Genomic DNA, 288,358 nt, shown 5'->3' with positions numbered 1-288,358 from the left:
ACTCTGTGTACCGAGAGAGAATACTAATCGATCAGATTTAACACTCTCAGAAGGCTTTTCCCCTTAACATATAAAATCCTGGGAATTTCACCTCCTCACCCTGTCATTTCTATGGGATTAATCGTATGTTGGTCACTTGTCACTAGATGGCATCATGTAATGTTACTTGACAGCAGTCGCTAAAATGGCAAAGTTACAGCTTGGGACATTTTTCTAGTAATTTCTTTGGTATGCATCTAGAGAATCTAAGTCAGATCCTAGATATTCCATCTTTATTTGTTTTATGGGTTTGGCTTTGTAAAATTGGTAAGTTCTTTGAGATTTGTTTTCCTTAGTGTATCTTGCTAGTATTTAAACCCAATATTTATTAGCATGAAATAAATAATTAGTTGTTCCTCGAAATTTTCTTCCAAGTCACATACAGAAATATTTACTTGTAGAGACTTTACAAAAAATAAAATAAAGCTCAACACATTCAGGATCTTTACCCAAACATGCAGGTAGAAAGAAATATATGTATGAACACTTGTTTTATCTAAGCATGGCCAGTTGAAATCTAGTCATGGATAAGCCATGCTGATGGAATAATATAAAAAAATGATCAGTTGATGTTTTCATAAACCTTCACAATTTATTTCAAAATATATAACAGCAAAATAATGAAAATTGATGTAAATATAATATGAGTTAATAGTCTTGTACTCTCCCTGATGTGACAGGTAATTATGACCATTTTTATTTGTTGTATTCCAGTAAACCTTATGCTACTGAAGATGAATTCTAACTCCACGTTGTCAACAAAACAGAGTCTTTCGACATAATAATTATGACTTAGTGACCTGAAAATTTGTAAATAATAATAGATGATAAAGTGTATTATATGGTGTGAGGCTAATAAGATAGATGACAGATAGATTAGAAAGCATCTAATACAGTCCTTGATTTTCTCAATAGTTGTCTAAAATCTACAATATTAATCTTCTATTTTTATTTACTTTAGTGTCTGAAAAATTCTGTTTCATTTTGTGTTATTTTATTTCATTCATTCATTCATTCATTCATTCATTCATTCATTCATTCATTCATTCAACAAACAGCTGAATACCTACATTGGATGCAAAAATAAATAGGGCACCAAATTTGCCCTCAGAAAACTTTTAGTTTTTTTATGTTGTTAAAAATCCATAGAGTAAGTTTTAGATTCAATCATGGAATGGGGGGAGGGAGAGAGAGAGAGAGAGGGTGGGAATCATATGTAGAGATAGAAAGAGAAAGAGATGCATAATTTATGGTCATAGCTCTGCTAGTAACTCATTCTGTGATCCTGGACCTCCCTCAACGTATGTTCAAATGAAATAATTTTATTTGAAAGTACTGTGTATGCCATAAAATACTTTTTAAATGTAAAGTTTTTTTAAGTTAATTTCTTCCTATAAGGATCCCAGAGTTGTTAAATAGAACTTTGATCATACAATCAAGTGTGTACTTCCTTTTAACTTCCCTACAATTTCAAAATAACGGCATAAATAAAGCTCATTATATTTCCAACAAACCTTATAAAACAAAAAGTTAACAGAAGCACCATGAACTCAGAGAAAAACAAGGCTGGGAAGGGTAAACTAGCTAACCCTGTGATCACATCATTCTCTGAAACACTGAGATTTGAGGCTTAGTCCCTTCTTGTCTTCTACTCTGCTAACTCTTGAGGTTTCCCTTCATTTCTGTAGATGACAAATGGAATTTCAAGCAAATTCTGCTACAGTAATATGTGTGGGACAAAGAGACCTCTTGTGGGGGTCATTCTGGTCCTATAATTTTACATCTTCTACGCTTTGATGGTAGAAAAAACTAAAAAAAGTTCTAGTTGATTACTAAATTAGGAGATTTGGTCCAGCACCCTCTGTTCCTAGACAAGTTCAATAGTTTTGCAAAATGCTTCTTATTTTTCATTAAGGCCAGTCATATCATATTATACAATAGGTAAGTCAGAAAACTTATTCTCCAATTATATGCAGAAATCAGTACATAAAGAACTCCAAATACAACTATATTTAGGACCACAATGAAAGATACATAAAATTGTGTCCTTGGTCAAGTCCCTGACCGGATTTGGATGTGTAGAAAGTTTTATCTTAATTTTATGGTTTATTATCTGGGAATTTGTCTCTTTAAAAATTTTTAAATGTTTTTATTGATTTTTTTAGAGAGAGAGGAAGGGAGAGGGAGAGAGAGAAACATCGATCGACTGTTTCTCTCATGCCCCCCCCCTCCGGGGATCGAGCCCTAAACTCAGGCATGTTCCCTGACCGGGAATAGAACCTGTGACCTCTCAGAGTGCATGAGAAGACACTCCAACAACTGAGCCACACCAGCCAGGGCAGAGGAATTGTCTTTTATTTTGTTACTGTATTAAGCTGTATTTTTAGTATGATAGCAGCTTACCAGTAAAGATCAACTTCTAATTAAGCACTTGAGCTGAAAATATTTCCCTCAACATATTAGTATATCCTTATTTGAAATAGTGTTATTTCACTAGGAAAAGAGAAGAAGTAACTTGGATTCACGGGTACCTGTAAAAAAGGTATGCCTGTCCTTATTTTGCTCTAGAACATTTGTTTTCCATTAGACATGGACGGATAAAATTTGAAAGTTTGGAAATGAAACTTTAAAGACAGAAATATCTATTTATCACATTATTTCTTCCTGGCTTATGACATTTTTCTCTTTGTTAAAATATCATATCAAGCCAACAAGTGTTATTAGAACGGCTTATTAGTATTTGTGCACATGGAACCTAGGAAATGGAATTCTATTTCACCAGTTTCAGAAACCATGACGCTTAAGCCTTTCCCTATCAGTATATTCAGGTAAAAAGATGGTCTTTATCATAAAAGTATATGGATCCACATGCAGCCATGGACAGAACTGCTCTGGAGGGAAGCAGAGATTTTCTTTAAAGAAATTATTTTGGGAAAGTGTGTTTAGGCTGATCTCTAAAAATAAAATGCTATCTCATCAGTACCGGTCATTTTTTAGCCATATGTGACAAATGATCACAGATGCTCATAAAAATCTGAAAGGAACTGAATGTTGTTCTCTTCTGAAATGGCAAATATCTTTCCTTTAACTGCATTTTAAAACAAAAACAAACCTTCCCACTTTGTTTGAAGAGAATTCAGGAAGCCATATGGTCTCACCCAAAGTTCCTGCATTCAAAATGTCCTCATGGGAAAGAAGGTTCAAGGTGTTTTTAAGAACAGAACTTTAATGTTTCTGCCTATTAACAATGACACTTCCTGTTTTGATCTCTAACCATAAAGAAAGTAAGACAATGAACTTCACCTTTTTGCACAGTGAAGAGCATTTTTACTCCCTGTCACCCTATGTATAGAGTTCAAAATAAAGATCATCACAGCTCAGTTCTCCTGAGGTTCTATTTATTGATCTATGGTCTCCCAGCCAGGGTTGGTATTTTTGAAATTTACTGTTACCTAGCCATGAGCCTGGTATTGAAGTCAACAGAATGTGCAATATTCTACCTTTCAAGTAAAAATAAAGCTACGTGTTGCCTCTAAAAGCTATAAACAGTCTTTAACGGATTCAAGAGTCAGTGACTGCCTCCTTTTAAGCCACCTTCTTTCAAAAAGGAGTGAGAGAAAGGAAGAAAGTAAGAGAGAAAATAGGCAAGAAAATAACCCCAGAAGGAACAAAGTTGAGAGGGAAGAAGTGGGAAAGGAAGGAAAGAAAGAACAATTTGAGTAGACTGAAAAGACCATCATTTCAAAGTGAGGTAGAAACTCTTTGTAAGATTCAATAATCTAAATACCTGTTGCTTCCCAAAACAAGAAAAAAAATATTTTAAAGCAAATCCAATTCCATGTAGTATAAAAAAAGAAGTCGTTATTTTTTACAAAGTAGATAGAGATTAATGGCATGCTAAAGATGTATGTATGACAAAAAAATAAATATCAAAAGCATTTCAGAAGATAATGTTCTCAAAGTTTAAAAAAATAGTACTACAGCCCGGCTGGCGTGGCTCAGTGGTTGAGCATCAACCCATGACCCAGGAGGTTATGGTTCGATTCCCGGTCAGGGCACATGCCCGGGTTGCAGGCTCGATCCCCAGTAGGGGGCATGCAGGAGGCAGCCGATCAATAACTTTCTCTCATTATTGTTTCTATCTCTTTCGTCCTCTGTCTTGCTCTCTCTGAAATCAATAAAAACATATTTAAAAAATAGTACTACATATTGAAAGAGGACACTATTTAAAGTGAAAAACAACTCAGCAACTATTCTATTTTCTGTAATAACAGTTTACTAGAAATGAGAATATGTTTTCTTAACAAAAGAGACAAACCTTATCTTGGAGTTAGCCCTCTAATTCTTGAGGGAAGTTATGTATTTCTGTGTCATAGAAAAGCAATTTGTTGGCTTTCTTTCCCAGATTCCAAAAAATCTTTTTTAAATATAAATGCACATACTATTAAATATGTATACTATTAAATTACATGTGCATAAGTATAAGTGTTTTAGAAAAATTTAAATGACTGCTTTCTTTAAAATGTTTTAGTAATTGGGATAAGTACAGTAAAAATGAATTACTTCTGGTATTTATTATTATCATTAATAATTTCTGTATCACTTTTTAAAAATATGAAATTCATGCGTCAGATGTAAATTCCAGATTGTTACCCACCAAATGATACTAAAATAATAAAACATTTGCTAAAGCAGTAGATAAGCAAAACATCCTCAAAAGATGCTCTTGGTGACTGTAGCTAACAGCAAAGTTGTTAAGACTTCTAATCCCATTTGGAAATCTGTGCAACTTGATGAGCAGATGCATGAAAGATATTAGTGGGAGATCTGAGATAATGAAAGATAATTAGAAAAGTCAATTTTTAGCAAAATGTATTCTAAGGCAAAAACAAGTTTTAGATGCAGAAAATTTTCTGGCAAAATAAAGTGATTAAGCTTTCCTGACAAATATTTCCATAAACTTAGAAAACTGAAATAAAAATGGGTAGCTGTTGCCCTAGCTGGTTTGGCTCAGTGGTTAGAGTGTTGGCCCTGGGATTGAAGGGTCCCAGGTTCAATTCCGGCCCAGGGGCACATACTTTGGTTGCAGGATTTATCCCCAGGTCCAGCTGGGGCATGTTGATGTGCCTCTCTCATATTGATGTTTCTCTCTTTCCCTCTACTCTCTCTGAAAAAGCAGTGGAAAAAATATCCACAGGTGAGGATTTAAAAAAAAAAAAAGGCTAGCTGTCGAAAACTAATGCTTTCTCTACCTTCTGTAAAACAACAAACACTACAAAATAATTTTGCTGGAAAAATAATTACCAGTACATGTTTTCCCTTAGTTCTTGATTTAGGTTTTTCTATATTTTCCACAAGTAAACAATTGATAAATTACCTGATACTCTTGATTCATTATCAATATCAGTCAGGTCAGAGAATTAGCTAATAAATAAATATATTTTTTAAAGCTTTATAAGTAAAATATATAATGTAGCCATGATAATCTATCAAGTTCAAGGAGACACTCAACATCAAAAATCGCTTTTATCTCTATAAATCAATTGCTCAGAAGGTCCAGTTTTAGGCTGTGAGTGCTTAAGAGCAGAAACTAGGGAGTCAGATAGTCTGTATTCTAAGTATATAGTATAGTAGTACCACCCAACATCTCTTGTAAATTAGACCCATTTACTCCCAGTAAACTTTACTTCTCTACTTTTTAAAATGGAGATGGACAGCCCCTTCTTCACAGGGGTGTTCATAGGATTAAATGAAATAATTCATGCCTAGTGTAATGTCTGACATAGAGTAAGCATGCTATAAAATTACCAGTTGCAATAATGTCATTACTGATGATGGCAGTAATGATGATGCCTGTTTTTTTCAATTTAAATTTTTTATTGTTGACACAATGGCAGATGTTTCCTACCCTCTCATGTTTTCCTTGAGAGCTGAATATATCTACGCAGAAGTAAAACACTGGAATTCACTTTCCTGTTCCTGACACCTTCCCAGCTCTGTAGGTGTTACATAAGGAGGTATGTGGCCTTGAAAAGGAAAAGGCAATCCCTAAATATGTGGTAGCCGCATCTGAAGGAAGAGAGCCCACAGAGCAGAATTGTTTTCTCTGAGATTTGTTCACTTTCTAGTAAAAACTACGTAGCCAAGTCCCGAGACTCATCACTTAAAAGGTGTAAATCTTGAGGTTGGTTATATCTCAAGTATGAAATGAGAGTCTTATACAATTTGATAAGGTGAAGCTTGGAAGTTCAGAAACAAAGATCTGTGGTAACAAAAACAGAGAGAATTAACAGGCTATAAAAATCACAAAAGCTAGAAATATGAGGTGGATTAGGATCTGATGGGGAACTATTGTGATGCTAATTAGGAACAGCCAAACCCCTCTAAAAAGACCATCACTGGAATACAGTTCTTTAGACGGAGGCTGAGACCATTTTGACCTCTCACCCTGTCCCACAGAACAACGGAAGAAAATTGAAGGGAGAGCAGAATTTCATCCGTTTTCTTTGGACCTAAAGCATCTTGAAAAGCTGTTGCCAGGGTAAGTCTTCTGACCAACACACCTTAGAGTTAAGACATGACTACCGAGGCTGTGGGAAGGAAATTTAGCACCTCTCTGAAGGCCTATTTGTTTACTGTTTAAACTTTTGAACCTGATGTTGTGGGGGTGGCACTAGATCAAGATTCAAAGGTGGCAGGGTGCATCTGGGGTATTAGTGGTATAGTTTGTTGGGGACATAACCTTGAATTTCTGCATAATAGACACTGACTATTCAAGGAGAAATTTTGCCACCTTTGATCTTGAAACTCGTTACCTTGTTCCTTTCTCTCTTCCAACCCCTTGTTCATGTTCTTAGCAGCCTTTACAGATCTAGGAAATACTGATTAAAGTGAAAAATATAAGTGTCTGGAACATAGAAAATTAAATTAGTGATGTTTGTTGTATACACAGGGACTCATTCATTTGAAATTTTAAATTGTTATATTTATGTTTTTAAAAGGAAGTCATTATAAGAAGAAACAAAACTGAGGTGACTGGTTCTTTGCCATCTCTCTAAGCAATGTGAAGTGCTCATCCAAGGTCTTATGAGTCAGTAGTGTGGTCCACATAATTATAATTGTGAAGAACAAAATAAGACATACATTACAGGGTTGATTTGATATTCTCGCAATATCTTTAAATTCTGAGAATCTAGATTCTAGAATGATTTAGAAAGTTGGATATATGACACAATTATCAGGCCACATTATATAATGAAACATGCAAAAGTGCAGAAGAACTCTGTGTGGGGGGTATGGGAAGGGAGAGAGAGAGAAAAAAACTTTGCTGGTGGGAGAGCAAACTTATTTTATTCTCTTTGGTTCTGTGGTTGGCCTAAGAATTAAACTGACATATAACAGATTAACAGGAGAAAAAATATACAAGTTTATTTTTTTTCATGTACCTGAGAGTCTTTAGATGGAAAATGAAGGTCTGTAGAAGCCATCAGGTCCAAAAGTGTTTATACCTATTTACACAAAGAACGATAAACTGTGGGGATGTGACAAGACAAAAAGGGTCCTGGGCTTAGGCGTGGTAAATTGTGGGACAGTGACTAGTAATTATAGGAGGGGAGAGAGTAATGGAAGATAAGGGTTATTTTTGTACAGTCCATTCAGGTCGACTAGCAGACTCTGGTGATAAGAATGTTTTCTTCCAGGTACAGGGAGGGTGCATTTCTCATTGGAAATTATATGACTTGCTTTTAGTAGAAAGGGAGAAGTTTGACAGCCCTTCGTGCATCTACTGTTTCTCAAGCACCTTCAGGTCCACATAATCAATGGGTCAGAGTGTCATATTTGTGGGTGGCATGTTCTGAATCCCTTCACCTGGTCAACTTTTTTTTTTTTTTTAATTCTCACCTGATGATATTTTTTCCATTGCTTTTCAGAGAGAGTGGAAGGGAGAGAGAGAGAGAGAACCATCAATGTGAGAGAGACACATTGATTGATCGCCTCCTGCACGTGCCCTGACCAGGGCCAGGGATTGAGCCTGCAACCAAGGTACAAGCCCTTGGTCAGGATCAAACCCGGGACCCTTCAGTCCACAGGCCGACGCTCTGACCACTGAGCCAAACTGGCTAGGGCCTGATCAACTTTTAGAACTAGGAAAAAGAAAAAAACAAAAAAAATATTTTAAATTCCTAGTGTGAAATAAATAACTGTATCACACAGATAGTAGTGCATATGTTTGCTGATATTCATAACATGGTAATTGACACAATAAACATGCTACAGTCCTTCAGTTTACAGCCTGACAAATAGTGTGATGTTTGAGTGTAATTTAGTCAGAAAATAAGCAATTTGATCAGCAAAGACTTTCAGGCTGATTAGAAAATTGAACTATCCTAGCCAGTTTGTCTCAGTGGTTAGAGCATTGGCCTGTGGACTGAAGGGTCTCGGGTTCAATTCTGGCCAAGGACACATACCTGGGTTGCAGGCTTAATCCCTGGCCCCGGTCAGGATGCATGCGGGAGGTAATCAATCGATATGTCTCTCTCACATTGATGTTTCTCCCTCCCTCTCTCTCTCTCTCTCTCTGAAAAGCAATGGCAAAAAGTATCCTCTGGTGAGGATTAAAAAAAAAAAGGACCTGGAGAATATTATGCTGAGCAAAATAAGCCAGGCAGAGAAAGACTAATGTCACATGATCTCACTTATATGTGGAATCTAAAGAACATAATATACTGATGAACAAAATAGAAGCATGGAACAGACTGATGAATCTCAGAGGGAAGGTGGGGGTGGGCGGGTATGTGGGTGGTTGGGGAGAGATTAACCAAAGAATCTATATGCATATATGCATAACCCATGGACACAGACAATAGTGTGGTGAAGGCTTGGGGAGGGGAGGGGGTGCTGGGTGGAAGGGGTCAATGGGGAAAAAAGGTGACATCTGTAATACTTTCAACAATAAAGATTAATTTTTTTAAAAAAAAGAAGAAAAAGAGGAAATTGAACTAAAATTGAATGTTTAAATTAGTGAGATACATAAAATCGTGCTAGCATGACCTTAAGTCTTTGAATTGATCATTAATCCCAAAATACTTGATGTGATGAGGGAATATACACAGAAAAATCAAGGCACAAACTGAAAAATTTTCCTATTTAAAACCAGTTCATTAAAAAAACTGATTTGAATTGCAAAACATTTATGAAGTGATGAAATGAAGTATTAAGTGAATGATAAAGGGAAGTTTGGAAGGACAATAGACAATGAAAATAAATGCAGACAAAATTTCATATAATGTAGGTATGCACATTAGGACATTTAAGAAGCACGTGCAGTGGAAGAATGAAAGGTAATACAAACACAGAGACTAAGGTCATTAAATAATATTTGTGTTTCCTAGGAAAACTAATATTGAACTACGAAGATGTGTAACAATTTTTTAAATCCTGCCTTATGCTATACATTCTCTGCTGGAATTGGTTTGTGCTCTTAAATTTTTTTTTTTTGTATGTTGCACCTTCAGATTAGTTGTGCCAAGGGTACAATTTTAAAGATAAAAGAAAATTACTTACAGGCCCAGACAGATCAGTAGGCATTCTGAGTCAATGCCAGCTGTGAAGTGCACTGGGGTTGTACACTCCCTGAAATAGAAGCTCAGACTCCAGGTTATTGGGAGACCTGAAGTGTGAATTCACTCTGCTGATGCAAAACCTCTTCTTACTTGAAACACTCTGAGCTCCGCAACGTAGGAGGCCCAGCCCAAGTGTATTCTGACTTAGGAAGTATGTGATTTAGAAGGTTAAAGCCTTAAGGAGAAATCGTGTTCAGAATTGGAGATCAGGGGTAGCCTTATAGATGGCCTGATGATTATTTTGCCGTTCTCTGAACACAAGCAATGCCCTGAACACAATAAATAAACCTAATACTTGTGACACATCAGTAAAAATGGGTGTATGTAGGGTTAACTTTTTTACTGTACCTCACTGTATGATCAAAACTATTCAGGGTGTCAATTCTACAGATTCAATGAGATTGTCTTGTTCCAGATATGTGCATCTTGAGTTTTCTTTTTCTTCTGTTGACACAGGTGATGGTGGTTTGCTTTTGCATCTTTGGTCCTTGCTCCTAATCCCCAAGCTGTTTTATCATATAATAATTTTTTTATAAGAGAACAAATCCACTTTTATTTATTTTCTTTCAGTGACTGTAAATCCTTGAGGGGTCCAGTATTACAGGGATTCTGTGTCCAGTGGCCTTAGCAGGAAGGTTGCTTTGGAATTTGGTGTGAACCATGCCACTGCTTCCATGAGCATGAGTCACCTTTCCCCAGATGATTCTGGTTTTGTTCGGTTTGCACCAGGAGTCACTGTGTGTCCTTTGCTTTGTATACATAAGCGCCTCTCTTGCCTAGAGAGAATTCAGTTTCATCTTGAGCATAAACACCTCTGATTTTAAGAAGAGCTGTGTGTTCACTCTGGTTCTGGAGACTCCTCTTTTAGCCAGCAAAAATGGCCTTGGACCACAGCCTTCCAGTCATATTTGTCATTTTAGAAGTCCAGTTCCGAGGCTCCAAGATGAGGGAAAGAGGTATCATATATACTTTTAATAATTGAAAAATTAAGTTCTGGATTATTTTTGTTTAACCTACTCCATATAGCCAAGCAGATATTTCTCAATTCTCTCTAAACCTATATGGCAATTTAATCTCAAATTTTTTTCTTGATAACCTCACATTTAAGTTCAGGCCATTAGATTATTTCACTCAAGTTTCAATTGCTTCCTTACTCAGGACATCATCCAAATGCACCTCAGAGGCCTGGAATTTCTTTCACCGCTTAAGCTTCCTCTTTTTGCTCATGTGCCATCCTTCTCAGCTTGGGTTTCTATTCCCAACCCCCATATCCCTCTTCAATTACCACAAGCAGGAGCACTTTTCAGTTCTCAATGGCCAACACTGAAACGTACATAGCTGAGAAAATTGTATACAGAAATAAAGCTGTGTGTAATAGAATTTCTTGTAAGAGTAACTCAGGTAAAAGAAGCAGTCCCTGCAATAAGGAAATAGCCCACTGTTTCCTGTGAAACTCAGACAGTTGAGGTTTCCAGAACTGAAGGGCAGGTGTGTGAGAGGTGACCACAGACACAGCCCTTAGTCTGTGCAGGGCCTGAAGGACAGCAACGGACAGAAGTGTTCAGGCCACTTGTCAGCAGATCTCTGATTATAACTGCAGTACTTCAGTGGACAAAGATATATTTTGCACTACTTGAATCCCTGTATTTCAGGCACTTCTGTAGAGTTTTAATAAAAAATATCTGCAGGCTGTCAAGACCTTACAGTATTTAGTACTTGATTACAAAAGCCTTCCAAAAAAGCCAACATTAGCATTTCATTCTTTTTTTCTTATAATGATAAACTAAGGGTGAACCCTGGCCCAGAGGTGAACTAGATCTATCTAGCCTGCTCTCTTTTTGGCCAAATTCCTTGACAGCTTAGTTACCAGACATTCCTAGATGTGTTATCTGAAGATTTCGAGCATGGGAAGAAGGTAGAAGGGCATGGTTTTGCTTTTGACTACAAATCTGGTTTGTGTACAAGTAAAAGCAAAGCACTGAGCTGCTGCTGTACCCAGTCGGATTCCAAACCCTTCTTGAGGTAAACAGCAACCTTCCGAAGTGAGTTACTGACTGCATTTGTAAAGCTATGAGGGTGGGGTAACCCACATTGTAAAACATCACTCTAGATTCCTAACCACACCTACTGTGTTAAAAAAAAGAAAACGTATGAAAAGCTGGAAAGCCAAATCAAAACTACGCTCCAAAGCAAAACGCCGACCCCAGGATTTTGGTGAGGTTTCTCTTTCCTTGACCGCAGTCATTTCAAGGACAGGGAGCCTCTTTCTCCAACCTCATCTCTTCAAAGAAGCAAATTGAAGCAGAAGAATTAGCACTGATCTTGCTCCCGATAGGACCCAAAGGGCAGGGTGGGGCTGTGTAACACAGTGAGGGAAACAGGATGAAACTCTTGTTACTGTTTTCCAGAATCCAATCTGAGGGTTGTCATGGTAACTCGCCAGGGTAAAAGGCTATTGTCAGCTTCAAGGTACAATTTTGGGTTACATTCCTAAAAGAGGATATCAAGTGCTTGCATTACAAGAGTGAGAGATGAGTCTTTTGGGAGAGGACTGAAACTGATTTCAGGTTTTGGTTTGGACTTTTGAGAGAGTAGGTGTAGGGAAAAAACAACAGAAATACATCAATTGCTAAAATGGGGGGGGGGGCGCAGAGGGCATGCAGAGAAGAGAGGACTCACCCTAGGTAGTAGGACTAAGAGTCTGAAAGTCAAAAACAATTGGAGCATTTAGTAGTCTAGATCTGCACATTCCCATAAGAATTGAAGCTATAAGAGGAATTCCTGTCAGCTCTTAGCTTCTCTGTTGTCATCCTGGTGTCACTGAGGAGGACTCCATCCCAGTGGCTACGATGCTAGTGGTTCCCTACATCCTTTCCCTTTTGAAGTCATTGCTTTTATGTACTAATGACTTCATACTGCTTTCCCCCTTTTTACAGAAAATCACAAATGAAACAAGGTCTCATTGAGGCAGTTTACTTTCAGAACAGTTATTCCTGGTAGAAGCTGTTCAACCCTATGGAATTTTAAAAATATATATATATCTTTATTGATTTCAGAGAGAGGAAGGGAGAGGGAGGGAGAGAGATAGAAACATCAATGATGAGAGAGTCATTGATCGGCTGCCTCCTGCATGGCCTCTGACAGGGGATCGAGCCCGCAACCTGGGCATGTGTCCTGACCGGGAATCGAACAGCAATCTCCTGGATCCTAGGGCGATGCTCAAGTGCTGAGCCATGTCCACCCAGGCAGCTAAATTTTTATCTAATTTCTTACTTGAGTATGGTAGTATCTAAGCCTACTTCTTCGATTTTTCAAATTCGAGTACCATATCTTTGTACAAACAGGCATGACTTCCTGGAGCTTTCCCTTTACTAGAAAATTATCAGGAAACAGGTTATGGAATAGAATGCCAAATGCACAGTGTTTAAAACAAAACACAGAACTAGAAGGAAATTTGGTGTTTGAGGCACTACCTATGTCTCCCAGACCTCCCTATGATTCTCATTATTAGTACTTTCAGGAGAACTTCGAGAAACCAATTTGATTCAAGCAGTCAGTCTCTTGGGGATTTCTGAGGACGAATTCAAACAGTGCGATATGCCAGTAGCCCCAAATTATATTTACAGTTGACCCCTTGAACAACACAGAGGTTAGAGACACCAACCCCTCATGCAGTTCAAAATCCCAGTATTAATTTTGACTCCCCCAAAACATAACTACTAATAGGCTATTGTTGACTGGAAGACTTACCGATGACATAAACCATTAATTAGCACTTATTTTGTGTTATATGTATTATATACAGAATTATTACAATAAAGTAAACTAGAAAAAGGAAAATGTTATTAAAAAAATCATAAGAAGGCAGTGCCCTTGGCGGTCCCCACATCTGTGTCTTGGTTCAAGTGTTTGGGTGGAACAGACCCAGGGACCACCTCCAACCTCTTTTCCAGTCATCTCCTTTGGAACCATCTCAACCATCCCCAGCCTCCGAGACCAGCCAACACCATTTTTGCTTAACTCCAAGCAACCATGAGCTCCCAAATTCGTCAGAATTATCCCACCGAGGTGGAGGCTGCCGTCAACCATCTGGCCTCTGCAGGCCTCCCACACCTACCTCTCTCTGGGCTTCTATTTCAGCCATGACCAGTGGCTCTGGAGGGTGTGGGCCACTTCTTCAGTGAGCTGGTATGAAGAAGCTTGAGGGCGCAGAGCATCTTTTAAAGATGCAAAACCAGCGATGTCATCACGTTTTCTTCCAGGCCGTGCTGAAGCCTTCCCAAAATGAGTGGGACAAAACTCAGGACGCCTTGGAAGCCGCCATGGCCTGGGGGAGGAACCTGAGCCATGCCTTTGGCTCCGGTGCCCTGGGTTCCTCCCGCACAGACCCTCAGCTCTGTGATTCCTGGAGAACCACGTCCTGGATGAGCAGGTGAAACTCAGCAAGAAGACGGGCGACACCTGCCTCACCTCCGCAGGCTGGGCTGGGCGAGTATCTCTTCGAAAGGCTCAAGCACAACTAGGAGCCTTCGGAGCCAGAGGCCTGTGAGGGCCCCGCTGCATTCCCCTGGTGCCTGGCTTTTGCCTGAGCCTCTCCCTGAAACCTCTGGCCATTCTTTTAACCACCCTGGAGCCCTCTCCCATGCATTGGACCAAAGGAAAATAATAAATCTTCTTGAAGAAAAAAAAAATCATAGAAAGAGAAAATACATTTAACAATATTTATTGAAAAAAAATCCACGTATAAGTGGACCTGTGCACTTCAAACCCTGGCTGTTCAAGGATCAACTGTCATTATTTACATTCGGTTTGGAGCCTTTTTATAGCAGTTACAAGGTGGAGCATGGCTGAGTGTGATTCTAAGTCAGAGGTCAACAATCATCCTCCAATGCTGAAATCAGGTCTACCACCTGTTTTTCTACAGCCTGCAAGCTAAAAATGGTTTTGACATTTTTGAATGGTTAAAAAAAATCAAAAGAAAGAATATTTCACAACATATGAAAATTATATGAAATTCAAATTTTAGGCATAAAGTTTTATTGGAACACAGCCACCACACTCAATTCACTTATGCATTGTCTGAGGCTACTTTCTTGCCAGAGGGGCAGAGTTGAGTAGGTGCCATAGAGACCATATGGCCCACAAAGCCCAAAATATTAATCTCTGGTACTTTACACAGAGGATCTTAGCCAAACTCTGATCTAAGTCATGATTCCCACTATTGCCAAGTTTTAGCCTGGGTTCTTTACATACAGGGTGGGGTAAAAGTAGGTTTACAGTTGTTTGTATGGAAAATAATACAATAATTAATAAATAATAGTAGAAGAAAAAACTGTTTCATGTACTCAGAGCTGTAAACCTACTTTTGCCCCTCCCAGGATAAAACAGCAATCAAATTATATTAATACTCCACTAATGATAACTGTTCTGAAAAGAGTTTATTGTCCTACTATAAGAAGCCTGAAAATGTGCAGAGACCAGATTTCTCAATGGTAGGACTGCCAAGAGGATAAGATACACAAAGAGAAAATAAGAGCTACGGTAACACTTCGAAGTTATCTCTTCTAAAGAAAATGGACAACTTTTCAATGTTATTTTCTGTCAGGTTTTCTTTTTCATATGAAAAACCAAAATGCCCTAGTTTCAACCTTATGGAAACTGGAGACACTCCCACTTCGAGAGGAATTAATGATCTGTGTGTGCAAGTTCAAATTCTGACCTTGTTTGTCCAACTGTCTGGGGTTGATGTGCTGGGAAACTGACAAAAGCATTTAGATATCTGTCTTCTGAGATTTCATTCATCTTTGATTAACGGAAGAAGCCAAGAATAGCTTTCTGAGCAAATGATAACCGCTTGCTTTAAACAGGAAAGGTATTTTTTTTAATTAAAAATCCAGTTGTGATTCCAATTTACCCAAGTCTTTGTCTCACTGTGAAGTCTGGAGAGTGTAGTATTTTTTCCTAGGGCCTAGCACATCTTTTTAAAAACAGAACAATTGGATTTACAGTTAGCATTGCTTTATTGGCGTGCTTCTCGATCTTTCTGCTGCTCACATGAGTTATGCCCATGGCTATACAGAGTCCCAGGATCCACTGACTGACATAAGCGCTCATTTCACACTCAGGCTTGTAGAATGCGATCCAGTACAAGGAAACTGCGAATCTACTGTTGTGTATATTTTAAGTAAACTTAAGTACATTTATGTCAATGTTAGGACTTGTGAGCAACAGATTAGTTGAGACACATCTCCCGCAAACTAGTCATAACCCCTCAATTGAGTGAGAACTACGGCCTTAAGCTGAGGACACATTTAATTTGGGTTACATAGGAAACATTGGATGCCCTGGCCCTGTAGCCTCTGGAGAGCATTCTGGGGGCAGCGGCCTGGGTAGCCAAGGAGCTGGCTTCAGCATCTTCATGGTACTTCTTGGGAAGAGGTTCCTGGAAGCTGAGCTTTAACAGTCTTACAGCTCCACATTTGGCTCCTCCTCTCACACACTTGGTCCCTTTTCTAATCCGTTGCCCATCAGTGCAGCTCAGTTCCCCTGGACTCAGGTACAGGTAGGTAAGGGATTGGCCCTCAGCCTTACGCCATTTCCCACAAGTTGCCGAGGGTTCTCAGAAACCTCCCAAACTGCTGGGGAAAGGGTTTCACTGCATCAGGATTACTTATTTCTGGGCCTGCTCTGCAGTATTTTCAAGAATGCTCGTTTGGGGAGCGTTTTCTCAATCCATTGAGATTTTGCTTCGTGGCAGTTTGGTTCAAATAGATTCATTTTTTTTAAAAAAAGAATGCTTGTTTTTGACACGAAAGGCGCTCTTCCAAGGTCATACCTGCTCAGAATATCTTGCCCTTAGCATTTAGGACAACAGACACTTCAGGAATGAATACCCATCAAAATCATTATGTATGGAAAAACAATTATTTGGTATGTAGTGCCTCCTTTTAAAAAGTTTAAGGAATAGAGGGAAAAGTTTTGGTACAGTGGATCTAGATGAAAAGGATATATATACTTAAGGAAATTTCCTAAGTGAACACATCGGCTTTTAGGCTTCTTTTATCTTCTTTCATAACAGCTTGTGGCTTCCTCAGACCTCAGAGCAGAACAGACCCAGCAGATCAGCTGGGGAGCACCAGGCCACAGGCACGCGGGCAGGCAGGTTAGGGTAATCGTGTGACTCTGCAGGGAATCTTCAGTCTCCAGAGAGCTGCGGGTCTAATTGCCCAAAAGAGGAGCACAAGCCTAGTCCTGGAGAGAAAGGGAAAAGGCCCTTGAATGTGAAAATGGTAGCGAGCCATGTGTTCTGCCGAAGCAGGAAGTCTGTTCTGAATACAAGACTTGTTGCAAAAACAGAGATTTAATTAGTAGCAGATCTCTAGATAATACGTTCACACAGTATAAAGCTTAATTTCTGGAAATGGCCGACACTCCTTGGTAGCCACAAAGCCGACACTAAGGCTGCCTACAGAGAGAGCCCTGTTATCTGGTTGGACTTCTCTGTTTCTGCCTCCTGATCAAGAGATAAAGCTTTTTCTTCCTAGAGAGAAGCTTGCTTTCTTTTTGACTTTTGAACAATATTCTTTCACTCGGTTTATTTTTTCTTACTGTCTTAAATGCTTTCATTTTTCACTTTGTAGTTTGTTTTTGTAAATATGAATATGCCGTTGCTTTCAAATATCCCCTTTCAAAGGGAATAATAGGATTTGATGGATTTCCTTAGCATGTCAGAAATTGACTTAGCAAAATATTGGGGGGGAAAAAAACCTACCTTTGTTTAGACTGGATTTTTATGTCATTTATATAGCTTCTATTTTTTTGCTTTATTGAAGTATAATCTATAGACAATAAAATTTAATAATTTTAAGTGTATATTTGGGAGAGTTTTGACAAATATATAAAGCCCTGTAACCACTACCAAAATCAACACATAGAACATTTCCATCACTTTCAAAGACTTTTCCTGCCCCTCTTCTGTTAATCTTCTCCCTCTTGGTTCCCTGCCCCCCAAGCAGCCCCTGCAGGGCCACCCATCTTTCTGTTACTACAGTCTGCTGTTTCAGAATTTCACATAAATGAGGTCATGCTGTCTGTATTCTTTTGTCTCTGGCTTCTTTCACTGGGCACAATGCTTTTAAGATTTGTGCATGTTTGAGTAGGTTGTTCCTTCTTACTGTTACATGTATCAATAGTTTATTCCTTTTATTGTGAAATCATTTTCCATTGTATGAGTCTACCACAATTTATCAGTTTACCAGTTGATAAACATTGGGTTGTTTTTAATTTTTGGCTATTACAATTAAATTTCTCGGAACATTCTTATGCAAGTCTTTGTGCAAATACAAATTTTTATGTCCCTTAGATAAACACCCAGCAAAGGAATTGCTGCGTCATATGGTAAATGTACGTTTAAAGTTTTAAGGAATTGCAAATAGTTTTACAAAGTGGCTCTGCCATTTTGCATAAGAGTTTCAGTGGTTCAACATAATCACCAAAACTTGGTATTGTCAATATTTTAAATTTCTGTCATTAAAAATCTATGTGATTTTAATTTGCATTTCCCTAATGAATAATGATGTTTATGTTATTTGAAAAGAGTTTGGTTTCATTGATTTTTCTCTTTCTGTTGTCCATTTTTTGATTCACTGCCTTTTGCTCTTTATATTTTTTCTTCCTTCTATTTACCATGGGTTTAATTTGGTCTTCTTATTTATTTTCTTTTCTTTTTTTTGTTTTGGTGGAAAACGTAAGCATCCACCCTTAATTCTTAATTTGGTTGCTTAATATTAATGCTTAGATCATTTACTTTAGATCTTTCTTCTCTTCTGATGGTTAGTATTACAAATTTCTCACCAAACACGACTTTAGCTGCATCACATACATTTTGCTATGTTGTGTTTTTATTTTCATTCACGTCCAAGATTTTCTTCTTTTTTACCATGTGTTATTTAGCATTAGTGTGCTGCCTCAATCCAAACATTTGAGGATTTTCCATGTATTTAGAAAATTATTGATTTTTTGTTTTCTTCCATTATGGTCAGAGTATAGTTTTTTAAATTTTCAGTCTTTTAAGATTTATTGAGATTTATTTTAAACCCCAAATCTGATGTATCTTCTTGAATGTTCCAGGTAGTGTGAAAAAAATGTGAATTCTGCTGTTTTTGGATGGAGTGCCCTGCGTATGTCAATTAGGTCAAGTTCACTGATAGTACTGATAGCTTTTGTTTACTGCTGCATCCCAAGTACCTCTGAGTTCTCTATTGTCGTTTGTTATGTGAATGATGAATGAATGAATGAATGAATGAATGAATGCGTGATCTATACCCCGACTGCGATTATTACTTTAATCTTTCACTAAGAATTCTGAATAGTAGACTGTCCAAAGAATAGTCTCAAATCTAACCAGTGCATCTATCTCACTATCATCTGAACAACTGCATGTGAGCAGTAAGTTGGGAGGCCTTTGAGTCCGCATACCTTTCCTTTTAGGGCATTTCCTACCCCATCCCTGCACGCTTTACTGTGCATTCCTCCTTACTTTAGCTTCAAGAGACTGCTGATTGTCTTTCTAGATGTAAGCTGCCTTTCCACAGCGTTCTGAAGGAAAACATGCAGAGGAAACGAACTTAAATATATTTAAGGAGAGTCAGCACAAATGTAATTTCATGATGGACAGCAGAGGATGGGCATAGGAGGAGGCCACAATGAAGAGACACTGTGGCACTGAAACTTTTATATCTTAAGTACATTCCTTCGTGATTGAGCAATTTTTAATGTATTCTTCCTTTACGAAGCTTTTGTCTCTTTCCATGATTCTTTTAAAAGTTATCAGTCATATTTGTGGCCCAAGAATAAAAATGGTAGTACTTGGAATCCAGATTATCAGTAAACTCTGTTTAGAGTTTACAGACTGTTTACATTCCCCCCAAAAGTTGTATTTCAATTTATTTCTTTTCAAAAGTCGAACAAATCCGCATTAGTTTTATTATGAGTCTTTTATAACACTCCTTGGAATTACTGTAGATACATTGGCATGTCAGAAAACCGGGATTTCTGGATGGGGATTGTAACTTCTTTATAATTGTAACATTTATTAACTAGAGCTATAACTTGAGTAGTCTACAAAAGCAGTGGGAGAGTTATATTTTTCTACATTAATGCGTAAAAATCCACATAAAATTTGTGCACTATCAATGTCCAGCTCTGCTTTCTGTTTTTCATTTCTCTAAGAGACTAATACCTTATTCTTAGTTTTCTTTTTTAACTCTCTCCAAAGAAACCTTGATAAGAATCAAGTCTGGCCAGTTTTGTTAGTCACAGACTCCTGCTTGCTAGTCTAAGGGGTTGCTAATTAGGCTAAAACATGCCTTAGCCTGAGAACTTATCTTCATAATTTTAAGTTTTAATATGTAAGAAAGCTGGCCAAGAGAATATTATGGGTGGATTTGGGGGGTTAAATCTATTGAAGCTAATTTAATGCAATTCTCTGTAAAGTTTCCTCTACCTTGCACCCTCACCCCTGAACTATTCTGGTTAGTTACTGCTGTAAGTATGCACACATTAACTTGACATACTCTTGTCTTTAGGTCACGGTGTCCTACATTTATCTTCTATTTTTTTAATTACTCCTACAAAGGGATTCTTTGTGGCTTTTTTAGGTAATCAGGAAGAATGATTCTGCTCTGGTATGGAGAATCATTCCAAATCCAAAAAGAACTGCTCGGTTTTGAAAGCCTGAGAAGGAGGCCATTGGTCACAGCTTTGGGGACCAGTGCTGCCCAACAGAGGCCCCTGTGGGAGCAGTGATTGGAAGAAGTGGGTTGTGTGAGGACTCAGGCAATGGGGCCAAGCTACTGGGCCCCTGGCCTCTAGGGCCCCGATGCTCTCTCCACTCAGCTAGAAAGAAAGCCAGCACAGCCCGGCCGGGCGTGGCTCAGCGGTTGAGCGTCAACCTAGGATCCAGGCGATCGGGGTTCGATTCCCGGTCAGGGCACATGCCCGGGCTGCGGGCTGCAGCCGATCAATGACTCTCTCATCATTGATGTTTCTCTCTCTCCCTCTCCTTTCGTCCCTCTGAAATCAATAAAGATATATTTAAAAAAAAAAGAAAAGAAAGCAAGCCAGCACAATCCCCGACTCCTCTGATGCCAGGGGAGGAAAGGCACACTTCTCTTGTGTGGGTTATAAACCACAGTGAGGCCTACAGTAATACAGGTCCTTTATATCACCTATACTTAGTAATTAAATCAGGTTGTTCTGAGATGGAGTCACCGTTAGTGTTGGTCTGCTTTTGAAAAGCTTTTCACTGGCTTTTCAGTGTGCTTTCATCTTGAGGCCACACAGAGCCACTGGCTGGTTTTCGTGCGAGGTGGAACGAGGACCCCTTCCTCAGAGGGAGGTGGAGACAGCCCGGTGTTAAGGCGCTAGGTCTGCCTGGTGTCCTTATGTAGTAACAGCCTGCGCAGTGCCTATGTGGCTGCCCCGTGGTTACCTCTATGACCATGACCCTAGGATCACTCTTGGCAGGAAACAGTCTGTCCTAAATATTTCTTGGGGTCACCTGGATTGTGATTGCCAGCAACTAGAGAGGCGTTACAAGACAGATAAGGCTGGCAGTTGTCACAAGTGATGCAGAGAAAGGTCATAAGGTGTGGAGAAAAACTATATCCGCTCTTTCTGAAATTTGGCCTCTTAGCTTAAATTTCCCATCCTCAGAGAGGTCTTCCCTTGTCAACCCATCTACAGTGGAGTCCTATTTATCTTTTCTTTATACAAGAGACAATTATTGTATTTTGTGTGTTTATCTTATTTATAACCTATTTTTTCAACTATCTTCGCGAGGTGTTCACCAATACACTCTCAACACACAGTGCCTACTTGACAGAGTTGGCACTGACTAAAGATTTGTTGAATGAAGGAAAGCCTTTAGCAGCCTCTGAACTTAGCAAGAATGGGAGATATGAAGACAACCTAAACTAACAAGAAGATAGGGTGTACAGCAGCCCTTGATCAGAGGGACACAATCTATTTGATTCCTCATACAACACGGGCTTTCCTTGACATTGTTACCTTTTTTACAGATCAGAGAGACTGAGCAGTTGATGTTTTATTGTTTGTTTTTAGTTGACATTTACTGCGAATACCAGGCATTGTGCTAAGTGCTTTATTTACATACACTAGGTCATCCAACCTGTACAACAAGTACTCTATGAAGTAGGTATAATTATTATTTCATTTTACAAATAAAAAAACAGACTTGGGTATGGGGGTGGCAGCGGCAGTTATATAACTAATATAATAAATGACAATGCAGGAGTCCATTCCAGGTCTATCCCATCTCAAATATCACGCTCCTAAGCATGATCGAACATGTCTTTATTTCGAACACAGTGGGACAGAGAAAGAGATGCAAAGTGCAAGGGTCCCTTAGCCTGGATCTAAAGGCCCAATCTATATTTGGTCTTCCCAGATAGTAGAGAATTTCCCGTTCTGCATGTGTCCTAATCTAGTAAGTCACATCCTCCATGTCTGTTACCTTATTTTGCTTCTCTGTTGGTACTCACTCGCCACACCTTGGGCAGAGAGCTATCTCTCACATGGTTTCCACGTTCCTGGCCAGATGCAGGTTGTTTCTCACCTTCAGCAAGGCATGAAGGCTCTGCTGATACAGCTTAACAGCAAGCAACGCTCTGGTGGAATTTTTCCTCCCCAAAGTTTTAATGTTTGTAAAGTTTTCCACCCCAAAGTTTTAATGTTTGTAAAGTTTGCCTTTACAATGGCAAACTTTCTTAGCCTTCCATTTTGAAACTGTTATCCTGGTGGCCCAGAGCCTTGTCAGATTGGAAGTATCAGCCACTCCTAGAAAAAGACACAGGAAACTGAGCCTTGAACCTAAGATCACAAATATTTATTAAATTTTCTCTTCCCAAGTGATCAAAAGTTATTTCATGACCAATTTCATGTATACCTATCTTATACATTTACTTGCTAGATAAAACATTATGCTAATTATTTAAGATATATGCAAAGCATTTCAATATATGCAAATGCATCATAACTTAAAAAATTCTCCATTTATATATATGTGGGGTGTGTGTGTGTGTTGGAGGTCTAGGTGACAGGAAGAAATAGATAAATTGACTTCAAGAAGTTACAAATCTAATTTTAATTATTTCAAATAAGACCCAGATATAATGGGATATATATATATATTTAAAAATATATCTTTATTGATTTCAGAGAGAGGAAGGGAGAGGGAGAGAGAGAGATAGAAACATCAATGATGAGAGAGTCATTGATCGGCTGCCTCCTGCATGCCCCCAACTGGGAATTGAGCCCGCAACCAGGACATGTGCCCCGACCGGGAACCGAACGGTGATCTCCCGAATCCTGGGTCAATGCTCAACCGCTGAGCCACACCTGTCCGGGCAATATGATGGGATATTTTGATGATCTCTTTAAAATCCTAATATCTCTTCATTAACCAGTCTGACACAGCAGCCTCCTACCAACAGGACACATGCTTTCTTTCCTCCGCCTCACTGCTGACAGTTGGAAGCTCGCCTTGCAGATCCGAGCACCTGCACACAGAGAAGGGTACAGAGGAGCCCTGCACCATTATTGGTCCCCCGCCTCTGTCGCTCCCTCCCCTGACCCAGCCAAATTTTGCAGATGAAAAAATGGAGGCAACTAGCCTGTGGCTCTTCCAGATCCGAATGTGGGGTAACATGGAGACATACAATCCAGTGAGTCATCAAATTTTGATGATCCTGCGCACTATGTAGATATGGCTAAGACAAGCTCAAGGGTAAGCTTCACTGGATTTTGTAAACTTGTGAAAGTTGCACTCAATGTACTTTAATTACCCTTGGTTATCACCCATGCTAGCCAGAAAGTAATTAAAATCAGAAAGACATTTCTGTCTGCATCTTGAGGCCTACACTCTCACACATTAAGAACAGTTCATCTGGAGCGCTTTTAGAAAAAACGATTAAAATGTCTGACCCTGCAATTTAAAAGTCACCCATGTTACTTTTCTTTGTGTTGGTTTTGGTCACTATACCTTGATAGTGTGTGGTAAAGATGAAGGTGTCAACTAAATAAGCTTTTCTATGTGCTAGAAAAAGGGATCCTGAGCAAGGCCAAGCAACTTATTTCAATTCCAACATTTATCAAGAGCCCAGGGCCAGGCTGGGTGCTATAGGCAGAGGGAACAGAGAGTAGAAGAATACTAATGGGGAGATGAGACAATTTAGAAATGACTATTTGTAGAGCAGGATAATTATTTAAAGGGAAGAGGAGATTGTAGCGAGGGGATGGGGACGGCGGGGTGGGGAATTTCTGAGAGGCTGGTGATAGGTTGTATATGATACCATTTCAATTAAGAATTCCTCCAGACCATGATCCCCTTGAAGGTGGCACATACAGTTGAATCAAGCTCTACTGGTTTCTGTGTTGGGGATTACTTCCCTCCCACTCTCACCTCTCTCCTCCATTCCCACTTCCCTCTCCAAAAGAAGAGAGTAAAGGAAGGGAAAACAATTTTCTTTCTCTTCAAATAAAAAATGCTCTGTTTTTCTTGGGGCCAATGAGATACACATGCTACTTAAAAAATATACTGGGGTAGGACAGAGGCATAAGGCAGACTATGAGGAAGTGATACAAACCTTTCCACATTTCAAAAGGATCACTTGCGGAAATAAAGAAGTTGGAGGGGGAACATGTAAAGAAAAGGAAAAGCCCAGATGTGTGTGTTTCCAGTTCACTGGAGTCATCAGTGTTATAAAAAGATCAGTCCAAAAGACCGTGTTTTATTTATCCAATCAAGTAATCACACTTTCTCCAAAACTTTTGGATGCAAGCACAGAAATAAAGCCATTCATGAAGTCAGACCTGCAATTGCCAGGAAGTAGTAAAGAGTGCCAATTTAATCTCTGCTACCTGTGTGAGTCCTAAGGGGAAGATGAGCTCATGACTGCATATATAGATCATCACAGGCCAAATTAAAATACATTAAGTATGGAAGTCAGATATAAACCCCTGAGGGTTACACAACTTGAAAAGAATAATTGAAGACCAACTTGAAGCTTTAAAAGGGGGAAACCCAGGATCCTCGCTGGCTGGTGAAAACAGTTACTGCTTCCTCTTCAAGGAAAGCACTTTGGAGAAACCTTGGGGTATGAAAACCCTAGTGCTCCAAGTAATCTGAACGTAAATCAAGAAAGAGGGGCTTGCTTTATCCTGCCATTTGGGCCTCTAAAGCCTCTGGACCTGACCAGCTTCTATGACTGCTACCTGAATTGGATTTAGCTGAACTAAAGGGGTCAAGATCATAAATCATCTATTGAAATCTGCTTTAAAGGGTAAGTTTGCTTTTGTGTGTGTGTTTTTAAAAAATGGTATAGTTATTTAGCAAAGTATACACATTTGGTTAAACAGTTGAACATTTATTTTAATATTTCATTTTGGGGTAACACTGTCTTCCGTAGTAAAAGGATCAGTACAATGAGTGACAGGTATGCCCCCCCACACACATACAACAAGAAGTGTTACATCTGGGGAGTATGCCATGCAATGAACTTTTGATGTATTAATAAAATGGCGTTACCAGGAGACTCAATTGGGACCAAAAGTAAAAACTTTAAGATAGAATAAGTGGCTACCAATCAAAAGGAAGAAATATGTAAATTCATACAAAGGAATAGAAAAAAAGTCAGTTAAAAATCAAGAGAATGTTGAGACTATGGAAAGCATTAAAAATGGAGAGGAAACAGTAGGTAAGAGATTTCTGTGCAAAGACAGATTAGTTTAAGAACCATAGTGTAGACAAGGGATTTTATGCAGGAGCCCGCTGGAGACTGTTCTTAAAAATAACCCAAAATGATTAAAAAGAGGTATTTGGCCCCCTGAAAATAAGCCAATGTAGGCATTCCTTTTGGCAGGTAATGACTACTCTAAAAATTGCGGAGAACCACAAAAGCAAACAGTAAGAGTAAATATTTTGGAATAATAAAGAAAACATTTACAGTGCATAGCTATACATTATTAAAATTTCAGGAATGTTTGTTTACTGTACTAACATAAACAAAATACGAGAGACAAAATCTAGAAAGAAAAAATTACTGTTTTTTTTCTTGTAATCTCATAAATGGGCCTAACCAGACAAATTTATAGTTAATGGAGATTAACTGATTACTTACAAGTGGGTTTAGGATCACACGCACTCATCCTAGAGAATTCTGTGGTGGAAACACAGCAATCACAAACCTGAAAGCCTGGATAATTCTACCTGAAAGCCAGATGAGCCTCTAATAAGAAGTTCTTTTAGTCTGATGGAACTTTAAATTCTGATTACTCAACATTCCGCAAACTGAAAATCTAACTAGTAAAATGTAAACAAAGCAGGTCATCTTTGAATTCTACTTGTCTTTAACTGCAAAGGCTCGTTAACAATACAGCAACTAAAGACACAGGTACAATTCTTTCAGTAACAAACTCTGATTTAATTTAAAAGTAAATAAAGTGTCCAGGTGGCGTGGCTCAACAGTTGAGCATCGACCTAGGATCCAGGCGATCGGGGTTTGATCCCCGGTCAGGGCACATGCCCGGGTTGAGGGCTCCATCCCCAGTCGGGGGTGTGCAGGAGGCAGTGGATCAATGACTCTCTCATCATGGATGTTTCTCTCTCTCCCTCTCCCTCCCTCTCTCTGAAATCAATAAAAACATTTTTTAAAAAGTAAGTAAGTTAATTTCCGCATTAAGAATTTAAATCTTTTCTTCCACACAAAGAAAAGAAAATGAAATCTGGAAGAAAAGTCCTGTAAAGAAAAGTATTCAGTCAGCTTTTGGCTTCTTTGGTGTAAAGAACCGGTCATCAGAGTGTAGTTTTACTAACAGTTGGAGTTAGCCTGCCCATCTGGGTTCCATCCTGGATAAGCAAAGCGTCTTGTATTTGCATGTTCGTTACTTTGAAGTGACTCCACGGTTAGGGTCGGTTGTACCACGAAAGGCTCTATCCCTGCTTATTTCCCTGGTATAACAGAAATACTAGCCAACGAGCCTTTAAAGCTTACGAGACCAGCAAATGTAATTCAGTACCCAAGTTTTTATTCTTTGGGTTATGTTATCAGTTGGCACTTAACCATCCTTTTTACTGACTTTACTTTTTACTTAAATGAGTAGTAAAGTTTATTTTTTCTGCAGGCATTTGAATCCATAATGACAATGATGTAGACGCTTAACATGCTTTGAGAAAGTGTGGGGTGTGTGTGTGTGTGTGTGTGTGTGTAACTTTAAAAAAACAACATTTATCTCATGTGCACCTATTTGGAAGTATGCACCTAACACATGAAGGTATTATTCTATGCCACATGAAAATATGAGTAATCACCTCTGCCCTCAAGGAGATTAGCATCTATTTTAGCTCATTTAATTCACCATATATGTTCTTTTCTTAGGAAAAAAGAATAATTAAGCTCTCTCTGTTTTGAGTAAGTACCTTCCCTGAACAGTAGTGAGAAAAAATGATTTTGGAGTCAGATGGACCTGGGTTGAACCTTGGTTGTGAACATTTAGTACTTTGGTTTACTTGATGCCTAAGATTTTCACTTATAAAATGATGGTACTAATTTTTAGCTTCTAGAGGTTAAAGAAAGTTAAGTGTGATAATGTATATAAAACACCTATCATATAAATAGGCTCTAAATTTTTAGCCCTTCCCCCTTGTATATTATTTAAATGAAATGTTCAGGTATAGCATTGTCCATAATTTTCTCCTTTCATTTTTAGTCTTGGATTTTAAAATAATCTCCTAAGTGCAGCCAGGTTGCAATGGCAGTACTTTGAGTGGCAAATGGGGCAGCAGGCTAGTTATTAAAAATTCAGGGACAATGCCAGAATGCCAGAATGTGAAGCTCAAGAGCCACACCGCAGTCCTCCCACACATGCACCACCAGTCACAGCCTCTGCAGCCTCTGGCCTCAGAAACGGCCTGCTAGTGCTCGGGAGTGTCCGGAGGGAGGCCAACAGATCGAAGGAATTAATGGTGCTTCTAAAAAGCCTGGAGGGGAAAAAAAGGGAATAGGAGATAGGGGTTTGCTTTGCCACTCTTCTATAGAAAAGAAGAGTACCTAAATTATATCAAGAGAATTTGACTAGAAATAAATATTGGGGTTTCTCTTCCATCTGCTCCCAATCTACCTGATCTATCCTGTGGTTCTTCACAGAGAACACAGAGAGGCCAACCACGGGCACACCTTTCCATCCTGGACAGTACTTCTTTATTTCTCTTCTTCTTTAAATTGAATTTATTGGGGTAACACTGGTTACTAAAATGAAATGGTTTTAGGTGTACAAGTCTATAATTAGGTGTATACATCATATGTATATTGTATTGTGTGTTCAGCCCAAGTCTGAACAGCACGTCTGCCCATAGCCCTCCCCCCTTTTCCATTCTGCTGACCAGTAAAGTAAACTTGAGGCCAAACTTTAATGCTCTGCCTGACACCCAAACAGCTGGCTTTCTCTCTGTCTTCCTGGTTACTCTGTACAACAATCTCCCTCAAAAGGGAATTAGGGTACTTTCTGTAAGGATTAGGGAGACAGAAGGGACTCCCTAACTAAGAAATTCTAAAACTCAAGTTCCCAAATCCAAGTTGTTTTTTGTAGAGAATTAATTATTCTTTAATTCCCCTCCTCTTTCTACATTCTGTGCCTAATAAGCTAAGGAATATTAAAAGAAAAACAGATCGGTCATTTTTCCATCCCCTGGGTAAAGGGTTATTTCTCTGTATTTTAAAAGAGGTGATTCTCTCTCTTTCACTTTTGGTGAATCCTTTGGCATTTTGGTGGAGGTCTCTAACTCGTATTTTCTTCCTCCACTGTGAATTTTCTCTTAATTTCATTTTTTAAAGTTTAATTGCAGATAACATATAGGAAAGCTCACAAATCTTAAAGTGTAAAGTTCATTGAATTTTTATATCTTGATAAACTTGTATACTTCAACCAGATCAAGATCTAGTACATTTTCAGCACCCAGAAGGCTCACTGGTGTCCTTTCCCAATCAGTAATCCCTCTCTCGTAAACCACTCTGCTGCTTTTGAACTTTATGTAAATGGAATCATAAACTGTGTGATTTTTGCCGTGTGGTTTGTTTTGATCAAAATTAAGTTAATGAGATTCAATTATATTGTTTCATGTATCAATAATTTGCTCTTTTGTTATCCAGTATTCTACCGCATGGATATGCCATGATTTACCCCTCCCCGTCGATGAGTATTTGTGCTGTTTTCATTATTTGGCTATTTTAAGTCAAGCTGCCTTGATCATCAAGTGGATTCTTCATTTTCTTCAGGCTCCCCTCTGCAGTAAATAGAATTGTGGGGAGGGTTTACAGGCTCCCAGTTAGTCTTGCTCCCTGTTCATTCTTCAGGCTACTTTGGCACTAGAATTAAAGGACAATAAAAGTCCTGTTTTCAAATTAAAAGAAAAAAAGAGAGAGGAAGGAAGGGAGGGAGCGAGGGAAATGTATAGGCATGTTAATATAAAACCTTAAACTCATTATTCCCATTTTATAGAGGGATCTGACCATCTTAATTTGCTATGGCTTCCGTGATTACAGACTTCTTTACCTCACTTTTGGAAACACTCCATGCCTTTTGGAAATTATTTTAAAAGCTTTGTCATATCCCTTTAAGAAGTGATAAAATCTCAGGGTTAAGTGCAAATTCCAGGGCCAAGTTCACTAGGATGTTTGTTTGACTTTGAGTGCTTTTCCTACAAGGGTTACTCTCTCTCTCTCTCTCTCTCTCAACTTCAGGAAGAGTCCAAACTCTCGAAAAAATCCCAGGGAGATGGAGAAAACAGAGATATGCATCAAGTGTTCACTGTTTTGTGCACTGCTCCTATTAACCCCCATCGCTGACTCTTACCTTTTGATTTTTTATTCCATTTCCACTAGATTTTTCTGCTTTTGTTACTACTTAATTTGCTTCCTCAAATGTGAAAAGTCATCAACATTCAAGTTTATTCTGTTGAGCCCTAAAATCTACTACATTCTACATTAATAAATTACATAGACAATTACCTAAACACTATTCCTTTCTAATCATTTAAAAATATATTTTTTATTGGTTTTAGAGAGAGAAAGGAAGGGAGAGGAAGAGGGAAATAAAAAACATCTATGAGAGAGAACCATCGATCAGCTGCCTCCTGCACGCCCCTTACTGGGGATGGAGCCAGCAATCCGGCCATGTGCTCTGACCTGGGATCCAACCTACAACCTCTTGGTGCATGTGACAACTCTCAACCAACTGAGCCACACCAGCCAGGGCTCTAATTTTCATATATAGATGATCTAAAAACTGGTCAATTAAAATAATCAGTGAATAGTAATAAGCAAATTATTTGGTCAGTAATAAGCAAATTATTTTTTTATTATAGAGATTTTCATGTCTATCATTAAGATTAAAGATTTTTTTTATTGTGTGCTTATTTTTAATTGTGTGCTCAGTATTTGAAATCATATTATAGTCATTTTCAATTAAGTTTATGCCAAATGTAGTTTGAGATGCTTCATGACAAATCAAATTATATCAGGCCATATTGCCCCTTAAGAGTAGCTCCCTCATGCCGTAAATTGCAAATGCTATGACAATAGTGACAAATGGCTGTGTAGACACAGCAAGCCAGTTCTGGACATCAGTGCTTCAACCAAAAAAGAGTTAATCTAAGATGAAAGTACCTGTCAATTTCCAGTTTTTAACAATCATAGGTAGAAATTTTAAATATGATTAGAATTTCCTAAGACTCTTCCCTAGCACTTAGGCTGGATGAGTTGAAGCTTCAATGATGAGTGTTTCACCTCACCACTCATGTGCTGGAAGCAGTTTTATTTAAAGATAGGGTGGGAAGTATATATATATATGTGTGTGTGTGTGTGTGTGTGTGTGTGTGTATATATATATATATATATATATATATATATATATATATGGGCCAAAGTTTAGAGAGAAAAGATAACTATTTGTGTTGAAGGGTGGTGGCCATAGAAATACATTAGGTAATTTATATATAAAAGGCTTGGCATTTATTACATTGCTTGGAGGGACATTTTTGACTCTCCTGGGTTTTCACCTTGCTGACCGGTCACAAGATAACTCGTGTCTGCACTTACATTAATTTAAGTAATTTTAAACACCTTGCTGACCAAAGTAGCCGCCGCCGGGGCGAGTTCTGGCCAGGAATGAAACAGCCAGTCAGCAAGGGGGTTGAAAGCCACGTTAGCAGCTCCATCTGGGAAAGGCTTCCCTGGCCTAGCAGGCGTCCCAAGGCCAACGCTCAGGCTTTCCTACAAACATGCTTTGTATGAAGCTCTGAGGAAATAGCCCTTTGTTAGCCCCATACTTCTGGGCTCAAAAGACTGAAGTGATAAAAATATAAATTGTGATTCTATTTAGAAAAGCAAAAAACAACCCACTCTAGCCAGAGCTGGTTTTGAATTGCTATGATAGCGTTTAACTTGTTCAAGGTTCCCATTCAGCATTTACAATCGGCTCAGTGTTAGGGAGCAGGAGGAACCTGTTGATACAGCTCCTTTAAGTGCTATGGGTTTCCAAACAGCTCAGTAGATAGATCGCACACATTCCTGTGGTGGGAGGCAGCCGGCGAGCCGATAGCCTTCCCCATTCATTCAAAGAAGGAGAAAGGACTGAGCCTACCTGCCAACACTTGAAGTTAAACACGTCCTGTAAGTGGATTGATTTGTTATATAAATCGAAGTTCTGCTCGCAGGGGCCATAGCAATTCTTTCTGACCTGGTACCCTTCTGTTCTCCCCCCCACCCCCAAGGCCCCCCTAGATCACTGCTGGGAAAATATTTATTTCTTGTTCAGAGATGTCTGTCTTTCTCCTTGATGATAGAAAAATATTTTCTGTTTTCTTTCAGCTCAAAAGGAGGTTTATTTTTCCATTGTGTCCTGTTGTGTCTGTCTGTGTGCCTTGCCTAATACATTACATTGTTTCTCTTTGCCTTTATCAGCTTGTGTACATCTTAAAAACAAAATAAATGCATGCTCTATAAATTTATCAAGGAATAGCGCAGCTGTTCTCAGTGATTATATTCTTTGAGCATTTAAAATTTTGAAAGTGCTTAAAAATTTCTTTTTAAAAAAATACTATAAAAAAACATCTTACAGAACCCCATTCTGTGAAGTTTTTATTTTTATTTTTGTCTTATGGATTAATTATAAAAATGCCTAGTGTGTTTCAGAAATAATTAAGCATATTTTAGTGCAGTGGAGGTTTAACAGGTTAAGACTGATTTTTTTGTTGGCAATTTATCTGTTTATTTATCCATAGAAGTGATTTTATATAGCATTTCAGTGGGGATAGGTAAAGCCATTACTCAAGTGCAATGAGGTAACTTAAGAAAGAATGACAGATTATATAAGGGTTGTGGGAGCAAGAGAAAATGGTTGTTGATATTTATTATTCCTTGAAAGCCATGTGCTAGTACTGCCATTTAAAATTTTGTAACTGTTGTCAAAATCTTTAGCAATGGAGCGAGAGAGGCCTCCTGAGGTGTGGCTTCCCCTCCCTGCCTTTCTCCTTGATAGTGGAAGACAGTGCTGCTGAGCTAACAGTCTCTAGTTGGAGCCATGGAGTCCTCTGCCTCAGCCACACTGTTTATCTTCTGAGATCATTCATTCTAGCAACAGTGACTTAAACTTTCCAGGAAGCGAGCTGACTAAGAATATCACCGGAGGGGTGAAGTTAAAGGACTTGGAATAGCCTCTGATACAGAGTAGGAGCTCAGCATTTGTTGGAACAACCTTCAACTGTTTCCTTCCTGCCAGTTATATTTCCAATCAGGTCATGAGGGAGCAAGTTTTCTTTTTCTGTTTGTACTGCAGTTATAACCCTGGCTTTAGAAATATTGAGTGACTTGACATTACCAAAATTATGTAAATAAGTTTTATTCTAGCATTCCAAGCCCTCCTAACCTTTATAGCTTTATTTCCAAAGTACCCTTTAAATTTTGCTTCAGGGAGTTGAGAAGGAGAGCTCTGAACAGGTGGTGCCCCGTTACCCATACCCACTAAATGAGGGCAGTGCCACATACCGAACTTCTCTACACCATAATGTTGGCAGGAACGCTTTAGCAACTCAAAAAAAAATTCTGCCTTAAAACAACCTAAGCTTTAGATAAACTCCCCTAATCCACTCTTCCCTCTCTGGCAAACCGGGAGGCCCCAGTCATCTTCTGATGGCTTCCACCTGATTTCAATGATTTGAGTTGTTGCCAGCAGTGTAAGTGGGAAAATTAAAATATCTGCAACTAGGGGTCGAATTTTCTCAGGGAAGCACTGATACTCCATAATGAATGGCTACTCCCTTGGAAGAAGACAAAGTTCTCTAGAACAGGACTTCTCAAACTTGACAGTGTATATGAGAATCACTGGAGATATTCTCACAATGCAGGTTCTGGTTCTGTAAGTCCAGGGTGGCACCTGGGATTCTGCATTTTGGACAAGTCACAGATGATGAGAATGCTGCTGGTCCATGTTATTATCATCTGGGCAGTTTTGTACAACTACAGATCCTGGGTTCCACCTCCATTACAGCCTTCTTCCCTCCATCCCACCCCACCCCACCCCACCCCACCCCATCCCACCCCATCCCATCCCATCCCATCCCATCCCATCCCATCCCATCCCATCCCATCCCATCCCATCCCATCCCATCCCAGGTTTCTAATTGTATTGGCCTGGTTATGGCCTGCACATGGGGATTTTAAAATCTCCCAGGTAATATTAATATTCTACCAAGTTTAAGAATCTCTAGATCCTGTTTTTAAATAGCTCTCTCCTTATCTGCAATTTCAGTTATCCATAGTCAACCGAGGTTTGAAAATACTAAATGGAAAATTCCAGAAACGCATAGTTCATAAGTTTTAAATTGTGAACCGTTCTGAGTAGCGTGATAAAATCTGATGCTGTTCTGCCCTGTCCTGCCTGGAGGAGAATCATTCTTTTGTCCAGCATGTCTGTGCTCTGTACTCTTCCCTCCCATTAGTCACTTAGTAACCATCTTGGTTATCAGATCAGTTATCAGAGAGGTAGAGAGAGAAGACAGTCACATAACTTTTATTACAGTATATAGTTGTAATTGTTCTATTTTATTATTATTTTATTGTTAATCTCTTGCTGTGCCTAATATATAAATTAAACTTTATCATAGGTATGTACACATAGGACAAAACAGCTCATATAAGGTTCAGCACTATCCAGTTTCAGGCATCTACCAGGGATCTTGGAAGGCATCTCCTTCGGATAAGAGGAGACTACTATATGCATAACCTGCCTCTGTCCCTGTAGGCATTTGATTTTCTGAATTAAATAACCTGCCCTTACTTGGGAAAACCTTTCAAAACCCCTTTTTAAATTCTATTGAATTTTTCAGATATATAATACACTTTAAGAATTCTTCTTTGCTGTAAATCCCAATGAAGTTAACAACTTTATTGGTAACTCCTAAGGCAATGACCACATTTTGCCATATAATTACATATGTATTTATCTTAACCTCTCTAGTTGATAAACTACCTAAAGGCAGACATTGCCTCACCTTTATCTTTCCCTGTGGTTTCCAAGCCAGTGTCCCCACACAATGACCTGAGCATTCTTTGCCCATTTTTGTATTGGGATGTTAGTAATTTTCTTGTTGATTTCTGAAAGCTCTTTATGTATTAAGACTGCTCTTTTGATATGAGTTGCTAATAATTTTCCCAGTTTTCTGCATTTGCTTATAGTGTTGTGGATTTTTTGTTAGTTGTTTGTTTTCTTGTTTTTACCTTATAGTTGATTTTGATTAGAGGGTTAAACTTACCAATCTTTCTGTTATGATTTCAGGAATTTAAATCATAGTTAGAGTGACCATCACCACTCCAAGGCTATAAACGAATTCTTCTCATGTTACATTCTAGAACATTTAGAGCTCTGCCTTACAACATTTAAGTCTTTGATCTTTCATATGCATTTGGTGTATGATGTAAGATGTGGATCTGATTGTTTTCGTATTCTCACCTTTTGTCAAAATACCATTTGTTAAATAGTTTTTAAAAAGATAACAGTGAGAGTATTGAGGAAGGGAAGCAAGCCTCGTGTGTAGGAGACCAATCTAGGGATATAAAAAGTCATGGATACCAAAGTAAAGGAAGGGCTAGGAAAATTTAAATATTCGATTTGTATAGTAAGATGAACAGCAAGTATCTTGCATAGATGCCGCCACCCCTTCTTGGTAGACATGGCCGACCTGTCATGGTACTTTTTAAAACATATTGTTTCAGGCAGCCACTTCCAGTTCATTAAAATGGACACATTTGCAAACCCTGGTGTAGGAGGCATGGGGGAGGGAGAGAAGTGACAAGAGAGGTGAACGCAAAGGCGGGGGATGTCAGGGTTTTGAATGCATATTAAGTAATGGGAATCATGTGACTTTTTTAAAGGCAAAAAATGACATGATATGTGTTTCAAGAAAGGAGGAAATGATGGATTGCAAGGTAAAAACCCGAAGCTATTGTAGCCCTGGCCAGTGTGGGTCAATTGGTTGAACACCTTCCCACGCACGAAAAGGTGCCCAGTCGATGCCAGGTCAGGGCACATGCCCAGGTTTCGGGCTAGATCCCCCATAGGGCGCCTGCAGGAGGCAGCGGATAGATGTTTCTCACATCAATGTTTCTCTCTTTCTCTCTCCCTTCCTCTCTCTCTAAAATCAAGAAAAACATGTTTTTTTTTAAAAGCTACTGTAGTAATCCAATCTAGAGATGCTGAATATCTGAACTCAAGTAGTAGAGTGAAATGGAGAGGAAGGGTCATATTTAAGAGGTAAACTCATCAGGACGGGGAAACCGACTGGCTATGGGTAGTGAGAGAAAAGACACAAAAAAATTTTTAAAAATGATTGATCTCTCAAACTTGGGCATGGAGTGGTGCTGAGATCCAGACAGAGAACTTAGGAAGAGAAACAGATTTGGGAATGGAGAGGTAATACTAGAGAGAATGGGTTTGGTTCTGGATTTCAGATATCAATCTATATTTAGACTACTTGCATTTGCTTAACACTGGGTTAAAACGATGATGTGTTTAGGAATAAAGATTTAGTTTGTAGTCAAACAAAGTAATTACTTGAGGAAAGAAATTACATAAACGGAAGCTGGTGAATGCAGTTAGGCCTGTGAATTCCCAACATAAAAGATGACTGCCTCAGAAATGTGGGAAAAATGAACTTTATTATTACTAGCATGTAATAATAAAAACAACAGAAGCTGATACAAGTCTACACAAATTGACATAGGAAGAATAAAGTGATCTTACAATAATAATAATTCAATGTCAGCTTCCACCGGCCATTCCAAACATATTATGTCCAAGCTTGGGCTTTGGGACTTCAGACATTAAAATCCTGGAGAACATTCAAAGAGCAACAAAGATAATTAAAGGGGTAGAAATAATTGCTAATAATGGCATGAAAGTATATTTGAGTTAGCCTGGAGCAAAAAAGAACAAATGGTGACTCCATTCAAAATAGATAAAGGCACTGTAGAAATAACTATTTCCCCTGAGTTCAGAGAAAGAGAAGACAGAATTAAATTGTAAACTGATATGCATGAGACACGGGGCAGAACTTCCTGAGGTGAAGGGTAGTTATTACGTTAGAGTTAAATTTGGTAGTTCAGGTTGTCTGAGGTTATAAAATTTTCTGCCTGTGAATCCCGTAAGCATGGAGAGCCACATAGGATATCTCTATTGAGCAAGGACGCTGTGCTTAAGGATCCAGTTCCTAATCCCTGCCAGCAAAAATCCACCACAAACCTTGTGCCAGTTTCTGTCGTAAGATCCCTATTTTAGAAGGTCATCTCCACCACCAGTGCCCCGTCAAGAGCCCTGTATTCATTCAATAACTATTTTTGAACGATGCATGTGGGAAATTATTTTAGGCACATAAAACAGAAGAAAGGAATGTATCCCAAATTTGTTGAGTGTGATATCAGGTACTGAGTAATTAGCTAGCAGCCCAATTCTAAAATGCACCTTCTTGAAAACCTGTCTCCTGCCCTCGTCCCACCTCCTGAATCCCTCAGTTTATTTCCTCCCAAATTCCTGCCTGAGTCCGGATCTCAGAGATCAGTGCAGGGCACTAGAGTTCCCGCTCCACAAATAAGTAGAGAGTGCAAGAGTCTGGACTTGATATTTTTCAAATAGAACAGGAATTGTCCGTAGTTTTAATTTGTATCAAAATCATTAACGATGTAATCTATTCATTGGGCTTACCCATTTCCTTCTTGCTCTCTGCTGTCTGACTGACACTGGTGAATGTGGCAGCGTGATGCTCAGTGGTGGCTGTTCCTGGAGACTTATTTTAATGAAAGTGACTTGTTTTAATTGCTCAGATAGGCAAAACTAGAATACACATCATTTAGGTGGCCTGTTTATGTCATACGTGTAGATATGCCACTATTTTTAGATGCTTGGTAATGCAAGATACGCGGAAAGAAGGCAGCTACAAGAATACATGTTTAGAAAGTCGCTGAATGTTTTCTAAAGACATGTTTAGAATTGCAAATTGATTGCCACATGGAATGTGAGTTCTTTGATTTCTTAAAGATAGTGTTTGATGGAATACACATTCTTGGTATTGAATGCAGCGTAGAGGCAAATGGCTGTTTCTAACTTTGTGGCAAAGTCAGCCACGCTGATTTAGAAGCTACCTGTAAAACAGGTAACCCTACTCCTCCTGTTATTATTATTTCCAAATGCTTTGAAGCATCCCCATTATCACTTAATCTAATTCTTCAGGTAGAGGGTCTTGCAGTGGTAGAAGGTAAGATTAAGGAGAAAAGGTGCAGGACCAGCATGATTGGAAAAGATCATTTTACTGGTAAAATTTTCACCAATTCAGAGATGCACAAACTAGCCAGAATAAATTTGTAGCAGTTAAAGTATGAAACGACCCAGCGTTGTAACAGAGTTTGGCTGGGAAAGATAGATGTTAACAGGCAGATTTTTGTAACTGTGCATGAATAGGCTGACCTTGGACTCTGATGACTCTGAGAACAAAAGGCATAGGGGGTGTGGGGAGGGATCCAGAGCACCCCAAAATCAAATGTGTTTTTGTCGAACAGTTACCTATTATAATAAACCCAGTGACCAACTGACCATGCATAGGAAAATATGGTAGGTGCTATAAACCGATCCCATTAAATCTACATAGATAGTCTGTAATGTAAGGAATATATTGCAGAAGCAAAAACCCGAGGCGGGGATAGTTAACTAACTGCCCCTACTTAGAAAATGGTGGTGCTGTGATTCGAACTAAAGTCTATCTGTGCTCGTTCATTAAATCACATTGGTTCTTACTATTGTTCTTATTATTACACTTTTTAAGAAAATGAGTGACTTAGAATTTTCCTTTTAAGTTCAAGCATTCCAAGGATTCTGGAAGAATTTGGGGTTAGGTAGACCTGCTAGAGTGAACATTTTCAGTCTAAGGCAGTTAGATGACAACCTGAAAAGTGTTATCTAGTAGCCATACCTCCTGGGCACAGGTCAAGTAATTTTTAAAGACAGGGGGTTTAAAAAGAATTCAAGTATTTGAAAGAGAACTTGTCGTGAATGTAACAAAGGGACTTGTAAATAAAAATGAAAAGAAAGTTTAGACGTCGTTGGTCTCTGGGTTTGAGGAATGAGCGAAAATAACAATAGCTGGATATTCCACAGAGATAATGTCACCAAGCAGGGATCACATGGACTAAATCAGCTAAGCCCAGAAAACAACTGAAACAGATGTGAGGGAAGTAGAGGTGAAAGTCTGTGTGTAAATGAACAATGTCACTTTAAAGCAGAATTTGAGGCCCATTCACTGAAAAGTTTATTGTATTTTAGGCTGTTTAATCAAATTATACAAAGGCATGTATTTTCATGACATGATTGGTTTTGAGTGTATTATTCTATCGATAATATGATTTTCCCCCCAAGTGTAAGTTGTAATATTTAAATATTAATACTTCTGTTTAGGTTCCTTTAGAATTGCCTTGGTGACCTTATAAATTTTTATAAGAACATAGAGCCTCCTCTTCCCCACCTCCTCCAACTTTGCCAGCATAATATAATTTATTGTAAATAGACTGTTAATGTTACATTCTTGTACTAGAAGTCAGTGCATTCTTTTGGGCTCAGTATGCATATGTTGAAACAAGAGAGGCCATATTAAATCTAATATTTACTGTGAAGCAAAAAGCTAGCACTCGACACATACAGAGTCTTATGAAGGAGAGTGATTTTTATTTTGGCTCTATATAACTAAAGTTTGAGGCCACCCTTTAATGGCATTCTTTAGCTCTCAAACAGAGATTTGGCCCAGAAAAAAAACCCACATTTTTGGCTTATTTTCAAATTTTAAATGGGGAAAAATGAATACATTTTATATACTTTTATTGTTATATACATAACTATATATTGTTATATATTTTTATTTATATTGTCTTTTCTTCTGAGCAACTTGCTTTTTTACCCATTGAAAATGAAAACATTGCGACTATACTTGTATCACTGCAAAAGTATTCCACCAAAGTAATGGTGTTTTAGTGATTCTTTAAAAAAAGCAAAACACACACACACACACACCCTCTCAGGGGTACAGATTGGGAGAAATTAGACCAATGAGTCAAAATTTACAATGAAGACCTCTTTGTCATTTCCTGACAATGTATAGTCAGGAAGAAATAAAGGCGGGAAAGCATTCACCAGTCAGAATTTGGTGACCCCTTCAGTTGTATCCATGCATGAGGAAAGGCCTGTTGACTCCTTGTGTTAAAGCTACAGGATGTGGTGACTGCCTGCTCAGGAGAAGGGAAAGGTGAACGTTCTACTCATAAGTTAGGAAACCACACAAAGGCAATTTCAAAAGGTGCTGATAACATACTTTTGAGAATAGTCACAATCTTTGTCTAGTGAGGCATTAAAGATAAAACTTTGTGGACAACTTCCCCTGATCAGCCAGTTATATAAGGAGGGCTTCACCACTCTCCAGCCCCACCCCAAATTCATTTATGAAGTAAGTACTTACTATGTGCAAGGCTTGGGGGTAAGCGGTAAGCAAGGAAAATGTAGGTCTAAGATAAGGTCTTTGCCCATCCTACAAAGCCAGGGACACCAAAAATTGAAGAAAGCTCAACAATGACAAACTTATCCAAATTTTTATAAGCTAAAAATACTGGAGAGAAGCTCTTTATTTAAATATGCACGTTAAGTTTTGCATTTTGAAATTTATAACTTGGTACTGACTTTATTTATTAGGAATCACAATCTTTTCAGAGCTCCAGGCCTCTAAAAGTTCTAAATGAGGCCCTGTTCTCACCTTCCTCACTTTCAAGAGATGAAAAGCCTCTGCTATTTTCTTCTGTTCTGCACTCCTCATTTTTCCCCTGGAGATATAGCAGTTGTATGATCAGAAACCTTAAAACCTGTCAAACTCCCGTTGGGCTGAGAAGGCCTGTTCGGATTCAGAGAGTGATGCATCCAGTTCTGCCTTGGTGGTCTGACTGTGCTGTAGGGCTGCTTCCCAGGTTTCCTCTGTTTACTTGATAGCTTTACTTTATTTCTGAAGTTTGAAATGAGGGAGCAATGAACAAAATTTTAATTTGACATGTAAGAGAGAACAGAATACAAGTACTCTTTTTCCTGGCCGCAAAATAGGTTTACTAATCTATATAATTTCTTAAAAAATAAAAACTCAAACTAGGCTTTCGTAAGTCTGTGGGAATGGAAGTAGAAGAGCTTCCTTTTATTTATTTTAAACATATCTTTATTGATTTCAAAGAGAGGAAAGGAGGGGGAGAGAGAGAGATAGAAACATCAATGATGAGAGAGTCACTGATCGAGCCCGCAACCTGGGCATGTGCCCTCACCAGGAATCGAACCCTCATCTCCTGGATCCCAGGTAGGTGCTCAACCGCTGAGCCACGCCCGGCCGGGCTAGGAGAGCTTCCTTTTAGAAACCAAACCACTTCTAGGTTTTAGGGATTCTTATGGAAGAGCAGAGACGGTAATTAGAAAGGGTCAGCGGGACAGTAACTGTGCAAAGTGCTGCTGAGGAAGAAGGGGAGGCCGGGAAACACCATCACCCGGTAACCATTTCACTGAGCAAATTTTCCCCAAAGAGAATGTCTTTCCGTGCAGAGTTACTCCTCTCTTTCTCAGACTCACAAACTGGCTGGCAAGTTTTAGTGGCAGGAAAACTGACAAATAGTTATAGCCTGGAGATACAATTACTCTTCTTGCACATAAATGTCTTCTGATGTCCTGTGGCTGTTTTTATCTCAAAGCATTAATCTATGTTTCTTGGGGAAAATAAATTCATGATGATGCATCAGTAAATTCTCAACAGCTCAAAAATTGCCTTAAATTGTATTTTAAAATATTACTTCTCTGCATTAAATTAAGGGTTCACTGTTATCTAAGGAGTGATCTGAATTTGGAGTTTGTAATCAGGGATACGTGTAAATTCCATTTGCTATTAATGACTCTGGATAATTTATTCCTGATCCATTTCTTAAAACATTTTGAAACAGTAGGTCTAGAAATCTGCATTAAAAGAACACAGAAACCTCCCTCAATGACTCATACCTATGCCAATGTTTTATCTAAACAAAATAACTAAAACTTCAATGATTACCCATTCTTTCATTTTAAAGTGAAGTACACTGTGAAGCCACTCGTTTAAGTAAGTGCCCAGTTTATGTCATTCTGTGTACCTGAATGTGATGTGATGTGATCGGGGCAGTGCCAGCTTCTCATCATTAGCAACATTTTGTTAATTTGTTACCCAAATTAACAAAACCCAGAAAATAATATAATTACCTGACTAGCTGAAAAGTGAGGAAGAGGCTTCTAAGGACCTATAAATTCTAGCATTCTTTAATTGTTAAAATATATTTAAAAAAATAATCTACAGCCATTTCCTTGTACAATAGGAAATAAGGCCACAAAGGAATTGGAAACAAGACAGGTAAAGCTGAGCAAAGTAAAATGCACACATATACATAGATTACAAATGGCCAGATGTTGCATTGAGAATCTCTAGATATCAAGGGTCAGCAAAACACACACACACACACACATATACACACCCACACACACACACTGGTTATTTTAGAGAGGAGTAGCAATGCCAAACACGGGAGATCATTGTCATCAAAATTTTGCAGACCTCACACTTCTGCTAGTGTCTGCTCTGTGTGCAATTTATTAAGTCCCTGGTGGAAGAAATCTCTCTGAGAGTTAGAACTATTAAACTTCAGAAATAAACTTCTGGTATAAGGGACATTTACAAACATGGGCACTTTGAGTAAGATCAGCAAAATGTCGGTAAAATTAATGTCATTTCCGCCTTGTTTACTAAAGTTACAATTGAAACGTACAAGCAAATGTTTTAATGTAACAAAACATACATTTAAGCAATAAATATTTATGGACTATTCATCATACATAAGAGAACCTTGGGGGAGACACAGGCTCTAAACTCTGCGAGTTTATGATAGAACTTGCACAGTTGATGGATTGTTTGTACTTTGCACATATAAAGTCCTCCATAAACATTCATATATCTATTTATCATCTATCTATCATCTATCTATCTATCTATCTATCTATCTATCTATCTATCTATCATCTATCTATATCTATCATCATCTATCTATCTATCTATCTATCTATATCTATCATCATCTATCTATCTATCTATCTATCTATCTATCTATCTATCTATCTATCTCTATCATCATCTATCTACCTATCTATCTATCATCTATCTATATCTATGTCTATCTGTCTGTCTATCTATCATCTATCTATTATCTATCTATCTATCTATCATCTATCAATCATCTGTCTATCATCTATCTGTCTATCTATCATCTATCTATCTATCATCATCTATCACGTACCCTTCATGGAGAGCGAAATGACTACAATGCTTGAATCCTTTGCTATTTCATTTATTCTTCCCTTAGAAAGTTCAAGATGATAATTGATTAATCTTAAATTTTTATATGTTTTAACCATTGCTAAATTATCACCCTAACAGGCTCATCATACATCCAATCAATATCCACTCCACATCCACTTTATCTCATTACTCAACACTTAGAATTATACACCAGGCATTGTGCTAGGCACTGGGGACACAAATGGAAACAAATGGCCTCTGCCCTCATGAAACATACATTCTAGTGCAGCGACAAATGCAGAATAGTCACAAATAATTCATTGCAATATGTGATAAGCACTTTGAAGAAAAAGGGTGAGGGCATAGTGGAGCAGGGGTTGAGGGGTCAGAAAGAGTGTTTTGGGGAAAGTAAAAGTTAGGCAGAGATCTAAGTATATGAGAAGTTAGTCTAGTAAAAATAGGGTAGGACAGTTCCTCAAGTTTTCCAGGCAGAGGTCCCAGACCTTCTTTACAACCTACCCAGTTATTCTTGAGCAATCGTATCCAGTCCTGTGGTTTCAAATATCATCTAAACGCTGATAACTCTAAAATTTATTATCTGACTCACACTTCTCTTTAGAGCTTGACCTGGATAGTCCCTTACCTACTTGGCATCTCCACCAAGATGTCCCTTTTGTATCTCAAATTTAAAGTAGCTCAAACTATTAGGTCTTCACCCCCCACCCCCACCTCAGAACCTGCCCCTCCTCTAGTCTTCTCCTTCTCGGTAAAAGATAGCTCCTTCTATATAGTTATTGATACCAGAAACTCAAGAGTTATCCCTGACCCCCACCCACGCCCCACACAGCTATCCTGGCTAAACTGCTACATGGGGTGGGGCAGAGGCAAGGATAACTCTTGGCTATAGCCAATTCTCTTTAATTCCCTCTCCAAAATATATCTCAAATCTGTTACTACTCTTTTTTTTTTCTTTTTAATTAAAAAAATTTTTTTGACAATTTACTTATTTTAGAGAGAGAGAGAAAAGTTGATTTGTTCCACTCATTTATGCACTCGTTGGTTGATTCTTGTATGCGCCCTGACCAGGGATCGAACCCCAAACCTTGCAGATCGGGATGACACTAATCAGCTGAGGCACCCGGCCAGGGCCAAATTTGTTACTGCTCTGATGTTGCTTCCCCACCAGCATCCTTGGCTTGGAGTCCTGGAATAGCACCCGTGAGTTTAATGTCAGCATCTATGTCTGAATAGTCACAGCTCTGAGCACGGCGGCCTCAGGTCGGTGCAGGAGACTCTTCCACCTAATATTTTCTGGAGTATGTCATGGCAAACGCTTTGCACTTATATTATCCAAACGACTTGGCAAAATTCCTTTTCTGATGGATAACAAGGCTACCAATAGCTTGAAATGAATTTTCCCCTGCGGGACCTGACTGAAAGGGACGATTTGGAGAAGAAATATTTCTACGTTATTGCTGGAAGAATTCAACTAGTTATTTCACTTGTTATCTATGTTTAAAATGACAAATTGAATCTCCAATTTAAAAATTCAATCTCTAACTAAAACACCAAACATATCTTAGCCCCGTGATGTATAGCTAGCTGCTTAAAAAAACCTAAAAGACATTTTAAGAGTATCCTCAAAACACAATATTACTTCAAAGTTTAAAGAAATTTTTAAAAAATTAGACCAAATTGCTAGATAAAATTGTAATTTAATTCATTTGACCATCATTTACTTAAACGTTTCTGATACCTTGTTTTCTGTTAGTGCTTCAGGATTGTTAAAAAAAAAAAAAATAACCACAAACATGTTATTGAATGGAAGTAGATTCATCCTTGCTGTGTCTTCTGAAAAGCAGCCTCTGAAAGCAATCTCAATTTGTGCTTATTTACCAGTGTATAACATCTATATCCGTTTACAAGTATTGATATCATTACAAGATAAATTTTACTATATCCGAAAGAAAACAGTGTAAAATTTTATGGATATGCTGATCAATGTTTATACACTATAAAGGACAAAACAACTACATTATATTTGTGACATAGGATGGAAAACTTCAGTGAATGCACAATTATTATGTGAAACCAGTAATTATCTTTATAAAGCACAATTACTATCCTGCAGCCATTATCGCACAATAGCTGCGGCTCTTAATTTGGTTGCCATAATCTTAATAGCTTAGGCTCTCTGCTCAAGGGTTTTAGAGATCTGCATTCCCCATATTTGTTATGTTATTGGACAAGAGGAATTTTTATCATGCTTTTGATTTGAGATTAGCTATGCCCCAAGTAGTTCAATGGTTTGTTGTTCTTATCAAAGCATTTTCAGTGGAGTTGAATTTGAGTACTAATGTCCAGTACAAAGAAAGGTCCTCAGCTCTCATTCTACTTCCTTTTAAACAACTGTAATTGACCTACTAATTTGAATTAAGATTCATGGTTTCATCCAGTCCTTTTAGGAATCTGGACCTATTTCTACTCTTCATCCGAAGATAAAAAGATAGCATTTCTCTGTTTTGAAACCTCTAATAGATCTTGGTGTGATGACGTCTACTCATTCCAGAACTAGTCTAAATTATAAGTAATTCAATGGTATTTAATGTGTGACCTTAAAACATATCTTTATGTCCCTTAATTGTAGAATTGTACATTAGAGGAGTTGAATGTTGAATTTTAGAGTGAAATTGTTGTCTTCCTAAGGCCATTCTTTATACAGTGGCCTAGACTCTCCTTGAAGAGTCAGGAACCCTGGTCTTGCAAGGCACAAATCCCTGTGAACCGTTTCTGCTCCTCCACACAAAGGGGAAGTGGATAGGCAGAATTAATAATAATAATAATATTTTCTATCTACAAGAGCAGTTTGTTCCTCTTTTATTTCTTTAAGTATTTTCCCTTCTGAACCTCACAGTATGAGAGTTAAAAAAATTGAATTAGAAATCTTCAAACCCATATGGGCAGGCTTCAAAAGACAGACCTACAGGAAGCTCACTTTGTTGACCTGTCCTGTGACTTTAAGAATGAGGACGAGACCAATTTTACCAAAGGCTAATTGATATAAACAAGAGTTAAGTTCCTAAGGCGTCTCATATACATTATAACCAAAGGACGTTGAATGAAACGATGCTATTCTAGGACCTGCTGTATTTTATTTGGAAAAGAACTCTTTACTGTAACCTGACAATTCACAAATAAACGTTTTGTTACTTCTCTTACTCATGACCGCATCTCCAACTGTGACGGTAGAATATTGGTTGTATTAAAATAGAATAATGAATAGTTGCCTATTGGTCTATTCCATAATCTGTGATTTGATTTTGTTGACACTTGGATATATTCCAAGGATTTTGCCTCCTAATTGCTTTCTGATCTGATCCTGATTACTCTGTAATCCAGGAACAATGTTTTTTAGCCCCAAATGTTTGGTGTTATATTCTAATCTCTTTAAGGGTTCTCAGGTTTTTATTAAAATTTAATATTGTCTCTTTTATTTAATTTGCCTCCGTCTAAGTCACCTATTTTAGTTGCTCAGTTTGGTATGCCTCCTTCCAGCTACTGTTAAATGGTTTGTAATAATTTTGTTTTGCTTGCTCGTTTCAGGGAGTTTGGAATGCTGATCAGGCTCCAGGGGTCTTTGAACAGTAACTGGTTGACAGGAAGTCTAGGATTATGAGTAAAGATGTTTTCAACATTAAGGGAAAGAAACCCTGTCTGACAGTCACTTAAACAATAAGTAAAATAATTATCTCACTTAACAAGAATTCTAGAGATAGGGCACTTTGAAGTTGAATAATTCAGTGATTCAACAATGACATCACTTGCCCAGGTGTTTTCTGTCTTTCCACTTTCCCAAATTCAGCATTTTGTGTGTCCTTTTGGGCAGGTTATTTCTAGTTTTTCCAGGTAGATGACCAAGTCCAGGGGCAGAAAAGGGAAATTTCTGTATTCACATATCTTGTTAGAAGGAAGAAGAAACTTTCCCCAGAGGCTCCTTTGGCATATTGGCTAGAATTATGTCACATCCCTACTCCAGAACAAATTGGTAAATGAACTGGACTATCACATTGGCTTAGCTCATCAGTGGTTTATGAAACCTGGGGGCCCTGAGAGCCTTCCTGGGAGTTCACAAGGTGAAAATCATTTTCCCTAATAAAGCTAAGATGTTATTTGCCTTTTTTACTCTGCTGACAGTGTAAAAGCAGGAATGTTGGGGATCGCTCCCCATTGTTTTTGACAAATCAAGGCTGTGGCACCACAGTGTATTAGTAGTCATTGTGTTCTTTACTGCCAGGACTCACAATAAGGTTTGTTGTCATTATTGTTATTGCTATTTTCTGGTCCATACCAAAGTGCTTTTGTTATTTCAGTGTCATATTGTGCAATTGTTTGAATTATGAGCTGAAATGGCTGCTTTATCATTTTTTAACTTGAAAAATTGACAAAGTATGGTTATTCGGATTTGGGTATTTTGCAGACAGTGTCTTGAAAATGAAACAGTGTCTGTGACTTCAAGGAAAACACCAGGCAATATTGGTTGCAAATGAGAAAATGCCAGTTTCCAGGTGAAAATCAGAGCGCTGGATAACGTAGCCATCACTGTGAGCTTGTCAGATTCCCAGTGCTTGAACATTTTCTTGATGATCTTAGTGGTGATAGTAACAAAAGTGATTTTTTGAAATGTGTCAACATTTGAAAGATCTGCATAACTCAGTGAACCAATATTTTCCCAATGATAAATGCTTGTTAACAAAATCATTCATGGGTAATAGATCTATTCAAAGACCAAAATAGACTAAAAGATGTAAGGGTAACCGAGTAAAAATTTTCGTTCATCTGTTTTCAGACTCCACATTGTAATTAACCTTGAAAACTATGACTTTTTGAGTTTTAGTGTAGTATCAAAGAACAATATCCAGAATTGCCTGAAGTCTACTTCTTATTTGTATGAGGCAGGATTTTTTTAAACATACTTCAACCAAAACAACAGATTGAATGCAGAAGCAGATATGGGAATCTACATTTTCTGATAAGCTAGACTTCTCAAAAAAGTTTTTTTGTTTTGAAAAATATAGTTATTTTTTCATAACAATATTATTTAAATTATTAATGGGTTTAGTGTTTATATTTTTAACTGAATTAATACATATATTTATTTTTTTAGTTTTTTAATTTCTAAGATGGTAAATATTGATAGATATGATTCACATGAACAAATAACTCAGCAGTCCTCAGTAGCTTTAAGAGTAAAAGGACCTGTGTGGCTCAGCATCATCCCTGCACCAAGAGGTACAGGTTCATTCCTGTCAGGGCACATGCCCAGGTTTCAGGCTCAGGAGGGGGCATGCAGTAGGCAACCGATCAATTTTTCTCTCTCGTTGATGTTTGTCTCTCCCTCTCCCTTCCTCTCTCTCTAAAATCAGTAGAAAGATATTTTTTAAAAAATGGAAAGGATCCTGAAACCAAAGACTTTGAGGACCACCACTGGTTTAGACCAATCAAAGATTTACCACTTGGGGCTTGGCTTCTGCCTTCCTTGTGTACATGATTTTAGGTGGTCTCAATAAAATCCGGATTCTACTAACAGGGTGGTTAATGGCTTGATTAGACAGCAATGATCTGCCTCAGTTAAGCTGAAGGAGAATTTTTCCAGTGACATGTGGCAATCAGCAAGCTGTGACCTGTCTTTGGGAAAGGTTGGCAAGGGGCTGTCAGGTTTTCAGGGACATGGACCTCATACTGCAGTGAGATTCTAGGGGATAGTTTTTTTTTTCTTTTCTAAAGCTACACACAGAAAATAGACAGAGAGGCAGTTAGTTGCTTTTCATGTCCATTGGGGATCAACTTGAGTCTCTGGTCTGTCTCCCAAAAGCAATGGCGTTCTTTGCTGGGATTTTTCCTTTCCCAGAAAACACAAAACAGTGACATCCCATATCACTGTCTCATATCAGGACTGGAGGTTTCAGCTGTACCTGGGCTCACCTTCAGGCTCCACAAGTAAACCAAGGCTGGTTTGGTGATTTTTAAAGAAACTTAATGCACGGTGGTAAAAGGAGCAGGTAGAAATAGAATCAAATTTGTATAAACTGGAGAGGATAATGGTGATAAAGAAAACAGTTATGGGTATTAGCAAGGATCCTTCCTATTAGATGACTGGGGAAATTATAATGCTTGTAACCATGATTAAGGACACAATAAGAGTCACAGGATTAGGGTTTAAAACAAGGGTTTCTCTTTTGTTCCTACTGAGTTTAATATTTTTGAAAGTCTGTAGGTAAGATATGTCCTTAGGCAGTTGGAAATATGGTCTGACCTTTAAAAGAGAGATTGAGCTTAGAATACAGATCTTGGAGTTCAAAAGAAGGTCATAGTTAAAGGTGCAGGAATTGGTAAGATTTCTTTCCCCCTGAGAGATAAAGTGGTAAGAAAAGGCGGTCAAAGGTAGAAACTTAGGAAATATCACCTAAGGGTTGATGGGAAGAAGGGAAATTCAATACTGGAGACTAGAAAATCGTATCAAGCAAGAAGGGAACAGAGAAGTATTGAAGATGCTGAAGGGAGAGAGAGTTTCCACAAGGAGATTATTCTACAGTGCATGATGAAGATTGTGAAAAAGCAATAAGATTTGGCAAATAAGGAATCAATGATGACGAAAAAAATCAACTGTTTTTAGAACAGTTTTAGATATACAGAAGGACTGTAGGTAGTACGGAGTTCTAACATACCTAACATCCAGTTTCTGCTATTCACATCTTACACTGATATATTTGTTACAATTAATGAACCAACAATGATACACTATTATTAACTAAACTCCATAGTTTTTTTCAGATTTCCTTAGCTTTTACCTATGTCTTTTTTCTGTTCCAAAATCTCATCCAGATTATCACATTACATTTGGTCGTTACATCTTCGTAGGTTCCTCTTGGTTGTGACACTTCCTCAAGTTTTCCTTGTGTTGATGACCTTGACAATTTGAGGAGTACGAGTCAGGTATTTTGTAGAATGGTCCTCAAGTTTTTCTCATGATTAGACTGGGGATGTGGATTTTAGAAAGGAAGACTGCAGAGGTGAAGTGCCATTTTAATCACATTATATCAAAGGCACATATTGTCAACATGATTTATCATTGTTGATGCTGACTTGGATCATTCGGCTGAGTGTTTGTCAAGTTTCCCCACTGTTACTCTTTTCCCCCCCACACACTTAAAATGAGGAGTTATGGTCTTCCTCCCTGAGGATCAGCATCTACATAAATTATTTAAAATTCTTCTGCATGGGATATTTGTAGTCTCCCAGTTTTTAAATTTGTTTAATCATTTACTCATTTATATCAGTATGGACTCCTGAATATTTATTTTATACTTTGGGCTGTAATCCAAAAGTGTATTAATTTTGTTGCTCTGGGAGCTCTTTCAGTGGCTTCTGTGTCTCTTTTACATACCCCTGTTCAGTGGTGACTTTTGAGTGAGCCATTTCACCAGAAGTGGGGAACCCAGGTATAACAGTGTGTTGAGAGGTGGTGAAGCAGTGAAAGCAGAAAAACAGTTAAGTAGAGCCTCAAACCAAGCTGAGGCTTATTATTTGTCTTTGTAAGTCACCTAGACACTTTAATCTCATAAAAACACAAATAGATAAAAGGCCCGGCTATGTCTTGAAAAGCCTCAAAGCATTAAAAAATAAAACCATAAAACTGAGAGTGATCTTTGGATGAACACTGAGGATGCCACTTACAATTTATATCTGACGAGACTGAGAACATAGTTACTGTCTGTTCTTATTGCTTTTATATTTCCCATACCCTATTTTTTTCTTTTAACAGAGGAATGTGGTAAACGTTAATTATAATGTGAGTATGCCAGAATTTTTAATGTTCTCAGAACTTCTCTGTGAATGCCAGCAGTGTAGGATTATAGAGAAAATGACTTGATTTTAGGTCTCACTTAAATTCCTGCAAAGAAAGACTTGATCTTCAGAAATGCTATAAAAATGTTTTCCAATGAATAGATACTTTTTCTCACAGTGAATATCTTCTAGCAGAATTTAAAAATATTCAGAAGACAAAAGTGTGTTTATTTTGTTCTCTGATCATTTACTCATTTGAATTAACTGAAGCTTTATTTTAAAAAAATTTTTAAAAAAATATATCTTTATTGATTTCAGAGAGAGGAAGGGAAAGGAAGAGAGATGGTTGAAACGTCAATGATGAGAGTCATTGATCGGCTGCCTCCTGCGCGCCCCCTGCTGGGGATGGAGCCCGCAGCCTGGGCCTGTGCCCTGACCGGGAATCGAACCTCGATCTCCTGGATCCTAGGTCCATGCTCAACCGCCGGGCCACGCCCAGCCAGGCAACTGCTGAAGTTTTAAAATCTGATAGGGGCAAAAGAAGACAGAGTGGTTTGAGGGTGTTGTTTGATAGGGTATGGACAGGTTAAAGACGAAGAGGCAATACTAACTTATAACTCCACCCAGACATACTTTTCGCAGCCATGTTTTATGTTCTGGGTCCCAGGAAGTCATTTCCAGCAGCCTTTCTGTTCCCAGAAAGGGGACCTGGCCCTGAGCAGACCTGCCTGGAGCCAGCTGGTTGTGTGTGGGCTCTTGACTTCGTGCAGGAAAAATTTCACAATGCGAATCCGGGTGAATTTTAGAGGACATTTATTAAAGCTGGGGACAGTGAAACCAGAAAGGGCTGGGGGGGATCGCTTCTCGGCCTTTTGGCTAAGATCAAGTGCAGAAAGGGCTGGGGAAAGGGAGCCCAGGCTGGTCTGCTTTGGCTCACTAAGAAGTCAGAGGAAAGGGGGCCTTGGGGACAGGCTCAGGGGGTTTGCCCTGGAGGAGCTGCCTCTGCCCATTGCTGCCCTGGTTGCAAGCCTCATGAGGTCCCTTAGAGTTTAGGAGATGCCTGCCTGTGGGGAATGAAGGAGGGGGGAGACGCGGGTGTGCTCCTGGGAGAGAGCATGCTCTGAGTCTTTTGTTTTGAGGGGTTTAAAGCCTGGGAGGCTAGGGGAGGTCTTAGGGGAGGGTCTCAATAGAATATTCATCAGCTGTATATGGATGTACCAAAATGAGGTTTATTTCCTTAACTTCATCTGTCCTTGGGTGTGGTTGGCAAATGGCACTAACTGGATTTCTGCTTTCTGTCTCCCTGAGGACGGTGATTTAAGCTATTCACCCTCTGGTTGGGGAGCAGAAGTACAAACCATTTACTCTGAAGTGTCCCTGGTTTAGGGAAGATAGGATTTAATTGATGGCTGCAAACTGCACGGCATCTAGAATTGACACCGGCCTGTGTCAATTCTACTAGTATCTGCTCCCTATCTACTTTGCATCAATGTGCTAGATGCTGAGGATACCACACTGAACAAGTTACAATCCTGCTAACAAGCAATTGGTGAGCATAGGAGACATAGATTGGGGGTAGACAAGTAAACTACCGGTGTAGTACACTGCAAGCCATGTGCCGTATGTGCAAGCACATAGGAGATACAGCTAACCCAAAATTGGTTTGGGAAAAGAAAGGGGCAGGGAAGCTCCTCAGAGTGGTAACTAAACTAACTTGAAGAACAGGTAGGAGGTAATCAGAGGAAGGAAGGGGAAGGGGGTTGCAGAGGAGAGGACTCACTTTAAGCAAGGAAAAGCCTAACATTTGCGGGAGTGACAAGTCTTTCAGTATGGCTGGACCATAGAGTTCTAGACCTGCATTGCCCTGTAGAAGTATAATACAAACCTGCCTATGTAATTTTAAAGCTTTTAGCGGTCATATTAAGAAAGTAAAAACAATTGGGTAAAATTAATTTTAATATTATTACTATTTTTAATTTTTTTGTTTTATTTTTGTTGTTGAAAGTATTACAGATGTTCCCCCTTTCCCCCACTGATCCATTTCATTTAGCTCATCTTCTGGAGAATTCACTTGTTCTTTCATTTGGGGCTTATTTTTTTTTGTCTCCCCATTTTGGCTGCCTGTCTGGATTTGTTTCTATGTATTAGGTAGATCTGCTAGGACTCCCAGTCTTTTGGATTGTCTCTGGTGCAGGCCAGTGTCAGACACTGTTTGTGACTGGCCTTGAGAACCCTGTTTGAAACTCTCTGCTGCGGCTGGGTGCATTTGGAAGGGACCAAGATTCACACCAAGGTTTCTGCTTTTCCCTGCCGTGTCCAGAAACAGATCAGGCAAAGACTCAAAGCACCCAGAGGCTGATTGTTATTCACAGTCTCTTAATGAGCCTCAGGCTGTAGACCACAGCAAGGCATAAACTCAAGGTCAGGCAAGAGGTTTTCAACTGATGGGGGAATTGCTCCACCCTCAAGCAAAAGCTGCCTGGAGAGTAAATATCTGCCTGAGAAAGATGTCCTCTGCCGGATAGGGGAATGACTCAGCACAGGAATCCAGACGGGTGACCTCCAAGCTCTATCTGCAGAACCCGCAACCCTGGATTCTCACACTGCTCTAGTGCACTCTACCCTCCCTCTGCCAGAGCCCAAGGTGAGTGGCTGCACACAAAACTTTGTGTGTTGGCCCTTTAAGAAGGTACCTGCATTTCCAGCTGTCTCTCCCTGGCAGACAGAAACCCAGCTGCTTTTCACAGCCAGATGTTATATGGGCACCTTTCTCAGTTCTGGTGCTCTGGGCTGGGGAGCCCAGCCTGGGGTTTAGATCCCAGAGTGCTCAGTGGGGACCCCCCACAGCTGAGATATCCCTGCAGACCTTTAGCTCCTGCCTGTGGGAGCCCAGCCAGCCCTCCTATGCCTCCACACTTCCTACCAATCTCTATGCAGTCTCCACTTTCCGTCGTTGGTTATGAGGGTGCTCTCCAGCTAGTCTTCAGTTGATTATTCAGGTTGGTTTTTCTATATTTTAGTTGTAATTCCAGTTTGGTCCTGAGAGAGTTTCAGTGTAGCTTCCACTTAAATCTGTCACCATCTTGGATTCTCAATTTTAATATTATTTTTATTTAATCCAATATATTTCAAATTATAGCATGTAATCAATATGAAAGGTTATTAATGAGACATTTTTACATTTTTTACACCACATTTGAGAAATCTAATGTGTGAATTACACTTATAGCATGTCACAATTTGTTCTAACCAGATTTTAAGTGGGCAGTAGCCACACCTGAGTAGTGCCTACTATATTGGACAGCATAGTCGCAAAGTAAAGTAATGAGATAAATCTACAGAGATATCATGAGAGCAGATTAGCTAGGATATTTTTTATTGACAAAATTATTTAACCCAAGGGCAATGGGACACTTTGAAAAGCTTATGCATAGGAATAATCTGTACTTCAACTTTCATTGTGGAGAAGAGATTGACCAGAAGTCAACTCGTTCTAGACAGTATACTATAATACTTTTTTTTTCAATCTGCACCTGAGGATATTTTTTCCATTGATTTTTCAGAGACAGAGTAGAAAGGAAGGAAGAGGGGGGAGGAGAGAGAGAGAGAAACATGGATGTGAGAGAGACACATTGACTGGTTGCCTCTACACGCACCCTGACCAGGGCCTGGGATTGAACCTGCAACCGAGGTATGTGCCCTGGACCCGAAATTGAACTCTGGACCCTTCAGTCTGCAGGCCAATGCTCTAACCACCGAGCAAACTGGCCAGGGCTATTATAATACATTTAACTAGGGGAGTGACTTGGGTGTTGTGAGAAGTAATAAGAGTTTTAAGGGGAGTGAATTAAGAGAGGAGACAAGAATGACTACCTCACTTATGGTTTTTTCTCCCCTGGGAGTACCATTTTGAGAATTGGGAGAAACAAGAGGAAGAATGGCAGGACTGGGAGATGTGTTTCGGTTTGGGACATCTTAAATTATAAGAATTGGCTACAATACATCAAGTGGAATGTTCCTATTTGAAAACAGAGAGGTAGATGTTATCAACATATAAATAGTAACTGACACCATGGAGTTGGATGGTACTACCTAGGGTGAATGGGTAGAATGGTAATTCTCAATCCTGAGTTTTTTAATAAGAATTACCTGGGAGAAAAGGGACATCTGTAATATTTTGGGAAAAAAAAAAAAAAAGATTTACCTGGGAGGTGATTTAAAATGCAAATTTTTGGTCTTTCTCCCCAAGATATTGATTCACTAGGGTAAGGACTGAAAATTGTGTTTTTAATAAGTAGCCCTAGAGACTCTGATGCTGATGCAAGTGGTTCTTAAAAACATCCTTTACAAACACTGGTGTAGAATGATAAATAAGATGACTCAGAAGAAACTGCCTACACATACAGAAGTCTAGAAAACAGAATCTTTGAAGAAGATAGGAAAGGAGCTACGAGTGAGATTAATAAAAAATCAGAAGGGTGCTATCTGCTATGAGAGTGGAGGAGGAACCTGACTTTACCTAAAGGGGGAGAGCAAGGCTGGAAGTGGGACAGCTAAGCAGGTATCTTACTTGATGGGGCAGTTTGGAAAAAAGGCACTATTCTTTGGCTACTTCTCAAGCTGTGTCCTGAACATGTCTTCTTAAAAGTGTCAATAAACCCATCAGATTTCCAGACTATTTAAAGGAGGAAGTGGTTAACTGACTCAAAAGGAGCAGAGAAATCAAATAGAATACCAGTTGAAAGTGACCATTGGATTTAGTAACTCATGTCATTGGTGACAATTTGGGTGACCTGGTAGAGAAGGAAGCCCAGTTTCAATAAGTGGTTTGAGTGAGTATGTGTCTGTAAAAGTCTTTTTAGCAATTTTGACTATTAGAAGGAGAAAAGAGAAAGTAGAGTGCATAAATGGATGTTCACTTGGGAAATACTAAGAGATGCATGCGCTTCTGAGTCTGTCCATCTTTATTTCATTTCTATGGTGTGGGTTGATTTAATAATGTAAAACCATAGACTCTCTGTACATGCTTCATAGAATACAGTTACTAAATAATATTGTGCTGTGTAACCAAAAATCTGGATTCTGCTGCCTGCTACAACATCATGAGACAGGTGCTGGTAAAAGGAAAGAGGTTTATTCAAGTGCCAGCATGTCAACAAGATGGGGGACTTTTCCTAGTCCTCAAAACCCCATCTAAAGATCTCAGTGTAGGCAGAGGTTTCTATAAGGAAGGAGAGGGAAAGGGGAACAAAGAGCCCAAGGGGAAGGCTGTGGGCATCTTTCCCAGGAGTTAAGAGAAGGGAGCAGGGGGATAAGGGAGTGTGGCTTCCCAAGGTTTTCTCTCCCTGTTTAGGCATTATTTCTTTCTCTCTTCAAACAGGAATTTGTTGTTTCATTGTGGACACCTGTGGATTTTTGAGGCATTCCCTTCTACTACTACTACTCATGTACATTTATTTAATGTTTGCTATGTGTAAGAAGTTATATAGCATTTACTCTGCACCGGCACTATGTTGGGCCTTGAGTGGACCTTGTTGGTGATCACAACTCCCATGGCACCTTGTCCTTGAAGAGTCTGATTAGGGACAACCCTTCCCCCCCCCCCCCCACACACAGGAGATTTAAAAAATGTAATCAGAGCTATAATGGAAAGAAATAGTCTATAACAAGAGAGAATCACAGGGAGTTAGAATCGGGGAGGACGGTCCTTGAGATAAATAAGGCCTCTCTGAGAAGGTAAAGCCTGAAGAGTGAGGAAGTGTCAGGGAATCCAAATTATCCTTCTGCTGCAGGACATTCCACTGTATAAACACACCAGGAAAATTATCTTTTTCCCCAAGAAAAACAAACTTATGATCCAATACAATTAATGCTGGAAAATCAACAGCAACATTCTGTTGAGGGCAGTAGTTTGTGGAATTCCACATAGTCCACACTAACAACCTTTTGCTAGGTAAATAACAATGAGGATTATGGCAGTAGCAGCTTTATTGTTGCTATAGATTGGACCTTATTAGGTGCCAGGGACTTTGCAAAGTATTTTCCCTATATCTCATTACCTGTATTAGTTCATTTAATCTTACAGCAACCCCTGAGGTATTTCTATTTAAACATGGCAGATGGGACATGTGTGTTTATTTTTGCTCCTTCATCAAATCTTACAAAAATAGTTGTAAAACAAAATAAGATACAGTTGTAAAGAGAGAAGATAATGGGTGTGAGTAGTAAACACTTTTAGAGGATGGAAAGGGAATGGTGAACTATTCCCTCAGGAAACTTAGTCCCTGGGGGTGGGAATGGCAGGGAGAAAAGCCCACCAGTGCTCTAGCCCCCAGAAACACTTGAGAATTGGAAGCACTGGGTCCTCATGAAAGGAGGTGAAGGGTATGCCTGGAAACAAAAGGATATTTGTAAATCTGTGCATGGAGCAAGATTGCCCAATCTCCCAGGTTATGCGTGTGTGTATTTAAGAGGTTACATCCTGATATTCCTTATTAAAAGTCAGTAGTAGATACCTAAATTGATGAAATAGCAGGACAAGCATATAATTTTAAAATATAGAGACAAATACCTGGAGAAATACTAAAATAATTGAAGGTTTTGTTCTGAGGAGGTAGATTCTGGATTTGGTGATGAACTGGTATTTCTATTCTATTTGAATTTTTTTTTACTGTGGTTAAATATACATAACAAAATATACTATTTTAGTCATTTTTAAAGGTATAATACTCAAAGAGGTTTCATTGATTTTATTCATCAGCAGATGAAGCTAAATTCACTTTAAGAATTTCACCTTTTTCTTGCTGGTATCTAAGATGTTATACAATAAATTGAGTGTATTTAAATCATTATATTTTTGTGGTGGTAAAATATAAATAACAAAGTTTACCATTTTAACTAATTTTACATGTACAATTCACTGGCATTAAGTACATTCTCAATGTTGTGTAGCTATCACCACTATCCATTTCCAAAATTTTTTCATTACCTCAGATAGAAACTCTGTACCCATTAAACATCGACTCCTCATTCTATCTCTCCCTCAATCCCTTCCCTCACTCCTCCACCCTCCATGCCCCTAATCTCTGTTTTAGTACGTCTGTCTATATGAATTTAACTATTCTAGGTGTCTCATATCAGTGAAATCATAAAATATTTGTGTTTTTGTTTGACTTATTTCACTTAGCATGTTTTCAAGATTCATTCATGTTCTAGCATGTATTTCTATTTGAATTTTTAAACTGTTAATATATTACCTTGAGAAAAACAAATGAAAACAAACAAAATCCTGCAAAGTATTGCTTATTCTATAGGTATTTCAAACAAAGCTGAATGATTAAGAAGGTTAAGAAGGGTCTTTCAAGTACACAGCTAGTAAATTAATACTGTTGGGGTTTCAGTGTGATTCTGGCTCCTTGACACTTCTCAGGTCCAACAATTTCTGTTTATCCACAATCACTTCACACACGGATTATTGCTGTAACAGCTTCTTATTTGTATTAGTTTTCTATTGCTGCAGTAACACGTTACCTCAAATTTGGCAGCTTAAAACAATGAAAATTTATTTCCTTACAGTTCTGTAGGTCAGAGGTTTTACACAGTCTCACTGGGCTAAAACCAAGGTGTTTATAGGCTGCTTTCTGCTTCTGAAAAAAGGCCCATTTCCTTGCCTTTTTTGGCTTCTAGAGCCTGCCCACTTCCCTTAGTTTGCGGCTTTCTCTGCCTGGGCTTCCACAGTCACTTCTCCCTCTGACTCCTCTTCTGTCTCCTTCCACTTTTAGGGACCCTTATGATTAAACTGAGCCCATCTGCCTAATTCAGGATAATCTCCCCATCTCAAAGTCAGAGAATTAGCACCCTAATCTCATCCCCAATCTCAATTTCCCTTTGTCATGTAAACTAACACAGGCACAGGTTCCAGGGATTGGAACCTGGACATCTTTGGGGTGAGGAGGGGAAGCATTATTCTGCCTCCCAAACTTACCAGATCACCTGCTTCCCTTCTTGCGGTCATGCCACTTGCCTGCTTAAACCCTTCAGCGGCTCTTACTGCCATCAGGTTAGCATTTAGCCTCACACATGGTACGCAAAGGCCTTACTTACTGGAATTGTCTCATTTCTCACCCACACCCACACTGTGTGTTTCAGTTCCCCCAAATGAGAACCACATTTTCACTCCTTTCATTCCTCTGCTTGGGTTGCTCTGGCCCCTGCTCTTTACCCGCCTCTCCTACTCGTCCTTTGCGTCAGACCTTGGACGTCACTTCCTTTTCCAACCCATTTTTGGTCGTCTGCTGCCATAGCAACCCATACCTGTCCCCAACATAGCACTTGCCACTCTGTACTGTAATTAATTGCCTCTTTAATTACATCCCTGACTGGACTGTAAGCTGCTTAAGCGCAAGAATCATATTTTCTTTGCCCTCATTTCCCAGGTACTTAACAGAGCGGCTTGCATATAAAAGGAGCACAAACTTTTCGCTTGAAAATATTTCCATTCCTTAATATTTGACTTGCAGAGGAAATAGATTCATATAAATCCAAGGACTGAAATCAACCTTTAATCCCTGCACTGGACTTCAAATCTGCTAGAATATATTTACCTGCACCTGACCAGTTCTTCACCGATTAGCACCTTAGTAACTCATATTTACATGACGTGATCAAAGTCATTGATATACACCTGAATCTGTCGCATTTTTAATACAGCCTTACTGGTAAAAATAAATACTTCAACAACTATATCAAATCACCATAAAGAAGGAAAAGCTTTCAACTAAATGTATAACCAGATTGACTAATTAACATTCTAATTTAAGAGACTGGAATAAACATCTCCCTTGGAATTGATTCAAGCTAGTCAAGCTGAAAGATAAACCAAGAAAGTACAAATGTTCACATTGAAATGTTTCTATTATATTCTTTGTTCCATTTAAAATGTCCATTGAACTGCAACATTTATGGACTGGGAAGCCACCAGTTTATGGTTCTTCTGATTTTTAAAAAAAATTAGCATTTGTAGAGAAAGTAATGTAGATATCCTCACAAAAACTGGAACCTGCCCACAGTCTTGATATAAGAGTTAAGGTAATGTAAGAATTAAGAGCACCCATCTCCTCCAGAGTCAGACCATCTGGACTGGGGTCCTGGCTCTGCCACATGCTATATCACCACCTCAGTTTTCTTCATCTGTGAAATGGGCATAATATCTATCTTGCAGGACTGTCATAGGAATACAATTAGTTATCGTATTCAAAGCATTTTAAATGGTGCTTGGCATATTTTTAACTGTACACCTTCATGTGTTTAGGGTGGGGAAAAAAAGACTGAAACATAACTGTTTAAAGAAAGTAACTGTCATTGTAATTGGAATGAAACTTGAGTGTAATGAAATCATCGGAAGCTATAGATGAGATCATCTATGAAAAAGAAACCCAGGCATAGTAGGTTGCTAAGTATTGAGCACTGCAAGAATTGCTCCTTAAAAAAATTAGGAAGTTTCTAAAACGTCTCTAAAGATGTGTGCTGGTAAGAAGAGGTGGTCTATGGGATTCTATAAAGGAATTTTAGAATTTTAGTAAATATAAAATATGATTTGAGCTTTACTTAGAAACAGTGCAAGAAAAATTCAGAAATCCCTCCAAGCTACTCTTGTTTTGACAATTTATGTATTGCCTTCCCTAATATTTATTGTTGCATCCTTGCTGTCAAAGTTTTAAAAAATAAATGTAAGCAATATATGTTAAGATAAACCAGTGTGTCTTGATTTTAAAAGATGTATTTGATAATTTTCATAAATGTTAGCTGTAAAATGGGTCTCATTATTAATTATCTTGGAAGTCCTAGGCAAGATTTGAAATTTGGTCTCCTATGATGACATTTTAAAATGAATTTTAAAAATGCATTAATTTTAGCCAGTTAAGCAAATGAACCTATTTTTACAAATATTTACATGGTAACTTATTGCTAGTTCATCTCCATATTGATAATATTCCTTATACTGTAACCATCCACAAATACTCTTCAAATTTGTTTTTTGTGTGGATATTTATGTTCCTTTTTTTTATTCCTTTGCACTAGAAGCTAAGGTTTGGAAAGTTGATTTCTGCTGTGCCCCCTGAGTATCAAGAAATAGCAAAAGGCTCTACCTGTGGGCATCTAGCCCCGCAATTGGTACAAATGGCTGCTTCTGAGCCTACTGATCTCCTTCATTTTAGTGTTCCCTGAGTGAACAGGTTGGCTGGAAACCAGATTGAAAAGTTAGCTATTTGTCTAGTTTTCCTTCTGTCCCTTTGTACCGCACTACTGTTAGAAATCTAGACAATCATGTTTTCTCATGCCTTTAAACTTCCTCTTCAGAAAAAAACCCTGAAAAAAATACTCTCACAGCAGTATAAATAAATAACAAAATGATAGTATCTTCCCTCGGGATCCAAATCCCTTTGGTTTCAAGGCCTAGGAATAAAGTTCTAAATGTGGATTTCCAGGGGTTGGTGAGCACAGTGTAGTAGGTTTGGGTGAGACGTGCTCCTGGCACCACCGTAGGGTCAACCACGTGGTCTGCCTGTGACCCTTCCTGTAACTCTGAGCTTCGCGCTTCTTTTCATTCTTCTGAGTGGGTCTTCCTCTTTCTCCTCGGCTAGGTCTCATTTCTACTTTTAAAAGGATTTGCCATGGTGAATCCGAGATTTTAAGCCTCTCCATGATTGTCTTTCTTCCAGTAGGAATGTCTAATGATCTAGGCCTTTTGTTTGTATTATGATTAATTGAAACTAAGGGATTTGGCTAGTCTGATGTTAGCACCATTTAAGCAAATCACATAGAAGTTAATTTTTCTGCCATGGGTGGGGAGTTGCTTGAATTGTTGTTTTAATTGTTTCATTTCTCCAATCTAATTTTGTTTCTGCAGATAGCCCGAAACCCAGATAGCCTGCAACTCATTTTGTTGCTTAAACCTACCAACTCAGAATAGTCTCACTTGACAGGCACATCAGTGAAATTTGTCTCTCACCAGGGTGGGATGAGCTCATCTCCCCCTGACATTGTGTACCCTCCTCAAAGTGGTGGGCTCTGTGGAAGAGAATGGCCTTGTCAGTTATATGAGTCCTGCTTTTTTGAAAGGACTCCTTTGTTTAGAACTTCCATACAAGCTCAAGCTCTCAAGGCCTATTTATCTTATTTTAGGAATGGCAAGACTTTTAAAAAACATATATGTTGATATTTAGAGAGAGAGGGAGGAAGAGAGAGATCGATTTGTTGTTCCACTTATTTATGAATGCATTGGTTGATTCTTGTGTGTGCCCTGACTGGGGATCAAACTTACAACCTTGGCATATCAGAACGATGCTCTAACCAAATGAGCTACCTGGTGAGGGCTCAATCTTTTAACACCTATTTCTGGTGATTAGTACCCCCCACCTTAGGGCTATATATCAATATAATTTAGTCCTCCTTGTTACTTTTGCCTCTAATTATAACCTTGTCTGAACCAAACTTTTTTGGTCATGTAAAGATCAGTTTAAATTGAACATGAAGCTAAGGAGGTTTCTTTATCTTTGGTTACTACTAAGCTTGATTTATGGAAAGAATAATTGACTTTGAAAGATCTGATTTCTTAGAATCAGTCATGTTCTTTATAAATTTAATTAAAGGTTCTTAACTTTGTTGTGAATGATGACAATTTTCTCCTTTACTAGAGGTAAAAAAACAAGTTATGACATGGACTTCCTTTAGCTACAACTAAAGATTGAGGTATGAAGCTTAGTTCTTATTTCCTTTACTTACTGTAGCAGGTTCTTTTCTAATCCTGAGAAATAAAAAAGGCCATTGGATTTATTACATCACGCCTCAAAATGGTAGATTGGTCATGCTTAGAATTTTAGACATGTGAAATAAAATTGTGACTATAGCAGTGTGAATAAGCAGGACGAGTAACAGGTAAGCCATTTACAGATAATCTAATACTCTCTTCCCCCCTGGAACTGCAGATTATCTGTTACTGTTTTCACGGTTCAGATGGGCTTCATGTCTGACCCTTTCAGAAGTTCTATGATTCTAACATATTAAAAATTCCATACCCCAACATGTCTTCTAGATAAACCTGATAAAAATAAAACATACATTGCAGGGATATTTTTGCTGCACTCTGGTTTAACTCAGCAGGTGATTTTGGAGTAAGCCTTCAACTCATCTTCTGAAATTCATTCCCAAAAGTCATATAACTGTACTAGTTTGCAGCTCAATCATTTACCCTGTCTAGTAATTCTGTTCTAGCCTTTCCCTAATCAGCATGAACACACATGATCATATATGAATGTTTGGGTGACTGTATAAAGTGGAAGGAGACAATGGTCTATTTTTGAGGAGCTTACCCTATAGTTTTATGCAGGGATAATATTTAAAATATATAACAATTACTAAAGCATAGGCAACAGCCAATTAGAATGAAGGTCTTGGATAAGAGGTGGGTCATACAGGTTTCCTGCAATGTGGGAGGTCTGGGGAATCCTGAGAGAAAGGGCCAGGACAGGGATGGAAATCATGGGGCAACTGTTGACTAACTTGTATGGAACATTTCAATATTTGGTAAATCAGTTCAGCTGTACCTGTACCAGCTGAACAGGAGCCTTGTAAATATGTAACTAAAAATCAACACGGATGTCCTAAAATATGGGGAATGTAAGTGCTGTATCTTATTGATATTTTGTAGAAAGATATTGCATATATTTTGAAGGTGATAATGTGTTCAATAAAATAATTATGAGCCTTAAAATATCAGGGTAATTTGGAAGCTTTTTATGCTTTGGGCCCAAAAGATGTACTGTATTGATATATATAGTATGTGTATTATATTGATTTTATGAAATCTAGACTTTAGTTTTGATTTTACTAAATCTAAGGACTTTAGGATAAATTTAGAACAATTCCAGTAATTTACGCATGAATCTGAAGATCATGGTCTTGATCGCCCACAGTTAGTGACAATGGTGAGACATGAAACTGGGGACTCAGACCCATCTCTTTCCTCTACACCTCAGGTCTTCTCCCCTTGCCTAACAGCAGCCCTGGAAACCGGGCACAAATGGAATTTTTCCAAACAAGAAAAAAAAAGGGGGTATGAGAATCTTAGTATCCTGGCAGTCAGTAGGCATTTATTAAGCTCCTTCAAGATGTTCTTTGTAGAGATACAAAACCAAACCGAACAACCTTCCTTCATAAAGGTGAACCAGAAGAGCAAAAACATGGAGCCGCACTCTGATGGATCAGTAAGGCCCTCGCCAGAGTCTATTAAGTAGATTTTGGCTGGATGCAGAAACAGCCATCAGGCAGAGCACAGATAAGCCTCACCATGGAGATGCAGCAAGTGCCAAGAATCAGAGCGACGGAGCAAGGGAAGGTGCCCAGAGCCACCTTTTAGGAAGGCATGGGCTGTGACTTGCTTAAGAAGAGGGGAGGTGACAATTCGGGTGGCAGGCGTGGCGCGAGCAAAGGAATGGGAGCAAGCATGCACACGATGTAGCGAGGAGTCCCTGGAATTGCTCGGCTGATCGGGAGTTTTTGCCATTGGCTGGGTGTTAAGAAATACCACGTTAAGCAGTAGGAGGTGGTGGAAAACCGTGGAAAGCTGTCGAAGGCCTCAAGGGTTTCCCAAGGGCGTCCCATGCTCTCTGGACCCAACCTTTTCTTCAGGCCTGGGAGGCGGCTTTACAATAAATTGGGGGGGGAGGGGGGAGAACTATGCAAAAGGAGGCGCACCCGGCACTAAACAAATACTAGCTTTTTGCCCTGAGACGCAAAGAGCGCTTTAAGCACGGGCAGGAGTTAAACGAACGCGGAGGTTCAGCTCGTTCGGCGACACACGTCCCATCGGTCGGTCTGAAACCTGCTCGGAGCCTCCCCGCCCGCGCTCACTGCGCATCCGCCGCGGGCCGCCGCAGGCGACGCGCGGAGCCGCCGAAGGGAGCGGCGCGGGCGCTCCGCGCATGCGTCAGAGGCCGCCCCGACTCCCCCGCCTCGTTCTTTCTTGTAACAAAACTAGCGCGGAGCCGCGAGTTCCGCAGTTTGCGTAGGCTCGAGAGTCCTCGCGCTCCGCCTGTCCCGCGGAATCCGCGAGCGCCATCTGCGTTATCCTAAGCCGGCGGCCGGGCGATGCAGTACGCCCAGAGCGTAGCACCCATGAGGCGGGCCGGGTGCGGCTGCGCAGGGACCTGAGTGAGCTTTGTACGCCGCTGGCGTAGAGCGGTGTCTGACGCGCGCGCCTCCGCGACGCAGTTAGCGCAGCCAGCTTTGGTGAATACACGGTTTGGTGCAGCCGGGGTTTTTGGTACCGAGCGGAGAGGAGATGCACACGGCACTCGAGTGTGAGGTAACTATAAAACCCCGATTTGTTTACATTCCCTCCCCCAGAACCGGCCCCAAGCGCGGCGGAGGCTGCGAGTCCCGGGACGGCGGGGGGAGGAAGGGAGACGCGAACCTGGGCGCCGCGGCCGGGGGGCCCTCGGGGATCCGGGCGCCGGAGTTCCCGCAGCAGCTGCAGCAGGAGGCGGCGAGCCGAGCCGAGCGCGTGGGGCGGCGCGCGGGCAGCCGCGGCTTCTCGTGCGCGCTGCGAGCGGCCCCGGGCTTGGCGGCCGGGCAGCCTCGGCCCCGCGCGCGGGACACCGCGCGCGACTTAGCTCCTGCGGGGCCGGGGGCGGCGTGGGCAGGGAGGGAGCGACCGGCGGGCGGCGGCGGGTAGGGGCTGCGCGCGGGCTGCCCGGGCCGAGGGTGGGAGGATCCCCAGTCAGGTCTTGGGGGCCTTGGGGTGGGGTCCCGCCCTCGGTTCTCCCTCCCGCCCTCCCCTCTGGTCTCGGTGGGGTCGGGCGGGGGCCCCGGGATGGAGCCGGCGCCGCAGTTCCGGCCCCGGGAGGCTAACGGACGGCGGTACCTGCGCCCCGACCGCGGAGGCCTCGTGGGGGCTCGTTTTCTCCCAGACCGGCCGGGAGGCCGGGGCGGGGCGCGCAGGGGAGTGAGCCGAGGCCTGCGGGGTCCCCGGAGCGGGGGGCGCGGGGGCTGGGTCGGGTGGGGGCCGGCGGGCGGGGGGGGCGCCGCAGCCCGGCTTTGTTCTGAGAGCCCTTGGCCGCGGGGCCGCGGCGGAACGCGTGGGGAAGCCATCGCGGCCACCGTCCCCGGGCCGGACCTGCTCCACTCCCACGGTTCCTCCCTTGGGGCCCCCGAGGGTCCCGGCCGGGAAGGGGGCCGTGGGGGCGCCCGCCGGGGCTGCGGGAGCCGTTCACGTGGGCGCCTGCCCGCGTGGGCCGGCCTCGGGGAGGGTCGCTCCCCCGGGCCCCCGCTTTAAGTAATAAAGAGTGACATTAAAGCTCATAACTTTTACAGAGTGGTAGGCGAGGCGGTGATCCTGTCGTTTTTAACTTTCATTTAATGTATTTCGCTGTTCAGTACCGTGGAACTGACTCATTCTTGATGGACCTAAACTGGCACGTGACGGGTTTAAATTTCGTGTGTGTGTGTGTTGGATTCGTCTCTAAATTCTACATAAGAACAAGCAAGTACTGGAGATTTAGAAGGTAGTTAATTTTGTTAAGACCAGTCCTTAAGTCAGACTTTCATAAGGACTTCCTATTATACAAATTTTGGATATCCTCTGTCACTTGTTCAAGACCTGGGGTGTCCATGCCAGACAATCCACATCCCTGCCCTCACTGAATATTCTAGCAGGGAGAGAGAAATACATAGTAACAGTGATTTGAATAAAATAAATAAAACAGTGATGTTACTGGAGGGACTTTTTAAAACTTTTTTGAGTGGTGAACCTCAGAATGATATTTTTAAGTGTACAAAATGCATAGGATTACAACAGAAGCCAATTATATTGACATAATTATTAAAATATTAAGTATGATGAAGTGATCGGTGTTTCAGTAAAGCATTAAATAGCAGGTCTGATTATGACTAATTCAAACTATCAGGGACTGTAAATGATCTTTAAAAGACTTGATTTCTAATGATAAGTATTAGGTACTGTATATTACTTTGATTTTTGCTTATATTCATAACTGAACTAAATTTCAGAGATTAACTAAAAGTAATGTGTTTTTTTTCCGTATCAGACTTGACACACCCGAATTCAATATACAGACTCCTGGTTAAGAACTCCTGTGCAGGGAGGACTTGGTGCTACTTTAAAAGAAGTTGTTAGGGAAACCCTTTCTTACGAGGTGTCATCAGTAATATATTACATGATAAACTGTACTTGTTCTTCCTGTTAGGTTATATTCATTCCACTAACAGCTTAAAAACTATATACAGTTCTTCACCTTTTTTGAGCACCTAATTTGAAGTATTTTCAGAGGCCTCAAGTTTAGTATGCAAATACTGTTACTTCCAGCACTACTGGGGGGGCGGGGTAACTGAGATATGGAGAATATAGGCCATAGGTGTCATAGCAAGGGAAATTACTCAGCGGGAATGGCCATTTGCTTTTAAAGAGAATTTACCTTGTTCTGTTCCCTCCTCTCATCTGCCCTCAGTACTGGCAAGAATTTACAGTTTTGGAGTAAGACTTAAGGTTCAAAACCCTAGCCCATTATTAACGAGTTTGGTTACTTTGAACAAGTTACTTTATCTTAATCTTTTTTTTATCTGTGAACTTGGAAGTACTAAAAAAATCCTACCTCATGGGTTTATTGTTACCATTAAATGACATAGGAACCAAAGGGCTGCAGATAATTAATTTTACCTTTTTAAAAATAATGAATATTGCAGTTTTTTAGTGATTGAAAGACTACTTTCTGTTTTCCCCCAATACTTTGTTACCCCTAGAATGAGGTTTAATGGTCTCTTCTGGGCCTTTGCAGTGATAGTTATCCTACTGTTATTCTCTTATATGTAATAACCCACAGAATTTTTTCTGCTTCTCTTGCATTTTCTAACTTAAAATTACATACACACATCTTGTTTTCCCTGCCTGACTAAAATCCTTGAGGGGCACTTTTTCCACAGCATTTTGTCACATGTTCATGACACAAGTGAATTCAAAGCTTGGTTGTCAAGCTCCTTAATCAAATTTAAGTGTAGTACACCACAGATTTATCATTAGCCCAAAGAAGTACTTCAGATATAAATGCCAGTCCTTGTCTATGTAGTGCCTACTTTAAGAATGGAAATACCATGGGTTTGCGTTGTTTTATATCAAAAGGACATTATTGCTAGTGCATTTTTAGGCTGATAATCACAAGATGTAAAACAGGACACAGTAGAAGAGGGAAAAGAAGTGTAGGCAATCAAAACAGAAAACTCGTTTTTTTTCTTTATAAGTTTTATAAACCTATAAAGTCATCTTTCATTAAATAGTAAAATTTTCATTAAAATCTTCAGCTTAAAGTTTTTAAGTTAGAAGAGTGTCCAGTCTGTCCCAATAGTTTGATGCTGCCCCCTAGTGTTTCAGTCCCTTTGAAGTTTTCTTGAGTTTAGCTTCACCTCCTAAAACAAGATCTATTTAAATTACAGTTAGATTTCTTAGTGCTGTATGTCTAGTCTACTAGGCATTTCCTCTAGCTGCTGGTTAATGTTTCTAATAAGATAGACATAGTCATTTTGAATTAGTTAATTTTGATTGCTTTAAGTCCCTAATTTTCCAATGGGGGGTGAGTTTTGTGTGGAGATAAAAAACAGTACAATGCCAAATTTCCTTGCAAGAGGATACAGGGGATTTTTCAAAGCAGGAAGAGGGATATATGTTAATGTATCTATGAAATTAGCTTTGTATATAAATAACAGCAATTTTATTAATCTGGGCTTTGTCTTAAAAAGAGTAATATGAAAATTTGCTTTTGGGCACTGGCTCGGTTGGTGCATTGTCCTGTGCCCCAAAGGATGGTGGGTTCAGTTCCCGGTCAGGGCGCTTGTGGGAGGCAACCAGTCGGTATTTCTCTTTCACATTGATGTCTCTCTCTCAATCTCAATAAAGACACCCTTGGGTGAGGGTAAAAGATTGCTTTCTGGATCAGTTTAACTTTGTATTGCCTTGACTGTACTGAAAATAAAATTGAAAATGCTAAAATAGCATGGATGGTGAGCTTTTTTTTTTAAAAGTTTAATTTTATTTTAAGCTATGACTTTTATAGCAGGATCTTTGAAAAATAGTCTCTAGGACCTTTAATAACCACAAGATTTCCTGTAGTCATTTATGTAAACTAAAGTTTCACATTATGCCAGGTACCAATATTCCAAACTACTTTTATTTTTTATTCGTAAATTCTGTGAGTGAGCCACACAGTAACTTTTAGATTTTTTCCAAAATAAGCAAATAGATTCTCAAAAATCTACCACAATCATAGTATTCAAAAGTATGTTCAGTAGGTATAAAGGCTATTTATAACTGAAATTATAAAGATTTAAATAACAATAGCATTCAAATGATTTCCAGTTGCTTAAGAGACCATACTTAATGTTCAGACATTAGAACACAATTTCTTGTATAGTGTCAAATTTTATTTTTCTATTCTCTTATCAGGTCTTTTTTGGGGTTTTTTTGGTTGGCAGATAAAAGGATTGGATATTTTAATAGATTTTTCATATTAGATATTTCATGCTAAAAGATGTTATTAGAATGGGGTGGTGGTGGTATTTATAGGTATAAGTATAAAATCTAAAAATCTTCTTTTAAATTATATTCTCTAAGAATTTTAATAGTCTTTCTCCATATCTTGGAATTATCCAAGCAAGTAAAATAATAGCACAAATTGGAATTAAAATGATTGCATTATTGTGATTAAACTCTACAAATGCTTGTGGAAAATCTTGAAACAGTAATTTATTTTCTTCCACATGTGACATAATGGAATTTTGTTTAACAAACTTTTTTAAGATTTATAATTGCTGACTTTTAGCTTTAATTTTTTTTCAAAGTTGTACGTGAGTGTAGTTTAAAGAATTAAATAGTTCTGTGAAATTTTTAGGGAAAAGGAAAAAAATTCGTCCCCTTTTATATTCTTCTGCCTAGAGAAACCGGGAACTCCTTTAGATGATGATTTTGCTACTCACTGCCGCGTCTCCAACATGTTCATTACTTGTTCATTTTCAATTTTAGCCATTATGTGTTTAATGAAAGATGAGGATTTAGCATTATTTCCATCTCTATATACCTTCCCATTTTCTGTACCCCAGTATTTGAGGACAATTATATTGTAATTTTGTTTTAGAGTAGTAGTTAGCGTTACATTTTTATGACTGTAAATGTTATTTACAACTGAGGCATTATAATAAATTGTTTCCTTTTGTGCACTACTTTGTTTTTGTGGCATTAATAATTTTCTTATGTTTTTTTTCTTTTTTCTTTTTGTGTGTGCCTGTATCACAAAACCTACCCCAGGTCTGAGTCAGAATGTAGCTTTATAAGAAAAGGGACTGTACCCTCAGAAGCCTCTATGTTTATAGAAGAATTTATGTAGTTTTTTTGTTTGTCTTTTTTTAAATCCTCACCAGAGGATATTTTTTCCATTGCTTTTCAGAGAGAGGGGAAGGGGGGGAAGGAGGGAGAGGGAGAGGGAGAGAGAGAGAGAGAGAGAGAAAGAGAGAGAGAAAGAGAGAAACAGAAACACCAGTGTGAGAGAGATGCACCCTGACCAGGGCTGGGGACAAGCCTGAAACCAGGGTATGTGCCCTTAGCTGGAATCAGATCCGGGACCCTTCATTCACAGGTTAGCGCTCTAATCACTGAGCCAAACCTGCTAGGGCTATGTAGTTTTTTTATACAGGATAGGGCAAAACAGTTTATTTTATTATTATTATTTTAATATATTTTTATTGATTTCAGAGAGAGGAAGGGAGAGAGAGAGAGGGAAACATCAATGAGAGAGAGTCATTGATCTGCTGCCTCCTGCACACCCCCTGCTGGGGATCGAGCCTGCAACCCCGGCATGTGCCCTGCCCCAGAATCAAACCGCAATCTCCTGGATCATAAGTCAGTGTTCAACTGCTGAGCCACACAGGCTGGGCTTATTATTATTTATTAACTATTCCTTTCCTTATGAACAACTGTAAATCTACTTTTGCCCCTCACCCTGTGTATTGGACATTGTTAAAGTTAATGATTTATCGATAATGAAATTGGTAGTTTGCTAGTAAAAATTAAGTAGCTTTGACATTTGAATTACACTTTTGTAAGAGTCTACTAAATGGCAGAACTGAATCATTTTACTTTGTTTTTGTGGCATTAATTTTATGGCATTAATAATCCAATTAAGAGGATCTTGGTGGTATTATGCTAAGCAAAATAAACCATTCAAAGACAAATATCACATGATCTCACTCACATGTGGAATCTAATGAACAGAATAAACTGATGAACAAAATCGATCCAGAGACCTTAGAAGCATGGAAAAGACTGACGAATCTCAGAGGGAAAGGGGGAAGAGGAAGGGGGCGATTAACCAAAGAATTTATATACATAACCCATGGACACAGACAATAGTGCAGTAAAGGCTGGGGAAGGAGACGGGTGTGGGGTGGAGGGAGTCAGTGGGGAAAAAGGGACATCTGTAATACTTTCAACAATAAAAGATAAATTTAAAAAACAACTTGATGGTTTATAGTAATTATAAGGATAGCTAAAAAAGTCTCTGCTGTCAGCCATCAGAATATGTTAATGTTATAAAAAGATTGCCCTGAGCATTCTGTGGAATTTTTTTTTTTTTTTAACCTCATGGAAAGGAAAGGTAATTTTACCTGACTACTTATGAATGGCAGGCTGGTGTAAAATCAGAGATGTATAAAAGTGACAAGATGCTCAAAAAGGAAAACACAAAGGGAAGAGGGAAGATGGATGGATTTGAGGCGGTGGCAGTAATTAGAATGACGGTGATGTGTTAAAAGAGAACACCTCTCTGCTCTGCAGGTTGAAGATAAATGCTTCAGCTTTGGATATGGTTGTGCAAGGATGGAATGGTTGAAGTAACAGCAAGATTCTTGAGACAGGGAACCAATCTGAGGATGAGAAGGAGCTTGGATTTTTGATCATGTAATTGTCGTGGAACACTCATTTCTCCTAACTTCTTTTTATATGGAAATTCCCTCTTTTGTTTGAAAATTTCCTCTTTGTTTAGTTGATCTATTATTTGTAACCAAAGCATCCTATTACAAGGTAGTTAATATTTTAAAAAATTAAAAATATTACAGTAAGGATTCTTGAATTGGTGTGTTCCTTGTCCCTAAGTGCAACAGTTTCTCCAGGGTAGATAGAAGTGGAATTTGGGAGCTATAGAGTGTGTTCATATTCAGCTTCAGTAGATGTCAAATTGCTCCCCAAAATGGTTGTGCCAATATATACAACCATCAGCTGTGTAAGGTGTTTTCTATTTCTCTTTATTACATCTTTGCTTAACACCTGGTATTGTCAGATACTAATTTTTATCAATTTTTTGTACATTATCCTAGATTTTTAGTAATCATATAGATGCTCAACCAGCTGTCCTGTTCATATCCTTTGTATACTTGTCTATGCAATATTGGAGTTTTTTTGTCATTGTTTTAAATCCTCACTTGAGGATATTTTTTCCATTGCTTTTTTTTTTCTTCTTTCTTTTTTAGAGAGTGTGGAAAGAAGGGGGGAGTGGGGGAGAGAGAAATATGGGCATGAAAGACAGATTGGTTGCCTCCCATATGCTCCCCAACCAGGGCGGCTCCCTGACCAGGGCCAAAGAATGAACCACAACCAAGATACGTGCCCTTGACTGGGAATCAAACCCGAGACCCTTCAGATTATGGGCCAACACTCTAACCACTGAGCCAAAGCAGCAGGGCATTATTGGAGTTTTTTTGTGTGTATATATGTGTTCTTTATATTCTAGATAATGATTTTTATATGCATTGCTTATATATGCACATTGCAAATGTCTTATAGAGTAAGGATTGTCATAAGCTTTGTTTATGGTGTTCTTTATTGTAGAGTAGTACTTAAAGAACTTAGTATAATTAAGTTAGTCAAACTTTTTCTTTAAGGCTTGCGCTTTCTATTTATCTAAAAAATATTTTCCCATCCTAAAGTCATAATCTCCTGTATTTTCTTCTAGAATTTCTTAAGAATTTTGCTTTTCACATTTAGACCTTTAATCATCTTATTGACTTGTGTATGGTGTGAGGAAGAACCATTTTTTCACAATTAATATTTTTTTCTCTTTCTGAATTCTGCTCTGTTCCTCTGGTCTATTTGTCTGTCCCTGTGCCAGTTTTATGGTGTTTTAATTCGTGAAACTTCATAAAAATAGGTCTTTATCACCTTGTTAATCTTCTGAATTATCTTGGTTGCCCTTGGGTGTTTTGCTCTTCCATATTAAATATCGAACAAGTTTGTGCAATTTTCACTGAAAACAAACAGGTATCAGAGTTTTGATTGACGCTAAATTAAATTTGTATATATAGTTGCGAAGACTTTGTATATTTTATGCTATTTATCTCATCCATGTAGGTGGTAACTTCAGTTTTTGCAGTTATTTACTGTCCTTAAATAATGTCTTATTAATTTCTCCTTTTAATGGTCTTGTTCTTTTTCTTTCTAGAAGCCTTATAATTTTTGTTTATAATTACATTTTCTAATTTTTGTACTGGAAGATTTTGGTTTTTAAAAGCTTTTGTTTGTTTAAGTGTATCTTTATTGATTTCAGAGAGAGGAAGGGAGAGGGAGCGAGAGAGATAGAAACATCAATGATGAGAGTTGTAATGATTGGTTGCCTCCTGCATGCCCCCAACTGGAGATCAAGCCCACAACCCGGGCATGTGCCCTGACTGGGAATTGAACCTAGATCTCCTTGATCCTAGATCAATGCTCAGCCACTGAACCACACCTGGCCAGGCTTTAAAAAACTTTTTATTGAAATATATTATGTATACAGAAAAGTACACAGAGTATAAGTGCAATGAATTATCACAAAGTAATTCCATTGCTCAAGGCAAGAAAGAGAACACTATCATACTTTTTAAAAAATATGTTTTTATTGATTTTAGGGAGAGGAAGGGAGAGAGAGAAAAAAAGAGAAGCATTGATGGGAGAAACATCACCAGCCATTCGCCCACAACCTGGGCATGTGCCCTGACCAGGAATTGAACCTACTACCTATTTGTGCATGGGTCAACGCTCAACCACTAGGCCACACGGGCTAGATAACACTACCATACTTTATAATCACTTGATTACCCCTTACCTTTCTTTTAAAAAGTGATCATTATCTTGGTTTAGTTTTATTAAATTTTGACTTTATATGAATAGAAATATACAGTATGGTTTCTTCAGTGTTTGTTATTTTTTGCTCAATCTAATATTTGTAAAATTCATTTATGTTAATGCGTGAAGCTATAATTTCATTTTTATTCCTGTGTAGTATTCCATTGTAAGATTATTTTATTTATTCATTCTACTATTGATGAACATTTGACCTTTTTTCTGTTTTGAACTATAATGAATAATGATTGTGTGAACTTTCATGTTCATATCTATTGGTGACCTTGTACATGCATTTCTGTTGATCATATACCCAGGAGTAGAATTACTGTGTGAGTGGATATGCTTATGTTCAGTTTCTGTCAGCTTTTGCCATTTTTCCAAAAGATACCAATCTAAATCCCACCAGCAGTGTAGGCAAGTTCCAGTAGACTATATGTTCTTGCTTACTTCTTTTATATTCTATTCATTCTGCTGGGTATACAGTGGTATCTAATTGTGATTTTATTTTACATTTCTCTGATGACTACTGAGGTTGAGAATCTTCATAGGCTTCTTAGTAATTTAGCTATTCTCTTGTGAAGTTCATGTTCACATTTCCTGCCCATTTTTCCACCAAGTTGTCTCATAATCTTCAGTTGGTTTGTGGAAATTCCTTATGTATTCTTGACTAGTAACATTATGATAATCTCCTAATTTATGGCTTACCTTTTTAGTCTCTTAATGAAATTCTTTGGTGAATAGAAATTTCTTAATTTTAATGAAGTATACTTAATCAGTCTTTTCCTTTACAATGCTTTTATGTCCCTATCTTGAAGGTCTTGAAGCTAGTGTCCCAAATACATCTAGATCTGCTCTTTATAGTATAGTAGCCAGTAGTAGCCCCATGTGGATATTGAGCACTTGAAATGTGGCTAGTCTCAATAAGATGTTCTGTAAATGTAAAATACATGATTTCAAAGACATAGTATTAAAAAAGGATCTAAAAATCTCATTAAGAATTATATTGATTACATATTAAAATGATAATATTTTGGATATAGTGGGTTAAATAAAATAAAGCATGAAAATTACTTTCACCAGTTTATTGTAGAAAACTTTAAATTATATAATTGATGCACATTATATTTCTATATTCTACAAGCATGCTGTCCAATAGAACTTTCTGAGATAACGGGCATGTTCTATGTCTACACTGTCCAATATGGTAGCCATGATTTTATGTGGTTATCGAGCATTTAAAATGCAGCTTAGGGTGACTGAGAAGCTGAATTTTTAATTTAATTGTAGTTAGTTTAAATTTAAATAGCCACATGTGGCTAGTGGTTGCCATATTGGACAGCACAGTTCTGGACATTTTATTGCTTTAACATTTATTGTTTTAGATTTAGGTTTAAAATCCATCTGTAATTGATTTTTATAGTAGGAGGATAGGGATCATTCTATTTTTTTCTTGTGTATGGAAATCTAGTTCACCAACCACCAAGGAAAAGAGAATCCTTTCTGATTTTTACACTCTCTGTTTTGTTTCTTTGGTATGTTTATTTGTTTTCACACCAAACACCACTCTATTTTTAGTAATTGGTTGAGTATGTGCTCCCATCTAGTTCTTCAAAAGTGTCTTGGCTGTACTTGGCCTTTTCTTTTTCCATCTAAATATTAAAATACCTTAAATTCTCACAAGATTGCTTCTAGAATTTTGATTGGGATTACATTGGATCTGTATCTCATCCAATCATAAGCATGATATAGTCATCCATTTATTTAGGTCTTTCATTTCTCTCAATAATGTGTTCCTTTTTTTATGTAAAGTCTTACACATCTTTTGTTAGATTTATTCCTAGCAATTTGCTATTGTAAATAATACTATTTTCTAATTTTATTTTCTAATTATTGCTGGTATATAGAAATACAGTTGATTTTATTATGTTATTGTCTTATATCCAACAACTTGACTAAATTAGCTTATTAATTCTTAGAGATTTTTTTGGATTTTCTACATACCCAGTCCTGTCATTCGTGAATAATGACTTTCATTTCTTTATGACTCTTACACATTTTATCATCTTATTTCATCTTTCCTTATTGCAATTACCAGAGGGACCAGCACACTATTTTGTAAAGGACCAGGTAGGAAGGAATCCAATAATTCCTGTATAAATGTATAGACTCTTAAGTGTTGTGCTAAAAGGAAGTTAGAATAGCCTGGTAGATGAGCCTTGAGCAGTTTGTATTAATTCAAAGGGCTGTACACTCTTTTGATAAAAGGGGCCATTTTTACAGCGAATTGGAAGAGGAAAGAATTACTCATAGCCATGACAGATGGGGTAAAACATTTGCCTGGTAGATTGGCAACTGCTGAAAAGTTTATGATTATTTTGAGTGTGACTAAGTGAACTAATGCTTGCCTCTCTTTTTAAATCCCTTTAGGAAAAATAGAAATGAAGGTACATATGCACACAAAATTTTGCCTCATTTGTTTGCTGACATTTATTTTTCATCATTGCAACCACTGCCATGAAAAACATGACCATGGTCCTGAAGAGCATCACAGACACCATCATGGAATGACAGACTCGGAGTCAAGCAAATTTTCAGTTCCGGATGCTGAAAATGAAAAAAAATATTACATTGAAAAACTTTTTGAGCGTTACGGTGAAAATGGAAGATTATCCTTTTTTGGTCTGGAGAAACTTTTAACAAACTTGGGCCTCGGAGAAATAAAAGTAGTTGAGATTAATCATGAGGATCTTGGCCACGATCATGTTTCTCACTTAGATATTTTGGCAGTTCAAGAGGGAAAGCATTTTCACTCTCATAACCACCAGCATTCCCATAAGCATTTGAATTCAGAAAATCAAACTGTGACCAGTGTATCAACAAAAAGATACCATAAGTGTGATCCAGAGAAAGAGACAATTGAAGTGTCTGTCAAACCTGATGATAAACATATGCGTGATCGTAATCATCGCTTATGTCATCACCATTGTTTGCGTCATCACCTCGATCATAACACTACTCGCCATTTTTCTAATGATTCCATTACTCACAGCGAGCGTGGGGAGACTAGCCATGAACCTTCAACAGAGACCAATAAAACACAGGAACAATCTGAAAGTAAGCCGCCAAAAGGAAAGAGGAAGAGAAAAGGGAAGAAGAGTGATGAAAATTCTGAGGTTATTACACCAGGTTTTCCCCCTAACCATGATCAGGTTGAACAATATGAGCATAATCGGGTCCATAAACCTGATCGTGTACATAACCCAGGTCATTCTCATGTACATCTTCCAGAACATAATGGTCATGATCCTGGTCATGGACACCAAGATCCTGATCCTGATAATGAAGGTGAACTTCGACATACTAGAAAGCGAGAAGCACCACATGTTAAAAAAAGTGCAATTTATTCAGCTGCTAGTCACAAAGATCATAATGAAGATGACCGTCAACATGAGGTAAGTATAAAAAGATGGCTGTTCCATAATTCTTAGGTAATCATGGAGCATTTTAGGTAAAAAGTAATGGAGGAATAGACAACCATATTAAAACGTATTTCTAAGTAATGTAAAATAAACATGTTAAGGAATTAAAATCAGATTAAAGTTTTTATCTGGATTTTTACTTGCATTGCTTGTTCTCAGATTTGGTACTTAAAATCTAAATGTTTGAAGGTTGTTAGAAAATATAACCCTTATATACATTCTTTATTTTACTATCTTGCTTATGACTTTTTTTTTTTAAATCCCCAAGTTAGCTTTCATGTTGTTACTATTAGCTGGTTTCCAGATATTTGAGAATTGAAGGCTTTTTTGTTCTATCTTTCCTCTTGGGAGGTGACTAGACAGTTTCTTTTTTGTAACTATTAACTTATTGAATTAATTATGGAATGGGTCCTAGTCACTGATATAGCTCCAAATTGGGTATTTTGCACATGTCATAGGTTTGTTTTCTCAATATGTCATTTTATGGTAAGGCCTACTTGCTCATGATATAGTCTTTTCTCATGCCTCTGACAGTTTTAGGGTGAATGCAAAAAGATAAAATAATAGGAAATTCCAGTAGTAATAGGATAGTTGTGTTTTTTCTTCTAAATTTTCATGATTTTTTTCAATACTTTCACATTGATTTCTTAGTTTTTTAAAAAACTATATTCACCTTAATCACATTTATTTTTGTTTTATTAAAGGTATATTAACAACTTTTTATGCTAATTTTTATCTTAATTTTAGAAAAAATTGTTGAATTTGTTGTTCATATGTATAAAAAGCGGTACCATCTAATATGGAGTATGACTTTGTTGTTTATGTCTCTATAATTTAAGTACGTTTTTCAACGAAGTAAATATCTTTGTGTTTCTTCCCTGGAGAAATCACCAGATATTTGGTTTTTAGCAGTTATAAACACTATTTGCTATTTGGTGTACTTTTAAAGAATTATATTCATTTATTACTATGGATGATATCCTAGAATCTTTTGTGGTTAATAAAATTTGACATCATTAATGTTTACTTTTTGTATAAAACTTACAGGGTCAGCATCATCAAACCTGATGCATATTGGGAATTTTCTCAGGATTTATGGAAATATTGCATGTATTGGATAGAGTAGTACCTTATGTTAAAACCTGAGAAGAATCCTTTTTTTGTTTGTATGTATGTTTTGTTTTTGTTTTTTGTACATAGGTAAAATCATATAATAAGCTAGCAAGTCAGTAAACAAACATGCTACCTAAGTGAATATGTATGAAAAAGAGGCAGTACCATCTTTTTTGCCTTAATTTTAGATATTTGTTTTATATGGGTTCAAATTTGTTTGTGTTTCCTGCTTTGTTTTATTTTGCACTTAAAGTACTGGTGGATGAAGCTGCCTTTTTTCATCTTCCAGTATTAGCATTGGGCTAGAATTCCCTTAGGCAGTGAAAAAGTCTGTATTATACTATAATATAAAGTTATTAAAGTATTTTTAGTTTATTTAACACTGTTTTACAAGTAAGAATCTTGAGTAATTAATAAATACACTTTAACTAGAGAAGTGACATTTTTTCCTCCTACCCCCTTAAGAATATTGGGAACAGAGTTGGGAATCCTTTCTTATCAATGTCAAAAGATCATTATCTTTCACGTGTTAGAATGGAAAAATGGTTAAAATCCATAAAAAGTCTTGGGTAATAAGTTGAATGTATCCCTATCATAAATTCCTATCCAAAAGCTTTATTTCTAATAGATACCTGTGTATTACAAACTATTTTCAAATAATAATTCGAATATTTTCTTTATACAGTCAATTTTTTGGCATAATCTTTTTAAAATACTCTTACTTAATTTGTTTTATCAATTTCCTTGCAGTGTTTGAACGTCACTCAGTTGTTAAAATACTATGGTCATGGTGCCAACTCTCCAATCTCAGCTGATCTATTTACATACCTTTGCCCTGCATTGTTATACCAGATTGACAGCAGACTTTGTATTGAACATTTTGACAAACTTTTAGTTGAAGATTTAAATAAAGATAAAAATATGGTTCCTGAAGATAAGGCAAATATAGGGGCATCAGGTAAGAAAGATTTAAGTTTTTGATCCTCAAAATAGTTTGTATTCTATTTTTTTATGTAATTGAATTAGAAAGTAATTCCAATTCTCAATATATTTTAATATGTGTGTTTAAAACAGATTGGGGGAAAACAGGAGGCAGAGTACAGTTTAATTATTTCTTCTGGCACCAGCAGGACAGTTTTGCTAGAGAACTAGATTAAAAAGGATTTACAAGTTTGTGATAAATGGATCTTTCTTGATGGAATAACGGGCCCCTAATTAAAGTTATTTGGTGTTCTGGTTTTTTAACATTTAGCAGAGTTGAGGGCCTCTGGTGAAAAGCTGATTATTGTTTTTAAGGAAGTACAGAGGAAAGCCAGTGGGGACCTAGAAGGTATTTATGCTAAATGAAATAAGCCAGTCAGAGGAAGATAAATACCATGTGATTTCATGTATGGTGATTACCAGAAGGAAAGGAGGGCGGGGTCAGGTAGAAGAGGGTAAGAGGGGTGGGAATAGAATTTGGTGACAGGAGATTAGACTTTGGGTGGTGAACACACAGTATAGTATACAGATGTTGTATTAAAGAATTGTATACTTGAAACCTATATAATTTTAGTAACCAATGTAACCCCACTAAATTCAATAAAAATTCTTTTAAAAGATAAAAAGAAGCCTATAATTCTACTATGTTCTTAACCTATGCTGTGCTCAACTGCTTCTTGCTAAAAAGGTTCTTAAGTATGTTTTGCTAGAATGTGACAGGGAGATAAAAAGAGTTATATTTAGTTATACTTAGTAGTGTTTTAACAGATAATGCAGACATAGACAGGAAAGTGGTATAGAGGTAAATATTGGTACAAGTAAGTGTTGCTATAAGTATAGATTAGTAAGCAAAAATACAAGAATAGTCTTCTAGGTAGACAGGTTGAGTTCAGTCTGGTATGATTAGAAAAGGGAAAGAAAGAGGCCACACTCCAGATTTGAATGTTGGTCTTTAGATAGATAAAATATGTCCTCTCTGTTGGTTTCCTGTTCACTGATTTTTGTAGATGAATCTTTCTCAAGTGCTTCTAAATTTTCATTATGGCAGGAGAGAAGGGGAAGCTAGACCTGAGATTATTTAACTTAATTAAAAATAAAAGTCATTTGTTCTTTACAGGGAAAACAGAAATTGATGAGATTATCATATCTAGAGTAAAGATAGCCTTTTTTATGTTTAAGGCTTCAAAAAATTCTAATTTTTGGCTTCCACATCAACTGTAGATTATTACTTAGTTTTCTATGTTGTAATATTGGAATAATCTATATGTTATAATAAGCTGTTGACAGATGCTTGACTATGGTAATATTGAAAATTACAGTTTATTCAATCTGAAAAGCCTTAGAGGAAATTGTACTTGTTTTGAAGACAAATACATTACTATAGTGGATATCGATTAATTGTTTGCAGGTGGTTGTTAGCATTGTCAGAAATGAAGATTGAATTAATTATGTCCTAATAGATGTTAATAATTGTTAGAGAGAAAGTCCTGCTAAAAATTATTTTTAATGACTGCTGCACCATTAAGAAAGGTTAACTTGTTCTATATAAATCTCCCGTAGTGACACAGCTACTACCTCATTAACTGTTCAAAGAGTGCTGTAAACCAAATATGCTATGTACTGTGTATGGTAGAAATCGTTTGTTTCACAAGACTGGCTCATTTAGTCATAGAGTTGACCCTAGTTTAATTGCCAGGGGGGGTTGTGAATAGGTCGCTAAGCATTTTCTGCCAATTAAAATGCTGAAACAGTGTAGAAAACTGCCATCTTGCACATGCTTTGAACCAAGTTAATTAGAAAGTTTCCACAGATGAGCGCTTCTTTTTAAAAGAATGCATTTTCTCTCTAGATAATGAGAAAGGGAGTTGGTGGATAACTAAGCTTGAAGACCTTTAATGTTTTAAGAATGTAATTTGTAGAATAAGTGAAGCTTGTTTCAGATAGTTAACTTTTTTTTTTAATTGCATTTGGTATCTTGGGTACAAATAAAGAAAACATTTGGTAGTTGTATTTAACACTTTGTATATTCTTAGTTTGGTATAACTTTTACAAAAGATGCCTTTTTTATGTGTGTTTTTAGAAATTGATTTAAGAGAGAGAGGAAGGGGGAGGGAGAGAGAGAAAAACATCAATGTGAGAGCTCAACCTCCATTGTCTGCCTCCTGCAGGCTTCCTACTGGAAATCAAGCTGGCAGCGTGGGCATGTGCCCGGACTGGGAATTGAACCAGTGACCTTTCGGTGCATGAGACAATGCTCAACCAACTGAGCCACATCGGCCAGGGCAAATGATACCTTTTATTATTTTGGGGGTTTTCTGGTTTTTGTTTGTTTTTGTTTTAAAGCAAGTAAATTGTGATTTAAAAAGCACAGTAATTTGGTTAGAAATCAGAAGAATTTTATTACCTAAATTGTTTTGTTCAACACCTAGGAAATTATGATAGAGCTTATTTAAGCTAAATGCAAATATTATTAATTCTAAAAAGTCAGATTTTTTTTTTAAGTGGTAAATTGTACAGAACGCCAAATTGGAGGAAAAAGAGTTTCAAACTGGGTGTGGAGGAGAGTTGATATCGAGGAAAACAGAACTGAGTTATCCTTGCAAAAATAAGAAATGAAATACAGTACAGCTACCAGTAATAAGACTGTTTTGTATGTCATGTGAATATATTTCTATTTTGGGCTGATAGGTAGTTTTTAAGAAAATTTTAAGTTTTCTTTAAGTTGAAACTTTAAGACTTTGTATTAGAAAGATTTACAAAGGTTACAGTACATTAGATACTTGGTTTCCTTTAATGCTCCCAGGAGAGGTTTATAATTATACTCTTTAAATAAACAATTTTATTGCTGTGGCTCTGCCTTTAGAATTCTTAAAATTTTGTTTACAGTCTAGATAATAAGAGTGAATCACAGCCTTTAGTCATTTTTAAGTCCCTATTTCTGATACGGTGTGCTACTGAAGATACTATTTATAATTTGATCTGAGTTTCTTAATTCCTTTTTTAAGTATTCAAGCTAGTTATATGATTATTTATTTTGTTTTGTTTTTAAGCATAGCAGTGCCAAAATATAAAACTTCTTAAAAAGTATAGTCTAGGTAAGATAATCTGTTGTCCATGATTCATACTAATATTGACTATTAATTTTTTTCCTACAGCATGGATTTGTGGTATAATTTCTGTCACTGTCATTAGCCTGCTTTCCTTGCTAGGCGTGATCTTGGTTCCCATCATTAACCAAGGATGCTTCAAATTCCTTCTCACATTCCTTGTTGCTCTAGCTGTAGGAACAATGAGTGGAGATGCCCTTCTTCATCTACTGCCCCATGTAAGAAATCCTTTTAAACTTTAAACAAATTAAAAATGAAAATATTTAAGCTAAAAGGGTCTTTCATTAACAAGCTGTAGTAAAAAAATTTAGTATTTGCACTATTTTATTTGCTTAATAGGATAAAGTATTTTTTTTTTCATTTGAACAGTTTTAATAGCAATATTTTTGAAATAAATTAAATCATTAGGTTCTAAAATAGCAAAAAACCTGGTAATGTTGGTTTTATATTCACCTGTCACAATGTATACATATCAAATCAACACGATGTACACTTTAAACATCTTACAATTTTATAGGCCAATTATACCTCAGTAAAGCTAATTTAAAAAGCAACAACTTGCTCTGTTGGCAGTTCTGAAAGTAAATACTTAAAAATCAGAGAGTGAGTTTTTATCTGTATGGTATTTCAAGAAAAGCCTTTAGAAGAAATATATAAGGGATCTTGTAATGATCATGTATATAGCCAGTGTGCCATACATAGGCACCTTTACTTGAGCAAGAATAGGCAGACCTACTCAGTTAGCTATTACAGGCATATAGCCCTTTACTTACCGGGCCATTTATCTTTTCACCTGGCATACCTCTTGTTTTCTAACATTTGGGTACACTTCTAATGGTATGGTCATAAGCCCACACTCACAGTGCCTTGATTATACCTTTTAAAATCTGTTGCCACATAAGAGTATTTGATCTAGTATTATTGTTTTTATGTCACATTATGAAAATAGTGGGGCTTTTTCATTCCAAATGTAAAATTACAGGTTTGAGGATTTTTTTTTTTATTCTCACCACCTCCCTTCTGGAGTATTTGGAACACAGAGTTATATTTGTGTGTTGTGTATACCTCTTCTCTTCTTCTGCACTGTTGGTTGAGAATGTATGACACTGTCTTTTTAAAAAATTAATCTTAAAATTTAATATGTTTTTAAAGCTTATTTATTATGTTATTTACTTATTTTCCCCTTTATTTCCACCAGCAACAGTCTGTTTCAGAACTGACCCTAATAAGAACAGTTGAACTGAGAACAAGTGTAACTGCTGTTTCACTTTTTTTTCTTAAGAAATGTTAATGAAATAAAGTTAATAGCTTTTTGAAGGTCTTTACCTCCTTTGAGAGGTTTAGAAACCTCTTCTGTTGACTGAGAGCATATGGGGAAAGAATACAAATGTTATAAGCAAGGAAAATACTTAAAAATAGTTCTCTAATGTTTAAAGTTCTCTAAGATAAATATTGTGAAACTTTTACATTTCACAATTAAAAATAACCACTTTCACACATTTCTTTTTGCTAAAGTTTTAAAATATAGAAAATTAGCACACTTTCCAGTATATACTTCTGTATAATCAGTTTAAGAAAAAGTGAGATTACAGGGAGTCACAAGTGATCACCTGCTGGTAAATTAGTTTGTTTTACTTTTGCTAAATATTGGGCATTTATCTGGGTCATGTTGACTTAAATTTACAAAGGACACATCACTCCCTATTATCTTACTGCTGATTTCATTCTCTCACTATAGTATGTATCGTAACCCCTATCAGCATTTGAGTTTGTGGTCTTTGTTTTAGAGTTACTGTGAAATGTACTTTCCCGGCCACTGAGTATAGCAAAATTAAATGGAAGACTACTTATATTTAAGTGAGATAATATTTAGGGAGCACTTTAAAAATTAAAAAGTATATTTTTCTGTGTCCTCTAGGATATTATAATCTCAGAATTTAAAATAGCTTTTTCTTATTCTTAATAACAGTCTCAGGGTGGGCATGATCACAGTCATGAACATGCACATGGGCATGGACATTCTCATGGACACGAATCTAAGAAGTTTTTGGAAGAATATGATGCTGTACTGAAAGGACTTGTTGCTCTAGGAGGCATTTACTTGTTATTTATCATTGAACACTGTCTTAGAATGTTTAAGCACTACAAACAGCAAAGAGTAAGTACTTTTAGTTTTTATTTCATTTCCTGGGATGTAAAACTCAAAGACCATCATTTTCTGGCTATATGCTTAATTATGGTATTGGTGTGTATTAAATCTCTATCTTTTAATAGATTATCTTTGCAGTAATAAATGGCTTTGATCCTGGCCATTTTTGGTCATTACGTTTATTTTGGCATTTATAATCAAGAGACAGCAGTCTCAGCCTCAGATAATTTGTCACATTTTATTTAATTGACTTAAACAGGATGGAAAAGCTATTGGTCAACTTATGCTTATAAAAATGTAAAAATAAATAAATAGAAGTAAGTTTCATCGATCTTCTTAGGTAATATTTTTAACCATAAGTGGCTTTTAATGTCATATATTTTAATGAAGATGTTTTCAGACAACATATTTCTTTATCAGAAAAGCCTTGCCAATAATGGTAGAAGTACTAGAGTAATAAGAATTTAGATTCTGGGGCTTCGTAGGAAGAAACTATGATGAAATGAAGGGAATGGTGATGCTTCTCAAGAGTGAGAAACCACTTGGGAGATGACGCTTGGACTGTTGATCAAATACCCTGCTTGTTATGTACTGTCTGTGTTTCATATCACACTTATGAGAATAACAATCTAAAAGAATTTTCCCCAGGAAGGTAAGTTCAGAATTACTGCCGTTCACCACCATCACACCCCTCCCTATTCACGTTAATTTACGTGCGTATCTAAAGCTCTATCTTGAATATATCTCACTAACATGTTTGTGATACTAATGCTTACTATTTTCAGTATATGCTCTTTAAGTCAGTAAATCTAGAGAACATTTTTAGGAAGCTTTCCACAAAAAAGGGTTAAAAAAATTCTTATATTTTGTTAGTTAACTACAGATATTTAAAAAAGAAAATCTTTTCTTTTTCCTTAAGAACATTGGATAGTCATGATCATCATATATACAGTCCACACTTATGATACAACTTTTATACTATTTTTATGTATATATTTTCTGGTGTATGTATGTGTTTTGTATCTATCTCCTTGAGACAAAATAAATCATAATAGAGATCTGAACTGGAAATTCAGGGGGTGATTCTAGTTCTTGCTCAGCCACAAACTAGCTGTGAAACTATGATTCATTCCTCATGATTTCCAGTTGCTGTCTAAGTCAATGGAAAATAAACCCTACTTCTCATTTTTATATCATATTTCAAGTAGTGTATTTAATTTGAATTGCCATATTTTAGTCAGGACACCATCATATTTAGTTCCCCCTAAAGGAGGGGTGATCAAGATGGTGTGACAGGGAAGAATTATCTGAGGAATGGTGAAAGGAACTGGGAAGGATCAACTTACAGATTGGTTTTTGAAGGGTTGTAGAAAGTCATGTGGGTGGGTGAAGAATAGAATGTGGGGGAGGGATGCCAAGGTAAGAGTGGCTGGATCGAAGTGAGTCAGCGAAGATGACCGCCAAATCATTTAGAAGAGAGGTGATGTGGGCTTGAACTAGTCATGGCATAAGGAATGGGGAAGAGGAGGTGATTAAGAGAATTGTTCAAATGAAAGAATTTAGAGTCCATCTCTGTGAGCACCTAATTTAGAACACAGTTACGTACTGCAAACTATATAAAGGAGTTTTAGAATTACTGTGAAGCCCTAATTTTCTTCAGTTGTATATATCTACTAACATTGAAGCAGCAGATATTAAGTATTTAATATGTATAAATTATTAGGGACTGTATACTTTACAGAGAAGTGCAAAATAAACAGATTTTCCTTTTCTATAATTTAATCTTGATCTCATTTTGAACCTAAATTTACTGGCAAAATTAAACACATTTATTTTTGTAAATTAAACTAATGTAGGAGAACTGAGTCCCAAAAATATGGCAGCTTTTTTGTAAATTTGAAATTGTGGGAAATAAAAAACTGAAGGGAATATTTTGGCAGAGGGGTATTGCAAATCTAATAATAAGGAATTTTTCAAGTATATCAAAGAAAGGAATCTAGGCAGATAAGTCAGTGAATGTCCTTTATGATAAATAGAACAACAGGTAATCTAAGATGAAAGTACTGTAGAGGCATTTTTTTGAAGATTAGTGATACTTGAATAGAGCAGACATTTGATCGTCTGATAGAAAAGTGAACTATTGGAAGGAAGCTTTCAGAGCGTAAGTTAAATAATACACCAGATGGTGACTGGTTTCAGCAAGGCCGAGGCTTTGAGGATAAGAATTTGGCAAGGTTTTAGGAAAGTGGACAATCAGAACCAAAGCAGTTAAACAAAATCCCAGCTGCTGTTCGCACTTTCTTCTTTTACTGCCTGTGTCCCTCTCATTGACTTTTAGTGTTGTTGGCTCCTCCTTCCTCTTTTCTTCTTCATTAACTGTTGTTTCTTCTCTTTAGGATGTTTCCATATTACTTTCTTTTGAACATTTTTATTTCCCTGGTTTTTCTTATCTATTGCTGTAAAGCAGAACAACCCAAAACTTAATGGCTTATAACAATAGTTTATTATTTCTCTTAATTCTGTCAGGAATTTAGGCAGGATTCAGCTGGGCAGTGTTTTTGCTCCCCTTGTTATCAGCTAGAGTCACTCGTTACTACATTCAAACTCAGCTGGCCTGCACAGGGCAGGGCTGAAGGTCCAAGAACTCTTTACTCTACCTCTCTATGTCTACATCTTGGTACCCCTCCACAGTGCCTCTCGTCAAAGGCTAGGCCGAGCGTCTTCATAGCATAGTGGCTGGCTTCCCTGAGCAAGAGCAAAAGGTACCAGGCCTCCTTCAGACTAGTCCCAGAACTGGCCCAGCATCACTTCCATTGCATTCTGTTGGTGAGGGCAAGTCAAAAAGCCAGCCAAATCCAGGGGAAGGAGAATACACTGTACATTCTTATGGGTGGGGAAGAATGCTCAGACAGGGAGGGAAGAAAAATTGATGGTGGCCATCTCTGAAGACTCAACTAGCCGTAACAGGCTTATTTATGCGTTTGTTAAGACTTAAACATCTGAGACATAGTTTAGAGCCTGTAAGCGAAACCGATGACAAGACATGCTCTGCCAGTCAGTGAGCATCTCCCAGAGAATGTTTTTACTTTCACACTGTTCTAACATACTTGATTATTTGTTCTCTTACATTAACGTAGATTAGAACTTCAGGTTGGAAGAGTTGTTAGTGGCAGTTACATTGATAAAAGAAAAAAGACTATTAAGAGATAAGATAGGAAAATTCAAACCCAAACAGTGAAATACAGTAATTAGAATGTATTAGTAACTGAGGACAGATTAGATGAGAAACAAAACTTGTCTTTATTGCAAAGCTTAGGATCAGTTACTTACAGGTCAGTTTCACGCATCAACTCATTTAATCCTCATAATCTATCATTTTCACTTTACAGATGAATATTCTTATGCTTAATAAATTTAACAAAAGTTTCATAGAAATTAACTGCAAATATGGTGTATTAACTCAGGTTTGACTCTGTTCATTATGTCACAATAGGGAAATGTGAGATTGCGTTAATCACAGAATACAGTTCAAAGGAATAAGCATTAGTTTTTGGACCTTCCAATTCCCACACACTATTAGATAGAGAGATTACATGTATTTCACACATTTCATGTGGGTTGCATACGAAAATATGGTGCCGGGTATCCTATTTTTAACTTTGAGTTAGATGGATTTGAACCTTTTGGTTGAGTATTCAGAAAAAATAAAACCAACCAACAAAGATAGTTGGATTTTTTCATCTGATTAGACTCCCCCCCCCTTTTTTTAAAAAAATATATCTTTATGGATTTCAGAGAGAGGAAAGGAAAGGGGGAGAGAGAGAGAGAGAGAGAGAAACATCAATGATGAGAGAGTCATTGATCGAGCCCGCAACCCCAGCATGTACCTTGACCGGTAATCGAACCCCAATCACCTGGATCCTAGGTCGATGCTCAAATGCTGAGCCACGCCCAGCAGGGCTGATTAGACTCCCTTGATTAATTGCTAAAGTTTTTTTCTCATTTCTCTACTAAATAATTTATGCATAAAGTTACCACCAGTTATCACCATAGCTGTTAATAAGTGAATATTGTTGCTAATTGTGGCTGCAGATTTGATACTAATACCAGATTTTTTTTTCTCCCCAGGGGAAACAGAAATGGTTTATGAAGCAGAGCACAGAAGAATCGAGTATTGGAAGGAAGCTTTCAGATCATAAGTTAAATAATACACCAGATGCTGACTGGCTTCAGCTCAAGCCTCTTGCCGGTAGACAACAGTTCTGACTAAAGAGAAACTTTAAAACATAACAATTGAAATATAGCTTCTAAACTGTATCTGGGTTATTTGAAATTTGTCTTTGTGGCGTCCCTAATTTTAGTTTCTAACTTGAATTTTCTTAATTGTGAGTATATCTTAATTGTGCTGTTGTTAGTTTTTTTTTGTTCATTTCAGCCTTATTTATACTGGAATTAATTTTATTACAGGGCAAAAACATTGTACTTTTAATTATACTACAGGGCGAAAACATTGAACTTTTTTTACTTTACAGAAAACAAAGAATGAAACAAAAAGGCTTTGTAAGTGGTAGATTAGTGTAATTTTTTTCTTCTTTTTTTAAATATATATTGATTTCAGAGGAAGAGAGAGGGAGAGAGAGAGATAGAATCATCAATGATGAGAGAGTCATCGTTGATTGGCTGCCTCTTGCACGCCCCCGACTGGGGATCGAGCCCGAAACCCGGGCATGTGCCCCAACTGGGAATCGAACCAGATCTGGATCCTAGGTCAATGCTCAACCGCTGAGCCACGCCTGGCTGGGCAGTGTAAATTTTATTTCTTGGCAATGTAAGATCTTTGTGCCCTTCACATGTGATTGGTTTCCTATGGAAAAGGGAGAATCAGCCTTTGCACTTAAAGGAGAATGGGGTCTATACTTAAAATCTCTGCTGATCCACCATCTATTCTGTTGCCTGATAGATGTAATAAGGTGGCTTACAATTTTCAGGGAAACATAAAGAAAATTTTAATCTGATATTTCCCCCTTTGTGTTCCCCCTGAGTGTACCAATGATTTCTGCAGAAAAGAAACAGCTTAGACCCTAACTGTAGACTCTGCCCCAAAATACAGTTTGGGAAGTATTAAGATCTTTGTCACACAATAAATAACTTGAAAACTAGGTAAGAGGCCAACCTCAATTAAAAAACAAAACAAATTTTGTCATTTATATGAATTTCTGAACTTTATTCTAGTAATGATCTGAGGAGTATTGTCAGATAGGTGGAGCATTGCAAATTATTAAATTTTGTCTTTTTTTTTCTTACATAGTGAGAGAAGGTTATAGTGGGTAAACTTTAAGGTTTGTTCTTTTTCTGAAAAGTTAGGGGTTCATTTTATTATCTGTAAATGCTACAGTAACTTTTCACCCTTTGATTTTCATAGCTGTTCATGATGTACTCCTTAAGTTCCCCAGTATCATCAGCGTTGCCAAGTTTTCTTCTCACTTTGCCTGCTACTCCTTTCAGTCCCTTCCATCATCTGGTGCACCTTTTGGGACCCTCAGAACCCAAGTTGGTTTTATGTGTGCTCACAAATATTTATTTTATTTGCTTTTATATACTTATTTACTTAGTGACTTTTAAAAGACATTCACTTAAGAAATGTTGAGTACAATGCTATTCTCCCTCTGTTTAAATTAGCAAATATGCATTCATTTACTTGTTGATAAAGCATATTCTTTGCTGTTGTAAATGTAGGAACTGATGACTCAGTTGTTTCTGAAGATCGACTTAATGAAACTGAGCTGACAGATTTAGAAGGCCAACAGGAATCCCCTCCTAAAGCTTACCTATGTGCAGAAGAGGAGAAAATAGTGGACCATGCTCACAGCGATGGATTCCACGCCGCTGACGAGCACGACCTCCACGCTGCTGTGCACAACCACCTCGACGAGAGTAAGACTGCGCTGAGGAAGCATGACCATCAGTGGCACCACAAGCACTCTCATCATTCCCATGGTCCCTGTCATTCCGGGTCAGATCTGAAGGAAACAGGAATAGCTAATATAGCTTGGATGGTAATCATGGGGGACGGCATCCACAACTTCAGCGATGGGCTGGCCATTGGTAAGCTCCCTGGAAACTTGGGTTCTAGTTTGTTGTTCTTTAAGACTTTCTTCTACTATTTCAGTATTAACCTTATGAACTGTAATATATAAGATTAAAATGTGGAGCTTAACAAATATACTATTATATATTACTCCTGTCATTTGGTTTTTCTAAAGGCTATGTTAATATTTTTGATGAGTTTAGTTGGGGGCATAAAGGTATAATTTCAGTGGGTTTTTCTTTGAACGTGTAAACAGATGTTTGTTTTTTTGTTAATCCTCCCCCGAGGATTTTTTTCCATTGGATTTTTTTTTTTTTTAAGAGAGAGTGGGAAGGAGGAGGGGAGGGGGGAGAGAGAGAAATATTGATGTCAGAGGGATACATTGATTAGTTACCTTCCACTCGCACCCTGACTGAGGCTGGGATCCAACCTATAACCCAGGTACGTGCTTGATTGGGAATCAAACCCGAGAGCTTTTGGTGCACAGGCCAACTCTTACCACCGAGCCACACCAGCCAGGGCTTCTTTTTTTGTGTGATTCATTTATTTGTGGGTTTGTAAACATTTAAAAAAATTTTTAATTGAATTTATTGGGGTTATAATATACTTTAATAATTTTATTCAAGACATTACCATATTGAAAAAGCTACCTTAACATTATATTTTCAAATACATTTACACAAGCCTGAATGAGAACAAATTAATTGCAATTTTGGATTTAATAATTTTTTTTACATCTAAAAAGATGAAGAAAAATTTTATAATGTTAAAGAATTTGCCCGGCCGGGTGTGGCCCAGCAGTTGAGCATTGACTCTAGGATCCAGGAGATCACGGTTCAATTCCCAGTCGGGGCACATGCTCCGGTTGAGGGCTCGATCCCCAGTCGGGGGCGTGTAGGAGGCAGCTGATCAATGACGACTCTCTCATCATTGATGTTTCTGTCTCTCTCTTTCTCTCTCCCTCTCTCTTCCTCCCTCTGAAATGAATAAAGGTATATTTAAAGAAAACGAATCCATTGTACTAGATTCAAATATATTATATTAGAATCTTGCTAATGAAAACTGGTATTGCCAGTTTAGGAGGACAATAAATGTGATTAATACATGATTTTCTTTGAAATCCAGACTCTATTAAATAATTACTCAGAAGTAGACTTCAATTTGATATCTTTCAGAAAGGAAAGATCATATTTTTGAATCCACAGTGGCTGCCAATGTTTTACTAGTAAAATGAGAGGCATTTAATTTTAAAACGTATATTTTTAAACGTATAATTTTAAAACATATGTTTTTATTGGTTTCAAAGAGAGGAAGGGAGAGGGAGAGAGCGATAGAAACATCAGTGATGAGAGGGTCATTGATCACTTGCTTCCTGTGCACCCCCTACTGGGGATTGAGCCTGAAACCTAGGCATGTGCCCTGACTGGGAATCAAACCGTGTCTCCTGGTTCATAGTGCCATGCTCAACCACTGAGCCACACTGCCCTGGCAGAATTAGATGCATTTTTTACTAGAATTAGATTTTACTAGTAGAGTTAAATGCAATTTATGCCTCTGACCTCAGTCTTCAAGGCAATCAGACAAATAATTCTTTGTACCACTTGTGCTCTAGGCCCAGAGAAGTTTGGATAAGGATATTAGCCATTTAACTATCTATAAATGACCTTATATGAGTAAAATTGAACATCAAACTACCACTCAGAGATTGAAATACTGAAAACCATTACTACTTCTAAGCTATTAGTGAGTTAAAAGGTTACAAACTAAAAATTTTAATTTAGTAGGTAATATTTCTTTCACTGAATAGCTCTTTTTCTGGTTGTCAACACCTGCTGAACCTCACTGTATGTTCAAAAACTATAGTTTTAAGGTAAGTGAGTCTCCCATATATTACGTAATTTAGATAGGCAAAAGAGACTGCACTTTCATTATTAATGAAAATGGAAAGATAGATCAGTAAAGGTCACTTACTATTTTCCCCTCCCTCATCTCAGGAGCAGCTTTCAGTGCTGGGTTGACGGGAGGAATCAGTACTTCCATAGCTGTCTTCTGTCATGAGCTGCCACACGAGTTAGGTAATGTAACCTTTAAAATTTTACCATACTTCATCAAATCTAAGACTTCTTCAGTTATAAATGCATCCAAATTTTAGAAGTAACAAAGCATAAAAAGTGGCTGATGGCAAGTACAGTGTCATTATTTTCTTATTGTATAATTTTTGTGATACGCTCCTAAAAGTGTATTGTTTTGTATTACGTATTTTTAATTTATGTAAACAGTATTGTTATATCCCATTCTTTTTTTCCCTTATGTTACTAATCATTGTTTTTAAACTCCATCCAGGTTACCATGAGTTAATTTAATATGTAGCTTCTACCCAGTGCTCAAAGGTGTTGCATTTACCACATTTTACATATTTAGCACCTAGTATTAGACCAAATGGCCTCATATTCTAGCTGCCTAGGCTCCTAGGACAGAGAGAGCATAAAGAAAGTACCCGTCTTCCTTCTCCTGAGGTGACAGAAAAGGCCTTGGCCCTTGTGTCCATCAAAAAGGTAGGAAGTTGTCTGCTGACCAGAACTAAAGGAAGATCAACAACAGCAGCAAAACAAAAGGTGGTGGAGCCTAATTGTTGCCTTCACGGCCCAGTAATGGGGCACTTTGATAAAACAGGGCCAGATGGATATCTCTTCTTTGATTCAAGTACTTGTTCTTACTTGGAGAGGAACAGAATATAGAGAGAGACATAGAAGCTTCTTCCTGAGAACTTAAATCAAGGGGAAAATCCATCCCGTGCAGGCTGAGGTAGAAGCATGGCAGGTCGATGGGAGGTCCCCTCCCGACTTAGTAGGTTAAGGTGTTAGCAGTACAATATAATATGTCACATTCCAGGATAATTAAGGAGGAAGTAAAACTGTCTTTATTTGCAGATGACATGCTATTGTATAGAGAGAACCCTAAAGATTTCGCTAAAAAATACTAACTAAAAGTAATATATCTTGAATCTTGATTAGCTAACTCAGGCGGTTCGGTGGTTTTTCAGGGGATGAAGTAAGTCATTTTGCTACCTAGTAATACCAGGGGTTGCGTCCAATTTGACAGTTTTACCTATGGTACATTTTTTCATTGAGCATTAAGTAATGCTCCTTGTAAAGCCCTATTTTGAAATTATAAAAGACTTCTATAGTCTCATTTTGTATTCTCCAACCCCTTGCTAAGTGAAATTGTCCCTTTAGCACAATTGGTGGGTGAATTATTGAAAATATGGCCAGGAAATTTGTAGAGGAAGAAGTTAGAGAGCTCTTTCAAGGAAGCTGAGAAAGAAAGGTCAGAGGAAATTAAAACTCTGTGGGAGAGAAGAGGTGAAAGCTGATATTGTTGAATCCAGGCTTCACCCAGGAGAAGTAAGTATTTAGGATCCACGGAGAAAAGGTGTAAGGAGATAATATTAGATGGAAACTGGAGAATGGCAATTTTGAAGCCATTGGTAGATAATCTCCTTAGGTATATTATCTTAATTTTCCCAAATAATGTTGCAGTATGTAGTTTGTAGCAGTTTCTTAGAACATGCAAAAATAATGCCTTGCACTAATTTCTTTGTTAACTTAGTTAACAGGTCACATATTTTTCGTCAAATATTTTATGAGAAAGAAGCCCCAAAATCCTACCTTACCTTGCATATGCTAAGTGTTCAATAATTAAGTGAATGTATGTATATTTAGTAACTAAAAAAAGTTTGTTATAATTAGTAAAACTATTAGTTTGACCCTTTAGCTCCAAGACTTTTATTTCTTACAGCATTTTTGCTCTTCTAGTAACCTCTCTCTCTAAGCTAGCGATTTTCAACCTTTTTCATCTCATGGCACATAAACTAATTACTAAAATTCTGTGGCACACCAAAAAATACATTTTTTGCCGATGTGACAAAAAATATAGGTATAATTTTGATTCATTTACACAGGACACCTATTGTGTTGGCTGTTGTCATTTTTTTATTTGACGATCTAAGGGAAAAGAGGTCAGTGCCCCTGCCTAAAGCGTCAGGTATTGCATATTTTAAAAACTCTTGCGGCTCACTGCTCTGATCCTTTTTCCCTAGTGTTCCAACGTTAGACAGATAAGTGAAAAAAGTCTTATTTTTTACATATTTCACATTTTCAGAATTAAGATTTAATGTTTTTCTAGGAAAAACGTAAACAGCATGCAATATAATATATTCAGAGCCTGTTACCTCTGTTCTTACTTAGGTCATTTCCCTTTGAAAAAAGAACAAATCATAGCACAGAGCTTTGTTTCTCACAAAAAGAGTAGTGTTGTGATTTTCTTGACTTTTTTTTTTTTGTCCTTTTAAAAATTTTTTTACATTTCATGTTGTATAGTAAAATTGACCTTGCTCTTTGATGTAGTTTTTTTGATGTGCTACCTTTTGAATTTCAAGGTGTATATAGATATGTGTAACTACCACCGCCGCCAGGATACGGAAGAACTCCATCATCCTAACAAGCCCCCTCATGCTCTCCCTTTATAGTCGCACCCCTTTTCATCCCTGCTCCCTAGTGAGCATTGAAGAGTCTCCATCACTATAGTTTCATCTTTTTTAGACTACCATATACGTGGAGTCATATATAACCTACTGTCTTCAGTATCATGCTTTTGAGATTCACCCAAGTTTTTGTGTGTATAAAGGTTTAATTTCGTAAGTAAAAAATTTTCATAACAAGATTCCAGTTATTAAAGCTTATCTTTTTATATCATGTAATTTTGTTTTTATTGGTATTTTCCTAAATTTGTGTAATTTCTTATGGTTTTAAAACTCTCACTTATGTCTTAATTGCAGGTGATTTTGCAGTTCTTCTTAAAGCTGGCATGACAGTAAAGCAAGCCATTGTGTACAACCTCCTGTCTGCCATGATGGCTTACGTCGGCATGCTCATCGGCACAGCTGTGGGCCAGTACGCCAACAACATCACTCTCTGGATCTTTGCCGTCACTGCTGGCATGTTCCTCTATGTAGCCTTGGTGGATATGGTAAGATCTTATTTTACATTTCTGTTGTTACACTGAATCTGTAAGTAGAACACAACTTCCAAAAATGGAAGAAATCTTTGGATGTAGTTTGAAAGACTAATATTTTCAGAAAATATAACCCATTTTAAAGACGCGATATCCTAAATCTATTAGGGAAAGATACTTAAGTAGGAAAGATATTTAAGATATTTCAATTGAAAACTAGTTGAGATGCTAAAGATTTTTGACCAAATGATGTTACTGTTCAAAGTAATCATCAGTAGCATTTAGAGATATAATTACAGGATTAGTATATTACTATGAAGATTTTGTAATTTGGGGGTGGAAGTATTTTGTTAAGAAAATGGCAAACAAGAAAGAGATACTGTACCTCCTGGGTAAGCCAGTCTTCTGCAGAAAATTATATTCCAAGGGATTCATGTCATTTCCCGTATTTCTAACTGTAGGCCTGAGGGCCCCGTCCCCTACCCACCTCTCCTCTACTCCTCTCTCTCTCGTTCTACCCACCATCACCCTCCCCTTTTAGCTGCCCCCTGCTTTTGCCCTTGTCCCGACACCACAGCACTGTGTCAACACACCAGCTGCAGTGATCTTTTCAGTGATGCTTCCACGATTAGACCGTGTGGCTTGTGTATTCAAACCCTCAAGTGGTTTTCCATCTTTTTCAGAGTTAAAGCCCTGAAGTTCTCGTTTTGACCTTGAAAGTGTCCCATCCTCCTTGAGCATTTCCATTCCCTCCCTGCCTCCAGTTTTCCTAACTGCCCTCATTCCCTCCCCCTTTCCCCCAGGAAGCACACGCTGCCTCTTGCTGATCACTCCACCTGGAGTATTTGCAGAGAGGACATTTTCATTAAATTTGTAGACATTTAATAAGTTAGCAACAGTTCCAGCAGTTTTAGTTTGAAGTAACTTTACAATATCCAGATGGAGAGGTATCTGGTTTTAGGGGGCTTTTGATAGCAGCTGTTAATTAACCCATATGGAAGCATTGTTGCATTTTAACAAGTGTGGCCTTACCAGTCCGTACTGGCTGGCTCTTAGCTGTGGTTATGACGAACAGTATGGTGTTGGCATTCGGGAGAGACTTGAATGTGCGGAAGAAACAGTCCCTGTTCTAGCTGGTTATGTGCACATATCTAGAGGGTGTATTTCTGTGAAACATCTTATTAAGGAACATCAATATCAGAAGTTTTTCACCAATAAAAACTTGGGGAAAATAGTCTTCTTACTAGAATCATAGGTAGGAAGTTGCCAGTTTTAGTCTTAATCCAGGGGTTGGCAAACTTTCTGTAAAGGGTTAGATAGTAAATATTTAGGCACTGTGGATGATGTAGTCTCTGTCACAGTTACTCAGCTCTACCATTTGTAGTGCCTTCTGTCACAACGGCCTAACTCTGTTGGACAAGAACAGTAGCCTCCACTAGCTATTGTACAAGACTGCCACAGACTTCTACACAGCATAGATGGCCAGCAGGAAGTGCTTCTTCAGTGGGCCTCGAGATTGTTAAATATACTGTAGCGCTGTCAGAGCATGCTAATTGAATGAACTGTGCTCATTACTTAATAAATAATGGTGTTTCTTCTCAGGCAGGTATTATGTACTTCACACTACATTTCTGCTCCCTAAACCTCAAAACACCAAGGTATTGTTTGGAGTAAAGCTTAGTGACTAAGAGAGTAGCACATCAGTGTCATCTTTCTATAGATAGTCATGGCAAACTAGAAAAACAATAAACAGAGAAGTGAAAGTGAAAATTGGAAGTAGCAGTTCTCTCAGAATTTTGATGAGGTTTGGGTAGAAAGAATTTGTGCTTTAATAATGCACAAGTATTTCTTCAAATCTAATTTACTTAGAAATTAAAGATTTAAGTTTTATACTTTGAACTATGTATTATTCTTAAGTGTTATGCTTTAGAAGTTGAACTATAAACTTTTCAAAGCACTGTACCTTTAAAGATACTGGAAACTTTCAAATGTTTAAAATTGTATCACTACTAAGAGAACAGAGTACACCGTGAAGGCAGTGCCATAACTTGGTAGGAGTTAGGCTGGATAGCTTGGGTACACTGTGTTCTGTGTCTGTTGTTGGAAGGAAAAGTGGTACTTAAGGGCAGAGGGGGCCAATTTGGAATCGTCTGTAAATGTCTATCCTTGCTGTCACGTGCAGCTGGAAATGAGAATTTTAAATAGAAAAGGGTAAAGAAACGATAGTTTTGAATTAGATATCCCAGAAAGGAATCTTTCTTTCTCAGTGAGCTTAAGTTGGATGAGTAAATGTGGGACTTGGGGTGTTTTTTTCTGAGAGTTATTGACAATAATTAGTTGTCGTATACTTCAGCATAAAGTAAATGTCAGAATTGATAAGGTCATTGGACAGTAAGTAACTTTATAAAAATGAACGCATATATTATGTGTTTGTTGGAGAGTGAGGAGGGAACAGATTTAGTGTTTACTTAGTACATAGCCAGAGCATAAAATTTCTTTCTCAGTGTTTGCCTGAAATATGTTATGGTTAGCATTGTGTTCAATAAAGTAATTATTTTATTTGTAGCTATGCTTATTAGTGTTCTTAAGTAGAAAAATGTAAAAAAAAATGTATATTTGAGAATATTATACAAAATTGCTTGTGACTATCTACGTGTGTTCTTCCCCAGCTTCCAGAAATGTTGCATGGCGACGGCGACCATGAGGAACATGGCTCCTGCCCAGTGGTGCAGTTCATTCTTCAGAATTTAGGGCTGCTGTTTGGATTTGCCATCATGCTGGTGATTGCCCTCTTTGAAGACAAAATTGTGTTTGACTTCCAGTTTTGACCATTCCCGGTGATCACTGCTGATTACGAAACGTTACCGTGCAGCTTTGCATCTGTTCCTTGTACTGCGCACGCAGTGCTCAAAGAAAAGTCAGTGGCTTGCACTCCTTACAAGTTCTGTAGGTTCGAGCCGACCCCCAAGACTGGTGCTCTGTGCTGTTTTCTGTGTGTGAAAGGATCTTTTTTAAAAAAAAGTAAACCTTGTGATATAGAAAGGAGAAAATGGGACTCCATGAAACAGTGTTGGAATAGGATTAAGACTTTCAAAAAAATAACCATATAAAACACTAAAGTAGGCTCTTTATTAGTAGAAACTCCTGTGGCTATGCAGAAATAGAAATTGAACCAAAAAAATCACTTAAACTTTAAAATATTTTAAATGGACTTTGGGCAGACTTTTCTTTGTGCTGCAAATGACTCGTAGTGTCCTTTAAGTCAGCTGCATATATACACGTGGTTATAGGGATCAATTTGAGGACTTTGAAATTGCTTAAGTAGAGTATAGGACCTAGAGGAAAGCTCAGGCTGCAGTAGAGTATGGATTTAGCTTTGGGAAAAGCCCTTATTCTTGAATCTAGAGTTACTATTTTTGTATATATTTGCATAGTGTTTAAACTCGCAGCCTAAACTACTGAAATTTGTGATTGTATGTGTGAGCTTCAGTTTAATGGAAAATTCATAATGGTTCTTTGTATTAATATACTGGTGTTTGGGTGGGGTTTTTGTGTGTGTTTTTTTTTTAACTTTTTGTTTTGTTTTCGGGTTTGGGGTGGGGATAGGAGGTTGGAGCATGTGGTTAAATGTGTTGGTTTTTTTGGTTATTAAAATTGTAATCCTCTAGAAAATTTCAGAGGTAAAGAACCCAAACGTGGTCTAAATATTCAATTTTCCTACTTTAACAGTACTAACTAGTTATTTGGGAAATTTAAGTTCTAAATGTATGTATCGCTTTACCAGTTTGGCATTGGGACCATACTGTGACTGGCAGTAAATCCAAATGTACCATGTCCATAATCCGTACATGGAGTGTTAAAAAAAAAAGTTGTGAGGATAATCTCCATTGATACTGTGGCTATCAATATATCTTCCAAGTACCAAGTGACTTGGAAGATATATTTAAATAACTCAGCTGGAATCACTTGATTATTTTGTGCCAAGACACGCTATTGGTGCCTGATAGGGATTAGTCTCTTTTTTAGGTGCCCTGTTCTCCTACCATAATTGTGATTGATTTGTGAGAAGTGCAAGCCATGTTTATTCTGAATTTTGACCTAATAATTTGTAGTACAGTCAGATGCATGTAGCTTTCTGTTTACATCCTATGCCACATGGTCTTCATTTGTACCAGTTAAGCTGTGTTTTAATTCTGTGCAGGCAGCTTTCTTTTAATCTGCTTGGCTACCGATGTAGCTGCTTTAAAAATCTTATTGTTCAAATACTGGAGAGCCAAACTCTTTCCATTCCATTATAATGCTTTCACGCAGTCCTCCGTCCCCAGTCTCTTCCCTTTTAACTCCACAATTTTACAACAAAAACCAAAACTTTGAGAGCAGCACATGCATCCAGGTATTAAACAGAGTATTTGCTAGTATTTCTTTATGCTGTAAGCAAGGGAGCTTAGGGATATTTTCTTAATTTATGCCTGAATTTGAAAAATTATTTCTGGCTTTCTCCATGGTCTCTTATTTTCAGCATTGGGCACTGAATTAGGACAGTCCTCGTCTCATTGCTTGGCCCTTCAAGCAACCAAGCTAAAAGGTGCTGATATTTTATTTAGTACTGCCAAATTCAAGTGATTCAAGTACCTTGCTTTCTGAACCAAGCTGTGCTTATAGTTCATTCTTGGGTTTTTGTATCCAAGGCGGATTCTGCATTCCAGCATTATTAAATCTGCTTGATTTAAAAACATTTATGAAAAGCAACAGTTGGAATATGCTCCCAGTCTTAACCGCCTGATTTAAAGCAAATAGGTCATGCTCAAGTGTATGAAGTTTTATATTTTCTCGAAAATGGTATTATCTTTGTTAGATCTTTTTAACATTTTAGGAGTGTTATACCAGTTGCTGCTAGTATTTTGTTAGGGTTCCACCAGTGTTTGGTTTTCACATCATTCTAAGGTATGATTTCAAGTCTTAATAGACAATCTGAATTCCACTACATTTCTGTTTGGCTCCAACATTCCATTTAGCTTGACCAGTCTGCTTTAACATGCGTTTGTTGGAGGTCATTACTGTTACTTGTACAATGCTGTCACTGTGTGACATCCTTATGAAATTTGGTGTATATCACATTGCATTCAATCAGCTGTGATTATGCTTAGAAATACTGTAGTATCTAGGTGCAGTGTGAATTTTTTTCCATTAACAATAAGTCAGTGGCTTAAATGTGATTATGGTCCTGCAAGGTGATACTTGCTAAAATATCTAAACTTTTTTTTGTTACGACTGAATCATTTTTTTAAAAATTTATAAAGCTGGAAATGATCAAATGCTGTTTTTTTCATTGTCAACAGTGGTGTGTCATTTTATGTATATGTTCCTAATGCTTATGGAACGCTCCCAAAATAAAGGTATTCAAAATGAGCAAATATAGCAGCGCATTTTCTTTAGCCTGATCTTTATTTCAGGACATTTCCTTACACTGACGTACGAATCATTTTAAACAAGGCCGGCACTTGCACATTAATAAATTTATAAGTAAGTATAACTTTAGTCACATTGATTTAAATTAAATAAATTGTTTAAAAAGTAAAATATATTTTCTATTCAATCATGTAACAAGGAGTAGGAACCGGGACATAGCGTCTTCTCATTATGAATTAAGCTGACACAGCAGGGCTACCCCCCGTCCGATCCAGTGCTCCTTGGGCTGGTCGGAGGGCAGAGTCATGGCAATCACGAAGTTCGTGGAGTGACCCGTGGTGGACAGCGTTCCTCTTCGCTCACTTGTCTTATACAGCGGAGCAACGTAACTTGGTCGTTCTGGTATATCTGCCCTCTTACACGGCTTGAGCCACATCTGGAAGAAAGTATGTAAAACTGAAGTCAAGGCTGTTGTATTTCAATATATGTACAGTGTTGTTAAAGTTATGTCTGCAAATTTCTGTGAACCAAATAGTTTTTATTTTTGTCAGCAGTGCTGTCATTGTTCAAAACATTTAGAGCTCCCAGAACTATCTTCAGAACCGGTGTAGAAACTGAGAAAAAATAGTGGTTTTGGCCTACTCTGTCAAAAAACATTAACTACCCATCACCTCTCCACCATACTTACCTGGGGATGACTTTTGGTGCTTACCAACAGGAGTCAGATATACTTTAAAAAGAAAAAACTGCTACCATTGATGCTCAAAATCATGTTGCCTTATTAATTAAAGGCCAATCCCAAAATATTCTGATAGGATTTTTGTCAGTGATGGCGGAAGTAGATCACCTGCCCATTTTTTATTTTTATTTTTATTTTTATTTTTATTTTTATTTTTTAAATATATCTTTATTGATTTCAGAGAGAGGAAAGGAGAGGGAGAGAGAGAGAAACATCAATGATGAGAGAGTCACTGATCAGCTGCCTCCTGCATGGCCCCAACTGGGGATCGGCCTGCAACCCGGGCATGTGCCCTGACCAGGAATCGAACCACGATCGCCTAGATCCTAGGTCGATGCTCAACCGCTGAGCCAAGGCCGGCCGGGCAACCTGCCCATTTTAGGTGCATTTTTTTCTTTTTTAATCCTCAGTGGAGGATATATATATATATATATATATATATATATATATATATATATATATTTTTTTTTTTAACTGATTTTAGGGAGAGAAACGTCTATTGGTTGGGTATGTGCCCTGACCAGGAATCAAACCTGTAACCCTACCACACATGGGATGAGCTCCAGCCCACTGAGCCACACCGCCCAGGGCTTAGATGAATATTTAAAAGTCGCTATTATGTATACATGCATATGCAAGATACCCACATGATTTTAGAGTCAGTCAAGTTCCTGTAATGGCAAGCATTGTTGAACTTCACCAATCTCAAAAATAGCATTTGGGGGCAAGTTGATCTCTGAATAAAGAACAAACTATGGTCATAAAGATGAGATACCGTTTTAGAATTTAATTGAATTCATTTTTCTATTGTAATAATAACAGCAATCCTTTGAGGTGATTGGGCTTGACAGACCCACTTCAGAGATCTCTTAGGTCTCTCAGGTCAAAATACAAATTGCATGAAGGAGCTAATAAGGATGCTAGTCTATTTCTCCCACGTAACCGTGGAATCCAGATTATTATAAGGGGGATTCATAGAACAGTTTTTCAGATACAGTTAAGTAAGTATAAGGACTTAAAGCACTCAAGTTGGATGTGTTTCATTTCAACCAAGAGATTTTCTTAATGAGAATTTTTCTTAGTAACTTCCTTACTCGGGAGAATCATCTATTTATAAACTCCTATTCACAGCAACTACTTAGAGTTTCCATGTGAAAGGAAAAAATTTGATACCAATCAACTGAAATTGCACATTGCCCTTGTGACTTTCAATTTGGGTCTCATCTTTGAAACTTTCTCTGCCACAGTATCTTACTATAAAGGCGGGTTTCTTGCAGTTCGCGGTCAGCTGGTCCCTCACTGTACCTGTTGGAGCTGCTCTGAAGGATTTTTGCCTGTCTGAACTGTTCCCAGTGTCCCACAAACAATTCATGTAAATCCTCAGCCTCTATTTTATCACCATCTCAGGCTGTCCAATTGTGTAAAAATCTATATAGCCATTTTCTCATGATGCCGTAACAGATGGAAACTTAGTATTTATAAAGTTTAGTTTTCCCATGCTGAAGATAGGTGCCTAGAGAACATAACTTTATGTGCGTGGTTTTCATATAGTAATCCTTTAATCTGCAAATTTAACATTTTTAGGTCAAGGTTTATGTAAGAGAAAATTACATAATAAAGTGTGTGTGTGTGTATGTGGATACATACATACAGCTGAGCCTCATCACTCCTGGGTTCTGTATTTGCAAATTTGCCGAGCATTAAAATTTATTCGTCACCCTAAAATCAGTACTCTGCATTTTCATGGTCATTTGCAGGCAGGCTCAGAGCAGAAAAAAATGTGAGTCACGAGACAAACAGGATCCCAGCTGAGTGAACCTGTGACATTCTGACTTTATCTCTCAACTAAATTAGTATCCTTTTGATAGCTTATTTCATGCCCAGTTTTAAACACTTTTGTTTTTTTGTAGTTGTTAGTGGTGACTTTTCTGTTTAAAACGACCCCCAAGTGTAGTGCTGAGGGGCTGCTGGTGTTCCTAAGTGCAAGAAGGCTGTGCTGTGCCTTACGGAGAAAATGCTCTAAGCTGAGTTTGGGCATGAGTTACAGTGCTGCTGTCCACGCGGCCAATGTTAACGACGGAACAATACATATGAATTAAGGTGTCTTGAAACAGAAACAGAAATAAAACAAGATCATGTATTGATCAGTTAACATTTCACTAATTCATTGCTGGCCGCAGCTTTACTCTGGCGTCATCCTGTGCACTGAAGGGTCATGGGTTCAATTCCCAGTGAGGACACATGCTCGGCTTGCAGCTTCGATCTCTGGTTGAGGCCATTCAGGAGGCAGCCGATTAATGTTTTGCTTTCATGCTGATGTTTCTCTCTCTAAAAATCAGCTTTAAAAACACACAAAAAACCCTTTATGAAACATAATTATCCTGAATAACAAGAGCTGACTGTATGTGTGTGTGTAAAATAGCCCCCCATGTATATGTCCTTAGAAAATACTAACCACAGGCACTGTATCGTAGAGAATTTTGGGATGTGATTCTGCAAGTTTCTTTATCTTTCTATTCCAGGAAGCTCCATCCAGAAATAATCCATAAATGAAAACACCTAAATATAAAAGAAGCAGGTTAATACAACACCTTAAATATGCAGCTTGTACAGATGAATACTATGCAGGTTATACCAGGTCAGAAGCCTAAGGCTTGTTCTAAAAGGAAAAGCATTGTTCTGAGTGCTTTGTTTTAACATCCGTATTTCAAGAATATTTATACTTTGCCTAGTCAATTAATTCAACAGTATAATTAAATGTCAAAGACAAAAGAGGAAAGGAATTTTCAATTAGTTTGTGTGAACAAGAATCAGATTTCTATTTTTAATTGGCCAATGATTATAATGTCAGGGGCCAGGAAATACATAAGAAAAGTTCTTAATGTAATTGTAGGGACCCAGTGGCTTCTGGGCAGCATTTGAACAAATACCCTTCTGTAGATCTCCAGTGTCATGAGAGTTAAATTTCTCGTCCCTTTTAGAATTTATTCTCACTCCAAGAACACATGGATGAACTCTAGAGTAGAATGTCTTACACTCACAGCCAAAGAACACAAATTCGGAATCCAATGAAACCCAATCACTTTTCTTGCTACCCATTTGTGTAAAGCCTCATGATCTGAATGCAGGTATCTGCGCTTGAAAGCACTCATGGTAATATTTGCACAGTTGTAAAGTGAAGCAATGAACTCAGACCTAGGCTTTAGCTCCTAATTTGCTGTGTGACCTTGAGCAATTCATTTAACTTTACACCTGTTTTGTCATCTGGGAAACATCTGTAAAACAATAATGCCTGCTTCGTCGGCCTTGTAGAGCTCTTGGAATCAGATCAACTAGTACTGGTGAGAGCACGTGTGAAGTAGTACATAGAAACCCACTCCGACGGTGCTGTTCAACGGGACTTTGTGCAACGATGGGGATATTCCATATCCATGCTTTCCAATATGGTAGCCACTGGCTAGTGAGACTGAGGGATTGAAGTTTTAGTTTTATTTAATTTTTAATTATACAGTCATGCACCCCTTCAGGACGGGACACATTCTGAGAAATGTGTGATTCGGAGATCGTGTTCGCCAGGCAATTTCACTGTGGTGCGAACATCAGCGAGTGCACTTACACCACCTCGATGGTACAGCCCGCTACACAGTCAGACTGTGGTCTAGCCTGATGCTCTAGGGCTACAGGCCTGTATGAAACACCACACGGCTAAGTCAAGCACAAGAGGAAACGATGTGATCGACAGAGTTGGTAAACAACATGTTCGAGGCCGCTGCTGGCGTAACACGGGGAACTGTTTCACAGCAAACTTTTAAAATACAAGTAGAGAGGATAGTATAGTAAATACCTAAGCCAGCAACAGTCATTTATTATCATTATCGAGTACTATGTACTGTACATAATTGTGCAGGCTGTACTTTTTATATGACGGACAGCGCAGGTCTGTTTACACCAGCTTCACCACAAACACGTGTGTGACATTGTGCTAAGATGTCATGACAGCTGTGACGTCACTAGGCAACAGGAATTCTTCAGCTTCATATAGTCTTATGGGACCATCGTCCTGCATGGGGCCCGTCGCTGACCTAACCATCGCTCTGGGTGCATGACTGTATTTAAATGTAAAACCATATGCAGCTGGTTCGATGAGGGATGTTGGGCAGCGGGGAGACCTACCCTTTCTCTTCTCTAGGGTTTAACTGATGGAAAGAATAGTTGGAATAAAATGTGAGTTTTATTAACTGGCAAAGCTCTTGTCCCAAACTTCCCAAGTATTACTCTGGTACACCTAAACTGCAAAATGTGTCTGGAGTCTGGGGCGATGTGGGGAGTGGGCCTGCCTGAGGGAGAGATAGGTCCGCGATCACATCCTGGGAGCTAAGCTTCCCGGCCAGACCCAAGGCCTGCAGGCCGGGCCCGCTGACAGACGGGCATAGGACAAACAGCGGAGCCTCCACAGACAGGCCTAGGAGCCGTTTAATGCCTTGGCCCCGCTGACCTGTGAGCAGAGCCCGGTAAATCTCCAGCACTAACCAATTAGAGTATCTATTCCTCACATGGTAAAGAAAGCTAATGCCACAGAGGAAACAGTTCATTTCAACACCTAAGAAAGTGGGCAGTAGGGATACAAGTTCCCTCCAACCCAATCACAGTTTTATAGGAAATGTGACAAGGATTTTCAAATACGATGTCCTTTCTCATGGTTAACAAGGGCCTTATGGAAAACAGAAGATGTGAAACAACAGGTGGATGTCAACTGGGTCCCGAGTCACACCTTTGCCGGCTGTGAGATGTGGTCAGCACACAGTGGCGCCGAAGCTCCTCCAAGGCCCTCGTTCACTGTCCTGCCCCCCTCCTGCTGTGTAGTGCTCGACCTTGATCACCGGGTCACCAGCAGGCCAGTCGTTCAGATAAGAGGACACCGAGGCAAACCCATCTGGAAGGCAGGATGCCAAACCCAGGGAGATTTACAGTGGCACTGTGTGTGTCCACTTTGAGTCACACTGAAAGTGACCTTTTCCTTGCATTTAATTTAATCTTAGGTAAATGAGGCCCCGCAGCCCAGAAGCAGGGGCGTACTACAGTGTGCATAGAGGAGGCAGACCAGTGGAGGGGAAGAGACGACAAAGATCGCTGTTCTCCCGTTAGGGCCCCGTGAGAAAGCTGGTCCCTGGGAAAGGCCGCTCTCCAAACTAGTCCACGGACTCTTATCTTCTCTGGTAATTAGCTAAGTAGGAAGGAAAAAACTGGAATGACAAAAAGGCTAAGTTGTGAATGCCTGTGATTATTGGTGAAAATGCATATGTGTGTGTTTGTGTGTGCAAAACAATGAACTTCATGATTTAGTGACTATGAGTTATTATAGATTATACCTGGGTTGATACTAAGGATTTAGTAAAATAACTTAACCAATGGCTACTTTTTATTTAACTTGAAACAAGTTGTGCTTTATACCTGCTCCACTGTTTTCAAGATAATTTTGGCTTTTAATAAATTTGAATCTTTAATAAGAGCAGGGTTCAGTTAGTAAATCATTATAAAAAGAAATGTGAAGTACCCTGGACTCTCAGCTTTGTGTCTAATGACTGGGAATTCAATCATCTGATCTTAGATATTGGCTGCTTTATAAACTTAAGTCAGTGCTTTTATAAATTCGATCTTTTACCTGAGTTCAAAAATATATAACTGTGACTAACATCGTCAGGACTACTTAGCCTTTAATCCAAATTCATCGTCTGCTTTTTTAATAGCAAGATGAGGGAAATTTAGAATTCAATCATCTGAATTAAATAAGAATCACCATAGCTTCTTCAAGAAAAATTTCCTTAGAAATATGATGATGGTTTTAAACTACAGCGGTGCCTCGGTTTCCGAACGTCTCCATTGGCGAACATTTCGGTTTATGAACTCCGTAAACCTGGAAGGAGATGCTTCGGTTTTCAAACACGCCTCGAAGGTCGAACATGCCCTATGGCTTCCGCTGAGGGCGAGATCCTGAGGCCCAGCTGTCAGCTGTTGGTCCCTCGGTTTTCGAACCTTTCAGAACTCGAACGGTCTCAGGAACGGATCACATTCGGAAACCGAGGTGCCGCTGTACTACAGAAATCCTCAACAGGCACAGAGAAAGCAGCTCGCTGAGCATGAGAACCAGTGGCCTGGGGTTTGACTCCCGGGCCTGCCAATGACCAGCTGTGAGACCTTGGGCAAATTATTTAACCTTCCTCAGCCTTCGTGTCCACCTTTGTACAATGGGGTTAATAGCAGTATCTGTGCCACAGCGTTACCATGAAGATTAAATGCATAGGGCTGGGCAGTTTCTGGAACCCAGCAGTGGTAACAGAAACTGTGCCATTTCTTTGATTTGCCTTTACCCAACTTAAATACTCCTTTCCCCCTACTTTGAAAATACTTAGTTTAAACCAAATTGTGTATCTTTCTTGGTATGTTGCTAATCTCTCCATATTTTGACTTTTATGAGGGTAGGGGATCTCTAACTTCTATTTATTGGTATCTTTTACAGCACATAATATAGTGAGCTGAACAGAAAAGGTATTTTTTTAAAGGCCTATATAATTAAAGAAACCATAAACTGAACAACTTAGCAGAAGGTAGTTAAACGCTGTTCAGGCATGCAGCAACAGGCCCATTCTGAGCGAGTTAGGAATGAAACTGTTCTGGGCAAATGGCCAGATTAATGATGGGTTAAACATTTAGGGCTGGGGGGAAATGATTAATTTTAAAATATAATTTGTCCCGATGATCTTTTTCCCTTTGCACCTATTGTTCTTAAATATGTTTCTGCAATAAAACTATTTAAGTATTAAAGCAGATTGCAGTAAATAGCAGCTGAAAAGGTTGGGTTAGATTCCATGAATTTGTAGTGGATTCAAGCAGCATGATTTTTGGAATTTCTACAGCAGCTTTTGAGGGGCTGCTATGTAACTGACAGGCATTAAGGAAAAAAGTATAAAGATAGGCCCTGGCCGGGTAGCTCAGTTGTTTCGAGAGTCATCCCCACACCCCAAGGTTTCGGGTTCAGTCCTCAGTCAGGACACATACACGAATCAGCCAATGAATGCATAAATAAGCAGAGCAACAAATCAATGTCTCTCTCTCAAATAAATCAGTACAAATATGTATATATACTTTAAAAAAGATTAAGACAAACAGTGTCACCAGTCTCTCGGTGTTTGGATTGCAAAGGGGGAGAAAGACAATAATGGAACAGAGCCCTGGCTGGTGTGACTGAGCTGGTGACTGTCGTCCTGTGCACCAAAAGGTCGTCGGTTTGATTCCCGGTCAGGGTGCCTGCAGAGGCAATGTGGAGGGAACCGAGCAACGTTTCACTCTGACGTCGATGTTTCTCCCTCCCTCTCCCTTCCTCTTTCTCTAAAAAGAAATCAATCAAAAATATTAAGAAAACAAAAAACAAAGAAAGAAACGGAAAAATTTCAGGGTGTGACTAATGCTTTGAAGTTAATAAGCAGAGTGGTAAGAGAGGGTAACGAAGTGGAGTAGGGTCTTCACTGGATAAGCCGTTCAAGGAGGTTATTTCTGATGAGCTATCATTTGAACCCAGACCCGAAGGCTGAGACGTGCCCACCATGCTGAGTCATGCTGGGCCTTGGTTTAGGACTAGCTTGTCCAGAGATCCCGAGGAGAAAAGATCTTGTGCTGTTCTAGGAACTGTCAGCGGGTCAGTGTGACCTGAGCTTGGTGGCACATGATGAGCTCCTATAGGTAGTGACTGGAACATGCTTGGCCTCATAGTCAGGATAAGGAGTCTAGGTTTTATTCTAACTACAAAGGGGAGACTGTCATTAACTTATTTAGTTGTCTAAATCTTCAATGGGGGCTTCGTGGTGACATGATCTGTTTATATTTTTATTTTCTTATTTTTTTACTTTTTAAATTGATTTGAGAGAGAGGAAGGGAGAAAGAGGGACAGAGACAGAGAGACAGAGAGAAACATCGAGGTAAGAGAGAAACATCCATTGGTTGCCTTCCAAACATGCCCCAACCAGGGATAGAACCTGCAACCTGGGAATGTGCCCTGATCAGGAATCAAACTCACTACCTTTCAGTATACAGGATGACGCCCCCACTTACTGAGCTACACCAGCCAGAGTTGTTTTACGTTTTTAAACTTTTCCTGTGGCTTTGGTATAAATGAAGCATTATAAGAGTATGATGACACTAGTAGGGAGAGAAAATAAAACGCTAGAGCAGAAGACTCTAGGTGAAAATGGTGGTGGCAGTAGGCTTGTGGACAAGCAACTGCTTTTGATGTGAGTATATGGAGGACCAAAAGAATAAAGAAGAATTTCTGTGTTTATGGCTAGATTGTGGTGCTATTTATTAAATATCATTGTAAATTTTACATATCCAGGAGACACCAAAATGCAGACATCAGGTAGGTGGTTGGATACAGAGGTCTGGATCTTAGAGGAAAGATCTAGACTGGGCATTTAAATTTGGTAGATGGCAGCCAGAGAAAATGAGACATAAAAGTATGAGCTTATGTTGGAGAGAGAATACAATTAGAAAAGAGAAACAGCCTGGTCGGTGTGGCTCAGCGGTTGAACATCGACCTAGGATCCAGGAGATCAAGGTTCGATTCCCCGTCAGGGCACATGCCCGGGTTGCGGGCTCCATCCCCAGTCAGGGGGCGTGCAGGAGGCAGCTGATCAATGGCTGTCTCTCATCCCTGATGTTTCTGTATCTCTCTCCCTCTCCCTTCCTCTCTCTGAAGTCAATAAAGATATCTTTTTTAAAAAAGAAAGGAAAGAGAAACAGCCCCAGGACCGAGTCCTTGGGAGTCCCATTATCTAGAGGACGGTAAGCCAGCCAAGCAGCACAGACATGCCCAGCGAGAAAAGGAAAATCAGGAGAGGGCGACATCTTGGAACTAAAGAAAGTAGGACGTCTTTAGAAAGAAGAAGTTGCCAACTAGCAAAAACTACTAAGACGTTAGGATGAAACACGAAGAGAATTCATGGGATTTGTCAACATGGAAGTCATTAGTAACTCCGAAAAGATAGCATCGGGTGACTGGAGGGGATGAAAGGCAGGCAGGCAGGAAGCGAGAGCCTGGAGATGTGTGCAGACAACTCTTTCGAGAAATTTGCTACAAAGGGAGCAGTGACACGGGACAGTAGCTGACGGGATGTGAGCGTTAAGATAATTGTACTTTTCTGTTGATTTCTTTTAAGAAGAGAGATTCTAGAGCATGTTGCATGCTGATATGAATTATGCAGTAGTGAGAGGGCTGCTACTGATTTTAGAAAAAGAGAGCACAAGTGAAGGAGCAAAAACCCTTGGAAGGAGGGAAAAAATGGCATTTGGACTACCCATAGGGCCTGGACTATCGGAAGGTGCAGATGTGGACAGATCAATAAGCTTGGTGTTGCTAAAAGCTCTTTTCCAAGGGCTTCTTATTTTTCCATTGAGGGATGAGGTGAGATGTGGGAGCAGAGGAAAAAATAAGAAAGGCACAGTGGTTGTTTTGAGAGTGTAAAAGTAACTTTCCAGGAAATGCTAGTAGGATTGCTTCATAGTGTTATAAACGCCCTTGAGATTTGTGACAATCAGTGTAAAGTAAAATCTCTTGGCACAGCAGCGTGATCACCCTATGCTGTTGTGATTATATGTCTACTTGTTAGTATCTCCCACTGGAGTATAATTTGGTTGAGGGTCAAGGTCCTGTCTAAATTGTCCACTGTTGATGTCCCCAATGTCTAACAGAATGAGCCACTGACTTCATTATTCAGCAATGAACGAGAAAGTAGAATTGTCTACTTTCATCAGTTAAAGAATTGTCTACTTTAACATCAGTTAAAGCAAAACACATAAATGGTCATTTAGAAATTAATGTCATTTATTTAAAGATAGCACCACATTGGTAAAATTAGGAATCTGTACCATTTTAAAAATAACATTTGTTTAAAAAAATAGTGGCCCTGTCCACTAAATTTAAAATAAAACATTAAGGTATCTTCTGAATATCGAAGACAATCAATTAGGAAAATAAAGATAAATTTCCTTACAATCTTTCAATCGCAAAACAAATGTTCCTATCAGATTTTAGCTTTATTAAGTTTTGGAAAGATGTATATAACAGGAAAAAACCCACACATTTTAGGGGTCTGAAAAAGCAGGCTCTTTGAGGCACCAGGAAAATCTTGTTTCTAATATTGTGCCTCCTTGATTCCCCAAAGTCACCATAACATTATGCTTGACTATCTCATGTCTTGTTAATTGGGTGATGGCTTTCTCCCTACTTTTAATTAGAAATAATTTCAAACTTGCCCTGGCCAGTTTGGCTCAGTGGTTAGAGCATCGGCCTGTGGACTGAGGGTTCCAAGGTCCGATTCCGGCCAAGGGCATGAGCCTCGGTTGCAGGCTCGATCCCCGGTGCCGGTTGGGGCGCCTGCCGGGGGCAGCCAATCGATGGTCTCTCTCACATCCAGGTTTCTCTCTCCCTCCCCACCCCTCTCTCCCTCTCCTTTCCACTCTCTCTAAAAAGCAATGGGAAAAATATCCTTGGGTGAGGATTAAAAATAAAGAATTTCAAACTTACAAAATTTTGCAAGAATAAAACAGTACCTGGGACATATACTCTATTCAGATTCATTTTATCTCCACTTGCTTTATCATAACCTCTCTCTCTCCCTCTCTCTCCATAAATTGTTTTCTCAGCCACTTGAGGGTAAGTTACATACACGATGATTAAATGTTTTAACAGCTGAACAAGGTCGGCGAGGACGCTATGTTTTTTCAGTGCCTAGATATACGTCAGCTCGCCCAGTCACTGTACTTACCATCTTCGGGAGCAGCCTTATATTCCTTGTCTTCCATCACTTCATAGTCAAACCCAAGAAGGTCAATGGGGATGGTGTACTTCCTGGAGAAGTTCTGCTGGGCACCAGTGAGGAAGGCTTGTGTGAAGAAGAAGCCCGAGAGCCAGAAGACTGGAGGAGGGCCCACCTCGAACCATTGCTACGGGTCAAAGCACATGCGTCCTAGCAACAGAGCTGTTCAACTTTGAGTACAACACCACTTGATAAAGTTTGCCCGCAAACACCCCCTCTGTTATCTTTTAGGTAAACTGATAACTGACTAACACTTTGAGGAGTATAAAAACATACTCTGAAGGTTTTAAAAATAAGTAGCGTATTCCATGTTTTGTTCTGACTTCAAATTTATATCCATTGCATCGGCTTGGGTATCACAATATGTGTCGATGCAGATGCAAATGTCTGTTTTATAATTACCTAATGGTTCCTTTAGAAAAGCTCCATACAATAGTGAATATCTAACATACATCGTTGTACAATATATCACACGATATAGTTGAATAGAAGAAGAGATCTCTATCAATCTTGGTCCGATAGTAATGTTTTTTACCTTTTCTCTCTCTAGTCATTAGTAGCCAGTACAACATTTCTTTGGAAATTTTCCTTCCTACTTTACCAAAATACAATAAAACCCAACATACAGAAACACAATATCATACAAGGAATTCCCAGAAGAAATAAGGTAGTGGGAACTTAAGATCTTTATAAATAAAGATACTTTGATATTCTGTTCATATATTATAAGAAGCTAGTTGACTGACTGTAAATACTGAATTACAGAAGTCAGTCTGAAGAAATAAATTTGAAGAACTTTCCCCTATTAGAGTCCAAGGTAGAGCCTTCATCTTTCAAGAACAATCTTAATTCCTTAGTTTCAACTCTAGTACAGCAGCAGCCTGTGTTATGAGAGAAAAGCTTAGTCACTGATCCCTGCAGAAATTTTTGACGCATTATGTACAGCATCTAGGATATTAATTAATACTGCTAATGAATATAATTGCTAATAAGAACTTAGGTAGGCACCAGTACTGCCAGATAATTAGGAGGTAGACTTCAGCCCACCCAACATTCCGAGGATAGTTAGCCATTGAGGTCATTACTGTCTTGGGCTCAACCAGCAACCTAGTGGTATAATGACTTGGACGAGTGTTGGACAAGCGAGAAATAATGCTGCTCGCTTGTAACTTGGCTGGCTTTCTAAGATACTCTGCTCTAGGGATCTATTTTGATGATAAATATTTAATGGAAAAATCAACATAACCAGTTGTTTTCTCCCTTCAGATGTCTTTGACTTGAATGTTTAGCTTCACTGAACATGAACACCTGCTCCTAAAGAAACTTTCCAAAATTCAACTTCCAATATGAGTATTTTGACAGTTCAGTGTAATAGTTAATTATGTACAATATCAAGTAGTGGTCATTTGTGCTTGAAATGCACAGAAAAACTAGAGAGTAATACTCATCACATTAGGTATCCAAATGAAGAAAATGAGATCAGAAGAAACGTAATGTATATGCATTTAGATGAACTCACCTGCAAGAATTTTAGTCTTGTAAGGAAGTCATTCACATAGCTACCAAGTGGTTTAAGGCTTGGGTATGATTTACGCATCCACATTCCTGGAATTTTGACATTCAAAATGCTGCTAACCACTTCTTCAAGATCTGTAGACATCACTACAAGCCCCTGAAACACATTTCATCTTTGGTTAACATGATAATATACCTTCTTCATAATTATCCTTTGTTTACAATTGTGATTACTTAAGGTTGAGTCATACAGGAAAAAAAAAAAAAAAGAAAGTAAAAATATTTTCTTTTGCTCACAACCTAATCAAATTTAAATGGAAATATTTTTATTGAGGTACAATTGACATATAACATTATATTAGCTTCAGCTGTACAACATAATGATTCCATATTTGTATATATTGTGAAATGATCACCACAATATCTCTAGTTGACATCTGTCACCATATATAGTCACAAAAAATTTTTTTTCTTGTGATGAGGACTTTTGAGATCTACTCTCTCAGTAACTTTCAAATGTGCAATACAGTATTGTTAACTATGGTCACCGTGCTGGACATTACATCCCCATGACTTGTTTACAGTTGACCCCTGAACAATGCAGGGGTCAACTGACCACCCACACAGTTGAAAATTCAGATATATAACTCAAGTCGGCCCTCCATATCTTTAGATTCCCAATTGTGATAGAAAATACAGTTGACTCTTGAACAACATGTTTAGAAAACTGTGTTCAAGTGGACTTGTGCAGTCAAACCCATGTTGTTCAAGGGTTAACCATATTTTATAACTAGAAGTTTCTGCCTTTGACCCCCATCACATATTTTACCTGCCCTGGAAAATCTTCTTAGAATACTTGGCTACTCACTAGCTTTTAAATCACAGCCTAACTTTGACTTAGATTACTTGTCTATTAAATGGACGACTAATATATCTTCGTCCTGCCTCTTATAAGGATAGTGATGAATAGAAAATAAGAAAAACGATATGGAATGCTTTGAAAATTTAAAATGTCTTCAATTCTAATTGTGAAGGCTAATTATCTTACTCCATTCTGACTCATTGGTGGACAGATATATTCAAACTCTGAGGCCCTTGAAAGTCCCTGTCTAGTTGCTCTTGCAATTGGGCCTGTCACCATCATCATTTCTATTTTCTCCATAGTTGACAATATTATTTCGACTATTTTATGGAGAAGATTTTAAAGCAAATTTCATGGATTAAAAACCCACATTTCACCCGGCTGGGCGTGGCTCAGTGGTTGAGCATTGACCTAGGATCCAGGCGATCGGGTTCGATTCCCGGTCAGGGCACATGCCCGGGTTGCGGGCTCCATCCCCAGTCGGGGGCGTGCAGGAGGCAGCCGATCAATGACTCTCATCACTGATGTTTCTATCTCTCTCTCCCTCTCCCTTCCTCTCTCTGAAATCAATAAAGATATATTAAAAAACACACACAAACAAACAAAAACCACAAAAACACACACCCACATTTCATTTGCCTCCTTCTCAAAACTCACTAAAACGACAGTAGAGGAATTTATTTTTTAAAGGCTTAAGCCCACAAGTACAGGAAAAAAATAAGGAAAGGCACAATGACAACACAATTTGGGGAGCTAGAAAGCATATGGACCATCGGTAACTGACTCTGTGGTGAGGAGAATCCTAGCTCTAACCAGGTAGAGGGCAAAGCCAAGAACCAGCTAGAAGGACTTTGTGGAAGGCCCCAAACACGCAGCATCCATGGCCCTCAGTGGAAGTGAGGAGAGGAGGCTGCGGCAGATGAGAAAGATGGTTGAAATCTGATTGAAAAACAGACTCCTAGGTCTTCTGCCACAAACTCCACATCACCTCACTTGAATGAAACCTGGGGGGGGATCCCTGGAGTGGGGGACGCCAGGCTCTGTTGCGGTCACAATGGCCATACTGAAATCAGAAATTAAGTGACTGCAGGTTTGGTGGCTGCCGAGGTCCCTGAGGCCTCTTTCCCCTTGGAAGGAAGCCGAAGAACCCGGTCAAGGGGAAGCGCGTGACACTGAAGGCCTCTCAGCCCAGCAGCCCAGCCGGTGGCACTGAGCCAGCCTGGTGGAGGCCTCCTCTCCACAGCGACGCACCTCCCACCATCCTTGACCCCTCCAGGGCCCCGCAGAAGCCGCCTCAGCCACGTAACCGGCCTCCAGCTAAACCCCTGCTCCCCTCCAGTCCGTCCGGCAGCTCCGCGGGAACCTTGGAAAATGTAAGATAGATCATTTCACTTCACTGCTTAAAAACTCCTGAAGGCTGCCCTTTACCTTCACGCTTCGGAAGCTCAAACCGCTAGCGGCGGCCGGCCAGGCCACGGGCGCCGCGGTTCCCCTCTGCTCTGCGGGCTCCCCGGCGGGCTCCGTCCCGCAGCAGCGTCCCGCCGGCCCGTCCCTCTGGGCCCTGCGCCCGCTGCACCCTCTGCGCCCCGTGGCTCGCCCCTCACATCGGGCACCTCCCTGCTCCGGGGCAGCTCCTCAGAGGGGCCCACCCCGAACGACCGAGCCTCCACAGCCGGCTTTGCTCTTCCCTTAGGGCTGACCACTTACACTGCACAGGTATTTCTATTGGTTTATCGGTTTGTCTCCCTCACTAAAACGTAAGCTCTGCGAGGACGGAGGCTTTGTCTTTCTTATCCCTAAACACTCTGTCTTCTTAGCATGCGTCCTGTCCAGCAAACTACTGCTACCTAACAGTCTATGCTCAGTTACCTGGTCAGTAACTGCCACCCCAGGCATCTCCATGCTCTCCCAGGGCAGGGGTTTTCCATCCCCAGAACTAAGAACACCGCTTGCACAGAATCTGTCCCCCATAAACCTTTGCCGATGGGTGAATGCTAGGTTTATTTCGATGCCCTTTCTTTGGTGTATTTCCCCTTACCTTGATTGCTTTTTGAATGTTAATGCACGATTCTCTTATCGTCTGCAACAACTTGTTGAACCGCCCCATCTCTTGGACAAGAACAGTGTTCATGCTCTGAGTGTAAGTCGTCGGGTATCTCCTCATGGCAGCCTCAATATCAAAGTTGTGTGGAAGTTTTCCCAAAATGTCACCAGCGACCTCATCTACTACTTCATCTGACGATTTTGCACCAGCATCTGCCGAACGAGACTGAAAGAACCCAAAGTACAAATCAGAAATCCTCAGAAAGGCGTAAGAATTGCTGGATAGGAAAACTCAGGTAAATATTAGGAGCTATCTTATCTCTGAGTCTTCTCCACATGAGATTTATTGAAGTGATGATAGCAGGCCTGGGCGTGGAGTTTCAGGAGCAAACCATTGCTAGCGGAGAGGAAGAAGGGCATGTACAGTGTTCAGAGGCAAAAGCGGGTCTGGAGGAAGCAAATGGGCCGCGCACTGTGCCACCCGAGTGGAGGGGGAGCGGTAGGTGCTGTGGGTAGAGGGAGGAAACGCCTTTACGTGGGTGGCGTGGCCAAGTGACGATGGGATTTGTTTAAAACCCAGGAGGAGGAAATCTGATCTTGCTTTGAGAAAGTTTGCCACACAGTATGTTTGCTAATAAGTCTGGTGCCTACAGTTGCCAAAAGCAGAGATACAGTTTTCTCCTTGAACCAGGAAAGCAAAGAAAATAAGCTCATCTTCTCCAAGCTGTTGGAAGAGTTATGGAGAAAAGACAGATTTAGTGATTCACACTGGGAGCAAGGAAGGGGAATTTCATTTCCATTTTTATTTTTTATGTTTGTAGTGGCACTGTATAAATGAACCTATATTTTCTGGAAAAAACCCTTAAATCCTCAGAATGAATGAATATGTGTGTGTGTGTGTGTGTGCATGTGTGTATTGAAAAAGAGCAAGCACTATTAGAATATAAATGAATATCTTATATTTTTCTAGTCCTAAGAAATTCTGTTTAGTCTTACATCAGATTTTATATATCCTGGTTTTTACATTGAATCTATTCTATAAATATTGACCTTTACTTAAGTTTCTAGTGAGATTTTTAATGCTACCTAGCACATACCATAAAATCCTATGAAGTTGCATAAGAAAAAAATAAATGTTGGTTAGTATTAATTGCATGCTAATAATAAAGGGATATGCCAATATTAGAATATGCCAATCCTTTATTATGATCCTGAGTGCCAGGTTTACAACTAAATATATAAGACAAATTAGAGGAAAAAGGAGACAATGAATATTTGGCCAAAACTAGTAAAATATCTTATTTCTATTGCATTTAAATAATTATATGTTGATTTCTATTTGTATTTTGATGTGTATACAAAGTGCTATAAACTCATTAAAAACATTCTTATTTTCTATCAAGAGCTGTGCCAACATCAAAAACAAATAAACAAGAAAACCAAAAAACAAATCCCAGGCTTATAGCTCTTCAAAAATGTAAGAAAAATATTCTAGTAACACAAACATTTCTCTTTACCTATTTCTCACCACCAAAATCACATAATTGGGGTGATACGTTTTGAAGGTACTATCCAACTGACTTAAGAGCAGTTAAGAGCAAGAGGGTATTATGTATTTGTAATTGTTTCACTCAGCTTTTTCCTTTTTACCACCTTAGAGTTTTCATAAATGTCACTTGAAATTCTCTAAGGGTTATTTTCCTTATATTAAACAAAAGGAAATGTCACAGAGTTTAACCTTTTCATTTGTGGTCGTGAAATTTTATGTTGAAACAATTTTCCTAAGCAAAAGAGAGCCTGGCAGTTAAGCATAAGGAAAAGAACTCTATAAAAGTAACATTCTCAACTCCAATATTTCCCCCTCTAATTTTAAAAGGTATTTTAGTTAAACACATAATGTAAAGTCTTGTCACTGTTAACTTGCCCCCCAAACACTGCAGTTCTGGTGTCATGGCCCTGAATTGTGGTAATTCAGTGTGAAATCACTGAACTGCCACTGCCTACCCATGACTGTAATTGTACTTGCCAATCTGAGTTTGAGGATATTGAAAGAGGTTGTTTAATTACATAGTGAGAAGACCCCCCATGTGTATTTAAACTTACTCATCTGGTTCTGAGTCATTTTCTGCTGGAAGGAGCCCACTGTTTTATGTATTCTGTAATGTGGCACATCCCATCAAGTTTAAATAAAGCCAAGAGACACCATAAATGCCCTGTTGTCAGACTGGTGTATATTATATGCATCTAATGTTCCTAAAGAGCCATGCTCAGGCAATAACTGATTTTACAGCTATTAGCATGTAAAATGGACATAAAAATAGTCTTTGTCCTTTCTGCCTTATTAGAAAATGTCATCTTAGAGTAGCTCAGAGAGCTTCGAGTTCCTCAATGACGGCACACAATTTTACCCTCCTAATTTGTGTTTTTTTAGCTTTTTCTCGCTGTCTGGTTATGTCATCTAAGTCCATCCCATTTTTAGACTCTAGAAAGAGAATATAGCATATTGGTTCAGAACAGATTCTACAGCCACACTAGTGAGAGTCAGACTACTTGGCTTTGAGTCCTGGCTCGAAACTGTGCTAGCTGGCCTTGGGTAAGCTACTTAATCTTTCTGTGTCTCAGCTTTATACCTGTAAAATGACAGTAACTCGCTCCTACCTCATAGGATTCTGTAAGCATACCCAGGCACTGAGAACAGCGCTCGCATACAGTAAGGATTGTATAATATTAACTATCGTTACTACTCTGAGATTCCATAAAAATAAAAAAGATCAGATAGACTTCAGTTCATGAAATAATTTGCTTGACTGAATAATCATCCTAACTTATTAAAATTTCATTCAGTCACTAAGGGAACTCTTGCCATTTGGACTAATTTGCTTTCAAAAGTGAAAAAAAAAAAAGTACAAAAAAAACCAACTGGGCGCATCTAAAGGAGAACAATACAAGAGAGGATCTTAATAGACGAACAAGATTAAATATTTTTCATTTAAACGTATGGACTCATGTTCACGGCAAGCTGAATTCTGACGTGTTGGAAATTGACTCTGATGTGCCCTTACCTCATGGTCTCACCAGTGGCGGTGCTTACCTAGCAAGAGTTACTGTATTTTTCCTCTAAACCTTTCCCGCCCCCTTCATTTTGTACTTACTATTGCAATTGTATTCTTTAAATATTATATAATCTGATAAAATACTGATGTGAAAGATACTTTTTCTATGTAAACTAGATTAAATGGAATATTTGATAAAAATAAGTCATTTTTAAAAGTTGCCAGTGAATTGTAAGAGACTAGAAAATAAAATAGGCAAAATTCTAGATGGATTTTGGCATCAAACTGCTTCCCAAGTATCTTTGAGATTCTCCTTCCACTTTAGAGGAATTTAAAAGGGCCATTAAATAAATAAATAAACAAACAAACAAACAAACAAATAAATAAATAAACGGGACATATCGTTATGTATTTGGGCCTGGTTTAGGCAAGAAAGGAAAACTGGAATCCTAGCAGCGAATGCTATCAAAGAATACTCAGAGGTACTCAGAGAATGTCACTCCAAGATCTCCTAGCAGCACAGTGAAACTCAAAGATTCTTTCCGAATCAGCAGATTGATGAAAAACACCCCATACATACATTTCCTTTGTTTAAATCCATATTGAAGGTGTGTATATATTTTTTCTTTTCCTTAAAATGGTTATCCACCTTAACAGATATAATTGTGTCCACAGGCCTCTACTGTGCACACATGTCTGGAGAGCACCGTCTCCAGCCTGGGAGCCAGCTCCTGTACAGATCACACACCTGTGTGAGAAGAATGTTGTCGAATAACAGTTGAGTTTCTGACTGATCTTTAGTGATATCTGCATTGGCATTCATTCCAAAGATTTCCGGAGCTGGGATCAGAGGCAGAGTCTTTGTGTATTCAATGTAGCTTTTGTGCTGCGAAGACAAATAACAGGGAGTTAGGAAGCTAAAAATCAATTACCCTGCAGAACGTTCTCACTGAAGAGAGAGGGTTTTCAAAGCTCAGGTTATTGAGTGGGCAAGCCTGTGAGGCCAAACACTGAATACTTTCATTTCCTTTCAACCTGGGCCACGGGTTAAAAAGAAAAGAAAAGATATGAACCCATTTAGAGAGAAAAAGAAAATGTACCACTCAATTGGAATGAATTTTAAAACAGAGAAAGGAATGTCCTGGCCGCTTCATTTAGAAATTTCTTCCAGAGAAAGCTTTCTGTGCTGCATTGCTGATGATTTATTAATTTATCGCAATAACAATAAATTTTTTTTTGGCTCTACTCTGATTCTCCTGTTTACTCTTATTGGAATAAATCCACATAATTCAGAAAAGTAAAAATTATATGAAAATTTATTATCCTGAGATAACCATCATTAACACTGTATATCTTTTTTTTAAAAAAAAAAATCTTTATTAATTTCAGAGAGAGGAAAGGAAAGGGAGAGAGAGAGAAACATCAGTGATGAGAGAGTCATTGATCAGCTGCCTCCTGCACGCCCCTTACTGGGGATCGAGCCCGCAACCCGGGCATGTGCCCTGACCGGGAATTGAACTGCAATCTGGATCATAGGTCGATGCTGAAGTACTGAGTCACACCGGTCGGGCAAGGTTGTGTATCTTTTTATGCAGGTGCACTCACATTTTATATCTTATTTACATGGACTTCTACCAAAATCCCATACCTTTCCTGATGCTCATATATTCACATACAAACACAGTGATTGGGGCATTGGTCATGGATGATTTTTCAATATGGGTCATGTTTTGGGTCATCTGACAATTCATGACTGGAGATCTCGTTACTCCTGACTCCCCATGTTCACTTGCTCCACCGAATTAGCGATCTAGACTCTGGGACTGATTTTTCTCTTTATCCCATCAGCATCTGTCCTCAGCTGGCATTAATCCTGGAGGATGACTGGGTCAGGGCTGGGGAGTTATGTTACATGCCCGTGTTGGATGTGGCCAGGTGTTTAACTTTCGATATGTGCCCCTTTGACTTCTGGAAATAAAACGAGAACCAATTTGACTGCTCTGGAAGTCTATCGTGTGGTAATCTGAAGGCAGATACCACATCTTCCACTAGACAGGACTGGGCAAAAGTAGCAGAAGGGGACCTTGGCCTTTTCTAGTAAGTGGTTCTGGGACTCTGCCACTTTCTACCTGTGTGGCTTTGGGCAAGTCATTCGATTTTAGTGGACTTGCTTTCTCACTTAGAGAGAATAATAATACCAATGTTAGTCTGATGTTCTAGTGAGGTAATTACATGTAACTGCTTTGTAAATAATTAAGCATGATATATATATTATTATTGTTAATATTATTTTTAAACCCTCTCATGCCTATTTCCTTTTTAATTGGGGACAAAGGCTTTTTACCCAAAGGGCTGAATTCATGATAATAGAATCTCAGGCCACTGAGGAAGCTATTCTTGGGTTAGGAACATTTCTGATTATTCCTCACACTACAGCCAGCAGGGGTAGTATCTATGCAAGGGGTTTGCTTTGTCCTTGTGAGACTGACCAGAGCACACACAGTGTTTAACAGAAAACAAGACCTCTGGAAAAATCATTTTCATATCAGAGGAATTTCACGTTTACCACTTTGAATTTTCTAGGAAGGCATACTTACGTCACCAGAAGGCGGGACAAAGTAGATGCCACTTGAGTCGAATTTATAGCCTGGATTGTTAACCAGCTCCGGGCAGAAGAATTTGTTCAGAATGCTGCGCAGCGTGCGCCGGTCCCAGTCGTCGGTCACCCTGCCTCCGTAGTTGCACTCGCCGGTCATGTACCGCAGGGCGTCGTACGGCAGCTCCTGAAATTGAGAGGTCAGGTCGCTCAACCAGTTACTACAAAACTGTGTTTCTTGTCCGTTCATCTGATTAAATTAAAACATCTTACTAAAAGCTGGCATTAGCACAATTTCCCTTTAGATACTTCCCTGCTAACTGTTGCCATTTCCCCCAGGGTCTTTCTCTCCTTCTGTGGTTTGTCATTTCCATTCAGTCACTGCAGAGAATAGAGCTCCTCTATTAGCTTGTGAACTCGCTGCTCAAGCAACATTAGTAGGCCACCTACTATGTGCCAGGCACAAAATGAACTGACCATAAGCCCATCCTTGAAAATCTCTCACGTTTGAGTGACATTCAGACAAACCCAATATAATTCAGAGGTAATCAGTGTTAATTTCCTTTTTGTATTCATATATAGGGTGTCCCCCCCCAAATGTACACACACACTTGGAATAATTATAAAGGCAGTGTTTATTAAAATACATTTCATTTTCAAAATTGAGCTATCAGCTGTTAAAGTGTGCATACATTTTTTTGGGACACCCTGTATATTTTGACAATTTGAATCACACTGTATATACAATTTTGCATATAATTTTCCACCAAAACTCATGAAAATCTTTTACAATTTTATGAAATACCCTGAAAATATGATTTTAATAACTGTCTTTTAATACTGAACACTTCATTTGCTCTTAATTTTCTACTGTTTTAAATTATTTTTCATTAAATATGCATTTCTAATGATTCGGTAGTCTAGATTTCTGAAAAGGAAATTACCAGTCAAAGGGAAGTAGCTCAAGAAAAGCAACTGATTAATGTCACCAAGTTGCTTTTCTGGTAGGCTGTATTAGTTGTAAAAATCAGCTTGAAAATCTTTTATAATTTGATAACCCAAAGATAATTAATATTGTGGTAATCTGCATTTCTAGAAAACTAGTGAGGTTCATAATTTTTTCATGTTTCATAACATTTGTTCTGTGAACTAGCCTCCTCCTGCTCATTTTTCAATTAAAGTTTTAATAGTTTTACTTTTATTTGTATAAACTGTTTTATCAATTGGCCTTTATCACATTTATGGAAATATTTTTCCTGTTAGCTTGCTTTTTTATTATAGTCTCTTGTATACAGAATTTTTCAATGTTTATGCATGCAAAAGTACCAACTTTTCACACTGCAATTTCTTTTACCCTAAGCATAAATGCTTACACACCCACAGCAGTATGGCGAATTCTATTTCTCAGTGCTCTCAACAAAACTGAGCACTATCACTTAGGAAAACATATTGACAAACAATAAAATTGCTTTTAGTTTTTAAGTTTATATTATTTATATTGACATTTTAAAAATGTTTATAGTTTAGGTGGGTAATAGTTCTATTACTTTGATGCAGGCAAAAATGGAGCTGCCTTTTGACCCAGTGATCCCACTTCTAGGAACATATCCTAAGAATCCTGAAACACTAATCAGAAAGAATATATGCACCCCTATGCTCATAGCAGCACAGTTTACAATAGCTAAGATCTGGAAACAGCCCAAGTGCCCATCAGCTGTGGGACATTTACACCATGGAATACTACGCAGCTGTAAAGAAGAAGAATCTCGTACCCTTTGGGACAGTATGGATGGACCTGGAGAATATTATGCTAAGTGAAATAGGCCAGGCAGAGAAAGACAAACATCACATGATCTCACTTATATGTAGAATCTAAAGAACTTAATAAACTGATGAACAGAAATGATTCAATGACATGGAAACATAGATGAGACTGACGAATGTCAGAGGGATGGAGGAGGGTGGGTGGGTAGAGGGGGAGAGAGTAACCAAAGAATTTATATGCATGTATGCACAACCCAAGGACATGGACAATGGGGGGAGAGGGACTGGGGAGGGGGCTGGGACGGGGTGGAACGGGTCACTGGGGAGAAAAAGGGACATCTGTAATACTTTGAACAAAATAAATAAATAAATAAATAAATAAATAAATAAATAAATAAATAAATAAAGTGAATTAATACATATTTAAAAAGAGAGAATGGAAAATAGGGAAGGGAAACAGGACTCTATAAGATAATCATTCCTCATTTTGCTTCTTTTCCAAATTTTCTTCAATGGCTTGCTTTTCCTTTTTATATCTTCTTGACTGGATTGGGGGAAACCTACCAAGGCCATATTTCCATGGCATAGAGTTACTCACAGTAAATTAGAACCAGTTCACATAGATTTGGTCTCATTGCCATAGCTGACCCACTGGACCTACTTAGGAGCTAGAAGAGAATGTTTGGGGACATGTTAGGAGGTCCTTGGGTTTTAATTTCTGTTGTAACCATAAACCCATTCTTCTCTCCAAGTAGAGGTTAGTGTACCCCGCTTTCATTTTATTTCCTCACCCTATTCATTCTCTCGACAGCACCAATTGTTGGTGTTCTAGGTTGTGTGTGTGTGGGGGGGGGGGTGAGTTTAATTCTGATTGCTTTCTTTGTCAAGACATTGTATCATTTTGTTTTAATTTTTTTAAAAATATATCTTTATTGATTTCAGAGAGAGGAAGGGAGAGGGAGAGAGAGAGAGAGAAACATCAGTGATGAGAGAGTCATTGATCGGCTGCCTCCTGCACGCCCCTGATTGGGGATCGAGCCCACAACCCGGGATGTGCCCTGACCACGAATTGAACTTCAATGTCCTGCATCCTAGGTTGATGCTCAACCGCTGAGCCATGCCTGGCTGGGCAAGGATCATTTGTTTTAAGAAAAAATGTTGATTGCTGAAGTCGGATTACATTAGATTTAATAATATCAAAGAGAACTGTGAATTCACATTCCTCAAAGACTCTCCCTCTAACACCTGATGAATTACATGTGATGAATGATTAGTAGTTTTGTCAAGTTTGCTTTATATAATTACTGTGCTGGAGGAATGAGAAGCACTGCTGAATTATCATTTAATTCAAGAAATCAGTTCAGGCCCTGGCTGGTGTGGCTCAGTTGGTTGAGCAACATCCTGTGCATAGACAGGTTGCCAGTGAGGCCACATGCCCAGGTTGCAGGCTCGATTCCCAGTGGCGGTGGGTGCAGGAGGCAACTGATTGATGTTTTCATCTATGTTTCTCTCTCACATCGATACTTCTCTCTCTCCTTCTCCCTTTCTCTCTCTCTAAAAAAAAATCAATAAAAATAAATCAGTTCGTCAGTCCCATGTGTCATTAAAAGAATCTCTGCATAGCATTTGAAAGGATGGACAATTCCTGATGTTCCCTACTTACTCAGGTGCTCTCTCCTGCCCTTCCCCAGGCTGTGCACTTCCCACAGTCCTCTCCCAGCCCATGGGTACTGGGTTCTTGCCAACAGTCATTCTTTAGTTCTTTCTTTTCACAGGCAACAGGACTCCCTTTTAAATCTCAGGTGTTCTCAGGCTGCTCCTAACACAATTCACAAACCTCTGTCTTGTGTTCACTCTCTTCTCTTCTCTTGGGCTTTATATCTATATGCCAAGAGCCTGTTCAGTATGTTCACCTGGACATCCAGATGTATAAAACATAGGAGAGTGAAGTACTTATCCACTCACCACCCCACTTTACTACTGTACCTGCTATATACCTATTAATTCCTGGTACTGTCCCCTGCCTGGACTAATGAGTGGTACCACCACCAGTCCAGAACAGAAAACTGACATCATGTGAGACACTCCCTCTTTCTTTACTGCTTAATATCCACGTCATTTCAGCCGCTTTCCCTGCATACCTACTGTATCTCTACCATGTTCCCCATCCCAGCTCAAATGCTCTAGTTTAAACTGTTACCATCTCTTGCCTGGGTTATCATGATGGTCTTCTGGATTAAGTTTCCTAGTGCTGATCATGGGTGGCTTAAAACAACAAAAATTCATTGACAGATAGTTCTGGAGGCTAGATATTTGAAATCAAGGGGTTGGCAGGGCCACACTGCCTCCAAAACTTCAAGGAGGGTCCTTCCTTGCCTCTATCAGCTTCTGGTGGCCCCAGGTGTTCCTTGGCTGGTGGCAGCATTAATCCGATCTCTGCCCCTCTCTTCACATGGCTGTCTTCTCCGTGTGTGTGTCCAAATTTCCCTCTTCTAACGACAACAGTTACATTCTAAGAGGACTCACTCTACCCCAGCATGACTTAATCTTACTTGACTAATTACATCTGCAACAACCCCATTCCCAAATAAGGTCATGTTCTGAGGTACCATGGAGCAGAACTTCAACATATATTTATTGGGAGGGGACACAACTCAACTCACATCATATAAGACTGGTCTGTCATCTAAGTCCTTCCAATCTATTCTCTACTTGATTGTGAGGGTGATCTTTCTAAAATGCAAATATTCTCCCAAAAGCAGTAGAATAAACTCCCGAATCAGTTAGCACTGCATACAAGAATGTTCCAGATCACTTACAGTTAACCGAGCCTTTTCACCCGTTTGCATTTTTTAAAAAAGTTTGGAGGTATAATTGTTACATAACATTGTATTAGTTCCAGAGGTACAACATAATCATGTTATTTGCGTACATTATTTGCACTTTTTAAAAGCCTTTTTATTGTTGCTCCTTCGCACTGTGTACCTGAAAACCTTCTATTTACTCTTTGTCCCAAGCACCTCCTCCTCTGTGGAACGATGACATTTCTCTAAAAATAAGGTCACGCTCCGGAAGAGAAGTCAATCAGTCTGCTTGTTTTTTCTTTTCCCATTCTGAAGTCTGGTTAATTTATGGTCTTCTCAAATCTTTTTCAGAATAAGTGCAATCACTTTTCAGATTCCCATAGGTGTGTATGTGTCAAAATAAATGATAAAATATAGGTTCCTGATTGACAAACGGACACCCTGGCTACCTCCTTTGGCAGCTGTAATCTCCTGTAATAATAAAGGACTGCTTAATCAGCTGTTGGGAACTATCCTGCTATTCATTTCATAAGAGCAGAAATTAATCAGAAGTCCCTGCTTGCTGTGCAACACTCGCAGCACCGTACCAAGGACGCGGGCACCGTGCTCGCCGCGCTTTCTCCCCTACCTCATACTGGTTCAGGAACATGTGGAGCTGCTGCACACTGATCCTCAGGTCAGTCTCGTTGAACTCGTAGGGAATATTCCACCCCAGGGGTCCAAATTTCCGTCTCTCCTGCACCAGCGCATGGAAGAAGCAGAGGCCGTAGAGCAGCCTCCTGAACGCGTCCTGCACGGAGGAGAAAGGCGCCGGGTCACCGGGGTCCGGCACCGCGCTCTGCCCGCCTCTCCAGGCGAAGCCAGCGATCCCTTCTGCTTATAAACAGATGCACCCCAAGTGTAACTGAGACGGAAGCAAGTGTGTTTCTACGGGCTTTTTAGGCAAAAACACGCCGACTGAACACGTTCGGGCTTCCAGGCTGTTCGGAAGCGTGTCCCGCGTCTGCGGCCTTGCGGGGTTTGGAGGCGCCGAGGGAGCGCCGAGCCGGGCCGGCCGGGCCAGCGCTGGGGGGGGGGTCCCCAGGCCCGGGGCATCGCAGGGCGGGGCGCCAGCCCCCGGGCAGCTCCGCACGCAGGGCTCGCCGCTTGGACACCGCGGCCCGTGGCCTGCCCGGCTGCCCTCGGGGAACAGAGTCCGCGGCGCCGAGCCGCAGAGCAGCTCCCCGGGAGCCGGGAGGGTGACGCGCCTGGCGTCGCCTGCGCGCCCCGGAGGATGCGACGGGCCCAGGCCGAGCCGAGCGGGGCGGGAGGCGAGGCTTCCCGGGGACAGCAGAGGCTGCGCTGGGGCGCTTGCCCCCCAGGGAGAGGGCCGGCCTCGGCCCCCCAGAGCGAGTTAACAGCCCCCGGGGGGGGGGCAGTGGGAAAGCCCCGCCCGGCGGCAGCGCGCAGGGCCCGGGACGCGGCTGGGCGGGGCGGGGCGGGGCGAGTGGCCGGACGGAGCCCGGCGGCCTAAGGGTCCCCTCGGCCGAGCCCCAGCGGGGGGCCCGGGGCGCGCTGCCCGACGAGGGTCGCAGCCCGGCGGCCTGAGGGTCCCCTCGGCCGAGCCCCAGCGGGGGGCCCGGGGCGCGCTGCCCGACGAGGGGTCGCCCACGAAGGCCCCGCGCGTGCCGGACGCACGGGCAGCGCTGGAGCTGGGTCATCCCGGAGACGCCGGGCGGGCACGGCCACGGGCACGGCCACGGCCACGGCCACGGGCACGGGCACGGCCACGGCCGGGCGGATTTCCAGAGGAACGGGAGCGCTGCGGCCCTAACATGTTCCCCTGGACACCGACTTTGCGCGGCAAGGGGCCGACAGTTATCACACAGTGAGGGGGGCGACACCTGGTCCCGATGCTGAAAATCAGCGTCCTCACAGGACAAATAGGCATCGCGGGCCTCCCGCGTGACCCGCTGAGGACACGTGTCGCCTTCATCGTTTCTGGCTAAAAATGCGTACCCTGCGCCTAATTATCAAGAGATATTAAGCAAGCCCCAAATGGTAAGCGTTATATTAAAAAAGGGGGGGAGTAAATTCTTCAGAAATGTCAGTGTCGTCAAAACCAAAGAAAGGCGGAGGACAAGTTTCAGATGAAGAAGGCCACGCGGCCGGGAGCCCCACAGAAAGGGGCCCAGACCAGCCCCCGGGAACAGGGCCAGCGCTCCCACCGCCATCGCGAGTCAGCTGCCAAATCTGGAGCACAAATGGCAGGTAGGATACAACAGTGTATCCTTGTTAAACTTACTAAACGAACTGTTCCAGGATAAGGTAACACCTCTATTCCTAACAAATGTACACTGAAGTATTTATTAGGAATAAAGGGCCGGGACATACCTAACTTACCTGCACATTGTACACCGTGCCCATGCCCTGTGCCCCTGGTAACAGGAGGTAAACATGGGCACAGGGCACGGGCTATTTGTGCAACTTTTATACTTGTAACTTTTCTGTAAGTTTAAAAAATATTTCCAAATAAAAAATTAAAACAGAAAAATATGATGTGCTGCTTTGGAATTTGAGGAGTTTTGGGTTTTGGTTTGGACTGTGGCTCATAAAAGCCTTGACTTCCCATATGTGTGACTATCACTGGAGAGACCTTTGATCTAGAATAAAGGGAATAAAATATTTCAAAAAGGCTTTTGTCCAGCTATTATATGCAGAAATGCCCTCACCACCTACCTGGGAGTAACCTGCTCTTTCTGGGCCTAATTAATGCAAAAATTGGTCATACAGCGGGTCTTAGAAGCTTAGGAGAAGGTTTGACTTAGTTTTAAATATACATGATTTTTTTTTAATACCCAAACCTTTTGTTTAGTGAAAGTACTTCTTTATTTTAATGCTTTCCTTTGATGTGTACTTAAAACATATTCCGACATCAAGAGTGTGAGCTTTTTAATGGCAAAAGCTTACCAAGGTTCATAACCTCTCTTAAAACGAAACTCTTCCATTTTTAATTATGGTAAAACGCTGTGAAACAATTTTAGGTCACAGACATTCACACACAGAATTCTAATCACAAAAGCAGTGGGTGGTTTCCCTGCTTGCCCGGTGATGCTAAAAAAGACCCTTATGAGCCCCATCAATCAAGGAGTAAAATCATTTTGGCTCTCATTATAGTTACATGGAGAAAATATTTTTATATTTTAATTTAAAGATATGGCTTCAAATAGCAAATGGCTCAGTTAATATCCTGAAACAAGATTCTCCAACCTTGCAGATTTGTACTGGGAATGGCTTACAGCTGACTTTCTAAATAGAAAGCTACATTATTAATGATACCCCACAAGATCTCAGCTGAGCAGGAATGAAGTTGGTAGTAAAATTAAAATAAAATATTAATAAAATTGACTTCAGCACAGTCAATAATCAGTGATCAAAACCAACTGCACTGCAGTGCAGGAGGCCTATTTACTTTGTAGTTTTTCTCAGCACACACCCGCGATCACCAGGGGTCACTTGAACTGCTTTATAGGGCTGGGGTAAAAGACTTAGCCATCACTAACAGGCTTTTTGCAGCTGCCAAAGAACTCGGGGTCAGAGATGGGGTCCATGAGGTAGGATCGGATGATGTTCGCCCGCAAACCTTTCGGTGCCTCGTTGGTCATTTTCACTCCGTTCTGCAGGACAGACACAGGGAAGTTTGGAGATGGGTAACTTGTCAGCCACATTCGGAAGTCTGGATGTGTTGATTCTGGGCTTAACTCCTGCAGGGAAAATAAATCAGATACAAAAGCACCAATGAAAATCAGTGAGAACTCTCCAGACCCCAGGTGTCTAGGATGGGCTGGGAGTGGGGGGAAGCATTTTTACAGAAGAGAGCTCATAGCTGCAGTTTAAGGCAAAAGCCTTAAAATCTGATTCTACCCCAGAAACAATATACTTGATAAAACTAAATCATATGACTAGAAAGTTTACAAAGGTGTTACATAATTCAGAACTGGTCACAATAAAGAACAAGACATTAAAAAAAAAAAAAAAAGTGTAATTTTATTGATGTTGCTGAAATATTTACTGCAAGAATTCTCCACCCCAGAGCTGGATTAAGATTAACTCCCCCCCCCTTTTTTCTGTAGCCATGTTGTGAGACTAAGCAACACACTCCAGATATGTCAGTTTAATAAAACCAAGCAGGGATAGGAAAAAAGAGCATTCTGAAAGGTGGGGAGACCTGGGACATCCTGAAGCATGAAACACATCACTAGGAGCTCGATTTGTTGAAGGGGCTGGTCAGGCCTGCACTGTACAGGAGAATGGAGCCCTTGGCACTGCGCTGAAGGCTGGATAAGCTGGGAATCATCAGGCGCCCTTCCCTCTCTTCCTATTCAGTCCCTCTCCCTACTGCTACCTCCTCTAATTGTCCTTTCAGTGGTATCTGTGCTTTTAAAATTGCAAATCTCTGTCAGTAGAAAATGTTTGAGCATTCATATGGTGAAGGGGTAGGGCGAGTTAGGAAGAGTAAGAACTTAGGTGCCTAAAACCCTTTTTTCTTAACCCTCACCTGAGGATATGTTTTCTTATTAATATTTATTTTTATTTATTTACTCATTTATTTATCGAAACATTGATTGGTTGCTTCCCGTACATGCCCTGACCAGGGATCAAACCCACAACCTCTTGGTGTATGGGACGACACTCCAACCAACCGAGCCACCCAGCCAGGGTGGTGCCTAAGTTCTTTAATAAGTGGTAAGGGCACCAATTTTTCTCCTACTAGCTGCCTTAAACCCAGTGACTTAAGCAACATGACTCATGGACTTTGAGTCAAGTTCACCATCCACTAGAGACCATTCTCTCTTAAATGACTCTCTGATGGGTGTATATGAGGCAATTCAACAGGTCATGAGCGTGGCCAAGAGACAGAGGAACCATGAGGGAACAGGAACAAATATAAAACCTCTAACATAAAGCCTGACAAGTGAGTAGATGTTGGTAAGACAAGTAATAAAAAGAATAGTTTTTCAGATAGAAATAGCATCTATTCTGATGGCCTACGTTCTTGACAAAGAGTGCTATAAAATGAAAATGAAAGTAGTTCAAATGGATACAGCATAGAAGTCAAGATGGAAAGTGGCCAAGATGAAACCTGAGAAGTAGGCCAAGGTCAGCCAAAGTAGGGTGTTGAAAGCCACGATGGGGTTTGAACTTTGTTTTGCATGAAATGGGAATCCATTGGAAGGTATTAAGCAGTGAAGCAATATTCATTTACTAGTTCAGTAGATATTTATTGATTGTCTGCTATGGGCCAGGCACTATTCAAGGTGCTGGAGACAAAGCAGAGAGAACAAAACAGACAGTTGCTGTCCTCATGGTGCTTTCATTCTATGGGAGATACAGAAAAAATGACAAGTGGCATAAAGAAAAATACAACCTGCTCCTTAAAGTTTCAATTGAGTGTCTGCATAGTGCAAGTTATATCATTACCTTGGTTATTTAGTAGCTTGGGGTTCTCTGAGCTAGGTGGGGGCTGGAGTCATGGTAATTACAGAGGATGCATTTTCTCTGTTTATTGAAATCAAGTACCAAGTTTTCTGTTTACTCAGCTGAACTAAATGGGTTTTCTTCCTGGAATTTCTGCCCACAAAAATAGGGAAGTACAATGAACCAGGGCAAAGGGGGTGGAAGGAGTACCCTTTTGGTTTTAGACAGGATCACTAGCTAAGTGGGTGAGAAGTGAATTAAAGAAAAGTTATATCTTGAAATGTTTAAGTTTAGAGTCGCCACGTGAATTTCACCTGAAAAGCCCCCTTTGTTTTTGGTTCACTGTTACAAAAAGTGAATTGTTTACTGTCTACCCTGTGGTTTACACTCATCTTTGAGGCCACTCTTCTGGATGAGCCCTGGGTCCTATAAGAGGGACTCAGCAAGGCCTGACAGTGTGCTCTTCTCTAGTCCTATAGTCCCCAAAGTCAGCCCATCCCTCCTATAATCCAGGCATGTCATTCACCTCTAACCCTCCAAATTAGAAGACAGGAATGGAGTTGCTTAGATGGTATGTAGATAACTAATTATATTGAGGGAATACAATCTATAAAAATAAACGTGCATTTTTACCTCGCAAACTTTCTCAAGGGTTGGCATCCAAGAGGTGGCAAGGTGGCAATTCTGAAGAACAACCCATGTTCCTTCCTTGACAGCTTTTTCTAACATCTTCATAGCTATGGGACCTTGGCCTTGACCAAGAGATAAAGAGCTAAGTTTTGATCCCCCATATCCCTGTGTACAAAAATAATAAAGATGTGAGGGAAGAATAAATATTATTACAGGAAATGTTAAATTAGACTTATTAAAATTTAATTATATAGCATCCTTCAAAGGTCTGAACATACACAACCCTAAAAAAATTCTTACTGAGTAAGAATCCTATAAGCATTTAGATAAAAAGCAAGTTAACTCATATAGGAAACAGTCATGGTAATAAATTAAAAATTCTGTACAGTACTTGATTGCTGAGATAAGGGATAGAAAAAGAAATTAAGAGGACTTTTAACAGAGGAGGAGATGAAAGGGCTTGGTTGTTATGCAGCAACTCCTAAAATCCAAAGCCGAAAAGAAAGTATGAATGGACAGATGAACTTGTCCAAATCTTTGAATAATTGTATTTTAACTAATTTGGCTACTGAATAAAAAAAATAACCCTTAATTCCCATTTTAAAGTTTCTTTAAAGAATTCTGTGGGAGTGTTTGCTGGAATTCATTTTTACTACATCCCAATTCACCTGTAGCTGCTGCTAGACACAGTGTCCATGTCTCTCCAAGCTCTTTCTAGATCAGTGACCACCCAAATGCTCTTTGGAAGAGACCTTGAGTTACAGTAGCATCGGAAGAGTAAGGTCTTGAGCCCTGTCTGAATGTCCATGGCTTATCCACACTAGCAGGTAGAAGCAGCAGAAAATCAAGCAGAGCTAAATACTAATTGTTTCTGGGAAAAGTAAAGATAGCAAGAGAAGAGAATGCCAGAGAATAATCACAATGACAATGCAGGAAGAGAAATGGAGAGAAACTGGGAGGTCTCGAAGGGTCAGAAATGTTGTGTTGATGTCAAGAGGGTGAGTCCTACATAAAATGGATATTTCTAGCATTTCCATCACTTCCATCCTAGTCCTAGCAACCATTGCTCCTCCTGGCCTTTCAATATCCCCCTTAACTAGTGCCCTCCTTCCATTTTGCACCACTCAGATCAATTCTCCTCACTCCAGCTAGAATGACCTTTATAAATTATAGATCAGATCATATCACTTTGGTGCTAAAAACCCTGCCACATTGTCCTGTCATACTGAAAGACCTTAATGTAAAGGCCCTGCAGGAGATGGTCCCTCATACATCTCAGAGCCCATCTCCTGCACTTATGAGAGCCACGTTCCAGCACGTCCCCAACCATAGGTAAATGCTATGTTAGATAATCAGTCCTCTAGTGTCTAAGATTTATAGCCAATGCAAAAAATATTAGGTTTTAAAATATAAATTGGCCTAGTGAAGACTATTTTAACTAGTTAGCTATGTGACCTTTGAGAAGCTATTTAGTCTCTCCATGCTTAGTATCCCTATCTGTAAACTAAAGATGCCATTATTTACCTCATAGGGTTGTTATAAAAATTAAAATAGAAAATGTGCATAACAGGTATAACAAAATTAACTGTATATAAAGTACTCAATAAAAGTGGTAGTGGTGGTTTTAAAAATATCAGTACTATTACCTTAAAATGTTATTTTGAAACAACTCAAAAATGCCAATGACTTGTTTATTATCTTCTTGTTCTAGGATGTATGATGTAAGAAAATTTACAGCAAATATTTTCAACATATTTAAAGCCTAGAAACATAAATATTAGAATATAACCTGTAAAGTGACTATAATTAGTATTGTTCTGGAAAGTCAAGGAAGGTCCCCCTTTAGAGACTGGGAGAAGAAGCAGGATCGGCGAAAGCTCTCCCCTGGGTCATTGTTCAGGCTTCAATTTATTAAATCAACCCAAGTTCATATACTGGTGCAAATTATGTCGCAGAGTCCCCTATGTCCCCAAAATAAAAGAAAAGCAAATGCCCCCCAAAGCCCAAATTCTGGTTTTATAATTTAGATAAGGAACTTTTTTTAATCAGTGCAGCCAGTTAAATAATCAGTTTCTGGGAACTCTGTCAACCTCTGGACTCCCAAGTCTTTCAAGGGGTGAGTGATAAATTTTTACCTTTTCCTAACTCCTTAGCATTTCAAGTATTAGCAAGTGCATATATATTTATATATAGTAACACACATGTACACACACACACACACACACACACACACACACAGATAACTCAATCTATTTTAAGGTACCTGGTCATCAGCAAATTTGAGAAGGGCAGCCATGGGATCCGCTCCAGGAGAGAGCACAAAAATCAGTGGTGCACAGCAGTTACTATCTGCAAACGCCTTGGATAAATTGAAGGGGGGCGGTTCAATGAATATACGCCCCAATTTGATGGTTATAAATTCCTGCAGCATTGGAATAATCTAGAAGGGAACAAGAATATATTTGAAAGAATATTGAAAATCTTCCTAAAACCTTAAAAGGTTCAGATTCAAGGGTGTCTTACTTAGGTATTCATTAATGTTGATGGAGAGTCAAAGGCATCACTTTATATAAATGCCTTTTAGATGGAAAAAAGTTATAAATATTTAAATAATAAAAGGTGGGTGGTTAGTAACACCAGAGTTCAAAGGCATTTATTTTTCCTCCTTTTAATGAGTATTCAACACATAGTGGATAAAAGAAACCTTAACTCATTACGTAAGTTTTAAAACACTGTGTTCCAAAAGTCCAAAATGCAGTAGAAATTTTAGTGTGACTTATACAATACTATACCATCAAGAAAGAACTGATGGAGCTGGAAAAAAAATGTTTTTACCTAAAAAAAAAATCACTATGAAAACAACAACAACCCATACTCCTGAGAAACAGGCAAAACTACAGTGCATAAAATTTCTGATGACATGCTTGCACATTTTCTAGAAGCATGCACGAGAAAAAGCAGAACTCCGCGGCTTGGGGGTCTCTATCAGGCATTGGCGCGGAAATGGAATTGTGTTAATCAGTACAGCTGAGGCACAGTTTTAGAAACATCATCCCTCTCTGACTAAGGGTCTAAACTTCATCATTTCTGGGCAATGACACCAGATAATCATGACTCAGGTGTGACCCAAACAAATAACAAAAGTATATTTAACAAACAAGTATCCCCATGTATAGCTGAACAAATTACATAAACATAACCCAGGAAGAGGAGAGATGGAGTGACAAGAACACAAAGAATGTTTGGAAGGCTGCAGGATCAGTGTGGCTGGATGCCTGCTCAGATCCAAGGGCAGAATTCTGGGTGCACACAACAGTCTAAATTAGGCTGGCAGTTCCAGTTGCACCAGCAAATCAGAGAACTTGGAGCAAACTGCTGGAGCAATTTGCAGATGCCAAGTGTATCTCAGAAAGACGGGCTCCTCTGAAAAAGGTTACAAGTTACAAGTATTCCCAAATTTTAATTGTGTATTTTCAGGAACATCTATTCACACAGGTTTGTAAGTAAAAATCATTGATATGTCACAATGCCTTAAAACAGTGTCAATCCTGGTGTGGATGAGTGTGTGGGACCGAGGGTGTGAGAGTGAGGAGCCCACAGTGAAAGAACACCTGGGCCTGAATTAAAGCTTTAGTCCCTTCCCAATATTTCTCTAGATTCACTCAAATATGGGAAAGATACGGAAGAGAAACAAGAAATGTACGAGACCATGATCTCAAGAACCTACCTAACGAGATAACACAGCATTGCCTGTGCACAGTAAATATCCACTGAACGAGCGAATGGGTAAATGACTCAAGGTGCCTCCTTTTGTGAGGCTGGAATTCTGATTTCAGAAATCTTAAACAAAAATCACAGAATAACAAATTCACCTTAAAGTTTCATTTCTAGATAAGTTATTTCATGTTTCAGATATTTTGAATGGGCACTGATGTCAAGCCCATTGCAGGAAACTAAACACACCGTCTGCTCCAGGCCTGTCCTTGCCCCTCCCCTTATCATTTGTCTCCTATAGCTGGTCTTTTCGCAGTAGGTTAAAAATGTTTTCGTAACCTCATTCCTCCCAAGGCTGCCTTCTTCACTAAATTAGAGTTTCACAAACAAAATGAAAGCATCTGGCCTTCAAGTGCATGGTCTTACTTTCCGTGAGCGTGAGGTGCACAGGGCCCCTCCCGCGCGTGGGCCGGGCTGGTGCAGACCCCGCGGGCGGGAAGCTTCTCCTGGCGAGGGAAGACCCGGTCGGGGTGGCACGCGAGGGTGAACAGGGCCGAAGTTCAGGGCTTCGTTTGTAATGTTAAAACTGAACAAGACTTGCTTGCTCCCGAGACTGAACCGTAACTCCCGAGGTAAGTGACTCTGTTAGCTATTCAGTTTGCAAGGCCACATATCGGGTTTGTGTCTGCAATCCGATTTTGCCAGCATTAGGTTTGTAAAATGAAATCTGTCAGTAACAAAAATTACAGACTAATCTAGGCAACCATCTTCCAAAAGGCAGGAAAGAGGTTTGTGGTCTTCCATTTATGTTTTTCTACGTATTGCAAGTTCCTGTGAGATTTATCTGAGGTCAGAGAAACATATTAACTTATATTTGACAAGTTTCTTACTGGAAGCTGATTGATTTGTTCTTTGTTTAGAGTTCAGAAGGAAAGAACTGTGGCCAGAAGCTCTTCATTTTGTAAAAGGACCCAAAACATTCCACACCTCAGTATTCATCCATTTGATGTTCTTTTTTGCTAAATAAAACTCTATAGACTATTAAATTTTAAAGGAAAGTGCAAACCCATCTTTTACGTCTTTCCAAACAAGAGTATCGCAGAACCTGGCATTTGTGGTTTCTTACCTGAATGGACTTGGTTTTGAGGGGAGAGCAGTAGAAAGGAGACCAAAAAAATTGTGTTGACAAATAAAATATATTATAAGCCAGAGTTCAAGCAGCTGCTGATTTTCTTGGTGGATATTATAGTATCTCATGATTTAGATATTGCAAAGAAATAAAATCTATATAGTACTAGCCTAAATATTAGTTCCATGTAGCACTGTTACTTTTTCTGGTATGCTAATACCATTTTACTTTGGAAAACTACTCTTTTAAAAGCATAATCACCATATATATTTTAAAATATATAGATTCCAAAATCAACAACTCACCACTAGAAATTGGAGTACCTGATAATAGTAAGATTGAAGGGTTTGCTAATGTAAGATCATATTAATAATTATTTTTATATTAAGGATTACAGATGTGATAGTACATGTAGATAATGTCTCACTTAGGGTAAATTGAATTCTGCTATAGTAGCAAACAATTTCCAGATCTTAGTGTCTTAACACAACAAACGCTTATTTTTGTCCATGCAAAGTCACCTGGGTATGCAGGCAATTCACTCTTCCTGTTCTGGCTCAGCAATACCCAGCTTGATTATGGCACTTAAATGTCAACACTTGATTCACAATTTTGATGGTAGGAGAGTGCCCTGGAAAATCTCACACTGGAGTTAAATGCTCACATTTTATTGGCCAAAGCAAGGTGTATGGCTAACCCCCCACTCGAGTGTGTGCAGAAGGAGAGGAGAACCAGGAACCTTGCTGAGAGGCATTAATGTCTACATTCATCCACTTATCCAAGGAAAACTCTAGAGGGCTACAGAGGGAAAAGTTACAAGACAGGGTATCAGGGCAGCTAAGAGAAGAATGAAACCACAAGTTGAACCTCAACTGATTTAAAAACAAACACATACAAACAAACAAAACCCCCTCAGTTTGAATATCTAACTCCCCACCTCCCTCAAAAACACTTTAAAAAGAGAATGAATATGGAAATATTTGATTTATTTGGTAGCTCAATGTATTTTCAGATTAAAATGTCAAAATTTTTAAAACATAAAACTGGGAAAAAGATACTTATAGATGAAACTGTTGCAATTAGGAAGTGGTTCATTAATCACTTTTTTAAAAAATATATCTTTATTGATTTCAGAGAGAGGAAGGGAGAGGGAGAGAGAGAGAGACAGAAACATCAATGATGAGAGGAGAGTCATTGATCAGCTGCAGCCCGCAAACCGGGCATGTGCCCTGACCGGGAATCGAACCCGGATCGCCTGGATCCTAGGTCAATGCTTAACCGCTGAGCCACACCCGGCCGGGCCATTAATCACTTTTAATTAAATTTAATTAAAACAGAAGGTTCTTTATTTTTCAGATATTGAAACGAGAAGGTCGACAGTACATGCAGAATCATTTCAGTATGAAAGTCTTCATCTAGCTAAGAAAACAAAGTAAAAACCTTTGAAAATCCTAATAAAAGCATTTAAAGGAGGAAGCCACATTAGGCAAGCTCTTCACATCCTTCCTGCTTAATACTTGACATGAAGACTGCTTAGACTTTACCCTAAAGATTCAGTGGAGATTCATTTTTTAAAGGGGCTACCAAGGGGGCGGCTCATCCTCAGTCATCAGTTTAATAATGACTCTTAAACAACTATAATTACTTCCAGCACTTAAGAGCAGGGCAGCGTTATGACTTTAATGGGCCCTAGGCACATCGTGGGCCCCTTCCTTCATTAAAAAAAATTAAAAATTATATTTTACAATTGTTTGGGTATAATTATAAATATAATACAGACTGGATTGTATTTCCTGATTGTAAAAGAAATTAAAACATCTTCATGGACTCCTAAAAGTATCATGGGCCCTAGTCACTTTGCCTAACAGATACTTTGGCCCTGGCTGAGAACATCTGCAGAGTCAAGCAAGAACTGCATGTGCTCGTTGAACAGACTACAGCTAACAGAGGAAGGAATGCCTCCATCCCATGGTATCACTGATGTATAAAAACATCTAAAAAATATACTCTTTTCATCATCTAAGTTCTGCTTTTTATTTGTTAGGATGGAAGTATTGTCTTATATTCATTCCTTAGCAAGTTAAATTGTGAATACAGTAAGTTCTGAAATAATTATGTATTACTTTTACTTGAGTAGGAACAGTGGATAATTAGAATATTTTTTCAAATTTTTTCCAATATACCTAATGTCTATATTTTTTCAGAGTATATGGATATCTCTGTGGACCATATGAGCCATTATACTTAAGTGAATAGTTCTTTTAAATAGAGCATAATTATACATAATAATGCAAATGAGGATGCCAATGAGTACTAAATTTTGCTGATATAACAGGTAAGCTGATATGCTGGTTATATAATTTATTATTTGAGGAAAGTAAAACTAAATTATTGAAATTTTAGTTTATAGTCAGTAATAATAAATGTCTTAAAAATAATATTCTATTAATTTTCCCAAGGCCAACAAAGAACTACATATAAGGATAGCATTTGAAGAACCAGAAATTCTAGTATATTAGCTTGATGTTAACATCATTGACTAATTTTATTGAAATAAGAATAAAAATGAGCCCGGCTGGCATGACTCAAGACTTGAGCATCGACCTATGATCGTGGTTCGATTCCCAGTCAGGTCAGGGCACATGCCTGGGTTTCGGGCTCAGTTCCCAGTATGGGGCTTGCAGGAGGCAGCCGATCAATGACTCTCACCATTGATGTTTCTCTCTCCCTCTCCCTCTCTCTTTCTCTGATATCAATAAAGACATATTTAGGGAAAAAAAGAATAAAAATGAGATTACGGCATGTAAAGGAAGTAGACTGTGAGAAATTGGAGAAGCATACTTTAAAAGGAAGCCTCATGAAATAAATAGAACTATAAAATATAATCTGAATTTAGTGTGGTTTTAATAAATATACAAACTTTTGGAAAAATGGCTGTATTAAAAAGAAGTGGGGTTATTTCCCCCAGGCTGCTCCACCTCCTCTATGATATAGAAGGACATACAGGTTTGGCTGACAGTGGAGAGAGGAAGAACTGAAAGAGTTGAGGTGCTTTAAAAGCCCACATTTACCTTGTCTGGCCTCAGGCAACGAATGATAAGCATCCTTTGAAAATCATTTACTTTCTCTTCCCAAACATCAGGAAAAGGCTCATGTTGTGGTTCCTAAAATTACAGTGGATATAATTTAATATTATTTTGGAGATTATTTCTAAAACAAGAACAAAAATAGTATTTTGACTTATAAACTAATCTTTAGAGGAAACATAATGACTAAATGAAATCAAGAATCCGAATGTAAGTTTATTAGGTTGGGGCAAAGTTATAAAATAAGGAATAAAAAGAAAATTTAAAACATCACAAAGGAATCAAAACCAGGACATGAACTAAGCAGATTAATCTCAATATGAATAGTAATCAATGAACAAAATGATCCCGATTATGAAACAATAAATGTGCATATGAAGCTTTATTCCCATCATTTCTCCAAAGGCATGTGAAAGAACCTACAGCTACTCTCATCATCTATTTAGAAAAATAAACATTCATTACAAAAGAAGAAGATTGTATCAAAACTTATTTTGTTATTTCCTGTTTTGAACAATTTTTGGTATCTTTTTTATAAAGAGATTATTTGAGATGTGCATAGTAAAGAAGCCAAAAAGTAGAGAGAGCTATTACAAATTTACGGGAAGAGAGTAATCAAGATCCCAGGAAGGATAACCTTGAAAAAAAAGGGGGGACATTTGTACCTCTGAACTTCAGGGAAGGCTCTGCAGTATCTCAGATCAGAAATCTCCATGCTTCAGTATAGTGAACAAATTTCTATTTCAAATTAGAATGAAGTACTCACAAAAACATATTTATCTCTAGGAAATATTACTAACAAGGAGAGATCCAAAAGAGGCCTGTCCAAAATATTTGAATTCATGCATCGACACGATCTTACCATCATGTATACAACAAATACGTGCCCAAATAAAAAATGATCTCCACATATCTGGCTCTTTCTCTCCTCCTCCCAGCTTACCCAGAGCTCTTGCAAATTAAACCCAAAGAAAGAAGAGTGTTAAGAGAGTAGAAACAAAGGAATAGAAACAAATTAACTGGGAATTGGTAAAATATTGGCACATGTGCTAAAAAATTAGGGAAGGCAACAATATCTATTAATTCCAGATGGGAAAATGTGAGTATCATGGTATGTGTTAGCTATAATAGTCTCCAATTAGCAAGATAGGGTCTGATAAAATATTAGAAATATCAGCTCTTCCCTCTCCTCAAATGACAAAAATATTCATTAGCTTATATCCTGCATTCAAAAAATCTAAATAATAGCTGCTTTGTAATATTTCAGCTCATCCACTATTATGATTTCCAAAGTATAAGAGGACAGTAAATAAAAACCTGGCATGGAAATTAAAAAATAACATTTATAAGGAGCATGAAGCTCTTTTGCATCTCTGCACATTTCAAGGAATTTGTAGAGACGTTCAAACAGAACCACTGACTTAGAAGGTGGGGATAACATGAATCTCAACTTTGATTTTTAACATCTGACCAGGTGTTTAAAGCTTACAAGGAATATATTATTTAACATTTTCTCCATTTAAAAACTTTGGAAAGCAAGAGGGTTAAAAACATACCAAACTATCATATACTTTTTTCCACCCATCCTTTAAGTGCATAAACTCCTTGCGAATGCTTTTAAAGGAATGCAAGTCATCCAGACGACATATTTCATCCCAGGACTTTTGAGGAAGCCACGTACAAGGGTTGGTATATGGATTATCCAGTCCAATGCCACCAGTGAGCAGAAATCTCCATTCAGCTTTGTTAATCTTTGGAAAACAAAGTAGCACGAAGAATTGGAAGTGAGTTCATCATATATATAGTAAATTTACAATCATTTTACAAAAATTCACTGTTGATTTTCAAGTTTCAGGTGTGGTTTCTATGAAATTCTAAAGCTACTAATATAGCTTAGTACGTATCAATAAGAAACCATTATATCTATCATAATCATTTTTCAAAATAGTTCCATTTTAAAAAGCTACTTCTTTTATAATTTTCCTCCAGAATTACTCATTCAACATGAAAATCTGAACATATACTATTTGAATATATGTTTTTCCAAATGACTGCTTAGAGTACTGTTGGCTCTAAAAATTGTGGAAAGACAGAAAGCCATCAATCTGCTATGTTTTTAATTATTTTCCATAAAATATAATCAAGTACTGTTATGAAACCTTTGCAAGAAATGCAGGAATAAATCCTTTATTCTTTTATAATTCAGCCAATACATCACCATATAAAATCAGTAAGTCTTAAACATATAAGTGTACAAAATACTGAATTTACACACCACCTGCCCTCCATTCTTAAAGTGCTTCCTATATTTTAAACGAATAGATTTAAAACATAGTAAAAATTTATGAAAAATATTGTTCAACACAAATGGTTAGATTTGACTAACTAGCACAAGTTCTCACAAGCATTACCTTTTATACTATTACTTGGTGTAACTATATCAATATATTTAGTAAATTTATACGCATATTTATATAGGAGTCTAATAGAAACTAATTTATTCTAAATCAAAACATACAAAAGTTTAAATAATAGTTACATAATGAACTCTGCTTAATTTTTCACCTCTGAAATTCAGTCTAGTTGTGTTGTTTTGCCTTAATTATAACAATAATAATTATTATTGTTTAATTATTTACAACTTTTTCATATATTCTCATACAAATATACAAATTAGTAAATTAATGAATCAACATGAATATTATGGGGTTTTTCCCCTGCAAATTAACACAATACTGACCGCATGCTCATGTAGCAGCAGATTTACAGTTAGACAAAAGGAAAAGAGCAGCTTATCCTTCTCAAAGAGTGACCGGCAGACATTAACGTAGAGGGAATAAGTAAAGTAGTCCCGGAGAATGTGAAGCCTATGGGTCAACGGGAAGAAAAGTAAAAAATTAAAATGCATTATACTTTACAGAAAGTGCTGAAAGGAAACTCATTATAAATGATTTAGCTGTATGCTATCCCAATAAGCTTTCCAGTCAATTACCTCCTAACAATCAAGGATCCTCATCAACTGGGTGCACTAATTTGAGAGCTGTGCAATGTAGAAACACCGATAGAACTGCATTTTATTGTTGACTGATTTAAAAAAATCTTCCTTTTGGAAAAAAGTCAATGCATGGTATTTAAATCTATTACATTTAAAGGTTTGTGGACTATTTTTTAATAATAAAACATTTCTTAGGGTAAAATTTGACTTCTTTATTTTATAAATACTTCCATACATTCTATATTCTATATTAAATGAACAGACCAAAATTAATAGCTCCTTTATTAAATTAATATTAAGTTTAGTAATGTGCTACTCTGTTCATAAACCCACAAAAGCTGGAGAAATCACAAAAGTTGATAAACTACATTTTTATTTGCCACATAGACAAAACATGCAAACCACAATATTTGTAACTAACAACTTTCTAGTAAGTGCTAACATGTGATCTGTACTTATAATAATTCTTAACATGAATATAATTATCACTTTTAAGCATTTTCACTTAATTATCTCCTAAGGGAAATAAACTACCATTGAAACAAAAAATTAAAAAATATTTTTATTACATAGGTTTTAATAGAAATAAACATTTTACAAAACATTTGTAGAGAGCTAATGATTGACACAGATTAATAGCTCAAAATATCTAAGCAGATCACTTTACCTGAAGGAAAAGTTTGCAAAGTTTGATTATAATTACACGAAATTATATTGGTGTTTCTTAACATGTCTAGAAAAAAAACCTACCAGTACAATCCTATCTTGTCTGTTTCCAGGCTGATACCCTAAGCACTGATCATCCCAGCTCTATTTTTTTCCTTACCTGCCTGTTTCTTTTGACTATTTTATCCCTGCCAGCATTCCCATAATGAAAATTACAACACATTGCTGCCTTTTATTTCTAGTTGAGAATCTGGAAAAGGGCTTGGTTAGAGAGGGCCTTGAAACTAACTGCTGAAACTAGCTGTTGAATTCTTTGAGGATTTAAAATAATCATACTCTTCCTGGCCCCAATTTTATGCTAATAGATGGTTTTTTCAAACATGGCATTTAAGTTGTCTCATCTATAATAGTACAATTAATACAGGGTGAATACAGGTTTGTTTTTTTTTAGAATAAAAATTTCTGCACTTTAGGACAAATATCCTCTTGTAGATAAGAAGATCGAAGGGGAAATTACAAGGGGCAATCATATTAAAAATCCAAGTTCAGTCTCATTAGTGTTAAAAATGCATATTAAAATGTGATATTTTAATATGTTAGAGTAAAAAAAGATAAGAATTCTCATTCTCAATGCTGATGTGTAACAGTGACACAAGGCCATCCTGTTCCTCTGAGGGGGTGTACATTTGAATAACCTTCTAGGAAAGGAATTGACATCAGGAGCCTGAATGAAGTGAACACCTTTGTCCTAAGTTTGGGATTCTAGTTGAAGGAAATAATAATGTGGACATTTACAATTATTGCAGTATTATTTATAATACAAAAGCTGAAGACTACTTATAATAAGAAAATTATAGTACAGTCATAAAATGATATATTGTGCAGCTACTACAAATTATGATTCAGAAGAGTATTTAATAACATGGAAAAATGAAACTCATGTCTGTTCGCATATGTGTGAGTGCGTGTGAGTGTGCATGTGTATTTACTTATATGTATTTCAGAGAGAGACAGAGAGAAAGAGAGGAGAGAGAGATTGATTTTAGTTTGGTCCCCGTAACAGAGTTATATCCTAGTTAGATTTTTATTTCTCTACTTGTGTATTTTTTGCCACAGTTATTTCTTTTGCTATAATAAATTTTGATATATTAAAATTTTTATAAAAAACAGGTGATCCAAACTATTATGGCTATTTCATAGTATACACCATAATAGTCATAACGTGTGGTTGCATAGTTAAATAATACTTATTACGAGTAATAACTATCAGAAGACCAAAAAAAAACCCGTTTTTATCTTTGAATAAAAGGAAATGAGAGATAATTTTAGACAATGTTAAGATTCTAAAATAATTTGTTATTCTGGTGTTAATAGTCAGATGCTTCCTATGACTTTTGGTTTAACTATAGTTCAGTAACTAAAGTCCACAGCTTATCTGGCGTTTAGCAGTGATAGACACTTATTATATGGTTCATATAACAACTCATTCTAACTTTAATTTTGGAATGGGAGCTAGCTTCTTAACTGAAAAAAAAAAAGAAAGGAAAAGAAGATTAAACGAGACTGGCTGCAAGATTCTCTCGTGGGGCATTAGTCTGGAACTCATGTGGCCGTGTTTACTAAAATGGGACCCACGTACACCCTATGGTCATTGAGTCCATTCTTGGATATATGCCTACCATAAATATGTACATGCAAAAGCCATGTATGAGAATGTTGAAGGCAGCACCAATTTATAATAGTTCCAAACTGGAAGCTACCCAAATGTCCTCAACAGTAAATGAATAAATAATTTGTGGCATAATGTAAGGACAAATAAAAATTAAAAAATAAGAGGTTTAACTCTCCCTATTGAAAATAAGAAAAGAGGTTTCCTTCCCCTCCACTTTCTTAGACCATTTACTTTTGAAAACTTAAAATTATAAGTATTTTCTCCTCTCTCCTCTCTTTGAAATGCATATAAATTCTTTCCAAAACTTAGGCCTTTTGTCAGCTTTATGATCCAGGAACGCCTTTCTCAAAGATCTGGGAACTATCTCCCAGTTTCTGTGGGAGGGTAAGAGCCTAACCTCAGTCAGTGCCTGGCTCCAAGTTGCAAAACAACCTCCTGTCATAAAGATACCAGACATCTGTTTTTCCTCTGGATAGAGGCAGTTTGCCAACACCATGGCCACCTCACCTCCATGCGCAGGCCGAGTTAGGATGAGTTTTCTTCTTTGCAATCTCCCACGGATTGTCTGACGCACATCACATTCCGGTTTAATGCTTATTCACTAATAAAACTCTTTCTTTCTTGACTACTTTGTGGAGCAAATCTGGGTTGGGAGATTTTGTTTTTATACTTCCCCAATAACATACTTGCACAATGGCATACTACTTACCAATGAGAGTGAATGAACCCTGCACTGCACGAAACAAAATGAATCTCACAAACACAAAGTTGAGTGCAAGGTGCCAGACACACAAGAGTACACACTGGGTGACTCCATGTATGTAATGTTCTAAAACAGGCCAAACTGATCTATGGTGTGGAACTCAGGACAGCGATTGCCTTGGGGGAGGGTTAGTGACTAGAAAGGGACACAAATATGTCCTCACCTGGGTGCTACTTACACAGGTGTGCTCATTTATGAAAATTCATTGAGCAAATACTTCTGATTTCTGCATGTTTCTGTCTATATATCAACCTCAATAAATGTTTTCAAATACATTTTTTCTATGTACTCTTTGGTCCCAGATTATAATTTTAGCATACTTGTAGGCATAAATATGATTTTTGTTGTTTTTAAAGAATTTTAACTAAAAAAAGAAAAAGGTACATTTTGTTTTCTCCATTTCATCCAAATCTCACATCTGGGTAAAAGGATATAATTTTCCTATAAATCATAAAAATTTACCACAGTTATGAAGAAACAGATGTCACACCGGTGGATGAGTTCAAATTTGTTATAAAAACAGATAATAAAAAATAATTGTTCTAATTTTTAAATCTTGTACACAAAATATGTCTTTAAGTGACAGAGCAAAGAAATTTTTTTCTCTAGACTCCAGCAAAGACCTTGATTTAAAATTAGTTAAGATGACAACATTCTGGTGGTTATTATTGTAACGAGGTAGAAATTAAGAACTTCGGTGAGAGGCAGGGCATCATTTACTGTGTGGCTCTATGTGACTGACACTGTGATAGGATCTGGGAATATTTAAAGAAAATCCTCGCCTCAAGGAACTCAGATTTTAGTGTTAAAACAAGACATGCATGTTCAATTAACTTTCATAATGCAAATGGCTGGGAACTTCTTTAAGAAAAGTCACTTAAATTTTCTGAATTTCAGTAATCCTTGTTAACCTTAAATTTTCAGGTACTGGAAGAAATAGAAAAATAAACTAAACATTTTCAAATATCATAATATAAAAACAAAATGCAAACTCTACCATCATGCATTTCTTCCCTAAAGATACCCCTTCCTCCTTTCCCTTTATGTCCTTCCTCATGGGCAGACATCTGAAAAATTGTTTCCTAAGTATCAGTCTTACATCTTTATTGGTCTCATATTCAAGCTCATAAAATAATGAATGATACTGACAAAAGGAAATGCTCAGTCTAAGAATATTCAAAACTTAGCAAAATTCTACCATGATCAATGAAGCAATTTAATTCAGATTTCTGGAGATTAGCATTGTGGATTTCTAAAAAATAATTCTTAACTGCAAGTGATAAGTATTAAACTGAGTTTCCTTTGGGCATGAGCAGTCAAGAAACTGAGTATCTAGCTTCATATTGATCAATAAAGTTACAAAGGGCAAAGGTTGTAATAAGTTATTTTCTTTATTCAAGAAGTAATTTCGCCCAGCCGGGCGTGGCTCAGCGGTTGAGCATCGACCTGGGATCCAGGCTATCGGGGTTTGATTCCCGGTCAGGGCACATGCCCGGGTTGCGGGCTCGATCAATGACTCTCTCATCATTGATGTTTCCATCTCTCTCTCTCCCTCTCCTTTCCTCTCTCTGAAATCAATAAAGATATACTTAAAAAAAAAGAAGTAATTTCATGTTAGACTCTATTAAAAACATGTTTTAGTACCAAACTAAAATTTATCTCACTGATAACGAAATGAAATTTATTCTCTCACAGACATACTATTAAGGTCTTAATTCCATTACTGATTATAATAGCCAACAGTAAAATAAGGTATTTCATATAAATAAGCATGAATGACCACAACAGGGGATTTTTTTTTTTAAACCCTGTTACTTGACAAAGTTTACATATGTGTATATCAAAATATGAGTGATTAACTTCTGGAATACAAACTCACAGAGGGTAAGAGCCATATCCCTTAGGGGTATTAACTATCCATTCCTCCAATTATAAATACATTTTGCAAATGACAAAATGAGGTAAATGTTTCCTCTTTTTAGAATTACATTATAATCTTATGTCTCTGTAAACAATATCCTGGCAAACTGAATTTGGCCACATCTGTTCAATTTCTAACCCTTGTATTTATTTCTGGTACAATGATGAATCATCTTAGCTATGTGGCTGTCATGTTCACAGCACTCTGAAACAATGAAAGCCACCAACTATTTAATTTTCATGCATTAATTAGTTAGCGTTAGTATTAATTCGTATTTCTCTTACATACCTTTTTGATAAAATGTCTGATTTCTCTGAATTTTCAATAGACAGGATGAAAAGGTTAATAAACCAGGTCAGCGAGTACTGATACATGGGCTCGATGTTAGCTAGGTCAGCAATGGAGAAAAAGAGGATGGTGGAGTGGACGGCGATGGGCCGGTAGCCCATGCGGGTGGCATCGATCTTTTTCTCTGTCTCTTCGGCTACTTCCTGCTTTTGAGAAATCTCATTAGCCAAAGCCTTGGAGGAAGATAATATCTTAATAGCAGTTTCATCTTCTAATATATTGCCTTCCGAAGATGAAAGAACTTCTAAAATCTTGTCTTCTATTTCTTTTAACTGCCTGGAATAAAACACAATTTTCTCAGAAGAAAAAGAAATCGTTTAAAATCACTTCACGTATACATTCTTTTATAAGAAACAAAGAGCTTGTAACCTAAAGAAATGCATCACTTTGTGACAAATATCTGTAACGGCGATGTTGTATAATTTCTTATCTTGCGAAATGTCAAAAAGATAGGCTTTTCTGCTCCACTTCTCTTTCTAATGATCATTTATGTGGTAACTAGAGAGAGATATGGTAACCAATCTCCTCTGCCATCCAGTATCTCAGCCCTGAGAGAACCGAGAGTATCAGTCCATTTATTTTCTGAAATTTTTCATGGCTTACCGAGCTTTATCCTTTCTACCTAAGATATAGATATTATGAGCAGAAAGTGGGGTGTAACATATTCATCCAGACTGCGCTCCAGTGAAAACAGGTACCTCCGTTACACAATAAATACTAAAACTTTTGTGCTGAAACTATGTTGACAAGTTGAAAACACATTGTCTCCTAGTGCTTCCAGTGCCTAAGAACTTATATGTAAAAATATACTCTGTAATGCAATTTTCCAAATTAGCACAGATGCACTGTAATACCTTACATTTTCCTCAAATCTTCCTATTCAATGTACCTATTAAATCTAACAAAACAGATCTTTAAAATGTACTTTAATTTGTTCTACGTGACCCTGGAACAAGCAAATATAATTCTATATTTTATAATGTTTCAAACCTTTTGTTTTCAGCTCCTTGTAATATCAGGGCTTGCTTTTCTTCTTCAAGGTCTGGCCTCTCCCGAGCCACCACAATTCCCAAAAGCTGGTCTTGCATTCCCTCAGAAGTTATCATGAAGTTTAATAATGTCACCTATAAATGAAACAATATACAGAAATGGAATCGTTGTTTCTATTGGGGAAGGCTCTGCTTATATGCTTCAGGTTCTGACCTTAAAATAGACTCTATTTACTATAATAGTATGTGTAGAAAATGGAATTTGTCGAGACTATAACTAAAAATATAGGCAAGCTTGATTGCTGGGTTAAAAACACACTGAAGTATCCAATAGTCATAAATGTAATACCCTAATGGGTTTTTTTGTGATCGATTTATTTTTATTTCGAACTGGTCCAATTTCTAACAACTCATTGACCTCAAAATCAATTAGAATCAGGTTGCAAGCTATCTCTCTTATTGGCTGGACAAGCTGATTTATATTTTAAGGATCCTAGAGGTATGAAAAAGTAAAGGAAATCTTACATAGTGAGATAAGAGAGAAAAAATCACTGTCATTACTTGTCACGAATAAAGTATATATATATTTACAATTTAATAATCACATTTCAATATGGAATTTACAATGTGATAACCAGCCACTACTGTGAAGTAAGGAATGCCCATCTCGATGGTGCCCGTCACAGTGCAGTCTGCTAACACCTGCTTCATTCGGAATGGCTCCTACAGGCAGACCTCTCTCTGTTGCCTACATCTTAAAATTCCCCCTCTCCTGGTTCTTTCTCATAAATGGGAAAGTAACCATGCTCAGGTCTCTCTTTTTAAAAGGCAAACAACAAGCAAATAAATCATTCTTTTGTTCCCACAATCCCTTCCAGCTATGGAAAGACCTCTCTTTGTATCTTCATAACTATACTTCTTGAAGATGCTATTTATCTATGCTTTCTGTTTCCACCTCATCTCATCCTTCAGCCCTCTACAGTTTGCTCTCACCCCTGCCTCCACACGCTCATCAACACACACAGCAACATTATAGAGAAACTTCCTGTCTCTGGTCACCAGGAAACCCATAAGCCAGTAAACATTTAGGTGACCTTGGCTTAATTTGAATAGGAGCTCTACCCACCGACACCTGCTTTGCAACCTGCCTGCCCTCATGTCCTGAGTGCAGGTCCTCACCTATGTCCGGGCACCCTCTCCCATTCCTCCCTTTCATGTGCCTTTCGTTTTAGCGATGCTGACGGACTGTGGGATCCCATACACACCAACTATGAAATGCCTGCATGTGCTTCCGCTCCGGCTGCTGAGTGGGAGACCCTGCGCGGCCCCACCTTTCCTAGTAAGAGAACATTTCTTCTGCAGGAACATAGCAATTTTGTTTCTATGAGAAAGTTTCCTACCTGTCATCAGGAATTGTAAATAACTTCTTGCAGCACCCCTAGGAAGGTGCCTCCCTCCTCCACCCAGACCCAGGCGGTGTCCACTAGGTTAACCTTCTCAACTTTGCCCCCTCACTTGCCCATGATGGGCTTGGGTGCCACTAAGTATAGAGGTTACATGGGCATAATCATAAACTTAGATGGGACAATAAGCAATTCTTACAATCGAGCAATTCAAAAACTCATGAAATGTTCTCTGCTGCTTGGCACTCATTCATGACAAAATTACAATGAAAGGCCTAGAGATCCTCCCTGCTGGTAGAGAAACCAAGGGCACAGGTCACCTTTGATTTAACCCCTGAACCACAGTCCCAACGTTTAGTGAAATGCATGTTTTACAACTTTTACCTCATGGTATTCAGACACAAGGAGGTATTCATTCATATTCCACTAATGTTAGATTGTTCGAGATCAAGATTTTGCAAATCTAACCTTTTGCTCACAAATAAACATTTATGGACACAGGCAACAGTGTGGTGATTGTCGGGGAAGGGGACGGGGCAAGGTGGAAGAGGGGACGGGGGACCAATGGTGATGAAAAAATAAACACCCCAATACAATACAATACAATACAATACAATACGATACGATACGATACGATACGATACGATACAATACAATACAATACAACACAACACAACACAATACAATACGATACAATACAATACAATACAATGACATTATACAAATATAGCTTCATTTAGATTCAAAAGGATTATAGCAGCATGCTATCATCCCTTGGGTACTTTTGAAAGCAAAAGGTACATAAAAGATCCTAAAAATAGGACCAAGAGGAAGTATTTTAATTTGTAAATGAAAGCAAGTAACTGCTTCACTATGTTTTCTAATCCCTGTTTAATCAATCCTAGCAATTAAAAATAATGAAGCAATCAGACACTCTAGGGAACTTAAGGATTTCAATAGTGAATCATAGATCAGTTTCCTCCCCACAGGGGTTTATGACTTCTATTACAATTAGTTATTAGTGAGCTAAAACTTGTTTATGCTATTTGTGATATCTTCAGAGATTTTACTGAAAAGTGAAAAAAGGTTTTCTACATCATTTATTTATTCAAATTTATTGGGGTGACATCTTGTCATTTATTTAAAAACATTTTTTTGTACCACAGCTTTGGGATTTTATCATTTTCTTTTATGTTTCACTCTTTCTTACTTATATTTAAAAGTTAATAATGCTAATAATTAATACTCAGATAATATTATGTGCTGGGCCTTATTCTAAGGGTTTTACATAGATTAATTTAGTCTTCACATCACTCTATGAGATAGACATGTATTATTCCCATTTTATAGACAAGGGAATTGAGGCACAAAGAGAGGTTAAATAACATGGCCAAAGTCACACAACTGGCAAGTGACAGAGCTGGGATCTGAACCAAGGTAGGGTAGCTACAAAAACCATGCTCTTAACTACTACTAGAGACTGCTTCTCCTAATAGGTAAATTAATAATACACAATTTTCAGGTGCTTAGGTAACGTATTTATTTTAATTAATTTAAAATGGTGGCCAATAAATATATGTTCTCCCATACTGTGGGGTTCCTTTGTATTTTGAGGCTGATTTCTTTTGCTGTGCAGAAGCTTTTTCAGTTTGATGTAGTCCCACTTGTTTATTTTTTCTTTTGTTTCTCTTGCCCTAGGAGATGTATCGGTGAAAATTCCTCTATGTGAGATGTCTGTGACTTTAATGCCTATGTTTTCTTCCAAGATTTTTATGGTTCCACGACTTATATTTAAGTCTTTTATCCATTTTGAATTTATTCTTGCGCATGGAGTAAGTTGGTGATCTAGTTTCATTTTTTTGCATGTACCTGTCCAATTTTCCCAACACCATTTATTGAAGAGACTGTTTATTCCATTGTGTATGTTCTTGCCTCTTTGTCAAATATTAACTGACCATAATGGCGTGGGTCTATTTTTGGGGTCTCTGTTCTGTTCCACTGATCTATATGTCAGTTGTTGTACCAATAACAACATATTTGCCAAGGATGCATCTGATAAGAGGCTAATTTACAAAGTGTACAAAGAACACATACAACTCAAAGGAAGACAAACAATCCAATTTAAAAATGGGCAAAGGGCCTGAATAGACACTTCTTCAAAGAGGACATACAGATGGCCAAGAGACATGTGAAAAAAATGTTCAACATCACTAATCAGAGAGATGCAAATGAAAACCACAATGAGGTATCACTTCACACCTGTAAGAATGGCTGCCATCAACAAATCAACAAATGACTTGTGCTGGCGAGGGTGTGGAGAAAGGGGAGCCCTGGTACACTGCTGGTGGGAATGCAGACTGGTGCAGCCACTGTGGAAAGCAGTATGGAGGTTCCTAAAAAATTAAAAATGGAGCTGCCATTTGACTCAGTGATCTCACTTCTAGGAATATATACTAAGAATCCCAAAACACCAATCAGAAAGAATATATGCACCCTGATGTTCATAGCCATGCAATTTACAATAGCTCAGATCTGGAAACAGCCCAAGAGCCCATCAGTAGATGAGTGGATAAAAAGCTGTGGGACATTTACACCATGGAATACTACGCAGCTGTAAAGAAGAAGGATTTCTTACCCTTTGGGACAGTATGGATGGACCTGGAGAATATTATGCTAAGCGAAATAAGCCAGGCAGAGAAAGACAAACATCACATGATCTCACTTATATGTGTAATCTAAAGAACAAAATAAACTGATGAACAAAACAGATTCAGTGACATAGAAGCATGGATCGGACTGACAAATCTCTGAGGGAAGGTGGGGGTGAGTGGGTGGGGAGAGATTAAACAAAGAATTTATATGCACATATGCATAACCCATGGACACAGACAATAGTGTGGTGAAGGCCAGGGGCGGGGAGTGGGTGCGGGGTGGAAGGGGTGAATGGGGAAAAAAGGGGACATCTGTAATACTTTCAACAATAGAAAAATTTTAAAAAACACAAAAAACTCAAAAAACAGTGGCCAAGAATTTCCACATGTTAACATCGTGTTTTTAAAAGTACGTAAGTTCAGCGCTGGCTGGTGTGGCTCAGTTGGTTGAGGGTCGTCCCGTACACCAAAAGGTTGCCCGGGTGGTTGGCTAGATCCCCAGCAGGGGGCATGCAGGAGGCAGTGGACCAATGTTCCTCTTTCATATGGATGGTCCTCTCTCTCTCTCTCTCCCTTCCTGTCTCTCTAAAAATCAATTTTTAAAAAATCTTAAAACTAAGTTCAAGGGTCATTCCCCCTTCCCCCAGTCTTCGTGACTTCCCCGAATGTCCAGTGTAATGTGTATCCCCAACTCTGAGCTCCTCTATGTCTTTCTAGTCATAAATATGGTCACTTTATGTACATGTTATTTACAATGTAAACCTCTTAAAAGCAAGGACTATGTTTATTCATCTTAGAGGGAATGAATTATGTCATCTTAGTGCTTCCTCTGCCTCTGCAGAGAGATGTCTACATGAATTTCAATATTTCCAATAAAGGACAGTGTTTGAACTCCCCGGATAAATCTTGTCTCTATATGTAACTTTCAAAATCTGAATCAGTATTTCTTAATGTCCTCTCCTGCTCGCGTCTATAAATGAAAGCTATCTCTCTTACACTCCCTCTCTCCCTCCTGCATTTGCTCATTCCACAAACATTTATCAAGTGCCAACCAGGGCTAAGAATTGGGAATAAAAATGGAATAGCCTCCAGGAGCTCAGCTGCAGATCAATGTCTCAAGTCATTTTAGTCATTGACTAAAACTTTAAACTAACTTTACTCTTAAAGCAATTTTTAGTATTTTAAAAGAACCAGTGATCAAAAAACCACCGACAATTCTTTTAAGTAATTACATAAAATCAGACAGCGGCAACCTTATTCTGAGAAAGAATGAAGTTCTGCTCTTGAATTCCAGTTCCAAGAATTAGCATATTATCCTTTTTTTGCAAAGAAAGAATGTGAATATGTGTCACCTATTTTTAACAATGAAAATCTAAGAACAACATCAATCGTAGAAATTAGATTCCTGGGGCCTTTTTTTTAACTGTATACTGAAGGCTGCTTTATTAGTACATGCACATACAGAAACGACATTTGGAAATTATTATAGTAATTTCAGGAAATGCCAAACAAGGACACAATCTATTTTTCTTAGGAAGACCTGTGATTCTTACGGCTGAGGAGGAAAATACAGTCATTAATTGTAAAAATCGGTGAAGAAATATTCCCTTTAGATACTGGCCTTTACTGAAGTTTCAGGGAGATAGTGAGGATTTCTTAGCTTGGTGGTAATATAGAAGCGGAAGTCTGGTGCATATTCAATGGTCGAGTCCCCAAGTCGGATACATGTGCTCCCTCCCTGCTTAAAGGTCTGTTTTAGTAGAAGCGGCTCCAGGATGGGATCTAGTTCCTCTCCAACATTTTCTAGCAACACTGAAGTAAAATCAGAAAAAGATTCCATGTTATCTTAAATATTAACAGTAAACATGCAACGCTCCAGATTTGTTTAGCCTTCCAGATTGCTGCTGTTCCTAGTTCCCTATGTTTTTGTCTTTTAACTATAAGAAATTGGTCCCATAAAAAAACCTGGATTTCTGAGAGCCGGGACTAACTGGCGGGTCTCTGGTCATCCTGCCCCCTTGCATGCTGCTTAGCCATGGTTCTACTTGGGGCTCCTCTCCTGGCCTGGGATTCACTCTGTGCCTACCTATGATGGCAGTTAGGTGTGTCCATCTGAGACACCAGAGAATAGCATTTCCAGTAGTAGTCATTTCAGTGATGAATATCTTTTTAATTATAAAAGTAGCTCATGGTTATTATAGAAAATAAGGGAAAGAATAAAGAAATGTTAAATTAATTAGAGGAGGAGGCCATTAAACTGAGGTGGCTCTAATGCCATGGCTGCTTACACAAGCAAGCCAAAACCTAAGCCTGTGATTGCCTCAAGGCTGCAACATCAAAACACTGGGGACAATCAATCACAAACAACTGACTGGGCTTTACGCTATAGACAATCAAATGGTTTCCTTGTTTGCTCCCACACTTTATGTAATCTAGCCTCTCCCCTTGCTCCTGTTGGTGCAGTGCTCCTAAGCACTTCGGGTTTGGTGCTGCCTGGTTCTAACAGAATTTTGCTCAAATGAACTTAAAAATTTTAATATGCCTCACTTTATCTTTTAACAGAAGAAATTGGAAAACTCCCTCTAGTGAGATTTTAACTTTTCTCCCTCTCTCTTAAATGTGTTACAGTTGACTCATGCCATATATATACGTTGATAGAAAAATGGTACAAAACTATACACCACTGATACTAAACATTATATCTCATTTTGTATCTTAATTATTTTATTTGACATGATAGCATAAATAGTTCCCCATATTATTAATAACTAATAAACATACTTGTAATCTATTAATTTGTTAGTTATAAACTGAAATTATGTTTATGAAATATTATAACATTTAAGTTTTGCCTAATTGCATAAAACCTAATATTTAAATTATTTTTCACCCAAAACAGCCAGCTTTAGCAACAGAAATATAAAGAGAACCAAGTATTCTTTTCATATTTCTTTTGCACTTTGGACATTAGCTAATATTATTTTTCTTATTAATTACCTATGTTATCCTATGTGCGACTTCAAATTAATAGAAAAAATATCTGCATATTATGTTCAACTATGGAGCATATTGTATTCAAAGTAGATTCAACAAGCAATTACTGAGTATCTACTAAGTACCCTCGAAGAGCCTGGAGGTGAGAGACAAACAGTTCTGTGTAAGGCCAATAGCAAAATTCTATAGAAGTTTCAGGGTTGGCACTTCATTGGCGAGGCCAAGAGACATGTCACAGAAAAAGAGATGCTTGAGCTGTGTCTTAAAGGACGAAATTTGAAGGAATTCACCACATGGCTGGAAGAGCGCGGCAGAAAGCTCGGCCATGGGCAATTGCAGCACACGCTCGCAGGCTGCCTGCCCTCGGTGCCCTGACCTCTCGCCCTCTAACCCTCACCCGCTGCAGCCTGGCTCCCTCTTGGAAACCAATAAACCCCAAGAAACCAAAGGCCAAGTCTTTCCTGTTCATGCTGTGTATTCAGCGGCACGTGGTAACTGCAAAATAAATATTTGTCAGGTGAGCGAATGAAGACACAAATGAGCAGATGAAAGAAACAGTAAACCAGTAGTTTTGCATCCCTGGTATGTTATATGCAAGGGGGAAAGAAGTGAAGTGCTTGGAGATAAAAGTAAGAAAGTTTCAGATCAGATCTGACAGATTTTGCTCTTAATGAAAATATTTTTCATAGAGTTAATGGAAAGCCATTAAAAGATCTATACAAGTTGGTTTCTTTTTAAAACTTTTAAAACTTTTCTTATTTTATTTTTCCAGCTTTATTAAAGTAAAAAAACTGATTTATCAGCAATATTTATATGATTAATATTCTGTGCATACCTTATTCTTTGGTGTAGCTAATACGGATGTACCTTTATTTTCTAGAATCTTGGCTTTCATACTTATTTTTCTTTAAGCAGCAGAATATTTTTTAATCAAAGATGATCTTATCTTAAAACTCAATATAAACAAATACAGGGGAGGCCTGCGCTGGTTGAAGCAGAGGCGCGTGGGTGACGAAGGTGAAAGAAAACCTCTTCCCTTTCCACCCAGGCTGCCTGCGAGGGACGACAGGTCAACAGCCACTGTCCTGGAACAGACCAATATCTAAAGACAACCTGTTAAATGGAGGAGTCTTCGACCGCTTGTATTTTAAAACTGTAACAGTAATTGGTTCTCTTACTTGAAGGCTAAATATAAAAAGTTTTAAAAGATGCCATCTGTTTCTCTTTCTAGAATAGATTTAAAACTTTTCACCTCTTTCTCATGACTAATGTTAGAAGGCATTGTAAATAATCATTACCTATTTTTAGAGCATTTCATTCCTAAAACTAGGTTAAAGCAACTGTAAATGACACAGTAAGCACTGGACGAAGGCAGAAGACTTGGGGACCAATTCAGCACTCCCTTATTTAGGGATACAATCTTGGCTAAGCCATGTAACTAACATTTTCTAGCACTTCACTTACCTTGTTAATAAATGAAGTGGCTGGAATTAGTATTGGATTTCAGTTTTTTTATGGCCACAACTCCAAGTAAGAAATGCATTTTAAATCTTAATCTAGTACACACACATGTGTCTAAAACTTTTAAAATTTCATGAAATAATGCTTATCTTTACTCCATGCTATGCAGCTTAATATGTTCTATTATTTTCTATTACATTTCATTTAAAAATGCTGGTCAAGACCCACTAACTTGATTTTATCTCTCACAGTTATGACCCATTGTTTGAAAAACACTAGACACGTCTCTATGGCCCTTTTCTCTCTAAAATAATTCAATATTATCATCTATATGGCTGAGATCATAGAAATCTCCAGAATGTCACAGCATGTGGTAGATGCTCAATTATCATTAAACTGTTTTTTTTTAACCTGTGTGAAGGAAATTATTTGAATATTTAAATTAGGTAATTTTAATCACTTAAAGTGTTTAAGGTGCCAATTTCTTCAAGAAATCTCTAATTCTTCTGAATTGTCATAGTTCATCATCTGTGTCTTTCTTATTATACTAATATAATTAATATACTAATATAATTAAAAGATGATTCACATAAATCACATAGTAAATCTCTAACCAAAGAAACAACATAAGTGGAGCTTGTCGGACACTGCTCTAAGTACTCAAAGTACAGTAGTAGCTCGTTTCTTCCTGACACTGAATGGCCAAAGTACAGATGGGGAAACTAAGTCTCAGCAAAGTCACTGAATGAAGCACTGAGTAACAGGGGCAGCTTCTCTAATTCCAGAGCCAGAGTGCCTACCCGTAACAGCACAGTAGTTCTAATAAAGGTTAGTGATATATGTCCACTTTCTATTTTTATTATAGTTAGCTACATATATTATCTATCCTAGCTATTTTTAAAAAGCAAGGCATTTGATAGTAGAGATCATATTGTCCTTTTTTGTAACTCCCATATCACTATACTATACTCTAAGAACACCAGTTGGGTGGATGGAATTGTGTGTGTGTGTGTGTGTCACACAGATTTCATTGGTAGACTTAGATTTTTTTCATTTCATGCTTACCCTAACAGAACCTAAAATTGTAATTAATATTTTAAATACTAACTCATTATTAATATACAAAAATAAAATGCCTGTGAGACCACCTAGAATATTTGTAATTATTTTCCTATGCAGTACTAGCTCTAATAGTACCTGTGATTTGCTATATTTGTTTTGAGGCTAAATATGTTGTAGTTTCATAATTTTTCCATTTATTTGATCAAGTAAATAGTCAAATTTGATAGGTAACATGAATTTAAAATGTGACTAACAACCCCAATTTACTCCAGTCATAAATATTTTGGTTTTTGTTTTGACAAGTGTGACATGTGCATAGAACTTTATTGAAAACGCCTGACTATGTTTCCTCTGATCTCTCCATCATCAATGGCAGATAATAGCTGGCCATGTGAAATCTGTACTCACTCCTCTGCTATTTCTGTAGGATACGATGATAGAAGAATAGATAGATAATTGGACTAATGTGTTAAAATACTTTGGGCATACCAAGTGCCCTTTCAATTGCAGATGTGGAGTTATAATGAGAACTAAAGAATGACAAAGAACAGACAAAAATTAAAACAGCTCAATTAGAGGATGCATCACAAATGAATCTTGAGACAAAGAAAATCTCCTAAACTTCTGGAACTATAATCTCTAAAGCTCTCACTTGGTTAATTATCAATAAAGAATGAAAGACATTAACAAAGTCATTACTTAAGATGAGTCTGACACAAATAATTTTTAAAAGGAAACAACCTACATCATTTTGGGTAATTGAGCCCTCTCCAGGCATTCCCGTAATGTATGCCTGCTATTCAACCACGTACCAGGAGTGCCAAACTGGATGCAGTTTTCCAGAGTCCTGACATAGTCAGGATCACTTAATTTAATTAGCTGAAGACTATTCGTTTTTTCCATGTTCTTGATCCATTTATTAGCCTGACCTTGAGGATCTATCATCAGAGGCCACCTTCTTGAGTTCCTGAAAGAGAGAAGAAAGACGATGCTGGTCAGTCTATGATCTGTCTCTATGCCATTTAATCACATGCACATCACTTTCCCACAGCTTATGCTTTATAGGAATGTTTTACTTTTTAACTTACTCTAAGAAACTGTGCTCTTGAAGTGGAGACATTTAAACTGAGCAGGCTACTAGAAGGGCAACTATAAAAGCCATCTGGCAAACATAACACAAGTCTTTTTACTTCTTTTGGAAAATTACAGTTCTCTAAATGTTAAATTACATTTTGAAAATATTTGCTGCTTTTGCTAATTAAGTCACAATGACAACGATTAACAGTAATGGAAATCAGAAACCTTGAGTTCTTTACTAGGCCCTGCCATTAATTACTCATGTGACCTTGGGCAAACCACTTCAACCCTGAGCTTCTCTCTGCTGTCAAAAGAAAGAGAAAGAATTGAGACATCATATTTCTCTTTGAACTCTAGACCCTTAAAGAAAAGGTGAAACAGAAAGTAAAAAGTGTGATTTTATATCATTTAACCTTCATAATAGCCACAGACACCTTAAGTGTTTACACAACTGTTGACTCAGTATTTGTTTCAAAAACTTGTATATTTAATGTCACATATGTAGTTTATTACATATTTACCCAGTGATTGTGAGCTTCTTATGGACAGAAACATATTCCCTGAAAGCCAGGGTTTTGCATTATGGGAGGGCTCCTATTTATGGCTTTATTCTCACTCACACCCTCCCTCTTAGGATAAGAACAGAGAACTAGGAGACACCGGGTTACTTTCCAGGGTCTTGCGGGGTCACAAAGGGTTAACTAGTCCCTGCCATCACCATATAGTACCAACCAAATAACTTTCTGCCTTGTGTAAAATGTAATTGGCATTAAAATTACTGTGGGGTTTTTTTCCTCTTAGAAGTTTCAATAAACATAATAGGGGACACTTTCCCGAGGAAAGTCTTCAAAAGTGAACACAGACAATTCACACAGAACATCAGGAGAGCAGGGGGAGAAAATAAAAGGAAACTGGGGCAAATAAAGAAAAAAACGGGGATGGAACGAGATCATACATTCAAATCAATTTCATTATAACACGAATTTAGAATTTCATTGTAGAATTTCATGGGATAAGTTCTCCCCCCAGGTGAAAATAATCATATATTTTTTAGGATATAAGTTACAGCCTGATATAAAACGTGTAGCTTATATGGTAAAGACGATAGTCCTATCCTCTAGTATCAGCATTACATAATGTAGTAGTCGCCTTGGCTGCCATAACGAAGTGCCACAGTCTGTCTTAAACAGCGTACGATTATTTCTCACAGATCAGGGTGCGGCACGCCTGGTTCCTGCAGCCCCCTCTTTGGCCTGCAGACAGCACAGCGCTCCACGCATGCATCCCTGGCGTCTCTTCCTCTCCTTACAAGATCACCAGTCCTGTTGGATTAGGGCTCTACCTTATGACTTCATTGAATCTAATTACCTCCTTAAAGGCCCTATCTCTACGGCGCATTGGGGTTTAGGGCTTCAACATACGAATCGTTTCGCGGGGGAAGAAGGAATTCGAGGGTTGATCAACTCAGTCCATAATATTTAAAAAGAAATGAGACCAAAAGAGTAGTTTCATATCTTGGATGCAATCAACTAATAGAAGAGAATGCTATCCATAAGAAATTAAAGGGTGCGAGGAGGGAAATCAGAAAGGAATAAAACATAAAAAATACATGAAAGTCTCATCCTGTCCCACTTTAGAGATATTTTTAAGGCTGGAGGACTTGTGGGTGCTAGACAGCACTCAAGCTTCCCACAGAGGCTGAACGGTTCACTCACCCTGCTGCTGCTTCCAGTTTTCTAGCCACCGCACTTGTGTTCATTCTGGGGTTTTGGTCCAAGAGGCACTTCCTCCCCACCCTTTCATGTTTAACTCCTACTCATGTTTCGAGGTCACTTTAAATGCTAAGCAGTCCACAAAGCCCGTCTTGATCTCTTTTCCCTCTAAACTTCTGCAGTTCACCCCTATTACATGTACAGTGCTTTCACATAATGAGAATATTCTATTACGGTAATTCTATAATACCTTAACTGCACCACCCCAACTAAATTGCGTATTCCTAGATCAAATAAAGTTTGAATATGATAATTTAGTGAAATTATCTGACAAACACCATACAAGTAAACTCACTCTAAAAACTGACATTTTCTAAGAGAATCCTGGTGCACGGATCACCTCAAAGCAGAGGAAGGGACTTCCGGTGCTGACCAAGCTGAGATAAGCACATTCTCACCTCTCTCCCATTGATTAACTGGGTGAAACACAAAAGCAACTACTTGCAGATTCTAAAAAGTAAATAACAAGTGAATGGGAGGAAAGTTAAAATTTGAGGAACAACCACTAAGGAGGCGATGAGTTTCTTGTGTGGGTTTTTTTTCTTGTTATCTTCTAGCTTTGATCTGAGAACAAGCCCAGTAGGGAAACTGTGCAGCAGGCACAGGCAAAACCCAGAAAGCTTTAAACTTGACTCAGGGCCCAACTATAAAGATTAGTTTGTCTCAAATACCTAGTAGTAACTACTTTTTTAACTTCCCTTAGGTGGTCTCATCAGATTTCGTTTTGTTTTATATTATATTCAAATTGCTCATACCTCAAATCCCTGTAGAACAACTCAGTAAATGAATGCGAAATAAATTCGTAAGTCGAGATCATTTGTTGAGAAGTAAAGAAATGTGTTCACCAGAGTTTTAATTTGTGGAATAATTTTCATAAATACTACAGTCAAAAATTTTAAGAATAACTAGTTTTCACATGTAGTGGTTAATTCTATTTTTAGAATCGCGTGCCTCAACCATTTTTACTTTAAATTAAGTCCTATCATCTCAATTACTGTCTCAGTAGTGACTAGCAACAAATCAAAATAGTTGTGGAACACAGAACTGAACATTTCCTACTGCTGGTTTACCTGCACTGTTCCTAGCATGCTAACACCCCCAAGAAGGCTGGCCCAATGATAAAATGCCCATGGTAATGTGAATTTGGAAATGACACAGTTGATGAGCGTTCTCACTGGGGCAGGCTGAAGGCCTTAGCTTCTGGGAGGTAAAGGTGAGGCTGGATGAGCCTCCAGTATTCTCCCAGCCCAGTCTCCATGGGATTTATCTACTAACAGAGAGATTCTAGGAATAGCAGGGACTGTTGTAAAAGCTCCAATCAGCTCATGACCCAGAAGGGCATCCATATCATTTAAGTTAGTCCCACACCCAGCAGGGACTAATACAGAATTTGGACCACCCAAAACCATCACCACCCCCAACCCATTGCTGTTCTCTTCACTAACCTGGAAAAACAAAACCCTGGGAATAAAAATTCTGGACTTCATTTACTTATGGTGGAGTTTCGCTCTATTTGCTAAAGATTGATTTAAAATTAAGCAAGTAATCTGGGTGTTTTGGTTTGTTTACCATGGTCTCTAATACTCAACTATCCCAATATTAATAGGAGAAAGAAGTGATTATTCATATTTAGCGTAGCTAATTAAGCAAAAATTTTCTTTCATACTATCAAGGTTTACTAGCTATAATTGTTTAAAAGCTGCACAAATAAATCTACTGATTAATAGAGATAATTTGTGAGAAAAATATTTTTCTTACATTATGATGATTCCATTATCAATAGAAAATGAGTCAGAAGGTAATCCAGCAATATTCCAGGCTCGAATTGTCACTGGGTCTCCCAGGATGCCCATAAGGGAATAATCATCGGAGCAGGGGATACCCCTTCCTTTGCACAAATTTGTCCACTCATTCATTTGGTTCTTTAAGACATATACAGAAAGATTTTAAAAAATAATAATGTTAGAGGTTCCTAAATGGATACTTTGCAAATTCTCTGTTTACACTTCACTCATTGAGTCAACAAACCATTGTTGAAATTCTACCTAAAAAATGATTTGTACATCTGTAATATTTTGAACAAAAATTAAAAATAATAATAATAAATAAATAAAGCCATTGGGGAGCATGATTTGTGTTTATCAGACTTTGTTTTCAAATAAAATTATAATTTAGAAGGTCTGCTATGTATTCAAATAAAAATTAATTATATACAATGTTAATATAAAGGTTAGATAGATCACTTACTTATAAAGCCATAATTTTGTATATGGAAAAAATAATTGCCAAATATTATTCTAAAGTTTTACCTGATAAAATAGTTGGAGAATACCATGTTTTTCTGCATAGTTTCTTTAAATTACAAATAGCCAGAAAACTTAGTACAATATTATTGTATAAGAGTAAATCCAGTTTGAATTGGTAGGGGACATAGAAAATGTGTGTCTGGCTCTCACATGCCCTGGGGGAGGAACCATGGCGGGGCTATTAGACACCAACAAGGATCAGGACATATATTGGAGTTTGGGATACCCCACATGGGATGTTCAGGAACCAAAAGGATACTTCAAATCCAGGTTCACACTCAAAGAGTCAGAAATCAAGGGCCAATCTGAGGTTACAGATGAAAGAATTCACAAATAGTGAAAGACATCACCCGGGAGAAAACAGGTTAGGGAGAGGCACACAGAAAGTGGATCTATGTGTTGTTGGTACCAGCCCAGGGTGGATGACGGCGCTGTGTGAAGTGGCGCCGGCTGAGAGGCCATGGTGGGCACTACCACCTCCCTCAGCTTCCTGCTCAGTAGGTTTGACCAACATCCCCTGGGTTTGCACAGGAAAGGCCCTGACAGTGAGGGGACTTGATGACTTTTATGACCTGGATCAGCCAGCTATTTTGCAGAATGCACCCTAATTGTGTCTATGTGATGTTCCCTCAAGATTCAATTCATGTCATGCAACTTTGGCAGGAATATTACAGAAACGGTGCTGTTTTCTTCTCATTGCATTCCATCAGCAGTACATGATGTCAAATCGTTCACTTACCGATGTTGATTTTTATCATTTAATTAAAGTGTTGTCTGCCAGGCTTCTGTCTCATAATTACATGATCTTAGGTGTGATTAAAGTTTCTCTGGATAGTGGGACACAACACAAAGACACTGGGACAGATGAAAGGCGGGACTCTGTCACAGCTCCAAATGAGAAGCAGCTGGGACTCAAGAGGGTGCACCCAGATACAGGGTAACAAGGCAGAACTGCAGGACGCAGTATAGTACGACGAGCGAGGCTTCACGGGCTTCTGGGGACTGAGTATTTAGAGTAATTCCAGAGACACAGCTAAGAAGGGGTCATCCACGGGTATCAGGTACCTGGGGGCCTCTGGGAGTTGGGTATGTACCTACTGTAACCTTGGAGTATTAGAGCCCGATAAGGGACATGGTTGTGGTAAGGCCTTAGCAAACTGCCCACAATAGGGAATTCCGAGTTTTTAATCATGATTCAGAACTGAGTTAAGACAGTACTTATGAAATATTGTATTACAGCTTCTCTGCTAAGTTACTCTTTTCCCCTTTCCCTTTGTAATTAATAAGCATTTTGTGGGAAGATATTTTGTAGCTATGTAAATATTCTAAATTTTGTCAGGTACTCATTTTTAAAATTTATTAATATATGTCAGTATAGATTTATCTTTTCCTATTTTTGTCTCTCTTTTTTCTTAATTGAGATATGATTGAAATATGACATTATATTAGGCAAGCTCACTTTTCCCTTCCCTGAAGTTTCAGTCTCTGAAGTTTATTATTGAAACTCATAGGGATTAGTTGATCACACACACACACACACACACACACACACACACACACAAGACTGATACCTTTTTACTTGTTTAGGAACTGAAATTTCATCATTAGGGTCTACCATTTCACATTACATTTTAAAAGTAGATCTTTTTGTTTCTAAAACAATTAGATTTTAGGAGAGTATTTATAGAGCACCTTTTGGCTAATTCAGAGAATAACTTAAATGCACAACTAGAAATCACTTAAACACATTTTGCTTCTCACACTTACCAAAACAAACAAACCTCCCTAAGATTAATGTTGGCTGTCATGGGAGGGTCAGGAAGAGACCTTAGAAATCAACTGATAATATCCCTTATCCCGTACCTGCCGATAGTGCGATGTAAAGGCTCCTAGGTAAGCGACAAGTCCTGAGGAAATGAGGATATCACCTGTCAAGTTAATATACAACAGCCCCAGCTCCAGGGCTGTTTGGCTCCATCGTGTTTTCTCACCCCCAAGGCCTCCAATCAACTGCTCGGCTCGTTCCAGCTTTTTGCTGCACAAGTCAACCTCAAAAATAAAAGTAAAATTTTATCAACATCCACAAGTACAATGAATTTTAAAATTCTTCAAGATTTTACCCTCAGAGATAAATTATTTTTTTTAATTACAAATTTCTGATTGGAATTTTTTTAACTCTCTAAAAGAAAAATGTGAGATATCTCATTATGAATACTGGGAAGTTTTAGAATTTTTTTCATAATAAAGTATGTACTTTAATACAATTTATGAAATTCATAATGGTATTTATCATATAATGCAAAGATAGTTCTATTTAAGGAAATGACCTGTACTATGAGACACTAAAAGTTAAGTAAGCAATAAAGGACATTCTCTTGCAAATATATATGTTTTCCCTCCATTTTAATAATCTAAATGCATTTTAATATTCTCTGAACATTTTCCACTCATTTAACTAATGGCTGATTTAATAATTTTAAAGGTTAAATGTTTAAAAGTTTTAATAATTTATGCTTACTTACAAAGCACAATTTTCAAGTTGTTAAACTGTATCAACCTACTCAGACACTTGCAATTAACCTTAAATTGGGGCATTAATCAATAGCTGAGAGCCTACTTTGTGCAAAAGATTATTAACCAAATTTGATTATACATAATTAAGCAATGTGATTAAAAAATAAAAAAGGTAATTGCAAAAGTAGCAAACTTGAGGAAAAACCATCTCAACCCATGCAATAGCAATACTACAGTAGAATACCTGAATTATTTTAAAGTGATTTAGCATCATTATGTTTGGAAGAAGATAATATCAAGTAAAGTTTATCTTAAAGTTCAAAATTAAATAATTCACATGAAAAGAGGAAGTAAATAACTGATAAAAATAGAGACCTTTAGGTTATTTTGTAATAAGAATGTGGCTTATACTTTTTCCTAATGCTATTAAAATTTATATTAAATAATTGCTTTTAGATTAAAAGATATAAAATACTGTATCATTTTATCTAAAGATAGATTTAAAAAAGCAAAAGGTACCTAGTTGGTAATATTTTTTGATACTTCCTAAATTTAAACCTTTTTCTTTTAACTTTCCCTTTTCTAACAGTTTCTGTCTTCCTAGTTTCTTCATCATTATTCTCTCAATGATGTTGAAATGTTAAATCAAGTCTTGGACTATAATAAAGTTGTCAACAGAAACAAGTAAGCAAAAATATTTTAGCTAAAATTTCTCCTCCAAAAGCAGATTTTTAATGCACATGTGAATATATCTATTTTACATTACCATAATTTTTAACATTTTACTTTGAAAAATAAAAATTTCAAACATACAGTTGAGTCGAAACATATTTAGAGTGAGGAACAACATACTATCTGTTATATTATTTAAATTAAAACTTATCACTTGGAAATCATGCCCAATAATAGGTCACATTTCTAACTATTAGTACAGTGTCCCATATTTGCACAAATGTAGTAGTATTTGTGCACATATACTGTAGAAGGAAGTAGTCTGGTACCATGGCAAAGAGCATAGCTATTAGAGTCAAATTGCCTGTGTTCAGATCTTAGCCTTAATGCTTAGAAGCTGGGTTGACCATGGACAAGTTGCTCAACTTCTCTGTGCTTTAGTTCCTCCAAAAAGGTACAAAAAGATTACCTCTCTCAGAAGGCTGTAATACATGAGATAACACAAACAGTGCCTTGCACATAATAAGCACCCAACAAAATTTGACTATTAAAAGTATTTTGACTTTTTTTCTGGAGCGTAATCAGTCTTTAGCAGTTAATTTTTGCAAACAGGATCACTATGTAAGTTACAGCAATGTTTGTAGTCTTAAAGACATTTCAGTAGACACAGTGTGGTTCTGTGTATTGATTTCTAATCTCAGCTTTGCCATGAACTCTTATACAACCTAAGTCAATTAATGTTTTGGTTCCCCATTTCCTTACCTACACTACGAAGGATAATTTAAATGATCTGGCTCAATATTTTAATAATTCAAGGCAGAGATGATTGGCATTTTTTTCTTATGGTGTGGGGAAAGGGCCAGAAGGTTAATATTTTAGGCTCTGGGCCCAAGAGGTAAAATCGAGGATATTATGTAGGTACTTATATAACCATTTAATATGTAATCATCAAAATATGTCAAAACCATTACTGTACTAGCTTGTGGACCATAAAAATGGGCAATGATGAGTTTGGCCTGTGGGCCACAGTTCACCAACTCCTGACCAGCAAGAAAGGAGGATTGCTGTGTTATATGCTCGCATGAACATCATTTTTATTTACAATAACTGACAATTCGCCCACATTTGTCTATATCATCCCATACCTGGTTTTCCTTTTTTTTTTTTTTTTTTTGTAAAATATATCTTTATTGATTTCAGAGAGAAGAAAGGAGAGGGAGAGAGAGAGAGAGATAGAAACATCAATGATGAGAGAGTCATTGATCGGCTGCCTCCTGCATGGGGATCGAGCCCACAACCCGGGCATGTGCCCTGACCGCGAATCGAACCCCGATCGTCTGGATCCTAGGTTGATGCTCAACCGCTGAGCCACACCTGGCCGGGCCCATACCTGGTTTTCCAAGTCGGCCTTCTTTTCTTTATTTTGTTCAAGCTTTTCCTGAAGCTTGGCCAGCTTGTCCTGAACTTCATGCAGGGCTGCCTGCTTTTTTCTAAGACCGTCCATAGCGATTTTAAGCTCCCCTTCAGCTGCAGCCAGTTTTATCTTTTTAGGAGCTACTATTTTTGCCACTCTGCAAAGAGTAAAATTGAAAAATGAAATATACACTTAATATTCCTCTGCACTATCACGGAATTTGCTTTTCTAATATCATTATTATAACTCAAAGCCCGTCTTTATATACAACCTACACTGATTTCTATATTCTCTGTTTCATCTAAGAATCAAACCCGATCCTAGTACATAAGAAATGACTGTTAATACCAAATATGCATAATGCTTTCAAATAAGTAATTGTTTTTTTACCAAAATAATATTTGATTATTGCCTGTGTGGAATTTTAGTGATTTTGCAGAAGAACAGCATATTCATGTAAAATATTATAGTGTTTGGGGAAAGTAGCCTAATTCATTAAGGCTTAATTCTGATGAGGAGAAGGTGAGGTATTTTATGTGTCATTTTAGTTCTTTTTTAAATTTCAGAATATACTCTTAAATAAAACCCAATTTTCTTATAAGTACATATGTTGGTAATAAAAGGGACTATGTAGGAAAATGGATCTAAATTATTTTCTCTATCTAAGAAATGGAGTCAGTCATGTTATCTTTCTAAACAAATGATAAAACATTAAATTAAAATGTATCATTAACATAGTATATCATGGTCCCAAACATATAGAGCATGTAATATATATGTACAATGATTCGTATCATGTATGCATATGAAAAACATCCTGTAAAAGTTGCTTTTTGAAGAAATAACCAATAATTTTTACTCTGTGTATATGCTATAAATGGTTCTCATACAATCATCAGAAAAGGCTCCTGGTCTCGTAAAGAATATATGAGACCACACCAGTGGTTTTCCATCTGTGGCCCAAGGTGTGCTCCTCCCCTTCAGGGAGCCCATGAGGTCCCCCCACGCTCGTCCACCCAAACATCTGTGTGAGGCTGTATTTTCTTCACATGCTTCAGTCAAAACAATATATTGCAACAGATGGAAGAAGGAGACTTAGGAGCCCAGCTATCTTCTATCAGAGCACATATTAAAGAGATTTGCTAAAATATAAAATACCATCACCCTTCTCATAAATTGTTTTGAAAATGTGGATTTTTAAAAAATAAGTTGTGTTAACATGTAATGTTTTCATTGCTATGTTAAAATATATTCATAGATATCATTTAAAAATTTCTCAGTTTTAATTTCTAATATGGTAGATAAACAAAAGTTTTCTGAGGTCTCCAATAAATTTTAAGAGCGTAAAGGGCTCCTGAGTCCAAAAAGTTTAAGTACCACTGTATTATACTATTTAATTGGTATAATCTTGCCTCCAATAAATATGTAAGCACATAGCAAGAATTAGACATGATTTTCTGAGGTTACTCTCTCACCGGTGTAGCTTTTAAGTTTCATACTGTCTGACTGACCAAGCTTGGAATAGAATATACCAGTTCATTTTCTTTTTGTCGGTACTTACTTATCATACGAATCCATTGCTATGACCCATTTGCACAGACCTTCGGCTGCTGTGGAAGCATTTCTAATCTTTTCTGGAATAAAATCTGGATTTGGAATGTAATTTTTTCTTATGATGTTCATGTAAGCTGGAGGGATGTTGTCTTTGTCATATTCATGAAGTGACTGTAGAAATCGAATGTCACCAAGAAGTCTCTTAGCTGGACCCCAGAAATCCTCTATTTTTTTCCCAGAGCCTGTGGGGTCAGGGATCTTGTCAGCTTTGATGCCTTTCAGGATGCATATAGCTTCCATAACAAGCTTGACACCAGCAGGCGGACTCTTCATGGACTTTACCACAGTAATGTCCTTGAAAAAAACATGTTAATTATTAAAAAGGAATAGCTTGCTTATGCATCATTTGTAATTGGTTCCTATTTTCAAACCAAGCTGTAAGCTACAAAATCTCATTGTTCATTGGGTAGAAATGGTGACTATGATAGAAGCATTGTCAAGAAGCATTGAGAAGTTTGTCTCCCCAAAACATTAAGAACTAAAGATAATGATGGAAGATACTTCGTGTAAGATTACTTATGACATAATGTCTACTTCAAAAACACACAAAAGAGGGATTTGGCTGTTACAAAGTAAGAGTTTTGTTGCTTCTTAACAACTATAAAAGATGCAAATGTTAGAAAAATACAAAGAAATTATAAATATGAAGATTTATAATCCCATCATATATAATTAACTACTGTAAACATTTTTGTTTGCATTCTCTGATGTCTTTTTCTATGTATATGCTGTATTTTAACAAATGGAATCATAGTATATATAACATACATGCTGTTTTAAAACCTATTTCAATAACAATATATAGCGAACATCCTTCCATGCTAGGAAACCTATTCCATGTTAGTCTACCCATCACCATTTTTAATGGCTGGACCACCTTCCGATGTATAGATATGAACCACAGTTCTGACACCCTATCTATGCTTTTTCCTCTTTTTTTTTAACCTCTAAAATTGCCATACTGAATTAAAGACACGTGTCCTTTATTTTTAAAGCTTTTAACACATATTCACACACTGCTCTCCAGAAAGCCTAAGGGTACCTGTTTTACTACATACACCCTTAGCAACATCTGTAGGCATTCTGATAGGCAAAATAAGTCTCATCTTAATCTGTGTTTCTTTCAATACAAGGGAGGTAAGGTAGATTTTCATATGTTTATTGACTATTTGTATTTCTTCTTTGGTGAATTACTTCTTTATATCAGTTTACTATCTAATCTTAGAGCTACTTTTTTTTCTTATTTGTAAGAGATTTACATAGAGACATATTAATCTTTTGTTTGCCATATAATTCAAATACTTTTCCCCAGTGTTTCTAAACTTCTGTCTGTAGTGTATATACCAAACAAAATGTGTGGGATTTTTTGGTACTAAAATTTATAACTTTTAAAAAAACTTTCCTAATTATGAAAAATACAAGAGTATCCAGATCCTATGTATTACAAATAATATTGCTTTGGTTTTTTCTGATTTTTCTCACACTTAAGAAATACTGGGTTCTAGCCTGTTTAGAGATTACAAATATGACTTACGTTTTCTACTATTTTATAATAATATAACTGTTTATAGTTAAATTCCGGTCAGTCTGAAATATATTTTGGAGTAAGGCAGGAAGGAAGGCTCTAACCCTCTCTCCCTACCCCACCCGACAGTTTAGCCTAGATTCTCCCACACTGTTTTTAAAAATTCATCTTTATCTTTCTTAATTGAAATGTTTCCCTTTCATATCTTAATTTTCTTTTAATCCTCACCCGAGGACATTTTTTCCATTGCTTTTCGGAGAGAGTGCAAGGGAGAGAGAGAGAGAGAACATCGATGTGAGAGAGACACATGGACTGGTTGCCTCCCGACCGGGGCCGGGTCGAGCCTCAACCGAGGTACGTGCCCTTGACTGGAATAGAACCCGGGACCCTTCAGTCCGAGGGCCGATGTCCTAACCACTGAGCCAAACCGGCTAGGGCTCATATCTTAATTTTTAATATTTAATATCACATTTCACCAAATCTAAGATATGCTATTATAAATATAATGTAAGCCATATTATTTGACATATCACACACACAAAACAACCCACTGACAAACACTGACACAACATAGTTAGCCCTCCATATCCATGGGCTCTGCATTCGCATACTCTCATTATTTCCTAAACAAAACAGTGTTCACTATTTACATAAAATTTACTTTGTATTAGGTATTGTAAGTAATCTAAAGATGATTAGATTTAGAGGATTTGCATAGGTTACACGCAAATACTACTCCGTTTTATATAAGGAACTTGAGCATTGTAGATTTTGGTATCCGAAGGGGGTCCTGGAAGCAGGTTCCCCCCCCACACACACACTGAGGCACAGCTGTACTTTATCACACCTACTGTAAGGTGTATCCCAATCACAAAAGTGTCTAACTATGAAAAGGGCACACCTTGGAATCAGAATATATATTTGGGTCTAATGCCTCTGTTGATTATTGTAGTTGTTCTGCAAAGTTCTTGAGGTAACAGTCCTTTCATGGAAGTTGTAACATTTGGGAGCTTTCTTCTTTCACAAAATTGTCTTAGTTATGCATGTGTATTTCTTTTTCCCCCCAGGTGAATGAGGGAATCATCTGCCAATTTGAAAATTATTTTAACCGTTAATAGTGGAGCCTACCTAGGAGGGACAGAGCAGGCTGCAGCACAGCGGTAAGAGCTTCCCCGAGCTCCGACGGCATGCTTGCCAGCCCGGGCGTGGCTGTCTTACCTGGGCAGTGAGAGTATCGAGGGCAGAGAGCGCCGACTCCAAGATGGGCAACGCCCCCGCCAGGTCAGCGTCACACTCGTCTTTGATGGCTTTAGCAGCCATAGCTTGATCATTTGCTACTATCTCATCAGCTTTCACTATTTTTTCCGTTTTGGCAACTTCTATAGATTCCCTTTCAATGATTTCCATCATTTCATCAACCTCTTTGCTAGCAACTTTTAACTGAGGATGGAGAGCCTCCAACTCAGATTGCATTGTGGCTACTTGAGATGCAGCAGAATCCAGTTTATCCAAACCCACTTCATACCGCTTCTTCATTTTCATTACTTCACTGAAAGCAAACAGATAAAACAAGGTGAGTTGGCAAGCTCTGTACCCTACTTTAAGGAAAAATATTAAGTGTTATTGAGCTTTTCAGGCTTGTTCAAGGCATAACTAAAGGACTGATGTAAAAAAAATTCCACATATATTAACAACTTGTCAAAAAATATAAACTCTAGAAAATTGGATTGTGTGCAATTAAGAGCAGATAGTATGTCTTGTTCATTTTTGTATTTGTAGTACCTAGCGCAATATCTAGGCACATAACAGAAATTCAAAAAACAAATACACCAGGTCTAATGCAAGGAGCCTCCTATATCAAATTAATGCGATTCTAAAATTAGTCAACTTGTTTATTCCAACAACACTATTGTTCCTTAAAACCTTCTTATAATCATTTCTTTCAAATAGACTTCAGCGCCCAAAATATATTATTATGAATGTTGCCAAAGGTGGCAAACCATTTTAAAATGTATTCAATATCTGAAAATAGGAATTTTTTTAATAAGGCAAAAGTAACAAAAAGAATAGATAATAAAGCTCAACACTTTCACTGTAGTGTAAAAAAACCCCCACCATTTATAAGTGAGGGCATGCCACATTTTTGTCACATGTTGATTCTCCCTGAGTTAGCAAAATATTTCACAGTAGTGGCAACTGGGGATACTGGATGCATGATACTATATTATCAAGGTCAATTTCAGGTGAAACCTGGTAGAGCAGGCACAGGAAAGGTCTCACTCCTGCAAGCATGAAGCAGTGTCAGCATTTTGGATCATCCCATGGGACGCTTTGCTAGCTAAACCACTGGTTTCTTGGCAGATAACCTAACTTGCTTCTAGGTTACAGTACAACCTGGCTATAGGCCCTGGTTGGGCGACTTGGTTGGAGCATTGTCCCGTACACCCAAGGGTTGTGGGTTTGATACCTGGTCAGGGCACATGCCTCAGTTGTGGGTTCGGTCAGGGTGCATATGAGAGGCAACCGATCAATGTTTTTCTCACATCAATGTTTCTCTTTCTCTCTAAAAATCAATGAAATCCTCAGGTGAGGATTAAAGAAAGAGAGAGAGATCTGAAGGCTTTAGCTATTACGAGAAGGGTAACTGTAGGGGGAAATTCTAGTGGAGGTAAAGAAGAATTAAAATAAAAAAAGAAGATTTGAAAGTCAAATAAGAATATATAAAAATGTCTAGAAAACTATTACTTTCAACCTTCCTATAAGTTTGTGTCTCATTTTTATAACCTTTTCCCCATTAGGACAGCCTTCAATTTGTGAGCATACAATCAAACAGAGCCATAAGTGATATCCAACATTTAATCAGAATTTCCACGAGTTTTTGACTCTCTTGGATGAGAAAATATGAAGAAGGAAAAAAAGCAAGATTCTATTAAAGATCATAATTTGACATGCAAAGACAATTATCTTGAGAGCTAAAGAAATAATAAAATTCAACCAAGTCATGTAGAAGCAGCCTTGGGAGGGATTTGTAGGTTTCACTAGGAAGATGGAAAAAATACTAATGGGATAATTCAAATATGAGGTTGTGAACCACTGTGACTAGGAAAGCTATGGCACCCCAGCAGCGGAAGGCATTGCAATAGTCTCCACAAATGCAGGTGAAAAGTGTCCGACTGGATCCAGGTAGAACCTGGCCAATATGGGAAGGGGCTTCAAAATGCCTGAGATCATGAGTTAGCCACAGAAGCATCTAAAATTAACTAGAAATGTATGCAAAAATCAAACTCATAGCATTACTATTTTGTGTGTGTCAAGGAATCTATACACATTTGCTGTTTTAAGTATTTTTAAAATATTTTTAAAAGTTTGGTCTGTTAGCTTAACAGACTAGCCTTATAGTTCCAACATAAATCACATAATGGAATATTCAGCCACGAGAAAGGAGGGCATCCTGACAACATAGATGGACTCTGAGCACAGTATGCTAAGTGAGATAAGTCAGAGAAAGATAAGTACTGTATGAAATCACGTATGTGGAATCAAACTAGGTAGATGCAAAAAATACTAATGGTATAATTCAAATATGAGGGTGTGAACCACTGTGAATAGGAAAGCTGTGGCACCCCAACAGCAGGAGGCATTGCAAGTCACACCTACAAAAAACAGAGTATAAGGGTGGTTACCAGGGCACTAGGTGTGGGGGACAAGAGTGATGGTGTTTAAGGGTACAAAATTATAATGAATAGTAAAAAATCCATATAGCTCTAATGCATGGTAAAATGAATATAGCTAATGATATTGTACTACAATTATATAATGTCATAAATAGCAGTACAATGACAATCATACTGCAATATTAAATGTATCAAAGTAACAAGTTTAAACTTACACAATGTTACATGTCAAGTTATTCAATAAAAAGGTACTGCAATATATATAAATTGTGTAACTGAGTAGTAGAGTAAGATTTGTGTTTTTAAGTAAAAATCTCATTAAGTTTATAGATAATATTCCAACATTTTTTAAAAACTTAAGACTCACAATATGTATACATTTAATTTACTAGATTTATTAATTATTTAAGTAGGAAAGTTTAATTATATCAAACCTTAAAAGGGAATAAAAATGTATTTAAAAATAATACAATATAAAAAGTTTGTTTAAATAAGTTTTTGTGAACAAGCATTAGTTGAAGACCCTCTTAAAGGTGATCAATAAAATTTCCAAACTTCTAACTTTCTAGCTTAACTTAAGGTTTTATATTGTAATGTACATATTATCAATTTTTAGAACCAAAGGAAATTTTGAAAATACTTTTCTGCATGTAAAAAGCACCCTCAGTGGCATAAAAAAGCTCACACTGACACATTCTATAGTACATGAGTTTATTGCTATTCGTATTGATATTTTCAAATGAAAGTTTATTTGAAGAAGGAAAGCTGATTAGGTATATTCAGTGGCTGTCTCTGAGTTTCAGCTATTCAGTATCTAAAGAGAAGGTTTTTCTACACAGACTGAGAGTGAAGGGATGGAAAAAATTTTTCCCTGCAATTGGAAACGAAAAAGAAAAAAAGCTGGAGCAGCAATATTTATATCTGACAAAATAGACTTCAAAATGAAGGCTGAAACAAGGGACAATAAAGGTCAACAAGAGGACATAACCCTAGCATACATATATGAACCCAATATAGAAGCACCTAAATATACATATATATGTGTGTGTGTGTGTGTGTATTTATCTATCTATATATGTCGATATACACACCCACACATATATACATACACACCCACATACATACTTCTGGAGGAATGTGAGGGAGAGATTGATAAGCAACACAGTCATAGTAGGGGACTTTAACACCCCAATGACTTTACTGAAGAGATTTTCCAGACAAAAAAATCAATAAGGAAAAAGTGACTCTAAATGACACACTAGATCAGATGGGTTTGATTGACATTTAGAGAATATTTCACCCCAAAGCTGCAGAATATACCTTCTTCTCAAGTGCACATAGGACACTCTCAAAGATAGACCACATGTTAGGACATAAAACAAGTCTCTACAAGTTCACAAAGATTGAAATCATATCAAGCATCTTCTCAGACATTTACACCATGGAATACTACGCAGCTGTAAAAAAGAAGGATCCCTTACCCTTTGAGACAGCATAGTGGGACCTGGAGAGTATTATGCTAAGCAAAATAAGCCAGTCAGAGAAAGACAAGTATCTCATGATTTTACTCAGACATGGAATCTAATGAACAAAATAAACCAATGAACAGAACAGATCCAGAGACGTAGAAGCATGGAACAGAATGACAAATTTCAGAGGGAGGGCAGGGGCAGGGAGGTGAGTGGGGAGAGATTAACCTAAGAACTTATATGCATAGATGCATAACCCATAGACACAAACAGTAGTGTGGTGAAGGCCTGGGGGGCAGTGCAGGGTGGAGAGGGTCAATGGGGGGGGGGTACGGGACATCTATAATACTTTCAACAATAAAATAAATTGAGACATAAAAAAAAATGGAAAGTTTTTCTATTATCAAAGAAAAATTACTCTCCAGTGGTAATTTTTGTCAATATTATTGTCAAAGTATCTTGCAGCCTTACCACAGCTTTGAGTGACACACTTTCTTCAACAAACATGATCATGTATTTTTGACATGTTAGGGAATGTATCTATACAAAAGAGTAAGACCCACTTCCTGCCCTAAAAATGTTTGTGGAGTAAATCATTTAAAAATTTAACAAAATTCACTATATATATATATATATATATATATATATATATATATATATACACACACACACACATATAGATGAAATAAATCATAAATCTCTGTAACTTACTTAAAAATATAAAAATTCATTTTTACCTTCTTTTCTTTTCCAACAACAGTTTGAAGGTGGAGATTAATTCAAGATAAGAGGTCGGAGTCACATAATTGTATCTTTGAAGTTCAACATAGAAGGATCGTGATAAATCTATAGTAGAAGTGTGGAAGCTTTTACACATGTCAATACAGCCATCTCGTATTTCCTCTGACATTTCAATTTCTTCCAAAAAGCGTGAGGCAACTGCCTGTAGTGCATCTTCAGGCCATGACTAAATTTAAAATAAATGCTTTAGCACTTGATCAAAGTTACTAATATAAGTCTATTGCTACTGTAGTCTTTTAAAATTTATGGGTGTTAGAAATGGAGGGGAAAGCATGAGGGATGCTTGGGAAAGGTTTTCCTGAGTAGCTGCCCCCAAGCACTTGCATGCTGAGGGCAGGGGGCCAGCAGTCAGTGCATGTAATATTAACTGCATGGTTTGTTCGGGACTTAGAGAAATTGCTTGTAAGTATTACAGGAGCAAGGAAGAGGAAAGGAACTAAACTTCCTATGTGCATTCCACCAGAATTATCTCATTTCATTCTCCCAATAATTCTCTGAGGTAAATGTTATCTTTTCCCCTAAACTCCAGAATCATATGAGCAACTGCCTCCTTCATTTCTCTTATAGGCATCTCAGACTCAACAAGTCCAAAGCATGGTTCCTATATCCCCAAAACAGTTGCAGTCTTTTCCAACTTAGTAAACATAATCCCATCCACCCAGTTGCTCAAGCCAAAATGCAAGAATCATACCTGAGGGTGGAAGGAGAGACAGGTAGGGGTATTTATACCTCTATTCCTTGCTAGCAGGAGCTGAGTTCCAGGTTTTGGGTTCCTGCACCTGTCAGGGAATCCTTCTTCCACTGCTCCTAACTCCAGTAACACTCCTTATTCCCTGGGCCCTTTTATATCGAGCTGGAGTAACCACTTCCTGCTATGTTCCAGTGCTGCCAATTGCTCTACCATCCCCTCTCATTTCCTTTAAGCCCACCTACACCTCCATGAAGAGTCCCTTCATTCTGCTTTCTTCAGTGACTCCTTCCAATGTGCTCTGTCTTTCCTGTCAGAACTCTGACTGATAAATTTATCCTAAAACTTTCTATGACATATTGAGGTTAATGACTGTATACACTAGTAATAAAATGATTTTCTATTATGATGATTTCTTGAATTATAATTTTATGAAATAATACATTATTATTTATCACAAAATTCTGCTAAAGCTACATTTTCTAGAGGGGAGTCTACAAAATAAGTCATAATGATGATGGAGAATCAACATTTCTAGAAGTCTATCAAAAATTTACATGGCAATACCTGAAACCAATCAATGGTACAGCAGTTAACAAGAGCAGGGAACTTTCTAAGACGAATCCGAAATGCATCTCCAATGGGACTCATGGCAAGGACGACATGCAGTTGGTTGCGGCAGCGATCGATAAACATGTTGAAAAGAGCTATAGGGCTTCCATCTGTTTGTTTGGTTTTATCCCGTTGGCGATCTAACTGACGCATCTTATCGCATATCTCTTGTTTTTCATCTAATGCAAAGAGATTTGGAACTTCCCCAGCATTTAGCAGATTGTTGACATCTTCTAAAAACGACTCCCTTTTAATCTGAGTATCTGTAAACAGGAAGACACCATGCACCTCACCTTCAGCACATTTCCTTAAGATCAGTTTTAAATCGTCATGCCACTCAGAGGTGCTATAGCCCTTCGTGATTTCAACCTGGGAAACTGTATAATCAGACATGTGGGCAGCCAATCTGGTGACAGACTGTCTGCCACTCCCTCCAACACCAACCAGAAGAGCGTGGCTGCGAGGCTGCTTCAGGATCCTGGAAATTCTGCTGATGTGTTCTATGGCAAATCGGAATAAGACAAGGTTCATGGTTTTTTTGCTCATGTTGTTATATTCCTCAAGGTGAGCTTCTACTATCACCCGAAGATCATCCACATCTGCAACTTCTCTGTAGTTGGTGTCTTCCCTCTTGGGATCATGGAAATCACAAAACATTAAGCTGCGTAGGTCATCTTCTTCGACCTGTCCGTCACCATTGAAATCCAAACGCTGAAAAAGCTCATGAAAATTTTCATTCATATGACTTCTCAAAATTTCTTGAATGTAGTTGATAAGCCAACTTCTGTCTGCATTATCCAGGAGGCGATCATAATATACTCTAAGGACCTGGATAATAATTAAAAAGCAGCTTTAGGAACTGACTTCTTTTTTTTTTTATTATTTTAGTTTTATTTCTCTGCTAATTTCAAGTAAAAAAAAAAAATACTCTCAGGAAATTTGTACGGGGTTTATTAAAAGCATATCCAAACAATCAGCACTAACTCATGATCATGTTTATTTTAAATATTCATTTTGATGACATATATTTGAAATAATACACAGTTACATGCAGTTTTCAATTGAAAAAGGTAATTTGTGGGACTGAAGCAGATGGTAGATATGCAAAGTGTGTTAAGAACTAGAGAAGGAAAAAAATCTAGATAAGGCGAGTGACTGCCTTTGCTGGTCACTCAGATATAGGTAGTGCTGGGCACTGGTATCTAGGGTGTTCCAACTCCTGTGCAGTGATCTTCCCTTCTTCCAAGCCAGATAACATTTTGAAAATTACTGGCAAATCAATAGATATTATTTTTTACTGCACATATTCTAGAAAAAGTCTTCTGTGGAAAGCAAGTTTGTTTGGAACATTTAAAAATTATTTTTGTTGTAAGTCGTTGCAGAAAGCAATCTACTAAAATAAACTCTGGCAACAGGCACGTTATGGGACTGTAAGAAATAGTTAATCAGACTTGCTACATAAAATAACTATTTCCTCAAAGTCCCACGAGTGTCCTTCGGCTACAGTCTGTTTTGGACTGAACTGTGTCCTCCCTAAATTCATATATTGAAGCCCTGCCCACACTGTGACTGTATTTGGAAAGAAGTCCATTAAGGTGGTAATTAAGGTTAAGTGAGGTCATAAGGGTGGGGCCCTAATCCAATCAGTCTGGTGTGCTGTATAAGAAGAGGAAGAGACACCAGAGCTCTCTCTCTGCAGGCACACGAGAGGAAAGGCCATGTAGGACCCAGCAAGAAGGCAGCTACCTGCAAGTCAAGAAGAGAACCTTCGCCAGAACCTCATACTAACAGACCCTTGATCTTGGACTTCTGGCCTCCAGAACTATGAGAAAATCAATTTCTGTTGTTTAAGACATTCAGCCTGTGGTATTTTGTTATGGCAGCACTAGCAGACTGATACATATGTGATATAACCAATGCATATTCTTGTCAGCAAAACTTCTGACATTTGGGGGGAATTACTTAAACCTGTCTAAGTCAGCTTCTTCGCCTACAGCATGGAAGCAGTAATACCTGTGCTGCACATCTCACAGATGCATGGCAAAAGTAAAAAGACAACATATGTAAAAACTATAGACTTGAGAATTAAAATTATTACAGACTGCCTTGTAGTCAACCTAATGGTGTTAAAGAATTATGATTTTAGCTTTTTTACTATTGTCTAGTGGACGACAAAATAGTGTCATCCATTTTTCTAGCAGTTGTGGCTGTGCAGGCAAATGACACGACTGAAGCCTCCCATACTCCAACAAGTTCAAAAGCTAATTTTCTGTGGAACAATCTAGTTTCCCAGCATCTGCTAATAGTCACCTCCTTGGATGGAGGTACTGAAAGACCTCGTACAATAGTCCCAGGGGAAGAGGCAACTAAGTTAAATCCACCTCACTCATCAGCCATCAATGAATCAAGTATATTATCTAGCTGGCAATTTAGTAAGAACCTAAGGCAGTGTTTCCCAGAGGATCTCAGCACATCTGCAGGCACTGGAGAATGCAGTGAATAAATGAAGGTGCTGCTCTCATAAAACTTCTATTCTAGCGAGACAATATGTAAGCGAAAATATAAATGGTATCAAGTGACATCCAGTGTTGTGAAGAATAAAGCGAGAGAGGGGAAGGGTAAAGAGTTATAAAGCAAGGGTGGGAATGCTCCAAGGGGAGCCTCTGCGGTAAATGGATATTTGACCAGAGAGCTTAAGGGGGTAAGCGGGGAAGCCTTGTGAATAATGGGACTCAGGTGCTCTAAGTGGAAGAAATATCCGGAGCAAAGCTCCCGAGGTGCAGACTGCTAGATGCTTCCTAGGGTAAGATGTGGCCCATGACCAAGTGCTGCCTCGGGCAGTGCGCTCCTTCAGTGAACTCGATGACACTCCCCCTCCTCTCTCTCCCGGTCCACCTTTCAGCTTTGTTTCCATTGCCCAGGTGACCTCCCAGGCTTACAGCCCGTGTCCACGCTCCAGAACATGGATCCCACTCAGGCAGCTAAGTGACCCACGGTGGGTGCAGCAAGAATCTGCCGATCGTACTTCCCCCCCGAGTCACCTACAGGGACCTTGCTGTGGCCAAAATTTTCTAATGGAATGGTCCTTCACGTGGACATATGTTTGAAGGTGTGAGGATTTAGGAATTCAAACTGTGGATCTAAAAGCCTACAGAAACAGAATTTTAAAAGCCCTTTTGAAATTTGTGTCTCTGTAGCACGATTTTAACATCGCAGCACATTCCAACTTTCTAGATTTCTTAAAATTAAAATTAAAATTATTAATTTTAATTAAAATAAACATTATTAAAATTAAAATAACTGTATTAGTTATGTATTAAAAATAGAACACTTCCTCTGATTTTCTCATATCCTTTGCCTATTTTAAAAATATGGAGCTCTTATTTTTGATGCAATGTTTTTTGTATTCTCTCTTTCACTGACCCTTCCTCCTTCCTTCCATAAACCTTTACAAGAAAATCTTCACCCACATTCCCCTTCCCAAAGAGAATTTAAATATATTTTTATGTAGTTTCTATGTTCTCCAAACTGGTTGGTTTACAGTTCCTTTGGCATCTAGCAAAACTACAAGTAAATAATGTAAATGAATACATTCACTTCTCATAAGAACAGATCAAAAGGTGTTCCACCTCAAAATTATTTGAAGTCAAACTAACAAAGATTAAGTCACTTAAATCAACAGGAATTCCTAAAAATGAGAGATGACACATTTTATGTAGCATAAAAAATACTAGTGTTAAATGTTTTTAAAAATTATGTTGATTATTGACCTTCGTAATGCCAAATAGCCCGTTGCATTTCAGCAATATAAACTGCTGAGTATTTCTTTTTACTCAGTTGTTGGCATGCTAAAATCCTTGTTTCTTGCATAATCATATTTCAATAACATGGAAATTTACCTCATGAACCCAAAGACGTTTAATCACTTCTTTGGTTTCTGTGGTTTCTGGTCTTGACAAACAAACACCCTGAATGACACGGGAGAAGTCACGGAGGTTGAACAAGTAGTGAGATTTAGCTGGAGTAGGCAAGAGATTCTTCATTGCTTCTTTATACAAATTCATCGTACCATTTACAATTTGTGTGGACAAATCTAGAAAATCGTCTGGAAATTTATAACTTAAAAAAATTTAAATAAAGATGTTAGCAAATATAGAATTATGATATATAAAAATTTTGCATATCTAACAAAATTTTTATTCTGACTGACTCCATTGATTTAGTTTATAGAATTACCATTTCTTATTATAATGATAGAATTTTTACTTCTTTTAAAGTTACTTTCCATTCATTATTTTATTTTATGTTCAAAGGAACTCCATGAGTATCAGAACCAGTTTAATGGACTTTAAGCTACTTAAATAAGTGAACATAACAGCCAACCAAGGAACCCAGTTTATATAACTCAAATCCAGGATCCACTAAACAAGTCAGTCCTAACCTTTTTCACTCTCTTATAGATAGAATCCCCGAAGAACACTGGTGAAACAGGTATTTTCAGAGAAAGGAAAAAGAAAATAAAAATATAGAAAGAATAAGGCAAAGAGAAAAAGAAAAAGGAGAATTAAAAAGAAAGTTAAATAAAGAGTGAACCAGAATAAAAAAGGGAGGCAAAGGGCATGATTAGGGTAGAAAGAACATGGGGGAAAGATCTCATTTGGAAAAATTGCCTATATTTAACCTCTGCTTTGACACAGAGCCAGCTGTCCTCCATCATCACTGGGAAGGGCAAGGAATGGTCATTTCCTGAGACTGGACGTCAGGGAGCCGAGGCGCGGCGCAGGTCTGCCAGGCTCGGCACCGTGTGAAGCGCTGCGCATCTGGAGCTGGGGAGCAGCACTTCCCCAGGGCACGGGTTCCAAGGCTACACTTCAGCTTGGACATGGACACCCCTGGGAACTCAAGCGCTCTCCTAGAGCAGGGGTGGGGAAACTTTTTCTGCCAAGGGCCATTTGGATATTTATAACATCATCCGAGGGCCATACAAAATTATCAACTTAAAATTTAGCTATGGGAAAAAAGCTACTAGATTTATTGAATTTCAAGTCCTGCCTGACGTTGCCTTGTCAGGGCCAGACCAAATGATTTCAGGGGCCATATAGGGCCCGTAGGCTGGACATTCCCCACCTTGTCCTAGAGGTATCAAAGTCATAGGATAAACCTGACATATCTTTCCATCATTAATTGCACTATGTGGTGAAAATTCAAAATATTGATAATCCCAGCATGAACATATTATACAGCAGAATGCAAAATTTGTATGGATTTTTAGGCTAAAATACAAGACTTCAGACCCACCCGCCCAAAAAAGGGGAAAAAGAAAGCTACTCTGGCTCCTTTTCGTGATGCTCCCATAATCTGGAGATGGGAGCAGTGGAGGGGAGCAATGTTACCTATTATCTTTTCTTTGTCTAGGCATGCTTTTGTGGAAAAGTTTAAGGAGCACTATTTATATTGATATGTTTTCAAAAGATTTTATTCCACCTTAGAGGAAAAAAACCATACTTTTAATTACTTACCAGATTTTTAAATGCCAGGTTAAGATTCTAGAGAAGATTGTAAACATGGATTTATCACTAAACTCATTGATTGTTACAATATTGAAATGCCGTGTGAACCGAGGAGTTACTGGATTTCGACCACCACCTGTATATTAAAAAGGATAACTCTTAACAATGTTGCTAATATATACCAGAGTATTATCTCTAATATTTTAGAGCATAAAATAACTTGAAAGATGGACAAATTCGTGACACACTACAAAGTTAAGAATAATCAGCTTCGCCCGGCTGGGTGTGGCTCAGCAGTTGAGCATCGACCTAGGATCCAGGAGATCACAGTTCGATTCCCAGTCAGGGCACATGCCTGGGTTGCGGGCTCGATCCCTAGTCGGGGGCGTGCAGGAGGCAGCCCATCAATGACTCTCTCATCATTGATGTTTCTATCTCTCTCTCCCTCTCCCTTCCTCTCTGAAATCAATAAAAATAAAATAAATATAATATAAAATAAAATAATAATCAGTTTCTTGGATAACCTTGACCTCAAGAAAGTATACCCTCAAACCCAAGATTTTGTTTTCTAGTTGAATTATCTGAATTAGTTCAACTAATTAGACAAAATCTTGGGTCATATCTCTGTTACCAAAGGAAACTCAACCAGACAGAAAGAGCCATTGGCCACCTTCTCCAGGACTATAGCCCAAAGCAGTAAATTGTGAACATCATCACAATAAAATATTAAGATACAATATTATACAATGTTAATATAAGGCAAACCTGAATGATCAAACTTTAGGGTCCTTCCCACATGTCTGAAATTCAGTACAACCTTGGCATAGCGCCCAGTTCTTTTCCCACATCTTAAATGAATTTCCACACGGTTAGTCTATGTGGTTCATGTGGCTACTTCACTGGCTGCTTGCATTTTTAAAAATTCGGGGGTTATCTCACTTTCATGAAATAATGATTATATTTCAAATATGAGGCATTAATACTTGACTTAGAAAGTAACACATCATTTTACAAAATTGATTGATATTATAATTTTTAAATATATAGACAAATTGCAGCTGCATTTTAAAAGAATTCTATCATGAAATCTTTGGTTTAAAAAAGTGATTTTAAAAGTGTACAGTATCTCTAATATACAGTTTGCATAAAAATATATAGGTTCATGTTTTATGTTTGTTTAAAATGGTAAATCTATATTTTGTTTTTATCACTGAATTATACAGTGCTGCCTCTGGAAACATGAATAACATGTGACAGCATGTAACTGGTAGTCTACAGATCAAAACAGGTATGTCTATGTATTAAGAAGCTCATAATGAACACTGATTTACTGGGCAAGTTTAATAAGATGATGAAAGGCTTGCAGAAGGAAAGGCAAGAGATCATATCCCTCAGCTCTGTCTTCAACCCTTCTTCCCAGAGAACATTCAGAAATGTTGGTATTTTTAGAAAATGGGGTCCAAGAGAAAAAGATACCTCATGAATTCAGCCTAATTTTCTGTCCAGTCCCTGAAGAGGCAGGGAAAAGTGAACATGTAGTACGAAGAACTGGCTTGCAGGGGTGGCAGAGAGGCAGGGTAGAACTGAAGTCTGAGACCCAGGAGCAACGGTCTTATTTATGGGCGGGGGGGGGGGGGGGGAGCTGTGAGCAATTACTCAGTAAACTGTCCACATTATGGGTCAGATAAAGGTCAGAGGGCTCAGAGGCAAAACCAGAGAGATTTCCGGAAGAAATGGTACATTGAGGAAAGGAATTTTTAAAAAGTAGAATACCAGCTTGAGTTCAGCAAAAGAACAATTAAATATGTCCAGTTAGGTGAATCAAGCCATTTTAGATATTCCAGCATACAAAATTTCTTCTACATAGCGATTCACTTGAGTTTTTAAATTTCTCTTGGAAAATGTAAAGGGTCTCTAGGAATTAATTCTGTGGCCACTTCCTACTTAAATTCCTCTCAACAGCCTGTCTAAATCCAGAGGCTCACTAGAATGGGGCTAGAGAGGGGTAGAGGAAAGGTGATCTCAGAAGCAGGGATGTTTCAGGCAGTTGAAACTTTAAGGAATGAAATGGAAATGAGCTGCCCAGAGGGACCTGGGATCTCAGAATGCAGGAACAGGAAATGGGAAGCAAAGTCTCATAAGGTGGGAGAGAAAGGATTTGGAAGAGCTGGTGGGAGGAAGACTGGCCCCAATCAAGGCGACCCACTTTGCCATGCTGACCACTGTAGTACAGTCCCTTAGGTCACATTGTGTGCACATAGAAAATAGACAACACAAAACTCTAACTCAAATCATTCAGTTGGGTTTCTCTTTGTCCAGCCATCTCTTTAGATATGGCCAGAGTGATTTTCAATCTTAACAATCACAAACTTAGGAAATGTACCTGGAGGTCCCATAGCACACATGATCTGAATGTCCACTAGTTTAATCATAGAACAATCCTTTAGGTCATACCAATTCCAGTGATCTAACCACTGTCTCAGTAACTCGATGGGAGGTTGAGCCCCATACACCTCCCGAGCAGGCATATTGACATCATCCACAAAGACAACCTGAGAATGACCAGAGAAGAGCTATTAGAAAATATTAACATCTTGTAGTGTCCTATTGTGCTAATAATGTTGAGGCAAAGAACTGGGTCGTCATCTTATAGCATGCCGATATGGGAAGTGATGGTTTCTTTTCAAATCAACTGTAATACCACTTAGCATCCATGCTTCTCAGGAACAGGGACACAGCTTTATTACTAACCTTATAGGTTAAGAGCTTAGGACTTATTAATCCTCTCATATGATTTGTTTCTCAATATGCCTTCTCTTTTTTCCTTGTACAACTTCAATACATTAAAATATATGAGAAAGTGTGATTTTGAAATGAGCATAACCTCTGAGTGGTGAGAGTGTAGTTGAGAAGGGTGTTCTTGGTAGAGGAACACAGGTAGGTCAATTGATAACTGGGATGTTTATGGGTCTAGAAAAGCAAGCAGCAAAGACTCCACTAAGTAAAAATGTTAATGAGAGAACTGGGAAGGTAGATAACTTCCCAGGTGAATATTTTACTTTCAATTTAAAGGGCAACTGCTTGTTTTTAATGTCAAGTTGTCTAATGCATAATGCACATACAAATATGAACACACTTTTAAGGAAATTTCTTAATCAAAATTTGTGATAAAAAACACATACAAAAAGATATCAAGCCCAGCGCATCTGGTTTCCTTGTCTGATTGTTGCAGTGTATATGAATAGGACCCACCCTGTATCACACGTATAGAAACATAGCAATTACCATTTTCTTGCCCAAAGGAGGGCCAAAAACTCCCTTTCTTCTTTTGTCCAATTTTGACATGATAATATTCTGAGTTTGAGCTGCTGTAGTTTGTGCTGAGAAGTTAATTAGCAGAGGCTTGTAGATTTCTTTATTGAGTTGATTTAAAAGGAAATTCTATATAATAGGAAATAATAAAATGAACCATAGTTGGAATTATGTTTTGACATTTCAAAATAAATGCTAAATATCATTTTGACAAACTTAAATTTAACCTAAGAGTGTCTTAACAATGTAAAAGGAGATGAAATCAATAGAAACAACTGTTACTATGGCAATGGTGTGTCTCTATTTGTCCCAGACCATCCATGAAGTTTCTCTGATTTCCAAAACCACCATGTAGCTTACACATTCCATCTTAAAATGAAGTCACAGGAGCTCAGAGGTTGAGAAACTGGCTTAAGGTCTTACGGACAGGGCAAGAACCTATACTCCTATTGCGTCTCCAGATCAATATTCTTTTTAATACAGCTTATTATCTTTCTACTTAAATGCCAACTTATCTGATTGCAAGTTAGGAAGCTTAAGTAAGACAATTGTATTTTCAAAGTGGAATTCACTGGAAAGTCGCTGCAATCATAGATTGTTAATCAAGATGTTGTGTTCTACAAATCATCTTGTAGAAGAATAATGAAATAGGAAAATATTTGCAATGTATTAGGTAGAAAAAAAGCTGATTACAAAATAAAATGCAAGGTATGTTTTCAATTTTGTGAACAGCAATGTTGTTTTTGCCTGAGCAGTTTATTGCCTGGGCTGAATTTGATGGGGGTACAAGTGACAAATTACTTTTTTTCCCCCATTAACCATGTCAAGTCTCCATTCCCTGACTCTTGATCATATATTGGATAAATTCTTTAGCTTTCTGTACACTTTCAGTTATTTTTTAACAATCCAGGCCAAATCAACATGACGATTTGAAATCTCAGTCTGAACTTCTCCCCTCTCTGCTTTTGGATATTCCCTGATACATGCAACATTTAGATTATAACAAAGGTGCCATTTCAATCTGTTGTGAAAGACATTATTTAATAAATGATACCAAGACAATTATTTAACGATATACCCAAATGTATTCCAAAAGGATTAAACAATTAAATTAAAATAAACAGGCACTGTCATAAACTGGGGGGATGTAAATTGACTGGGGCTCTGCAATGGGGGAGCGACCACTGAAGGCCCCTTCCCTCTCCTTCGTCTGCTTCCCCCATCTTCTTCCTCTGCCATTGGGTAGAGGGCAGAGCAAAGGAAGAGAGGCGAGAGTCCTACTTCACTGGCTCCGCTGTCGTTCTCCCTCGGCTAATGCTTTCTTGCCCGCTGTCATGGCAAGCTTCCAAATGCTTGCTCTCTGAGAGGAGCAGCTGTGCAGGTCCTTCAGATACTCCAAAGCGACACCCACACTGCACAGTTCTCTGACATAGGGAACAAATGGGGATCCCTCACTGCTGTGGGCAGTCATCTAGAATGGATCCCAGGAACACTCAAATCCACTTATCTTCCATATTGTCCATCTGACCCTGGGGAAACTTGTACTTACTTGCCACGCAAAAGGCTGGGGGTGCTATTTACTATTAATTCCAGCCAGCTTTCTGTTTTCAGAAATCTGAAACTAGAGACAGCAACTGGTCTTTGATCAATATGACCCCCTAAACTCAAGGGAACACAGGCTGTGTAAAGCTACTGAAATGTGGGGCTTTATCTGTTACAGCAGCTAGCATTTTCTTAACTAACACACAATGGGTATGATTCCAGAAATCATTAAGAAAAATTACTACATTACTAAATTACTAAAAAATTACTAAAAACTTTTTAGGAAAAAATTGCTCAATTACTTATTACTACATAGTAACTATTCAGATAGTAAATAATTGAGAAATTTAAATATCTAGTGTAATTAACCAAAACACCTTTTCAAAGGATAGGAAATTCTTCACCCTGGACAAGCTATTTTTATTAAAATACCTAAAAAGAGACAGTAATTAGTGATATAAAATGGCATCATATCTTTAATCAATTTTCTAAAATAAATAGGCAATTACACAAAACTTCTTTGTGGCTTCAATACCAAAACACTTGAGTATTTAAAGATATTAAGTCTACTATTTCAGGTGGTTTTAAAAATTCTTAGGGGGCAACTCTGCACATTTTAATATGTAGATTTCTACAATACTTACAATAATATAAACACTCTTTCCAGTTCCTGTTGGTCCTACAAATATTGAAGGCTTTTGATGGGTGGTTAACAATTCCATTAATACTGAGTATCGAATTGTGTCCAGAGTTGGCACAATGATTTCATTAAACATCATATCCTTAGGAATTGGAGGAGCTTCTGCCAGTTTCTTTACCCATGGTTCCCATCTTCCTATTCCCTGTTTATAATAAACAGCCAAATAGGGAATATTATGTTATACTTTTAAGACCTCTGTACTCCTGTCCCATTATAGAAAAGATGAAAAATCAAGACCAAGAAACCCTAATATTTAAAGTTTTTATTTGCTTTAAACTTAAATTTTGTGTGAAATTAAGAAAAAACTGGGCTTTTATATAAATAAAAATGAAATTGCAATGTTTTGATATTTTTGATGCTCTAAAACCACTGATTATGACAACCCAAAGATCAGTTATTTTTGCCAAATGTTAGATTCTTTAATGGCATTGAGAAAATTGGGCTAATCAATGTATTAAAGAGCAAAGAAATTTATTCAATAAAAATTAACCAATATAAAAGTTTTTTCTACCTAGAACATCAGCTGCATATTGCTTGACTTTTATAATGGTATTTATAACAGCTTATCTTTGTGGTTTAAAAAAAACACCTAAAATTAATCTTTAACCATTTTTAAGTGTACAGTTCAATAGTGTTAATTATATCCACATTGTTGTGCAAAAGATATCTAGAATATATAAGATTTCTTAATATGATATTATGATGAATTAATATTATACAATGTCTTTGCATCCAATTAGCTTATGAACTAAAATTTTAATTTGCTATGACATTGTTTATAACAAAAAGTTTCAAATATATAATATTAACTCTTTCCTTAGAAAAACACCAGAGTCCTTTCCATTCTTACAGAATCAAATTCAAGTCCCTTATCAATCAAAACATATCAGAATTCAGGCCTATCCTGTCCTTCCTCCACATCTTCATATTTCCCACAACCCAGCTTTATTGATGGACCTACTGTTTCCATCAATAGGGCGTTGACACATGGCACTCTCTTGGCCTAGAGTGTTACATGACTCTCTTCTGAAAAGGTTAGGAACTCACTGAGAACAGTACTGTACTTTATTCATTTTTGTATTCTCTGGCATAGTGCTGTGCATATAGTAGAGATTTTTTTGAGGAGACTGAATTCACATCAGTTTGAAAATTGTATTGCAAAGAAATTTCTAGAACTTTCTAGAGCTGATGAATAAATAATTCCCTTTCCATATTTTGAAAATGCAATTGTTAGTAATTTGAAATAAAGAGATAATATCTTTCAGTTGGCAGGATGAAGAATCTCTTCTGAGGTGAGCTTGTCAATACACCTCCAGAGTCATAAAAGTTTAAAAATTGATACAGTAATTCTTTTTCTAGAAACTTACCTTAAAAAATAATCAGATATGAATACAATGACTTGTGTACAAGACTTATATTCACTAAAGCAGAAAAACTAAAAAACAACAAAAACAGTTTGATGTCCAAGAGTCAGACACTATTTGACTAGATCGTGGTCCATCCAGGTGATAGAAAATAGGGAGGCTTTAGAGAAATACATTTATTAAAGAAACATTAGTGAGATAGAAAGGTGTTCTCTTTATTAAGGGAAAAAGAAGGATCTAAAACTACCCATTGGTGATTCGGTGTGATCCCAACTTCACTTGGATCTGTATATATTTAAATAATATATATATTCTTAAACGACATCCTCAAAACAGTACTTATGGGAGCTGTACACAAAAACAAACAAGTAAACAAACACCACCCAGGTTTTCTTGTCCAGTCTGTTTGGGAAGCGCTGGATTAACACTACTAAACCAGCGGCGTGCATTCCTACGGGGCTGCTTAGCACCTGTGATATGCTAACGTGCACCATGAACCTCCAAGAAGTGTCCTTGACCAGTATGAACATAGTGCTGGAACAGATGTCATAATGTTATTTTATTCAGAGAGTACAATCGGCCCATCAGGTATTATTATTTATCTCATTTTATCAATGAGAAAAACAAGGTTCAGGAGGTTAAATAACTAGTCCAAGGCTATGCAGAAAGAAAGTGGTTTTACTAGGACTCAAACCCAGGTGTATCTGGCTTCAAAAGCCAGGGCACCTTCCTTACTCCCTGCTCTCTTAAGGTAAACGGGTGACACAGTGGCCACAAAGCCATTATGTGCTGTGTGTCTTGAAGGGGACTCTGCCAGGTTGGTACTTGCAAATCCTGCTTCAGAACTCTTACCTCAGTGATAAATTGATATTCGTAAACTGTTCCTTTTTCAGGAAACGGGACAGTTAGTGTTTTTGAAGACGTTTGTTCGGCAGCACTCAGTAACTTATACTTATTTTGAGTTAGTTCTGAAATTTGACCTTCCATTAGTTCTCGAAGAATCTTATTAAATTTCAATCGATCATCATCATTACAAGAAGCACCTATGGACCATATCAATGAAAACAGAAAAATGCCCTGTATTGGAGAAATAAAAAGATAGAATGAATTAAAAAATAACTCTAATCTTTCCTTGAAGCTTGAATCAGATTTGCCGATTAATATCTACGAAAGGAAATGAATAAACTGATATATGATAGTAGGTTATCTCAAGATTTTGTAACAATTAGTTTTTTAATCAAATTGCATGTTTTATAAAAATCTTATTATCAGAGAAGACAATACAATGTGAAGTATAATTTCTAGCCACAGTGAAACTTTAGAATGATTAGTCTGGAAAAATCACATGCTATTTTAAGTATATGGCAGGACCTTGGTATTAAAAGGGATGTGAGATAACTTTTTATAAATATAACAGAATATTTTAATAATGAATAATCAACCCACAGAATACATGTTTTTTAAATTTTAATTTTGATACAGTGATTTTTAAAAAGTAGAATGAACTCATATTCTTTTACTTACTTGTTGTAATAATTATTATTATTATTATTACTTACCTATTGTAATAATAATTATTATTATTACTTACCTGTTGTAATAACTAGAACTGTCATCTGGCAAGCGTTCTTCTTACCAGACTCAGGCAGAGGGAACAGGGTAGATGACAAGACCAACCACTAAAAAAGGAAACCTGTTGGCTTGTTTTAAAATCAAATCCCCTTTTTAGTGCCAATGCTAAAATAGTCTTGACTCTGCTCATAAAAGTTACGGACTCTGACACTGTTCACCTACTCTTAGATTACTCACAGACTGTTTCTCTCTGGAAACTATTTAAAACTAAATTAAAAATTAATGTATTTCATAAAATATAAACAATAAGAATAACATACTGACTACATAAGTGTTACTATTAGCAGCATATACTTTTTTATTAAAGAATATTCAAGGTCTGTTGATAATTTTACTTCCACTTTATAAATATGTTTATAGATTATATATTTTCTTGCTTTTCTCAATCCAAGTATATATGTATACACACATATGCACACATACACACACTCTGAATAATTATTAAGTCCAACGGGTTAAATCTGAAAAGAAACATCAATTGAGTTATCAGCTGTTAAAGTGTGTATACATTTTGGGGGGATACCTTGTATATGTTAAACATTTATATCTCACAAAAAAGAGAAAAGAGAAGAAAGTTGGGGGGGGGGGACAATGAATTGTTATGACTTGGCAGTTGAAGGAGAGGTGAATGTCAAATCATAAGTGACATTTTGGAGATGGATAATTTCTGAGGCTAATAAAATGACCCAAGATTTCAGTAGCAGATCTAAGAAAACCACTGGGCTCCACTCAAACCTCATGATGCAACAGAAGTGCCAATCTAGTCATTTTCCTACCAGCACCTGATATTTTGGGCTTGATTTTTTTCCCTCACTGTTCAGCTACCACCCATTGTCCAGCCCCTAATTCCAGGGGAAATTGAGTTTCATTAATTAGGAAGCATTGGGGAATGCAACAGATCCACAGGCAATGGACCTTACCTCAAGTAAAGAGTAAGTTTCTCGATCATTTCTCTCTTTTACTCTGGCTTCATCGGCAAAGTCATCCATAAAACAGTCTATTAGATTCATTAAGGATCGTACTAAATTTGCATCTGAAGTAGGAGATAATTCCTAAAAAAATCAGGAAAAAAGTCTATAAAGCAAATTAATTTAAACTAGGCACTAATTCAAATAGCATCAACTAATATTTATTGGACTCATTTAGTTCCAACAGCCATAGTATCTATGAAAAGGCACTATCATGATAATTCTGGTTTTGTAGGCAGGAAGACTGAGGCACACGTTTATTCCCTAGTCTAGAGTGTGGCAGCTGTGGATGTCACAACCAGGCAATATTTGTTCTTTAACCACTCATACTGAATCTCAAGTTTAAAAACTTACTATTACATGCTTAGTTAATTAATCAAAGACATAGATCCCAATTTTATACACAAAAACACTAAAAATTCTCTCAGAGAAGGCAATTAATTTGCTTATCTAAAATGCTTAATAAATAAAGCCCATTTTAAAACATCTTTATAAGCTACAGCAATACTCATAGTAAACTCATCCTTATGAAATGTATTTTCACATCTTGAAGAGCACTAAACATTGCTGGAGTGCTGTAAATGTCGCTCACTTTGCTTTTTGGGTTCTCGCCATGACAGCTTATAAACTAAATGAAATAATGTGTGTAGTTCTTAGCACCATGCAGCACACAGAAAGTTCTCAGTGAACATCTGTCTTCTTCCCTCCAAACTCTCCTCCAACCTTTAGAGTCGTATTGCTTCTGGTAAGAGGTAAACATTAACTCTGGAATGGACTCTCAGAAGGTGAGAAGCGGCTGACTTCATATTCAGCCCAGTCTCAGTAGAAGCAAGCAGAAATGACAACAGAGCTGCAGACTAAGGGCGGGACTACCTGTCGCTGACACAACACTGAAATACAGATAAACGGGATGCAATACACAGACCGTGTATCATAGAAATGCACACTTGAAACCTTTATGATCCTATTAACCAATGTCACCTGAATAAATTTAATTAAATAATACAAATAGTTATTACTAAAACTAGGACAGATATTTATGACTCCACAGCAAATAACATTCATTCATAATTCCTTCGAGAGAGGGCATAAAGGCCAAGTAATTTTGGAAAGCTCGCATTAAAAGTGGGTCTTTTTCTGTTTTGCTATTGAAAGGATGACTTTCAGTTCATGGAAAATTAATTTACTTGGAAGATCTACATTCTCTGAGTGTGAGAAGAAGAAAAAAGTCACGTAGCTTATTTTGTTATGACTTCAGTCGATGCCTGTTTAATGTGTTTTGTGTGTGGTCCTTGTTTTTTCTTGGTTTGTTGTCGTCACCCTGGGATATTTTTTTCCATTGGTTTTTAGAGACAGTGAAAGGGACTGGGGGGGGGGGGGGGGAGAGACATCAGTGTGAGGGACACATTGACTGGCTGCCTCCTGCATGCATCCTGGCCGGGGCTGGGGATCGAGCCTGCAACTGAGGTATGTGCCCTTGACCGGAATCAAACCCGACACCCTTCAGTCTGAGGGACAAGGCCCTAGCCACTGAGCCAAACAGACCAGGGACACTTACACTATTTTTGATGGAATAAGTATATGAATAAAAATCTCTTTACTTTAATTAGCAAAAAGCTTTTAGTCAAACCAATTAAGAAATTATTTTAGTATCTAGTAGCTGGCAATAAAAGCAGACGTTAAAATTGATACATTTGGCTAATTTGGATTTTCCATTTATTTTTTAAATCTTAAAATTCCCATCCCTCTTACCTTTGTGTGCTTTCTAATAAATTCGACAGAAACAGGGACCATTCTGTCAAATAAGCTCATTATAAATTCCTTCTGAGTAACACTGACTGTAGCAGGTAAGAGATTTAGCCAAGACATCATCAATGGTCTCCAGCCTAACATGTGAGGCTCCATGTAAATCATTCCACATCTGGAAACCTGCAAAGACAAAAACCGTCTACCATCTAGGTGATGCTTATAAAAGAAATATGACTTGGTACATCTGTTTCTTACAAACTCTTTTTTGGGGAAAAAAGCTTTATTTTATTTAATTTCATGATCTAAATTTTTATGTCTCACTTTACCAAATGGTCACAAAGGAAAAAAAAACTGACTCAAATTTGTCAAGGTACATCAACAGGTACATCTGCTCCTGGAAAATCCCAGGTTGCTGTCTAAGTGAATTCTACTAATACTTTTCATTTAAAGTCAAAGTTATTCAGTAATAGAAGCATTTAGCACATTCCAAATTTATAAGCAGATGTCAAAACTGAGAACTTACAGTGGCAGGAGAAGCGACTTCCAAATCCATTGGTTCAAAAATAAGATTCATTTGTGGTGACATCTGAATAATCTCGCCACTCATCAGACACAGCTTCTTGTTGTCGTCCAGTACGGTATTCATGTTCTCGATCCATACTGCATCGACTGGCCCATCAAAAATTAGCCATTTCCTGTCTGGTGTCTGGTTTATGCATATGGTGAACACAGGGCAAAAATGTGGTAATGGTAATAATATATGGAAGCGGCTCAATACTATCTCAAAACGTAAAATGCTAACTCTTTCAAAATTAATTTCACCACAAAAATGAAAAGGTACCTTCTGAATAATGTATATATGTGAATGAAGTATATATATATATAAAGAACATGTAGAATATATGTAGAATAAAGGATATATATAGAGAGAAAGAGAGACATTGTCACTGAAGAAGCCTATACAGGATGTGGCAAAAGTAGGTTTACAGTTGTTTATATGGAAAATAATACAATAACTAATAAATAATAATACAAGAATAAACTGTGTTTCGTGTACTCACAACTGTAAACCTACTTTTGTCCCACACAGTATATTCCACGGACGAGACACAATATAGCATCTTTTCTTAAGATTCTTTTTCAATGTTTCTGAATTCATATGTAACACATTTTAGAAAGTATTATAAGTTAAAAACGTAATTGCCAGGGAAAACAGCATTTTCACTTGGATTATCTGACTATATATAGTATTGTGTTCATATATATTACTTACTCTTGCGTGCTAAGTCAGATTTTTTGTTCCCTCCACACACATACATATACATACACCTCTTGGGCTGAACTACCTCATTGAGGTATAGGACATTAATAGCAATATAACATTCACAGTCCCACAACGATAAATATAAAAATATTTACACATTGTCCGGAATACAGTAAATGCTCAATAAACTTATTAAGGAGTGGCCAGGTATTTGCTGGGAAGGGCAAAAACAGGTTCTCCTTTCCAGATCCTTAAGAATCAGCCTCTTTACGTACAGAGACGATGCCTTGGTTCAAATTCGGCAAATGTGAATTTGAGTTGAACAATTTGAATCCATCTTCACACATTCTCAGTTCCTATGGCCGAATGCATTAATCTATGAGACAGTGGCCTGTCATGGGCTCGGGCCACCACACACTCACACTCAGAGGTCAGCTCTGGCCGAGTTCAGGAAGGGCCCATACTTCAGAGATTAACTTTCCCTCCTGTTGTTGGCTTCCCAGGCCTGTTAATATTCACTTTGGAAAACACTGTCTTGTCATGGCAACATGTTGGGCTTTGTAGTCTGAAGGACCTCACTATTAATTTGGCTCTACTACTTATCAGCTATGTGACTTTAGGTCATCTACTTAGCCTCCCTGAAACTCAATAGTTATGGAACACAGCTTCCTGGAAAATGTAAGCTGTGTAACTAAGTATAAAATGGAAGCAATCTCATGATTATTTCTGTATAAATAATGTAACTGCATACATTATTTAGATCCTTCATATGTTAATCTGGGCCAAAGTGCATCCAGTGTAGTAAGAGGACTTGAGAAGTTACATCAATAGCCCCAGATCTCTCCCTGCCTTACCTGTGCTTCAGGATTACTTTTACCCCTGAAATTACTAGTAAAGCTTGACACTGTGCAAGGTCTCTGCTCCAAGAGAGCCTATCCTTATGTTACTAATTGCCCAAGATCCTTCAGCCAATAGTAGTAGAGCTGAGACTTGATGTTATTACACTGACTCATGGGTCATTATCATCTGGGTTTTCAAGTGGAAAAAGAGCACCAGATTTAATATGTATGTGATCAAAGTAAAGGAAACATTCCATTTATTTATTAAATTTTTAAATAAATCTCTCTAGCCTAGGCCCTTTTTCTTTTAAGACTAGCCTTAGCGAGCTGTTTCCCATATGATCACACTCTATAGAGAGCCTGATAACATATGACAACCAAGAAACCATTTATTGGTCTGTGAACTTTATGTTAGGGTGGGCAACAGCCACTCAGCAGAATAAGCAGACTAAGCCAGGAGAGGTAAGTACCCGCTCCCATTCACAGCAGTCAGAGCTGGCATATCCCTTACGTCTTCTGCTTTCCACAGGAAGCGCACTGTCCTCTTAACGCACCAGAGGGACAGTGTTGGAACGTTGAAACATCATTCTGTAATGGTCTGCAATTTCTTCTCTAAACACCGGAGTATATCTAACCACCAGTGGGTGTACCAGTGACAGGGGCTCTACAGCAGGGCAAAGGAAGGGCATCGCTGAGGGGGCAACAGGACCATGCTATTTTGAGGCCTGCCTTCCTGGGTCATTTAGCCTGAGGGAAGATCACCAGAAACACCTCCTCCTGCCCTCTCTTCTGTGTGCACACCAGGGCAAAGGTGCCTGCCTGCAAGGTCTCTGGCACTTTCATGGATGTGCATGAGGTTCTTCACAGAAACACTGTAGACTATCCAGTAATGTGTTCTAAGTAAATCTCTTGAGCTATACATATGTTTGTTGGAAACAACTGAAAAAATCAGAAATTGGTGAGAAGGGAATATCATAGGTTTCTAAACGTGCGTGCAAGAGCGTTAGCACTTACCACAGAAGAAGCAAATGCTCTAAAACTGACAGCGAGGATCCCGTCAGACCACTCGTGTGACACCAAATCAAACTGTCCATACAGCTGGCCCATCGTGACAGACTTCGGGTTTAAAACAGTAATTTGAACCTTGTTTTCTTCCATTAAACCCTTAATGGGAAAAAAAAAAATCAATCAATCAACTTATTTATTTATAGTTTGAAGAGTAGTGTCTTTATTTATAGAAAACATAATTGTGTATATAAAAAATCCTAAAGACTCTACAAGGAAACTACCAGAAGTAAGGAGTACCTTTAACAAGGCTCCAATACACAAGGTCAACATGTAAAAATAGACTATATTTTCTATGCCAATAAAAAATTGAAAAATAAATTTTTTTAAAATACCATTTACAATAGTATTTAAAAACTCACAAAGTTAGCAAATGTTGTACAAGATCTATAAATCTAAAACTACAAAACAGGAGTTGGCGTTTTTTTGGGGAAAGGGTCAGATAGATAATTATAGGCTTTGCAGGTTACATATGATCTGTGACATATTCTGCTTTTCTTTCTTTCCTTCTTTTTAAAAACCTTAAAGAATGTTAACACCATTACAAAATCTGACTTTGGACTGAAAGAAAATTGAAAGATCTAAATAGAGAGAAATATGTACCATTCTCATGGAAAAGTTAATACTGGTAAGTTGTCAATTTCAACCAGAACACTGAAAACTGGTTGTGGAATTATTATAAGAGATGTTAATACCATTGGGGCATAGGCTTCTTTGGTTTTTAATTAATAGATTTCATTTTTTAATAGTAGTTTTCCGTTTACAGAAAATTGAGCAGAAAGTACAGAGATTCTCACATATTCCTTTCCTCCTCTCCCCTTCATCCTGGATCTCCTGCAATATATTAAGTCCTTGCATTGGTGTGGTACATTCTTATGATTGATGAGCTGATATTGAGACATTGTTATCAAGTAAAGCCCATGGTTTACATTAGGGTTCATTCTTTTTTTAAAAAATATATTTTTACTGATTTCAGAGAGAGGAAGGGAGAGGGAGAGAGAGAGAAAGAAACATCAATGATGAGAGTCATTAATCGGCTGCCTCTTGCACACACCCTGCTGGGGATCAAGCCTGCAACCCCGGCATGTGCCCTGACCAGGAATCGAACCTCCGTCTCCTGGATCCTAGGTTGACACTCAACCGCTGAGCCACGCCCAGCTGAGCAGGGTTCATTCTTTGTATTGTATAGTTCTATGGGTTCTGTCAAATACATGATGTCATCTATCCACCATTTCAATACCACAGAATAGTTCCACTGCCCTAAAAATCCTGTGCTCTATCTATTCATAATCATTTCATGTTTATATATAACAACATAACAAGTTCAATTCTTCCCAATATTATCTTCCCCCCACCACCCCAGAGCTTGGGACGTAAACTACCAAACAGAAGAAAAGATGTGGGAATGACAATATTAAGGAGTAAAACAGGCTCAAGGTCTTTGCTTTCTTGTCTCGGGCCAGGAAGTGGAAAACAAAGTGCCTTCCTAAATTCAAAGTATGGGAAAGCTCTGTCAGTCTTCTTAGAAGGAAGTTGCTACCACCAAACAGAGGTTTCTGTCCCAGATGCAGCAAGGCTAGTGTGAAGCTGTAGCTTGCATGCAGTGGCTATGAAGGCCTGTCCCTTAGGTCACCACAATGCCACTCTTAGAATTTCTAGGTAGTGAACCTTTGAGGCTTTACAGTTAGACCAGAATACATGTTCATACCTTCACCTTCTTTAATCTTTGAGTGGCACCACATTTAGCTCTTTTAGTGACTTTTTTTTAATAGCAAAAAAATCAGTCCAGTGTAATAATAAAAAAAACAAAACAGAAAAAATGCAAACAAACCCAAACCAAGAAAACAAAGGCAGGGCGGTAGAGGGGAGGGAAGGGAAGAGAAGGGAGGAGAGAAAAGGAAATAGCATGAAAGTATAAAGCAGAAGAAACAGATGACAGAAATAATTAGCTTATCAGTTTGTATAATAAATATAAATGAATTTAAACAACCCCCCCCCCGCCATGTAAAGATAAAGACCATCAACTTGGAGAAAATAAAAACCAAACTATTTACTCTCTATAAAAAATAAATCACAGTGACACCCAGAGTTACAATTAAAGACATGGGCAAATATATATGCAAGGAGAACACATGGGTTGCTATATTGAAATTAGATGCAGGGGATACAAGGCAAATAACAGGACAAGTACATAATTTTATATTGGTTGAAGGGGAGACTGCACAGTGAACATATAATGATCACAAATCCCATCTAGGCTATGAACACTGAAATATGTGAAGCAAAAACTATTTAAAACACAAGTAGACAGAAATGCAATATTAGTTGGAGAATTTTAAAAAGCCTCATTCCTTTAGCATATCAAAGTGCACCCAACTGTAATGTGTAGGACAGAAATTTTGAATAATAGAATACTTATTTTTATTATATATATGCATACACATATATAATATACACACAAAAACGCACACATTTCAATTCTGTACCACAAGCAGCCAGTAATAGAAGTTGGCATTATAGTTATAATTACCCAGAAAATAAATACTCTCCTAAAAGTATGAAAACAAAACCATCAGATTTTTTCATGTTTCCAGACTTTTTACTACAATGACCATGTGTTACCTTTATAATTAAACTTTTTAAAAACAGAAATAAAAGGTTGAGAGAAAAACACGTGGCATACCCTTTACAGGCTGAACTTCCTACTTGCTTCATATAACTTCTCTACTTTCATTTTCTCTTTGACTCACTTTTTTCATGATTTTAAGTTGCTGCATTAAACTATCTTTTAAAATGACCATAGATTGTATCTTGCATAAACCTGATTATAAATAAATCAATGTATTTATAACACACTTACTTTTTCACAAATATCATGTAGTGCTCCAGCTAAGACGCGATATGCACTGGTTTTTCCTCCAAATGGTTCTCCAACAATCATAAAACCATGGCGCACAATCATCATTTCATATATCTGGAGAATCTTCTCAGAAAAGAAAGTGGTCATTTGCAAATTCATGGCATCACAGTTGTCTTTGATAGCGGTCAGCAAATCATTGTAATCTGGTTTTGGCAATTTCACTCCAGGAAACAAATCTGAAGTAATTCCCTGATGATAGAAGATTTGAGGATTTATATTATATATTTATACACTTACTATCTATTCATATATACATATGCATATATATGTATACACACATATATACACATATGCACATATACATTTATACAGATATATATACACATAAACATGATATAATTTCTCTCATCCTCATACTTAATATTCATGGAAATTGAGCAGTTAAATAATAGCTCAACAGTATTTTAACAGCTTTATAGAGGTATGATTGACATAAGTTCTATATATTTAAAGTGTACAATTTGATAAGCGAAACAATCAAGTCAATCAAGATGATCACGTATCTATCACTCCCAAAAGTTTCCTTGTGACATTTTGTAACCCTCCTTCCCTCCTCTCCTTACTGCCTCCTACCTCCACCCCTGGGTGACCACTGATTTGCTTTCTGTTACTATTTTTATTTGCATTATTTAGAATTTAATATAAATTATATATTACTACTTTTTCTTGTCTGGCTTCTTTCACTTGGCATAAAGATTTGGAAATTCACTCGTCTCGGCATGTGTCAACAGTTCATTGTACTGAAGTATTCCCTTGCATTGAAGTGGCCCAGTTTTTAAATCCATTCCCCTATTGACTGACATTTCAATTGTTTCCAGTTTGGGGTTATTACAAATAAAGCTGCTATGAACATTTGTGTAGAAGTCCTTTTTATGCACAAAGGATCTCATTTCTCTTGGGTGAGCACTGAGGAGTAGAATACCTGGACAATACGGTGGGTGTGTGTTTAACATTTTAGGAAATTGCCTGCTTTCCGCCCGGAGTGTATGAGAGTTCCAGTATTTGGTATGAGCAGGCTTTAATCTGAACCATACAAATCGTGTGCAATGGCACTTTATTTGGCTTCAATTTGCATTTCCCAATGATTGACATTTTTGCATGTGCTTATTTGCCATACATATATCGTTTTCAGTAAAAGTGCCTGCTCAAATCTTTTGCCGATTTTTAGTGTTTGTTTTTTCTCAATGGTAACTTTTGAGCATTTAAAAAATATTATGCATGCAAGTCCTCCGTCATATATCTTATTTGTGAATATTTTTCCTAGTGTGTAAATTGTCTTTCATTCTTTTACCAGTATCTTTCAAAGAACAAACTTTTTAATTTTTATGTCCATTTTATCAATTTATTGTTATATGCCTTGTGCTTTTGATGTTGTATTTAAGAAATTTTTGCCTAACCCAATGTCACAAGGTATTTCTTCTGTTTTCTTCTAGAAATGTTACAGCTTTACAGTATGTTTAAGTTAAAAAGTTAGACAATGAGGGCAATCGGATTTTAAAGTTAACTCTAAAGACTGTCATATTGGTATAAAGATGGACAAATATATCAATGGAACAGAATAGGGAGTCCAGAAATAACCCACAACTCATTCTCAACAATGGCACAGAGGCAATTCCTCAGATAAAAGATAAGAGAGTCTTCAACAAGTGAAGCTAGAATACCTGGATTTGCCAAAACAAACTTGAACTTCAGTCCATATCTCTTACCATATAGGAAAATGAGTTCAGAAGCATGTTAATCATTGAAGTAGGTAGTATTTTAATCAGCTGGCGTCCCTTAAAAACTCATGGAGCCTCAGAGTGTGACCTTATTTGGAAAGAGGGTCTTTGCAGATGTAAGTTAAGTTTGACGAAGTGATACTGGGCCCTAAATCCCATGATTGTTGTCTTTATAATAGAAAGGAAAAAATGATTCAGACAGAAAGACACCTAGGGAAGAAGGCCCTGCAGTGATGAAGGCTGAGCTTGGAGTGATGCCACGCCAAGTCAATGATTATAAATCTGGTGCCAGTAGCCACCAGAAACTAAGAGGCAAGTAAGGATTCTTTCCCAGAGCCTTCAAAGGTAGCCAGCACCTCGATTTCAGACTGTGAGAGAATAAACTTATGTTGTCTTAAGCTACCAAGTTTGTGGTACTTTGTTATGGTAGCTTTAGGAAGCGAATACAATCATATAATATATGATTGGAAAGAACTGTAATTCCGCAATTAGTGTTCATGAACATATAAAGTGAACTGCAAGCTCTCAGAAACCTTCCTTTATAAACTACTAAGGCTATTTTATAAGTACTATAAGATCCTATGTGAGAAATAGGACTATTTTTTTTACTCTGAAGGTAAAAGTAAAAATTCAGAAGAGCTTTATATGCAAGTATACAGTTGAGCTATACTTTAGAATTTGCAAATTTCAAGTTTAATTACTCCTAAATTTAATTCTTTAAATGCTGTTATGTTGAAACATAATCCTACTTCATCAAAGTACTAAGTTTCCTTGGGACAAAGAAGAGAAAAGGCAATGCAGTAGAGTGGTTAAGAGCACTCTACCGCCTGACTGTGTGGTTGGAACCCCCACTCCCTCACGTACTGGCCACAAATACAGGATACTTATCATCTCTGTGCTTCAGTTTCACCAGCTGTAAATCAGGGATAGGGACAGCACCTGCCCCACTGGATCATTATCAGTATTTAATAAATTACTATTAGCAAAGCTCTTAAAATAGCATCTGGTCCATAGTAAGTGCATACCGCTTTCTAAATTAAAAAAAAAATCTCAAATTGTTCAAATTCTTTATGGTTAACCTGGAAAGGAGCAGGTATCTCCAGCACATGTTTGGTATTGAGTAGTTCTCAACAAAAACCCCACCAGGTAGAGCTGGAAACACGTGGCGTTGTTCTTCTGATTGTCACAGTGGGAGAGGTCTGTAGACACTGGGGGCAGGGGGCAGGGAAAGAAACTTTCTGAGTGTAAGGGACAGACTCTCACAACAAGGAGCTGTCCTAACTGGAAACGCCGATCATGCTGTTTGTGAAACACTGCTCAGGAAACATTCACTGGGTGAACACACAACTGCAAGGGAATGGGCTAGCGAGGGATACCTCCACCTCAGGAAGGCAAGCGTGTTCGCTCCTGGGAGGTCTGCGCGGGGTTCTAGCACCAAAGACTGAAGGAAACTTTAGGAAGCACATGGGTGCCCACTCCTTGCAGCTTTGTTCTATAAATACTCGCACGGCCAGCTCTAAATCCTAAGGGAAGCTGCTTTCTGAAGGACGCCACGGGGCTGCTACGGATGACTAACGGCACTGGCCCTCGAGGCAGGGGCAGTGCCACTTCTCCACCTGTGACAGTCACAACAACTTCGGTTTTTACACCCTGGAAGCTAACTGCCTGCTTCCAGGCAGCACAAGTTCATGCAACATCTAATATTTCTCGGGGGCCCACGCCCCGCCTCACTGATTTCTTCTACCTGAGACGGGAAGAAGAAAAAAACGAAATCAAATTATAGGATGGAAGCTTCTACCATCACTCTAATACTCTTATCAGTCATTTTTAATCCAATCTTAAAATATAACAGGATTAATATGCTTAGTTCTTACCTTAAATCATCCTGAAAATCCAATTTCATAAAAGCTGTTGCACTCTTTTCAAAGAATTAAGCTTTTTTAAATTTTTTATTACTTCAATCACTAATTTAACAAACAATTACCAAGTACCTATTCTGTGCAAGGGAGTCGATGCTGTGCTAGACGGATTACTTCCCTTCACGGACCCTACATTCTATTGTATCTTATAAGCAAACATATTTTGTAACTTTTGTGTGCTCATTATATTCTGAAGTTAAAAAAAAGTACTATTTTAAAATCCCAAGTTGTTAAAAGTCATCTGAAGCAACAAAGTTAGCTAAACACACGTCACATAAAATGTGGAATGATCTATGTTTCTCTGTGCCATATCACTGCTTTCTATAATGGAAGTTTCTCCTAGGGAGTTGCAAACTTAGACATTTGATAAGTACATTATTATAAGAGTTTTGCTACATTGAAATAATAAATGTTCTTACCTCAAAGAGTGGTAAATCATGAGCCAAAAATTTTGGCAGATTTACATCAATAATAGATCTAAGCAGCAAAATTTCTTCATTTTCATTTGGATATTTCAGCTAAAAGAAAATATACTCATGATGATGTCAGCATCTCTTAACTGCAACCCTGAATTCTCTCTCTCTCTCTCTCTCTCTCTCTCACACACACACACACACACACACACACACACACATACAGGCCCAAGAGGCAATTTAAACCTATGCCAAATTATTAATTATTTTCATTTAGTTGGATTGTTATTAATTTTAGAAACTAACCTTTATTCTTGTTGAATTCTCCACTAATTAATCATGAAAACCTAGGCTGAACTAACTATCTCTTCACAGATGCTCTGAGTAAAAAGCTATTGGCATGAATTCAATATAATGTAGGAGCAGCCACTGGCTCCATATTGAGTAAGAGCTTGCTTGTCCTATGCATTCAAGACAAGTAGTGAGTGGGCTGGTTAAGTGGAAATAATCATTGAAAGTGCGCAATCATTTTTCAGAGATGCATTTAAATTTGAAACATATTAACATTCACATATATGCCCATATTTTTATGCCAAGGCCTTTTTCTCTGAGTGTAGAGTTTGGCATTAATTTTCTTGCAAAAAAACACCTCGATGCATCATCTGCTCCATCTAGAGTTTTTAGTGTTCTGGTTTTGTTTTTTAAAGGAGATCAAGCTCTTCACATATTTGTGAGACAATCTAAGTGTAGCACCCTTATCAATTTTTAAGTTTTTTTCCGTCTTAAACACTGTTCTTATCCACACCTAATTCAAATGCATTTTTTAGCCTTTCATCTTACTGAATCTTTCTTAAACAATGAACTCAGTTTTCATAAAAACAAAACTCTTTTCATGTTTGTATATCATCTGTTTCCTTGACATTTAATTAAATGACATAATAACAGTAACATTCTAACTGGCTTCAGACAGTTTCGGGACACAAGCAAACTTTCTCTGGGTAAGGAGCACAGCTCATCTGATAGAAAGTGGAGGGGGAGCAGCGTGCTGGCTGAGAGCACAGTACAGGGTGTGCTGGTGTGTTGCAGACAGAGTGGCGACGGTGGTTAATGTGCTAAGTCACTTAAATAGAGGGTGTTTTAGAAAACGTGTATTAAATTTTAAAACACCTGTGGTAAATCCAAAGTTTACTGGTTGAACTCTGAACTTGTTGCTCATGCCCATAATAAGGTTCACATACTTCACAGAAATCTGAACTCAGAATTATTTCTCCCTACTTCAATACTTCACTCAACATCTCCAAAGTTTCACCTATCATCTTACAGTTAATTTTCCAGAACCCTCTTCCCCTTCTCTAGAATCTTTCTGCCTAATAAATTCTTTGTTCCTACCTAACCAACTTGAGCCTTACAAAGTCAGTGATGCCTGGCAGTCAAGTTCAGCTGCCTCTGAATCTCCAGAGCTCCCAATATCAAAGCTAGTCCTGCTCATGTAAACTTTGTCTTTGGATCAATTTAACCACACACAAATTAGAAAGTGTCAAAAGTTTGTTATTTGAGAGGCTGTTATTTTAAAGCAAATGTTTAAATTGCTTCTTGATATAATAGAAACAAACTTCAAAATTTTCAAGGCAACACATTCCACAATTCTAAATTAGCTTTGGACAGAGAATGACAGGATTCATTTGCTGTGTAACTTTAATAGCTCAATTCCATAGCCAAGATGTCAGTGATGACATACACCAGGACATGCATTATCTTTCCCATTATCTGACCATAATGTAATCATGGCATGCCAGGTTAATACAAACTGTTGCTTCTAGGTGCATTTGTTTATTGCAAAAAATGCAATGACATGTTAGGCTAATGTGAAATAGAATATTACCACTATATATCAGAATTCTTGGTAACATTATTATGGAAGATAAAAATGCATACCATTGCTTTTAATCAGGTAGGATGTATTTTAAAATCTTTATCTTCTACAAATCATGAATATGAAAATTTTATAAACTCCAAGGTCACATTTTGTATTTTGCTGTTAGCTATAGCCTAGCATGCTTGCTTTCATAAAGAACTAATGCACAGTTACATTTCATGGTTCCACAAAATACTACCAAGGAGAAGTTACCCACACCCTAGAATATTTGGGTTTTTCATCTATACTTGTGATTTATATCATTTTAAAATGCAAACATTATATTGCAAATCTATTACTGCTAGACTACAGTTAGCTGCAATTGTATAATTATATTAAATGACAGTGTTTAGGGACTTTTGTATGTATTTATTAATTATAGATTATTTCCTTTAAAGCTATGCATGTTCATGTAGAATGAAAGCCTTCAAAATATTTCTCAGCAACAAAGAATTTGATTCCTTGGTAGGACCTAATTTTTATATTTAAAATGATGGGACAGAATTCAAATCACTAAGAATTAAGACTCAGGTTTTACAAATCATAAAATTTCCTTTTTCACATGTGCAAATAATCAGTTTTTTAGAACAATAAAGGAATGTTTTTCAGTTGATGAAACCAACTAGTTACTTAAACTCTGTGAAGACACATGGTCCTGAAATTTACAAATAGGAAATGCCTGAGTGAAAAACAGCTTTGCTTCGCTACCTTTAGATTCCCTGCAGCAGTGAGCACTGACTTCACAGCTCTCATTCCATAGTCATAGTGATGTTGCGATGACAGTTGTTCTGAACACAGGCGATAAGTAGCCACAATTTTTACCGACAGTGGCCGAGCTGTGACAAAGCCACAGGAGTACAGGACTATTTCGGCAATCATAGCATAGTCAGGCACCATCATTGCTACTGTCCGAAAGAGAGCCTACGGGAGTGGAAAAAAGATGTGCTTTTAAAAACACCATCATAAAGATAACCCTACTCCTTATTTCATAATGTGTTAATTTTATAGCTTTTCAGCAATATGAGTAAATTACAATGTCCAATTCTTATAGGAAAAAAACACTTTATTTAAAAAATTGGCTTCTCAAAGAATTTATATGCATATATGCACAGCCCAAGGACACGGACAATGGTGGGGAGAGGGACTGGGGAGGGGGATGGGACGGCGTGGAACGGGTCATTGGGGAGAAAAAGGGACATCTGTAGTATTTTAAACAAAAATAAACAAAAAAATTGGCCTCTCAATATTGTTATATAATAAATGTATTATTAACTTTTTATATAAATATTTTTCCTTAAATTATGTTTTAAGAACTTTCAGATTTCTATCTTACTTAAATATTTGGTGAATTATTAATTCACGCAAGTGTCAAAGTATCAATTATGTTCTGTTCTTCTGAGGAAATGACATGTTATAGGGAAAGAGCACTGGACCCTGCAGGACTCTGCAGGGGTGTCCAAAAACTGGGCTTCTCATCTGGACTGGTGAGAAAGTGCCTGGTGTTGGGAGGCTGGGCTTCAGGTGAGGCTTTCTAGTGGAAGGAATGCAGGCTTGAGAGTCAGAAGACGGGTTTGGAGCTGCAATCACAGCCCAATATTCTTCAGTATTGTTCACTACCCACTGGCCATAAACATGCAACCCACCAGAAAAGTGAAGATTCTAGTCTGTTCCATTGGAAAAGTGTTTTTGTTATTTTTACCAAAAATAAAAATAAAAATAAAATGGTGCTGGGTATTAATGAGAATTGAGAATTGCTGTAGGGTGTAAATAGTTTCAACCTTTGTTAGAAGACAGCTTAGCAACATAGCTCTTTGTCCTATGACTCAACCTAAGGAAATATTTTTATTTTATTTTTTTTTGGTCTTTTTAAAATTATTGTTCAAACTATTACAGATGTTCCCTTTTTTCCCCACTGACCCCTTGCACCCTGCACCCACACTCCCCTCCCCAGGCTAAGGAAATATTTTTAAATAGAGAAAAGACTTAAGTAGAAACTGCCCATTGCAATATTATTTACAATGCAGGAAAATGAAAAGCAAACTAAATGTCCAACAGTAAGCTATAATTCACTAAACTTATAGAATTATGTTTAAAAAGATAGGAAAATGCTCGTGTTACACTCTTGAAAAACACACACAGTATACACAGTTGTCTGATTTCAGCATTTAAAACTGACATTTTAAAAGGCATTTAAAGTTGGAGGATACAATATAGTAAGCAGCAGAATGGATGGATACATTTTCGCAATTTCCTGTATTTTCTAATTTTCTATAATTACCACAAATTTTAAATATAAGTTTTGGAAATTGTATATGGCTTTAATATTTTCTAAAGGTACTCACAGCTTTAAAAATTATTTTATAAAAGTTAAAATATAACACCTAAAAGCAAATATTTTGCATATTCAAGGATAGCATGTTCTTTCTTTTTATATATTGACTTTGTAAATTACAGGAAGGAAATGGATGACATAATTGCCCTTTCCATACCTTCAGATTATCTGGCAGTTCCGATCGCCCAGCATACCCAGGATTCATTGTTATAAAGACAGCACATGTGGGGTCAAGTTTTAGTTCAGTTCCTTCAAATACTAGTATATCGGCACCTGCGTTAATACCTGTGGGTAATCAAGAATGAAATGACTTAGCAATTCCATATATAAGTGTGACTTGTGCCATTCATCACCTCTCATATTTCTACTTTTTTCATATAATACAAAGACAAACTAGTTCGTTACCTCTTTGGATGGTAAGAATTTGTTGAGCAACCACAGAAAGTACTTCCAAATCAATTCTGTTAAACTCATCAAAGCAAGCCCAGGCTCCACAAGATAACAATCCCTGGGAAAAAACAGTAATGAAATTTTTCAATTGTGTCTGATTGAATATTTCATTGAAATGTTGCATTTTCACCTGATCTTGTCAAGGATTTAATATCTATCAAGGAAATTGCTATTCACCTTTATCTCTCAAGATGGCTTTTCTTATTACCAATTCATTATGATGCATGAATAAAGGGTTTGATCTATTGGAAAAATTTTTCAATTGATTTTTTAACTTTTTGTATATTTTTAGCATTTAGATGTACACCTGTAATTTCAAAGCCTTTCTTATTTTTTATTTACAAGCATATTTTATTTGTTTTTTCCATATGGACTCCATAGAATGGGTTGTAATAATCCTCTAAATAAGATGACTTCTGTTGCCGATGAAACTTCTTTGTGGTCTGAGGTCCTCAACTAACATAGTTTGAGGCCCTCGTTAGCAATCCTAACTCACAGCTACCTCACAAATATGTGCCGTTTGGTCATGAGGAAAAACTGGAAAATCAAGCCTGAGTCATTCAGTCCAGATTCAGATACACTTAAAACTTTTTATTTAACATACACTTATTGAATGTACATTCTGTATAGGTTGTATGTATGTGTGTTTTGTTACGTACCTGCTAGGTGCATGGCACTTTGTATCTATCGTTTATGTAAGGAAACTAAGACTGTATCACATAAGATGTTAAGTAATTAGCACAGGTCCACACAACTAATACTGGCTGAGCTTGGATCTATACACACAGTTCAATCTACTGAACCACACTGGATTAAACATGAACTCTTTGCATGTCAAAGAATGTTCATTTTCATTACTTAGACAAGATTCTATCTGTGACTTTGGTCTCTTAATACATGCTATAATAAAAGGCTTAGAAATCACAAGGAACAGAATGCTTATGAAGTCACACATTCAAACAGTTAGACAGCCTGTGAGGTTCTTAATAGCAATTCTCATGTCTTTTATATTTCGTGCCTCCATTATTCAGCATAATCTGATCCTAACACAAAGTGCCCATATAATCAATGAATTACTTATTAGTAAGCAAATTTAATGCCATTCAGTGTACAAATCTAAATTAAAGAATTAAGAATATTATTATATAGATTTAAAAATTGAGCAACACCAGATATTTCTTTAAACATTTAGGAATATGCAAACATCTGGTATGCAAATCTAACAAACAGATTTGCCATTCTTTCTTAAATAATCATTACAACAAGGTTGTATATCTTCACAGATGATGACTGCAGTGGTAGTCAGTCATATAAGTGTTTTCTTGAGATTTTAGTCATTACAATATTGACTTTTTAATAACTCTTATTCTAATTGTTTCAAAATTACAAATATAGAAACTTTTTAATATTCCAAGTTTGTTATAAAATGATCAGGCCATATTTCAGCCAGGAACAGTTTACTGTATGAGGTAGGATTGGTATATTCTTTTGTGTTAGTTTTGTTATATACTTTTTAATGTTAACTTCTGGAGAAATTTGGAAAAGTAAGGATTATGGAATTTTAAAAATGTACTTTGAAAATTAGAGAAGAATAGAAATAAAACAAACAAACAAATAGAGCCCATAATCCCAAATGGAGATTTTTTTTTTGTTCAATTGTACCACCTAACATTGTAAGGAAAATAGGCAGCAGCAACAAAGTGCTAAACAGACAAGCTGTTCATAGTTCAGAGACTTTACATCTTAATCCCCCTTTTGCAATCTTACAAAATCATAAGAGTGGAATTCCGACTCAGAATCAGAGAAAAACACAACATGGATTTTTAAGTTCAATAAAACAGATGAACTAGAATGAGCCTCTAAAAGTATATTACTGAATCATAACTTGTTAATTACAAGGTCTGCAGTTAAAGAAGTCTTCAGATTCCCACTCCCTTCAACTGATGTAGTAGTTCTCAAACTTTTTATCTGCCCCAGTATCTTGAAGGGACACCACTCATTCCTATCAGTAATACTGACCCATTATAGCAGGACTGGAGAGGGAGATAAGCTTTTGTATAAACCCACCTCTCTTGAGAATTATTAAGATGGTACTTTAATTTTATCTTTACTTAAACTACAATGTCTTTTACTTGCATTAAATCATATTTCATTATAAACAACCTTCCTCTCTAAGCAGTTATCATATTGTAAAAAGAAAGAAAAAAAAGGGGTATCAATTCAGACCTTAAAGAATTTTCCTAAAGCCAGATAATCCAGCCCATCAGAGCAGTTGAACACAACACATTGTTTGGCTACAGCTTTTGCCAAGTCTTTGGTTGTTTCAGTCTTTCCAGTGCCAGCTGGGCCTTCAGGTGCCCCCCCAAGGTGTAGGTGAAGGGCTCCAAATAAGGTTCTGAAGTGTAAGAAAGAAACAATCTTTGTAGAATAATGTGATATTTTCATATACATTCTGAAGAAAGAAAAGTTAAAACTGAGAGCCATATTTCTCACTTCCTCTTCAATAATTTCCTCCTTCCCACTAACCTCTGAAATTCTTTGTGCATTACTTTGTCTGTTACTATATTTTACTTCTGAATAGTTGTATATATGACAAAATCTAAACTAATTCATTTTTGAAATTCAATGCTGACTTCTGGTCAATATGGAGAATTCAGTTCACTTTGAACCACCCAATCCCCCTACTGCAAGTATAGGGAAATGCTACATAAAAGAAAACAATACACAGGCATTTTTGAAACAATGAAAAGAAAATCATCTGTGAAAAGGGAATTAAAGCTGGAAAAGCAATTAGATGCTCAAGCTATAGAGGTACATTTTGCTTTGGTGTCTGCATATGACAAGTGTATATATATCCACACAGAAACAGAAAAAAGAAACCCTCAGAAGTGAGCAAGGTGAGGAGCTGAAATGATCCACCTATATCAGTGTGGAAGGCTGTGTTGCCTATAAATGGGAACTAAAATTACTCCAGCATCCTACTGAGGGGAGACAAAAAAAAGAGTCAACTACAGAAGAGATGGGCGCTTACACTTCACACGGGGCCTGATGAAAAGCCTACACTATTCATGAAGATGGAATCCAAATTTCTATTACTCTGGGGCACATGCACCCAAATTGAAAAATTAACATTAAAAAGTTATCCTGGACCAGAGAAAACCCTAGAGCCTTCCTCAGACAGAAATGTGAACTGCTCCCTATGGACACCTCCACAGCTGAGAACATGCAAGAATGAATGGGGATACAACCCTGCTGAAATGAGCTCACAATTAAAATTGGAGAGAGAGAGATCAGAGCGAAGAGTCAGACTTGCAGCAGCGAAGGCACGTGAACAAAGCCTGGGAGAGTTACCACATCCACGGCACTCTGCCCTCTTCGGTACCCTGGTGGTTCATTCAATAAGATTTTATATAAAAAGCAATAGACATCAGAAAATGATAAAAATGAAAAAAGCCAATTTCCTAAAAGAGATGACTTGAAATATGTGCAGTAAAAATCTAATTGAACTTTCAAAAAGTTCAATTAGATTAACTGGTGGGATAATCATAAAAAAACAGAAAATTATGCGCTAGAAAGTAAATATGAGAAAATCACATGGGAAGATACAGAGATCCAATATAAGAAAAGTTCAGGGACATGGAAGAGAGGAGAAAGAGAATGGAGAAGAGGCAAAATTTAAAAAGCCAATGGCTGACACTGCGGAAAACAGCATGGAGTTTCTTCAAAAAATTAAAAATGAAGCTGCCTTCTGACCCAGTGACCCCACTTCCGGGAATATATCTGAAGAACCCCAAAACACTACTCTGGAAGAGTGTATGACCAGAAGGAAAGGGGGTAAGGGAGGTAGAGGAGGGTACAGGGGGGATAAATGGAGATGGAAGGAGACTTGGCTTGGGGTGGTGAGCAGACAATACAATACACAGATAATGTGTTGTAGAATTATACACCTGAAACCCATAACATTTTATTAACCAGTGTCACCCAATAAATTCCATAAAAAAGAAAAAAGAAAATGAAGAGAGTGCCTGGAGCAATCCTCTCGGCAGAGTCGGGGGGAAACAGGGAGAGTGGGAGGTGTCCTCCGACTGCTGGCAAGACAGATGTGTTTGCACCCTCTGACCAGATCCAGGCCGCGCTGGAGAAACGCCAGAGCTGGGTCACGCTCAGTGGGCACCTGTGCAGGCAGCCCACCTAGAAGCAGAGAAGACCCCAAGGAAAGGGTTTGTGGGTGGCGGGACTCAGGTTAAGGCTGAAGTCAAAGTCACCAGTAGCCTGCCAGAGAAGGCATTTCCCACTGAAAGGGGAATCCAGTGACTGGGAGGCTCCAGAGCACCCACATAAAGATCCCCTGAGAGATCTGGCATATCTGGGCTTGTGCTATCACCAAGGGCACTAAACAGCCAGGAGGTAGTTGTCATACAAGACACAGCACGTGTAAACCTTCCTCTCCCTTTCATTCTCCACTCTGCCATCAACCCCCAACGCCAGTGGAGCCAAAGGTGAGCTATTAAGGGATGGATGCCCAGGACAGGGATAAGAGTGACAAAAGATTGACGACGTTGACCTTCCCAAATGCAAGCCCTGAGCTTAAGCAAGCCTCCAGCTGGCGGAGAAGGGAAGTTTAAAATTAGATGAAAGATATTAACTTTGATATTAGACCTAAGTGGACTTTAATATCTGAAAAAAAGAAAACTATTACTCATTAATATCTTTGAGTAACCAGAAAAATTAGGGAATCTACCCCAGCTTCCATCCAGGAAAAATGGGGGGAAATATTTGGTAGAGCAAGTTTAAAAGAACAGTTATAAGAAAGACAAAATGGCTTTCTGCTTGCATCCTGAGACTGGTTTAGTCAATAAACTAGTTAATTTTTTTGAAAGAAAAAGAGCAAAGTTTAATTTAGTATTTAACAATAATTTGGAATATGGGAGATGGAAACTTGGGGTTAAAGTAGTTAAAGACCTTTCATTATTTAGAAAGATGACAGAAAAAAATGTAAATATAAACACCTATGAGATATCTAATGGAGCTATCCAGCAGGAATGCGTGATGAAAGTTTACAGCAGAGGCCTTGGCTGGAGGTACAGATTTGGGAATCTGTTAAAGCCTGAGAGTGAATGAGAACACTCAGGAAACCACGAAGCATGAGACTAAACATCACACGAACACAGAATTCCAGAAAATTCTGTGTTTCAGGAGAAGGAACAAGATGTCTCAAATGATCCAAAAAGAACAAAGTTTCAAGAAGGCAGGATATGTGAACACTGTAAAAAAAACCACAGCAATACCTGACAATACTCAGAGCTCAGAGCTGAGAGGAAGGAGCTAGCAGAGAAAGAGAAACTGAAGACCAATTTGAGAGTAGAATTAAGGGTCTAGGAAAAGATAACACAGGATACATTTACTGAATGGAAAATCATTTGGTACTTTGTAAGATATAAGTGGACTAGAGATGACTGAAAATTATTTCCAATAGATCCTTAAATTAATGAGTTTACCTGTAACACCTATCAGTGAGCGGAGTGATAACCAGCCTAGGGGAATTACCCAGGTATTCATATCCATAGCGTAATCCAGCGTTAATCATCTTTGTTTCTAAATGATTTTCCTGGGGTAAATCAGATAAAATAAAGTTAGCTTAAATAATAGAATTTTAAATAATATGAAATCTCAAGCACCTTTATAAATAAGAGCCATATTATAAACACCTTTAAAATTCACTTTTAAGACATCATTTAATTCAGTAGAAGAATTCAATATCTAATTTCCCAGGCTAAGTAACTGAAGTCACTGGCTTCAATTGTTCCTATAGAATATCTTTGGAAAATATATTTGTTCCTTACCTCTCTTGTATTTTCCTTTTGTTAAAACCTGCTAACACTTTTTATTTTATTTTTATTAAGCTACAGTTGACATACAGCATTATAGTAGCTTCAGGTGTACAACATGATGATTCAATATTTGCGTATATTGTGAAATAATCACAATAAGTCCAGTTAATATCCATCACCATACAGAGTTTTATTTTTTTCTTGTGATGAGAACTTTTAAGAGCTACTCTCTTGGTGACTTACAAACATGTACATCACATCCCCATGATTGATTTATTTTATAAATGGAAGTTTGTATCTTTTCACTCCCTTCACCCATTTCTCCCACCCCACCCACCTTACCCCCAGCCTTTGGCAACCACCAATCTGTTCTCGCTATCATGAGCATGATTTTGTTTTGTTTTGTTTTAGATTCCACATATCAGTGAGATCATGTGGTGTTTGTCTTTCTCTGACTTATTTCACTTTGCACAATGCCCTCAAGGCCCATCCATATTGTCACAAATGGCAAAATTTCATAATTTTTATGGTTGAATAATATCCCATATACATATATATCATGTCTTCCTTATGCATTCATCTGTTGATGGACATTTAGGTTGTTTCCATATCTTGGCTATTGTAAATAATGCTGCAATAAATATGGGGAGGGGTGCTTATATCTTTCGAGTTAGTGTTTTTATTTTCTTCAGATATTCAGAAGCAAAACTGTTGAATCATGTAGTAGTTCTATTTTTCGTTTTTGGGGAACCTCTGTACTGTTTTCCATAGTGGTCGCACCAATTTACATTCTCACCAACAGTGCACAAGGGTTCCTTTTCTCCACATCCTTGCCAACATTTGTTATCTCTTGTCTTTTTGCTAACAGCCATTCTAACAGGTGTGAGGTGATATTTCACGGTGTATTTGATTTCCATTTCCCTGATGATTAACAATGTTGAGCATCTTTTCATATACCTGTTGGCCATTTGTATGTCTTCTTAGGAAAAAGTTTATTCAGATCCTCTGCCCATTTTAAAAAATCAGATCATGATTTATTATTGAGTTATATGAATTCTTTATGTATTTTGGATATTAACTCCTTATCAAATATATGATGTATTTGCAAATATTTCCCCCCATTCAGTAAGTTGCCCTTTCATTTTGTTGATGGTTTCCTTTGCCATTCAGAAGCATCTTAGTAGTCTCACTTGTTAATTTTTGATTTGTTACCTTTGCTTTTGGTATCAGAGTCAAAAAATCATTGCCAAGATAAATGCCAAGGAGATTATTGTATATTTTTCCGCCTAGAAGTTTCATGGTTTCAGGTTTTACATTCAAGTCTCTAATCCACCTTGAGTCAATTTTTGTGCATGGTATAAGTTAGTGGTCCAGTGTCATTCTTTTGCATGGTGCTGTTCAGTTTTCCTGACACCATTTATTGAAGAGGATGTCCTTTCTCCATTGTATAGTCTTGGCTCCTTTGATATAAATTAGTTGGCCATACATTCATGGGTTTATTTCTGGGCTCTCTGTTCTGTTCCATTGATCTGTTTTTGGTTTTGCTTTTGCTAATACCGTACTGTTCTGATTAGCTTTGCAATATAGTTTGAAATCAGGAAGCATGATGCCTCCAGCTTTGTTCTTTTTTCTCAAGATTATTTTGACTATTTTAGGATTATTTGTTCTATTTCTGCAAAAAATGCCATTGGAATTTTGATAGGGATTGCATTGAATCCATAGATTGCTTTAGGTAACATTTTAACAATATTAATTCTTCTAATCTATCAACACAAAATTTCTTTTAATTTATTTGTGTGTTCAGTTTCTTTCATCATTGTCTTACAGTTTTCAGTATATAGGTCTTTCACCTGCTTGGTTAAATTTATTCCAAGGTATTTTATTATTTTTGATGCAATTGTAAATGTGATTGTTTTCTTAATTTCTCTTTCTGATAGTTCATTTTTCTCCTATATTTTCTATCACTTATTCAATTAATTTTCACTATAGAGTGGGTATTATCACTATCACCATTTTACAGATAAGGAAACTGATGCTTAAAGAGAGTAAGTAACTTGCCCATACTTCTGGTAAGGGGAGGACCTGACATTTGAAACAATTATTCCAGAGTCTGAGCCCCTAACCATCATACACACTGCCTCTCACATATTTTTCCAGGGTTCTGGTTCTTGTGTCTTCTCTCCTCTTACCCTATACCTCCCAAGCCTTTCACAAAAGCAAATATGGTAAGAACTTTAGAGTCCATATCTCCAGTCATGAGCTCTCACTTCCCACTCTCAACAGGCCCAGCCTTTCCACTGTACTAACTGTCCTTGCTCTTCCAACCTCCGAATGGTGACTGCCATCACCAGCCACCCAGATGCCCTGATGAAAACCTTCCTTCAAGATTGTGTTTCTGGTCCCTTCAACTGATGAACAGGAGAAAGTTTTAATGACTAAATCAGACTAAAACAGTCTGATTTGCATATTCTATAGATGTCTCAGTAATCTATAAATGCAACTTTAAACTGACTAGTTCCAACATTTTGCAGATTCAGCAAGCATAATGACTCATTTAAAGTGAGTAATTTTTTATAATTACTCATAATTTGTGTGTGTCTATATGTGTCTGTGTATTTCTATGTAACTATTCATTTGGATATGGGGTTGGATATAGATACAGATATAGTTTTTATACAGATGACACAGATAGTTTTTGGCTCCTTAATCTCTGATCTGGAGAACACTTGTCTAGGTACAGACAGCCATCCGCAAAAATTCCTGTATTACTGATACTATTTCCATGTAGTCAAGCAAGCACAAATTAAAAAGCTATGAGCTGAAATTGCCATGTAATAACATCCAGTGATACCACTTACTTGCCAGTAGTACCTAAGCTGACTTAACCATTCAAAGTCAGAGTCATCACTAACTTCTTTACTAACAAGTGATGTGAGGACATCTCTAGCATGAACATCTAGCACCACAAGGGCTCCCAGAGTAACACGATTCTGCTTGGACAATTTGCCACGGACCAAGGTGACAATATCATCAATTTGTTTGTTACATTTTTCCAAGTATTGCTCGAGAGCCTGAAAAAAAATAAGATATGATTACTCCATAGGATCAGAATTCTTTTGAACATAAACACTTTGAACTAGCATGTATACAGAGTGTTTTCTACATTTTTTATCATGATTTTCCATATGATGTAATTTCAAAATAATCCATTTTCTTTACCACAAAGGTATTAGGTGAACAAGCCCAATCTGGCCAGATATTGTAGACATTTGTGGGTTTTGTCTACCCAGCACGCTTTCCTTCCCTATTTCCGCTTCTCTGTGCTCTATGGGTCTTTTCACTTGTATCCCAGCCTGAAGCTATTGCAGGCCCTTATCCCTACTGCGGAATAAAACCTGCCAAAGACTAGCAGAGATGAAAGACAGACAACAAAAGAGTATCTGCAGCAGACAGAAAGCCCAGAGATCTGATTCCGACTGCTCCTCCTTGGATCCCATGAGTCCTTCTAGTACTCTTGTTAGGATTTCTGAGTAGTATTTGTGCCACTTAAATTGTAAAGATCCTAATAAATAAAACATCTAACATTTTAGTTTGTAGTTAACTAATGCCAATCCCTAGGACGAGGCTTGCTTTGGGGTCCCTCTTCTGGTGGGTAAATGTAATTAATAAGTTAAAAAAAAAAAAGAGAAGGTTAATGAAAATCCAATTAGAATCAATAAGCATTGCGGTGCTTAGGGAAGTGCTGATAGGCTCCAGAGACTGAGGTGGTCACTTCCTTCACTACAATAACACTCAATAAATGTCACGTACCATTCCTTTTATTTCACTCCTTTAAGGCCAGGTAAAGTGGCAGCAGTGGATCTAAAAGTGAGGATTTCCAAGATTGTTTAACTAAAAGCTTAAAGGATAGAGTTGGGGATGGGAAATTGTTTCCTTAAGGGCACTCTTCTTATTTCTTGACATACTTCAACATTTTTTATTTTAAGGAAGTAATTTCTTCCCCAAAAGTTTGGTGCCTGAGCACTATGTCATTTATATGACTTACATGACTAATTGCTATTAACTTGCTTTTGAAAGTAGTGAAAAAATACACTTCTGTTCCACCCATGTTTAAATAACCATGTTTAAATTCTTGGGGTCAATTCATGAATTTAAGTATATTGAGTGTATAAATTAGTAAGAACAGTTCTGATCTGAGGAACAAAAGCTATGCCAGTTGGTGCCTTTTGGTTCCCTCATCAGGAAAAATCAGGACCTTGGAAAGCTTCACCAATTCTCACGTTCTATAATTCAACACAAGACATTAAAAAAATATAATGTTTGGACCTAACAGTACAAGCTATATGTCCATAAGAATTTATTATTATTTACACTAGCAGAATGTATTTTTATATACTAGATAAATGGACTGAGAATTAAAATTTAGCTTCAAACTGTGGTAATCTGAGTTCTTTAAGAACTATATTATATGAATTAATAAGGATGCAGATAATCTAGATTTAAAAAATCATGATATTGACAGTATTTCTATTACATTTTATTCCTTGTAAATCGTTGCATACAGTGAGCTAATGAATCTGAAGTTAACTATTATCATATTCAGCCAAAATAAACCCTATCTGGAATCAAATATTTTTATTATACCTAGATTCTTCTACATGTACAAAGATACACTGACTCAAAAATCACATCAATATCTGCAGTACCCCAAGCTCTGTGACAGCCGTGACCCTTTCATTCATTTCAGTCCCCCTGTAATGCCTCATTCGGACGAGGTCCCCAGCCAACATTCACAGAATAAATAAATGGGAACACAGATCCTGAGGTGAGCAAGTCCTCTGGGAGGGACAGTACAGCGTGGTGCTATTATAGCATCAAGCTCCAGGCACCTGGGATGTCTGCAGAACATGGAAGCATCCAGTCTTCCTTGAGGCTGTCAAGAGTCTGCAGCTGCTCAACCAAAGTCATCGCTTTCAAACGGAAACCACGCACTAATGAAGGGGGAAATTACCAACACAGAGACGACTAAGACATACGCTAGCCTCCACGACAGAACCACAGGCAGCAGACTTAGGCATACTAAAGCAGGGTAATCACACACTGATGACAAAGAATTAATTTTTAAGGGCACATATAAAGCTTAATTTCATACCATAAAACAGGTATGCTATGAAAGCACCATAAAGCACAGTGGGAGAGGGCAATCGGGCAGGTAACAATAACAAAGGACTGACTTGCTAAATCTTGCTAAGCTACCGCTTCAGAGGACCTCGAGTCCATGAAGCTGAGTTACCCTGGAGGCACAAGTTCTCATTTGGCCTCTTCTGTGAATGCCTCCATATCTGTACCATATTGCATGAGTGGAAAAAGAAAACTGACTAGACTAACAAATGTGTAAATAAAACAACTCCATCTCAGCATCAGCGGATACTGTTGTAAACGAAAAAATTATCGGTATCGGGATGCAGTATGATGAGAGCTACAGGCAGAGCAGAGAGTTTTGAGCAGAGGACACATTGAAAAGGCAGTGACCAAAATTACTTGTCCCTTGAGATTCAAACTATGCTTGGGAGTTACGCAGAAGCATGAAAGGATTACAGTTAACACTTTAACGCTCTACCTCAACTCTTACCTGTTCCAGCCTTCTTGGAGTAAGATCAGAAAAAAATACAGTTTTCACAGGGGGCAGAAGTTTGATCAACACTACATTTAAACTGAAACACACTGGAAGATGCCTACGAATTTGGCTGATCTTTTCACATTTGCTTCTTTGTTCCCTCTAGACTATTTCTCTATGCGGGTGAGTAATAAGGCTGGTGGTTTGGAGGCTACTAATTGGTTACTAATATGAATTCATATAACCATTATATTAGAATATTTAAAATTAAGCATCATTCAAAGTATTAATAGTTATTTATTCAAAAGCAATATATTAAAAATAAAGATAAAAATAGTTGAAATGAGTCTGATCCCTTGTCTTCACAGGGTAGTCTTACTCCAGGCATAAAAGAGAATTATCCGTTTTGGGGTTAGGAAGTTTCTCAGTCCTATTATGACTTTCTTTTTAAAGGCACAAAAATGTATATAATAACAAGATTGAGACTCAAGTACCCTTGAATTTTTTAGTGGACTTTAATTATAATAACTATTGAAAAAATGCTGACAAACCTGAGGGTAGTAAATGCTTACCTCTTGCCCCTCTGAAATAGCTGTTTGTACTTCTACCGTCCAAAAGATTTGAGATACACAGAGAACTGCCTGTCCAGGCCAATTCTTTACCCACTTAATTCGTTCATATTGTGTATAGGCAAGAATTGCATCTTTAATTACCTAATTAAAAAAAAAATGCTAAACATGAAGTTTCACACTTGAATATGCTATGCAATGAAGAGCTAAATGTCAACAGATTAACTCATACTGCTCAACTTTTTACATCCTGGCCAGCTATAGAGACTCAAAGCATATGAATAGACTGTTTAAATTCAAATTAATTCATATACTTGTAAAATAACTATATTACAGAGCATTTTAATTTGCTGATACATGACCAATTTGTGGGAAACACGTTACGTCAAATATTTATTTGACCAGTTGTAGCCAAAAATATCCTAGATACATTTGGATTGAAGAGGCATGAGCAATTTTATAGCAAAACATAAATTCAAATACTTCCAAAATGAGACCTATCAAATTCATAGATAATAATTTTTTTGAACCCAATCAGAGCCCCACTCAGCCATGTACATATGTATACATGCACTCTCAGATAAACCACACAATTTCTCTAGAGTTCCTCTTGTGTTTGCAGATCTCTCTCAAGCCCATAGTTTGATGGGTGAAATAAATATGTGTTCTAGAAGAACGCTGTGTAGAGAACAAGAAGGAGACATTAAAGTTAAATCCCAAACTTCTATATAGTTGGGCGAGGAGAAATAGGATTACATAAAATTCTATAATATTGTATGTAAAATATAATACTATACCTATGTATGTCAAATATACATACACACACATATGTGTGTGAGTGCATATATATATATATATAATGTATATTTGGGGGACAGCATGCTACATTAAACTCAAAGTAATTTAGAATGATAAAGGGGCAAAGGTGCCAAGAACATGACTTTTTTATTACTTACATATGATATAAAATTCACTTAATTTAATCATGCAGTAGTCTTTCAACTATGCAAATACACATAGCTCAACAAAAGTAACACACATATCTCCTCTGCGTGTTTTTATTGCAATTTGCTTGCATATTTCACCAACACAAACTTACACATGGACATTTGGGGAAGATATTTCCTACACAATTCCTTGCTACCCCATCTTAATGCTCTGAAATGGCAACCAAAATATTTTCTGTAAGCACTTTGACAAACAAAGTTAAAAGAATAATTGAAATAGTATCAGATGTGTATAAAATAATGAGTTTTCACTGTATACATCAATTAACCAACCATATAACCCAGTTCATTGCTGCTAAGTAGTGGTCAAAGTGGAATTCATTTACATTGCTAAGAGCTACAAAAATGGGAATGCTCTTTGTCATTACTTATGAAGGCTTATGAAAGCTCATCCTCTTTGGCCCAGTGATCCTCCACATGAGAATTATCATAAGCAAATAAATAATTCAATCAAAGAAACCAGCTATATGTGTAAGGACATTTATTATAATTTAATTCATAAAAGGGAGAAATGGGAAACTACCCAAAAGATTTTATATCTATTGGAAAAAATATTATACAGGCAGATATTAAAAACATATTTTAGAAGAGAAAACAGCATTAAGACTTGTGATATCCATTAAGCATCTAGATTCTAATTATTTTTTTCATAATATGTGAGAGAATCTGAAAAATTAATGAAAACTTGTTGATTGAGACTTAATACCATATTTCCTTTGCATTCTTGCCCTCATGCTTGCCTGCTCAACTACTGATTTTTATTCTTGATAAGGGATTTGAATGTTAAGTAAAAAAATGTAAAAAAAAAATGAGTTTAAGTCCTCAATCAATACCTATTTGTTGCCATGACTTGAAATTCTCCACTAATAATTACAAATGATTGGGTGATAATATGTTTTATGAGGTGATGTGAAAAATACGAAGTTAGCATTACAGGACATATTTATAATTTTCTAACATTTTGGTACATATTTTGTATATGCACAGAACAAAAGGATTCACCACAGAAACCTACATGTCAAGGAGACTGATGTGAAACTATAGAGGGGCTTCTAAAACAAGACTAAAGACAGACTGTGTAGACCAAAGTGTGTCTAATTAATGACAAAAGCACTAGTATGTGGCAGCAAGAAATGAGAAAGACTCATGACTTAAACCCAAGTTTTCTCTGGTATGGATGGCATTTTGTCCCACTTTTCAAGTGAGTCACTACAAAATTAATATCATAGACTATATCTTTGTCTTTAATCTATCTATTACAATTAAATTGGCAATTCATGACTCAGTTTCTGTCTAAATAACTGCATTTATCAATGATACATTAATATTCTACCATCTTTATTAGAAATAATAATAAATACAGCCAGCTACCTTGTGGATGGACTTAATCATAGTTTTCTCTAACTCAACCAACCACTTTTCCACTTGACCTCTGGCTTTGGCTGTCGAAATGGTGTCTATGAGTTCCACGACCTCTCCTTCACTGCTCTTCATGTGAGTAATGTCTAAAGTTTCTGTAAATTCTACCTTTGCAATTCCTTCAAAACATTTCTTCAAGTGAGGTTGTACCCTGTCAGGAAAAAATAAATAAATGTTTAAGAGAACTAACTGAATTAAAGCAATTCCTTAAACATCAGTGTTCTTTGTGCACCAATCCTCATTCAAAATTCATCAATGTGCATTATTGTCAGGCCCTTGCTAGATGCTGCTGGAGATGAAGTGCTGAGAAAAGAAAGTCACAATCCCTGCCCTCATGGATTATACCGTCCAGTGGGAGGCAATCATTAATTCAATAACATAAAATAGATCGGTAAAATTACAATTATGAAAAGAGCTATACAGGAAACATCCAGGAGGCTTTGTTTCCAACACAATGAATTGAAAGATTTAAAAGTAACATAAGGGGCAAATGAATCTTGACTAACAGATAATAAACTGATCTGAAAACTCTTCAAATGCACAAAAGTAGCCATTTCAACTGGGGTATTCAAGAGACTGCTTGCAAAATATGGACTAGGTTTAGTGCTTTAAGTACTCTACAGTTTACTAAATCAGCTGATTTGAAACTGCCCAACTTTAGTCTTTTCGTTGTAATATAGTTGGAACTAAAGCCCTCATTTTTGGTGCATTAACAACAACCAATTGAATACATCTTACAAATGAGCGATAAAGAAGCAATAAAGACTCCAATGAAAATCTGAGCCTAAATTGATCTTTTTGTCTGAAATCCTTGTCTCCTTCTTTAAAGATACAAGACACAAAATTAATTTGTTTAACAAATATCTATTCACTGTTTGCGTGTTATATGCTATATATTCTAAGGAATCGGCACTTGGCATTGGGGAAAAAAGTAGTCAAAAATCTCTACCATAATGGCACTTACATTCTGCTAGAGGAAATGAAACAGTAAACAAATAAAGTACATTATAGACTTAGACAGATGGTAAAAAGTATGCCAGAGGAAGGTAAGGCCAAGAAGGTGGTCCAGGAGAGGAGGCCAGGGAGTGCTGGAAGGGGTTGCCATTTTAAACAGAGTGGTCAGAAAAGGCCTCCTGAGGGCCGGGTGTTTGAGCAGGTTCCCACAAACACCCACAGGAGGGGGTAGGAGAGGTCTTAGGGATATTTGGGTAAGGAGCATCCTAGGTAAAGACAGCCATGCACTGAGGGAGGAGGCTGCCCGTCTTGTGGGGGAATTGTAAGGACTGCAGCAGAGTGAGCAAGAAGCAAGCCATTGGCAGGTGAGTAGGAAGGATAAGGGGGACTCGCCTGTGTGGGTCACTGCAAGCTACTGAGGTCACTGCCTTTGACTCTGAATGTGAGATAGAAGGGCAGTGTGTTCTGTAAAGACCTGTAAGGGAATACATGATAAAATAAGAAATCCAGTCCAAGAGTCTTCACATTTGGGAAAAGACCATTCAGTGATATCACTTATGTTTTAAATAACTGTCTTCAGTTGATTGTTAGTAATATTCACAATAGTCTTTTTAAAAGTTATTATGTGAACAATTATTTATATGTTTATGTTCTACCTTATTCTAAAAATTAAATGTAAGCAGATAAGCTTAGCCATGTGTTATAGAGGTACGTTACGTACCTGGTAGGATCTTTAGTCTCAGACAGTATCTCAAGAAGTTCATCGTTAGACAAGAAAAAGAATCTGGGAAAGAAGAGACGCTTCTTTTCTAAATATTCATTGAGTCCTTTCAAAATGAGTTCCAAAAGTTCATTGGATTTCTTCAGCCTTTCCAATATTCTCTCAATAGTTACAACTGTCAGGACGTGTTTATCCTAAAAATAAAAGGGGAAAAAACACTCAACTAAAAAATACTATATGCGAACTTTATGTTCACATTATATATGAGACTACATGTCCTTAATCAAACAAAGTTTATACAAAGTTTAAAGGGACTATTTTTAAAAAGTAGTCTTGCATAGTCAATGCCTCGTTAATTATGTAAAAGTCATGTTGACTTGATGCTCAGTGCTGTTCACATTCTCACGCTAAGTTGTGAGACAGAAAATGCGCAAGAGTGGGTGAGAGCTGGGAGGGAGAGGGAGGAAGGAAGCCTGAACTCACGAGAAGGGGGGGTAGTATGAGATATGTTTGTCTTTTATTCTTTCAGGAAAAGATAAGTCATCATTATAATTATCATTTTGAATATTATTGTTAACAACAACACTACAACAACACGACCCCTGTTTTATAACTATAGATTAAAAACGAACAAGTAAGGGTTTGGGGGTGGGGAGCAAGGAGTTTTAGATAAAGAGCTTACATTGCAAAGAACTACTTCGGGAGGGGACTGCATTATACACTGCTTGCTGAAGGACTTGAGCCCAACGCGTGTTCTTCCCAAACTCTCTAGAGACTAAGACTTCGGGACCTTTAAGTTATGGATTTCTGAACTTCTATCACATGGATGTGTCACTATGAGTAGTTTGCTCTAACGTGATTCAAACACAATCAAGAACTTTTTCTAAAGCTTGCTTTTATGCTGTGGAATTCAAAATAAGAATTAATGCCAAAATCTGATCTTAAGAACTGTTTTGCTGTTGTTGTTTTTTAATCCTCACCTGAGGACAAGTTTTTATTGATTTTTTTAGAGAGAGAGGAAGGGGGGGGAGAATGAGAAACACCAATGTGAGAGAGAGATTTTGATCTCTTGCCTCCTGTATGAACCCCAACTGTTGTGAAACCCGCAACCTAGGTATGTGCCCTGACCAGGAATCGAACCCGCAACATTTTGGTGTACAGGGTGATGCTCCAACCAACTGAGCCATCTGGCCAGAGCAAGAAACAGTATTTTTAAAAGCAAATAATTTGTTGATTTCTTAAAATACTCATACAAGTAACCACTGGGTTTATGAAAATCTTTAGAAATACATAATTAAAACACAATCTAGATATAGTTGAAATAAAATTTTTTTCACTTTTTTTTCTTTAACACATGATTTATATCATCCTGGTCAAGTCTTGGTCTTATAATTCCAAACTCAGTGCTCACCATAGGCATCAATGACAAGGCAAAAAAAAACTTACTTACTAAATAAGCTTAAAGGTGGTAAAAATAGGTGCTAAAACACAGTAGGGGTTTTAATCATCAGGCCAAATCACAGCCTTGTGAAAACACACCAGTGCTCTTATTAATGTAAGCAACTGGGCATTTTAGAAAATTTATATGAAATTAGATCAAAAGAATATTGTTAAAAATTAAACAAAGAATTTCAAAATTAACTAATTAAACTTAATTTTGGTACTCAGCCTTCACCAAGAGCTCAACCAAAAATGTGAGCCGTAAATTGTTTCACAGAGAAATTTTATTCTATTGTAGGAGTATCTAAACTATATTTTTGTTAATAAATTTTGAATGTGGCTGAAAAGGCAAGATATAATTTTTGTCTTTGTTTTGAATTATAATAATGTAACTTGGAAACACAACAATTGAATCAAAGAATAAAATGATTATTATTAAAACCTATTTTCTCAATAAAAGAGGTTCGTATGAAATATGAAACATACAATCAGATTGATTTATCTTTAAAGAGACACAATTTTAAAAAGGCATTTTATTACATTTCCTAACAGTTTGTTTCAAATAAGCATTTTTAAAAACACACAAAAGAAGCATGACAGAAACTCAGGTCATAGTTTACATGTGCAATTCACTCAATAAAGGACTGAATGGTACTCTTGTACTCTTAAATCCAAAAACCAAAATGCTGTTCTTAGAGTGCCACCTTCTGGAAAAGCATGCTTTCTTTGTTGAAGGGGAAAAAGGCTGAATGGTTGCTAATAAATTTGAAAAAATCCCTTCCACAAATTAACAATATTTGTTTTATTCTCAGCCAAAGAATTTATTGCAATGTTGCTATTTTGGATCTGAGATTTGAAAGTTAAAACAAAAGTCAGTTATTTAGACAACGTTCATATTTCTCTCCCTAGCTATTACAGTTACAAAGGAAATAGCTCTGGAAACACTTAGCATTCAAGTAAAATTTTTTTATTGAATTCCTGAAATCAAAACTATTTAACGAGATTAGCTCAATGACTCTGAGGCAAATATACTAGTTCTAAATAAACATAGGCAATAAACTATGCACCTTTGTGTATATGGATTTCATATATATATGACTGTAAATCATCTCATGACTGGAAACTAAGCTACCTCCACTCTCTTCCCATGAGAAGGTAAACAATAAACACTGCATCAGATCAAGGAAAGCACAGACCTGGTTCCCAGCCCACGTTCCTTCTTATTACCTGTGTCACCTTGAGTCATTTACTTAAACAGAGCCTGTTTTGTCATCTTTAAAATGGGATAAGAGCTCTCTCTAAAAGTTGTTATGAGGACCAAATTAGACAAAATATTTGAAGTACCTAATATGGTGCCTAGAACACACACATTCTTGAAACCACTCTTTTTATTTTCCTTCCATAACTGTGTCTTAAAGAGAAAGAGGGATACACAGAAATACTAATCTGGGGGGAAATGAGGTACCTACATCATTCAATCAGTTACTGTGGAGTTAAAATAAACTCTTCATAATCTGCCATCCTTCAGGTAAAATATTTATCATGGCTTTAAGCATTGCCATAACATCCTGGTACAAAGTAGGCATTCCAGAAATATTTGTTGAATGCTTGGGTGAATGCAGGATGAGTTAAGCCTGTAGAAATACAGAGGATCTCAAGAACTATACAACCCTCCATGCTGTACCAGGCTGGTATTTATTAGCTGTGTTCTCTGGACAGAACAATAAGATGTTACAACAGGAAACTACTAGAAAATTGAAACTACACATGGCTCCCTTGACACTTTAATTACTTTCTATCCCCTGGCGGGGGAAAAAAAGGAGCTATTAACTGTCATTGTTTTGGTTAAAGGAAGAATTATATAAATTTTGTGTCTTCTTTTACTTCACAAGTTATCACCACTCTCATCAGTTCAAATGACAACCGATAGTTGATCTACATTTCTAAATCAAATGCCTGTGATATCAGGGTCTGAAACTTTAATTTGGGGATTAGAGAGAGCATTCTAACTACTGCTGCCAATAAGCTTCACAGAAAGTACAGTCTCATACATATAATGGCATTAAACTCAAGCAAGTTCAGTAAACTTTCGGAAGCAAAAACATCCTAATCATAAATCCCTGGACAACAGAAAATAGTAAGATCCTCATTAAACCCTTTAAGCACTAAGAAAGAAAATATGGGTTCACCAAGTAGACACATAGGCCTCCTTACAACTTTCAGATCCATTGACCTCACCAGGATAGAACTTTTTTCAAGACCCAAGATGTTTTCAGGCTTAATTCAGATCGTAGGGCCCACACATCTGAAGTTGAATTTTCAGGAAGGTTTTTCAGAAAAAAACCTCAGAATTCTTAGAACTAGCAATAATTCAAGGATCAATCTCAATTTATTCATTCACTCGCTCAACAAATATTTATCAAGGGCTTGCTACATGTCGGATACTGTTCTTAGTGCTTGGGCCACAACAGTGAACAAAACAACGACCCCAGCCTCCATGGGGAGACAGACAATAAATAATAAACATAATAATTCATAAATCATATAGTAAGTTAGAAGGTGATGGATGCTACAAATGAGAAAAAGGAGATTCGGGTGCCAGGAAGGACAAAGGCAGGTTTCTATTTTAAATAGATTGCCCCAATATAAGACTCTTTATAAAGGTAACATTCGAGAAAAGACTTCAAGGAAGCAAAGACATTAATTAGCTCTGCAGATATTCGGAGGGACAGCATTTCAGGAAGAAATGTTTGCCATGTGTCTTTAAAAAAAAGGAAGCCAAAGTAAGTAAGGTAGTAAGGTAGAAAGTTATAAGGACAGAGAGGTAAAGGGTAGGATGAGCCAATCAAGAACTTCCTATTCAATTAAACCATCAATAGGTTCCCATACATAAGCATTTCTCCCCTGGACACTAAGATAGTCCAACTAGCAAAATGGAAAGTTGGAAAGCAAAATTGTGACTAGTTTATTGGGTGAACTGGTGAGAAATGCTATTCTTATTTTCACTCCTGAGTTCCTAGACCCATGTACTCTGCCTATGGAAGAAGGCATATATTTGGATCTGGCTGAGAACATATGCTATGTATCCTCTAGAACTGTACTCTAAACTTACAAACTATTGTCCTCCCATTGGTACAGCACTGAGTCTTCAACATGAGACATTCTGTTTTTTATAAGGTCAATGCTCACATTAGGACCTGCAAATCTCATGAGTGTCAGTCAATTGCCTCATTTCCCTTGTAATGTGAGTTCCTTAGCAGAAGCAATGTTGTGTGGAAACTGTGACAATAAGTCATTCAGTAAGTCAGTGAATGACAGTGCTGGCAGAAGCTTGGGATGAGACAGAAAAAATCCCAAATGAGTGTATCTAATGGTTGAAATTTAACTCACTTCCATAAACTTTCATGCTCAGGTGTCTGGGAGATGGAGATTTTAGCTTTCAGCTTACCATAAAGAGGTGAGATGCTTGGTGCCATGTGACCATATTTACTACAGAAAAAAAAAATCATTCCTATGTTTTTGGCCTAAGCAATAGGGGGAATGATGTTTATATTTACTGAGATGGGGGGAAATTTTTGGAAATTCAAGAGTGCCTTTTTTTGCCAGGTATGGAATACGAAAGAAGACTTGTGTGAGTCAAAAGTCAAGTTTGGGTATGTGCAGTATACATGATGAAACGGTTATACAGTTTTTTCACCCCCAACTGGTGGACAATTAACTGGCCCCATCTTAGGGAGGGGGCACAGAGAATCCCCAGAAAAGTTTTCAAGTGCCTGTAAAGAGAGGAGGCTAATATCTTCTTCCTCAACTAGAGGTCTGCTCTGTCACCAGGTGTGCTGCTGCTCCAGTGCTATCAGAGCAGGAAAAATCCCTGGGAGAAGATGGTATGGTGCAATGGCCAGGTGAAGGAGAGGCAAGGGCATTATGCTCAAAGTTACTAAGAGGTACAGAAGATTGACCCCACCTTGCTGCAGACCCCAGATGAAATTAAGGGTTACATGTCTATGAAATACTAGAGCAGAAGACACACACATGAGAGGAGTGTGGCAAAATCCATCATTGGTAAGCCAGTCTGAAGATGCAGCCAAACCTCACAGAGGATGGCCAAACCTAGGGGAGATGTTCAAGATAAAGTCCCTCAGAAGCCAGAGCTTGTTGGGTCTTCACCTGTCCACACTGAGCCAACCTGTTGACTTTATCTATTCACAACTGGTCCAAGAGCTACACTAGTTGTGATGACCAATAGTAAAGGCACAGTGTGTGGACACCACTGGCAGAAGGTTGTCCATCTTATGACCATCGACAGAAAGAGCGCCAGTTTGGCTGGATCCGTTACATTAGTAAATGTTCTTTCTCTTCCTCTCTCTCCCCCCATCCTTCCCTCCCTCCTTCTCTTCCCCTTCCTGTCGCAGAGCCTAGCGATAAGGACGGGAAGGAGAGAAGCAGCGAGAGAGAGCAGGCCCCATACCTCCCACCGCTGGAACCTCAGATTCACCTGTGCTGTGGCGAGGAGAGCTCTGAGGAGAGCAGGAGATCGAGGTTTAAAACAGGTACAGCTAAGTCTTCATAGGCAAAACTATCCTAATAACCAAAACTAATAAAAAAAACTCTGGAATTAGACTGAAAGGTCAATAATGGAGCCTCTCCCAATGGGAAAGGGGTTTTGGCCAAGCTTAGTTGGGAGCAAGTACCAAAAATAAAATTATCTCATGCTCATACTTCAAGGAACCAAGACACCACCATCAGGCCATTTATAGTAACAATATTATTTACATTCTACTTTTAACCTCTAAGCCTTTCCTTTTGGCATAGTTCTGACAGAACCTTATGAGAAACCTCTAAGGCTGAAAGTAATGGCATTTTGTACCAAGCACTTAATCCTGTGGCCTCTACCACTCAGGCCATACCATTAGCCTTCCTGAGAGAATACAGATTTATGTTTACTTTCAAAGCTCGGGAGACTATGGACAAAAGCTGTCCTGAATGCTAACATATTGAGAAAAAGGAAATACAAAGCCAGCTGAGGAAGACAATCGAGTCCATAGCAAACGTAATGAAGTGCCACCCAAATAAAACTGCCCATTCAGGAATGAGGGGAAGTAATTTTGTTTTTGTTTTTTTGTTGTTTTGTTTTTAATTCAGCAGCTTTATAGGAGTGAAAACCTGTCTCTTTAATTTACTACTCCCAGCATAGCTGCCCTTATCTAGGCATTGAAAAACATATAAATTTTCCTTAGCACCCGGCCGGGCGTGGCTCAGCGGTTGAGCGTCACCCTAGGATCCAGGCGATCGTGGTTCGATTCCCGGTCAGGGCACATGCCCGGGTTGTGGGCTCCATCAACGACTCTCTCATCATTGATGTTCTATCTCTATCTTTCTCTCCCTCTCCCTTCCTCTCTCTGAAATCAATAAAGATATATATATATATATGTTTTTTAATATCCTTAGCAATACAGGATCTTGAAGAGTATTTTGATCAAATACCCAAAAAAATTTTTCTTTTAATTTTAAAATTATATTAACTAGCAGAATGTAAGCATCTACTTTTTTTGCCTTTTTGGGGGCAACAAAAAATTCTCTTTCCTCCTCTTCCGAACAAAAGTATATACGTGTTATGAGAGTTTTGCCCTGTTGTAAGGAAACAGTATGTGAAAGGCTAAATTTATAAAATAAGTAAATTAGAGATAATTAAATGTGTTACAAAGTGATTCACCAAAAGGTCTTTTAAAGAGGGAATTTCAATGTGATTAATTTTACAAAAGTTTGGTTTATTTGGAGATTTGTTTCAAATATTATTACATAAAACAAAGTAAACTTATTAAATAAACAAACCCATATCTATCTTTTGGAATATTTCCCTATAAAATAATATATTGATGTAGATACAGTATTATCAGTATTTAGGATTATAATCACAATTTTCAAAGCTTAAATAATAAAAATATGCATGCTTATATTTCAGGGTAGACAAATTTTAAGATAATAGTCTTCCTAACTTACAGTATTGTAATTGATCAAAACACCAGTGGAGAAGTTTACATTCATTTACTAACATTTCTTTTATTTTAATCTTAACTTCCAATAACACACAAACCATGCTTTTCAGGCAGTAAATAAATGTCTCCTGAATTGAACAAAAATCGTACCTTTTTTAGTGTTACTGGTTTTTATTGAATTCCTCTCTTAACTTAAATTGAAAGTCCTCCCACACATTTGTGTGTTAATTGATTGCATTTTGTTTGTGTATGTTGGGCTCCTTAGATATATTTATCTTTGCAACTCTTCTTTTCTTAGGTTCCCTGCAGAGAAAGCTGTTGATTGAGTGGTTGGCATGCCGACATGTTTCCAACACAGCATGTCAGCGGTGGTGCAGTTGTAACAAGGGGCCATGGAATAGATCAGCAGCAGGTGCTGAGAGAAAGGTCTTCCTATGGGAGCATACAGAAAGAACCACAACTAGGCCCAAATGTCATTAAACAATGCAAACTCAATTTGGACCTCAAGAAGTAATCAGGACAAAATATCTATTTTGCTTTTGATAATCCCTTGCTCCTGCGAGTCTAAAATAATATCTGAAAAGGGAATGTATTTGGGAAAAAGATAACGGCTTATTTGGATTGTTTTTTAAAAGGAGAAAAGTATGTCATTTCAACCAAATAATCACATTCTCAGAGATTTTTACCTACTTGTAGGACAGTTTTCATTATATCTCTCCATGTTTTATCCACAGTTGTAAATCGTCTGCCTTCCTCAGGCATTTGAGACATAATGTCCGGAGAGCTGAAAATGGGCTCCAAGTACAGCCACGTGGCTTGGACCTTAAGCCACTCATCCAGAATCTCCTGAAGCAGCAGGAGCTTGCCTTCCCATTCCCTGAGAAGCAGAACACAGTAGCTCTTACCAAGAGCAAACCAAGCAGTGTTTCAGGTGACTAAACTCAAAACCATGTCTAGACTGTCAATCTTGTAAGCAATATTGTTATTCCAATTTCCATGCATCTGTCTTCATTCAAAGAGAAATAGCTAGATTTGTTCTACACAATCTGTTTTACAACATTCATGCTTATATAGATATACATGTCAATATATGCCTATCAACAAATGGGCTAGTTTCCGTACATGTCGTAACAATAAGTCTTTCTGCAATCCAATTCCATGGCTGAGGGGTACACACTGAGAAATGAGATTTTGGAGGCAGTGCTGGTGTTCTCAATGAAGTGCATTCTGAACTTCTTAGGAAAGGTAGTTATATCCAAGGTTCATTTCCTTTAGTATTCTTCTTTTAGGGAAAAAAAAAAGGGGGGGGCCCATCAAGGCTTTATTTCCAGAATGAAATATTTCAATTCATAAGATGTAAGTGGCATTTAAAGAAAAATCTACAGCCCCGCCAGTGTGGCTCAGCAGTTGAGCATCAACCTATGACCCAGGAGATCAAGGTTCAATTCCTGGTCAGGGCATATGCCTGGGTTGCTGGCTTGATTCCCAATGGGGGGTGTGCAGGAGGCAGCCAATCAATGACTCTCTCATCATTGTTGTTTCTCTCTCTCTCTCTCTCCCTCTCCCTTCTTCGCTCTGAAATCAATAAAGATATATTAAAAAAAGAAAATGAAAAATCTACATAATCCTAAGTATATTAGTGGCATTCATGAGAAGGAAGCACTTTAGAATTTATATATATATATAATAGGTTATCAGTTCACTTCTAAGAATGGAGAACAAAAATAGTAACTTGGTTTCCTCAAGAATAAATATTATAATTACACCATAAACTAACAATTTTACAGGCACATTTTTAAGGTCTCAGTATGTATTTGCTCTATCCTCACAACCTCACATATATGCCAATGGGGAGACAAAGGCATATAGAGGTAAGTACCACATTCAAGTTCACCCAACTATTAAGTGATAGAGCAGATTTGAACCCAAATAGCTGTAACCACTGTGCTGTAAGAGCTTACAACGCCATAAAGAAGAATTATTCATTAATGACAACAGAACTTAGAAATAGAATAGCTTTATGTGTACATTAATATATTACACAGCAGTTACACATGGGGATCTATAATTTTAAATTGTTAAAACCATATAAACAGGCGTTCTAAAAGTCACCTATGGCTTTTTAAAATACTTTCTTTTCAATGTTTATCAATGAATTTGTTTAACTAACCTCTTTTCACAAGAAGAAATGAATGTTTCTGCTTTCCTCTGGTGTTCCCTCTTTCTGCATCTAATCTCTGACTAATGTAGAAAATGTTCCCATTGGCTAATCACCTCATGCATAGTCCTTAAAAATAGACTCTAGATATACCACTTTCAAAGTGTTTCAAAAATTAGTCTTGATGAGTACACTGGAGGAAGCTGGGCAAAAGGCAAACCAATCAAACAGAGAGACCCAGCAGGAGCATGCTCAAGTTTAGGATAACATATCAATAACCAAAGGAAGATACTACCAAGTAGTTAGCTTTCCTTGCCATGCAAATTCATATTGAATATGGAAGTCCGATTTGGATGCACTCTCTTTTTAAGGTAAAATATAAACTTCTTAATGCAAATTATAAAAACTGATAGACAAGATAAGAGTTTAGTTTAATGGGCTGTGTCAAATGCCTGTAATAGCAGACTAAAAGCACAGTTTCATTTTTTTGCACTTATCTAGCAATCCTTCATACATATGGGTGTAAATTACAACAGTCTTTTAGGGGTTATCTACAATAAACTAATCTGTATATTTAGAAAATGACATTATTTTCAGTTTTATAGTTTATGGGTTCTACAGACACAAAATTATTTTTGAGTCAAATATGTAAGATCAGATTGTAGGCAATCAAAATGAGTATCTAGAGGCTGATTGTCATAACACGACCTTTGTTATGAATATAGATGATGGCGAAAAGATCTGTACTCTCCCCAAAACAATGAAGGTTATCATTTCTTACGATGAACTATTTAAAATATTAACTATAAAATGCAGAATCAATTTGAAAAAGAACTCTACATTACATGCAAGTGATGATTTTGGTAACAAAGCAAAACAAATGTTGATTTTGGTGACATGGTAAAAGCATTGTCATATAAATATCACTTTACCTCATTTGTTTTTCATAAGGCTTAATGAAGGGAGATCCTCGCATTGTCTGTGTCTTAATAATGTGGTCATCCAACAATATCTGAATTTCATCAACTGATGATAAAATAAACGTCCCAGATTCTCTATAAGAGAGAATGACAAATTCCATTGTATCCCACTCCTTGGTCATCTTCTCCAAGGCCTTTTCGAGAGAATATTCTTTGCTAGCTGCTTCACTAATACCTTCAAATCTATCTAAATATGGTTCCAGGTTCATGTCTAAAAAGGGGGCAACGGTGGAGTCATCTGCTGGCTGCAGGGGGAAGCCAACAATGGTGGACATGGCCTCCCAGTGCCGGGGGCGCAAACCAGGATTACAGATCACTTGAATGAGAGGAATGTGTTGCTTGAAATCTTCTACCTTTGCTCTTACTTTTTTTGTCATTGCCAGGGCATTTGGAGAATCATGGAAGGTTTTCTCCAACTTGTATAGTCCTCTCCAATAATTGCCAACATCTGTTTCTACTTGGTCTGGATCCACCTTGTGATATGGTCCTTCTGTCCATCCTCTATATTTATTGCTAAACTCAACAGTAGTTTCATAGAGACGAAGATAGGGATTCAAAGCATCTTGGATTTTTTTGCGTTGAGGATATAATGATGGTAGCCAACCAAATGCCTCCTCTTCAGCATTAAACTGCTCGATCTGGAAGAACAGGTATTAAGTTTATTATTCTGAAAGTGCACAATATTCAAACTTACGTTTAAAAAAACATTTATATCAAATGTGACCCAAAAAAACCCTCACTGAGCCCTAAGGTTAAATTTACATTAGGCTTAATCTAAAAAAATTGAGCACTAGCCTCTTGTTATTTCTTTTTGTTACAGTTTCCAGAGAGCAATGACTGGTTAAGTTCTTAACACAGTAAGATAAATTTACATATGTAAAGGAGCCTTTGCCCATCCAGATATACTAAGGATATAGCTTCATTCTTTAATTAACAAGAACCTAAGAACTTTTAACATATACAGCATTGTGTTAGGTGCTGTGGAAATTTTTTAAAAGCAATTATATTGCCAAGTGCCAAGGAGTCAGTAATCCAGCTGAAGAGACAGGACATAAGTACTTGAAAGTTCAACAGCAATTATTCAATAATAATAATATGAGCAATAGAAAAGACGTCTTAGAAAAGTAACTGTTTAATATAAAATGAATAGTATATACAAAAAATGCTATCACTGGAAAGACAAAATAATTCGTCACAGGTGACTCTGTAGAGAAGATACAACTGGAGCTGGTGTTGAAAATGAACAGGGTAAGAAGAGGTGAAGAAAGCATTAATTTCCTCTTAGTTTAGCTGTGAAATATGTGAGGATGTGAGTGGTTAGAGGAGAAATCTATAGACTCGAGCTGTGTGAGCTCAATACGTAAATTATGCAGGTTACTTAAAATTTCAGTGGCGTCAGTTATAAAAAATCTACAAAGTTTATTTCTCTTTTCTCAACATGTGTTTACATATTTGTGATTATTATACACTAATTACCTGATCTGATAAGATACTAAAATCTTTCAATGTAAGAAAAATGGTAAACCATCACAATATGGTTTTCAGATTTCCCTTTTTATAAAAGTACACAATTAAAAATGTGAAGCATGGCCAGCATGGCTCAGTGGTTGAGCATCGACCTAGGATCCAGGAGATCACAGTTCAATTCCTGGTCAGGGCACATGCCCGGGTTGCGGGCTTGATTCCCAGCGTGGGGCGTGCGGGAGGCAGCCGATCAATGACTCTCATCATTGATGTTTCTCTCTCTCTCTCCCTCTCCCTTTCTCTCTGAGATCAATAAAGACATATATTTTTTAAAAATGTGACACATCTTATATGGCAAAGAATATACCTTTTCCCCTTCTAGATTCTTCTAATGAGAAAGCTGATTTCTGAAATGGCAATACTGGTAACAAAGTAGCTTGATAGGAGAAAATAATGAGCCTGATTTAAAAATACAGCCACCAAATCTAAGCTGGTTTCTATGAAGATGAGAAAACTAAACAGCAACCAGGTGCCATCACATGATGCAAATGTTTAAATGACACAAAACATAAGTTTAGAAGCACATGGAGATATAACTCATTCTTTCAAATAAAAGATGAAGGCCATTGAAATGTTATCACTACCTGTAGAAAATGGCATTTATATTATATTATTCTCTAATTAAATGTAGTTAAATTTCTTTTATTTGAATCTATTTCATAAAGATAACTACACAATGCAAATGCAATACTCTTTTGAACTAATTCATCCTCAAGAATTTTTAAACTATACCTTGTCTGCTGCTAAGTCCAACTTTCCATTCAGTATTTGAGCCTTTTTCAGGTATCGTTGTACATCTTGAAGATCTCCTAATGAGTAAAATTCTTCTGACTGCTTAGCATAACTCTCTAGTTCCTCCACAAACCGTTCACAACGTAACTAATATAATAAAAACAATATTTGTTGTTACATTTTTAAAAGTTAAAACCCCTGGGAATCAAGAGAAAATTTAAATATTTGTAGCACTATCAGAATTATTATTAATATATTTTGAAATTGGCAAAATATAAAGAAAGGGATGATCTGGAATATAGCTGGAATCTAAAATATACAGAATTTTTAAGAGTAGGATTTAAAACTAATGATTAAGATTCCTGTGACTCACAAATTAGAGGAAGTTTACCCTTGTGCTATCAATGTGAGAACTTCTAATAAAATGATTAAGAATGTGCTAGACAGCCCTGGCCAGTTTGCTCAGTGGTTAGACTGTCAGCCCTCAGACTGAAGGGTCTTGGGTTCGATTCCGGCCAAGGGCACATACCACCCTTGCAGGCTCGATTCCCGGCCCCAGTCAAGGTGCATGCGGGAGGCAACCAATCAATGTGTCTCTCTCACATCAATGTTTCTCTCTCTCTTCCACTCTCTGAAAAGCAATGGAAAAAATATCCTCAGGTGAGGATTAAAAAAAAATTATAATAAAAAGGAATGTGCTAGACAAATGGTATTCTTTAGTATGCTAAAGAATTTATGTTAATATATGATTTATAAACATTTGAAAAATCTCGTAATCATCAAGTGTGAGGCTCAAAGAAAACTCCAAATTTTGAAGGTCTATAAAGATATCTGAGGCATTTTTATAAACAATTGGTAAAAATTCTTTGTGTTTTGATATTCAAGTATTTCTTTAATTAGCAAGGCTAAAATAAAGAATTCCAAGGTTATTTTTCTTGTCCTATGGGCTCTCTTCACAAGAAGTGTGTAAGGTAAATAAAAGCCTAAAAACTATAGCTTCCCAATATAAAACAGGTGTGTGTGTCTTTTAATGAGAAAGGCTTATTATAAAATTGTCATTGTTAAGGCATTCCAAATTAAGTAAATCTAAAAAAAATAGTTCTTAATAAAATATTTAAAAGTAAAATCTAGGTTATTCAAATATACATTTTATATTTTGTCAATTATGTTGGTTGATTTCTGTCCTCTTTAGTTTCCTGGCAAAATTTATTGCTCTGAACCAGCGGGAAGAATGAAAGTAAAAGAAAAAATTACATTATGTAGTTTGTAGAATAGTATATTTTACAATAAAGTGTAGATAATTCTGAGTCACCTAGCATTTTCTAAGATTCTATTAAGTTGTAACTTAAGCATCTAATATTTATTATTCATGATGTTTTCTACAAGTTTTTAGAAATTCTGAAATGGCCTAAATGTGAAACAGAAATACAGGCTACAGTTTAAAATGAAGTGTTATTTGTTTGTTTAACTCTATGAATTATTCTCCAAACAACATATTCTGCCAATTAATTGTGTTTGCTGTAGTGTGGCAGAAAGATGCTAGGCTTGCTATCAAAGGACATCCCTACTGGCTCACTTGGAAGGGCCTCTTCACTTGGGAATCTTCATTTTTTCATTTGTAAATACGAGGTCACTTATTCAGACAACAGCTATGGAGTGCTCATGGCATCCCTGTAAGTCAGCCACTGTGCAGGTGGGACAGGAACAGAGGAAAGGTCAAAACCCAAAGGCCCTGCTGTCAAGAAGCTAATCATCTACTGGAGCGATAGACCCGAAAATAATAACATAATGACCAGATAATCAGTCCAGCGGAGATGTGTTAGAAGAGCAGCGGGGGCAGAAGAGAAGCTGCACTGAGGTCTGACTAGGAGGGCTTCTGGGAGAAGGCAAATGAGTGCGCCAGGCAGACAAGCATGTGTGCAGGCGGGAGGGGGCTCCAGAGCCTATGGGAGGAACGCGCAGGGGATGACAGGTGTGCGCGAGTGGGCTAAAGGCTGCTCAGGGTGACTGAAGAGTCGAGAAGGAGTGGGAAGAGGGAGGCCATGAGGCTGGACAGGGAGACAGCGGAAGAGTACAAACCATCTAAGAGGTAAGACCAAAAACAGGGTAGATAATTCAGTGTTAAGAGGGATGATTTTAGGCACGGTGCTTAGGTAAGTTTGAGCAATTATAAGGTGTGAAGGCGAACTTCATCAAAGGAGCTTTGACATTAAATGATAAAAATAAAATAACTCAAAAGAGCCCTGACTATGCACTGTATAAGATAAATATAGTTGAGTTACAATGCTAAATAAGAAGTTAAAACTTAAACAGGTTGAGAAAATGAAAATAATTTAAAATATCTATGATGCCAACCTTAAGACCTTCTTGATACTGTTCTGTTTTCTCTTTAATGATTTTCCTGTGTTCATCAAAAATTTCTTCCATTCTTCCGTACCACTGGAAAACATTATTATTTAGCCTAATGTCCGCTGGAGAAAAGTTGGTGCATTCAATAAGGAAGGCGAGGCAGTTTTTAGAATCCACCAATCTTTGTCCTAGATCAATCATATCAATTGTCTCTACTTTCTTAATATAAGCCTGAGGGAAACAATAGTTATAGATGGCATTTTAATGAACAGCTCATGTCAAAAAATAGCCTGAAGAAATACCTTACATAAGTATGCATGGATTTGTTAAAAGTACTATAGACTTTTGGTTCAAGATTGGAGACCGCAGTACAGTTTAGTCTCATCAATCCCAAACACCTCGACTAAAACAGATGTGGGGCGGGGGGGTAGAAAATACTAGGCACATTAAAAGCACTGGAAAACCAGAGAAGAATGCTATAGGTTTCTGGGACGTATGAAGCAGATGCTGTCTGAGTGATATTTATTCTTTCAGAATAGCATTTTTGGGTATCTATCATGTGCCAGATGCTGGCAATTCAGGGTGACAATAAACACACATGCTTTGACCTCAGAGAGCTTATAGTCTAGTTGGGGAAGACAATTATTAGCCAAACAACCACCAAAATAAATGTAAAATTGCAAACTTGCAACAGACAACAGTATTGAAACACTTTCCTCAGCTACAAACCTAAAAAATAACTATGAGCAAATTTAACAAAATATGTGCTAAATCCTGGTGACGAAAACTACATTACTTTATTAAAGGACATCTTTAAAGTTCTGAATAAACATAGAAACATGTTAACATGTAATGTAAAGATGCAAATTTCCCCCCAGCCTATAAAATCAACACAATTTCAATCAAAATTGCAGTTACATATCTTAATAATATAAATGCTGAAGGAAACCTGGTACCTCACTGAAAAATGAGAAAACTGGCCATTACTTGTAACCTATGTTCACCTTCCCTGTCTTATACCCCATCTTACTATCTATGAAGTAAATGCTGCTTCTGCTTTTTTGATGTTTTTAAAGCTCTTTTTAATCTCTAATCTTCATCTTTCTGGCTCTCTTTCTTCATTCTCTCTTTCTTATACATATATCTGTGCGTGTGTGTGTGTGTGTGTGTGTGTGTGTGTGTGTATAATCAAAGGATAGCCTAAAGAAAACAAAAAAAATTAAGGATTAAAAAGTTATTTATTAAAAAAATGAAAGGTGATCACTTATCTCAGGTTGACCAAGACAGTCCTGATTTATTACCTTTAGCATGGCAATAGTTATTAATAGTAAGTACTCTCAATAGTATCCTGGTAAATGACTCATTAATAGCTTTACCTCTCCCAGCATCTATGCCCTGCAGTGTCCTCTCACTCTGACTCTGTGGCCACATGGCTTGATTTGGTCAATGGGATATTGGCTAAAGTGACACAAGCAGAAACTTGAAAAGCATTTGTAAAATTGAGCTTGTTTTTGTGCCTCTACCATGTCATGAACATGCCCAGGTGAGCCTAATGGAGTTTGAGACAAGAGGAGCAGAGTCAAATTGCTAAATATAGCGACACTAGTTAACCCAACTGGGAACTAGAGCTGACCCAATTGAGTGACCTAATTGAGACCAGAACCATCCAGGAGTACCCAGCCTAAATTGCCAAACTGCAGACTCATAAGCTAACTATAAAAAAAAAATATTTTAAGCCTCTGTTTTAATTTTTGGAGGGATTTGTTATTGTATTGTCATGCCGATAATTATAAGAACTGCAGAAAAAAGGAAAAAATTAACTTATTCATGTGCAACTGTAAAGACTTTATAGACAGTACCTTCATTTCCATTAGTTCTGCTGTATTTGGAGGAGTGCTAAGAGCTTTTTCAGCTATCTTCTCAAATTCATCACATAACCTGAACAGCAGACAAAAGCAATGTTATATAATTAATTTCATTCCTAAATATGTTACTATATACTACTTAAATGTTCCATTACATAAAAAATAAAGATTATCTTACTTATATGACATCTAATGAATTTAAAGCAAATTTGTGTTCACTTACTTGTTTAATATACATTTAGTGATCATCTATTATATTCCCAACTATAGTATTAAGTGATATAGAAATGGATAAAAGGTAATAATGGTCCTCAAGAAGTTCACAATCCATATGGAAGACAAAACCATAAGCGATCATTTCCAACCTAGAGTTTTTAAGAGCCCTAGCAGAGATGTAGTTGAGATGACATGAAATAAAGTGGAAGGGAGTGATTAACTTAATGGGCCTGTGTGTTCAGAAACTTCTGATAATATGCAAATATTTCCTACTGATTTGGGTTGTGGCCAATATAAATAATGAACTTACTATGAGGCTAAACAAAACAAAAACGTGTGGTGGGTTCTAAGGAAGATAAAATGCATAGAAATTTCTTCAAGAAGATTAGACATGACGTGAAGGCTAGAATAGCATGGTAATGATGTTGATCTCAAGTTAGGGGGCTGGAAGAGGGCTTTGAATGTGTTTGTAAACTTCAGAGGTGGAATCACAGTGAAGGAGAGATTCAATACAGAGAGATGACTGGATGAGCCAGCTCCAGAGGGATGAAAAGTAATGGGGTTGAGCTCATAAGCAGAGAGAACTCTGAATGGTATAACAGACTTTTGCTCTCTGAGATGTGGGGAGACAGGTATGAATAGGTTCATGGAGAGGTGAGTTGAGACAGGTAGGGACAAGAAGCTGAGGGTATTCATATCTAATGGTTCCTATAATAGTCCTGATATGCCTCTGTACATCCAATGAGTCTGCTAAGAGGCATAATTAGGAGAAAAGGGGGGAAAGCAGAACTGGCTTGAGCTCAGAGGGCAGTTAAGAAGCAGGGAAAATAGCTGTGAAATTAAAATACATATTTCACTCAGCATGAAAAGCTACACATAAAAGACATTTTTACTATTCTTCCAGTATTTTTAGAGGAAAAGGTTCTTTAAGCTGAATATATGATTCTGGTTCCTAGATAAGCTACCCAAAGCCAAGTCCTCTTTTACCTGGTGCCTCCCTCTTCAGCCTTACCCCTCACCTCTCTTACCTCACAGTGTCAGTGAAAGGAGCACAAACCACTCCTAGTTCTTGGAATATACCATGCCATTTTCATATCTTACTCCCTTCTACATAGTATGTTCTCTACTCGGAATTCTTTCACCCATATTGTTCACCTGGCAGGCTCCTACTCCTCCTTCAAGATGAATTCACACACCACTTCCTCTTTGCAGCCTACCCTGATTTGCCCCTCTCCCCCAACCTAGGCCCTAAACGAAAATTACTTCCTTCTCTGTTCTACTTCCATGGCTCAGTACAGTACTTACTGTGCACTATTGTAATTTACTGGTTTGTATGTCTATTTTCCCTTCAACATTGTAACTTCCTTCAGCAGTTATATTTATATTTATAGTCCCAGTACCTAGTGTTTTCCTAACACATGGTAGGTAAATAAAGCTTCCTTCAGGCTTCTTTACAGCCTGGAAGAAATATTCCTTTTAATGATTTCTTTTTTCCTCTAATACCATAACTATAAAAAATTCTGGTTGTTTTTCCCCCCCATGTAACTGATACCAGAAAAGAGGTTACCAGAGCAACACTAACACCAGTTGTTGGAAGACTAGTTATACTTCCTGTCTTAAATAAACGGATATTCTGCTTTAGCATCCTGTGAGTTTACTTAACACAGGTCAGTCTTCCTAAAAATCTCCAGGTTAGTCAACAAATGAGTTTTTAGTGAAGACAAACTTACCATGAACTTGGGGAGTAATTACAGCAAGGTGAAGTTCCAAATGTGAGGGTCCCTTAGGACCCATAACAACTACTATGTAAATCCACTTTGAAAACCCACTTTGTGTATTGATTATATATATTTAAAAATCTGAACTTAGATAATGCACACCTGGCTTGTGCAAATGAAATGTAAAACATTTTAATACAACCTTAATTCAAAAAATTGGAAAGGCACATTTTAACACAACCTTAATTCAAAACATTGAAAAGTGGTGAAAAAAATAATGCTAATGATCACCAAATAGCCTTTAAAGCCAAATAGAAATAAGTTTGGCATTATCTTTTATTTTGAGTCATTTATGATACTGCTCTAATCCATTTATTTAGTTGAATGACAGTTGATTCCATTTCCCATCACCCACCCCAAAATAAAAATATAATCAATATCACATAAATACCTTGTATTTACTTCTTGATGGTCTCTGAACATTTTAGCTATAAGTTTTCCACAAATAGCATCTGCTCGCTTCACCAAAGCTCTAATTAATTCCTCACAGCGCATTTCAAACATTCCTAAACGAACAGTCTACAATGTTAAGTATTAGAAGTTTAGAAAACATGAAAAAAATAAAAGATTTCCATTATTTTGCCTTTCTCATAATATTAATTTTGTGTGTGTGTAATCTAATAAGATTGAGGGTTATTTTTTTTTTATATGATGTAGACGGATTTTCTAAATATTCATTTGTTTTTACAACTATCTTTTGGGTAAATCTCCTTGAAGAGTTTGTTATCTTGAAAGCGAAGATATTTATATTCCAAGATAATAAGAAATATATAAACTCTGAAGAATTAAGTTATTGCTTAATAGCTTAATAGTGTGGATTTAAGTGTTATGTTTGTTCTATAGACAAAATAACATGTTCATGGTAGAAACGTTTAGAAAATATTTAAAAAGACAAAAGAAGAAAATTTTAATTTACCAATTTTGTATTAAACAGAAGTAACCATATTTTGGTATAATTACCATATTTTCCAGTGGAAAAAAATAAATTCTTGGAGTTTTTGAGGGGTCAAATTAAAGTACTTAAAAAGTCAGAGTTGTAGCAGATTTTCAGCTCTATGAGCGCAAGAACTGTGTCTGCTTTGTCTACATCTATGTATCCAGGGCTTACCACAATGCCTGACACATGGAAAGGTCAATACTGTAAATACTTTCCTTTTGATAGTAATGGTCTGAATCTTTCACTATATGGCCTAAAAACACATCCTGATAAACTCAAGAAAATATCATTAGGTACAGAGAAGAGTTGTACAAAATGGTCATTTACCTTTCTAGACGTGTACTGTATTTCCTCTATAAGTTTTTGGTATTTGCGAATCTCTTGTATTATTTCCTTGTAATGATGGTTTTCTGCAAGGAAGGTATCAACGTCTTGCTCAGCTTTTCTGGTGACCAAAAAATCATACTTGTCATAGAGTTTGAGGTGCTCAATAGGTGCTGCGCTCTCTCTCATTATCACTTCCTTAACCTTTTCTTTGTGAGCTTCAACAATTTCATTCAGAATTATCGGTTTCAAGGTTGTTGGCTTAGACTTACTTTCCTAAACATAGGGAAAAAATGTTAGTTATTTAACATGTCTTATATAGAGGTAACTGTGTCATTTACCTTTGTAAAAATGCCAGTCTTACCATATTGACATTATTTTTTATTCACAAGGTTGGTTTTTTAATATATTTTCTAATCTCTATAGAAAGATATGGAGTCTTTCTATTTTAAACATCTATGTCTCATATAACTTTTTGTTTTTCCTTAAGGCTACCTACCTTGTTGTGTTTTGTTTTTCTGTATGGATGAAAAAACAGTCACTTAAAAATATACACAAAGTGAGAGACTATAAAAACAGTAAAATCCACATTTTCTTTGTATTTAGTGACCTTTCCATGTGTATATGCTAGTTTTATAAGATAGTGCTTGCCTTGTACAGTGCTTTTTAAAATAAGCCACTTTAATGCCACAGCATCATACTCTTTGCTCACAGCACTCTTCCCCCTTGAGGAATAATGTATCTAGAGCAAGGAAAAATCGTTACACATTCATTGACCTCTGAGCTTTGATTCTGTGGACAGCAACCAGAGCAGACTAAAATCCCTGGTTGCAAAAGTCGCATTCTGCTATGATCATTAGAACAATGGTGGGCAAGAATGGATCAGACATCATTTCACATAAGCAAATGAACCTCATCAGCTTTTCTCCTCTTTTTCAAACAGGAGGACACGTAAATGTTCCTACATGGCTCATCGTCTTGAACCAAGTTACATTTAAAAATAGATGTGCTCTACCTGTCATCCAGAAGAGATTTTTAAGTGAGACAAGTAGTGGATATTCTACAGCATACAAATTGATCATATCAAGGATTCCTGAAGAGAACGAATTTGGTCAGGTGTCAGGGTGCACTTGACCTCTATGCCCCCTAGTGGGCATTTCAGGAAATCATTTTGCTTAGAACTGCTAGATGATGCTTCACGAGGATGTTAGTGAGTCCCACCACCCACCATCACCACCACCGCACCCCTTGGCTCAGTAGATGCTGGCGTCATTGTTTCTAAAAAAGAATTTTAGAATAAAGCAACCTCTATTATGTACTGTATGCAATGTAAAATTATTGGTCTAATGTGAAGCTCATTAATATGCATTTTAGAGCATTTCTTAAATTTATTAACAGCTTGTGTAATTTTTAAAGGCTATAGATCTATCTCTCTAAACAGAACTGGAGACCAATACTTCTGAACTATATTATAAAGTATTCTTTTCATTCACTTCTAATCAGTTCCTATCAAGAGTTAAGAGAAATGATATTTTGTTTGAGACAGTTCAAGTGTTCAAAAGCATATCAAGTTAGATCAAGAGATGATGATGTACTTAGACTCACAGCACCTGAGTTCCTTGTAGGCTTGCCTTCCATGGGAAAACAAAGCGTATTTTAATTTCTCCTTCAATTTTTATCAAAGATTGTGATAAGAAACAGCTATATGAATTCCACCTCTGCAGTTGCTGTCAACGATCATTAAGAGCATGTTCAATTATCTTCCTAAAAGCACTCTCTAAATCTTTCAAATTTAGGTGGTTTTTGAACCAGACTTCAGTAAACACCCTCTTCTTTCTCTTTTCTGCTTAATAACTTTTAATATCTCTGCTTCTCCCTGGGTACGAGCTTTGGGCAGAGGGACTTCCCATTTTCCTGCCCTTTCTTTCCATTTTTGTTTAAGCATACTAGAAAATACGTTAGTTTGGGGCTGTACCTCACTGCCCGGTACATATGCAAGTACTGCTCCTTGTGGAGCCTTCTCATGTTTCTTTTGTTTGGTGTTTCTCTTTTTGTGCATCTTGATAAGTCTTTTTCATTTGTATTTTCTCAGCATGGTGCTGTTTATGGTAGAGCTTAGCCTTTAGATAAATCATCTTTTTGCTTTCTTTGAACACTTACGAGCCTCTTGGCCTCCCTTCTTTCTCTTTTAATCATGGTAATCCAAACTATATCCATTGTGCTCACAGCATAACTCACTGGTTTTGTGGCATGGTTACAGCCGGTGAGCCTCTGGGTCTCAGAGACCTGCGAGCAAACTCCAGGCAACTTGAGACAGGTAGGGGACACTTCTAAATCCTGAGAGACTTCTATCTATGGCAACATGAGGAATAGATATCCCGAAAACAACTACCTAGTTCAAAATACATAAATATGCTTGGAAAAATGCTAAATATAACTTTCATAATGCATAGCTAAGGAAGCAAGTGATAATAAAATCTAAGGAGCCAAACATGAGAGGAAGCATGAACTGAGAGGTAACTGTGTATGGAAGTGAGCAGCTGCCCTGAGACTCTGCTGACCCCTGGTCTACCTTTGCTTAGAGTCTCCCGCAAGGGGTGTGTGTGTGTGTGTGTGTGTGTGTGTGTGTGTGTGTGTGTGTGTGTGTTGGGGGGAGGGGAAAGAATAGCAGTCAGGGAACAAAGTCTCAGGCCTGAGCAAGGTGGGAAGAAACAATTGGTACTCCCACATAAAACCAAGAACACTGAAAAGTGACACAGCCTCCAAATGAGAGCTCTGAGGACACAAAACTTCAGAATGCTGACAGGTGACATGATCATTGAATGAGGGGGCAAAAGTAAAGGGAAATGCCATAGTTGGGCCTTGTTTCTCAGTGAAGAAGGAAGACGGTTGCCTGAATAATTTGTAACCACCAGCCTATTCTCACACAGATTTGGGTAAGCATTCACACTGCCAGTGTTGTCCATTGACAACCAATTGTCAAGTAAGAATTTTGTTTAAAATTGTTCTTGGTCTGCAGGGGCCTCCAGAACACCTGTGAAGAGAATGTGCATATTCCGGAGGAACAACCTTAAACCAAAGCCACAAAGACTTCCCTGCATAAAGTTCTTACATGGATAAGCCCATAATAATAAAGGAGAAACATCCGCAGACATAGCCACCAGAAGCAGGAGTCTGGTCAGCAAACAGAGAAGTAAAAGAGCAATGAATACATGACTAAGTACAAGAGACTATCAGAAATGACCAGGACTATTTGAAAGAGAATTTACTGGAATTTCTAGAAAATAAAAATAAAATAATTTTAAAAATTAGAAGCTATATGAAGATGATAATATTCTCAAAATTGATAATTGCACAATCATTATGTTGAATTAAAAAAAGACACTGATTATTTATAATATGACTCCCTCTATACAAAGGCATGGAAAAACGAAACAGAAATTGTTGAGAAACATAAACATGGATTAACTTTATCTTAAGAAATTCAGAATAAAAACTACAAAATTCAAGACGGTGATTCTTTTGCTAGAAGGCTAGCTATGTGAACAGGGAGGGGTAATGGGGGGTGAGGAGAGCTTAAACGTATCAGTAATATTCTATTGTTTAAGTTAGATTGTAGATACATAAGAATTAACTTTATTACTACTTAAAACTATACACACTAGTCTCCTGTACTCTTTTGTATGCATAAAATTTCATAAACTATTTTAAAAGGAAAAAGAAAGCTACCGGTTGGACTTACAAAACTTAGAAACCTTGCAGGTTAAAGAATTTTCAGACATGCTCATTTCATATACCAGACTGCAATAGCTACCATTGGAATGTCATGGTTCAGCATAGCTTTGTTAAATATTTAGCCAAAGACAGAAGGGAAGTTAGGGTCTCTGGTTTGAAAGTACAAAGACACCACTATTATGGAAAAGGGTATATGAGGGTATATTATGGAAAAGGGCATGTGATCAGATCAAATCTGATCACAACTTCAATGCTTTCCCCTCAGGAAGTTTCCAGTGGAAAACTGGACTAAGAAACTAGGTATATTATAAGGGAAATTAATGGAAAAACAGGATTCTTTTGGAGCAAAACTTCCTTATAAGTCGATGTTACTGGGTCATTTAAATTCTCCAAAGCAGAGGATACGTGTCCACACATTTTAGAGGTAATTTGAAGTGAATAGAATGCAAATTACAGCAATCAGAATATACTTGTTACTTACCCACTTGGAATACAATTTTGTCTCAACCCTTGGCACAAAACTGACAGCCTTAATCATGACATCATAAATATTTAGAAAGATGTCTATATAGTCATCAAACTGAGGTTCAAACTTAATGGTGTCGTTAAGAATCAGCCTCATGATGAAACCTGGATGTTCAAAAGCTCTAACAGAATCCTGCAAAAAAATTATACATTCCTATATTATTATTAATTACTGTATTATTTTCCATACAAACAACTGTAAACCTACTTTTGCCCTAACCTGTACATATGAATTGTGATAGACTTAGGAAGTGTACTGGTCCCAATTGGAATACATGGGAACTTACCCTTCCTTTTATGCCCTAGACAGTTAAGTCAAAAAAGAGCTGTACTAAAAAGGGAAAAGTGATTCCCAGCTAGACTTGTTGGTATCTAGCATCCACTGGGCCTATAGATTCTGGATAAAGGAGGGTGTACATAGCAGTGGGGCTCTAGAATCATGCAGAAAAGAGCCCAACAGGGGAACATTCAAATTCCCAGGACCTTCTTCCAGAAAGAAGAGTTTCCTGTGGAAACTTTCCCCAGCCATCATGACCCATATATCCCAATTAGCCAAATTTTCACTTATTTCCACTAATCCTCACCAATGTGATGATTCCCACATATCATTAATACACAGGTTGATATTAACTTTTTTTTTAACAGATAAGCATAATAGGTCTCAAGATAAAGAGGGTGAGGTAAAGTAGATTTACAGTTGTGAGTATGCAAAACAGTTTATTCTTGTGTTATTATGCATTAATTATGTGTCATTTTCCATATGAACAACTGTAAACCTGTTTTTGCCCCACTTTGTACTTTCTGCTCTCCCACTGGAAAAGGTATTTTATCATTTCTCCCCTGAAAACAATTGAAGATAAATAAATTAGTAAATGAACATTGGTATAACTGAACCATACTTACTGAGGGTTGTGCAATTAAGTCTGTGAAATCTTGCATGGAGACCAAAGTGAGTTCCTGTAGCTGCAAAGTCATAAGTGTAGCAGCGCAGTTGAAAAAAGACTCCAATTTGGCACTGCTGTCACCAGTTGGCAATTGCTTTTTTTTATTACCTTGGTAATAAATGTTCTGTATTTCTAGAAACCACCTTGAAAGAACAAAAGACTTTTAAAAGTTAATACTTTTAGTGAATTACTCCTTTTACATTGAGCATTAACAGTAACTTCTGGGCAGCCAAAGGTCTTCAGAGAGAGGTATCGTGCTAAGTGACATTACCCACTCTTTGAAATGTAAGCACTAGCATATTTAAAAGAAATTTTAATCACAGCCAACAGAAAATGACTCAATGATGTTAGTTGTGAGAAAAATGTAAATTTAACTCCTGGAACTATGATTGATACATTTTTTGAATAAATCTGACAACTACTTTATTGAACATTACAAGATACTCTTCTCTCCAGGCTCCCAAATGTTCTTCATGGAATAGATTTGCTTAAAGCTAAAACGTGAACACTGATTGAACCAAAGGAAGGCTTGTTGGGTTCAACCCAGTTGGCATTTTATTCTATTCTGTTTCACAATAACTTGAAAATGAGGTGCAAATCATCAAAATCAAGTATATTATATTTTTATTCCCCTTAATGTGAAGTCCTAAAAGAATGACTGAGTTTCAAATGTGTATATATTCTTGTAATAAAAGGAAAACAGTGAAATTCATATATAAATACATCGTGATGATAACAAGTGAAGTTTTCAGTTTACAAAACCACTGTCCAACACTACGAAAATAAGGAATACTGGTACCTCTTTCATAAGAGATAATGGATTTTTTTAAAACAGGGAGTCAATAACCTCAGGAGTTGCCTGAGTGCTCTGTTTTAAATATATGTATTCATCCCTTTAACAAATTATGTGTTTAGTGCCTACTATGTGCTGGGAACATGTCATGAAGATATAAAAATATATGACATCATCCCTTCTCTCTTATAATAATGAAGGCAATGTGTCATAGTAGCAAAACAGCTCTGAAGTCAAAGGACCGAGATATAATTTTCCATTTATTAATGAAGAAGGGTTTTACAGTGAAGATGGCAACTTCACTGAAGAATAGATAGAAATGAAATGAAAAAGGCCATGATAAAATCATCTGGACTAGAAGTGAAATAGGTAGGGTAGGTGAAGCTAATGGATCTGATCATTTCACTGTCTATAGTAGAGATAACAAGCTAGAAAACAGGAAGAAATAAGTGGGGGAAATTCTGTGAGGACTTTTGCAGAACTTGGGAGCTAAACATTCGAACTTGGGACAGCCTTCCACTTTAAGATGAAGTCACGGTGAAAGACTTTTCAGGACCAAGAATAGAAAAGGTAGGTTAAGTCCCGGCTGCAGAAGACCTTTAAAAGCAGGTTAAGAAATGTGGATTTATTTTGTTAACAAAAGGGAGGTACTGAACTAGGGGATATTTTAAGATTCATGTTGCAGTGGTTTGTGGGCTATACAGGAGGTTAAAAGGGCCTCCCAAGGGGTAGTAGCAATGGGAATTAAGAGAAAGAAGTATACATGGAAGATGTTTCCGAGAGAGGATAAAGATAGTTGGTTGTCATAAAGTAAGTCTCAATTAATATAACAGGATTGAATTCATTACAAGAGAGTATAATGAAAAATTAGATGCCAAAAATCAGATAATCTAGCGAATTCCTAGAAAGATACAACTACCAAAACTGACTTAAGGAGAAATAGAAAACACGAATAGATCTATAGATTAAGGTAATAAATTTTTAAAATTCCAAAAAAACAAAAGAGCCGGAACCCAGGAACAGAGGGCTTCACTACTGAGTTCTACCAAACATTTAAAGAATTAACACCAATTCTTCACAAATATACTTACATGGCAGTATATTTGAATTTCAAAAGTAAATCTTGTGTAATAACTTGAAGGCCTTTTTTGTGTGTGCGTACAGAATGGTTGCCATTTCTCTTGGGCTCATTGCATAGTGACTTATAATTTGGTTAAGACAGAATCAGTTTTTAAGGAAAGTTGAGACAACTAATTGATCACTGTCAGCACATTAATAGCAAGTCTGAAGAAGATACAGGCATTTTATGGTTGTTTCTCATCAAACAGTTTTATTTTTAAGCTTGCACTGACAGTGTTTTACTGCTAAGTAAACATTTAAATATATTTTAAAAGTTGTTTTGAAGTTGTTTATTCAATAAAAGGTTTGTACTCTGCCCTGTATTTTGACACCCAATTTACTAAAATTTACAGTGCTAATAATGTATTTCTAGGGTGTAACACTGAAGTTATAGATTCAGATAATTTATTCTTATTCTGTCCTTAAGAGGTCATTTTCTTCTCTGTAATTAATTATAGGGTTTCATTCTGCACCTCTCCTCTCTTTATTTATGTTACCTTAATATTATCAGAGTCTAAAGTCCTTTCAAGAAATGTCAGAAAAAGACTTTGATTCTGACATATTAAAAAAGAAAAAAGACAAAGAAAATATTTAATCTTAAACTATCAAGATAAGTAACTTTTGGAAATCATGAAGCTAAGTTGGAGTTTCATGTCTTGTTAACTTGCATTTGATCTAGTTTTAATGTCTTATTTATAATAACTTTATGACCCATGAGAGAGACAAATTTCCAGAACATACTGTCTGGTGTCCTGGACAGTGTGGTTCAGTTGCTTGGGTGTTGTTCCTTGCACCAGGAGGCTGCTGGTTTGATTCCTGTTCAAGAGCACATGTCTGGGTTGTGGGCTCAATCCCAGGTAGGGAGCATGCAGGAAGCAGTCAACTGATGTTGTGCTCTCTCTCTCTTCCTCTCTCTCTAGAAATCAATAAACTATTCTAAAATTTAAAAAAAGCTTACTGTATGGCACCTGTATCAATAATTATCATGTGTCTATTCCATTTTGAAAGGCCAATACAATAAGATGTTAAATTATCACTTAATAAGTCTAACCTCCAATGAGATTGTAAACTCCTTTAAAGAATATGTTTTCCTCACATAATCATTCTTTAAACAATTCTGCATCTTTTACCCAAAAGCAAAATGAAAAAGGAACAGCAACTTGCATGCATTAATAGTAGGTGTCAAATAAATATCTGGCAAGTAACTAGTTGATGATCATTCCCCCCTGGTAAGCAACCCCACTCTCAGAGCTGAGGTAGAAACCAGACATTAACAAAAAAGTAACCATCAATCATAATCATTTTAGTTTCTGTACAATCTATGCTGTGTAGAACATTTGGATAGACATTACAGACCAAGCAGTTAATGATATGATATTTAACTCTTAAACAGAAATGATTACAAACTTGTTAAAATGGAATTTTCTAAAAGCAATTAAAATTCAGTACCCTACAAATCACATTTTTAAAGTTGTTATCCTACATGAAATATCAAAACTTTACGTTTTAAGTAGAGTCTCTTTGGCAGTTTCCAGGTGTCTCATGATAATAGTCTGAAAATTTGACAGCTCTAATGCCTCCTGGCGGTTGTGAAATTCTTCTGTATCAATTAAACGTAATTTTCTGAAAGAGATAAAAATGAACAGTGATTTAAGTATGAGGTGTTTTTGTATTTAATATTTTGCAATTTGATCCATTCTCAAAAATATGATAGTCCTAGGTCTTATCACTAAAATTTGTGTTTCATAAAATTAAACATTTAAGTATATGAGATAGTATAATTTTAAATATAATTGATATACTTTTGCATGTGCCTTTCCAATTTCCCCAGCAGCATTTATTGAAGAGGCTTTCTTTTCTCCATTGTATGTTTTTGGCTTCTTTATAAAAAAGTATTTGCCCGTATATATGTAGGTTTATTTCTGGGCTCTCAATTCTGTTTCATTGGTCTGCATGTCTGTTTTTCTGTCAATACCATGTTGTTTTGATTACTGTCACTTTGCAGTATAATCTGAAGTCAGGGAGTGTGACACCTCCAGCTTCATTCTTTTTTCTCAGGATTGCTTTGGTTATTCAGGGTCTTTTGTGGTTCCATTTGTCCCCATATATAAAAATTAACTCAAAATGGATCAAAGACCTAGATATAAGACCTGAAACAACAAGTTACATAGAAGAAAACATAGGTACTAAACTTATGGACTTTGGTCTTAGAGAGAATTTTTATTAATTTGATCCCAAAGGCTAGGGAAGTAAAGGCAAAAAATATATAAATGGACTATATCAAACTAAAAGCTTCTGTACAGCAAACCACCAACACAATAAAAAGGCAACCAACTGAATAAGAGAAGATATTTGCAAACAACAGCTCTGACAAGGGCTTAATATCCAAAATTATGTAAAGAACTCATATAACTCAACATCAAACAAACAATCCAATTAAAAAATGGGCAGAGGACCTGAACAGACAATTCTCCCTAGAAGACATACAAATGGCCAACAGATGTATAAAAAGATGCTCAATTTCACTAGCTGTGAGAGAAATGCAAATCAAAACTACAATGAGATACCACCTCACTCTTGTTAGAGTGGCTATAATCAACAAGATAAGTAATAAAAAATGTTGGAGAGGTTGTGGAGAAAAAAATCCCTCAATTCACTGCTGCTGGGAATATAAACTGGTACAGCCACTATGAAAAACAGTATGGACTTTCCTCAAAAAATTAACAATAGAGTTACCATATGACCTGGCAACCCCTATTTTGGGTATCTACTTGAAAAATTTGAAAACATTTATTCTCAAAGACATATGCACCTCTATTTTCATTGCAGCATTATTCACGGTGGCCAAGAACTGCAAACAATAGGTGATTGAATAAAGAAGATGTGGTACGTATATACAATGGAATATATTCAGCCATAAGAAAGGGTGAAATACCGCCATTTGTGACAACATGGATAGAGCTTGAGAATATCGTGCTAAGCGAAATAAGTCAGATAAAAAAGTCAAGAACCATATGATTTCACTCATATGTGGGATATAAAACTGAAAACAACAAATGAACAAACACGAAAAACAAATTAACTAAAAGTCACAGGCACAGCCAACAGTGTAACAGTTACCAGAGGGAAGGGGGTGGGGGGGTATTGTAAAGGGGTCAAATATATATGGTGACGTAAGATTGGACTTTGAGTGGTGGACACACAATGTAATATACAAATGATGTATCACAGAATTGTACACCTGAAACCTGTATCATTTTATTAACCAATGACACCCCAATAAATTTAACTTAAAAATAAATAAAAATAATTAATATAACTAAATTCAACAGGAACATAGTATCGATATTATGAAACTACATAAAAGAAGTAAAAGAAGGTTGCAATAACTGGGATTTGATAAACAATTTAGACTGATTTTTGCTTTCAAACTGGAACAATTAAAACAGGAAAGGAGGTAGGGCTCAAAGTTTCTGGGGGTCACTGCTTCTAAAACAAAAGTTAAACCCTCTCTGAAAAGAAAGCACCCCTGGATATCAGGAAATCATATGGTGGGGAATTTCTTACACCTAATTAAACTCAGTGTATCGAAACCTTTTAAACCTGTCTGTTTTGATTGTTTTATAAAACATAGTGTTTTACTCCAGTCAAGAGCTTTCAATACAGCCTCTTTTCTACAATGCTGTGGATCTTTCTAATATATGTGGTTTACCCATTTATTACCTATTAGTATCATTGCGTTATTCACCACAATTTAATTACAGATTCCTTCCCTATTTCAACGTGTAATTGATTTCTAGATAGTAAACACTATTAAAAACATCACATTTAACTTTTACTTAAAGATCAATATGAAATTCTGGTTAGTAAGCAAAACTCATTTCAAATCTATTTATACTTTCACAAGCTAAAATTCATTTCTTAGGTTATAATGCATTCAGTACGTGGTATGGATAATACATGAGGCACAGAGTAGGTGCTGCAATCATTGCTGGAGCACCTTTGGTAAGGTAATATGTTATATAGGACAATTGAGCAGTGTAAAGTAACATTTTAAGCAAGATGCTTTGAAAACTTAGCATAATAGAACATTCTAACAGACAACGCCTAGCCCTTTATGAACAATACTAAGCAATGGAGCCCCATCCCCCAGCGTAGTGTGTTCTGGCAGTTCCATCTGTGAACAGATATAAAAGAAAACAAATGTGATGATGTGAGAAAAGGCTCACAGACCAACTTGGAGACCAGGATGCCATCTCCTCTACCATGTTTTGAGGGGCCTGTTGGGAGGCCTTCTTTAAGAAAAGCAATATATATGTATTACTTTTGCATATTTTATAAAAACTTATTTCCATGAGTGCATATTGCTAAGACCCCCCTGCCCTCCAGTGCCCTGGAAGTGGCAGTTTAAGAAAGGGCATATGATCAAGCTGGAGCTTCTAAAATGTGAGGCAAACTGTGCTCAGCCCAGGGCCAAGCTCTTTAGCTTCACAGCACCCACCAGAGTTCATCTCACTCTGCACCATCCCCCACCCCCAGGACAATTCCTAGTATTATATAGGTAGTTAGGCAGACATAAGCAGAGCAAGGATAATGGGCCAGGTACAGAAACTCACCAGGGCAGAAAGGCCTGGATGCTTAGCAAGAGGCAAAACTGGAAAAACAAGAGCCTTACCCCCAAGGTAACCTATCATCCCTTAGCATATCACTGGTCATGCAGTTTGGACCCCCTGACCTTTCATATCATTTAGTCATACAGTTTAGACTCCCCTGATCTTTTTCTCCCTAAAAATAACATCTAGGCCTCAGTTCCAGGCCCAGAAAAGGAGCAAAACCAGATAAGTGACACCATGGCTGCCTCAGGACCAGCTACATTGACTAATGACCCTGCCCTGGCTCTGACCCATCGGTGGAGACTATGACCCTGAAAGAGCACACCTGGAAAGCTGATGAATATTCCATTAAAACCCTCCCCTGAAATATCCCCTAAGATTTCCATCTGCAAGAGAGAGATAAATACACTCAGGATGAAGGACCTAGCGTGTGCTCTCCCCCAGGGAAGCAGGCCTGTACCATTCCCTTCCCCCTTCTTCCCTCTACAGGACCCCACAAGACTTGCAACCAGGGGAGCAATGGGCAGCGGCAGCTCGTCTAGGGCTAACCCCCTGAACCTGTCTCCAAGGCCTCCTTTTGTTTGACTTCTCAGTGAGCCAAAGCAGCCCAGCCTAGGCTCTCCTGTAGCTTCTTCTGTACCCTTCCTTGTTTCACTATCCTAAATATATTTTTGCTGTGGTCAATAAATTTTTGCTTGCTTTTCTATACACTATCTCTTGATTGAAATCTTTCCCTCAGGAAGACAAGAACCGAGGTCTCCTTGTCTTCCTGGTAACACTAGGATGTGATGCATAGTTCCAGTCACCCAGGAACTTCACCTCTTGCCATTCACATGGGCAATATTTTCTAGGTTTCTAAACCATACAGATAACTGTAGCAGCTAATGTTCCGTGGGATTTAAAACAAGGAACGATATTTCAGCCCCTTAACTATAATTACCCCTTAAAGTATGTATGTATTGGGGTACAGGAAGGATTGTAGTAGAGATAAAATCAATGTTTATTTTTTATTCTATATATTCTATATTGCTCATTTAAAACCATGCTTAAATGCTTACGTTAAATTTGTAATATTTCCAGTTAAATTAGAAAAGAAATAGTTAAGACGCAATAAAATAATTTTCATCTATTAAAAACAAAACAAGGCCAGAAACACTCACTTAAAAGTACTGTGCCACAAATCGAGCACAGCCAACATTGTAGGGTTCATTGCGTTCAAGTGATCCCTAATATAACTTTTTGCAGCTAAAAAAGATTTCCTCCAAGGTTTTGGAAGGACTTCCATTCTGAAAAGACAGAGAAAATATTCCATTATCTTCTTTAAAAATCAAAAGAAAGTATTTTTATAGTCCATGTACTTTTTGAGTAATAATGATTTAATTTTAATTAAAAATGATATATCCCTCATGGTAATAACAACACAAGTCATGCTCTTTAGGGTTTAGTATAATTTGAGGATAATAATACATATGAAATTAGATTTGAATATTTATCTCATAAGGTAATTAATTTTTTCTCTCTAAATACTTGATCCTATTGAGTCCAAAAATAAATAATGATCGAACAGAAACATGTTATGTTACATATACATCTTAAAAGATTTTCTTAAACAGGACACAAAACATTTAATTTTTCCTTTATTTTAAAACATTTTAGGATATAGTCCTTCCTACCTATGGAAATCCCCTTGAAATTCACCTCTGTTAATGTGTAAAGGTCACTTACAAAATCACAGACACTAATATTCTTAAAGACATTTATTTTGAAACTCCTATGATGTGAATAACCATCTTTTATATATTAAAGATGTGCCGTCTTCATTTTCAGAGCATATTTAAACATTTATATTTTATGCTTATAATTTTTTACCTTCATTGGTTTTAAACATTTAGTCTTGTTTTATTATATAGTAAGCTTAATCCAGTTTTTTAGTTGTGGCCATGCATACCTTTACAAAGGATAATTTTTCTCTGTCTCCAGGAGAAAAGCTATTCTCCATAGAAGATATGTTGGAAATGGTTACAAGACCCCCCTTTTTTTGTCATGATAGGAAACAATTTGGGGCACTTTAATTGATATAACAGAAACAAAGTAAAATTGGATTACTTAATTATATAAATATAAATTCTAGCCTTCACACTATTTAAGAAATTTATTCTTGCCTGGCTGGGCGTGGCTCAGTAGTTGAGCGTTGACCTAGGACCCAGGCGATCAGGGTTCGATTCCCAGTCAGGGTACATGCCCGGGGTGCGGGCTAGGCAGCCGATCAATGACTCTCTCATCATTAATGTTTCTATCTCTCTCTTTCCCTCTCCCTTCCTCTCTCTGAAATCAATAAAGATATTTTTTTTTTTAAAAAAAGAAATTTATTCTTAAATGGTAATTATTTTAGGGAAAATTTATAGCATTATGTGTTCCATATTTTAATCCATGCAATAAATTGAAATATATTCTATATTTGCATATTTTCTGCCACCTTCCCAATGTGGTTTGGGGCATTCAAATTGCCATCAAGCTTTTATGTCCCTATTATACCTGTAGTCTGTGCTGGGAACTTGATACAGATATACAAAGATCTGTATCAAGTTCTTTCACCAGGGTACTTATGTTTTAACTACCTAGCTGTCCATCTGTCCACGTGTTTACCCACCTATCCATCAATTTGTAAAGAAACATGTTAGGGCTTAAATACATAAACAAACAAAGATATTAAGAACGACTAGTTGTATATGAAATGCATATAAATGAGAAACATATACATGAGAAAATAATACCGGTGTTTAAATATATACACATACACAGGAATGGCCACATGATATTTTCACTTTTTTTTAAAAAATATATCTTTATTGATTTCAGAGAGAGGAAAGGAGAGGGAGAGAGAGACAGAAACATCAATGATGAGAGAGTCATTGATCAAGCCCACAACCAGGGCATGTGCCATGACCGGGAATCGAACCCCGATCGCCTGGATCCCAGGTCGACGCTCAACTACTGAGCCACGCCCGGCAGGGCTGATATTTTCAGATAAGCGTGATTGCTTACTCAGCACGATGGGGTGGAAGTTCATCTGGCTTTTCCTCTTCTTTTTCTCTAGGATCTTTTAAAACAAAATCAACTGAAAGAAAACAGAAAAGTTCTGGTCAATAGCCTTATAATAATTACAGTGTGTTTCCAAGCAATTGCAAAATTAATTTAATTAACATTGTTTAAAAGTATGTTAAGTTTTTAAAAAATAATAAGTAATTTGTGCATTTATGAATACAAGAAAATAAAACTCATGAGAAAATCTATGATGTCTTTGTCTTTAAGAATATATGTTTCTTAACAATGTCCCTGTTCTTTCATTTGCAAATGATAAAAGCTTTTAATACTACATTTGCCTTTATAGCTATTCCACAAAAAGTAGTTCTTGTTGAACTGAAGGTCAGCAGCACAGAGGAGGAGTAGTAGTTTCCCTTCACAGAAAAAAATATACGTATTGCCTTGCCTTTCCCTTTTAAATTGCTTAAGAGCATAAAACAATTGTGTTATAGAATCAGTAAAGTGAGATACTTCTGCTCCTGTTTTCTGTGGCCTATAATTCACAGTTCATCCTAATTTTCCTGCCTGTCTTTCAAGATGCTCTTTCTAAAAAGCAAATATGTTACTACCCCTCTGCTTAAAATCCTTCAGTGACTCTCCTTTATCATCCAATGCTTTAAAAAGGCATATAAACCCCATTAAATTCTGTCACCTTCCCAAAATGCACCCTATACTATGGCCATCACAACTTCTCCCAAGCCTGGCAAAGCCTTTCATGTAAACCAGCCATTGTTCACAGCATCTCTTAGGCTAAACATGTTCCCTGGTGCACTGATCCCCATTCTTCAAGGTTCAGTTCAGGTGCCCCCAGAGTCCTTCCTAACAAGGCAGGAAAAACCCCTTCTCCATTAGAGCATGTCGTCTACTTCCCGCCTTATTGCACTTACTACCCTGCTTTGTAATTTAGTGATTTGTCCATCACCCTTATTACACTATGAACATTTTGGGGGCAAGAATTTGGCTCTTTATTTTCATATTACCAAGACACTCAATAGGAGTCTTACATGCAATGAATGCCTTTCTCCCTGAAGGGTCTCTAGACCACTCCAAAGCATTATGATTTATCCAACTTTGAGCATAGCATAAATTATACCATAATTATATCACAACCAGTTATAGAGCCTTTTAAAAAGTATAGATGGGAAGGTCCAGTCTCCAGAGATTGAATTCATATGGGTTCAATAATCAGTGCTTTTGAATTGATTCTGATGATTAGTCAGTCTTAGAATCTATTGGTCTATACTGAAAATCAACAAACTTTTTATGTAAAGGGCCAGATTGTAAGTATTTTCAACTTTGTGAGTCATAGGTCTCTATCACAATTACTCAACTCTGTTCTTATAGCTCAAAAGCAGTCACAGACAATCTGCAAATGAATGTATGTAGTTATGTTCCAATAAAACTTTATTTACAAAAATAGACAGTGGTTCAGATTGAGCCTATGGGCTATAGATTGCCAACCCCTAGTCCACAGCAACATTTCTGTAATTAATCACATTCTACTTTATGATATCAGTAATATTCATGTTAATTAAATAATTAACATTTTACAATTTTCTTCGGTTCTGTCCTTTGTTGAGGGGATATAGTCACACAGATAGAAAGATCACGTTTTTTGAAAAAATGTTTTGCTGTACTTTATTAATAAAACTTGCATAATATCTTAAGCAATGTAACAACAGCAATGCAAGAAACAGCATAATAAATATAATAAGTAGTGCAAGTATAGGTATTAACTTTTAATTTAAAAAAATTTATCTTTAATGAGATATTCAAATTAGGAAGCAAGGAGAAACACTGGCTTACCTATGGATTTTTTTACACTAAGAAGATAATCTTCTCTCATTTCATCAGATAATGCAAGTATGCTATCAGTGAGGACTTTCAGATGTTCAGGGACTAAACTCAATACATGCTCTAGCCAGGAATCTTCCATGGGGGCTACATGGTCTGTATCAATTCCATGGTGAATATAATAGTAATATCTCTACAGGAGGGAGAAGAAGAAATGTAGTTGAATCTAGTACTATAATAAAAGAAGTGTGTTTATCACCAGAAAACTACTGAGCAAAATTAAAGTTTTAGGAAAACAAACTATTTACAAGTAATAAAAAAGCATTTTGTGCAATTCATGTAGGGATTATTTGAGATTACCTAAATTTAAAAAATATACATATTTCATGAACTTTAAAGCTCTTATCTTATTTCATAATTCTACTGTAAACCATTAAGTTCTATTACTAAATATATGATGTACTGAACAAAGACCATGCAGAAGTAGACTTCAATGTTCTATCAGTGGGTTAAAATTTGGTATGTTAGTTTTTGTTCTTTTATTATCTATAATCAGAAGTAGATCTTAAATGCTGCAAGTGGCATCAGTATCCCTAAACGTTAGTTAATCTCAGAAATATAATACAACAGGGTTTAAAAATTTTCCAATTGGCCTATTAATATTCCACACTATAATTTTACAGCTGCCATTAAATATGTACATAAATATTCATTTTAAGACATGATATTATTTCTCTAATAATGGACATTTAACTTCAATATATTTTCATTAGTTTTTAAAATATGTCACTTATTTTTAAAAATTTAAACACAAAAATATTTTCAAATTTGCAAGGTTAAAGTCTTTGATATTTATATCTTTTAAAATTCTGTATTTGAAATACTCAAAGAATTGCTATTTCTAAAGTAAGTTAATAGTCTTTGTAAAGTGTACATTATATAATTAAGATAATTTCTAATAAAGACACGTAAAAACTATACAAGACTGAGGCTAGCTTTAATAAAGGGAGCAGGTAAACTCGGGATTCTTTTACTGTGGTCTTAGGTGACAAGGGAAAGAATAATTTCCTCCATTAATCCAATACAGCAATCTATGGAACTCCATATTCACTCCTCTTTCCACCAAGTTTCACAGGGAGGAGCACAGGTTAACTTCAACAGTATGAAAGTGTCTTCAGGTGTTTCCTTTACTTTCAATTATATAGATGAAAGAAACCCTCATTACTAAGACGTCTTTCTCTATTGCAGAAGTGGTCATTTTAGGAATTGCACTTTCATCAGGAGCAGGTGAGTCTAAGACAGCATCTTGTTGCCTAAAAAAAGTGATAAACACATTACTTCAATGTCTATAGAAAACAGTTAATCTTATATCAATAGATATGAAAAGATCAGGACTGCCTTCTGTTAAGTCACAAGAAAAAATGAACTGTTGAACATTTTATAAATGGTAGACACAGTTTTGGTACCAGATTCCTCCCAGAATACTTTCTCTTCATTCATAGGGGGACAGTTATGGTGGAAATGATTGGAAAGACCTAATTCAGAGGCCACACACTGCTTTATGGGCTTTATTAATTCTTCATCATTACTCAAAAGCCAAGCTCTATCCTTTCTGAAATGTTATAGGACTCTTCTTGCATTATCCCTAAATTATATGTGGTTATTTATAAATTTGGGATTTAAGAAAACACTGATGAAAAAGACTTTAAATGTAGTCTTTCAGAAGACAGTACATTCTTCAAAAGACCATTTCTCTGGATTTCTAGAGACATGCAAGTTAACAGTGAGTGACATAGAAGCTCATGTGCTCTTTTGTGTTTATTATTGGCTAAGTGTTCATATAATACAATGATGTTCTAGCCATAATTCAATTTGAAATCTATACTAAATATGAACCACATTTTGTGGCTTCTTCTGGGGCTCCACTGTGTGGAAAGGCATAGTTCGCATCTTCAGGAAAAATGTTATTCTTGGATAGCTTTAACCTCCTTATCATTGAATGTATCATGCTCTCAATCCCAGCTTCATCTGGGATGGTTACAGGTCAGTGATGCTGTATAATGAAATATTCCTTCCCACTAACTGTCATGTATACCTTCATAAAGTTGGGGGGGAAATACATGCCAAAAAATAATGGTTAATATTTTTCAATCTAATGTTTTCCAGATGTTCAGGGGGAAAATTACTATTATATTTTAATTCTGTAGCCAGCTTAGTCATTAATTCAAGAGTAGGAGCAAAATAGAGATCTTTACAGAGATGAAAGCCTTGTGTTTACTCCTCACAGATCTTCATTGAAAGAACTACTAAGGTTGAAGAAGGTAAAGGGGGGATAAATGGTGGTGGAAAGAGACTTGACTTGGGGTGGTGAACATATTATTCAATATACAGATTATGGATGTATCATAGAATTGTACACCTGAAAACTACATAATTTTATTAAACAATGTCACCCAATAGGTTTAATAAAAAAGAACTACTAAGGAATGAGCTTCAGCAAAAAATAAAATGAACCCAGAAGTGAACCAAGTGCACAGGCAATTTTCTAAGAAATCAGAAAACATGTTAGTAAATCTAAGTAAATGTTAACTTAAAAAAAAAGTATGGAGAACTGGTAGAAATAAAATAAACAGTAATCACACGGAAAATGCAAAGGATAGTTCAGAAGTAAGTTAAAGCATTCCAAGGTCAGTTTGTGCTATTCAGGGGGAAAGATAAAAATGAATTCTAAACTTTAAAAAATAAATTACAATATGTGGTTTTAAATGTTAGGGTAACCACTAAAAGAATAAAAATACATTTGATAGCCTTTTATTTTAGAGAGAGTAGAGGGCAGTGAGAAGGAGGAGAGAGAGAGAAACATTGATGTGAGAGAGCCACATCGCTGGGGCCAGGGATCGAGCCACAACCCAGGCACGTGCCCTTGACCGGGACTGGGGGAATCAAATCTTCCACCCTTCCGCCTGCAGGCCGACACTAACCACTGAGCCAAACCAGCCAGGGCTATTTGATAGCTTTTAAGGCAGTAGGAATAAAGGGAGAAGAAAGAAAATTCAATTCAATAGAATGCAGAAAAAAAAGAAAAGAAAAAATAAGCAAAGGTAGCACATAGTGAATAAATAATACAAAATAAATTGGTAGAAGTTAAGTTCCCATCTATAAGAAATACCAATAACTATACACTATGAGTGACATTAAATATACTATTGAGGTACAGAAACTCTTAAATTTCAATAAGTCCATATCCTGTTTATAAAAGGCATAACTAAAAAATGACATAAAATGGTTAAGAGATTTCTTTTTCTTACAACATAGTAGCAAAGATAATCTGAAAAACCTCCCATTACCGTTCTCTAAATATTGGATAATGTGTCACAAAGCTCCTTTTGAATATAGCTGTGCTCACAGGAAAGAAAGGAAATACTCGATAGGAAAAAGAATGGAATGGCAAGGCAAAGCAATCAGCAAAAACCCGAGGCAAGGGCTGCCCTCGTGGGGGTGTGGCCTTGGACTCTAATGCCCATGTGTCTTTATTTATATACCTCGACCTCATCACAACAAAGCTTTGGGGCATGCTTAGAGATGCACAGAATTCTTATATGTTTAGATAAAAAGTTTCCAGGGGCTCTACCAGGGATAGCACATGCTGGTTAGCTTACAGAACTTACATAATGACGTTAACCAGAGTGCTTCTCAAGTGTTCTCGTTCTTTATGTGGAGATTTGCTCTTTGATTTGGAAGTAGATGGCCCAGCACAACTATTATCAATTTGGTCTAGTAATGTGCTCTTTTTTCCCAAGTGTTCCAGGTAGTCAGCTAAATTTTTAAAAAAGCGTAAGTTAGTCATCTAGAAAGTAAGCTGAAACATTTAAGTGGTTAGAATAAAAATGCTAAAGCATCTTTCAAAAAAAACTGCATGCTTTAAATTCTCAAATTACCGTAGTATAATTAATTTCTCTTTCACTATCAGTAAGTTAAACTACTCTTGTTTCATGTCATTGTAACAGAAACCACTATTTCAAGATTACTAAATTAACTTATTTTATATTTTGCATAATATGCTAATAAACTCAAATTTTCAATTACATTTCCTTCGAACCTTCTTAAAGTGAACAATATTAAAATTATGATAAAAACAGAATATAAAACTATTTCAGAAAATTTAAAGAACCATGATTTAAAAATGTTAGCATTCCATGTAATCAACCTGATGATTCAAAATAATAAAAAAATACTAGAATGACCAATTTGAAAATAATGTTTACAACTTATTAAAATCCCTCTTAGAAAAAAAAATATTCTTAGTCTTTGATGCAGGGGCAAATTCTGACTATGTGAATCAAAGTTTTATCATAAACATCTCAATTCCTAAAATAAAAGCTTTAACATTTACAACAGGCTAAACTAGCCAACAACTGGAATCAATCATTTTCAGAAGGAAAACATATGAGATAAATTTGTCTACTTGATATAACGGCTATTTGAGCTTTACAGGTTCACCGCTCTGATAGTTAAATGTCATGTGATTTTTCTCTCTAGATGTCCTTAAATCTCAGTTTGAACACTGGAGGCCTTACCGTACGACTGCTCGTTTTTAACCCGGAACTGCTCTGGGACGTCATCATCGTGCTTTACACTCAGGTGGAACGACGGGGCTGTCTGCTGCCACTGGGGCTTCGCACTCACCTGCCCGGTGAGATTTAAACAGCATCCATGAAACAAGGTGAGAAAAAAGCCTTTTTCATGAAATGCATGAGTATTTTATAAACACAGGCATTTTCTCCAATAAATCAGGGCACCTGGAGAGAAGGCATAAGCACTCAACAGCAAATCTTTCTCCAGCCCAGGAATGGCCCTGATGGGTGGCATTTGGAAGGAGTTACCAAAGGCTCTTCTGCTGGTTTGATGTAACGAACACTGGGGAGTTCATTCCAGAAAGTCTCACCCCCAGATATTGGCAAGTGTTTTTTAAGCTTTCCATTTTCATGAGCGGCGTCTCTGCTGGCCTCCAATGCTAACGCGTTCCACTATATTCCAGCTCCAAAAGGCCTTCCTGTTCTCATGGCTTTAAGTGTCTCGAGAGTACTCTGGAAACTCACACATTCATCCCACCGTTTAAGGCAGGGGTCCTAAACTCTTACACTTACACCAAGTCAGGCAGGTGTCACAAAAGAGGGAGGAAGGCGAGTGTGGATAGCTATCGGCACTCAGCTTCAGTGCTGGGAAACCATGAAGGGTGGTAGGGACTGAGGCAGGCAGGGGAACAACTAAGTCTTTAAAAGGACAACTGCTAATTATTGCAACACCAGAACACAGACACATTGTTACTGGAATCCAGGGCTCTTCAGTAAACACAGGTGGAAGGATTTTAAAGTAAAATGTACTAATTTGATGCTGACAGTTGGGTCTACATCTTCCTTTCAGATGCAGACCAACTCGATAGCCCGTGCTTCTGTCGGCTTCTCCTTCCCAGTTTTACTCTTCCTCTGTCCCTTACTCCAGCTCCCAGATAAACTACCTGCATGCAACTCCTTGTTTCAGGCTCTTCTTTAACAGGAAAATAAGCTAAGACAACTTATAAATTAATGCTTTTCCATCCTTCTATCTGCCTTTCCCTTCTTCCACTCGAATCTTGCTCCATAAAGGACTTAAGATTTGTGGAAGTGCTCTGAGTGAGATGTGCAGAAAGGGTGAGCGAGAGTCAGGTCAACAGAGGCTGTGAGTCACTGGTGCTCCTTGGTTTCAACAAGGATCACCCCAGAAGCATGAGGTCTGTAATGAAAATCACTCTTGGTTTTAACTACTTCCAGAAAATTTTATCCAAGTCCAAACCTTAACATTCAAAAGAAAATTCTTTTTTAAATAAAAAAATAATTGATTTTTAAAAAACATCTTTTAAAAATACTATTTCCCTTAAAACACATAAAACTTAAAGAATGCTGAGAAATGTAATACATAGCCAAATATGAATATAAAACCAGGTTTAAACCAGCCAACAAAAGTTTTTTAGACTATTGTATGCCCCTGACAAGAAACTCAGCCACTGGGTACTAAATAAGGAAATTTAAATTAAGTTTACATTTTTAAACCCCTATACTAACAAGACACAACAAACTAAAAGCAATTTTATTTTCCAGTTTTAAAATGTGTTAAATTTTTAGAGAGAAAATAAAATGTCTATTCAATTTCAGGTGTTGTCTTTTAAACTAGAAAATTTAAGATAGATTCTGCAGAACTAGTGAAAACATACTATAGCTCAGTTCTGCAGAACTTGGCATGATAACCAGGTTATCAATAAAAGCACATTTTCTATTAAAATATGTACTTTGAAATGTTCAGTATAATTGCATCTGAGAATATTAATTCAATTTTCTAAGTAAAAAATGTCTTCCTTTTTAAATTATTATGAATCTTTTCTACACACAAATTCAATTTTATAGTTTGTTCTTAGCTGTTAAAATATCTTTCAAAAATAATGCTTTGGTTGAACCTGAAAACATTATGCTAAGTGAAATAAGCCAGCCATAAAGGGACAAATATTGTATGACTCCATTTATATAAGGGACCTAGAATATTCAAATACATAGAGACAGAAAGTAGAAGGGTGGTTGCCATGAGCTAGGAGAAAAGGAAATGGGGAGTTATTGCTTAATGGGTAAAGTTTCAGTTTGGGAAGATGAAAGACTTATAGAAACGGATAGTGGTGATAGTTGCACAACAATGTGAATATTTTTAATGCCAGTGAACTACAGTTCAATTAAAAATGTTTAAAATGTTAAATTTTATGTTGTATATATTTTATCGCAATTTAAAAAAATGTTTTCACTGAACCTCCACTTAAGTTCAACTCCCAGGAGTCACAACAGCATAACTCAATGGCACTGAACTCAACATAATTGTTACAGTAAGTATATCTTACCCAGTACTTACCAGCCGAGAATGTTTATAACTGCCTCTTCAGCAGGACAATGACAATTTACAGTCATAAAAAAAGGATGGGAAGATCTGAGGAATCCTCCGGCAGGCATTTCACTGCTGGAAGCTACCTCTCGAGGATCATCAGATCAACCCCGCTCACATTCAAACTCGGAAACAGGCTGGGAGAGCCACGTGAACGTCTCAGATCACAGCGCCATTGGTGACAAGGCTGTAGCCCGAGGCTCAGTCCCTGACTCCCACACTGACATGCTTTCTGCTAGTCCATCTTAGAGATTCTTTCATCCACAATATTCAAACACTCTGTACATAACGAGGAAATTATATTTTACCATTACTTTCTTAAGAATGTTATTTTTCCTAATATGTGCACCTCATAGAATTTCTCCATCAGAAAATAATCAAACAGAGCACAAAATTCAAATCAGAAACTTAGTTACTTACAAGTATGAAGACAAATATTTTTAAAAGGGCAAAAATTCAATGAGAGTATATAGGTAAATTACCAGAGCCAACTGTGGTAAGACTTTTTCTGATGTCTTGCTTTTTTCTTTGCTGGGTGGTTTATCCTGCATGAAAAATATGGGGGGAAAAATTTCACTCCGTTAATGCTAAAATTGATTCACTCGACCAATTTTTCAGCGGTCTACTATTAAGTAAAGCACATACTATCTAAAATAGTCAAAGACACTCTACTACTTTTTAAATTCTCAAAGTCTGTCTTAGAGTTGCTTTCTTTACAAGTAAAGAAGTAAAAATGGTACCCAACAATACTAGTCAGAAAGCTTTAAAAAGTGTGCAAAGCCTTTTATCAATTACATTATCTTCTGGGAATTTATCTGAGCCTAGTGAGTGTCAGAGTTTACTCAGCTCCACCTCTCTCCGCCACCTCTAAAATATCATTTTGTCCTATTGACTTCCAGAGTGCTCTACTTCCTAATCTGACAATGTATTCAGGAGAACACACCCTCAAGTTGCCATAAGTAGCATTTGTACTTTTTAGCAACAACTTTCAGAGAAAAGTACTGCTGTCTCTTTTGAGTAGAGGATGATTCCATCATAGAAATTTCTAGGTAAGAGGATGCACTGTTGAGAATGATAGTTTTATCTATAAAGCAGATAATATGAGTTGTGCTTTTTGCCAATTGTCAATTTATTGCCTCTCAGCTCCGAATCTACCTTTTTTGCCCTCCCTTGTGATTCATGAGAACCCTACAGCATTTCTCCTTTGCCAAGCAGCATTCATATAATAAACGGTGCTAAAAGAACACTGTAAGAGGAAGGGACTTTGCTTCCCGGTTCCAGTGCCTTTTCTCATTTCTCCCGTGGTGTGGCTGTCAGCAGTCAGCACCCTTGCCCTTGGGTACCTTCATGGCCTATGGCCTGTGGCTGAGCCAGTGGCAGACACCCTCCAGCAGGTTTCATTGGCATTCCTAAAGGTAGCTTTCCAGAAAGTTTCCCACACTTCACAGAGGCAGCCTTCCTCTCACACTTCTCAGCATCCCAGCAGGTAGTTTTCTCACTTCCCAGCCCAGGCCTGCAACACCTCAGTAAATATCTTTGCCTCCCAAGTGGGCCATAGCCACTGCCTCTCCAAGAGTCTTCATCTAAGCTTTGCGGAAGGTGTAGACATTTCAGGTTTCTTCTTTGAGTACTCTCACTTGGACCAGAGGGAATGGCTACTGCTTATGTCTGTTACTCATGTATTTTTTAAAGCTACGTTATTCAAAACAGCATCCACTGGCCACCTCTAGCTATTGACTGCTTGTAATGTTTACTCATCTGAAATGAGATGTGTTTAAGTGTAATATGTATACTAGAGTTTTAAGACTTAGTACAAAATACAAAGAATACAAATTATCTTGTCAATGATTCTTGGTATTGATTACATTATGTGCTATCTTTTGCTTTAAGAAGTTTACATAAATTATCTCACTTAATTCTCTTTCAAATTCCATGAGGTAAGCCATGTGGTAACACTTTTGTGCTTACTATGTACATGAGGATTTTATATATGATGTAGTTTCTTCCCCCACGAAGTGTACAGTCTAGTTAATATTAAACACTGCATGCTTCCATCCAGGACAGGAGATGATGTGGAGCAGAGTAGTCAAAGAAAGTTTCAAAACGAGAAAGGATGGAAGCTAAGCCTTGGAGCACAGCTGGATATCCACAGAGGACAGCAAGGAGCTTACTGAAGGCAGAGGGAACATCATGGACAATGACTCCGGAGGAGATATTGGGGGTGATGGTGAGGGGACTTGGCTCAAATGAAGTAGAAGGTATAACAATTACCGTATTCAACAATTGTTAGTCAGACATGAGAAGAGCCAGGTACAGAAACTCACCAGGGCAGGAAGCCCTGGATGCCTAGCAAGGGGCAAAACTGGGAAAACAAGAACCTTGTCCCCAGGATAACCTATCCTCCCCCAGCATATCTCTGGCCATGAGGTTCAGACGCCATGAGCATTTCCTCCCTAAAGATAACATCTAGGCCTCAGTTGTATTTCAGCTCCAGGCCCAGAAAAGCAGCAAAACCAGACAAGTGGCTCTGTGGCTGCCTCAGGACCCGCTACATTGACTAATGACCCGCTGCCCTGGCTCTGACTCCTCAGTGGAGACCACGACCCTGAAAGAGCGCACCTGGAAAGCTGATGAATATTCTATTAAGGTGCTCCCCTGAGATTTTTACTTGCAAGAAAGAGATAAATACACTCAGGACAAAGGACCCAGCACACCAGCACCATCTCCTTCCCCTTTCTTCCCTTCCAGGTGACCCTACAAGACTTGCAACCAGGGAAGCAATGGGCAGCGGCAGCTCGTTCCAGGCTAACCCCCTGAACCTGTCTCCAAGGCCTCCTTTTCTCTGACTTCTCAGGGAGCCAAAGCAGCCCAGCTTAGGCTCTCCTGTTTCTTCTTCTATGCCCTTCCTTGTTTCACCATCCTAAGCATAGTTTTGCTGCCGTCATGGACCCAATACCCTTCGGCTCAGTGCTGTGTAGCCCTTCCCTTTAGATATCCCCATCCCCCACTCCCTTTTAATTAAATAAATTTAATTTTTCTTTATTCACCATCTGAGATGGCTATTTAGCCTGCCTGGGCACAACCAACTTTAACCTTTCCACAGTGATTTATTGAATACCTACCAAGGCACTAGATCTTTAGTCATGGACAGAACAAAGCCCCTCCCCTGCTGGAACTTACCTTTTTTCTTTTTAATCCCCACCCAAGGATATTTTTTCCATTGCTTTTCAGAAAGAGTGGAAGGTGTGTGTCTGTGTGTGTGTGTGTGTGTGTGTGTGGAGAGAGAGAGAGAGAGAGAGAGAGGGAGGGAGAGAGAGAGAGAGAAAGAAATATCGATGTGAGAGAGACACATTGACTGGTTCCCTCCCGCACGGGCCCCAACCAGGGCCGGCGACTGAGCCTGCAACCGAGCGAGGTACATGCCCTTGACCAGGAACCAAAGCCAGGACCCTTCAGTCTGCAGGCTGATGCTCTAACTACTGAGCCAAACTGGCCAGGGCTGGAACTTACATTTTAATGGGGGTACGTAGAGCTATTTCCGAATGAATATATCATGTGTTGTCAGGAAGTAATAAGTGTAATGGAGAAAAATAAAGCAGGGTAAAGGGATAGGAAGAAAGAAGGTAGAGAAGTGCCAGGTTAGATGGGGTAGTGAGGCCTCTTTGCAGAGGTTATGCTTGAGGAGGAACCTAACCATGGACAGGGAGGGCTGGGTAGGTGGGTGCTGTATATCACAGAAGAGATTGGTTTGGGGGTTTGGTTGGCCTGGCTGGCAACAGAGAACCACTGTAGCCTCTTCTTGGGGTGACTTCACATCCCAGTTTGCTGGGGATAGCCCCAGTTTCCACCTCTTGCTGGAGATAATTTAGTACCACTTTCACTCTCAGTGGCATCTCAGTTTGGATGATAAATTACACTGTTATCCTATTTATCATGCAAGGACTTACAAAGGGTTATTCCATAAGTGGTCCTGACAGCAGTAAACAAGCTATATGGGAAGAAAACTAGAGTCAGCTGTGAGGATAGTTTAGCAGCTTTTTAAAATAATCTAGGCAATTTGATTTAAAGAAAATGCTAGTAACTCAAGGTCACCTCAACCTTCCTAAGGCACAGCCCTAATCATCCTCTCCCCTGGTCAGAAACATCAAAAAGTCCCCTATTATCTAAAGAACTTAATAAACTGATAAACAGAATAGATTCAATGACATGGAAGCATAGATCAGACTGATGAATATCAGAGGGAAGGAAGAGGATGGGTGGGTGGAGGCGGAGAGAGTAACCAAAAAATTTATGTGCATATATGCACAACCCAAGGACACGGACAATGGTGGAGAGGGGAACTGGAGAGGGGGGTGGGATAGGTGGAATGGGTCATTGGGGAGATAAAGAGACATTTGTAATATTTTAAATAAAAAAATAAAAAAGTCCCCTATTAAAGGGGGCTTCATCTTAGTTTTCAAATCTTCATGAATATGCCCCAAACTATTTCATTTCCCAGCTTCTCCTACAGTTACTTTGTAGCCATGTGGCTTGAGCCAGCCAGTGAAATGTGAGGGGGCAGGTAGTTAAGAGCTGGTGCACTTCCTCCGTTGCTCTCTCACCCCTGCCACCCATAGCAAGGAGGCCCAGGTGTTCTGCTGGCATAGCTACAAGGTGGAGGAGGGCTACCTGACCCACATCAGGCTTTGTGTGAGCAAGAGATAATCTTTGTTGGATTAAGTCTCTGAGATTTGGGGGTCTACCTATTATGTCAGCTAGTATTAATTACCCTAAGAGAACTGCCAGTGTGCCCCTGTTAAAATCTGGCACCTTTGTCAAGACCAATATAAAAAAAGTTTAGATTTCTTTCTTAACTACAATTGCAGACGATCTCCTCTGAATATGTATAACACTGTTCAGTACTTCTCATTGCTTAAATTCTGCTTGGAACATATTTTTGTGTGTGTGTGCCTATCCTGCTCTCCTATCCCCTCAGTCTGTCCTATCTCATCTACTAAGTCAGTCTTATAGAGCTGGAAAAATTGATTTTAAAATAATTTTAACTTTATCTTAGAAAAAATAAAAATTGGTTAATCAAGCCCTTAAAAAATTTAAAGAATTGCAATGAGCTTCAGACAATACTCCCAAAAGTACAAACACCAAATTAGTAGAGTATTTCATATATGTATATCCAGCTGTATCAAAAATGGCTCTGTTTTCTACATCTCCCAGTGGCCCACAGGATGTGAAGGGAAACATGAGCACATTTTCAGGCTAAAAGGTGCAATAGGGGTCCTCAGAGTGAAAGGCTTCCCTTTGGGTAGAATGGAGGTGAAGCAAAGGCCTGATGGAATGCAGTTGTAGATGACTGAGAGGAAAGGCTCTGGCATATATGGTTCAAGGTCCTAGAATTCTCACACCAGGATACAGAGGCAATTCAAATGAGGTCTATTGTATTGGAGCCACCACAAATGTACAAAACACCTCGCTCAACCCCAGTCTCCCACACAAACCCCCACACACCTGACTTCTTTGGATGTCTACACAGCCCATTCTGCACAGTGGGCTCTCAGCCCCCAGTCTCATCAGAACCCTGGGTGGAGAAGGGTGGTGAGGCCTTGATGTTCCCTTCTTATACTGCAGTGCAGAATACATATCGTATAGAATATTTTATAAAGAGTGGTTCTCTGGTTAACCAAGAGCAGCCACATATAAGCCAGAATACCACCTAGCTAAATAATACTGTTCTTCAATAAAACTAGAGGGGTAGATTTTAAAGTAATACCTGCATATTTTTTAATGCTAACAAGCAATTTTATTTTGGTCTGCATGTCCCCTGATGGTAGCTTAGGCATGCACCGCCCTTCCCCTCTGCTTTGGCACTCTTCTGAGGCTGGCCTTAAGGGACTTTCACTGGCTTTTCTACCAGACAAGTCTTGTGCTTCACATCCTTTCCACCCTCCTGGCCTCACCTCTGATTCCAGGCAGAGCTGCAAGGGAAAATTCTTTGCTGCCTTCAGCTCATGTAGGAATGAGTGTTTTGCCTCAGGAAAATGCCTTTTGCTTTCTGCTGTGGGGTTTCCCCAATGCCATGGGAACCTCAGGGTAGCCCACTCAGCACACACAAGCAAGCTGCCAGAGGTGGGTGGGAGTTAACATCTCTGGAGCAACCTCCACCAGTGTGGGATGCGAGCTGATGGATAAATGCTACCCTTGGTCATCTTCAAGTGGACAATTCCGGAAAGCATTCTAAAGCTCCTCAGAAGGCCATGGCAGGATCACCCAGTTGCCTAGTGTGACAGCCAACTTGGTAACACATCCTTGTACTGGCTTTTCTTTCTTGCTAGTTTTACTCTCCCCGATCCTTTACTCCTGCTTCCTGGGGTCGCCTTCCAAATAAAGTGCACACAAGTCCTTTTTCAGGCCCTTCTTTCACTTGAAAACAAGCTAAGACAATTTAAAAGTCAGCGATCTTCCAACCTTCTGTCTGCCCTTCTATTTTTCCACTCTCCACTTGCTCCATAAAGGATTCAAGATTTGTGGGAGTGCAATGAGTGAGGTGTGCACCAAGGTGAGAATCAGGTAACCAGCTCAGAGCCTGGGGGCCACCAGGGCTGGATCACTTTGATTTCAATGACAGGGATCACATCTAGAAGCATGAGGGTCTGTAATGAAAATCACTCCAGGTCCAAAAATTTTATTCAAGTAAAACCTTAAAATTCATATGAAAATTTTTTTATTCAATGGATTTTTAAAAATATTTTTAAAATGTGATTTATCTTAAAATACACAAAGCCCAAAGGATATGAAAGGAAAAGTACAAGATACAGTTAAATATGAACACAGTATAAGGTAAATCAGCCAACAAAAGCATTTTAGATAATTATATGCCTCATTGGCTAGAAGAGATGATTCATCTCAGCCACTGAATATTCAGTAAGTAAATTTACATTTAGCTGCTATTTCTACACCTATATACTAGTAATATTTAAAAAACTATTCTTTTTTCAGTTTTAAAATATATTAAGTTTTTAAAGAGAAAATGTCTGTTCCATTTCAGGTCTTTGTCTTTTAAATTAGAAAACTTAAAATAGATATTTGAAGAACTAATAAAAAATGCTATGATTTTATTTTATAGAACATGGTGTGATAATCTTGGCATTATCGTTACAAACAGGTTCACAATTAAAATACATACTTTGAAATGTTCAGGAACATTCACCTGAAAATTTTTCATTCAAGATTTTTTTTAAACTGAATCTCACATTTCAAATTGTTAGGAATCTTCCCTGTATGAAACAAGGCAGATTCTGTTTTATAGCTCATTCTGAGCTTTAAAATATGTTGCAAAACAAATAATGTTTGCATTGAACTTCCACTTAAACTCAACTTCCACGAATTACAAACATGTAACTCAATGGCATTAAACTCAAAATAAAATTTACTACAGTAAATTTTACTGTAGTAAAGTCTTACTTGTCCAGCACTTTATCAACTGAAAGTATTTAACTATCTCTTCTGCAGGACAACAATAATTCAAAGTAAAAATAATGAAAACGCTGTAGCACAGCATTTTAGTGCTAGAAGAGACATCTCCTCAGAGATAATCAAATCAACACTTATCCTTCTCAAACTCAGAAACTAGGGCTCAGAGAAGTAAGTGACTCTTCAACAGTCCAGACAAAACTGTAACCCAAGTCGTTTCCTGACTCCAACACTGCTTCTGCTAGACCATCTTCAAAATTCATGTATTCAGAATACTCAAATATTCTGTACATACTAGGATATTATAGCTTATACTTTATCTATTAAAATAGTTATTTTTCCTAAGATATGTATTTCATAGATGTTCTCCATAAGAAAAAAATTAAATGGAGCACAGAATTTTAAATCAGAAATTCAGTAACTTATTTGCAAGTTTGAAAACTAGTAAACAACATTATTATAAAAGCAACAAAGTCTGATGATATGTTGGTAAATTACCGTAGATAACTGTGGTAAAAATCTCACTGGTATCTTGGATTTTTCTTTGCTGGATGGTTTATCCTGCATGAAAAATATAAAAACAAAACTGTTTACTCTGTTATTGCTAAAATTAATTAACTCAACCAGACTTTACAGTGTCTAATATAAAGTAAAAAATATATCATCCAAAATATTCTGAAACATACTTTACAGGAAGTATGATATTGTGTACAGAAAATCATAAGGAATCCACAAAAAATATTAGCACTAATGAATGAGTTCGGCAAAGCTGCAGGATATAAGATCAATACACAAAAATTATTTGTATTTTAATACACTAGCAATGAAAACTACAAAACTTGTAAGAAACAAATTCATTTACAACAGCATTAAAAGTGATAAAATACTTAGGAATAAATTTAACAAAAGAAGTGCAAAGCTTGTACAATGAAAGCTATAAAACATTATTGAGAGAAATTTAAAAAGATAAACCATGCTCATGGATTGGAAAACTAGTTTTCTTAAGATGCAATACTTTCCTCATAATCTACAGATTCAACACATTCCCTATCAAAATCCCAACTGCATTTTTGTGTGTGTGTAGAAATTAACAAGTTGATCATAAAATTCACATGAGAATATAAGGAACCCAGAACAGACAAACAATCTTAGAAAAGGAGAACAAAGTTGGTAGACTTACACTTCCAGATTTTACAACTTATGACAAAGTTATAGTAAAGAAAACAGCATAAGAATAAACATATATGTCAAAGGAATAGAATTGGGAGTTCAGAAATAAACACATACACTTATGGGAAACTGATTTTTGACAGGCTATCAAGACAATTCCATGGGGAATTGGTCATATCTTCTGAGAACTTAGATGAATCTAATTAGCATCCCAAGTTTACTCAGCCCCACCTCCCTTCTCCATGGCTAAATTTTTTTCCCCCTAGAGTTCTCCACTTACTAAGGTGACAATGTATTCAGGTTAATGCACCCTCAAGTTATGGTAACATTTGTACTTTTCAGCAGTAAGTTTTAGAGAAGAATGCTTTTACCTTCTTTGCAATGGATAACACTTCTATGGTAGGAATTTCATCTAGGTAAGAAGCAGCACTGTTGAGAATGATTCTTTGACTAATAAAACAGATAATATGAATCGTGCTTTGGCAGCTTATCAATTTTTTGCCTCTCATCACCAAATCTGTTTTTTGCCCTCCTTTGTGATTCTTGAGCAGGACTCTATAAACATTTCTCCAGCTGGCACATTTATAGAGGGTTCAAAAAGAGACACTGTAAGAGAAAGGGAATTTTCTTCCTGGGCCTAGTGCTTTTTCTCCTTGCTCCCAGGGTGTGGCTGCCGGCAGTCAGCATCCTTGCCAGTGGGCACCTTCCCAGCCTGTGGCATGTGACTGACCCAGAGGCAGACACCCTCCAGCAGGTGTCACTGTTACCCATAAGGGCAGCTTTCCAGCAAATTTTCCTTGCATCATACATGGAAATCCCCTTTCAAACTTTTCAGCAAGCAAGCAGGTGGTTTTCTCACTTCCCACATTAATACTTTCCTAACTGATTTTCATAACTATATAATGTTCTACTTGTATGAATATAATAAAATTTATCCATTCCATTCTCTCGTGAATGAACATTTAGCTTATTTCCAATGTGTCTATTAAAAAGATGTTTCAGTAAATGTCTGTTGACATATATTTTAGTGTACACACGTCTTGCATCTCAGACACACCCATACAGTGTGTGATTATACTAATATGCATATATTATATATGTGTGTGTGCATATCTGTTTTTGTGCCTTTATTTAATTCCATTAGCATATTTGTCTATCTGTAAACAAATTGTATTATGTTGTCTAAATTACTATGATTTTGTTACAAAGAGTTGACAAGACCTCGGTTCTTGTCTTCTTGAGGGAAATATTTCAATCAAGAGACAAAGTGTATGAAAAGCAAGCAAGAATTTATTGGCTGCTGCAAAAATATACTTTGGACAGTGAAACAAGGAGGGGCGTAGAAGAAGCAACAGGGGAGCTTAGGGTGGGCTGCTCTGGCTCACTGGGAAGTCAGAGAGAGAAAAGGGGACCTTGGAGACAGGTTCGGGGGTTAGCCTGGGATGAGCTGCAGCTGCTGCCCATTGCTCCCCTGGTCCAAATCTTGAGGGGAGAAGGAAATGGTGCCCTCATGCTCCCCTGGGGGAAGGGAGAGCTCCTGCTGGGTCCTTTGTCCTGAGCATATTTCTCTCTCTCTTGCAGGTGGAAATCTTAGGGGAGGTCTCAGGGGAGCATCTCACTAGAATACTCATCAGCTTTCCAAGGGTGCTCTTTCAGGGTCGAGGTCTCCACTGATTGGTTGGTGCCAGGGCAGGGGGTCATCAGTAACGTAGCTGGTCTTGAGGCAGCCACAGAGCCACTTGTCTGGTTTTGCTGCTTTTCTGGGCCTGGAGTTAAAATACAACTGAGGCCTAGATGTTATCTTTAGGGAGGAAAAGGTCAGGGGGCTCTAAACCACATGACCAGTGATATGAAAAGTCAGGGGATCCAAACTGAATGACCAGTGATATGCTAGGGGAGGATAGGTTACCCTGGGGGTGAGGTTCTTATTTTCTCAGTATTGCCTCTTGCTAGGCATCTGCAGCTTTCTGTCCTGGTGAGTTTCTGTACCTGGCCCATTGTCCTTGCTCTGCTCATGTCTAACTACCTATATAACAATTTCACAATAGGTCTTGAAATCTGTAAGGCAATTCTCTCACTTTACTATTCTAAAAAATTATTCATAATCTTGACCTTTAGTCCACCATGTGAATTTTAGGATCCACAATACATGAAAGTTTTTGGAATTTTAATAGAAACATACTGAATTGCTAGAATAATTTGGAGAAAACTGAGATTATAATAATATTGACTCTTCTCCTTCATGAATACAATGCATTTCTTTATTTATTCAGATCCTGGGATTGTATCCTTAAAAAACATTTTATAATAGTCTTCTAAGTATCTTATACATATTTTGTTAGACTATTCTCAGATACAAAGATTTTGGATGGAAAATACATTATAGGATCCAAAAAGTTGACTTTAAAACTTTTAATCCCTATGGATTTTTAGATAGGGAAATGCCTCTGAACGCTGCATCTACTTATAATAAGTTCTGCTATGTTTCTTGTTTGCCCAATCAAATCTCCATGTTTTTCTTCCTGCTCTGCGACTAGAAGGCTGAATTCTATGTATGGGCATCACATGGGTTCCCAGCCCTCTGGCTTCTGGCAGGGATTAAGCAATGGGAGGCACAGGAAGAGGGCAGAAAGAGATCAGGGGACTAAGAGTTTAGGATATTTCTTTCTGGTACTCCCTGTTTCCCACCTTTCTGAAAGTGGCTGAGTTCCACCAGAGCTCAGCCCCTGCCCGGAAGCTATCCTTCCAAGCCCTCAGCTCTCATTCCGAGAGTGGTGTTCAGTTTCTTTGACCTATCAGTCCTAGAGTGGTAATGGCTTCCTATCTTCCTATTGCTATTCGTCCTTAAGTGCCGCCTCATTTCTGTTGGTTCCTTCCTTAACCTTGCCCACACCTCAGCCAATGGTCTCTTTATAAGTTTTCTTCAGTTAAGTCCTTTTGAGCATGCCGTCTGTTTCCTATTTGAATCCTGACTAATACCAAAATAAAAATAGCTAAAGAATCTAGGTCTTCCTTAAGTAGCCTGGTTTTGCATTTATTTTTTATTTTGCTGATTTTCAACTACTAGCCTATTGGAAGGGATGTTGTAAACCTCGTATAATCCAAATTTATCCATTCTCCTCAAATGACCAGAATCTAGCTTCAACTGAAACTCAAAATGCCTTATTTTATGTTTTAACTAATTTTAAAAATGAAATGAGCAGTTGTTAAAGACTTATATTTATTTTAAATACCTAACTTCAGAACTCAGACTGCTATTTCTGAAAAATGCCACATCACTCTCAATGTTCCACTAATGAGATATGCTAAAATCTCCTTCGGCAAACATGAGTTACCACCTGCTTACTTTTTCAAAACTAAGTGAATACATAAGTAAATGTCACATAAAAATGGCATTTCCAAAGTTTAATCCATTCCATTTGTTTGAGGTTAAAATATAAAAACTTTCATCCTTTCAAAAAGAAAACTATATGCAAAATTAGCATAAATAAGAGCCTCAAGAATTTTAAAATTACAAATCAACCAAAGCAGTGAGAGGGGGACCTCTGCTGTTTAAAAATAGTATACATGTACTGAAAATGTAAATAATACTAGATGAGTTCATGCCCATTCTTTCAAGATCCCACTGCCTTTTAAAATAATATAGGTCCTTCGGGGAGGAGGGGGAAGGATGATGGATGTCATTTCTAAACATTACTTTTATTAAGATAAAGCAAAACTTAAAACTTAACTGCCAACAGGCTTATAGTGGATGTTTTTAAGTTGTAAACTAGTCAATTAGAAGTTTTGTGAAACAAAAACTATTCAGAAATACCATTGCGAACACAGTAAACATGTATGGTAAGTTTTAAAAATGTAGATTATGATACGAGATCAGGCCAAAGACTAAAATGGGCATCAAGCAAATAAGTTGCTGAATGTATATCGATGGTGACGATGACAAATTTTTTTAAAGGACTTTGATTACTATACCACATGGAAAAAATCAGCACAGTCTATTAATCTAATCGCTCAATTTTTAAATAACCTGTAGCTCAAGTTACTTGTTCTTTTACTACTAATTACTAATCAAATGGTGATTCTGTTTCTTAGACCTCAATTTATTACACATTTCAATCAAATGCTGAAACCCAATTTTCTTGATCAGTTAGGCATTAACTACTTATTTGCTGAATTAATGACGCTTTGTTAGTAACCTACACAAAATGGTAGAGGGATAAATCACCTTTTAACATCATTTCCACGATAAACTCTGAGACAAAAAAAAAAAAAAATTATGAAGCATTGAAAAGAATTGTAGTTTAGTGTCAAAACAAAGAAACTAAGCAAAAGTTGAGGGCTTACGAGCACTGGTTTTCTATGCAGTAGCAGGAGGCTTAAGGCGCCTTTTCCATGCTCCTCTTGGAGGGCTGGAGCTGTTTCTAGCTAACCAGAATCCGGCCAGGCTTAAGGCCTTCCCGGCCTGCTCTGGCAGGAGCCCGCTTGACCACTGTTGCTCATCTGTTTGCCGTTGCTCTGATTTTCCATGAAGAAAGAGTTCTGAAGTGTAGCTACTGCAACATGTATCTTTTATTATGGTGCCACGGGGATATTTTCCTGAGAAAAACTTCCACGTACCAAACCCTTTCGCGTGCGGTGCGGTATCTTACTTTAACTTCACAACCACCTCGGAAAGGAGGACAGGTGGCTCCGGCTCTGCCTCTGCACAGACGGCTCAGAACGCCGAACCGATGTGCCGAGCCGCACAGCCAGGAAGGGGCCTGGATTGCAGCCCAGAGCCCAGGCCCCCTGCACCTCCCGCCGAGCTTCCCGCGGCCCCGCCCCCCATCCCCCCCACCCCCCCCCCCCACTGGCACGCGGGGAACGCCCTCGGGCTGTACTTTCAACTGCTCTAGTGTTAGTTTGGTTGTTATGACAACACCGAGGACGAACGGCTGGTAAGGAAACAGTTTTCACGGAAAGCACTAAGTATCCTGGATCACAGCTGGGGCGAAGGAGGCTGTACTTATGGGGTCACTACTGAGGGGTCTAAGGGCCCGGGCTTCCATCACGCTTGAACTGCGAGGGGAGCCTCCCGGGGGCGAGCCTGCGAGGAGCCGCCTCTCACCTGCTCGCTGCTCATGGCGGCTCCGGATCCTGCGGCGGGCGCCCGGGGCCCCTCCGCCCGGGAGCGAGACCCCGGCCTGGGAGCGAGAGACCCCGGCCCGGGAGCGAGACCCCGGCCCGGGAGCGAGACCCCGGCCCGGGAACGAGAGACCCCGGCCTAGGAGCGAGACCCCGGCCCGGGAACGAGACCCCGGCCCGGGAACGAGAGACCCCGGCCCGGGAGCGAGAGACCCCGGCCCGGGAGCGAGAGACCCCGGCCCGGGAACGAGAGACCCCGGCCCGGGAGCGAGACCCCCGCCCAGGAACGAGCCCCCCGCCTGGAGAGCAGCCTGCAGTCCCCGCTCCCTCAGCGCAGGGACTCGTAGCGTCCCAGCTGCGCTGTTGCTAAGCAACGGCCGGCGCAGGTTCCACTTCCGGTCGCCGCGGCTCCCAGGCGAGCCCCCGGAAGCGGGCGGTCGCCCCGCGGGAGGGTCTTCCGGGGACGCCGCAGCGCGCGGCCGTTCCGAGCTAGGGACCCGCCCGGAGGCTGCTTAAGGTGCAAACGACCCCGAAGTGCACGCGTACGGAGGCGCCGGCTCAGGGTGGGTGCCGAACGGGAACGGAGGGAAGCCTGGTATTGAAATAGTAATATTTAAGCCTGGGACCCAAGGTGACCCTGCAAGGAGAACTGAAAAGAAGTGGCCGGAGACAGTGGGAACTAAGCACAGGAAACCCGCCTTCCACGCAGTGGGTAGGCTTCTTGGAAGCGGCAGCTTTAAGCAAAATGATGTATGAGGAAATCAGTTCTACCATAGGCTACTCGAAGTTTCTACAGCATATTTCTCATAACAAAACCACCACCGAGCTTCTAAATTATGACCTAAAACACTTCTAATATTAGACTTTGAAATAGATGTGACCTATACATACATGTAAGAAAGATTCATAAAAACAAGTAAGATAATGGTTTTCCAACCCACTTATTCCGGTTCAGAGCCCAGGTGGCTGGAGCAACTCAGGGTGCAAGGGGGACAGGACTGGACACCCTCCCACGTAGAGCACAGCCACAGCCACACCCAAGTCACTGATTCATGACGTCCCCTGGGCTGGGGTCCCATCGCTCAAGGCATTCATCTGTGTCCTCACGTGGTTTCATAAAGATGGCACATTAAAAGACTCAGCAGGTATGAACACAAAACATTCTGTTTGGATAATGACACAGGTGCCCCCTTGTGAGTTGGCGATAATGCCCAAGGCCATCGAATTTTGAAGGACAGCTTTTGTAATTAGAGATAATTTAGTGTTCAGTAAAGAAGGTGGACAAATGACTGTACCAGTGGAACACAGAACATGCCCACCTGGCCTTGAGGTGAGGGAGGTTGGTAATTTTTGTTACCGTAGAGAGGATCCTCTCCTGTGTCAGGGAAAATCCAGGGTGCAGCAGACCAACCATCGAGGTGGAAACCATGGCCAAAGATCTGTGCCACATAACCATATGGTCCCATTCGGGGCTACACAATAAGTACCTGGGCAGTGCAACCAGTCAGTGCCAAACCAGTTGCTATTTTTCAATGTGACAGAATGACTACACAGTTCCAGTAATATCCATCCTATATTTCTAGTATAATTGAGTTGGTTTTGATTGGAATGATTTTTCTTTTTCTAGCTTTGCAAGATGGCACATTAAGGTCTTCAGTTTATTATCCTGTTCTCTCACCTTGACTGCCAGCTCCAAAGCAGGCAGAGTAGTAGACAACACACTGAGTTCTTCTCTAACTCAGTTCTTCTTCTAACTTTCTAACTCAAGAATCAACCTTGAATTGGCCATCAATGGCCAACTACTGAATTCCCCACAGCACACACCATGAATTTGGGGTTCTTTTTCTTGGGGCACTCTGCACTCTTCCTCATCAGACCAGCCAGTGTTTTAGGGGAGTTCTCGTACTCATGGTGATACACAAGCATTTAACATACGGGCCACCCCACCCCACATAAAGATCAATGGATAACTCAGGATTTCCCCTGTGGATGCCTCTTTCCCAGGGCCCATTTCTTCAGTTTCCTGACTGGCTTGCCAACTGTTGGCTCACAAACTGGCTCCCTGCTCATGAAAGACAGGGAAAGATGGAAGAAAGAGGCAGATTGCTTCAGATTGGGGGAGGGGAACAGTTTTAATAAACAAGGGAACTTACATATGAGGTTTGTCTCATATGTAAAAAGATGAGTAGATCTCTGCACCCTCCTGCCAAAATCTTCAAAATTTATATAGAGGCCTTAATGGGGTTCAGTCACATAATACATCCAGGTGGTCTTAACAATACATTGCTTTCTCAAGGTTACGTCCTCGAAAGTAGCTCTCACTATGGGAAGTGGGCAAAATGTACACTCCAAAGAGAGGAGTGGGGCTAAGGAACCTCCAATTGCCCAGGTCCTACTTACAGTCAAGTGGCGGTCACATTCTCTTGATGACCTCCTCCAATAACAACAGAGCAAGGGAACAGAGAATTTGACAAGAGTGAAGTTAAAATAAAGAATCTTAGAACTTAAAATCAATAGAGAAAGAAAGACCTGTTTAATGGAGTAGGTGGGCATCTCAGTAAGAGTGACATATGAGAGAAGCTGTCAAAGCAGAAAGGATAGGAGTGAGGTATTCGC

General features: G+C 37.8%; 2 protein-coding genes and 1 pseudogene across 4 annotated transcripts; 1 reads left to right on the top strand and 2 right to left on the bottom strand.

The window, feature by feature from the left end:
• Positions 1-10,228: 10,228 nt before the first annotated feature.
• LOC308559793 (large ribosomal subunit protein eL33 pseudogene) lies at positions 10,229-10,580 on the bottom strand (annotated as a pseudogene). Its single transcript has one exon. The product of its transcript is annotated as a large ribosomal subunit protein eL33 pseudogene (transcript).
• Positions 10,581-64,536: 53,956 nt separating this feature from the next.
• Positions 64,537-101,081, top strand: SLC39A10 (solute carrier family 39 member 10). 2 transcript variants are annotated; one of them, XM_081142083.1, is made up of 10 exons: positions 64,537-64,876; positions 76,154-77,178; positions 79,069-79,276; positions 82,455-82,624; positions 84,376-84,564; positions 88,684-88,804; positions 90,292-90,660; positions 92,638-92,718; positions 95,481-95,671; positions 98,326-101,081. In XM_081142083.1, exons 2-10 carry the CDS (start codon positions 76,165-76,167, stop codon positions 98,482-98,484), a joined length of 2,502 nt encoding a protein of 833 aa, XP_080998209.1. In that variant the 5' UTR covers positions 64,537-64,876; positions 76,154-76,164; the 3' UTR covers positions 98,485-101,081. The 2 variants fall into 2 exon arrangements, with proteins under 2 accessions (XP_080998209.1, XP_080998210.1); XM_081142084.1 differs by lacking the exon at positions 64,537-64,876 and adding an exon at positions 65,945-66,074.
• DNAH7 (dynein axonemal heavy chain 7) lies at positions 101,071-286,117 on the bottom strand. The gene is made up of 65 exons (XM_081142085.1): positions 285,726-286,117; positions 279,947-280,009; positions 272,467-272,529; positions 269,602-269,710; positions 268,693-268,840; positions 266,250-266,337; positions 265,037-265,217; positions 263,192-263,264; positions 261,307-261,432; positions 257,037-257,156; positions 253,581-253,764; positions 252,634-252,810; positions 248,421-248,693; positions 247,548-247,675; positions 245,157-245,235; positions 243,304-243,528; positions 240,949-241,095; positions 238,645-239,330; positions 236,245-236,431; positions 228,119-228,312; positions 226,396-226,594; positions 224,021-224,161; positions 220,690-220,902; positions 217,499-217,608; positions 214,227-214,395; positions 211,956-212,058; positions 211,708-211,835; positions 209,927-210,139; positions 207,310-207,408; positions 203,194-203,442; positions 200,283-200,432; positions 197,689-197,871; positions 197,169-197,345; positions 195,369-195,500; positions 193,669-193,893; positions 191,397-191,594; positions 189,184-189,339; positions 188,282-188,450; positions 185,908-186,034; positions 184,288-184,507; positions 180,344-181,216; positions 179,025-179,254; positions 174,363-174,693; positions 171,567-171,913; positions 169,982-170,162; positions 167,269-167,454; positions 164,858-165,021; positions 161,063-161,217; positions 156,355-156,545; positions 150,681-150,814; positions 149,631-149,966; positions 144,066-144,192; positions 142,882-143,076; positions 141,311-141,403; positions 135,660-135,836; positions 133,400-133,561; positions 130,852-131,052; positions 127,938-128,099; positions 122,743-122,928; positions 120,894-121,031; positions 117,088-117,318; positions 114,192-114,344; positions 112,622-112,799; positions 104,260-104,363; positions 101,071-101,501 (listed from the first exon to the last, which is right to left on the bottom strand). Exons 1-65 carry the CDS (start codon positions 285,738-285,740, stop codon positions 101,295-101,297), a joined length of 12,069 nt encoding a protein of 4,022 aa, XP_080998211.1. The 5' UTR covers positions 285,741-286,117; the 3' UTR covers positions 101,071-101,294.
• Between the last annotated feature and the right edge of the window lie 2,241 nt (positions 286,118-288,358).

The sequence above is a fragment of the Miniopterus schreibersii genome (assembly GCF_964146895.1).
Source record: "Miniopterus schreibersii genome assembly, chromosome: 7".
Taxonomy (NCBI): domain Eukaryota; kingdom Metazoa; phylum Chordata; class Mammalia; order Chiroptera; family Miniopteridae; genus Miniopterus; species Miniopterus schreibersii.
The sequence above is the reverse complement of the archived record's forward strand: the minus strand, read 5'-3'. Positions and strand labels throughout refer to the sequence as shown.

Excerpts from the sequence above, each read along its gene's own strand:
- SLC39A10 (XM_081142083.1), top strand. The coding sequence starts at position 76,165 with ATGAAGGTACATATGCACACAAAATTTTGCCTCATTTGTTTGCTGACA. Across the intron at positions 77,179-79,068 it reads AAGATGACCGTCAACATGAG|TGTTTGAACGTCACTCAGTT; the intron begins GTAAGTATAAAA and ends ATTTCCTTGCAG. Across the intron at positions 95,672-98,325 it reads ATGTAGCCTTGGTGGATATG|CTTCCAGAAATGTTGCATGG; the intron begins GTAAGATCTTAT and ends GTTCTTCCCCAG.
- DNAH7 (XM_081142085.1), bottom strand. Across the intron at positions 217,609-220,689 it reads AGCTTAGGTACTACTGGCAA|GAAAATCATTTAGAAACAAA; the intron begins GTAAGTGGTATC and ends GATTTACCCCAG. Across the intron at positions 188,451-189,183 it reads CTCCTTTGGGCAAGAAAATG|GTTGTCTTTGTGGATGATGT; the intron begins GTAATTGCTATG and ends GGTCATTCTCAG.